Below are 288,358 nucleotides of genomic sequence, written 5' to 3'. Positions count from 1 at the left end.
AATTAAAGGGAGTCAGGGGGCTGAGTTGAGTATGGTTGCCATTACAAAAGAGATAGTGCTAGAAAAGCTAAAAAGTCTTAAAATTGACAAATCTCCTGGCCCGGATGGGCTACATCCTAGAGTTCTGAGGGAGGTGGCTGAGGAAATAGCGGAGGCATTGGTTGAGATCTTTAAAAAGTCACTGGAATCAGGGAAAGTCCCAGATGATTGGAAGACCGCTGTTGTAACCCCATTGTTCAAGAAAGGATAAAGACCAAAGATGGAAAATTATAGGCCAATTAGCCTAACCTCGGTTGTTGGTAAAATTCTAGAATCCATTGTTAAGGATGAGGTTTCTAAATTCTTGAAGAGCAGGGTCAGATTAGAACAAGTCAACATGGATTTAGTAAGGGGAGGTCGTGCCTGACATACCTGTTAGAATTCTTTGAAGAGGTGACAAGTACGTTAGACCAGGGAAACCCAGTGGATATGGTCTAGACGTCCAAAAGGCCTTTGATAAGGTGCCACACAGGAGGCTGCTGAGTAAGGTGAGGGCCCATGGTGTTCGAGGTGAGCTACTGGCATGGATTGAGGATTGGCTGTCTGACAGAAGGCAGAGAGTTGGGATAAGAGGTTCTTTTTCGGAATGGCAACCGGTGACAAGCAGTGTCCCACAGGGTTAAGTGTTGGGGCCGCAGCTGTTCACGTTATATATTAATGATCTGGATGAAGGGACTGGGGGGCAATGTGGCGAAGTTTGCCGATGATATGAAGATAGATGGACAGGCAGGTAGTACTGAGGAAGTAGGGAGGCTGCAGAAGGATCTAGACAGTTTGGGAGAGTGGTCCAGGAAATGGCTGATGAAGTTCAATGTGAGCAAATGTGAGGTCTTGCACTTTGGAAAAAAGAATACAAGCATGGACTACTATCTAAATGGTGAGAAAATTCATAAAGCCAAAGTACAAAGGGATCTAGGAGTGCTAGTCGAGGATTCTCTAAAGGTAAACATGAAGGTTGAATCCTTGATTAAGAAAGCAAATGCAATGTTGTCATTTATCTCAAGAGGGTTGGAATATAAAAGCAGTGATGTGCTACTGAGACTTTATAAAGCCCTGGTTAGGCCCCATTTGGAGTACTGTGTCCAGTTTTGGTCCCACCTCAGGAGGGACATACTGGCACTGGAGCGTGTCCAGCGGAGATTCACATGGATGATCCTGGAATGGTAGGTCTAACATATGAGGAACGGCTGAGGATCCTGGGATTGTATTCATTGGAGTTTAGAAGGTTAAGGGGAGATCTAATAGAAACTTACAAGATAACACATGGCTTGGAAAGGGTGGACGCTAAGAAATTGTTTCCGTTAGGTGGGGAGACTAGGACCCGTGGGCACAGCCGTAAAATTAGAGGGGGTCAATTCAGAACAGAAATGCGGAGACATTTCTTCAGCCAGAGAGTGGTGGGCCTGTGGAATTTATTGTCGCGGAGTGCAGTGGAGGCTGGGACACTAAAATGTCTTCAAGGCAGAGATTGATAAATTCTTGATGTCACAAGGAATTAAGAGCTACGGGGAGAATGCGGGTAAGTGGAGTTGTAATGCTCATCAGCCATGAATAAATGGCAGAGTGGACTCGATGGGCCGAATGGCCTTACTTCCACTCCTACGTCTTATGGTCTTAAATGCTATACAGGTTGTTCTGCTATAATTTGGATTTCATTAACATGATTTTGCTATAACGCGATTGACGAACTGTGGACACTATTTCTAAAGCGTGAACCTATGAAGCGTGTATTGGTTACAAGGCGATTCCACCCCATTAGTTTAAATGGTGCAGCCATTACTCAATTTTCTTATAGCACAGGATTGCGTAAGAATGCGACTACCACATTATAGCAGAACTGACTGTATTCAAGGACCTGTCTAAAGTTTCTTCTTTCTTGCCTCGTCATTCAGATCTAGCATGCATTCTTGGTTCTAAGCAAGAAAAGATGCTCCAAACAAATTCTATTTAAATAAGTGTCTTTTGAAGAATAAGCAAGAGAGTCCTTTGCACATGAATTTTCTTGAGATCTGGGTAGAAGATAACTTTTATATTGCTCAACTTTATCCAAAGCTAATTCTATTGCTTTATAACCAATCACCATATTCCACAAGTATGTGGATACTCAAAATAGTTTAAACAAATCCACGTGTATCACATGAAAAAGGCTTAAAAGTCTCCATTTCCTGTCAATTCCATTAATGATACACGTTTGTAATGGAAACTGCTCATGTAAACTTGCAATGGGCTCGGAAAAGAAATCATGGGCCTTGGTACTGCCCTGGTTTCTGGCACCTGACAGGTTTGGTCAAGCACCCTCACAATACACCTTGGGTCCTATAGAATAGTGCAGTAAAGAAGGCAGCCATTCAGTCCATCAAGGTTTGGGTCAGTCCTTCAAAGAGAAATCCAGTTAGTTACCCACTTTTATCCATGTATTTATCCAATTTCCCTTTGAACACGAAACTCAATCTGTATGTCCCACAATATCAGGGAGAGTATATTCCAAAACATAACAATCCGATGTCAATCGTTATGTTGCCTCTGTTTTTTTTTGCCAATCAACTTGTGTAAAATTAAATCTGGACCCCGTGACAGAGTCCATTATAAAAGATTTAAGAGTATGACACTTGGAAAACAGTGAAACTATCAGAAACAGTCAACGTGGTTAAGGGACAGCCAGTGGATGTGGTTTACTTGGACTTTCAGAAGGTTTTCGGTAAGCTCCAACGTAACAGATTAGAATGTAAAATTAAAACTATGGGGTTAGGGCTACTGTACAAATGTGGATAGAGGACTGGTTGACAGAACAGGAAACAGTAGAAATAAATGGTCACTTTTGAGAGGAAGGCAGTGACTCGTAGAGTACTGCAGGGCTTAGTTCTCGGAATCTAGCCACTCTCAATATATATTAATGATTTAGTTCAGGGAATCAAATGTAATATCTTCAATTTTGCAGACAACACAAAGCTGAGTGGGAGGATGAACTGTGAGGAGGATGCAGAGATGCTTCAGGGCAATTTGGACAAGGTAAATAAGTGAGCAAATGTATAGCAGATGAAGTGTAATGTAGATAAATGTGAGTTATCCACTGTGGCAACAAAAAGAGGAAGACAATTTTTTTAAAAATATGAATGGCCAATAGGTTGGGAAAGTGGGAGGTGTGACAATACCTGGCTGTCCTTGGACACTAGTCATTGAAAGTAAGCAATCGGGGCAACAAGCAGTGATGGCAGCAAATTGGCTTTCATAGCAAGAAGATTCGAACATAGGAATGAGGATACCTTCCTGCAATTCCACAGGGACTTGTTGAGATCACAGAGTACTGTGTGCAGTTTTGTTCTCCTCATCTATAGATAAATGCATTGGCTATGTACACAAATGTATAACAGACTGATTCCTGGAATTGCAGACTGACACACGAAGAGAGACTGGATAGTTGGGACTATATTCATTGGAGTTTAGAAGATTGAGGGAAGAATCTCACGGAAATCTATAAAATGCTAACAAGCCTAGTCAGTGAATACAGGATGCTCCATATGACCAGTGATTGCAAAATCAGGGATCATAGTCCAAGAACATAGGGTAGTCCATTTCGGGTTGAGATAGGAGTAATTTCTACACCCGAGAGTGGTGAGGACATAGAATTCGCTGTTGCAGGAAGTGAGGTGAAAACAATACATATTTTCAAAGAGTTACAACTGTAGGCCTTACAACTAAAAGGGATCAAAAGGTGTGGAAAGTGGGAATAGGGTTCTGAGTTGGATGATCAGCCATGACCATATTGAATGTCCAAGCAGGTTTGAAGGGCTGAACTGCTACTCCTATTTTCAATGTTTCTACGTTCTAGCCAAAAGTACAGCTGCAAACACAATAAGATGAATGTCTCTTTTCTGGTGTAAAACTCAAAAGAACATAAATAGTAATGGCTATGCATTTAGTATTGTGACTACAGTCATAGAGATATGTACAGCATGGAAACAGACCATTCGGTCCAATTCATCCATGCTGACCAGATATCCTAACCTAATCCAGTCCCATTTGCCAGCACTTGGTCCATATCCCTCTAAACGCTTCCTATTCACGTACCCATCAAGTTTCTTTTTAAATGTTGCAATTGTACCAGCCTCTGCTACTTCCTCTAGCGACTCATTCCATACACGCACCATCCTTTGCATGGAAAAGTTGTCCGTAGGTCCCTTTTAAATCTTTCCCCTCTCACCCTAAACTTGTGCTCTCTAGTTCTGGACTCGCCACCCCAGGGAAAAGACCTTGTCTATTTACCCTATCCATGCCCCTCGTGATTTTATAGACCTCTAAGGTCATCCCTCAGCCTCCGATGCTCCAGGGAAAGTGGCCTCAGCCTATTTAGCCTCTTCCAATAGCTCAAGCCCTCCAACATCCTTGTATTCTTTTCTGAACCCATTCAAGTTTGTGGGCGGCATGGTGGCATAGTGGTTAGCACTGCTGTCTCACAGTGCCAGAGACCCGGGTTCAATTCCTGCCTCAGGCAACTGTCTGTGTGGAGTTTGCACATTCTCCCCGTGTCTGTGCCGGTTTCCTCCGGGTGCTCCGGTTTCCTCCCACAGTCCAAAAATGTGCAGGCCAGGTGAATTAGCCATGCTAAATTGCCCCTAGTGTTAGGTGAAGAGGGGAATGGGTCTGGATGGGTTGCTCTTCAGAGGGTCGGTGTGGGCTTGTTGGGCCGAAGGGCCTGTTTCCACACTGTAAACAATCTAAAGTTTCACAACATCCTTCCAATAGGAGGGAGACCAGAATTGCACACAATATTCCAAAAATGGCTGAACCAATGTCCTGTACAATTGTAACATGATCTCCCAACTCTGATACTCAATGCCCTGACCAATAAAGGAAAGCATACTAAATGCCTCCTTCACTATCCTATCTAGCAGCAACTCCACTCTCAAGGAACTATGAACCTGCAGTCCAAGGTCCCTTTGGCCAGCAACACTTCCCAGGATCTTACCATTACATGTATAAGTCTTGCCCTGATTTGCCTTTCCAAAATTCTGCAACTCACATTTATCTAAATTAAACCCCATCTGCTATTCCTCAACCCATTGGCCCATCTGATCAAGATCCTGTTGTACTCAGAGGTAATCTTCTTCACTACCCAACACACCTCCAAGTTTGGTATCATCTGCAAACTTACTAACTATACCTCCTATATTCATATCCAAATTGTTTAAATAAATGACAAAAAACAGTAGATTCAGCATCGACGCTTGTGACACATGACTGGTCACAGGTCTCCAGTCTGAAAAGCAACCCTCCACCATCGCCACTGTCTTCTACCTTCAAGCCAGCTCTGTATCCAAATGACTAGTTCTATCTGTATTCCACATGAGCTAACCTTGCTAACCAGTCTATCAAGAGGAACCTTGTAAAACACCTTATTGAAGTCCATATAGATCACATCCACCACTCTGCCCTCCTCAATCCTCTTTGTTATTGCTTCAAAAAGCTCAATCAAGTTAGTGAGACATGATTTCCAAAGTACACAGCCATGTTGACCATCTCTAAATCAGTGCCTTTCCAAATACATGGAAATCCTGTCCCTCAGGATTCCCTGTGACAACTTGTATCACTGATGTCAGACTCACCAGTTTCTCGTTCCCTGGCTTTTTCTTACCATCTTTCTTAAATAGCAGCATGTTAGCCAACCTCCAGTCTTCCTGCACCTCATCTGTGACTATCAATGATACAAATATCTCAGTAAGGGGCCCAGCAATCGCTTTCCTAACTTCCCACAGAGTTCTAAGGTTCATCTGATCAGGCTCTGGGGATTTGTCCATTGTTATGCATTTTAGGACATCCAGCACTTCTTCCCCTGTAATATGGACATTATTTATGATGTCACCATCTATTTCATCACATTCTGCATCTTGCATGTTCTTCTCCACAGTAAACATTGAAGCAAAATACTCGTTTAGTATCTCCCCTATTTCCTGCGGTGCCACACATAGGCTGCCTTGCTGATCTTTAGGGGGTCCTGTTCTCTCCCCAGTTACCCTTTTGCCCTTAATGTACTTGCACAATCCCTTTGGAATCTTCCTAACTTCATCTGCCAAAGTTATCTCATGTCCCATTTCTGCCCTCCTGATTTCCCTCTCAAGTAAATTCCTACTGCCTTTATACTCCAAGGATTCACTCAATCGCTGCTGTCTTTTCCTGACATATGCTTCCTTCTTTTTCCTTGACCCAAACCTCAATTTCTCTGGTCATCCAACATTCCCTACACCTATGTGCCTTGCCTTTCACCCTCACAGAAACATAGTATTTCTGGACTCCTGTAATCTCATTTTTGAAGGCTTCCTATTTTCAGCTGTCCCTTTGCCTGTGAACATCCACACCCAATCAGCTTTTGAAAGTTCTTGCCTAATACCGTCAAAATTGGCCTTTCTCCAATTTAGAACTTCAACTTTTAGATCCAGTCTATCCTTTGTCATCACTATTTTAAAACTAATAGAATTATGGTCGCTAGCCCCAAAGTGCCTTATTTCCCAAGAGTAGTCAAGTTTTGCACCTTCTCTCGTAGCTACATCCACATACTGAATCAGAAAATTTTCTTGTACACACTTAAGTTCCTCCTCATCTAAATCTTTAATACTATGACAGTCCTAGTCTATGTTTGGAAATTTGAAATCCCCTACAATAACCTCCCCAAGTACAGGTGTAATGTTATCCCTTATCAACTCCCCAACCTCTCTTGCCCCCCTTTCTATCCTTCCTATGGCATTTGTATCCTGGAACATTAAGCTGCCAGTTTTGTCCATTCCTGAGCCACGTCTCTAATTGCTATGATATCCCAATCCCACATTCCTAACCAGGCAGAGTTCATCTGCCTTCCCTATTAGACCTCTTACACTGAAATAAACACAGTTTAATTTAACTCATTCTCTGCTTTGCTACTGCCTGCCCTGACTATTTGACTTGCTCCTTTTCCAAACTATACAGTCTCAGACTGATCTTTTTCCTCATTATCTCCCAGAGTCTCACCACCCCCACATTACTTGCTTAAATCCTCCCAAGCAGCTCTAGCAAACCTCCCAGCCAAAATATTAGTCCCCTTCCAATTCAGGTGCAAACCGTCCTCCTTATACAGGTCACTTCTACCCCAGATGAGATTCAAATAATCGAATCGGGTGGCACGGTGGCTCAGTGGTTAGCACTGCTGCCTCACACCGCCAGGGACACGGATTCAATTCCCAACTCGGGCAACCGACTGCGGGGGGTTTGCATATTCTTCCCGTGTCTGCATGGGTTTCCTCCGGGTGCTCCGAATCCTCCCACAGTCCAAAGATGTGCAGGTTAGGTGAATTGGCCATGCTAAATTGCCCATAGTGTTAGGTGTAGGGGAGTGGACTGGGTGGGTTGCTCTTCGAAGGGTCAGTGTGGACTCGTTGGGCCGAAGGGCCTGTTTCCACACTGTAGGAAATCTAATCAAAAATGTGAAGCCTTCAACTCCTGCGCCAACTCCTCAGCCACACATTCATCTGCTCTATCCTCCTATTCCTACCCTCTCTAGCTCATAGCACCGGAAGTAATCCAGATATTACTACCCTAGAGGATATCTTTTTATATTCTCTCTTCAGAATCTCATGCTTTTCCTTTCCCATGTCATTAGTCCCAATATGTACAACAGCATTCTGCTGGTCCCACTCCCCTTTGAAAATATTCAGAATTCTGTCAGCGATATCATTGATCCTATACCAGGGAGGAACACAACAGTTTGATTTCTCGCTGTCGGCCACAGAAACATCTGTCTGTGCCCCTGACTACAGAGCCCCTTATCACAATCAATCGCTCAGAACCTGACGTACCCCTCATTACATTAGATCCAGTCTCAGTACCAGAAATTTGGCTGTTTGTGCTACAGTCCCCTGAGAGTCTATTACCCTCTCCATTTTCTAAAAGAGCATATTAGTTTGCAATGGGGATAGCCACAGGAGACTCCTGCATTACCTGCCTCCCTCTCCTACCTTTCCTGGTGGTAACTCATCGACCTGACTGTATCTGCGGTTTTTCTCCCTTCCTGTAGCTGCCTCCATCACACCCACCCCAGCTCCTGTAAATTCTTCATTCCCTCTAACTGCTGTTCCAACCAATCCATGCAATTTGATAGGATTCAGAACCAAACACACTTACTGCAGACAATCATTTGTAACACGGAAATTCTCCCAAAACCGACAAAAATAGTGAAAAGCATCATATCCATTACACAGAAAATGCTAAATCTCTCAAATATTACAGTAACCTACAAAACAGATTTAATGCATGCAACTCTGCTATTCCAACATGCATAACAAAGCCAATAAATCATGAGCTATGGCATGAATAGAGTTGTGCCATCTGTCAGATGGGTAGAACAAAGGAATAAAGGATAATAAAGGAAGGTTGTATGTCGAACCTGAGAGAATGGGTGAGATTCTGAATGATTACTTTGCATCAGTGTTCATGGAGGAGAGGAACATGATGAATGTTGAAATTAGAGATAGAAGCTTGATTATTCTGGATCACGTAGACGTAAGTAGGGAAGATGTGTTGAGTAGGCTAGAGGTTATTAAAGTGGACAAATTCCCAGGACTGGATGGGATCTATCCCAGGTTGCTGAGGTAGGCAAGAGAAGAAATAACTGGGGCCTGACAGATAGCTTTGTGGCATCCGTAATTACAGGTGAGGTACCAGAGGACTGGAAGGTTGCTCATGTTGTCACCCTATACAAGAAGGGTAGTAGGGATATTCCAGCTAACTACAGACCAGGGAGCCTGATGTCAGTGGTGGGAAAGTTGCTGGAGAGGGTACTGAGGGATAGCGTCTATTTATATTTAGAAAAGAATGGGCTTATCAGAGATAAGCAACATGGTTTTGCGCAGGGGAGATCATGCCTTACCAATTTAATAGAGTTCTTCGAGGAAGTGACCAAGTTGATAGATGAAGGAAGGGTTGTGGATGTCACATACATGGACTTTAGTAAGGTGTTTGATTACGTTTCCCATGGTAGATTAATGGAGAAAGTGAAGTGACATGGTGTGCAGGGTGTTCTAGCTAGTTGGATAAAGAAATGGTTGAGCAACAGGAGACAGTAGTAGTTGAAGGGAGTTTCTCGAAATGGAGAAAGGTGACCAGTGGTGTTCCGCAGGGGTCAGTGTTGGGGCCACTGTTGTTTGTAATATACATAAATGATCTGGAAGAAAGTACTGTTAATAGGATCAGCAAGTTTGCAGATGACACAAAGATTGGTGGCGTAGCAGAAAGCATAAGGGACTGTCCGAGAATACAGGAGGATATAGATAGACTGGAGAGTTGGGCGGAAAAGTGGCAGACAAGTATGAGGTGATGCATTTAGGCAAGACTAATTCTAGAGCGAATTATACAATGAATGGAAGAACCTTGGGAAAAGTTGATGGGCAGAGAGATCTGCGAGTGCAGGTCCATTGTACCATGAAGGTTGCTGCACACGTGGATAGAGTGGTCAAGAAGGCATATAGTATGCTTGCATTCATTGGATGGGGTATTGAGTTAAAGAGCTGGCAAGTCATGAGCTGCCAGAGGAAGTAGTGGAGGCTAGTACAATTCGAACATTTAAAAGTCATGATTTGGAGGTGCCGGTGTTGAACTGGGGTGTACAAAATTAAAAAAATCACACAACACCAGGTTATAGTCCAACTGGTTTATTTGGAAGCACTAGCTTTCGGAGCACTGCTCCTTCATCACCCGACATATCTGGTCAGCATGGATGAGTTGGATCAAAGGGACTGTTTCCATACAATACGGCTCTAGGACTCTATAAAAGTAGGCCATTAGAAATCAAGTCTGCTCCACCTTTCACTATGACCACGGCTTATCAGAGAACCCTCAATTTCACTTTCCTCACTTATCCCTATAACCCTCGACTGTTTCATTTAATTAAAAGTCTCAGCCTTCAGTACACTGAACAACTAATCCTCAAAAGCCTTCTCTAGTAAAGAACTCCACATATTTACTCTGCTCAAAAAAGAAACTCTTACTCATCTAAGTCTTAAGTAGAAAAAACACTACTGAGATTATGGCCTCTGGTAGTGGACTCTCCCACAAGGGAAGCAACCTCTCCCTATCCACCGTGTCAAGTCCGCTAATATTTTTAAGTGTTTCAGAAAGGTCCCCCCTCAGTTTTCTAAACTCCAATAACTACAGATCCAACCTACTCAACCTCACATAACCTCACATTTCCCCATGTTACTTTCCATCTGCCACCTTTCTGCCCGCTCAATTAACTTGTCTATATCCCTCCTAATGCAGTCATCCTCAGTACTTGCCTTTTCACCTAATTTTGTTATCTGCAAACTTGGCAATACTACATTCATTTCCATCATCCACTTGATTAACATATGTCCTTAATATTTGTGCCCCCAGCACTGTGACACTCCGCTAGTTCCAGGTTGCTATCCTCTAAATCCCCATTAAGTCTGCTTTCTATTAGTTCACATCAATTTTTTTTCAGCTCGTTTTCATGATGATAACTTTCAAGTGGAAAAGATTGTAAGTCACAAGTAAGATATTAATGAGTTACAGATCCTCAACTCTGGCCTACTACATTCTCATCTAATGATATGATATTAAAGTTGTGCACACTTAGGTGTTCCAGCAGGGAATACTGTATAGTCATCAGGCGTGGGTACAACTACACCTTATTTTCCTTTACTTGGCCTAAGTCAATTGTTGCACTTGACTTGCCGTTGTAGTGGCAAGCATTAAATCTACAGATCACAACTCAAATTAGCAACAGTAGACTTAGTATCTCAAGGGAAGCACTTCATAACTAGCACACAGTTGAAGCATTACACTGATATGTACATAATCTGTAGCTAGTTTTTTTCAATGTCTCAGTTTAACAACTAATCAACAACTGAATTCATTTACTGCTCATATATACAAATTCCTAACTACTCAACCTGAAATATTTGATGTATATTCTATACAATATACTCTTCCCCAATATCTCTCTCAACTCTAACATAAGTTTTGAATATATATACAATTTTACATTTCTTTTTTCCTCACGTTGACCAACATAAATTTTTCCTCTTTCAAAAAAATTCTTGGCTTGCAGATGCCATTGGCAAGCAGTATTTACTGTTTGACACAGTTACATGTGACACATTAACAGTCAATCAAATATGAAGTAGTAGTATGAGACTAACTAACGATGTGAAAGGCAAATAAGTTCCTTGGACCTGATGGTTTGCATCTTAGGTTACTAAAAGAGATAGCTACAGAGACAGTGGGATGCAATGGTTGCAATTTTCCAAAATCGTTGGATTCTAGAGAAGTATCAGAGAATCAGAAAACTGCTAATGTGACACCATTATTCAAAAAGATAGGAGGTTAAAAGTAGATAACTATATAGGCCAAGTAGTCTAGCATCTATTGTTGGAAAAGTATTGGAATCAATTAAGGGAGTAATAGCAGAACATTTGGAAAATCATAATCTATTCAAGCAGGATCTGCACAGCTTCATGAAATGGAAATCATGTCTAATTTATTCATGTTTTTCAAGAAAGTCTCAACCATAGTTCATAGAGACAAACCAGAAGATGTTTTAAATTTAGACAGTGTGGAAGCAGGCCATTTGGCCTATCAAGTCCACACCGATCTTCCAAAAGAGCATCCCATCCAGACCCATTCCACTACCATATCCCTGTAACTCTGCACTTATCGTGGATAATCCACCTAGCCTGAACACTATGGCCAATGTAGCCTAGCCAATCCACCTAACCTGTACATTTTTGGACTGTGGGAGGAAACCAGAGCACCCAAAGGAAACCCAAGCAGACACAGGAAGAATGTGCAAACTCCATACAGTCTCCAGGTCCCTTGCACTGTGAGGCAGCAGTGCTAACCATGGAGCCACTGTACCACCCTTGCCAGTTAGGTACAGTTTCAACAATATTCAAGAAGCTTAATATCAAAGCAATCTGTTTGATTAACATCTCATTTCACCACTTTCAACATTCAGTTCCTCCACCAGCACACTGCAGCAGCAGTGTCCATCATCTACAAGGTGCACTGCATTGACTCAACCAGGATTTTCTTAACATCAACTTCCAAACTTGCAACTACTGCTAGCATTTGGAAGGACAAGGCACCCCAACGCACGGAAACACAACAACCAGCAAGTTTCCTTCCAAAGCATACATTCTCTTGACTTGGAACAATAATCACTGTTCTGTCGTGGTCCCTAGTTAAAATCTTGGAATTCCAGTCCTGCCAGTACTCTTGGACGTGCTTACACTCTGGAGTCCACCCAGAGCAATAGATGTTGACCGAACGTATAATACCAACGTCTCTTGAATAAATATAAATGTTAATATGAATAGCTCGCCAAGAGTCTTCCATGACATAAGTTTATCCTGTAACCAATACAAACCACTCCCCCAGAGCCAAGAAAGTTGTCACTGTCTTTTACAAGTAGAATTTTTATCTCTCATGAATAAATGGCACCAGATCATAACCCTGATCAGTCTGAAGTCCCCCATTAATATGCATCAAGTGACTGAGGAGAAAGCACAATTGCAAATAATCAAATTTCTCAGGCATTAGAATAAATTGTAAAAATTGAAAACGTTTTTGAAAAACAAGTTTTGCTATATAAGAAATAAATTTAAAGGAAAATAATATCCTCCAAAGAAGCATGTGACCAAGCAAAATTAACAAAGTTATTAACTGGTAAACAAAAGACTAATTATAGGTATCCTCTATGAAAAAAAAAGTTTTCTACACTATCAGTTGTTACATTTGGTTCCAGCCAAAAAACTTACATCTACTTTCCATTTGAATGGACTGATTCACATTGTTGAATGATTCCAAACAGTATGATAACTTCTGATGCCTCAATGTGGCTATTTTTGATTTATGAATGGACAGCAGGCCAAACTAAAAATAATATTTCCCCTCCAACATATATTACTGGCACAGTTGATCTATTGCAGCAATGCACAAGTGAGATAGAAAATAGCCTGTCTTCTAGCTGGCTAAGCTTTTCATTTTTCTTTCACCTTTCCTTAATCATCTTAAAATGTCCATCTTTTACTTTTTCCTCATAGACCATATTGAGAAGGATATCAGGTGGGTAGTGAAGAAACTTCTGGCAATCAACAGTTCCCTTCTCATTCACTCCCATCCCTCCTACCACTTCATCTCCCATTACCCATTTCCCGAGTCAGGCGACTGACTATGTGGAGTTTGCACATTCTCCCCATGTCTGTGTGGGTTTCCTCCGGGTGCTCCGGTTTCCTCCCACAGTCCAAAGATGTGCAGGTCAGGTGAATTGGCCATGCTAAATTGCCTGTAGTGTTAGGTAAAGGGGTAAATGTAGGGGAATGGGTGGGTTACGCTTCGGCGGGTCAGTGTGGACTTGTTGGGCCGAAGGGCCTGTTTTCATACTGTAAGTAATCTAATCTAATCTAACCACTCATTTCTATTTTCCTCATCCACCGATAACCCATCCTTCCCATTAACCATTCCTTTTCTGATCATTCATTCCCACCTCCATCACTACCTCAGGTCCTTCCTCCACACTAATATTAAGCTCTTCAACTGCTCACCTGCTCCTCCCATGACATCTCACAAATAATTTTTTATCTATTTTCCTCAAAAGTTTGTTTTATAGGAATGGGGACAGGCCACCGAACCCCTCGAGCCTGTTCCCACATGTTTTTAAAATCATGTTTCTAAGTCAGAACACTCTACATGTAATTATCGGATCATAATGACAATAGGCAATAGACACATTGCCAACACTTGTAATTTTGTTTACTATGCTACATTTGTACTACTAATATGAATGATTCAGATGTAGAAGAGATATCCTCCAAATTTCTGTCTGCTTTCAATTCCTGTCAATAATGTGCATTAACATAATGCAAACAAACAATCTATACATCTAGACTAGAATGACATTGCAACATTGTACAATATCAAAACATTTGCATTTTTAGTTTAATTATAAATTGAGTCTTAACAATATTATTAATCCATAACATTGCAGATGACCATTAGATTATTTTAGATAAGCAGCAAGTTAGGGAATCCAAAATTGCAATCCACAGCACAAATGCTATTCAGGTTTGATCTAAGGAACAAGAATTTTTAATTCAACATTCACCTAGTTGCCTTTAAACTTCACTTTTAAACTTTATATATAACTCCTTTACCTTTTTCTCTCATTAAAAGGTTCACCATCATTGTGCAAAACAATGTGAAGACTTTGCTCAGATAGGGCAATGCAAAGCCAGCCAGGTATTTCAGAAATTACGAGCCCTAATCACACTGGACTGGCACTGATCAAAAGCATTACTGCATAACAAACACAAATAGGTCTCTGTTGTTCATACATTAATGTAACACATAATTGGTGTACAACATTAATTAACTTACCCTACATTTGGCAATCCAACAATGCCAATCTTCAATGAGGTTCCAAATCGTCCAATAATGGGTGGTAACTTAGGTTCACAATCTCCTTTTTTGGGAGGCATGTTCTGAAACACAAACTGGCAAATGAATAACTGTACTATAATTTTTAAAAGATCAGATACTACAGTCACTCAGAGAATGTCATCTCTTTTCCATAGAGATATGGAAAAAACTCTAATGAAATAAGAAATACATGAACTTTAATCCATTTGGACAAACTGAGCAGCCTCAAAAAGGAAACACATATGCTATTTATAATCAGCTCAAAACTGACAACTGGGGGGAGCTCAGTCATGCCCTTTTTAACAGAACGTCTTACTCATTCAGCCTTGACACTGCTGCTACTACTACTCTGTGATATCTACTTTGATTCTTATTTTATACATCAGAAGCTTTTTGAAATCGCATGGATGCGCAGGCCTGACTCATCAGGACCAGAGGGGAAGGCCCGAATAGAATTTTAATAAAAACAAGCGCTTTCTGGGTGAGGCTGTCAGGAACGACGTGGACAAAACACGAAAGCTGCACAGTGCGGTGTTCACCTGATCAAATCGCGATTCCTGCGGACGGGATAAATGTTGTAATGAGAGAGCCCAGGAACAGCAATAAAACTACTCTCCCTGACAGTCCACGCGCCGAGCAGCCGCGAAGGGAGGGGGGGTGGGGGGGGGATGGAAAAATGAACCTGGAGCATGCGCATTACGCACTCACTCATTGGCTGACAGCAGGCCAATTAAAGAGCAGGGCAAAAGTAACTTGGTGTGAAAGAAGAGAACATAGTCGAGAAAGTTAGAGAATGTGAGAGAGGAGAGGAGTATAGGTTAAATGGTGAGGGAGTAGGACAAAAAAAAATTCCCACTGATGGCTCAGTGAGTAAGCTACTAAAGACTCATTCCTTTTGGTCCCTACCACCCACATAAAAGACACACAGGTTGGTGCTCAATAGAACATAGAATATTACAGCACAGTGCAGGCCCTTCAGCCCTTGATGCTGCACCAACCCACGAAACCAATCTGAAGCCGATCTAACTTACACTACTCAGTTAGTGTTCATATGCCTATCCAATGCCCATTTAAATGCCCTTAAAATTGGCAAGTCAACTACTGTTGCAGGGAGTGCATTCCACGCCCCTACTACTCTGAGTAAAGAAACCACCTCTGACATCTGTCCTATTTCTATCAACCCTCAGTTTAAAGGTATGCCGCCTCGTGCTAGCCATCACCATCTGAGTAAAAAGGCTCTCACGATCCAACCAATCTAATCCTCTGATTATATGTCTCAAGTCGCCTCTCAACCTTCTCTCTAACAAAAATGGCCTCAAGTCCCTCAGCCTTTCCTTGTAAGGCCTTCTCTCCATCCCAGGCAACATCCTAGTAAATATCCTCTGAACCCTTTCCAAAGCTTCCACATCCTTCCTATAATGCGGTGACCAGAACTGTACGTAATACTTCAAATGTGGCCGCACCAGAGTTTTGTACAGCAGCAGCATGACCTCATGGTTCCGAAACTCAATCCCTCTACCAATAAAAGTTAATATACTGTGTGCCTTCTTAACAACCCAATCAACCTGGGTGGCAACTTTCAAGGATCTATGTAGCTGGACACAGATCTCTCTGCTCATCTACACTACCAAGAATCTTACCATTAGCCTAGTACTCTGCATTCCTGTTACTCCTTCCAAAGTGAATCACCTCACATTTTTCTGCATTAAACTCCATTTGCCACCCCTCAGCCCAACTCTGCAGCTTATCTATGCCCCTCTGTAACCTGCAACATCCTTCGTCACTATCCACAACTCTACCGGCCTTAGTGTCGTCTGCAAATTTACTAACCCATCCTTCTTGGCCCTCATCCAAGTAATTTATATAAATGACAAACAACAGTGGACCCAAAACAGATCCTGAAGTTTCTCATCCTCATTCCATTCTCATGAATCTTTCCTGCACCTTTTCTAAAGCCGTCACATTCTTTCCTAAAGTGTGGTGCCCTGAACTAGACGAAATGCTCCAGTTGAAGGGTTACACCCAAACCATCAACTTCTCCACCTCCTGATAATAGACAATAGGTGCAAGAGTAAGCCATTCTGCCCTTCAAGCCAGCACCACCATTCATTATGATCACGGCTGATCATCCTCAATCAGTATCCTCTTCCTGCCTTATCCCCATAACCCTTGATTCCACTATCCTTAAGAGGATGCTGCCTGGCTTGCTGTGTTCTTCCATCCTCCTGCCTATCTGTGAAGGACCAGACCCAGCTGTTATGTGGAAGGAAGCCTCTGTCATAAATCAAAGGAGATGGAAACAGGAGGAAGAGTTGAGGAAACCTTTCTCAAAGGTCAGTAATAGGTGAGAAGCATGTGTCAAATGCCAAGAAGAAAGTAAGAAGTAGCATAGAACTATGGAGCCACAATGTTTCTAGGGCCCAGAGAAATGCTTCTAGGCCAAAAGAAAATCTAAAACAAAAATTTGAACTTATGTAAGGAGTCGCCATACTGGCTCCTGGCAGTGGGCAGAGAGGATGGTGCATCTTTGCTAGCCACTCGTCTCTAATTAATGTTACAAATCAGATACTGATGAAATCATCAACTTCTGTATACAAAGTGAAAGTACTACTCAATTTCCTCCCTGTGAATGCCGTGCTTGCCTGCCCAAAAGTGCAGTTTATGATTAGGAAAAGCAAGATTAAAAGCACATGTGTAATCTTATTTTAACAGTCTCCTGCTTGTTTATCACCAGAGTCCAATTGTTTAAGATTGTCCTTGGAAACCACTTGTCTGACCAAACTTTTATCAGGCTTGTCCACATCCCACATCTCCATCTTGTAGAATGACAAGGGCAACTGATGTATGGAAAGGCCATCATCACAATTTTCCCCTCTTAGCTATTCACTATCTTGACTTAGAAGTATATCTATCAGTGTTAACAAATAAAAGTCCTGGAACTGCCTAACAGCACTATGGATATCCATATGTTAGAGGGACTACAACAGTCTTCTGATGCAGAGGTCTCAAAGAAGGATTTTGACAGATCAGCCACCAGATGACTGCTGGTGGGTGTGTGCCACAAAGTGCTAGGTGCTGTGCAAAGCTGACCAGAAATAACAATAACTTGTATTTACATAGTACTTTGAGCATAATAAAGTATCCCAAGACAAGTCAAGATGTCATTATAAGAAAGAATAAAACACTAAGCTTCATAAGGAGGTATTAAGGTATATGATCAAAAGAGGAAGCTTTTTGGTAGTGTCATAAAGGAGGCAAATGAGATAGAGAGAAAAAAGATTTAGGAAAGGAAAAACCAGAGTTTAGCGCGTAGGAAATGAAAATGAGGCTTCAATTAGAAAAATGCAGATAACTAGAAGGGTTATAGGGCTGGGGAGCATTACAGCGAAAGGGCGAGATGAAGCCAACAAGAAACTTGAAAACAAAAAGATGAGAATTTTCAAAGTGAAGTTTTGCTTAACCAGCAATGTTCCCTCTAAGTTGCACAACTGTCTGAGAATCCAACAATGAGAATTAGTCTGCTAACACCATTCGCAACATTGACTTCTGGAACCAAAAGACATCGCCAGACACAAACCTTGGCAATCTGTGCAGAAGGATAAAACAAGTGAACAGGAAGCTCTAAACCAGGTCAGTGAGCATAGTGTAGATGGGTGAAGAGGATTTGGTAAAAACAATGACTGCAGATGCTGGAAACCAGATTCTGGATCAATGGTGCTGGAAGAGCACAGCAGTTCAGGCAGCATCGAGGAGCTTCAGCAAAATCGACATTTCGGGCAAAAGCCCTTCATCAGGAATAAAGGCAGAGAGCCTGAAGCGTGGAGAGATAAGCTAGGGGAGGGTGGGGGTGGGGAGAGAGTAGCATAGAGTACAATGGGTGAGTGGGGGAGGAGATGAAGGTGATAGGTCAGAGAGGAGAGGGTGGAGTGGATAGGTGGAAAAGGAGCTAGGCAGGTCGGACAAGTCCGGACAAGTCAAGGGGACTGGAAGTTTGAAACTAGGATGAGGTGGGGGAAGGGGAAATGAGGAAGCTGTTGAAGTCCACATTGGTGCCCTGGGGTTGAAGTGTTCCAAGGCGGAAGATGAGGCGTTCTTCCTCCAGGCGTCTGGCGGTGAGGGAGCGGCAGTGAAGGAGGCCCAGGACCTCCATGTCCTCGGCAGAGTGGGAGGGGGAGTTGAAATGTTGGGCCACGGGGCGGTTTGGTTGATTGGTGCGGGTGTCTCGGAGATGTTCCCTAAAGCGCTCTGCTAGGAGGCGCCCAGTCTCCCCAATGTCGAGGAACCGCATCAGGAGCAACGGATACAATAAATGATATTAGTGGATGTGCAGGTAAAACTGTGATGGATGTGGAAGGCTCCTTTAGGGCCTTGGATAGATGTGAGGGAGGAGGTGTGGGCGCAGGTTTTACAGTTCCTGCAGTGGCAGGGGAAAGTGCCAGGATGTGAGGGTGGGTTGTAGGGGGGCATGGACCTGACCAGGTAGTCACGGATGGAACAGTCTTTGCGGAAGGCGGAAAGGGGTGGGGAGGGAAATATATCCCTGGTGGTGGGGTCTTTTTGGAGGTGGCGGAAATGTCAGCGGATGATTTGGTTTATGCGGAGGTTTGTAGGGTGGAAGGTGAGCACCAGGAGCGTTCTGTCCTTGTTACGGTTGGAGGGGTGGGGGCTGAGGGCGGAGGTGCGGGATGTGGACGAGATGCGTTGGAGGGCATCTTTAACCACGTGGTTTTTGATCTGTGGTGGAACTGGTCCTCCTGGGAGCAGATACGGCGGAGGCCGAGGGTGCAAGGTAGGAGAATGCAACAGAGTTTTTTTTTATTCACTGCTGGAATGATGGGCCGGCATTCATTGACTGCCCTAGTTGCTCGTGAGAAGGTGGTAGTGAGCTGCCATTTTGAACTGCTATAGTCCATGTGCTGTTGGTAGACCCACAATATCCTTAGAAAGGGAATTCCAGATTTGTGACCAAGTGACACTGAAGGAATAGCAATATATTTCCAAGTCAGGATGGTGAGTGGCTTGCAGGGAAACTTGTAAATGGTGGTGTTCCCATGTATCTGTAGTCCTTGGCCTTCTAAAATGGAAATGGTCATGGTTTTGTAAAGTGCTGCCTAAAGATATTTAGTGAATTTCTGCAGTGCATCTTATAAAAAGTACACACTGCTACTACTGCGCGTCTGTGGTGGAGGGAGTGGATGCTTCTGAGTGTGGTACCAATCAAGTGAACTTCATTGTCTTGGATGGTATCAAACCTTATAAATATTGTTGGAGCTGCACCCATCCAGGCAAGTGGGCTTCATTGTTCTGGATGGTATCAAACCTTATAATAAATATTGTTGGAGCTGCACCCATCCAGCAAGTGGGGTATATTCCATCACACTCTTGATTTGTGCCTTGTAGATGGTGGACAGGCTTTGGAGTGTCAGGAGATGAGTTATTAGCCACAGTATACCTAGTCTCTGACCTGCTGATGTAGCCACTGCATTTATATGGTGAGTCCAGTTGAGTTTCTGGTCAATGGTTACCCCTCAGAATGTTGATAGTGGAAGATTCAGTGATGACAACACCATTGAATGTCAAGGCGAGGTGGTTAGATTGCCTCTTACTGGAGATGGTCACTACCTGGCATTTATGTGGGGCAAATGTTAATTGCCACTTGTCAGCCAAAACCTGGAAACTTTCCATATCTTGTAGCAGTTAAACATGGAGTGCTTCAGTACATTGACAGTTGTGAATGGTGCCGAAAATTGTGCAATCTTCGGCGAACACCCCTCTTCTGTTGGAGGAAAGATCATTGTTGAAGCAATTGAAGATATTTGAGCCTAAGACACTACCCCGAAGAACTCTTGCAGAGATGTCTTGGAGCTGAAATGCCTGACCTCTAACAACCAGAATCTATCTATCTGTCACTTAAGACTCGAACTTAAGTTTTGAATTACCTCAAATTCACAGAATATAAAACATAGAAACCATCCCGGAATTCATCCAATATCAATGAACTCGAAGAACTTAAATACCATCTTGGCAGAAGGATTCATGAACAATTTGGAGACCATCCTTTTCACCATGTAAACACTTGCCAGTCATTCATGCACTTGTGGTCCCAACCATGATAGCTGATGTTGCAACTTCCATTATAGCTAACGTTCCCTGTAAGTTACATGGTCATATAGTGCATAGCAAACTGAAAATTCCCATGCAGGCCATGCACATATCATCTGCAAGTTACTGCGCATGCATGGCCATACAAAATAAAAATCAATAGGTCCATAAATTTAAACAAATCATTCAACCTCCATAAAAAAGAATTACAGGGCCTATTGTTTGCGGAACAGGCAGTATTCCTCCAATGCCTGGGTGATACATTGTAAGGTCAGATTGCGATCTTGCAAGCTCAGCTTTCTGCCATAGTTGTGGATTACAACTTAAAATGGCTCACATACTATTACAGCAGTCCAACATCTGTCCTCAACAGATAGCCTAGGAGGGTGATAGTGACACTATGGATCATGAGGCAGTTGCCCTCTCAGGAAGACAGCATTCAGCCTCACACCCTCCCATTACACCAGTGTCCTTGCCATTAAAATGATCTTCAAAGGCTAATTGTAGCTTTCACTACCAAAAGTTGCTAGGTTTTACCAGCCATGCAGCCACTGGGATAGATCTGCAATAGAGCACTAAGCCAAGCAAAGGTATACAGAAGACAGAAACTAAAGAACAACACTTAGTTATTTAATTTATGTTTGTGTGCAATACAACATGATTTCATTCTTTCTTTTATAAATTTTGTTCAGAATGTTTATTTTACTGTGGTATTTTTTCTTGTATTGATGGCAAGTAAGCCATTATACCACGAGTGACAGAGGGAATTGTTGTAGCTTAAAAATCAGGTATGCCGTTTTTGCTTAGGCAGAAAAGGATTGTCCAAGATGCCTCCTACTTTCATCTCCCTTTGCTTCCTCCTCCTCATACTATTCCCCTCAGGTGCTTGTCTTATGGCTGGTTGCAACAGACCACCATTAACCTTGACACTCCACTGAGAACTACAGACCTCTTCCAAAAGGTAGACGTATTGTTTGAACTTGTCAATGATCCATTGTGCTATATTTTTTGTAACATCATACATTTCATTGTTGAAGTGTGTACGTATTCATTAATTGCACATCAGAATCCTGAGCTATGTCATCAGCAGATAGTCTTTGTCGTCAGCTGTCATCCTTTTGCTGTAGCTGCCCAGAAGTAGATGTTGCAGATGTAGAATTAAGACATCATTGTTGCTGCTAGGATACTGGGCATTGATCTGCATGATGTGCTGTCAATGTTTACACACCAGCTGGGTACTCAGGGGATGGATTTCTTTTCGGTTCTAGTGTTGAGCACATTTAACATTCAGTATCCAGAAAGTGTTGAGTGTGCAGTCATCAACACCCTGCACCATGGGAAGCTTACAATCCTCACAATGTTGCTTCCCCAATCCAACATCCTGCTTTCTAGCAAGCCAGAATGAAATGTATTTAGCTTTGATTGTATAGAGAGGATCAGTGACCTTCCTCATGTAAACTGCAAAATGTTGAAAAAATGTTGAAAACATATCCAACTTCAGCCTGAAGTGTTTCAGAACATGGTCACTTTCATAACCATTGATAATGTGGTCCTTGACCAGCTCTGAGGTTGCTATTGCCGCTGCTGCTGAAGGTTGCACATGTCAATGCGATCCCATTTATTAAAGTCCAATTATTCCTCACACATGTTCAAAGAGGAGAACTGCTGCTAAAACAACATGATCATATATGACCTCCTACTGAGAGCCCAGCCCCCACTCTTCCACAAGCTTACCATTCTCTGTGTGGTCCCTGTTTATGCTTCCAGTCATAATGTATTCCAAGGTGACTACAAACTGGTGCACTATGTCTAGCAAGAAATAGTTTGGGTAGATTCCTTGAAGTCAGCAGAAATTCTCTTAGCACCTGCTGAAACACTCTCTGTAGACCTTTCAATGTCAAATAATTATAGAAAGCTCCAAACACTTGTGGAATCAGTAACAGCCACTACATAAACCTGTAAGTAGTTGATGATCCTTTGAAGTAGTGCTGTTGGGGATTCTTACTTCCAATTAACATGTATTCACCTGTGCAAGGTTAAGACAAGCAATGGCTGCAGCATGAAACTCCAAAGTGGCTCTACTGGTGTCACATCAGCATTTCAAACTAATTAATGTTATCTGCTCTGCATATTTCTGGCAGTTGTTAGTTGTGCACACATTAAAGCCTCATCAAGATGTCTGGAGTGATTCATAGCAGAAGTGTGCATGCATTCCCTGAATGACACCTGTAAGCATCAGACAATAAGCACTAAAAAGCCTTGTTTTGAACCCAATAACTTGTATGCATTCCATCCTTCAAAGTAAAGCCTCCAGTTCCTACAGTATCTTATCATTTGCTCTTTCTCAGCCTGAATCCAATGTCAATGTTTAGTCAAGCTGTCTCGTTCTACCTAGCCTTCCATCCAAAAGCAGAATTCAACATACCCAATTTGATAATGATCCCCACTGTGTTCAAATAAATAGAATTGTCACAGCAACAATGAGTATAAATGATTGATAAAATGATAAACAATTATTTTTATTCTCTGCAGCAATCTGGTTCAAATTCACTGTCTGAAACTAATTTAATCAAAATGTAATATAATGGCCTTCTCCTATTCCTAATTTATATGTTTGTATAATCTTTCAATCCTGCTGTCCTATGAAGTTAACCCCTTGAGAACTATGTTTAGCTCAATAGTAGCATTTATAATGTGCTACTGTACCTCCTGTATCATTTATTTTAGGAAATCCATCTCAAGGTCACTTTTTATATCAAGCAGGGTTAGAAGGCAGGCAGATTGAAGGAGGAAGAGGGGTGAGGGAGAGAAAGGAAGTGGAATAGTGAAGAGACGAATGGGGGGAGATGAAGAGGGGAGGACAGTAGAGAGAGGGAAGTTGAGGAAGAACAGTAGTGGAGGAGAGAAGAAGAGAGAAATTAGATTGGGACAAGAGAACAAGAAAAGAAAGGAGGAAATAGAGATCAGTGAGGATGGGAGATTCTGGGAGACAAATGATGTGAGAAGAGAAACAGCAATGTAAAAAATGGAGCAAGTGAAGGAGGAAAGAGAGGGAGATTGATGACAAGAAAAGAAGGATCAAGGAATTGAAGAGAGAAGGAACAGCAGAGAATATAGGAAGTTGGTGAAGGTTAAAAAGCAGAAACTCAAGGATAGTAATCTCTGGATTACTCCCAGTGCCACATGCTAGTGAGAGTCAGAATAAGAAGATAGAGCAGATAAATGACTGGTTGAATAGGTTGTGCCCTAGACAAAGATTAAGATTTTTGGATCATTGGGGTCTCTTCCAGGATAGAAAAGGCCTGTTTAAAAGGGACAGATTTCACCTGAACTAGAAGGGGACCAATATCCTGGCAGGGAGATTTGCTGATGCTATTCAGGAGCCTTTAAACCAGTATGGAGGGTGGGTAGGGGTATCTTAAATAGTAGTGAGAATAGAAAGACAGATGAAGATGGTTCTGAATTTAAAATGAGCAAGTTAATGAGAAAAGGCAGGCAAGAGCAAGTTAGAGAACAAGGTAACACGGACGAATTAAAATGCATTTATTTCATTGCAAGCACTCTTACAGGAAAGGCAGATGAACTCAGGGCATGTGTGGGAACATGGCATTGGGACTTTGTAGCTAATGCGGACACATGGCTGAGGGAGGAACAGGACAGGCAGCTCAGTGTTTCAGGGTTTAGATGCTATAGGAAGGATAGAAAGGGAGGCAAGAGGAGTATTGTTTTTGAATAAGGAAATCATTACTGCTGTACTTAGAAAGGATATTTCTGAGGGATCATCCAGTGAAGCTATATAGATGGAACTCAGAAATAAGAAAGGGATGATCACCTTGCTGCCTAACTTGCTGTGCTTTTCCAGCGCCACACTTTTCGACTCTAATCTCCAGCATCTGCAGTTCTCACTTTATTCTAGTTGCTGTAACTTTACTGAGAAACTTCTTTCAAGGATGCCCACCTTGACGAAGTTCTCCTCCTTCCTCCACAAGAATCTCTCTGCCCCCTTCGCCCCAACATTCCTGATAAAGGGCTTATGCCCGAAACATCGATTCTCCTGCTCCTCGGATGCTGCCTAACTTGCTGTGCTTTTTCAGCATCACACTTTTCTACTCTGATCTCCAACATCTGCAGTCCTCACTTTCTCCTTGTACTATATGCCCTCCAAAAGTCAGACTGAAATTGACAAACAAATAGATAGATCTCAGATACCTGTAACAATAATAGAGTTGTAATAGTAGGGGATTTTAACTTAGATTAGATTAGTGTAGATACAGGCCCTTCAGCCCAACCAGTCCACACCAACCCTCCAAAGAGTAACCCACCCAGACCCATTCCCGTCTGACTTGTGCACCTAGCACTATGGGCAATTTAGCAAGGCCAATTCACCTGACCTGCACGTCTTTGGACTGTGGGAGGAAACCGGAGCACCCGGAGGAAACCCACGCAGATACGGGGAGAATGTACAAACTCCACACAGACAGTTGCCCGAGCCTGGAACATTCCAAATATTCAGTGAGACTGTCATAGTGTTAACGTGAGGAATTTGTTAAATGTGTTCAAGAAAATTTTCTTTATCAATATGTAGATGTACCTATTAGAAAATTAGCAAAACATGACCTTCTCTGGGAAATAAGACAGGGCAAGTCACTGAAGTATTAGCAGGGGAGCACTTTAGGTTCAGTGCGCATAGTTCCATTAGATATATGGAAAAGAATATAAGTTAAATTTCTAATTGGAGTAAGGCAAATTTTGATGGTATGAGATAGGAACTTTCATAGGTTCGCAGGTAAAGGGACGACTGGCAAATTGGGGGCTTTCAAAAATGAGATGACAAGAGTTCAGAGGTGTTATGTTCCTGTTAGATTGAAGGGTAGGGCTAGTAAAAGTAGCTAACAGAGGATGAATAAAGATAGTGGGGCTCAGGTCAAGAATAAGGAGGAGTCATATATTAGGTATAGACAACTGGGAATAAGTGAATCTCTTCAAAAATTTAGGGGGTGTTCTTAAGGCAAATATTAGGAGGGCAAAAAGGGGATATGAGATACCCTTTGCAGAAAAAGTTAAGGATAATCCAGAGAGATTTTACAAGTACATTCCCGCCTCAGGCGACTGACTGTGTGGAGTTTGCACATTCTCCCCGTGTCCGCGTGGGTTTCCTCCGGGTGCTCCGGTTTCCTCCCACAGTCCAAGATGTGCAGGTCAGGTGAATTGGCTATGCTAAATTGCCCGTAGTGTTAGGTAAGGGTAAATGTAGGGGTATGGGTGGGTTGCGCTTCGGCGGGGCGGTGTGGACTTGTTGGGCCGAAGGGCCTGTTTCCACACTGTAAGTAATCTAATCTAATCTAATCTAATCTAAAAAAAGGAACTGTATAGAGAATAGAGTATTTTAAAGATCAATGATATCATCTATGTGTGGAACCACAGGAGATGGGATAGATACCTAAATAAGTTCAGAAAAGCTTTACAAGGATGTTGCCAGGGTTGGAGGATTTGAGCTGTATGGAGAGGCTGAATAGGCTGGGGCCGTTTTTCCTGGAGCATCGGAGTTGGAAGGTCATGTTACGACTGTACAGGACATTGGTTAGGCCACTGTTGGAATATTGTGTGCAATTCTGGTCTCCTTCCTATCAGAAGGATGTTGTGAAACTTGAAAGGATTCAGAAAAGATTTACAAAGATGTTGCCAGGGTTGGAGGATTTGAGCTATAGAGAGAGGTTGTATAGGCTAGGGCTGTTTTCCCTGGAACATCGGAGGCTGAGGGGTGACCTTATAGAGGTTTACAAAATCATGAGGGGTATGGATAGGATAAATAGATAAAGTCTCTTCCCTGGGGTGAGGGAGTCCAGAACTAGAGGGCATACGTTTAGGGTGAGAGGGGAAAAGATATAAAAGAGACCTAAGGGACAACTTTTTCACGCAGAGGGTGGTACGTATATGAAATGAGCTGCCAGAGGATATGGTGGAGGCTAGTACAATTGCAACATTTAAATGGCATCTGGATGGGTATATGAATAGGAAGGGTTTGGAAGGATATGGGCTGGGTGCTGGCAGATGGGACTAGATTGGTTTGAGGTATTTGGTCAGCATGGAAGAGTTGGACTGAAGGGTCTGTTTCCATGCTGTACATCCCAATGACTCTATGATTCTAAACATTTCTCAACTGTTTTTACTGTGGAGAAAGAAATGGAGGCGTGGAGAAATAAATATTGATGTCTTGAAAACAGTTCACATTACAGAAGAGGAAGTGCTGTAGGTCTTAAAAACAAACAGGTGGATAAAACATCAGGGCCTGATCAAGTGTAGCCCAGGATGTAGAAATTGCAGGGCCTCTAGCAGAGATAGTTGTATCATCTACAGACATGCGTGAGGTGCAGAAGGAGTAGAAGGTGGCTAATGTTATGCCTTTATTTCAGTAAAGCTGTAAGGAGAAGCCTGGGAACTATAGACATGTGAGTTTGACATCAGTGGTAGGTTAGTTGTTGGAGGGGATTCTGCAGCATAGGATTTACATCCATTTGGAGAGGCAAGGATTCATTATGGATAGTCAGTGTGGCTTTGTGCATGGGAAATCATGTCTCACAAACTTGATTGAGTTTTTTTGAGGACGTAACCAAAATGATTGATATGGGCAGAGCAGCAGACATGGTTTACATGGACTTTAGTAAAGCCTTTGATAAGGTCCCACAAGGTAGACTAATTAACAAAGTTAGATCACATGCAATTCAGGAAGAGCTTGCCAACTGGATACAAGATTGACTTGACAGTAGGAGACGGGGGTTGTGGAGGAAGTTGTTTTTTGGCTTAGAGGCCTGTGATTAATTGTATTCCACAAGGATCAGTGCTGGGTCCACTTTTGTTTGTAATTTATATAAATGATTTGATTGAAAAGTTAGGAGACACGATGAGTAAGTTTGCGGATGACACCAAAGTTGGTGTTGTAGTCAACAGTGAAGAAGGTTATTTAAGATTACAAAGAGATATTGATCAATTGGGCCAATGGACTGAGGAGAGGCAGATGGAGTTTGCTTTGGATAAAATGTGAGGGCAGGATTTATACAGTTAATGGAAGGGCCCTGGGTAGTGTTGTCGAACAGAGAGATGTCTTTGAAGGTTGCAAGACAGGTTGACAGGGTTGTTAAGAGGATGTTTAGCACACTTGCCTGCATTGCTCAGACCATTGTAGAGAGGAGTTGACTGATTATGTTGAGGTTGTACAGGACATTGATGAAGCCACTTTTGGAATACTGGACAAACTGCTTTAGGAAGGGTAATATTAAATTGGAGAGGGTTCAGAAAAGATTTACCAGAATGTTGCTGGGACTGGAGGGTTTCTGCTATAGAGATAGGCCGGATATGACAGAAGTTTTTTCATTGAAGCATAGGAGGTTGCAATGTGACCTTATAGAGGTTTATAAAACCATGAGGGGCATAGATAAAGTGAATATCAGAAGGTCTTTTCTCTAGGTTGGGTGAATTCAAAACTAAGGGGTGTATTTTTAAGGTGAGAGGGGAAAGACTTAAGGTGCAACTTTTTCACACATAGGGTTGTTCGCTTGTGGAATGAACTGCCAGAGGAAGTGTTGGATGCTTTACATTTATAACATTTGAAAGATGTTTGAATAAGTACATGAATAGAAAAAGTTTAGAGGGATATGGGCCAAATGCAGGCAAGTGGGACCAGTTTAATTTGGAAAACTTGGTTGGCATGGACAAGTTGGACCAAAAAGATCTGTTTCTATGCTGTTTAACTCTTTGACTCTATAAGAGAATAGAGGTATAGGAGTCAGAAAAGCAAAGACTATGAGCAGAGGAAATGAGAGGAGAATAAGGAGTTGGGGGAACATTTTAAATTCCAGCAAAGGGAGATAAAGAGGCTGATTAAGGGGGGGAATAGAGTACTGTATGAGAGTAAAATGTAACACTGTATTCTACACTTTGTTCTGCTACCCTGATGCACTGTATGTGGTACGATTTGCCTGTAAAGCATGCAAAACAATACTTTTCACTGTATCTTGGTACATGTGACAACAATAAATTAATCAATCGATCAATCAATAGTCCCAAAGAACCACAGGGCTGCTCTCTCAACAAAGAAAGACGACTGGTGGTGATTCAACCTGAGGGTCACCATGCTTCAGGTGAGGGTGAGGTTAAAAAGATGGGACTTAAGTGACCTCAGTTGTGCTAAACATGAACCACACTGTTGACATCATTCTGCATTGCAAACCAGCCATCCAGGCGAAAGTGGGGACTACAGATGCTGGAGATCAGAGTCAAGATTAGAGTGGTGTTGGAAAAGCACAGCAGGTCAGGCATCATCTGAGGAGCAGGAAAAATCAACATTTTGGGCAAAAGCCCTTCATCAGGAAACCAGCCATCCAACCAGCTGAGTTGCAGGAAATAAATGAATTCAGAATTTGTAAGGAAATGGTGTTGAGGAAATTAATGGGATTTAAGGCTAATAAATCTCCAGGGCCGATCATCTATATCACAGAGTACTTAAGGAAGTGGCCCTAATAATAGCAGATGCACCAGTGGACATCTTCCAAATTTTACTCTCAATCATTAGTAAAGTAATGGAAAGTTTCATCATCAAACATACTTAGTAACAATCTGCTCACTGAAACCTAGTTTGCGTTCTGCTAGGGTAACTCAGCTCCTGATCTCATTACAGCCTTGGTTCAAACATGGAGAAAAGAGCTGAATTTCAGGGGTGAGGTGTGTGTGGTTGCCCTTGACAGTAAGGCGGTATTTGATCAGATGTGGCATCAAGGAGCCTAGCAAAACCGGAATCAATAGGAATCAGGACGAGAAACTGGTTCGAGTTCACCTGGCACACAGGAAGATTGTTTTTGTTGTTGGAGGTCAGTCATCTCAGCTTCAGGACATGTCTGCAAGAATACTTTGGGGTAATGTCCTCAGCCCAACTATCTTTAGCTGCTGCATTAATGACATTCCCTCCATCCTAAGGTCAGAACTGGGGATGTTTGTCCATAATTGCACAATGTTCAGCACCAGTCATGGCTCCGCAGACAGTGGAGCAGTCCATGTGCAAATGCAGAACAACCTAGACAATATCCAGCATTGGGCTGACAAGTGGCAAATAACTTTAGTGCCACACAAATGCTAGACAATAACTATCTCCACTAAGGGACATCAACCCTTGACATTCAATGGTGTTGCCATTACTGAATCTCCCACTTTCAACTTTCGGAGGGTTACTATTGACTGTAAACTGAACTGGACTCGCGATATAAATACAGCAGCTGCAAGATCAGTTCAGAGGCTAAGGATACTGCAGCAAGTAACTTACTCGCCTCCAATCTCCCCATAGCTTGTTCACCATCTACAATGCAAATGTCAGGAGTGTGATAGAATATTCCCTACTTGCTTGGATGAGTGTATCTTCAACAACATTGAAGCTTCATACCGTCCAGGACAAAGCACCCCACTTGACTGGCACCACATCCACAGGCATCCTCACCCTCCACCAGAGAGAAAGTGAGGGCTGCAGATGCTGGAGATCAGAGCTGAAAATGTGTTGCTGGAAAAGCGCAGCAGGTCAGGCAGCATCCAAGGAACAGGAGAATCGACGTTTCGGGCATAAGCCCTTCTTCATTCCTGAAGAAGGGTTTATGCCCGAAACGTCGATTCTCCTGTTCCTTGGATGCTGCCTGACCTGCTGCGCTTTTCCAGCAACACATTTTCAGCTCACCCTCCACCACCAAAGGTCAGTTGCAGCAGTGTGTACCATCTACAAGGTACTCTGTAGAAATTCACCAAGGTTCCTTAGGCAACATCTTCAAAACCCTCAACCACTATTATCTATAAGAAGTACAGTAGTAGATACATAGGAACACCACTAAAGTTCCCCTCCAAGCCACTCGCCATCCTGACTGATACATATCATCATTTCTTCAGTTTCACTTGGTCAAAATCCTAGAATTTCTCCCTAATGATATGGTGAGTCTACCTCAAGCACGTGGACTGCAGCAGTTCAAGAAGGCAGCTAAACACCACCTTCTTAAGGTCAATTAGGGACAAGCAATAAACCGTGACATCAACATCCCATGAGTGAATCAAAAAAAACCACTTCATCATGCCTGCTCTTGAACCAACTCTCAAACCAATTCACCCTTTCAACACTTCATTTTGTAGCTCAGGAACACCGTCTACAGTCTGCACATCACTACCAGGTTTCAGCTTCTGGGTCTTATCTCACTTTCTTAGTGCTCGCTCATTTTGCATTTACATGGACACTAGGAGAAAGTGAGGTCTGCAGATGCTAGAGATCAGAGTCGAGAGTGTGTTGCAGGTCAGGCAGCATCCAAGGAGCAAGAGAATTGACATTTCGGGCCAGAGTCTCTTTACTTGGAGACTTTACTTCTGTATACTTCACATTGCTTTCTTAGTGCACATTCAATGACTTCACCACTGACTTACAGGCTGCCAGCCTCCACGCTTTCTTAGTGCACAGGTCTTTAGTGCTCAGCTACAGACTGCCAGCCTGTGTGTAATTTGGATTGCTGTCTTATAATGTGGGTGTCATTAGTGCTCAGTTACTGGTTGCCAGTATTTATGGCTTACATTGCATTTTAATGCAGAGGAAGAAACAGGCAGCTCATCATGGTGGGAAGCATTGAACAGTCAAGGGGGTGGACATGTTGTGTGGCGAAAGTGATGAAGGGCTACTGCCTGAAAGATCGATTTTCCTGCTTCTCGGATGGTGCCTGACAGACTGTGCTTTTCCAGCACCACTCTAATCTTTACTCTGATGATGTTGTATGGCACTGTGCTCTGTTGAAATCACGCCTGAGGTAAATGCCAGCATTTTACGTGGCAAATACAATGCATGTGCTTCAACCAAATGTCCATATTTAAAAGTCAAAGGGGAGTCATCCTCTGTGGGCAAAGGACAGCCATTCAGGACCTACCACTGTGGTGAGTCAAGGAGGAGAGTCAGTTGGGGTGCTGCTGGAGACATCAGTCTTGGGGGCTTATGGGGATCATTTGGGGCTGTCTATCAAGTCAGTCTGAAAGTGGAGCTGGGGGTGGGGTGGGTAGGGGTACCTGAGGGTTTGTTTAATAATAGTCAGTCTATATCAGTGGACAGTCCACAGAGTTCTGGGAAAAGCAGACACCTAAGTTTGGGATGGGCTTCATTGTACTCTGTCACCGTGGTGACAGTGCTATTAGGCAATTAGAGATAATAGAGTAGGATCTCATAGTGAATAGAAGGGGAGTGGGAACTCCAGAAGGGGCCATTCAAACATATCATGGAAATCTGGCATGGTTAAGGTGTGGGGCCAACAAAGGTATAGGAATTTACCAAGTCATGGGCTCGAGGAGTAAAGTATGGACATTAAAAATTAAATAAAGGGCTCAACAAAAATGAGGAAGGCTGGTGGCCATAGGGATAGCAATAGACAAAGGAACATTAAATAAGGAGGGAAAATATACATCTCAGACAGAACCTTGCATATTACTTACATTGAAATGAGTCAGTTGTAATAACTACACAAAATGGGTGAGAGTGCATGCAGAGAAGGCTGAGATGATTATAGTTGTTTCTTTTTTAGAGCAGAGAGTTAAATCTTTTGGAATTTGAGACCGTTTTAGGGGCAATTGCAGTAATTTACCCACCTGACTTAAATTTTAACTCTTGTTTTATTCACTCATGGGAAGAGGGCATTGCTGGCTGGACATTCTCAAATTACTATTGAGAAGATGGTGAACTGCCTTCTTGAACTACTGCAGTCCATTTGGTGTAGGTACTCACAATGCTGGTAGGGAAGGAATTTCAGGATTTTGATTCAATGACATTGAAGGAACAGTTTCTAAATCAAGATAATGAATGGCTGGGGGAGAAGGTGAAACTTGCAAGTGGTGGTTTTCCCATGTATTTGCTGTCCTTGTCATTTTAGATGGGGTGCTCATGGGTTTGGAAGGTACTGTCCAAGGAGCCTTACTGAATTTCTGCAGTGCATCTTGTAGAAGGTACACACTGCTGCTACTGAACATCAGTGGTGGAAGCATTGAAAGTTTCTGGATGTGGTAGCAATCAGTGATGGAGGGAAGGTCATTGATGAAGCTGATGTTAGGTCTTACTCCCAACAACTATAATCATCTTCCTTTGTGCCAGATATGATATTTAGCAGAAGAGATTTCATCCACTGATCATTAATTGTATGAAAATGCACATTAAAAGTTACAGCATTAAGGATTTATGACCATTACTTGTGTGCATTAGATACCTACTTGCATGTCTACTAAACAACTGAAATGGGAACAAGTTATTTAAAAGGTGGCACTCTGAAGTGTGTATTTTATAAACACATTCCATATCTAGCATTGGAAGACAACATTTTGCAGCTGCCAGTTTCACACACTGTATATATTCAAGGATGAGATCTGTGATGCAGAAGGGAGCTTTTTTTGGGGGGGAGGAGTGTGGATTCTCATGGCAGTTTTTTACAGTTTTCTATTTCCAATGTGGCATGAAACCTTTCCTTCTGCAATGTACAATTGGATAAGGTTTCAGAAATAAAAACAGAAACTGCTGGAAAATCTCAGGTCTGACAGTACCTGTGGAGAGAAAGCAAAGTTTACATTGGTCATCAATAGTTCTAAACAAAACGGGCTTAAAGAGGGTGTCAGAGGACATAGAAAAGAAACTAGAGAAAAATGTGAAGTCAGGACTGGAGCTGGAGAAGCATTAAAAGAAATGTAACCCTGAAGGCTACTAGAAGAGAGAGAGAGAGAGAGAGAGAGAGAGACACAGATGCAGCCAATCAGGTGATCATGATCTAAATGACAAAGAGGTTCTGGAGTTCCTTGCACATTGTTGGAGAGGAGGATGGACGGATCAGAGAAAGAGGTTGATTTGCAGTAGAGAAAATAAGCTAACAGTTATCTTTGCATTGTCAAACACTCCTGGAATAGTTAGCAGTTTTGGCTGTAGAGTGCAAGACTCAATGCAGCCAGATTTGACAATGGATAGCTAACCAATTGTCTGCATATTCTTTTATGTCCACAGATCTTAGACTAAAGTAAGTGGAGGTGAGAACAAAAATGGCCAGAGTTGAAAAGAGTAATAGTTTTGTTGGGAACTGGGACAACAAAGTTGGAGGTGAGGGTGTAGTTGAGCAAAATAGCCTGCAATATTCATCACAATAGGAGCACAAAAGCTAGAAAATTGTGATTTTGTAAGTACAGTTGTAAGTGAATTAAGGGATTTTCTCCAGGGTTGGATACAAAAGGAATTAGGGCTGTGGATGTGGAAGTGGTACACTTCTGATGAGTAATACAAGGAAGATATCAGAGATGACCTTATCTGTAATTGATTTGATGGGACTGTCAAGACCATGAGATGACCAGGTCAAGGTGGTAGCCCCATTCATATGGCGTTGGGAATTATTAGGAGTTACATGGGAGGACAAATTTAAGAGAAGGTAAAACGGCAATGAAATGAGAGGAGAGAGAACAAGACAAGATGAAGATTAAATCGCTGAGAATGAGATTTTGTTTAATGTATAGGCTGAGGGAGATAATTAGTTGCCAGAACAATAGTGAATGAAGATTTTGAAAGAGAAGTGAGAGAAGAAAAAGCAACTGAGATACTCACAGAAGGAATAAGTGCCAGAATGTTGGGATTCAAGCCAAGCAATAAGTGCCACATCAGTACTGTGATGGTCTTGATGGAGCTAGTGAAGGAAGATACAGACAGAGGGGAAAGCTTCTGTATGGAGATGGCATCACCAGCCTCAGTCAGATTTACATCAAAGCAGTATTGTTGATGATATCTTCTGCAATACATTAATGGAAGGGTCTTGGTCACCCAGCAAGTGGACATTCTAAAAAGAAATGCCAGAGGGGTGGGGGAATCCACATTCAGCAAAGGAAGAATTAAGTTGGACAAGAAAGAGATTGGTAAGGTTAGCCATAAGTGGGCCAATTGAGTTGTAAGATCATCAAGAGTGAGAGGTAAGGTCATTGGGAATGCTAAACGTAATGAGCCAGTACTGAGTGCCCTGATAAGCTCCTTGAAGGATGACAAGAAATGTGTAAACAGGAGCTAATAAGTTCATCTAACAAAGAATAAAGCCAGTGACCACAGCAAGTAAGCGAGAAAGTTGAGGAGGAATGAATCGTTGAGCTAGATATGAGAGCCCTTTATACTTTGCTCAGGTAACTGTTCTTTTCTGTCTAAATCTTGACAGTGATTGTGAATATGTAAATGGAATTTAAATGTATGATGTAAGGGTTGTACATTATATAGAATTTAATATAATTTATTTTTGAATTTGGATTTTTAATTTTGAACAAATGGCATATGGGTTTTCTATGGACCTGAGTGAGCTTAATGATTAACTTGTAAGTAATTTTGTGGCAATGGTGATGCCTTTTAAAATATAGTTTTGGAGTCTAATGGCAATTCATTTGAATTGGGGGAGTTGATGAGTGAATATCATCTACGATGTAGAGCATCAAGCTTTCAAACAGAAGATTTTCTGGAAATGTTTTTGGGCTTAAGGGAAACGACCATCTATTGATTTCTTTTTCAGTTTGGTCATTTCCTCATGGTTCTTATCTGAAGCTGGATGTTACACAGTTGCTTCTGAGAAAGGGAGAAATAATTTAGATGAGTTAAAAATAGGTTATCTTAGTGTAAGGAGTTTAGTAAAAACCTCCAAATCAGAAGCATTCAGTTAAAACCCTGAAGGGGTTATTTGAGACTCAAAGTTTAAACTCAGTTATATGATGAGTCAAGGAAATGTCTGTCCGATTTCAAGACCAGGAATTGATACCATGATGATATCAAACTTTATGTTGGATTCTCTCTGATGTTTGAATACTATAATGGTATGCAGTGGGATTAATGGGATTTATTTTTATGTGTATTTTGAAACCTTTAAATATATATTTAAATATTTATTCTATTTTACCATCATTTCCCTTATATAATAACGTTCTGTTTTCCTGTTAAACCTGAATGTGCACATTGTATGTTTGCATTTCAATAAAAATCCATCTCTAAAAAACTAGAATAAAAATAAGATCTATCAAGCCAGATTTCAGTCTAGAATCAGACATTTCCAGAAATAATCAGCTGGAGTAATGATACATATAGGAATTTACAGCAAGATCTTTCCGGTTAACAACCATTCTCCAAACATATAAACTTCCTTTTAGGGTCACTGGATGATGATCTCAATTGAAACTTTAGCCCAAGGCTATTAAAGACAATGATATCTTCTCAGTTGTGGCTCAAACTTGTATCAACTAACAACAAAGAGCATTATTCAAAGGTGGGATTTGTGCATATCTGAGTAGTTGACGTTGGGCAATACTTTTACCATGGAATCATTGTGAGCTGAAAATCAATGAATCTGATCAGAATAGCTTATTCCACATCTAAATTCATCCTTTATGATAGAAGACTTGGCCAAGTTATCAGCCCTGCATAGGATTATCATCAAAATGAAACTATTTCGAACTGACAAACTACACTTTCCTGTTTAGGTTAGGAACACAACAGGTATGCAGTTGCAAAGCAACATTTTGCACCAGTCAGAATGAAAATGATAACATTTTGAATCTCCAATTTTTGTGATTTAGAACATTTCATATCCTGGAATTTTGACTTCTGTAAGTGTATGATACAAATTACTAAAGAGGAATTTTAACAACAAATGTTGCAGCAAATATGCATGAACCAATAAGAATTTAATGCCTTCAGTTTCTATAATCAGCAAAGTTAATCTGGTGTAGCATTTTCCATGCTACAATTGGCTCTGTCTACTCCAAGCTGAAAATGTGTTGCTGGAAAAGCGCAGCAGGTCAGGCAGCATCCAAGGAACAGGAGAATCGACGTTTCGGGCATAAGCCCTTCTTCAGGAATGAGGAAAGTGTGCCCAGCAGGCTAAGATAAAAGGTAGGGAGGAGGGATTTGGGGGAGGGGCGTTGGAAATGCGATAGGTGGAAGGAGGTCAAGGTGAGGGTGATAGGCCGGAGTGGGGTGGGGGCGGAGAGGTCAGGAAGAAGATTGCTGGTTAGGAAGGCGGTGCTGAGTTTGAGGGATTTGACTGAGACAAGGTGGGGGGAGGGGAAATGAGGAAACTGGAGAAATCTGAGTTCATCCCTTGTGGTTGGAGGGTTCCTAGGCGGAAGATGAGGCGCTCTTCCTCCAATCGTCGTGTTGCTATTGTCTGGCGATGGAGGAGTCCAAGGACCTGCATGTCCCTGGTGGAGTGGGAGGGGGAGTTGAAATGTTGAGCCATGGGGTGGTTGAGTTGGTTGGTCCGGGTGTCCCAGAGGTGTTCTCTGAACCATTCCACAAGTAGGCGTCCTGTCTCCCCAATATAGAGGAGGCCACATTGGGTGCTGCGGATGCAATAGATGATGTGTGTGGAGGTGCAGGTGAATTTGTGGCAGATATGGAAGTATCCCTTGGGGCCTTGGAGGGAAGTAAGGGGGGAGGTGTGGGCGCAAGTTTTGCATTTCTTGCGGTTGCAGGGGAAGGTGCCGGGAGTGGAGGTTGGGTTGGTGGGGGGTGTGGACCTGACGAGGGAGTCACAGAGGGAGTGGTCTTTTCGGAACCCTGATAGGGGAGGGGAGGGAAATATATCCCTGGTGGTGGGGTCCGTTTGGAGGTGGCGGAAATGACGGCGGATGATCCGCTGTACATGGAGGTTGGTGGGGTGGTAGGAGAGGACCAGTGGGGTTCTGTCCTGGTGGCGGTTGGAGGGGCGGGGCTCAAGAGCGGAGGAGAGGGAAGTGGAAGTGATGCAGTGGAGGGCATCGTCGACCACGTCTGGGGGGAAATTGCGGTCCTTGAAGAAGGAGGCCTTCTGGGTTGTAGAGATTTGGAACTGGTCCTCCTGGGAGCAGATGCGGCGGAGACGAAGGAATTGGGAATATGCGATGGCGTTTTTACAGGGGGAAGGGTGGGAGGAGGTGTAGTCTAGGTAGCTGTGGGAGTCGTCGGTTTATAGTAAATGTCTGTGTTGATTCGGTCGCCCGAGATAGAAATGGAAAGGTCTAGGAAGGGGATGGAGGAGTCTGAGACGGTCCAGGTGAATTTGAGGTTGGGGTGGAAGATGTTGGTAAAGTGGATGAACTGTTCAACTTCCTCGTGGGAGCACAAGGCAGCGCCGATACAGTCATCGATGTAGCGGAGGAAAAGCTATGGGTGGTGCCAGTGTAGCTGCGGAAGATGGACTGTTCCACATATCCTGCGAAGAGTTAGGCATAGCTGGGGCCCATGCGGGTGCCCATGGCTACTCCTTTGGTTTGGAGCAAGTGGGAGGATTGGAAAGAGAAGTTGTTCAGAGTGAGGACCAGTTCAGTCAGTCGAAGGAGGGTGTCAGTGGAAGGGTACTGGTTAGTACGGCAGGAAAGGAAGAAGCGGAGAGCTTTGAGTCCTTCATGATGGGGGATGGAGGTGTACAGGGACTGGATGTCCATGGTGAAGATAAGGCGTTGGGGACCGGGAAAGCGAAAATCATGGAGGAAGTGGAGGGCATGGGTGGTGTCCCGAACGTAGGTGGGGAGGTCTCGGATGAAGGGGCACAGGACCGTGTCGAGGTATGCAGAGATGAGTTCGGTGGGGCAGGAGCAGGCTGAGACATTGGGTCGGCCGGGGCAGTCAGGTTTGTGGATTTTGGGCAGAAGGTAGAAACGGGCGGTGTGGGGTTGTGGGACTATGAGGTTGGAGGCGGTGGATGGGAGATCCCCTGAGGTGATGAGGTTATGGATGGTCTGGGAGATGATGGATTGGTGGTGGGAGGTGGGGTCATGGTCAACGGGGCAGTAGGAGGAGGTGTCCGAAAGCTGGCATTTAGCCTCAGTGGTATAAAGGTCGGTGCGCCAAACTACTACTCGCCTCCCTTGTCTGCTGGTTTGATAGTGAGGTTGGGGTTGGAATGGAGGGAGTGGAGGGCTGCACGTTCCGAGGGTGCGAGGTTGGAGTGGGTGAGAGGGGTGGAGAAGTTGAGGAGGTTAATGTCGCGGCGGCAGTTGGCTATGAAGAGATCAAGGATGGGTAAGAGGCCAGCACGGGGTGTCCAGGTGGAAGGGGTGTGTTGGAGGCAGGAGAAGGGGTCGTCAGAGGGTGGGCGAGAATCCTGGTTGAAGAAGTAGGCGCGGAGGCGAAGGTGGCGGAAGAATTATTCGATGTCACGGCGCGTGTTGAACTCGTTGATCCGAGAGCATAGGGGAATGAAGGTGAGGCCTTTGCTGAGGACTGATCTTTCATCCTCAGAGAGAGGGGTAGTTCTGGAGGGATGGTGAAAACACGGCAGGGCTGGGAGCTAGGACCTGGTGTGGGGCTGTTCGATGTCACGCCGCCTCAACCACCACCAGGGATATATTTCCCTCCCCTCCCCTATCCCACCACCAGGGATATATTTCCCTCCCCTCCCCTATCGCACCACCAGGGATATATTTCCCTACCCTATCAGCGTTCCGAAAAAACCACTCCCTCCGTGACTCCCTCGTCAGGTCCACACCCCCCACCAACCCAACCTCCACTCCCGGCACCTTCCCCTGCAACCGCAAGAAATGCAAAACTTGCGCCCACACCTCCCCTCCTTACTTCCCTCCAAGGCCCCAAGGGATACTTCCATATCTGCCACAAATTCACCTGCACCTCCACACACATCATCTATTGCATCCGCAGCACCCGTTCCTCTATATTGGGGAGACAGGCCGCCTACTTGTGGAATGGTTCAGAGAACACCTCTGGGACACTCGGACCAACCAACCCCACCACCCCGTGGCTCAACACTTCAACTCCCCCTCCCACTCCACCAGGGACATGCAGGTCCTTGGACTCCTCCATCGCCAGACCATAGCAACACGACGGCTGGAGGAAGAGCGCCTCACCTTCCGCCTAGGAACCCTCCAACCACAAGGGATGAACTCAGATTTCTCCAGTTTCCTCATTTCCCCTCCCCCCACCTTGTCTCAGTCAAATCCCTCAAACTCAGCACGGCCTTCCTAACCTGCAATCTTCTTCCTGACCTCTCCGCCCCCACCCCACTCCGGCCTATCACCCTCACCTTGACCTCCTTCCACCTATCGCATTTCCAATGCCCCTCCCCCAAGTCCCTCTTCCCTACCTTTTATCTTAGCCTGCTGGACACACTTTCATCATTCCTGACGGAGGGCGTATGCCCGAAATGTCGATTCTCCTGTTCCTTGGATGCTGCCTGACCTGCTGCGCTTTTCCAGCAACACATTTTCAGCTCTGATCTCCAGCATCTGCAGTCCTCAGTTTCTCCCAGTCAAAATAATTTTCCAATATTATTTAATCCTGCTGTTACACAATAAAACTGAAATGTATAGGTGCAAAACAATAGGTTCTATTGCAATTTTATCAGGGCCCATTACAATTCCTTATTGAAACTTACAGCAATCTCACTCCATTTAAAAATGAAACGTGCTTCATTCCAATTCTATTTTAAAGATTTGCATTTCAGTTCCACTCTTGCCTGTTATAAGCCATTGATGATTAGTTATTAGGAATTTTGACAGAGTTGAAAAATAATCGAAACTTAGCAAATAAATACATTTAAAATGGTCTTCTTAGTTAACTTTAACCGTCCCAATCCAACTGTCAAGTCCTACACAGTCGCTTCCTCAATACTTCGAGAATATGTATATACATGCTGAGCTAAGTCCATAAAACGTTGCGTTTAAGTGATTCGTATTTTAGCTTGTCCATCAAAACCAATATTAAGGATATAATAGCGTATTTGAGTACGTCAATTTAGATTATAAAAGTACATTTCTCATGTCCTTAACCGAGATCCAATCCCAAACCTGTAAAGGCAATCATTTCACACTGTTTAAAACATCTATAGTCAGAAACGAATAGAAATGGAGAACCACACAAAAGAATAATAACTGCACCTGACAAATCGTTGAGCTCCGGAAATCATTCTCTTAAGAATTGTCTCACTTTAGATTTATATTTTAAAAACCGTTCTGATGCGGCCCCTTTAAAGAAAATGAACACGACCGTGACAATCATTAACCGTTGTAGGAACTCATCCGGATACTGTTTGGGTAAATTCAGCAAGAAAGCTCCGGCAGAAAATTAATGAAGTCTTATCGGAACCTGAAATTGAGCTAAACAATGAACACAATAGAGCATCACCTCGGTAACTGAAGTGAAATTCCGAAGACAGAACTGCCAGTCGACCTGTGATCAGTTGAAATCTAAATGCAACCATTTGGCGTAGATTGGAGATTATTTGATTGTGGAGGGTGTTCATCAATGAAACCTGTGGCTGTTTAAATTTATTGCAGCTCCCACCAACAATGAAGAAAAAGCTCAAATGCACTGCTTAAGGGCTCAGTATATTTTTAAAAGAAGAATACCTATGTGCACAGATAGTAACACTTTAAACAGTGTTAAAGAAGCAAGCCTCACAGCTAGCTTTCGAGGAGCATTATTAATTGCTGATTTACATGAAAAAAAATCGGTCATACGGTTCAATTCGTTACACGTGTCAACTGGGGGCATTATGTTTGTCATGCTATGATTGTACATTTTTAATGATCGTCACAGCAGAATGAGAAATAAGGGAAACGGAAATGATTCTTCCTATTTCAGAAAATTATTGTTATTTCCAAAACAGACATTACACATGGAGATTGCGTTGTGAAGTTGGCCAATTCAACTCTTCAAGGTTAATATACAAAGAGAATTCCCAAGATTGAAGTATAAGTTGAGAATGCATACGTGGTCAAATGCAAACTCTGAAGTGGTTCTGGAAATTATCGGGCTCAACAAACCTCATACCTTTATCTTTGATTTGCACTAACTGGGAGGGGTTGGCTGCTTAGGAACTATTCAAATCTTGGCAACAAGGTGAGTTAATCCGTTTGGCCACACACCAGGATTTCCACTCACTTTCCATTTAATTTCAACACGCTGCGCCACATCGCAACTCAAAGATGAAACCAATCGCCTAAGCAGCCGAAAGAATAAAAAATAAACTCTCGTGTTGACAAATAAAGGGTTTAAAACGTAAGCATATATTCTTCAAGGATTTTTTCAACCTCAATGTGCAGTGATTAATGTACTTGCAGATGCGGGTAACAAAAGGAAAATGTTTTCAATAAATGATTCATATGAAGATATTGTACACATTATTAATGCAATCAATTTTCCTTTTTCCCCAAAAATTACTGGAAGTCTTGCGTTAAGGGATCTAGCTGTTCATCATTTTAGAACTAACAATAAAAGCTAATTTCCCATTGACCTTCACCACACTCTTGGACTTGTATTGCATTTAAAAGCTGAAAAGATTTTGTACATGTCACCAATGAAAACAGTTTTTCTCTTTAAGGAACGTGTTTTGAAATATCCGAAAGATGGATGTAAACTAGTACTTTCATAACAGTAACGTAAATCCTTCGTATGTATCAGTTCTATTTCAAAGTCACTTAGCCCTTGAGTTTCTCATGGGTTATAATGTCCTAAAGGTGCGACACCAGTATACAAGTTACCTGGTGGCAATGATATATTTGCACTTGTAGCCACAATATAAAACTGCTCAGGGCAATATTTCCACGCATTCTAAGGATTATTCGTGCAGAATAATTAGTGGCGAGATGTGACAATAATTTATAATCTGAATAAATATTTATAAATGTTGTTTGTTTACGTTTTCAATAACACGTGATTGTTGTAGACTTTATCGACCCTAGCGAGTGGTTTGGTCGTTACTATGGGACCACTTCATATAAAAATATTGCGCCTCATTTAAAATAATTTGCCTGATCACGACCGCATTTTACAAAGCGTTGGCAGCGCCACTTACTGATCAGCTGATGAATGAATGAGGGCGATCTGAGCACAATCACTCTAATTAAAATCCTGTATCCCAGATGGAGCATTCATCTTCCGCAGCCTGCTCCTCTCTCAAACAGTGCCGCTGCCGGTGCTGTTGTTGCTTTCACCCTTCTGAATCTATGTGAGAGGCCAGGCAGTTCTCCAAATGCTTTCGAATCAAACTTCATTCAAAGAGACAAGATAACAAAGAAGGCTAAATAAAATTTATCTGTTCTTTGTCCACATTGCACTTGAAGAGTATTTGCTCATTGATCTTTTTAACGATTACATGGTCTTTTAAACCGGCAATTAAAATCGAAGATTCCCTTGATGTAATCCAAATTTAATTTTACTTGAGGAAGAATAAAGGAGGTACTGTCTGAGACAAAAGACACCTTATGAAAATGTTAAGCTCCATATGAAACGGTTTTACGTTTGCAGCGCTTGACTTGGAATGACATTCTACAGTAATAATTCCGCGACGCAACATTTGATTGCTTATGTACCACTATTACACAGAAAGCCAAACAGAACTCGCACATTTGAGCAAATCATGTTACATTTCTTTTAAATCAACGTGTATATATCCTAAATTATGTATTTGCTAACATAGTTCTGTACTGTGCAAACAGGGTTACGTAGTTCTACCTTGGTTTCTGTCCCCGCGGCGGTGTGAGGTCTATTGACACTAAGGTATGACTAGTCAAAAACTCCTGACGGTCACGGAACTACAAATATAAAGAAAGAATGTAACCTTTATGAATTTTCAGTATATCCGGAATTGGCTTATTGTATAGACGTGTTATAATAGCAAGCTATATCATCATAAACAGACATCTGTAAATGCTTGATTATCATTCAAAATCCAAAAGTATGAATGTACTTTTGCCTTGTGTACGCTATTTTTTGAGTTTAGATGATTGTGAAAGTTATATTTGAACAAATGCAAGTTTCGCAATTTTTGTATTAATATCACTTCTACTTGAATTAATTGCATTTGTTCTTATCTCAATTATGATAAACCTTCAAGGTATAAATCAGTAGCTTTTGTAACCGACAGTAAACGGTCATGAAAGGGACCAGTGTGGCTGTACAACGGAAAACTAGCGAGAGGTTTCAAATCTTTTTTTTAAACTAGCTTTGTTAATTATGTTCTTCAAACACATAGTGCCCAATTAATTTAAAATGGAAATCATTTTCTCTTTACCAGACCTCTTGAAACATCCAACCACGACGTGAATCAGAAGATAAAAATTCAAGGACTATTAGCGATTGTACATGGGCAAAATCAGAAACTTGATATTTATCAACCACGGAAAGCATTTCTGGAACTGGATTTTCTTTGTGACCAAGTGACTGGTTGCATTTCCATTACATTTGTTTATGCAGAATCCACATTTAATAGTGCTAATTGCCGTCTCGTCAAATTGGTGTGATTGTAATGGGAAGCAATTTTCGAAATTTGTGCAGAGGTTCGAAGAAATTGTTTTAGATTCACTACCCCATAAAGGCTGCGATATTTGGCACATTGAGCTTTTCGATAAATTGCACTTGTGATGACTGGCAGCATTCAACCGCTATAATAGAGTATTATTTGTCCGTTTTGAATAATGTAAAACGGTTACTGAAAGCGTCTCTCCTGAAATTGCTTTAACTTTTAAAAAGGATGATGAGTCACAAGCGATTACACTCGGAACTAGGGCTTTGTTAGATTGTCATTATCTCTAAATGTTTTAACCGCTAGCACAAGTCATTCGCATAATGCTCTGATCTATGTTTAAAAACTGGGTTTTAAGTAAAACAGCTCAGATTATTGAACCTCCTAAATTTGAAATTTGAAAAGATTTGGTTGATTAATGCGGTTTTAAAATACATATAGATTTGAAGCTTTTTATAATTCTATTTTCCCATCTAGATTATTAGTAATTCACTAATATCTCTTATTCACATGACTGGTACTGCCTGTGAACGTTGGTATAGGTGTACGAATTCATCCTTTCTGTGAGTTATTTCTACTACGAATTATTGTTCGTTTTTAATACGTCGCTTGTATTTATTTCTTGTTTATCATTATTATCCACTTTTGACTGGCTGTAAAGATGTCGAAAGCTAGACTTGTAGACCCTTTGACCACGGTTTGTTCAATCAAAATGAACAAGAACAAAACGGGACTTCTCAAATTCACTTGTTACACCGTCAATCAGTCTTCTTCGACACGAAAATGCATTTGTGGCTCCCCACCCTCTCCTGCCCCTGGGCCGGTCGGAAACGCCTCACTGACATCTTATAATCACAGTTATTGGTAAAATGCAGTAAACATGGCAGAAATAAACAGAGTTAGGATCTTATATCAGAGTAAAAGAGCAATATTCACCTGCTCTCAAACAGACTTACAATAATTGCAAGTAACTCTCCCGGGCAGCTTCGTTATTTCTCACAGCAGATCAAACAAAACCCAGAACAGCGGCATCATTTTGATCAAGATCACAGTCCCCATGGGTAAGCTTTAGCTCGTTTCATGCTTGAGATAGACGTCTGCTTAGCAATTCATTTGCGATTCAGTCTGGACACTGACGTGTATAATTCTACACACTTCTCAACTGTAGTTCTAATTCCTTTTTCTAACCACAAATGCAACTTACATAAAGTCATTTAGTTAAGCCTCTATACAGTATGCATTTAATTATCTAGCGTTATCTTCCTTTATCATAATTTAAATTCTAAATACTTAGACGTGTGAACGCAAAACACTGAAAAATGAAGCCTATTTCTATTATTTACGTAAACGTAGCTTTTGAATAAAGTTTGATCTGAGTTAAAAGCTTGTTCTTTTTGCCCTAGAAAAAACTGTGCTCGGTCAATTCACAGACTGAAAGTATCAAAATAACGTCACAGACAAAGTAAACAGAGCAAACTACAAACTGTCGTCAATACTTCATGGAATTATGGCAATAATCCGAGGCACAAATAGAGTACCGATTCTGTAAGTAGGTTCTAACATGGATTTTTCTGTATATAGTCCAGAACGTGATCTTGAAATCATTGGATAAATTGTCACACAAACTCTTCTTTAACCCATCCACAGAAGATGCCTTATTTCTTAATATAACCACCCCCCCCCCCCCAAGCATTTACCCCTCCCCCAACACACACACACACACATATACATCAGTCCACACCGTCAAAATGCAGCAAAGTAAACAGTCCCTCTAGGGCAAGATACTATTTTAATAGTAAAGCATACAACTTTAGATGAGCCGTCCCCAGAACCCACTTTGCCTATTCCCTCTCTCTGCTCCTCTAGAAAAGATTTAACATGTTAAAATACTTGGTGGCGCGGGAGCCTCTTTTAATATTTGGCTACGGACAGAGTGAGCGCGGAAACGCCGTGTACAGTACAGTGGAAGTGAATCGGAATGGATTGACAATAATAACACCAGAGTGCAGTGATGCTGCTACGGGTGATTGACGCGGGCTGCCCAGTTTCTCTGATGTTCCAGATGCTGTGATTGGCTGTGACCTATCCATGGCGGCGTGCTGGGCACTCTGAATGGCTGACTGCTCGCCCTGGCCGTGTAAGAAAATGTCTGATTGGCTAAGAGCTCGGCACCGTGGCACTTCAAAGCGTGCGCTCACTACAATTAGGTCGAGTAGTCCGGAGAACCAGGCAGTGAGTGAATAGTCATATTCCTCAACTGTCTCAGCCTCGTTTCGTTTAAATTAGGGGCAACGCATCAGCAAGCAGAAGAACGATCCAGCCATGGCAACTTCAATACTTGGGGTAAGTTATTCAAACTTAATTTTGAACAGTTGCTTAAGCTTCACCTTCAAGTGCAGGGTCTGGCAAGTAGTTTCAGTGCGGACACAGATAACAAAATCGACTGTCTTGATTTTACATATGATACTTATTCCTTAGCAACTTTTTCTGGACTTTGTCTTAAGACGGTTACGGTTGTTATTTACTTTTACCAGTTTTCACCTCCCACCATATGCTACTTACACAATATTGTTCCTCCTCAGGAAGAACCCAGATTTGGAACCACTCCGTTGGCAATGCTGGCCGCAACCTGTAACAAAATTGGCAACACAAGCCCATTAACAACTTTGCCAGAATCCAGTGCATTTGGTAAGGGCGGATTTCACCCGTGGAAACGTTCTGTTTCCAATTGTAACCTGGGATCTGGCCTGTCAGGATTCAGCGTGGCCAACAGCCGAGCTTCGGGCGGAATCAGTAACAGTTTCTCCGTGAGCAATGGTTCCGGGAACAGCGCCTTCTGTTTGGCTTCCACCTCTCCAACCTCTTCTGCTTTTGGCACCGAATACAGCCTTTTCTCGAACTCTGTCTCAGCTACTGTCAACTCCCAAGACACCGGGCAATCAGCGTTCATATCCAAAGTTCACTCTTCCGCTGATACTCTCCAAGGGATGTACCCGAGGGTAGGAATGGCTCATCCATATGAATCCTGGTACAAATCCGGTTTCCACACCAGCATTTCCGGCGAAGTTGGGAGCGGGGCTTCTTCCTGGTGGGACGTACACACTAACCCAAGTTGGCTGGAGGTCCAGAATCCCAATGGGGGCCTGCAGCCCTCCCTTCATTCTGGGACACCACAGGCTTCGCTGCACTCCCAACTGAGCACTTACAACGCAGACTTCTCCACCCTGAGCCATTCCGCCTTCAGTTCCACCGGCCTCGGTTCGACAGCTTCTCACCTGTTGTCCACTGGACAACGCCTCCTGGCCCAAGATGGCTTCAAGCCTATGATCCCATCCTATACGGATTCCACCTCGGCTGCAATCACGGCGAACTCGATGATTTCGGGTCCTTCGGGACTAGGAAGTTCGGCCAGGTCCTCCCGACGTTATTCTGGCCGAGCAACCTGCGATTGCCCCAATTGCCAGGAGGCCGAGCGCCTTGGACCTGCTGGGGCGAGTCTCCGGAGGAAGGGCCTCCACAGCTGTCACATTCCAGGATGCGGTAAGGTCTACGGCAAGACCTCTCACCTTAAAGCACACTTGAGGTGGCACACTGGCGAGAGGCCCTTCGTCTGTAACTGGTTGTTCTGCGGTAAACGGTTCACCCGATCAGACGAGCTGCAGAGACATTTGAGAACCCACACGGGGGAGAAGCGCTTCGCCTGTCCCGTCTGCAACAAACGGTTTATGAGGAGCGATCATCTAAGTAAACACATCAAAACACACAGCGGCGGCGGGGGCAAAAAGGGCAGCGACAGTGACACCGACACCAGCAACTTGGAGACCCCTAGATCAGAGTCACCAGATATCCTCATGGAAGCTGTGCACTCCAATAGAGCGATCAAGACAGCTACCCCGGTACAAAATGATTCCTAAATCTAACCCCCTAAAAGGGGGAACGCATTAAAACTGTTGTGTCCAAAATAACTGTTATGTACCTGGAGTTCCAAGCCCTGTACTATCACGGAAGGTGCATCTTAAAAGGAGGTGAGCAAATGTACATCAAATGCTTGGGACTTGTTTCTCCCTGTATAAGGCTGTTAAAATTCTATGTACAGAAGAAGTTCAGAACGTCCCGTGTTTTCTCTTCTTTTTCTTGTAAATGTTTGATAAAGCTATTTTGTGACTTGGTCGCATTTGATTTGGGGAGATTTTTGAGTTCAATGCACTTTGTGAAAGTCAATATGTAATAGATTATTGAATATTAATCAGCTCATTCACATACTATATGAACAGCAAATCTGCGCCGCATATTTTAAAGGAAGTATTATATGCATTTATCTGTATAAATAAATTGTGCAAGTGCTAACATGGAACACGTCTTTGTTATTAAATTACTCCATTCCATATCAACCAAAACATACCTTAAAATATTATAAAGGTATTTTCCAAAATAAAGCATGCACAATTTTACAACCATAAATGGTGGGACAAAGGACTAAGAATTCTTTGGAAAAAAGTTCGTCAATTTTTTGATAATTTCATATAGTAACAGAATTTAAGTTGCTTATTTAGATGCATTAGGTTTACGAAAATATGTAGGCATATCAAAATACAACGTTATTGTGTATTGTATAGATGCGACAATTTCTGTGCTATTAACTGTTTTTCATAAGAGCCGTTGTGAAATATACATATCTAACATACAATGCGGTTACAATGCTGTGAACGCAGAGGCACAGCTGAGTTCTCTATGGAATAGGTGAGTAGTTAATACCCCGTAGCAGACATTTCATGCCTTAATGAAAAGCTTGTTAAATGTTAGTAATTTTGACTTGGAACACACAGCAGCCCCCTGTGCCTTGTATTCCCGATTAGAGATTCATGTCTTATCAAATATCCAATTAATCTCTCAGACATCATTTGTTCCCGTGAACTTTATCCGAGCTTGTCCAAGTAAAACTCTTGAGATTTCTAGTGACAATGCTCCCTTGAAGATCCATTTTAATTGTTCAAATTAACTGGATAGATTTGCATGTCAAACGCGTAAGGACGGATTCATGATAAAATGTGAGCGTTTCAAATAAAAACTGGGGCACTCGATTTGATAACCGCTCTCTTTATGTTATGAAGGCAACTGTTTCATTGCTTTTCAAACGCAGCAAATGTATGCTAATGCTGAATTTGAAATGCTTATGTTCCCAGTCAAATGGCCCTTAAACGTTATTTGAATATCACTGGCTTGGGTATTGAAAAGGTTCAAGGATGCTCTCTGACTTCTTTGTGATTACTCACTGCAGCGTCTGAAGCAAATGAAACCAAACGAATAATTATAGGCTGGGCTTAGGCATGGGAACACGTTTGGGACCGGGATCTCATTTACCAAGGTTCTTTCAAACTCTATACAGTTAAATTGACCAGAAGGTAATTATTGGAAAGAAAATAGTTTTAATTATCTTTTGTTCTCAGCTCGCACGCGTTACAACAGCAAATCTGCTGAGAATTCCTCGAATGTTTTAAAGCATCTGTCCCATGCTTTCTCCCAAATTATTAAACATTCACTCAAACACATTTACTAGTATTTGTTCTAACAGCGAATATACTTCATAAACACGAATGGATATAAAGCAAGCATTCTGTTAACAATAAAAGTTTTCTACCATAATCAAGGCATCTTTCTAAGCAGACAACTTTAGAAATAAATTTGGCTATTAAAGTAATCGACATTTTAAAAGAACTAATGTGGATAATTGTGAGTGCGATAGCTTGGAAAAAAGGTGGGCTGGTGTCTGGGGAATTGAACTGAAGTCATTGCCAGTGACTTTGGTTGCTGGTTATTTTTCTTGGTATGCATTCTTGGTGGGTGTTGGGCAGAAGTCAGTATTGTTTCTTATACAGAACCGATGGAGATCAAAGCAAATTATACTGGTCCGCTTCACGACGGGCCACAGGGCTACAATCCCCAGCTGAATGATCAAGGCTCAGTTTGGATTGCTTTTGCCCCTCGTAGGTCAAATAGTTGTCCATCATTCTGTGACTCCCCGAGAGAGAAACAGATTGAAATACAAACAGAAGAAACCCATTGAATTAAAAATACTGTCAAATATTACACACCAAAAGACATACACGCAAATCTTTATCGTGACTACTTTAAAACACGATTCGTGATCACCTTATTGGTTTAGTTATCTTCAGTACTAGGAGGCATTGTATAATAGTGAATGTTAATCATATAAGTTCAACGTTCAATCTTTTAAGAGTAACTGCAAAAAAAATGCGGTAAGTTAAAAGAAATGTGAGATCATTCTAAAATACATTAAGTTTTCACAGCTTAAGAAAGGGCGAATCGTCGTCACAGCGCAACAAAAGCGTTGGAAAAATTAATTCTGTGTGTAACAACAATTGAATTGTACCAAAACGATATTCTTCCGTTTGTACAGAGAAGCGTGAGTGCGCTTTCCCTTTTATATGCGGGTTCAAAAATAGGTTATAATTTGAAAACCGATAAAGATACTGAAATAATCAACACTTGTTATGTTTTCTAAGGAGTTTCAGAGATAAGTATTCATTGTTTTGAGTATCTTGATTTAATTTTTCGAAACCGAAACAGAACATATAAACGGCGCCAAGTACTCTTACTAGCAGGTGAGGATTTGAAATCATAATTTCAATAATACATTTGTTTTAAAAGATAAAATTGTATAAGCATAAAGATACCATGCACTTTACTCCCCTTCATTTTCCTAATTATAAGCGCAACCTGTGTACATATGCCATCACTCAATGAAACAATTGGTTTTCAAAGGTACTTTTGTATAATCCAAATTGAAGTATTAACAAAATGGCAAGAACTTAGTTTATTCGGCACCGAAGTTAGAAACCAAGTAAACATTTACGATTTATTTTTCGAAGCTGATGTACAATAATGTTGAATTATTTGGAGAAAAAAATCATTTTACTGTAATAAATATTTGTAGCTGTAAACCGGCCATAGAAAAACATTAAAGAATAACAGTTGGGCAGACTACATGACGCCAACTTGGTTAGAGATACAATTATTACAATTTGTCTATAAAAATAATTGAAATCTCAAGTTGAGAGTGGACTTATTTTGCGTGGAGAAACTGAAAAAAAAATACAGCGAACATTGATATCACTTTACAGGTTTTTGGACGACAGCAAGTTCTTGCAGTGAAGACATGTCTGCACATTTGCTACACAGTTATAGTAGTTGCAAATCTATTGCCTTAAAAAGGTGGTCAGGATCGTATTGCAATAATCCAAGAGAAAAGGCTGAAACCATCCAATTTGTTTCATTCCTGATGAAGCGCTTTTGCCCGAAACGTCGATTCTCCTGCTCCTCCGAGGCTGCCTGACCTGCTGTGTTTTTCAGCCCCGCACTCTCATCAAATCTGTTTGCCGACTTTATTTTCAGTTACACCAAGGGCAGCGAATTTTGTAAACCTTTATGTGCTAATTATCCTGACGAACCAACTCCAGGGCGGTTAGATGAAGATCCCTGTCTATGGCATATTTAAAATTTCATTGTGGGTCTCGTGTTCTTTTTTCTCTAAATCCTGACCATACAGCGACATCTACCGTTTCAACTTTCAGTGTCCCTTTCATGGACCTCACGGAATGGATATTTCAGTGAGAAGTTGAGAACAACTGTATCGTATTTGGCTGATTTTATGTAGAAGTCAATCGGATTTTCTATTTGATGCTGGCGTCGCTATGTATTATCTCTAACGTACATATATATATCTCATAAATTAATCTATCCATTAAAATAGCAGAAGCAAAACGGACAAGATTATAAATGTGTTGTCATGTAATGTTTCATACAATTTTATTTAAAAAGCTGGTGTTAGAAAACAAGATTCTTCATAAAATATGTGCATAATTACATAGTCAAATTAATTTTAACTTAGAAGTTACTCGATGTGAATGTATTTTACTATAATATTAGGAATTCGAATTAACTGTGACGCTTCGGTTTGGTTTCCTCTCCCTGGAATCTTGGAATAGTGAATGTGAAACGGATAAACAATGTGCCAAATGAACAGTCGCTGAATAATATATGGAAGTAAAATAAACACTTGTCAAAATGTAACGTTATTGGTAATGACACTGCTTTTAAAAACTTTGAACCCATAAAACTGCATTAAAAAGTAGCAAAAACAAAATTAAACCTTGGATCCAGAGAGAAAAAAATGATTCAGAGAAAAAGTGGCAATTACTTTACTACAAACCAAAATTTCTTCTCCGGGTCAGTGAAATGATACATGTTCCAGGCAGATACAATGCCTCTAACCTATGTCTGTTTACCAAGTGTCACCTACAACAATTGAAGCAGCTGTTTGCACCGAACGATGGATTAATTAAGTGACACCTTTCACTTTGATGACTTTTTTTTCGCTTCCTCAAAAGCTTCCTGCAACATTCCATTGCACACAATTAGACCTTGCCGACTTCATAGTAATTTCAAAGTTTCTGGTACTAACGAGACGTATAAGAAGACGCAGCAATACCTGTGAAGCGGTCCATAATCGGCTGAACTTTAAACCAGATATACTTCAGTTATTTTTCCCCAAAACACGTGGTTGCATAGAGCCCCTTTATCACACACACTAACTTTTTACTATTACCTGTTCTGATGACGTTTCTCTTACAAAGTACATACGGTGTAAACATGACAGCAGTGCGCAGTGAAAAACTCGGTAATTATATCAAACAAAAATACACTGTAGATCAACAATGCGACTCACTTTGCCATTACTACTTTATTTCTAGATTCATATTTATGCAGTAGTTAAAAACGTAAACAGTAACATACTGATACATCGTTTTTGTTTCATGTAAAATGCCAGTTTCAGTTCAATTAACAGGCTTACAAAATTCACATGATCATTTCATGATACTTCCAATCTAGATAAATACATCTGCGTGCCTTGTAATCGCTTCTGCAACTTGCACTTGAAGAATCAAAAGGAAGAACTATAACAGAAAATTGATTAGGTAAAAATATGCCTCATTTCCAGTTTGTTTTCGAGATGGGGGTGGTTTATTCCTATCAGATCAATATCTTGTCAATTCCACATCAGTTTCAAAACACACAGAGATCTCTTTACATTGTCAGATTTAGCGTCAATTGACGAAAACATCAATAATTTTGTTTTTTAAATAAAGAACTATTACCATGAATCAATATAGAGTGTAATTTGGAACAGCTTTTTATGAGAGGTGCAGTTTTGTTTCTCTAGTCTGGCCAGTAAATGCGCTTTCATTTGGAAGCACCCTTACGTTGTCAGTATTTTGAAATTATCAGCTTGTTCGGACGAAATGGTCAACACAACACAACCCCGAGAACAGGAACACGAAGAGGTTAAATAGCATACATTTCCTACTTCAGAATTTATTCACTTTGTACAAAAAATACATTTTACTGGACGCTATCGTGATACAACACGTCGGCCGAAGAGGTAACCTCTAAAACAAAATTTAGTACCTGAGTTTTTAATTACAGTAATTTTGCCCATTCAAATTATAAGTTGATATGTCTAACAGATGATATACAACTACCCCAATTAGCATCAAATCGCTCATAATCGAAATTTAATGAGCTATACAGTGCGTATTAATCAATGACAACATAAGTATACACTTACATAAATAATAATTTACAATTATTTAGGGAATATCATTGGGGGTTTATTACAGAAACAGCTGAACTCTTGTATAGCAAGTATTCTTCTCCATATAGGTCGGCTGGAGTGAAGAGAGAAATGAGGTGAAACATGAAAGAAACACGTATTTTAAATTGTTATTTAATCTGATTTTACACTCCAGTCATACCGCCCGTTTTTCATGGTAAAAGTTCACTTTTCCAGTGGCAATTATAGCTTGAAAAGAGCAAAAACAAATCCCTCTATGCTTTGTAAGGAATATAGGTAGCAATTGTAAAGCGAATGCACTCATTTTTCTGCGAACCTACTATTTATACCATTAGGTTAATGAATGCAACAATAATGTACCCTCTCCAATAAAGTCCTATGGCGGGGAATACGATAAAAAATGGATGTGACATAGCGATAAGTCTTTATTCTTCCTCTCTGCGGGAAGTATAAACACTTACTTTAAATGAATGGTTACAATCTGCGACGTTTTGGATGAGACGATCTCCTTATTTACGACGAGTGCTATCTCTGATTGCTCTGCTAATCACGTTTCAGGAAAAATAATCCAGTTGTAATTAAAATAAAAATGCAACAGGAAGACACCTAGATAAAAGTAAATTACGACACTTGAACGAGGTTTTAAAAATTCATGACAAAGTCAAACATGGGAACAAAATGAAAATATAAACTAAACAGTTCTTCGGATATTCCAATAAAATCAAAATAAGTGTATGGAATCCGTTAACGTACCGTTGACTTTAAGGGGATTTATTTCGTTTTGGGTTATATAAAAGTTAATTACAAAACAGAAATGCAATAGTCAAAATATTTCAAGCGCAACAACATTTCAAATGAATGGGACATTCCTTAAAACATCCTTTCACCTGAAACTATATTCTGTGGATGTTTTAATAGCGACAATAGGGAAAAAAAGTACTCAGTAAACGTAAATCATACATCTTAAAGCAATGATTTGAATTGTTCGAATGCACACCGCTTCAAAAAAATCACGCATAACATTTGTGAAATTAATTCGAATTTTATTTTTGAATAACTGGTAGGAAATTTTAAGCAATTTTTTAAAAATCCAAGCAAGGTTTGTTTCACATCGCAACAAATAGATAAGGCTGCCCTCTACTGGATAGTCATTGATGAAACGGATTTGTGTCGCTATGGAAGTCATGGTGGATTTGACACATACAATTAACATCTGATAACTTTTTCAATCAAAATAATTCCATAGACATTTATAATGTAGTGTATAACGAAAGAATGAATACACAGGAGAAAGACATAGCACGGGCATAGGCGTTGTTTCTGCTCAAGGCAAGTTAAGATGGTTAAAACTGATTGAAACACTTCGGTGAATAAATGTGCAGGCTTGTCAGTTCCCAAGCTGGGTCCTGGTCTGCGTGAAAGATGCAGTTGGGAATCCACGTACAAACATGTCAATACTGCATGGGAGGGAATTCATCTGGTATATCTATACCTCATCATTATTCTTTAGCTTCTTCGTGTAGTGGGTGAAGTAGTATAAAATTATACCACTGGTCTCAAAATTGAAATAATTCAAATATCCATGTCATTTTATAGGTTAATACCTCTGTGTCCTTAAAAACAGAACTTTTCTAATTACTTCACACAGTCAGGTGTACATTTGACTCCTATCCCACATTTTGTAGTTCACTTCTTTGTAAATTGTAACTGCAATCACGAAAGTTTGAAGTCACCCCATTATAAAGTGCAGAAGGAGATCATTTGGTCCATCATGTTCAGACCAGCTGTCTCTAGAGCAACTTACCCAATTACATTCTTCTGCTTTTCTTTGAATGGCTGCATGCTTTTTTCCCCAAATGCTCACCTGTTTTACATCTTCAATTTCAATACATTTTTAGACAGAGAGTTCCAGGACATTATATTTCTTCCTCACATGTTCCCTGCAACTCTTATCCACAACTTTAAACTTGTGTCCTCTAGCCTTTATACAATCAAATAATGGGAACTGTTTTTCTATGTCTACCTTATCTAAACCTGTCATTATCTTATACATCAAATCTTTCCTCAATTCCCTTTCCTCCACAGAGAACAATTCATGTTTCTCCAATTTAATATTGGAGAGTTTCTTATTCCTGGAATCACTCTGGTCAAAATGTTTGCACTCTCAAGATATCTCACAAATTCTCAAAGTATGATGATCAGAAATGAACACAATTCTCAAGTTGCGGTCTAACCAGAGCTTTATAAAGCTTCACCATAACTTCCATGCTTTTGTACTCAATATTTCGATTAATGAGATCAAGGTTAATTTTAGGGTTTTATGCTTAATTCCATTATTCATTCGTTCATTTGAGACTTTAACCAATAAGACAACTGGAGATCAACTGTAGATGTTTTAAAGTTTCTAAAATACATCCTGTTCAGAAAATATATATAGTCACAAAGGTAGTTCGGTCCTGTATGGCAGCACATCAAGGAAACAAGCAAACAGTGGAGCTTGACTCTATCCATACAAATCAAAAGCATCTCTTACAGGAAGTAGACTGGATTTACATGCATTTGAGGCAATAGGAGACACTGATAACCGATGCATCCCTCTCTAACTTCAGCAGGAAGACCTCAGGCAGTGATCTTTCCCCACTGTGCCTTGACAGCAGTTGTCCCAAGCTTTAGTGCATCCCTCAGCACACAGTTCAGGACCTTGGAACGTGTCAGTCTGCAATACTCGGTTGAGGTCAACTTCTTGTTCTGGAAGACCAACAAGTTTCGGGCAGACCAAAAAGTGTCTTTCAATGAGTTGATGGTCTTCCAGGTGCAGTTCATGTTTGTCTTGGTGTGCATTCTGGGGAACAGATGGTAGAGTACAGAATCCTGCATCACCAGCTGCTCGGGATGAACCTCGACACAAACTACTGCATCTTTTTCCGGACTTCTTTTGCAAAGGCACATTCCAGAAGGAGACGTGCAACAGTCTCAACACAGCGTAAAGATTTCAAATAATACCCATTAAAGCAGGGCAGAGACTTTACAGGCAAATTACAAATTTAAGTATGTGGTCACAAAGTTGACTCTAATGCAAAGATTGCACTTAGTCAATTGTTATATTTCAAACATACTGGTACAAGTGTACTGCAGTAGTTAAAATTCCTTGATAAGGACTAATGAGCATACTATCCTGATGATGGGCTCTTTCCAGAAATGTCAATTCTCCTGGTCCTCGGATGCTGCCTGACCTGCTATGCTTTTTGAGCACCACAGTACTATCTCTGTCTTAGTTAACTTTGGATGTCAGGATCTTAAACTGAACAGATGTCTCTCAGCCTTACAATTGTAAATCTAAACATTAGGTTAGTGTCCTCAGTAAGTTCACAATCCAAATGGTGCATTTCTTTGTCAAATGAAGCTAAGCAGAATCACATCATGTTAAGAGGGCAAAGCTCTGCATTGGCTATACATAAGCAGAATAATATATTAGAATGATCAATGAATATACTTCAATTATGTGATTATAACAAAACTAAATCAATCATAAAATGCTCGCTTCCATCCTAATCCTACACAAGATTCAATATATTTTGATAATTTCTCAATTTGTACTATTACTTTCAAAGATTAACATACATACATTGCTAGGTCACTCTGTCGCTGCACAAGCTTTAGAAATCTGCAATGAAGTGTATATATTTTTTATCTGACAAAATGCACCTGTTCACACTTGCCTGTATTAAATTCCATCAGCCACATGCTTGTCCATTCTGCTAGCCTACTTATGTCCTGCTACAACCAACTGGTTTCATTTGCACATTGTGCCAAATCTCCATATTTGGTATCATTGGCATACTGTGAATATTCACCCTGTGTCCAATATCCAAGTCATTTACATGTCTAATAAAAATAAAATCCAGCACTGAACCTTGAGCAGCACCAGTATCTACCAGCCCCTAATAAACAATCATTTACCACAACAAACTACTTTCTTTAAAAGGCCAACTTTTATTCAAGCTGACAAAACCTCCTAATCCATGAACCTCAATTTTGTTAGCCAGCCCTTTATGTGGTACTTTGTGTAGCCTTCCTTAAATAAAGGTGTCATATTTGCCAATCCTCTGGTATCTAGGAAAAATTGAAAGATTATGACAAGCCTCTTCAATTTCCACCCTTTGGCCATCTTGACTGTAAGCCTGATCAGGTGACGTATCCACTCTAAGCAGAGCCAACCTATTTACAACATTCTGCTTATCATTTCTCATCCCATCTATTACTTCTACCAGCTAAGAAGATAAGAGTAGTAGTAGATCATTCAGCCCTTTGAGCCTGCTCTGCCATTCAATGCAATTGTAGCTGAACAAACACCTTTTTTCAACACTATTCTCATACCTCTTTACACCCTTGGTATTTACAAATCTGTTAATTTGTCAACTTTAAACATACTAAGCGGTCTATTGGAGAGAATTCCAAAGATTTATAGCCATCTGAGTAAAACAATTCTCATTTAAATCTTAAGTGGCTTTCCCCTCATTTTGAAATTGTGGACTTCACTCAACAATCAAGGGAAACATCTTCCCTATCCCATTGTAAGTTTCAATCAAATCACCTTTAATTCTTCAAAAGTATAGAGAATAAAGGCTCAGTTTGCCCAATCTCTCCTCACAGGGCATGCCAGCCATGTCAGGAATGACTGGTGAACTTTTGTTGCACTCTGTCTATGGCAATAATATGCATTATGTATTAGGGGACCAAAACTGCACACAGTACTTCAGGAACAGTCTAACCATGTTTCCCTATAATTGAAATAAGACTTCAGTAGTTTGTACTCAATACCTCTTGTGATAAACAAAAAGGTAAAATCACCATAGTCTTACCAGACCATAGGGTTGCTCTCTCTCATTACAGTTAATGTTTCAGGTCTTGTTCTGAAGAAGGGTCACTGGGCCCGAAACATTAACTTTCTCTCCATGGATACTGCCAGACCTGCTTTTTTTTAATCTTCCTAAAAGCTTATTGTACCTGCATTGTTAGTGACTTATGATGAGAACTGTTTATTGATGAGGTTGGTTTGTACATCTACACTTTCTGACCTCAAACTTTTTAAAAGTATTCCTCCTACCAAAGTGGATAAACTCACGTTTTTCCATTTATACTTTCGCTGTCGTATTCTGGCCCATTCACTAAGTCTGTCCAAATCTTCTTGAAGTCACTTTTCATCTTCCTCACAAAACATACACAAATGTTACATTTGGTCCACAAATCCAAGTTACTGATCTATACTGTGAGCAGCTGTGATGTAGGGAAACAGATAGTGATGTCTTGAAAAATGTCCAGTTTACAGAGGAGGAAGTGCTGGATGTCTTGAAACGTGTAAAAGTGGATAAATCCCCAGGACCTGATCAGGTGTACCCTAGAACTCTGTGGGAAGCTAGGGAAGTGATTGCTGGGCCTCTTGCTGAGATATTTGTATCATCGATATTCACAGGTGAGGTGCTGGAAGACTGGAGGTTGGCTAACGCGGTGCCACTGTTTAAGAAGGTTGGTAAGGACCAGCTAGGGAACTATAGACCAGTGAGCCTGGTGTCAGTGGTGGGCACGCTGTTGGAGGGAATCCTGAGGGACAGGATGTACATGTATTTGGAAAGGCAAGGATTGATTAGGGATAGTCAACATGGCTTTATGCATGGGAAATCATGTCTCACAAACTTGATTGAGTTTTTTGAAGAAGTAACAAAGAGGATTGATTCGGGCAGAGTGCTAGATGTGATCTATATGGACTTCAGTAAGGTGTTTGACAAGGTTCCCCATGGGAGACTAGTGAGCAAGGTTAGATCTCATGGAATACAGGGAGAACTTGCCATTTGGATACAGAACTGGCTCAAAGGTAGAAGACAGAGGGTCGATGTGGAGGGTTGTTTTTCAGACTATAGGCCACAGGGATCGGTGCTGGGTCCTCAAATTTTTGTCATTTATATAAATGATTTGGATGTGAGTTTAAGAGGTATAGTTAATAAGTTTGCAGATGACACCAAAATTGGAGGTGTAGCGGACAGCGAACTAGGTTACCTCAGATTACAACAGGATCTTGATCAGATGGGTCAATGGGCTGAGAATGGCAGATGGAGTTTAATTTAAATAAATGTGAGGTGCTGCATTTTGGGAAAGCAAATCTTAGCAGGACTTATACACTAAATGGTAAGGTCCGAGGGAGTGTTGCTGAACAAAGACACCTTGGAATGCAGGTTCATAGCTCCTTGAAAGTGGGGTCGCAGGTCGATAGAATAGTGAAGAAGGTATTTGGTATGCTTTCCTTTATTGGTCAGAGTACTGAGTACAGGAATTGCTAGGTCAATTGCGGCTCTACAGGACATTGGTTAGGCCACTGTTGGAATATTGCGTGCAATTCTGGTTTGCTTCCTATCCGAAAGATGTTGTGAAGTTTGAAAGGGTTCAGAAAAGATTTACAAGGATGTTGCCAGGGTTGGAGGATTTGTACTATAGGGATAGGTTGAATAGGCTGGGGGTGTTTTTCCGGGAGTGTCGGAGGCTGAGGGGTGACCTTATACAGGTTTACAAAATCATGAGGGGCATGGATGGGATAAATAGACAAAGTCTTTTCCCTGGGGTCAGGGAGTCCAGAACTAGAGGGTGAGAGGGGAAAGATATAAAAGAGACCTAAGGGGCAGGTTTTTCATGCAGAGGGTGGTACGTGTATGGAATAAGCTGCCAAAGGAAGTGGTGGAGGCTGGTATAATTGCAACATTTAAAAGGCATCTGGATGGGTTTATGAATAGGAAAGGTATGGAGGGATATGGGCCAGGTACTGGCAGGTGGGACTTGATTGGGTTGGGATATCTGGTCGGCATGGACGAGTTGGACTGAAGGGTCTGTTTCTGTGCTGTACATCTCTATGACCCTATGACCCAAGCACTGATCCATGTGGTACACAACTAGTCTGAACCTTCCAATGTGAGAATGACCTTTTCTTTCCTACTGTTTGTTTTCTGACTGTGGGCCAATCCATAATTCATGACAATACCTCATCTCCTATCTCAGATGCACTCTAACCTTCTGTGGGGAACCTTATCAAACGCCTTCTGAAAATCCATGTACACCAAGTCCACCACCACTTTATCAATTCTGTTAGTAACATCCTCAAAAAAACCCAATGAGTTTGTCAACCATAATTGCTCATTCACAAGTTTATACTGACCATGCCCAAACAGATCATTTTTCTCCAACTGTCTTCTGTCACACCTCAGTGGAAAAGGCTCCTTCAGAAATAAAGCCTCACTCTTCCCAGAGTTGTCAAAAGTTAAAAATGTAACCAAAGAACACAGAGTTGAGAGTGTGGTGCTGGAAAGTTACAGCTGGTCAGGCAGCATATGAGGAGCAGGAGAATCGATGCTTCGGGCATAAGCCCTTTATCAGGATTCCAGCACCCATGTTCGAAGGATGCCTACCTTGAAGAAGTTCTCCTCCTCTCTCTTCAAACATCTCAGTGAGTCTCTCTCTCTCTCTCTCACTGCTCCCCCCACCTCAGGTCATCTCCTCTATCCTGAAGCTCTTCAGCCACGTCCTGAAGCAAAATCATTACCACAGAAACATCTCTTTCCTCAGTGTCTACTTACGGAACTGATTGATCTCACATGGACTCCGGACTACATTCAGACTAATGCGATCTGGATCTGAACAGGACAACCATTACATACTACAAATTCAAAATCTTCAGAAACAGTTCTCTTTCTGGACCCTCTGCTCTTCACTCGCAGCCATGCACTGCCACCTAATCTCCCTGCCATTAGCCCTGCCTCAGCTCAGGGCTACACTCTCCCAAACCTGCAAAGTATCTCTGCTATTTTACGTACTCAGTAGAATTCACATGCTCAACAAATGCTTTTTCTCTACTATATTGGACATAAAAGAATGTAGGTTAAACAAACTTTCATGTACTTACCTCAATACACGGGTTTCCTAGACCATTCCAGAACCTTGTCCTGGCCTCTAGAAGTACTCAGATGCCATTAGCCACACAGCCTCTCCAGCCATGATCACCGTCATGAATTATAATGTCACTTCCACCCCCACCACCCCACAGAGTCCAACCACTGCCTACCACACCGCCTACGAGATCGCCAGGAAGATGACTGCTACAAAAACCATAGCTGCAGGCACCAATGCAAAAACTACTCTGCATGTCACTTCCGCCCCCGCAGTTGCCGCCACTGCTGCCAATTCCGCCCCTCGAGATGTCACTCACTGGAACACAGATGACTCCATCACCGAAGTCACTTGCACCACCAGAGTCATAGAGATGGGCGGCACGGTGGCACAGTGGTTAGCACTGCTGCCTCACAGCGCTCGAGACCCGGGTTCGATTCCCGCCTCAAGCGACTGACTGTGTGGAGTTTGCACGTTCTCCCTGTGTCTACGTGGGTTTCCTCCGGGTGCTCCGGTTTCCTCCCACAGTCCAAAGATGTGCAGGTCAGGTGAATTGGACATGCTAAATTGCCCGTAGTGTTAGGTAAGGGGTAAATGTAGGGGTATGGGTGGGTTGCGCTTCGGCGGGGCGGTGTGGACTTGTAGGGCCGAAGGGCCTGTTTCCACACTGTAAGTAATCTAAAATCTAATCTAAATCTAAATCTAAATCTAAGTAATCTAAATCTAAATCTAGATGTACAGCATGGAAACAGATGCTTCGATTCAACCCGTCCATGCCAACCAGATATCCCAACCCAATCTAGTCCCACCTGCCAGCACCCGGCCCATATCCCTCCAAACCCTTCCTATTCATATACCTTCCTATCCAAATGCCTTTTAAATGTTGCAATTGTACCAACCTCCACCACTTCCTCCATACACGTACCACTCTCTGCGTGAAAAGCCTGCCCCTTAGGTCTCTTTTACATCTTTCCCCTCTCACCCTAAACCTATGTGCTCTAGTTCTGGACTCCTCCACCAAGGGAAAAGACTTTGTCTATTTGTCCCATCCATGCCCCTCATGATTTTGTAAACCTCTATAAGATCACTCCTCAACCTCCGACGCTCCAGGGAAAACAGCCCCAGCCTGTTCAGCCTCTCCCTATAGCTCAAATCCTCCAACCCTGGCAACATCCTTGTAAATCTCTTCTGAACCCTTTCAAGTTTCACAACATCTTTCGGATAGGAAGGAGACCAGAATTGCATGCAATATTCCAACAGTGGCCTAACCAATGTCCTGTAGAGCCGCAACATGACCTCCCAACTCCTGTCTCAAACTCTGACCAATTAAAGAAAACATACCAAATGCCTTCTTCACTATCACCAGTGAAGTAACTCACCAGAACTCAGCCGGCAATGTCGCTGACATTACGTCCGCTACCCCCACCCCATGGACACTGCCACAGGACCTACGCCCACTCCCATGGTGAGTGTCACGTCTGTTGGTGACATTACTCCTGACCCCATAATAATGCCCACTCAAGTGTTAGTCTCCATCTCCACCCCAGGACCTGGCTCCCAGCCCTGCCATGTTTTTATTATTTCCCCAGACATCCCCCTCACTGAGGATGAACGTTCAGTCCTCAGCAAAGGCCTCACCTTCATTCTCTGTGCTTCCGGATTTATGAGTTCGACATTCCTGATGAAGGTCATATGCCCGAAACATCAATTCTCCTGCTCCTTGGATGCTGACTGACCTGCTGTGCTTTTCCAGAACCACACTTTTGACTCTGATCTCCAACATCTGCAGTCCTCGCTTTCTCTCAAAGCACACAGTCTGAAGTTATTTTTCAGATAAACATAGGATTAGGTTACTGTACTTAACAAGAACGGCTGTTTATTACAAATAATTAGATTGTAGCCATGGTAACAATAATTATGAGCTGCAGCATATAAGTTTGAGTTAAAATTCTAACCCTATTTTAAAACCACTTCAAGAAATACACAAACATGAAAATATAAAACATTGGTGTCACTGGTGGAGTGAAAAAAAGCTAGGCTAGCATTTCAATAGCCCCAGTCCACACAGTTCACTGAGATTATCCCTTTGCTTGCAAGAATTTTCTGTTCTTCAATTTATTTTCTCCAGGTTCTTCTCACATTTTCACAAGAGGAAGGAGTGGACTGGTATATTAAATTGCAAGGTCTCTTAGTTACTGGTTAAACATCACAGTTTACAGCAATTGGTGAGGAAAAATAAACTGATTTACTTCAGACTTCAGGTATTTTACTGGAGAGAAAGACACACCATCAGCCCCTTGTCCGAAGGCTTCTATCAGGTAGACCAAAGTAGACTGGGAGCAGCTACTTGTAAGAAAATCTCCATCAGAGAAGTGGGCATTGTTCAAAAAGGAAAGAGAGTGCAGAGCCAATATATTCTGTAAAGTGATGAGTGAACCCACAAGAGAACCCTGGATGCCAAGGGATATACAGGGTTGGAGAAGGGAAACCACAGAAAATGGGGGAGATACTAATTGAATATTTTGCATCAGTATTTACTGTGGAAAAGGATATGGAAGATATAGACTGTAAGGAAATAGATGGTGACATCTTGCAAAATGTCCAGATTACAGAGGAGGAAGTGCTGGATGTCTTGAAACGGTTAAAGGTGAATAAATCCCCAGGACCTGATCAGGTGTACCCAAGAACTCTGTGGGAAGCTAGAGAAGTGATTGCTGGGCCTCTTGCTGAGATATTTATATCATCGATAGTCACAGGTGAGGTGCCGGAAGACTGGAGGTTGGCAAACGTGGTGCCACTGTTTAAGAAGGGCGGTAAAGACAAGCCAGGGAACTATAGACCGTATGAGCCTGACCTCGGTTGTGGTGGTGGGCACGCTGTTGGAGGGAATCCTGAGGGACAGGATGTACATGTACTGGGAAAGTCAAGGACTGTTTAGGGATAGTCAACATGGCTTTGTGCATGGGAAATCATGTCTCACAAACTTGATTGAGTTTTTTGAAGAAGTAACAAAGAAGATTGATGAGGGCAGAGCAGTAGATGTGATCTATATGGACGTCAGTAAGACGTTTAACAAGGTTCCCCATGGGAGACTGATTAGCAAGGTTAGATTTCATGGAATACAGGGAGAACTAGCCATTTGGATACAGAACTGGCTCAAAAGTAGAAGACAGAGGGTGGTGGTGGAGGTGGTTTCTCTGACTGGAGGCCGGTGACCAGTGGAGTGCCACAAGGATCGGTGCTGGGCCCTCTACTTTTTGTCATTTACATAAATGATTTGGATGTGAGCATAAGAGGTACAGTTAGTAAGTTTGCAGATGACAACAAAATTGGATGTGTAGTGGACAGCGAACAGGGTTACCTCAGATTACAACAGGATCTTGACCAGATGGGCCAATGGACTGAGAAGTGGCAGATGGAGTTTAATTCAGATAAATGTGAGGTGCTGCATTTTGGGAAAGCAAATCTTAGCAGGACTGATACACTTAATGGTAAGGTCCTATGGAGTGTTGCTGAACAAAGAGACCTTGGAGTGCAGGTTCATAGCTCCTTGAAAGTGGAGTTGCAGGTAGATAGGATAGTGAAGAAGGCATTTGGTATGCTTTCCTTAATTGGTCAGAGTATTGAGTACAGGAGTTGGAAGGTCATGTTGCGGCTGTACAGAACATTGGTTAGGCCACTGTTGGAATATTGCGTGCAATTCTGGTCTCCTTCCGATCGGAAAGATGTTGTGAAACTTGAAAGGGTTTAGTAAAGATTTACAAGGATGTTGCCAAGGTTGGAGGATCTGAGCTACAGGGAGAGGCTGAACAGGCTGGGGCTGTTTTCCCTGGAGCATCGGAGGCTGAGGGGTTACCTTGTAGAGGTTTACAAAATTATGAGGGACATGGATAGGATAAATAGACAAAGTCTTTTCCCTGCGGTTGGGGAGTCTAGAACTAGAGGGCATAGGTTTAGGGTGAGAGGGGAAAGATATAAAAGAGACCTAAGGGGCAACTTTTTCATGCAGAGGGTGGTACGTGTATGGAATGAGCTGCCAGAGGATGTGGTGAAGGTTGGTACAATTGCAACATTTAAGAGGCACTTGGATGGGTATATGAATAGGAAGGGTTTGGAGAGATATGGGCCGGGTGCTGGCAGGTGGGACTAGATTGGGTTGGGATATCTGGTTGGCATGGACGGGTTGGACCGAAGGGTCTGTTTCCATGCTGTACATCTCTATGACTCTATGACTTTCATGGCAGCTACTGAAGACACATCAAGTGGAAACCCTAGAGGAAGGGTTTACATATATAAAAAAATTAAAAGAACAAAGAGGGGTCATGAAAAAATACTGTCAAACTAAAAGAATGGAAAATCTGTTCATGGTTTACAAATACTTTGGGGGCAAGACGATAACTAAGGAAAGAGAAAGGTCCAATTTGCCTGAAGACATAGCTGAGATTTTGCATGAGTACTCTGCACTTTTCTTCACTGTTCATCTTATTCACTGATAATGTTGCTATAGAATCAGGGAGGGGATTGTGATATATTTGAACAAATTAGCATTGAAAGAGAGACGATATTAACAGTTTTAGTGGGCTTTAAAAATGATAAACTGCTAGGCCCAGATGAAATGCATCCCGGACTACTGTGGAGCCAAGGGAGGAGAGACTATGTTGATCCAGTCATTATTTTTCAAATCTTCCCTGACGATAGGACAACTGGAGAGAAGTGAATGTGGCAGCATTATTCAAAAGGGTTGGTGGGGATAAACCAGGAAACTATAGGTCAGTCAGTCTAACATCTATGGGAGGGAAACTACATAAAAAGTTCTGAGGGACAGAATTAATCTCTACTTGGACAGGCAAGGATCAATAAAGGATAGTCGACATGGCTTTGCCATGCCAGGGGGAGATCATGGTTAACAAATTTGAATTTTTCGACGAGGTGATCAGTAAGTATTTTGGCAAGGTGTTGCATGGGAGACTGGGCAAGAAGGCAGGAGCCTTCCTAGGATCTACGGCAATTTTGCAAATTGGATCCAAAATTAATTTAATGGCAGGATGGACAAAAGATGTTTTTATGTCTGGAAACCTGTGTCAAGTGATGTACTCTCACAATCAGAGTTGGGTGATTTGCTGCTTGCTGTGTACATTAATCATCCAGAGATGAACATAGGAGGTGTGATCATTAAGTTCACAGATGACATGAAACTTGGTTAAAAAACAAGTGGGAAAGCCTTAGATAACAGAACATTATAGATGGGCTGGTCAGATGGGCAAAACAGTGACAAATGGAACTTAATCCTGAGAATTGAGAGATGATGCATTCTGAGAGGATTAACAAGGCAAAGGAATGCACAATGAATGGTTGGACCCTAGGAACTACAGAGAATCCTAGCACCCTTGGTGTACATGCCCAGAGATCTTTGAAGGAAACAAGACAAGTAGATATGGTAGCTAAGAAGGCATATGGGCTACCTGCCTTTAATAGTCAAAACACTGAATAGAAGATCAGGCAAGTTATGATGGAGCTGCATATAATGCTAGTTAGGCCACAACTAGACTACTATGATCACAACATGTTAAGAAGGATGTGATTGCACAAGAGAAGGTGCAGAGGAAGTGCACGAGTGTGATGCCTGGGCCCAGTCTTTCAGATATGGACAAAGACTCGACAGGCTGGTGTTATGTCCCTTAAAGCGGAGAAGGCTTGTTTTTTCGGGCATGGGAGGAGGAGAGGGAACACTTGATTGAGGTGCACAAAATTATGAGCGAACAGATGGGGTAAGTACAAAGAAGCAGTATCCCTGAGTAGAGGGATCAATAATCAGTGAATAGGGTTAAGATAAGGAGCAAGATGTTTATACAGGATTTGAGGCAATTACTTTTCACTTAGAGCGTGGGCATTATGTGGAACTCAATAGTTGATAGAGACATGAACCGAAAATGTGTTGCTGGAAAAACGCAGCAGGTCAGGCAGCATCCAAGGAGCAGGAGAATCGACGTTTCGGGCATGAGCCCTTCTTCAGGAATGAAGAGAGTGTGCCAACAGGCTAAGATAAAAGGTAGGGAGGAGGGAATGGGGGAGGGGCGTTGGAAATGCGATAGGTGGAAGGAGGTTAAGGTGAGGGTGATAGGCCGGAGTGGGGGTGGGGGTGGAGATGTTAGGAAGAAGATTGCAGGTTAGGAAGGTGGTGCTGAGTTCGAGGATTGGGACTGAGACAAGGTGGGGGGAGGGGAAATGAGGAAACTCTAGAAATCTGAGTTCATCCCTTATGGTAGAAGGGTTCCTAGGCAGAAGATGAGGCGCTCTTCTTCCAGCCATCGTGTTGCTATGGTCTGGCGATGGAGGAGTCCAAGGACCTGCATGTCCTTGGTGGAGTGGGAGGGGGAGTTGAAGTGTTGAGCCATGGGGTGGTTGGGTTGGTTGGTCCGGATGTCCCAGAGGTGTTCTCTGAAACGTTCCGCAAGTAGGCGGCCTGTCTCCTCAATATAGAGGAGGCCACATCGGGTGCAGCGGATGCAGTAAATGATGTGTGTGGAGGTGCAGGTGAATTTGTGGCGGATATGGAAGGATCCCTTGGGGCCTTGGAGGGAAGTAAGGGGGGAGGTGTGGGCGCAAGTTTTGCATTTCTTGCGGTTGCAGGGGAAGGTGACGGGAGTGGAGGTTGGGTTGGTGGGGGGTGTGGACCTGACAAGGGAGTCACGGAGGGAGTGGTCTTTTCGGAATGCTGATAGGGGAGGGGAGGGAAATATATCTCTGGTGGTGGGGTCCGTTTGGAGGTGGCGGAAATGATGACGGATGATATGATGTATATGGAAGTTGGTGGGGTGGTAGGTGAGGACCAATGGGGTTCTGTCCTGGTGGCAATTGGAGGGGCGGGGCTCAAGGGCGGAGGAGCGGGAAGTGGAGAAGATGCAGTGGAGAGCATCGTCGATCAGTCCTCGGCAGAGGCCTCACCTTCATTCCACTACGCTCTCGGATTAACGAGTTCAACCAGCGGCGAGACATCGAACAATTCTTTCGCCGCCTTCGCCTCCGTGCCTACTTCTTCAACCAGGTTTCTCGCCCACTCTCTGATGACCCCTTCTCCCGCCTCCAACACACCCCATCCACCTGGACACTCCTTGCTGGCCTCTTACCTGCCCTCGATCTCTTCATAGCCAACTGCCGCCGCGACATTAACCGCCTCAACCTCTCCACCCCTCTCACCCACTCCAACCTCTCACCCTCAGAACGTGCAGCCCTCCACTCCCTCCGTTCCAACCCCAACCTCACTATCAAACCGGCAGACAAGGGAGGCGCGGTAGTAGTTTGGCGACCGATCTTTACACCGCTGAGGCTAAACGCCAGCTCGCCTCCTACTGCCCCCTTGACCATGACCCCACCTCCCACCACTAAACCATCATCTCCCAGACCATCCATAACCTCATCACCTCAGGGGATCTCCCATCCACCGCCTCCAACCTCATAGTCCCACAACCCCGCTCCGCCCGTTTCTATCTCCTGCCCAAAATCCACAAACCTGACTGCCCCAGCCGACCCATTGTCTCAGCTTGCTTCTGCCCCACCGAACTCATCTCTGCATACCTCAACACGGTCCTGTCCCCCTTAGTCCAAGAACTCCCCACCTACGTTCAGGACACCACCCACACCCTCCACCTCCTTCCCCGGTCCCCAACGCCTTATCTTCACCATGGACATCCAGTCCCTATACACCTCCATCCCCCATCACGAAGGACTCGAAGCCCTCCGCTTCTTCCTTTCCCACCGTACCAACCAGAACTCTTCCACTGACACCCTCCTTCGACTGACTGAACTGGTCCTCACTCTGAACAACTTCTCTTTCCAATCCTCCCACTTCCTCCAAACCAAAGGAGTAGCCATGGGCACCCGCATGGGCCCCAGCTATGCCTACCTCTTCGTAGGATATGTGGAACAGTCCATCTACCGCAGCTACACTGGCACCACCCCCCACTTTTTCCTCCGCTACATCGATGACTGTATCGGCACTGCCTCGTGCTCCAACGAGGAGGTTGAACAGTTCATCCACTTTACCAACACCTTCCACCCCAACCTCAAATTTACCTGGACCGTCTCAGACTCCTCCCTCCCCTTCCTAGACCTCTCCATTTCTATCTTGGGTGACCGAATCAACACGGACATTTACTATAAACCGACCGACTCCCACAGCTACCTAGACTGCACCTCCTCCCACCCTGCCCCCTGTAAAAATGCCACCCAATATTCCCAATTCCTTCATCTCCGCCGCATCTGCTTCCAGGAGGACCAGTTCCAATACCGAAAAACACAGATGGCCTCCTTCTTCAAAGACTGCAATTTCCCCCCAGAAGTGATCGACGATGCTCTCCACCGCATCTCCTCCACTTCCCGCTCCTCCACCCTTGAGCCCCGCCCCTCCAATCGCCACCAGGACAGAACCCCACTGGTCCTCACCTACCACCCCACCAACCTCCATATAAATCATATCATCCGTCGTCATTCCAGCCACCTCCAAGCGGACCCCACCACCAGAGATATATTTCCCTCCCCTCCCCTATCAGCATTCCGAAAAGACCACTCCCTCCGTGACTCCCTTGTCAGGTCCACACCCCCACCAACCCAACCTCCACTCCCGGCAGGTTCCCCTGCAATTGCAAGAAATGCAAAACTAGCGCCCACACCTCCCCCCTTACTTCCCTCCAAGGCCCCAAGGGATCCTTCCATATCCGCCACAAATTCACCTGCACCTCCACACACATCATTTACTGCATCCGCTGCACCCGATGTGGCCTCCTCTATATTGGGGAGACAGGCCGCCTACTTGCGGAACGTTTCAGAGAACACCCGGACCAACCAACCCAACCACCCCATGGCTCAACACTTCAACTCCCCCTCCCACTCCACCAAGGACATGCAGGTCCTTGGACTCCTCCATCGCCAGACCATAGCAACACGACGGCTGGAGGAAGAGCGCCTCATCTTCCGCCTAGGAACCCTCCAACCACAAGGGATGAACTCAGATTTCTAGAGTTTCCTCATTTCCCCTCCCCCCACCTTGTCTCAGTCCCAATCCTCGAACTCAGCACCAGCTTCCTAACCTGCAATCTTCTTCCTAACATCTCCACCCCCACCCCACTCCAGCCTATCACCCTCACCTTAACCTCCTTCCACCTATCGCATTTCCAACGCCCCTCCCCCCTACCTTTTATCTTCGCCTGCTTGGCACACACTCTTCATTCCTGAAGAAGGGCTCATGCCCGAAACGTCGATTCTCCTGCTCCTTGGATGCTGCCTGACCTGCTGTGCTTTTCCAGCAACACATTTTCATCTCTGATCTCCAGCATCTGCAGTCCTCACTTTCTCAGAGAGACAGGAACCCTCATGATAAGTTGGAGGGAATCCTCAGGGACAGGATGTACATGTATTTGGAAAGGTAGGAACTGATTAGGGATAGTCAACATGGTTTTGTGCGTGGGAAATCGTCTCACAAACTTGATCGAGTTTTTTGAAGTAACAAAAAAGATTGATGAAGGCAGAGCGCGAGATGTGATCTATATGGACTTCAGTAAGGCGTTCGTCAAGGTTTCCCATGGGAGACTGATTTGCAAGGTTAGATCCCATGGAACACAGGGAGAACTGGCCATTTGGATACAGAACTGGCTCAAAGGTAGAAGACAGCGGGTGGTGCTGGAGGGTTGTTTTTCAGACTGGAGGCCCGTGACCAGTGGAGTGCCACAAGGATCGGTGCTGGGCCCTCTACTTTTTGTAATTTACATAAATGATTTGGATATGAGCATAAAAGGTATAGTTAGTAAGCTTGCAGATGACACCAAAATTGAGGTGTAGTGGACAGCAAAAAGGGTCACCTCAGATTACAACAGGATCTGGACCAGATGGGCCAATGGGCTGAGAAGTGGCAGATGGAGTTTAATTCAGATAAATGCGAGGTGCTGCATTTTGGGAAAGCAAATCTTAGCAGGACTGATACACTTAATGGTAAGGTCCTATGGAGTGTTCCTGAACAAAGAGACCTTGGAGTGCAGGTTCATAGCTCCTTAAAAGTGGAGTTGCAGGTAGATAGGATAGTGAAGAAGGCATTTGGTATGCTTTCCTTTATTGGCCAGAGTATTGAGTACAGGAGTTGGGAGGTCATGTTGCGGCTGTACAGAACATTGGTTAGTCCACTGTTGGAGTAATGCGTGCAATTCTGGTGTCCTTCCTATCGGAAAGATGTTGTGAAACTTCAAAGGGTTCAGAAAAGATTTACAAAGACGTTGCCAAGGTTGGAGGATTTGAGCTATAGGGAGAGATTGAACAGGCTGTGGCCGTTTTCCCTGGAGCATCAGAGGCTGAGGGGTGAACTTATAGAGGTTTACAAAATTATGAGGGGCATGGATAGGATAAATAGACAAAGCCTTTTTCCTGAGGTCAGGGAGTCCAGAACTAGAGGGCATAGGTTTAGGGTGAGAGGGGAAAGATATAAAAGAGACCTAAGGGGCAACTTTTTCACATAGAGGGTGGTACGTGTATGGAATGAGCTGCCAGAATAAGTGGTGGAGGCTGGTACAATTGCAACATTTAAGAGGCATTTGGATGGGTATATGAATAGGAAGGGTTTAGAGGAATATGGGCCAGTTGCTGGCAGGTCGGACTAGATTGGGTTGGGATATCTGGTCGGCATGGACGGGCTGGACCGAAGGGTCTGTTTCCATGCTGTACATCTCTACTAGAGAACTAGTAATTGCTGCAATGAACACTGTTTTGACCTCAGGTATTTACAATCTATGTTAATGATTTAGGTATCAAGACCAGGTGTAATATATGCAAGTTCCCTGTGGATACAAAGCAACGTAGGAAAGTAACCTGCGAAAAGAATGCATGAGGCTGCAAAGGGATATGTACTGGATGTGCGTGTATAAGAGAATAATAGACAGAATACAGTGTGGGGAACTGTGAAACTATCCACTTTGGTAGGAAGAATAGAAAAACATTTTTTTAAAAAAGCCAATTGCTGCCTGGAGAAGTTCTTCCTCATGCCCAAAAGCTTAAATCCATGTCTTTTAAACTTTATTCCAACTAATAGCAACAACTTTCTTTTAATAACCTTACCTAAATCTCTCAGATTTTTTTCAGATCTCCCCTATAACTCCTTTGCTCAAAAGATGAACCCAGCTTCTCCAGGCTAACCTGTATCTAAATTTCTTAATTCCTAGAACATTCTTATATAAATCTCCAGTGTACCTTCTCAAAGATTTATACATGATTCCTAAAGATTTCCAAATTTTCCAATTCTGTGAACTCTGCCACCTAAAAGGAGTAAAGCATAGAAACACCACCAAAGACAAATTCCCCTCTCAGCCACACACCATCCTGACTTGGAATATATTGCTTATCATTCACTAGATCAAAATCCTGGAAGTCTTTCCTAACAGCACCGTGGGTGTATGAACATTCCAAGCATCTGGTGGCTCAATAAAGCAAATCTCAAAACCACCGCCACAAAGGTAAATGGGGATTGGTAATAACTGTTGGCCGAGCGAGTGATGCACACATTCCATGAATGAATATCAAAAAATAAATGCCAATAATTTGAAGAGATATTATCATCTCATCTCTCCCAGGAAGAGGGCTGGTGCAAGGGAACAGAATTTGGAATAGTAACTGAAAATAATGGCTTCAATTTTCCTGACACTGAACTCCCGTGTTGGGACGTCCCTCCTGCAGGTCTGATTAGCAGAACCTCTAGCTGGTGGTACTAACATATGCTAGGAATGCAAAAGCATCTATTTAAAAAAGGACATTTTTCCTGACCTGTTTATTGCCCACAGATGAGCATTATAGCACTTCAATTAAATTCTAAGCCGCAATTGAGAGGTACCAAATGGACAGAAGCAGTTTGGGCAAACTGATATCTCAGGGAAGCCAATTTGATATTTCTTCTTAAACCTGCTACAGTAAAACATAGATTGAGTTCAAAGAACAGGTAGTTTTAAATTTATTTAAAGTTGTGAAGTGATTTGATCAGATAGATAAGAGCAGATTGTTTTTGGTGTAATGAAACTTCAATATAAAAGAGAGAGAGCAAGCTTTCAAAATAAGTGTACATTGGTTTGGGGCGATAGAATGCAGCAACTGAATATGGACTGTGCTAATATTTAACGATGGGTCACATTGGTGGTTGCAAGAAACACTGCACTGATGGAGCTAAGTAGTTTGTTTCTGTAGTGTAACTACTAAATAATTATAATATTTCTGTTGCTTTGAGAGTTGTGGATTACAAATAGTGGAAATTTGAAGGAAATTTACAAATGAAGTATGATTAGCATATAGAACCTAATTTAAAGGAAGCTTAGAGAGGAGAAAATAAAGTGTTCACAGATATATCATTTGTCTACTGTTTTCAGACTTTATTAAGTAGTCAAAAATACAGAATAATACATAAGTCTCAAACTATTATAATAACTATGTAGAGTAAAGTTTTAAACAATTAGAAAATGTGCCATAAACTAGACAAAACCCTTTACAGCATGTCTCAAATATTACCAGATATAATACAAGTCCTTAGGCTGTTCTGTCTATTCACTTCAAAGACTTCAATTCTATCCTCATTCTCTTACATTCTTATCCTTGTTGTTGCTGGTTCTTATACAGTGTTCATCCCTGTTACTCCTTTCCTTATGATAGCTTTCCCGACGACCACTCTCTCTACTTTGTATCTGTTGGTTTACCCTGAACCTTCTCGTCTGGTCCTTGTTATCTGTCCTGTTCATCCAATCTTTCTCCTCACCCTTACTTTTGGCCACATGTCTCCCATCAGTGTACTTCTCTCCACTGTGCCCTGTATGGTGTTTGTCCTTACTTTTTCTTCTTACACGTGAATCTTTGCTATTGCTTCTGCTCCGATCAGATCGTTCCCTGTCCCGGTTGCTGGAATAGCTTATGTCACCTTTATTTCTGCTTCTACTATCTGTAATCTTCTCTTCAGTCTCAAAATAATTGCTTGAGTGCGTTTTGCTGAGTTTTTGAATGCAAATCATCTTTTCTTCAGAACTGCTTTCACTGTCCGATGATAGGTGCCTCTTCCTCTTCAAATATTTATCTTTGCTGTGCATCCCTTTTCTCTTCTCCATTTCAGAACCACTTTCACGAGCAGAGCGGATAGTGGGGGATCTACTTTCTTTTTTCTTATGTTTACTTTTTCTCTTCTTTTTTTGCTTTCTCTTTTTTTCTCGCTTTTTCTTTCTCTCGAGGTGATCAAGTTTCCTTTGCAAAAGAGATTTTAGATTAGCACATTCTTTTCAAAATCACCCATGAAAAATTATAATTTGAAGAAGTTTTCTCAAAAGCATCTTATTTTTGGATACACTAAGAAATCAAAAAAGATAACCAAACTATACAATGTATCCAAAGAGAGACTTAAGCACATTCTTGCCATCAGGCAATTTCATACGACACAAAATTATCCTCCTAATCAAAATTCTACATTTCAAAATATAAAGAAACTACATATTATTTAAACTCTGATGGAATGTGGGCATCATTGGCAAGGTCAGCATTGGTTTCCAATCTCCAATTGACCTTGGACTGAGTAGCTTGCTGGGCCATTTTAGATGATAATTAAGAGTCACTGGGGTGGCATCGTGGCTCAGTGGTTAGCACTGCTGCCTCACAGCGCCAGGGACCCAGGTTCGATTCCCGCCTCGGGCGACCATCTGTGTGGAGTTTGCACATTCTCCCTGTGTCAGCATGGGTTTCCTCCGGGTGCTCCGGTTTACTCCCACAATCCAAAGATGTGCCAGTCAGATGAATTGGCCATACTAAGCTGCCCATAGTGATAGGTGCATTAGTTAGGGGAATGAGTCTGGGTGGGTTACTCTTTGGAGGGTTGGTGTGGACTTATTGGCCCTGTTTCCACACTCTAGGGAATCTAATCATGTTGATGAGAGTATGCTGTAGGTCAAATCAGGTCAGGATAACAGGTTTCTTTTCTCAGAGAATTAGCAAACCAGTTTTGTTTACATTACAGAATGATAGTTTCATGGCCGCCATCATGGAAACTAGACTTCTATTAATTGAATTAAAAACATAAAGTGCTAAAGAATCTCAGCAACTCTGGCAGCAATTGCAGAGACAGGAATAGTTTCTTTGAGTGCAATGTCACTCCATCAGAACTTGGTTCTGTGGATCAACTTTGTTTGGAAAGGAAAAAGCAAGCAGAACCATAGGTGATCAATTAACTGATTGGTAGATGAATAATTTGCCTCATAACATAGGTACTTTATTTGTAATTTTAAGATTTATTCAGAAAGTTTACTAGGAGTAATAACACTTATTGGAATTGTAGAGTTTGATCTAAAAATAATAAATTGACAAAAATATGGCAGAAAAGGTAATGTTTTGTGATTGCAGGATATGGTTGTTCCTGGATGCCAGAGTGATCCTAAGCAAACAAAATGTAGAAATTGCCACTAATAGGAGATGGAACATAAAAACAGGGCAGGACATTGAGCACTTTACAGGATTCTATATTATTTAATCAGATCTTGGCTGATCTCCCTCTTCATTCACTTGTCTGGGTGCTGCATCCTCTTACATAACAAACACCTATCAATATCTGTATAAAATATCATAATACTAGCACATTTAAGGTGAAACTATTAAAAGCAAACACAGGGAAGTGGGATTATAAATGATTACATTGGTGGATTTAGGCAAGGAAAGACTGGAGGGAACTTGAATGGATCATGAACAACCATTTATTTATTATATTTTCCTTGAAGATACGTTTCTCAACATTAAAATTAGAGTTGGGCTGTTCATTGATAAAGATATGCATCCATGCTGTAGACTTTCTCAACAGAAATTATTTTCTCATTACATACCTTAAAACATCTTAACAACTCATTTGCATTAACCCTTAGCCTTAACATGCAGTCTATGCAACCTGTGCTCATAGTTAAGCTAATAATGAATTTTTGCTGTACACTCCAAGGCCTTCCTGAGATGCAGTGCTCAGAATCAAATTAATACAAGATGGGTCTAATATCAGAGCACTGTACAAGTGCGTACACTTTATCACTCCTTTGTATTTGAGCCTTCCTAAGATAAAGGCCAATATTAGGCTCTTTGACTATTTGTTTGCACTTGACCATGAGTTTCTAACATGCTATTACTGCAATGGAACAAAAATTTATATCCATTGTTAGCCTAGAGAAGTGGTCCACAAAGGGTTTCCTAGGTCATGAAGTAGGAATAGACATTGCCTTAAAACCTTTAAGAAACAGATGGAAATGGACAGCAGGGTTAAAAATACATTTCAACCTGTACAATACTACAGTCTGTGGACAAAAAAAAAGGCATAACCAACACAGTTTGGGTTCATTCACTTGGCTCTCAAAATAATTCATTGCAAGTCTCAAACTTTGGTTTGCTAGGAATGTGATAAATGCTATCTGGAAAGAGGAGTGCTGCAATGGCACCAAGCGCCTCAGTCCCAGGAATTCAGTGTCAAAGAAGGTCAGTCACTTCACCCCACGCACCAGAAGACTCTTCCACTTCTTAAAGATATAGTTGAATTACTGACTGCTTATATTTACACTGGTAAACGGAATTGATGATAGGTCATTCACCATCTTTCATTCCAGCTATCCAGATACCAAGCAGCATTAAAAGTTAAATCCAAGCCTTAAAATCCTATCCTCCATTTTAATAACCTAACCACACTCTCTTGACTTTAGATGTGCTGTCCAACTTGGCACACACCCCTCAACATCTAACCTATTCCAAAGTTCAGAGACAGCAGTTTAGTAAAATTTGGTGATCATATTTCACGGAAGCTTTGGTGCAATGCCTTAAAAACACGGTGCTAACAACCAAGTGGTTTGTTGGGTCATTTCAAGAGAAGTTAACAGCCAACACATATTGCATATGTCCGGAGTCACATAGAGACCAGACAAGATACTGTGCCTTCCCTAAAAGATATTATCTCATTATATTTTTAAAACAACTTGGGTAATTCTGGTCTTGATTACTGATACAAGTTTTTCTTTGCATATTTAATTCATTAAAAATTTAAATTTTCCAGCTTCCATAGATTTAAACTTAGATCTCTCCAAGCTTCCAGATTCTGGTGTTACTGGACTAATAACAAGAATAGGTCTTTTAGATACGAGCCTGTGCTGTTATTAAATAAGATCATAACAGATCTGGATATATCTAAAATGCTACTGTAAGCTGAATTTGTTCTCATATTGCATACCTTCTCCTTTGGCTTCACTCATTTCCTCCAAATAAAAAATATTTCTATGGCAACAAGTACAAGTCCCAGCTCTGCCTGGCTTTTTCTGAGATATATAGAGCAGTGAACAGTTCTCTTGCAATTGTGTCGCAACTTGCAGCTCCTTTTCCAGAACATCTATTGTTGTATTAAAAAGCTATTTCAATTTCTTGCCCTAAACTGGAAAATAACATTAACTTTGCATCAACTTTTATTGTTCCTTCAACTTCATATGGTCCACCCCAACTCTTCCTCAACTTCTTTGTTCCCGTTTGAGGGGATAGATGATCAATATCTATAAGCTCACTCACATCCACCAATATTTTCTAAAATTTCTTGCATGCTATCCCAGGAAGGATTTTGCTCCATTCTCCCAGTTTCTCTTGTTGGATCAGAAGAACATAAGAAAAAAGGACAGGCATATAAGCCTGTAGAACTTGCTTCACTATTTAAATGTGATGATGGCTGATCTTCAGCTTCAACTACTCCACTTTTTTGGCCACTCCCTATATCTCTTGATTTTGAAAGACCAAAATTGTCTATTTCAGCCTGAATTGTATACATAACATCCACGTCTGCAGGCACCCTGCCTCTATTCCTGACGAAGGGCTTTTGCCTGAAACGTCGATTTTTCTGCTCCTCGGATGCTGCCTGACCTGCTGTGCTTTTCCAGCACCACGCTAATCTAGACTCTGGTTTCCAGCATCTGCAGTCTTTGTTTTTACCTACATAACATCTACAGCAGAAAGCTCCAAAACTCTCAAAACTCGACAGAAAACCTCTCAGCTGAGCGCTAAATGATCATTGCTTTGCCATAGACTGTACCTCTGTGTTCAATTCTCCAACGTCTCAGTTTCAACATGTCAGAATTTTGTGTTTCAATAAAATCACCTCTCATTTTTCTAAACTCCAGAAAATACAGACAATTTATGAATCTCTTGTCAAAAGGAAGGAGGTAGTTTAAGTAAAGATGAGATGTGAAGGCTCAGTTAGAGCACTTGACAGTTACAAGTTAGCCAGGAAGGACCTAAAGAGAGAGCTAAAAGAGCCATGAGGGGACATGAGAAGTCTTTGGCAGAGTGGGATCAAGTAAAAAGCTGAATTTTCTACAGGTTTGTCAGGAATAAAAGAATGACTAGGGCAAGATTAGGCCAGACAAGGACAGTAATGGGAAGTTGTCCGTGGAGTCTGAAGACATAGGAGAGGCGCTAAATGAATATTTTTCATCAGTATTCACACAGGAAAAAGATGCTGTTGTCGAGGAGAATACGGAGATACGGGGTATTATTGATAAGATTGAGGTTATTAAGGAGGAGGCATTTACAATTCTGGAAAGTATGAAAATAGATAAATCCCTGGACCGAATGGGATTTATCTTAGGATACTCTGGGAAGCCAGGGAGGAGACTGCAGAGCCTTTGGCTTTGATCTTTATGTTGTCACTTATGTCTACAGGAATAGCGCCAGAACACTGAAGGATAGTAAATATTGTCCCCTTGTTCAAGAAGGATTGTAGAAACAACCCTGGTAATTATAGACTAGTGAGCCTTATTTCTGTTGTGGGCAAAGTTTTGGAAAGGATTATAAAAGATAGGATTTATCATCATCTAGAAAGGAATAATTTGATTATGGATAGTCAACACTGTTTTGTGAATGGTAGGTCACGCCTCTCAAACTTTATTGAGTTCTTTGAGAAGGTGACCAAACAGGTGGATGAGGTTAAAGCAGTTGATGCGGTGTACGTGGATTTCAGAAAAGTGTTTGATAAGGTTCCTCACGGTAGGCTATTGCACAAAATACGAACGCATGGGATTGAGGGTGATTTAGTGGTTTGGATCAGAAATTGGCTACCTGTAAGAAGACATAGGGTGGCAGTTAATGGAAAATGATTATCCTGGAGTTCAGTTACTATTGGTGTATCACAAGGATCTGTTTTGGAGTCACTGCTGTTTGTCATTTTTACAAATGACCTGGATGAGGGAATAGAAGGATGGGTTTGTAAATTTGTGGATGAAACTAAAGTTGGAGGAGTTGTGGACAGTATAGAAGGACAAAATGTCCAGATTACAGAGGAGGAAGTGCTGGATGTCTTGAAATGGTTAAAGGTGGATAAATCCCCAGGACCTTATCAGATGTACCCGAGAACTCTGTGGGAAGCTAGAGAAGTGATTGCTGGGCCTCTTGCTGAGATATTTGTATCATCGATAGTCACAGGTGAGGTGCCGGAAGACTGGAGGTTGGCAAACGTGGTGCCACTGTTTAAGAAGGGCGGTAAGGACAAGCTAGGGAACTTTTGACCAGTGAGCCTGACCTCGGTGGTGGGCAAGTTGTTGGAGGGAATCCTGAGGGACAGGATGTACATGTATTTGGAAAGGCAAGGACTGATTCAGGATAGTCAACATGGCTTTGTGCATGGGAAATCATGTCTCACAAACTTGATTGAGTTTTTTGATGAAGTAACAAAGAAGATAGATGAGGGCAGAGCAGTAGATGGACTTCAGTATATGGACTATATGAACTTCAGTAAGGCGTTCGACAAGGTTCCCCATGGGAGACTGATTAGCAAGGTTAGATCTCATGGAATACAGGGAGAACTAGCCATTTGGATACAGAACTGGCTCAAAGGTAGAAGACAGAGGGTGGTGCTGGAGGGTTGTTTTTCAGACTGGAGGCCTGTGACCAGTGGAGTGCCACAAGGATCGGTGCTGGGCCCTCTACTTTTTGTCATTTACATAAATGATTTGGATGCGAGCATAAGAGATACAGTTAGTAAGTTTGCAGATGACACCAAAATTAGAGGTGTAGTGGACAGCGAACAGGGTTACCTCAAATTACAACAGGATCTTGACTAGATGGGCCAATAGGCTGAGAAGTGGCAGATGGAGTTTAATTCAGATAAATGTGAAGTGCTGCATTTTGGGAAAGCAAATCTTAGCAGGACTTATACACTTAATGGGAAGGTCCTATGGAGTGTTGCTGAACAAAGAGACCTTGGAGTGCAGGTTCATAGCTCCTTGAAAGTGGAGTCGCAGGTAGATAGGATAGTGAAGGCGGCGTTTGGTATGCTTTCCTTTATTGGCCAGAGTATTGAGTACAGGAGTTGGGAGGTCATGTTGCGGCTGGACAGAACATTGGTTAGGCCACTGTTGGAATATTGCGTGCAATTCTGGTCTCCTTCCTATCGGAAAGATGTTGTGAAACTTGAAAGGGTTCAGGAAAGATTTACAAGAATGTTGCCAGGGTTGGAGGATCTGAGCTACAGGGAGAGGCTGAACAGGCTGGGGCTGTTTTCCCTGGAACGTCAGCGGCCGAGAGGTGACCTTATAGAGGTTTACAAAATTATGAGGGGCATGGATAGGATAAATCGGCAAAGTCTTTTCCCTGGGGTCGGGGAGTCCAGAACTAGAGGGCATAGGTTTAGGGTGAGAGGGGAAAGATATAAAAGAGACCTAAGGGGCAACTTTTTCACGCAGAGAGTGGTACGTGTATGGAATGAGCTGCCAGAGGATGTGGTGGAGGCTGGTACAATTGCAACATTTAAGAGGCATTTGGATGGGTATATGAATAGGAAGGGTTTGGAGGGATATGGACCGGGTGCTGGCAGGTGGAACTAGATTGGGTTGGATATCTGGTCGGCATGGATGGGTTGGACCAAAGGGTCTGTTTCCATGCTGTACATTTCTATGACTCTATGTTACAGGTTACAGAGGGACATAGATAAGCTGCAAAGCTGGCTGAGAGGTGACAAATGGAGTTTAATGTGGAAAAGTGTGAGGTGATTCTCTTTGGAAGGAGTAACAGGAGCACAGAGTACTGGGCTAATGGTAAGATTCTTGGTAGAGTGAATGAGCAGAGAGATCGCAGTGTCCTTGTGCACATAGCCCTGAAAGTTGCCACCCAGGTTGACAGTGTGGTTAAGAAGGCATAAGAAGTGTTAGCTTTTATTGGTAGAGCTATTGAGTTTCAGAGCCATGAGGTCATATCACAGCTGTATAAAACTCTGGTGCGGCCGCACTTGGGAGGATTGCATACAGTTCTGGTCGCTGCATTATAGGAAGGATGCGGAAGCATTGGAAAGGGTACAGAGGAGATTTACCAGGATGTTGCCTGGTATGGAGGGAACATCTTATGAGGAAAGGCTGGGGGACTTGAGGCTGCTTTGAGAGAGAAAATGATTAAGATGTTACTTAATAGAGGGATACAAGGTGATCAGAGGATTAGATAGGGTGGATAGTGAGAGTTTTTTTCCTCTGATGGTGCTGGCTAGCACGAGGGGACATTGCTTTAAATTGAGGGTTGATACATATAGGACAGACGTCAGAGGTAGGTTCTTTACTCAGGAGAGTACTAAGGGATTGTAATGTCCTGCCTGCAAAAATAGTGGAGGCACCAACTTTAAGAGCATTTAAATGGTCATTGGATAAACGTATGGATGATAATGGAATAGTGTAGGTTAGTTGGGCTTTAGATTGTTTCGCCGACCTGTGAAACCATTGAAGGCTGAAGGGCCTATACTGCACTGTAATGTTCTATGTGGCGGTTCTAACAATGCCCCGTACATTTGTAGCAAGAATTCTTATTTTATAAATAAAAACAATCAGCTTTTCTATTCTTACGACCGAAGTGGAGAACCTCACATTATATTAAACTCCATCTGGCCTTTTGCTGCACACTTATTTAACCTATTTATATTTCTTTAATATCTATGAGTGATCCTCAAACTCGCATTCCCACCAAGCTTTGTACAGTCTGCAAGCTTAAGCTCCATCTCTTTGTCTGTGTCATTAATATAGAGGTCATTAACATTTCAAGCCCCTGAAATGATCCCTGTGATACTGATCCTTTGAGGCTGCCTACCTCAACATACGTCATTTATCCATAATCTTTGCTTCCTGTCTATTAACTAATTCTCTATCCATGCTAATATATTACTTGAAACTTCATGAACCCTTATTTTTTGTATTAACCGTCTGTGCAGCAGCAGGCTGAACACTTTTTGAAACCCAGGTACGTTACATCTACTTGTTCCTCTTTATAGAGTCATAGAGATGTACAGCATGGAAACAGACCCTTCAGTCCAACCCGTCCATGCCGACCAGATATCCCAACCCAATCTAGTCCCAATCTTCCTTATTAGTTATATCCTCAAAAAAACTCCAATATAAACCTTTCATGCTTTCAAATCAATGCTTCTAATGCTTTTCGAACTGCATTGTTAAGAATATTTCAATAATAGACGCCAACACTTCTTTGATGACTATGTCAGATTAACTGGTCTCTCGTTCACTGATTTTTCTCTCACCTTTCTTGAAATGCAGTGTTACACTTGTAACTTCTAGACTACTGGTACCAGTCCAGAATCTAGAGAACGTCAGAAAATTACAGCCAGTATATCCATTACCTCTGCACCTCTTTCAGCACCGTAGGATCTAGGCCATTAAGTCCTGGGGATCTGTCATGCTTCGGTCCCTTGGATTTTTTCAGTGCTAATACTCATTGCCTTAATTACCACCTTTTTAGCTCCTAGGTTAGTCTCTATTTCTGGTACAGAACTTGTGTCTTCTACTGTGAAGACAAACATAATATTTGTTCAATGTCTCTGCCACTTCTTAATTCCCTGTGATAATTTCTCCTGTCTCTGCACAGACATATGTTTGCTTTAGTAGTTAATTTTGTTTTCATATACTTGTAAAATCTATTTTTATATTCCTGAATATACTGAAAATTCTAGCTATGCAACATTTCAAATCAATGCTTCTAATATAAGTTTTTCATCAAATAAGATTACGCTTCACTCAGTTTGTCATGCATAACAAAACCAAATTTGAGTTTCAAAATTTACTCACAATAAATACTAAGTACAGTGCAAGACAAATGACAATTTCAGAAGGAAAAACTTTAAATTAGTGGAAGAAAATCTGGAATGTCTGGAATAATTTGCCAAGCAGAATAGAAACAAAAACATTGTAGCATTGAAACTGTAGTTGCATAAGATGGAAAAGTAGGAGATATATATTTTCCTATCTTAAGTTAGACTTATATAAACCTGCCCACCATAAGAAGATCACACTATATTTCACAAAGGTGAAGCTGCAAGTTATTGTGATGTTACTGATTTTAAACAATAGTAAGTCAACACTGACAAAACTGTAAAATCAACCAGTTTCAGTGAAATTTTTATTGGTTGTAACTAAGCTAATGAATACAAAATTGTTCAGTTTGTTTTGAGAATTTTATGGCATTTGCAAGAGAAAGCTTCTCTAAAAAATGGATTTATCATCAACAAACGCACAAAACCTAATTAAGAGCATACCTCAAAAGCTTCTGTTTTTGTTTTGTAGAAAGCGATTTCAAAAATTCCACCTCAGGATCATCGTCATCTTCACTTGCTATGTATTGCTAAAATAAAATCAAGAACAACACAAAATTGAATTATATGTGGATTCAGTGAGAAGCACACATTTAAAAGTACAACTTTAATTTGCTTATCAAGCATTTTCAGATTATGCAAACAGTTTATGTAATAATTTTATAGATTAACTACACAGTTGGCATTAAATTTCTAAACACTCCTTTATTATTAGCAGTTAGGGTATCTAAAGCATTGGAAAATCTCTTCAGGAGGTGTATAAATAACACCGCTAATTAGGATCAATTTCAATTCAATGAATGTTGGTAAAAATTGCACAGGCAGGTTTAGAGCAAGAACTGTAAAACTTCCCATGGATACAGCAATTGTTCTACTCAATCCATCTTTCAGAAATTATAGTTTATCATAGGAGAATACTGAGCAAATAAGCTACACTACGAATGCACCTTGTTCAGTAACTCAACAGCACTTTGTTCACTAATCTTTCAACTAAAAGTGTCTCACACAAAACAGCATAACAGTGCTTAATGTAAGGGCATGTGAATACTTTTCATAGAAAGCTGTAATGTACAACCAACACATGGTTTCACCCCATATTGATTGGACTCAGCTTGTTCACAAGTAGTCCTACCAGACTGACATGATCACAGCACGTACCTGTTATGGAGAGTTTACCAGTAACAATGTAAGTAATACAAACAAAGCAGCTGGAAATCATAAGTAAAAATAGAAAATGCTGGAAATATTCAGAAGGACAGTCAGATCTATGAAGAAGGACAGAGTTGGGTTACAAACATTAGTAACTTTATGCAACAGTTATGTCTACTTTAGTTACATTTTCACTTCAGAGTCAGAAGATTCAGGTCCCACTGCGCTGTTCTAAAAGAGTACTCTACTGACAAATGCGATGTCTTTCAGAAGAAATGTTTAGCAGATACTGCTTCTGTCCTCTTAGAGATGGATATCAACCTTACAATACTAACGTGAACAAAAGCAGGGGGAGTTATCCTGGGTATCCTGGCAATATTGATAGAAAGTGAGGACTGCAGATGCTGGAGTACCAGAGTTGAAAAATGTGGTGCTGGAAAAACACAGCAGGCCAGGCAGCATCCGAGGAGCAGGAGAATCGGGCATAAGCCCTTAAGAAATCTTTCCTGAAGAAGGGCTTATGCTCGAAACGTCAATTCTCCTGCTCCTCGGATGCTGCCTGGCCTGCCGTGTTTTTCCAGCACCACATTTTTCAATGTGGATCATTTAATCAACATTACAGAACAAAATTCACATGATCTGATCATTAACACATTGATGAGTTTGCAGTTCACAAACTAGCGGTGACATTTCCTATAGTAGAATGTGACTACACTTCAAGAAAAATTCACTGATTATAAATTGTGTATATATTACTTAAGGTTAGGTTTTTTAGCTGCTTTATAGGGCTGCTTGATAAAGTTTTCTTTCACAGCAGTGTTCCTGTGAGAGGAATGACCAAAAGTGACATAAATATTTAAGAAACCCACTTGGCAACAGTCAAAACTCAACAAAATCTCCTGGTCTTAAAAGGCAATAGATTTTTTTGTCCCTACAAAAATGAGATCAACCTGCCCAAGTCAGACAGTCATAATGGCATAGGTGGTGATTACTTGGCCCATTGAGTCCATGCCAACGTTTTGCAGAGCAATCCAGTCAATCCCATTGTTGTATCCCCAGTGTCCTGGAAATTTATTTCTCTTGGTACCTGTCCAATCTCCTTTTCAAATTATCAGTCCACCATCTGATTTGCAATGAGTTCATAGTTATTAACTTTTTAAGAAAGGTTTTCCCTTACATTTTGAATGTATTGCCTAAAACCTTAAACCCATGTGCCTCTAGTCCCATTAACTAGTGGGAACAGTTTATCTTTGTTTACCTTATCAAACTCTGACAAACATGTACCCTTTTATCAGATCCCCTCAACTTGCTTTACTCCAAAGGAGAACAATGCCAGCTTCTCCTCTCTAATCTAATCTTAAATTTGTCAGCAACCCTTAGGTAGCACCTTCTAAATCCATGACCACTAGCCAGGGTGTCAGCAATGCAGAGCATGGTGGCAGTGGCCCGGTGCAGAGTGTGACAACAGCCAGCGGTCAGATCACATGAAGGCTCTCTGTGCTGGTCTGCTGCAGAGAATCCTTGGAGACAGACTGTGATGTTTGTCTTTTTAACTTTGCTTCTTGCATTTCTGACCTATGGTTATACTGTGTATAGTTGTAATGTAACTTTTTTTCCATCATTTCTCTCTTCTGTAATTAAGAATGGTACTTAGGTACTCTGTATCTAAGATGGCACCGTGTGCTGGTAACAGTGTTACATTGTAACTGATATTGTAGAACAAAGAAAATTACAACACAGGAACAGGCCCTTCAGCCCTCCAAGCCTGCATCGATCCAGATCCTCTATCTAAACCGTCACCTATTTTACAAGGAGCTGTATAACTCTGCTCCCTGCCCATTCATGTATCTGACTAGATACATCTTAATGTTGCAGCTGTACAGGACATTGCTTAGTCCACTGTTGGAATATTGCATGCAATTCTGGTCTCCTTCCTATCGGAAAGATGTTGTGAAACTTGAAAGGGTTTGGAAAAGATTTACAAGGATGTTGCCGGGTTGGAGGATCTGAGCTACAGGGAGAGCCTGAACAGGCTGGGGATGTTTTCCCTGGAGGTTCGGAGGCTGAGGGGTGACCTTATAGAGATCTACAAAATTGTGAGCGGCATGGATAGGATAAATAGACAAAGTCTTTTCCCTGGGATCGGGGAGTCCAGAACTAGAGGGCATAGGTTTAGGGTGAGAGGGGAAAGGTATAAGAGAGACCTAAGGGGAAACTTTTTCACGCAGAGATTGGTACGTGTATGGAATAAGCTGCCAGAGGATGTTGTGGAGGCTGGTACAATTGCAACATTTAAGAGGCATTTGGATGGGTATATGAATAGGAAGGGTTTGGAGGGATATGGGCCGGGCGCTGGCAGGTAGGACTAGATGGGGTTGGGATATCTGGTTGGCATGGACGGGTTGGACAGAAGGGTCAGTTTCCATGCTGTACATCTCTATGACTCTATGACTTAAATGACGCTATCATGCCCACCTCTACCAGCAGCACATTCCAGGCACCTATCACCCTCTGCATAAAGAACTTTCCATGCATATCTCCCTTAAACTTTTCCCTCTCACCTTAAACTCGTGATCCCTCGTAATCGAGTCCCCCACTCTGGGAAAAAGCATCTTGCTATCCACCCTGTTGATACCTCTTATGATTTTTCAGACCTCAATCAGGTCCCCCCTCAACCTTTATCTTTTTAATGAAAATAATCCTAATCTACTCAACCTCTTCATAGCTGGCGCACTCCATACCAGGCAACATCCTGGTGAACCTACTCTGCACTCTCTCCAAAGCATCAATATCTTTCTGGTAATTTGATGACCAGAACTGTACGCAGCATTCCAAATGTGGCCGAACCAAAGTCCTATACAACTGTAACATGACCTGCCAACTCTTGTACTCAATACCCTGTCTGATGGAGAAAAGCATACCGTAAGACCATAAAAGGTAGGAGTGAAAGGAAGGCCATTTTGTCCATCGAGTCCACTCTGCCATTTAATCATGGCTGATGGGTATTTCAACTCCATTCACCCGCACTTTCTCCACAGCTCTTAATTCCTTGCAAGATCAAGAATTTAACGATCTCTGCCTTGAAGACATTTAACGCCCCGGCCTCCACTGCGCTCCATGGCAATGAATTCTACAGGCTCACCACTCTCAGGCTGAAGAAATGTCTCTTCATTTCTGTTCTAAATTGACCCTCTCTAATTCTAAGGCTGTGTCCACGGGCCATAGTCTCCCCGCCAAATGGAAACAAATTTCCAGCGTCCACCCTTTCGAAGCCATGCATTACTTTGCAAGTTTCTATTCGATCTCCCCTCAACCTTCAAACTCTAACAAATACAATCCCAGGATCCTCAGCCATTCATCATATGTTAGGCCTACCATTTCAGGGATCATTCGTGCGAATCTCTGCTGGACATGCTCCAGTGCTAGGATGTCCTTTCTGAGGTGTGGGTCCCAAATTTGGACACAGCATTCTAAATGGGGCCTAACTGGAGCTTTATGAAGTCTCAGAAGCACATTGCTGCTTTTACATTTCAACCCTCTTGAGATAGATGACAACATTACATTCGCTTTTTTAACCATGGACTCCACTTGCAAGTTAACCTTTAGAGAATCCTGGAATAGCACTCCCAGATCCCTTTGTACTTTGGCTTTATGAATTTTCTCACCGTTTAGAAAATCGTCCATGCCTGTATTATTTTTTTCAAAGTGCAAGACCTCGCATTTGCTCACGTTGAATTTCATCAGCCATTTCCTGGACCACTCCTAATCTGTCTAAATCTTTCTGCAGCCTTCCCATCTCCTCAGTACTACCTGCCTATCCACCTAACTTCTTATCATCGGCAAACTCCACTAGAATGTCCGCAGACCCTTCATCCAGATCATTTATATATATATATAGTGAACAGCTGTGGCCCCAACACTGAACCCTGTGGGACAACACTTGTCACTGGCTGCCATTCCGAAAGAGAACCCTTTATCCCAACTCTCTGCCTTCTGTCAGACAGCCAATCCTCAATCCATGCCAGTAGCTCACCTCAAACACCATGGGCCCTTACCTTAGTCAGCAGCCTCCTGTGAGGCACTTTATCAAAGGCCTTTTGGAAGTCCAGATAGATAACATCCATTGAGTTTCCCTGGTCCAATCTAATTGTTACCTCCTCAAAGAATTTAAAAGGTTTGTCAGACACAACCTCCCCTTACTAAATTCATGCGATTTGTTCTAATCCAACCCTACACTTCCAAGAACTCAGAAATCTCACCCTTAACGATGGATTCTAGAATTTTGCCAGCAACCGAGAGCATAGGCTGTCAGAGAAGGATGTCATGGAAATGTGGAACTTTTTCAAGGAACAGATACGACGTGTCCTTGATATGTATGTACCTGTCAGGCAGGAAAGAGATGGTCAGGTGAGGGAAACTTGGTTGACGAGGGAGGTTGAATGTCTTGTAAAGAGGAAGAAGGAGGCTTACATAAGGTTGAGGAAACAAGGTTCAGACAGAGCGTTGGAGGGATACAGGATAGCCAGAAGGGAGCTGAAGAAAGGGATTAGGAGAGCTAAGAGAGGCATGAAAAATCTTTGGCGGATAGGATCAAGGATAACCCCAAGGCATTTTATGCGTATGTGAGAAACATGAGAATGACGAGAACGAGGGTAGGTCCAATCAAGGACAGTAGTGGGAGACTGTGTATTGAGTTGGAAGAGATAGGAGAGGTCTTGAATGAGTACTTTTCTTCAGTATTTACAAATGAGAGGGACCACATTGTTGAAGAGGAGAGTGTGAAAAGGACTGGTAAGCTAGAAGAGATACTTGTTAGGAAGGAAGATGTGTTGGGCATTTTGAAAAGCTTGAGGATAGACAAGTCCCCCGGGCCCGACGGGATATATCCTAGGATTATGTGGGAAGCAAGAGATGAAATTGCAGAGCCGTTGGCAATGATCTTTTCATCTTCACTGTCAATGGGGGTGGTACCAGGGGACTGGAGAGTGGTGAATGTTGTGCCCCTGTTCAAAAAAGGGAATAGGGATAACCCCGGGAATTACAGGCCAGTTAGTCTTACTTCGGTGGTAGGCAAAGTAATGCAAAGGGTACTGATGGATAGGATTTATGAGTATCTGGAAAACCACTGCTTGATTAGGGACAGCCAGCACGGATTTGTGAGGGGTAGGTCTTGCCTTACAAGTCTTATTGAATTCTTTGAGGAGGTGACCAAGCATGTGGATGAGGGTAGAGCAGTGGATGTAGTGTACATAGATTTTAGTAAGGCATTTGATAAGGTTCCGCATGATAGGCTCATGCGGAAAGTCAGGAAGCAGGGATAGAGGGAAATTTGGCCAGTTGGATAGAAAACTGGCTAACCGGTCGAAGTCAGAGAGTGGTGGTAGATGGTAAATATTCAGTCTGGAGCCCAGTTACAAGTGGAGTTCTGCAGGGATCAGTTCTGCGTCCTCTGATGTTTGTAATGTTTATTAATGAGTTGGAAGAGGGAGTCGAAGGGTGGGTCAGTAAATTTGCAGGCGATACCAAGATTGGTGGAGTTGTGGATAGTGAGGAGTGCTGTTGTCATCTGCAAAGGGACTTAGATATGATGCAGAGCTGGGCTGAGGAGCGGCAGATGGAGATCAACCCTGTCAAGTGTGAGGTTGTTCATTTTGGAAGGACAAATAAGAATGCGGAATACAGGGTTAACGGTAGGGTTCTTAGTAAGGTGGAGGAGCAGAGGGATCTTGGGGTCTATGTTCATAGATCTTTGAAAGTTGCCACTCAGGTGGATAGAGCTTGTAAGAAGGCCTATGGTGTATTAGCGTCCATTAGCAGAGGGATTGAATTCAAGAGTCGTGAAGTGATGTTGCAGCTGTACAGGACCTTGGTTAGGCCACATTTGGAGTACTGTGTGCAGTTCTGGTCGCCTCACTTTAGGAAAGATGTGGAAGCTTTGGAGAGGGTGAGGGGTGACTTGATAGAGGTTTATAAGATGATCAGAGGAATAGATAGAGTAGACAGTCAGAAACTTTTTCCCCGGGTACAACAGAGTGTTACAAGAGGACATAAATTTAAGGTGAAGGGTGGAAGGTATAGGGGGGGGATGTCAGGGGTAGGCTCTTTACCCAGAGAGTGGTGGGGGTATGGAATGCGCTGCCTGTGGGAGTGGCAGAGTCAGAAGTGACCTTTAAGCGGTAATTGGATAGGTACATGGATGGGTGCTTAAGCTAGGACAAATGTTCGGCACAACATCGTGAACTGAAGGGCCTGTTCTGTGCTGTATTGTTCTATGTTCTATAACCGAGGTTAGGCTAATCGACCTATATTTCTACCTTTTGTCTTGATCCTTTCTTGAACAAGGGGGTTACAACAGCGGTCTTCCAATCATCTGGGACTTTCCCTGACTCCAGTGACTTTTGAAAGATCACAACCAACATATCCGCTATTTCCTCAGCCACCTCCCTCAGAACTCTAGGATGTAGTCCATCGGGGCCAGGAAACTTATCAATTTTTAGACATTTTAGCTTTCCCAGCACTCTCTCTTTTGTAATGGCTACCATACTCAACCCTGAGTTGAGTATGGTAGTATTGTTGGGATATTACTCATGTCTTCCACTGTGAAGACTGATGCAAAGTATTTATTAAGTTCTTCAGCTATTTCCTTATCTCCCATCACTAGCCTTCCAGCATCCATTTGGAGCGGCCCAATGTCTACTTTTCCCTCTCATTAATTTCTTAAGAATTGAAAGAAACTTTTGCTATCATTTCTAATATTACTGTTTAGCTTACCTTCATATTTGACCCTCTCCTTGCTTATTTCTCTCTTTGTTATCCTCTGTTTGTTTTTGTAGCCTTTCCTATCTTCTGATTTCCTAGTGCTCTTGTCCACTTTATAGCCTCTTTCTATGATAATTTCCTAACTTCCTTTGTCAGCCATAGCGGTCTAATCACCATCCCCCAGATAATCTTTTTTTTCCTTTGGGATGAACCTCTGTACTGTGTCCTCAATTACACCCAGAAACTGCTGCCATTGTTACTCTACTGTCTTCCCCGCTAGGCTCTGCTTCCCGTCGATTTTCGTCAGTTCCTCTCTCAAGCCCCTGTAATTACTTTTATTTAACTGCCAATACCATTACATCCGATTTTGCCTTCTCTCTTTCAAACTGCAGACTGAAATCTACCATATTATGATTGCTGCCTCCTAAGCGTTCTCTTACTTTAACATCTTTTATAAAGTCTTGGTCATTACATAGCACTAAGTCCAGAAAAGCTTGCTCCCTTGTGGGCTCCACCACAAGCTGTTCCAAAAAGCCATCTGTAAGCATTCCATGAATTCCCTTTCTTTGGATCTGCTGGCAACATTATTTACCCAATCTACTAGCACACTGAAATCCCCCATGATCACCGTGACCTTGCCTTTCTAACATGCCCTATTTCCCGGTAAATCTTGCACCCCTAATCCTGACCACTGCTAGGAGGACTGTACATGACTCCCATTATAGATTTTTTTGCCTTTGTGGCTCCTCAACTCCACCCACACAGACTCCACATCCTCTGATCCTATATCATTCTTTGCCATAGATTTAATTTCATTCTTAACTAACAAAGCAACCTTGCCCCCTCTGCCCACCTCCCTATCTTTTCGATTGTAAGTTGTAAATCCTTGGACGTTTAACTGCCAGTCCTGAACCCTCCTGCAACCACATCTCTGTGACGTCTACCACATCATAATCATTCATGATGATTTGCGCCGTTAATTCATCTACTTATCAAATTGAAAGGAAATGGACTGAGGTAAACTACTTGATAAGGACTGCAGACAGGAAGAAATCTCACAGTGTGTGTGTCATGTGAATATGCTCAAAACGTATTTTGATAGGGAAGAAAAGCAAGAGGAGAAGGTGTTAATGATTACAGCACAGAAGAAAGAACCAAGTTCAGAGGATTCTGAATTGGACATTCCTCAAATCAAATTGGACAAGGAGGAAGTTGTCAAAAATTGGGATAAATTATTGAGTTTCCTTCCACAAGAAAATCAAATTGACCTTAAATAGTTATTACTATCACATGGGGAGATATGCGGAAATAAACTGGGAAGTACGAACCTAATCATGCATGATGTAGATATAGATGTTATTCCGATTTAGCAACATCCTTATAGGCATAACCCTCTAAAGTTGGCACAGGTTCAGGAGGAGATAGAGCACATGCTCCAAGATGGCATAATCAAAGTGAGCTACAGTGACTGGAGCTCAACCATAGTCATGGTGCCAAAGGCAGATAGTTCTCAACAGTTATGTGTGGACTATTGCAAAGTCAATGCCGTTACAAAGACTGATGCATATCCAATTCCACTGCAGGACTGTCAAAAAATTGGGACAAGCAACTTACATTTCTAAGTTGAACTTGCTCAGAAGCTACTGCTAAGTACCTCTGTCAGAGAAAGCAAGAGCAATTTCAGTTTTCGTAGAGCCAAATGGGCTATATCAGTTCAAAGTCATGCCATTTGGAATGAGAAATGCTCCAGCCACAATTCAGAGACTAATAAGGTCATTGTTGAATTACCTTCTGCGCTGTTTACATTGATGACCTGATGATTTTTAGTCACTTATGGAAGAAGCATTTACAGCATTTTTTGGACTTGTTCAATCAGCTTCGGAAGGCAGGCTTGGTGGTAAACCTAGCTAAAGTGAATTTGCCAAACCCAAGTCACATTCCTGGGCCATGTTATTGGACATGGATAAATGGCCCGATGGGGATGCAAAAACGAGAATTATAGGGGAATTTTCCACACCGACGAGATAAGCAGTACTACAGTTCCTAGGATTGAGTGGATTTTACCGAAAGTTTGTGCCAAACTTTGGCAATGTGGTTGCTCCACTCACGAAATTGTTTAAAAAAGGACAAGATGTTTCAGTGGACAGTGGACTGTCAAAAGGTATTTGACAGCTTAAAAACTGTTAACCACTGCTCCAGTATTAGCCACACTGGATTACCTGAAACCCTTCAAGGTTGCTATCGATGCCAGTGATGTTGGTGTCGGTGCAGTGCTCCTGCAGGAGGATGACAAGGGGATAGAAAGACCCATCAGGTATTTTTCCAGAAGTCGAACGTTCATTAATGGAAGTATTCAACGGTGGAGAAAGAGACTTTAAGCTTGGTGTTGGCAACACAACATTTCAGTGTTTATATTACCAGCAATGCATCTGAGACAATTGTATACACGGATCATAACCCATTGACATTTGTTGTTGCAGCCATTCAATTTGACAATTATGCATGTGGCAGGTCATGAAAACGTGATTGCCGATGAATTATAGAGACTCGGGGGCGTTCGGTGGTGGGTGCGCCACAGCCTGAATTTGCATGTAGTTATGCATGTTTGCATGTTTATAGTTAGTATAGTGTATATCTGTGTTTAGACTACTATCTGATTTTTTTGAAGAGTTTTAAAAATGAAGCCATGTTTTGATATTGATGGTTCATTTTTTTTTAAAAGGGGGTGGTGTCACAAAGCTGGTCCTTTTATTTTCCTAAGGGTTGCTCCTTTTCTCACGGACACAGTGTCCATGATTTTTTTCAGAGGGATCATAAGACTCTCCCGGCTCAGAGGTGACTAGTTTGGTACAGAGATGAAAAGGATGTCGAGAGGCCTTTTGTTTATATACAAACAGATGAGACATAGGCCAAAATGGTCATGTTTTAGAAGTGACCTGCATAATGAAAGTGGAGTGGTCAGCTCTCTAGTTGAGCAGTTCAGTCCAGAACTAGTTAGGAGTTCAACAACAAGCTGTGTGGGAACAGGTTGCTAAACTCTCTCTCCTTCAGCCCTTCTAACGTCAACCTGCAAGCATTTGATTCATTTTTCTGTATTTAAGGGGGTTTGCTTTTGGGACTATTCAGAACAGCATAATTAAGTCTAGTTTGGATAGACTGAGTTCTGTAGGGGTTCTTTATTCTGTTCTTCTTGTGTTTCACTGTAATTTTGTGAATAAATTTTTATCTGTTCTAAAACCTGGTAGGAGATCAGAGCTGAAAATGTGTTGCTGGAAAAGCGCAGCAGGTCAGGCAGCATCCAGGGAACAGGAGAATCGACGTTTCGGGCATAAGCCCTTCTTCAGGAATGAGCCCTCATTCCTGAAGAAGGGCTTATGCCCAAAACGTCGATTCTCCTGTTCCCTGGTTGCTGCCTGACCTGCTGCGCTTTTCCAGCAACACATTTTCAGCTCTGATCTCCAGCATCTGCAGACCTCACTTTCTCCTCAAAGATTTCATCCTACTGCGAATCCTCTTACAAGGATGCCTTCCTTGAAGAAGCTCTCTTCCTCCCTCTACAAAGATTTCAGTGAGTCCCTCTCTCACTGCACCCCCCAGGTCATCTCCTCTGCACAGAAGCTCTTCAGCCACATTCTCAAACAGACGCCTCATTCCTGAAGAAGGGCTTATGCCCGAAACGTCGATTCTCCTGTTCCCTGGATGCTGCCTGACCTGCTGCGCTTTTCCAGCAACACATTTTTAGCTAAAACCTGGTAGCCAAGCTAGCTAACTTACTCCAGGTAATTTTCACTGTACACTTACTGAAACAAATTGTAATACTATGGTCTGGGTTGCCGACTTAAGAATGTTTTGAGTGGTCTGGCCGAGTCCATAAAACTGGATTGAACTTCATCTGCCATTTCTCTGCCCAACTCTCCAATTTATTTATATTCTGCTGTATTTTCTGACAGTCCCCTTCACTATCTGCTACTCCACCAATCTTAGCGTCATCTGCAAACTACTTAATCAGACCACCTATATCTTCCTCCAGATCATTTATGTATTTCACAAACAACTGTGGTCCCAGCACGGATCCCTGTGGAACGCCACTGGTCACAGTTCTCCATTTTGAGAAACTCCTTTCCGCTACGACTCTGTCTCCTGTTGCCCAGCTAGTTCTCTATCCATTAACTACTACACCCTGGACCCCATGCAACTTCACTTTCTCCATCAGAACTGAAGAATCTGTACCTACGTACCTTTTTATCCAAGACGGCAATATAAGTGTGACTTATAAACATTTCATTAGTGACAATAAAGCTCATTCTATCGAGAAAGCTAAGGGCAGTAAATATACCGGAACACAACCACCTCCAAGTTCCCCTCCAAGCCAATTGGTTTTCAACATAGAGGAGTACTGAATCATGAGCTGACGGTGCTGGTGGTGAGTGGCTTGCCCACATCTGATTTGTATTATAAGATCATACAGGACCTAGTGTCAATTTTGACTCCCAGGGCAACTCCCTCCCACCTGTATACCACTGCTTCACCACCAGCTTTAGTGCATCTGTCCTGCCAGTGCATACCCAGGGACAATAATGCTGGTGTCTGGAACAGTATGTGTGAGATATGTTTCAGTCAGTGTGTCCATGCTAGGCTGTTGCTTTTTTAAGCACCACATCATTTTATTTTTATAAAAACCGTGGACTGATACAAGAAAGGCACTATCTTAAAATCATTTTTTGAAAGGTTGGTTCAGCTTTGAAAAACAAGTAACCTGACAGCCATGCCAGGCATGTAAAAACAACTGAAATTCAAGTTGCAGACAATTTGGATCCAAGGTGGTGTACAAATGCATTTGAGGACAGTAAGAAGTTGATTGGTTAATGGACTAGAGACCTGTTATCAATGACAGAGAGTATTGTGCCTATTAATAATTGTGAGATTGGATTTGAGATCAATTAAAGCTTGCATCTGGGAACATGTTTCAGAAACAGACAGGCAGAGAGATATTCAGTTCCTCTTCAGCTTGGAGTGGTCTCTCTGTTCTCTGCAGTTAAAACTCACTGTAAAGCTGAAGAAAAACCAGTTTATCTTTTTCGCAATAATTGTTGTAAGCGGTGACTTTTAACTGATAAGTCAGACTTTTTATAAGGGAACCAGTCACCCGTGTCTCTTACCAACCACTGGAAGCATCTTGTCTTTACTATTGTTCCATTCTGTCCATAACCTATTTTACCTTCTGTGTGTACAAGGGGAGAGTTGAGAAAGGGATTACAATTTTGTTTAGTCGTGTTAAATGCCAGCTATTTACATGTAGCTAGAGTCTAATACTTGTGATAAATCACATTCCTGTTCAGTACAGAAACCTGGTCTATGGTTCATATCAATAGGGATCTGAAAGCCAGGTAAATTGTGGAACTTTGTATACTTTTAAAATCTTTTGGGAGAATTCCAGGAATAATGGGCTCAATTTTCAACATGTTACCCCAATGAGTTGCTACACTGTACTCAGTCTGTGGGACAGCTCTCCTAACTTTGGTACAAAATGTTAGCAAGGAGGACATCGTAGGGTAGACAGGGCTAGTTGTGCTACTGGTGCTTTGCGAGGTTTGGTCCTACCAATAAATAATTAACATTTTAAAAATTTACTGTGAACTTTTTAATCACAGCCACATATTTGCTCTCCAATATTATAGGGAGATTTGTGAGGGAACTGCATCCCATTGCTCCAAACACACATTTCATTGGCCTATCAAAAATGGGTTTCTTACAGATAGTAGTTATTTGACATGCTGTGAAAGATGATTAACTTTGAATGACCAGGATTTTCAAAGAAGTTCCCTTCATATAGGGAAACTCAGAATTTAATTCCCATTGTGTAGCTGTTCTAAAAGGAATTTCCGATTAATCCTCGAGTGTTATAACTACGACATTTAAAATTATTAAATATTTTGGAACTTTAGCTTTACATTTCTATGCATTCTGAATATGGACTTTCTGACAGCAAGTCTAAGACAAAGGTTGTTTGGATCAGTTTGCTTGGAAGAAAGAGTAAACTATTTACGCTTTGTGACAATGACAGCAGTCATAGAGTCATAGTCATAGAGATGTACAGCATGGAAACAGACTCTTTGGTCCAACCAGTCCATACCGACCAGATATCCCAACCCAATCTAGTCCCACCTGTCAGCACCCAGCCCTTATCCCTCCAAACTCTTCCTATTCATATACCCATCCAAATGCCTCTTAAATGTTGCAATTGTACCAGACTCCACCACATCCTCTGGCAGCTCATTCCATACACGTACAACCCTCTGTGTGGAAAAAGTTGCCCTTTAGGTCTCTTTTATATCTTTTCCCCCCTCACCCTAAACCTATGCCCCCTAGTTCTGGACTCCCCAATCCCAGGGAAAATACTTTGTCTATTTATCCTATCCATGCCCCTCATAATTTTGTAAACCTCTATAACGGTCACCCCTCAGCCTCTGACGCTCCAGGGAAAACAGCCCCAGCCTGTTCAGCCTCTCCCTGTAGCTCAAATCCTCCAACCCTGGCAACATCCTTGTAAATCTTTTCTGAACCCTTTCAAGATTCACAACACCTTTCCGATAGGAAGGAGACCAGAATTGCATACAATATTCCAATAGTGGCCTAACCAATGTCCTGTACAGCCGCAACATGACCTCCCAACTCCTATACTCAATACTCTGACCAATAAAGGAAAGCATACCAAATGCCTTCTTCACTATCCTATCTACCTGCGACTCCACTTTCAAGGAGCTATGAATCTGCACTCCAAGGTCTCTTTTTAAGATTAGATTAGATTAGATTACTTACAGTGTGGAAACAGGCCCTTCGGCCCAACAAGTCCACACCGACCCGCCGAAGCGCAACCCACCCATACCCCTACATTTACCCGTTTAACCTAACACTACGGGCAATTTAGCATGGCCAATTCACCTGACCCGCACATTTTTGGATTGTGGGAGGAAACCGGAGCACCCGGAGGAAACCCACGTAGACACGGGGAGAATGTGCAAACTCCACACAGTCAGTCAGTCGCCTGAGTCGGGAATTGAACCCGGGTCTCTGGCGCTATGAGGCAGCAGTGCTAACCACTGTGCCACCGTGCCGCCATTTGGATAGAGAACTGGCTCAAAGGTAAAAGACAGAGGGTGGTGGTGGAGGGTTGTTTTTCAGACTGGAGGTCTGTGACCAGTGGAGTGCCACAAGGATCGGTGCTGGGCCCTCTACTTTTCATCATTTATATAAATGATTTGGATGCGAGCATAAGAGGTACAGTTAGTAAGTTTGCAGATGACACCAAAATTGGAGGTGTAGTGGACAGTGAAGAGACAGCAACACTCCATAGGATTTTACCATTAAGTGTATAAGTCCTGCTAAGATTTGCTTTCCCAAAATGTAGCATCTTGCATTTATCTGAATTAAACTCCATCTACCACGTCTCAGCCCATTGGCCCATCTGGTCAAGATCCTGTTATAATCTGAGGTAACCCTCTTCACTGTCCACTACACCTCCAATTTTGGTGTCATCTGCAAACTTACTAACTGTACCTCTTATGCTCGCATCCAAATCATTTATATAAATGATGAAAAGTAGAGGGCCCAGCACTGATCCTTGTGGCACTCCACTGGTACAGACCTCCAGTCTGAAAAACAACCCTCCAGCACCACCCTCTGTCTTTTACCTTTGAGCCAGTTCTCTATCCAAATGGCTAGTTCTCCCTGTATTCCATGAGATCTAACCTTGCTAATCAGTTTCCCATGGGGAACCTTGTCGAACGCCTTACTGAAGTCCATATAGATCACATCTACTGCTCTGCCCTCATCAATCTTCTTTGTTACTTCATCAAAAAACACAATCAAGTTTGTGAGGCATGACTTCCCACGCACAAAGCCATGTTGACTATCCTAAATCAGTCCTTGACTTTCCAAATATATGTACATGCTGTCCCTCAGGATTCCCTCCATCAACTTGCCCACCACTGAGGTCAGGCTCACCGGTCTATAGTTCCCTGGCTTATCTTCATTGCCCTTCTTAAACAGTGGTACCACGTTTGCCAACCTCCAGTCTTCCGGCACCTCACCTGTGACTATCGATGATACAAATATCTCTGCAAGAGGCCCAGCAAACACTTCTCTAGCTTCCCATAGAGTTCTCGGGTACACCTGATTAGGTCCTGGCGATTTATCCACCTTTAACCGTTTCAAGACATCCAGCACTTCCTCCTCTGTAATATGGACATTTTGCAAGATGTCAACATCTATTTCCCTACAGTCTATATCTTCCATATCCTTTTCCACAGTAAATACTGATGCAAAATATTCATTTAGTATCTCCCCCATTTTCTGTGGCTCCACACAAAGACCGCCTTGCTGATCTTTGAGGGGCTCTATTCTCTCCCTAGTTACCCTTTTGTCCTTAATATATTTGTAAAAACCCTTTGGATTCTCCTTAATTCTATTTGCCAAAGCTATCTCATGTCCCCGTTTTGCCCTCCTGATTTCCCTCTTAAGTATACTCCCATTGCCTTTATACTCTTCTAAGGATTCACTCGGTCTATCCTGTCTATACCCAACATACGCTTCCTTCTTTTTCTTAACCAAACCCTCAATTTCTTTAGTCATCCAGCATTCCCTATGCCTACCAGCCTTCCCTTTCACTCTGACAGGAATATACTTTCTCTGGATTCTTGTTATCTCATTTCTGAGTCACTGAGTTTACCAGAGTAGATTTCGACTCAAAGTTCCAGAAGGCTGGTATTAGATTTATATTGAAATCTACTTATAATGTAAGATTATGACAGAATTGTTATGTTAATACTTTGAACCAAACTTCAAAATAGAAGGGAAAGACAAAACACAAAGAACCTTCTTGAGGAAGTCAATGTAGATATAATAATAATGGTCATAGGTGAAAATAAGGGCATATATTTATTGGAGCACAACACTGAACTACAAACATGGATCGCAAAGATTTCTCCCTCATCCTTTAGGCCAAATTTTATTTGCACTATAAGCGAAATAGATAACGGGAACAGCAGGGCATCTTGGACCTTGATGAATAATGGCACCAACAAAGCAAATTTCTCACTGAGACTGTCGGTAAAAATGAACAAACAAGGGAAGGATTGAGAAGAATGAATTCGAGTGCATTAATAAGATATCAATTCACAAAGGGAAAAGATGAGAGGAAAAGACTGCATTACTGGAAAAAATGGTCAAAAAGTCAATAGTATCCAATATATTATAATTTTAGAATATCCAAACAGCAGTTTATCACCACATTTTTAACTGTTCACTTTCAGGATTAGAGGGGTGCATTGGCAATCATTAACAATCGTTAGATACGTGACTTCCTGTTGCAGGTGGAATGTATATTTAATATGCAAATACAAAACCTTCATAAAACTGACAGGATAGGCAAAGAGATGCCCTTTTTCTGGTTGATTTGTGGATTCAATTTTCTCAATGATTTGTGCAGTAATTACACTGCCACCCCTATGGTTTTCTTCAAAGTTCAGGCCAATGGAACTGAAGATTAACAAATCCTTAGGATCTGTCTGATTTCATTCTAAGGTTTTAAAAGAAACAGTTCGAAAAATCCAAGATACACTTTGCCAGAAAATCTCAATGGATTTAGGAATTGTGTCTTTGAATCAGAAAACTAGAAATGTCACACCAATTTTTAAACCATAAGGGAAAAAAAAACAAGTAGTTGCAGGCCTGTCATTTTTGCAACAGCTGTTTTGAAAATTATTGAAATCTATCATCAGGACTGAGTGTCTAGAATTGTGCAAATCTGAAAAGTCAGCAGCGTTTATAAAGATTCAGCCACGTCTGTCTAACTGCTGATTATTTTTGAGAAGGCCATTACCAATGTAGACATGGAATTGCCTATGTATGTCAGCATTTGATAAGGTTCTGCACATTGAATTATCAGCAAACAGAAAATTCATGGAATGGGAGGGTATCCGTTTCTCAAGGGTTGAAATTTGGATATGAAGTAGAGAAAGTAGCGAAGGCGGAAATTACAAGGATAAAATTATAGAGTGCTGAATATTCAAATCAGAAGAAGCAATTCATCATGTAAGAATTTGTGAACAGGCATTGACTGATTCAAATTTGCAGATACAGTGATGGCATATGGAGTTTCATACGGAAAATAATATCGTAATTGACCTTGGGACCAAGAGAAATAATCCAAAATAACTGTTTAATGTTAAGAAACTGGAAACAATAGAGGAGCATAGGATTTGTCTACTCACTCACATACAAGACTAAAGGCTAGTGCACAGATATAAAAAGTAATGAAAAGGCTACTACAATCATAGAATCATCATAGAATCCCTACAGTGTAGAAACAGGCATTTGGCCCAACAAGTCCACACCAACCATCCGAAGAGTAACCCACCCAGACCCATTCCCCTACTGCTCTACATTTATCCTAGACTAATACACCTAAACCTACACACCCCTGAATGCTATGGGCAATTTAGCATCGCCAATTCACCTAACCTGCACATCTTTGGATCGTGGGAGAAAACCTGAATACTCAGAGGAAACACACGCAGACACGGGGAGAACGTACAAACTCCACGCAGACAGTCGCACAAGGCTGGAATCAAACTCGGGACCCTGGCGCTGTGAGGCAGCAGTGCTAACCACTGAGCCACCGTGCCAATAGAATGTTGGCTTCTATCACAAAGAGATCGGAATACCAGTGGGTCAATGTTACGCTTCAACTGTACAAAAACAATCAGACCCTGTCTAGAATATTACATTCAGTTCTTAGTACAGTATCACTTGAGGAAGGGTATAACTTGGCTTCAGAGGGAGTGCAGTGCTGGACTACTAGATCAATTCTGCAATTTAAAGGGTTCATTTGTGAGGTCAGGTTGCATGAACTGGGATTGTATTCCCTTGCTTTACAGGTAATCTAATTGAGGCTTTAAATGATAAAAGTATTCAACAGAACATAAACAGAAAAGCTATTTCCTCTGGCATGGGAATGTAGAACAAGATGTTCAATCTTATTGAAAGAACTTGGGACAACAGGGCAATTTTTGAAACCAAAAATCACGTAAATATGGAATTCTCTTCTCCAGAAGTCTGAGGATGCTCGTGTCAATGGAACTTTTAAATACTGATACTGACAGATTTTTATTAGCTAAGGATATCAAGTAGCAGTGATCTAATGTGGGTACATAGATTAGGGGCAAAACTAACCACAATTTAATTGAATTGCAAAACAGCCTTAATGAGTTTAATAGCCTATTCTTGTCCCTATATGGGAAACACGTTCAAATCAACAGAGCTGAAGTACCAGCTTGACTACATGGTACAACTTGGCTTCACATCAACCTTCAGGTCAACACTAAAAGCCAAGAAAGCAGTTTTTTGGCAAATATTTTACAAATGCATGGTAATCTCCATATCCCAGTTGCAACCTCTGAGCAAGTAATTCTATGTTCAAAACTTTGCAAGTCACAGTTGCACTCAGAGCAACTTTGTGAAGCAGCTAGTATGGTTCTGAACAGGAAAAGTATTTCTTCCAGCCAGAACAGCAGGCAGCATGGTGATTCAGCAATTAGCCCTGTGCCTTCACATCACCAGAGATCCAGGTTTGAATCAAGTCTTGGGTGACTGCATGGAGTTTGCATGTTCTCCATGTGACTGCTTAAAAGTGTCTGCATGGGTTTCCGCCAGGTGCTCCGGTTTCCTCCTACAGACCAAAGCTGTGCAAGTTACGTGAATTAGCCCTGGGAAATGTGGGATTATGAGGGTAGGGTTGGGACTAAGACTGAACGGGATACTCTTCAGCGGTTTGATGGGCTGAATAAGCCTCTTTCTGCACTGTAAGGATTTTGTGAATAGGCTTCATGCTAAAGGGTCAGAATTAGCTAACTAATCACAGTGGCAATCAATAGCTTGTATTAACAATGCTATTAAAACATGCGTTGAATCTGAAACTTTTTCACATAGCAATCTTGAATATCTTCACTCTTGTTGCAGTAAAATAATGTGGGCTGTGTATTATCTGACACACTGCCATTGAGTCTCTAGAATAACAACAGGAAAGTGTGACTGCAATGTTTGCCTTCCAGACCTGACACTGAGCCTATGTGAACTGAGTATGATAGCATTCTCAAAATGAAAGTCACATCTAATTTAAGGCACTGTGGAGGATTCTCAACTAGCTCTCGGATAGTGAAATTACATTATGGACCATCGATTTTATGATACACTGATAAATAACCAAGAGACACATGCTTCTTCCTCTATATTGGCATGCATTAGTTTTAACACCAGCAGACAGAGGCTGTCAGACAACTGGGCCAAATTCAAATGCAAGAAATAGATGCTTCATTGATAGTCAAGGCTACTTTACAAAATGGAATGAACCAAAATCAGCTGAACGGTCAAACTTCAGAATGGAGACTCTGAACATTCAGTATCAAACTTTGGAATCTCACAACAGTATACTTTAACTACCAAGATGAGGAGAATTGATTAAAAAAAACCTTCCCTTTATTTCTTCATAATTTAAAGCTATTGGCAGTATTAGGGAAATGAAATGAAAAGGAAGTGACAAATTAATTATACCATTTAATCACAATTATATGAAGGAAGATGTACTGGGAAAAGAAAAGCCCACACAGGTAGTCTAAATAAGACAGCACAAAGAACTGTCCACAGATGAATTAAAAATAGAAAAAAGAAATTCACAATATAACAACACAAATTACAGATAAACGATTATTCATGACCAATACTATAAAATACATATCCCACAACTAGATGCTTTCGTAAATCACATCTTTTTGTCCTTATAAAATCGAACATGAAAATTAGCTAAAACACAGACAATTTCATAATTTAGTTTATAACATGAAGCAGAAAAATGCACATAAACTTGGAGTATTAAAATCTAAGCAAAGAAAAGGTTGCATCACAAAAAGTCTAAGCACTGAATTATAACTAATTTCACTTAGCATGGTTTCCATTAAACCCACTGTTACCTCAGTAAAGTTGTGTTTAAAATTTTAAGATCAGGGCTGCTTAATCTCATTATTCACCTGAAAATGGTTTTCTGCCAAATCATTTCATATTCACTTCATAAATATAGAATACCTGTGATGGGTCATTTGGAGTTGTATTCCTTCCCAGTACATTTTGTTTCAGTGCAAATCCACTATTTCGCATCTCTGCCATCAGCTCTGAGGGATGCATTGATGGACCTGTTTAAAAAGGGCATACATATCAATGCTTATTAACATTTGCTTACATTCAGGTTTTATTTCACAATGGGAACCTACTTGTTTCTTTGTTTAAAATAGCTTAGATAAATCAATTCAAATGATCTTCTGCTGTGCAAATGATTAGATATTATTCTATAAAACAGCTGCTACAGAGTGAAGAATACCAACTAGATGCATTTATCTGCAACACAGCAGGAACACATTTTGCAAAACTTTCAGAAGCATTGTACTAGGGAATGGGCGACATTAAACTGAAGCTAGTCATAATAGACACAAAACATATCTTAAACTGTTTATTGTAATCTTGCAAAATTATTGAATGAACAAAACAAGCAAGCTGATTATGCAGGTGCAGCGCCTATTTCTGAATAACTTGCATGTAAAATATATCCCAAGATGCTTGAAAAATGAAAATGTGATCAATGGTTATCAAACCTCAGAGGGAGAAATCAGGAAGGGGGACTCAAGTTTGATTATAAACTTGAACCTCTATCTAATAAACAGGAAAGACAATTAGAAAGATGAAAAGGATTAAGAATTCCAGAAACATGGAGGTAGTTTAAGGCTTGGATGTTAATAGCAGGGCAGGGGATGGGATATGGATACATTAAGAAAAACCTCACCCTCAAGTTATGATCTGAATGTCCAAAATTCTGTGGAAATAACTGGGCAGTTTGTGTGGCGAGGAGGATTTTGAAGATCAGCACTAGAAAAAAAGTTTCAAGTTGTGCATGGTCAAGTTCAATCTGATCAATTTTTTAAAAAAGATATTCTTTTATAGGATGTGAATATTGCTGGTTAGGTCAGGAATTGTTGCCCTTCCTCTCGAAAAGGTGTTGCAAATTGCACTCTTGAACTGGTGCAATCTATCTGTTGCAAGCAGAATCACTGTGCTTTTGGAAGGGAGTTCCTTGATGTTGAGTTCACCACAGTAATCAGTGATGAAGTTCCAAGTCAGGATAGTGCATGGCTTGGAGAGGAATTTACAGGTTGTGGTTATGTTCCAATGCATCCACTCCCCTTGTCCTTCTGGGTAAGAGAGGTTATATTATGACAGTGTTGTCAAAGAAGCTTTGGTGAGTTGCTACAGTGCATCTTGTATATAGTACACAATGCTGTCATTGTGTGTTGGTGATGTAGATTATGCCAATCAAGTGGACTCCTTCGTTCTGATTGGTACCTACCACCTCAAATATTGTTAGAGTTGCAATTATCCAAGCAAGTGGAAAGTATTTCATCAAATTCTCAACTTGTGCCTTTTACACGATCGACAAGCTATGAGGAGCCAAAAGGTGCAGTACTCACTTCAAAATTCTCTTAACTGCTCTGATGGCCACAGTATGTATGTGGCTCGTCAAATTCAATTTCTGGTCAATAGCAACCTCCAGAATATTGATAGTTAGTATATATTAGCAAGGGTAATAACTAGGGAGGGACCAGTGGCAAGGGAACAGGTTAAGGCAGGGGCTGAAAATGAACATTTTTGTTTTCCTGGTATTCATTTGGACAAGTTGTAAATCATCCAGGACTTGGTGTCAATTCCACAGCAATAAATATGAAACTGGTACAGAAGGAAGAAGTAGAACTGTGTCTTGTCCGCATATATATGAAAACCAGGCCTGTATTTTGTGGCTAATGGCACTGAAGGATATAAGTATGTAAGAACATGAAGTAGAAGCAGGAGAAGTCTCTCCCAGATATGATCATGGCTGATTTTCAATTTCAACTTCACAATCCTGTCCACTCCTCATTGCCCATGAGGGGCCAAAATATGACACTCAGCTAGCGGCAATCTGATATAATGAACATCCATATATATTCGCTTACATTACAGGAACGGCAAGGCTATTGACTTCCTTAATCTAACACTCTCTCACCAATCCCCAATTCCTCCTAGCATTGGCCTAAGCAAGTTCTTCAGTCAGTTTACTCCTTTTAACTTTCATTAGCTCCTGCATGGGATCCTTTATCTGTGGTTCAATTATAACGCAGCCTCAATTTTTTATACTCCAATAGCTGCATAGTAGCAAGCCTCACTATATAGTCGATTATGGCACAGCCACAATCTCCCTCAATGTCTAAAAGCGGAATAATGTGGATGCTGTAAAATAGAAATAGTGGGAATAATCAGCAGGTTATGGCAGCATCAAGTCCCTCCGTAACCTTGAATGTTTCAACGAGACCACCATTCTTCCATCCAAAGAACATAACCCCAATTTACTCAGCAGGTAAATAAGGAAGAAAGCAGGTACAAAGGATAGATCTTGTAATGGATTCTGCAGTTAACTTGTGGGAGTGGAGAAACAAGCTGTTTATTGAAGGCACTATTTGACCAAGCAAACCAGTAGAAAAAACTAGCAACGAAGAAAAAGCAGATCAAATCCCCATGGAGTTAAATTGGATAACCCAAAAAAGTGAACAAGGATCATCTGCATGCTACTTGTTTGTTAGCTATCACTAACTGTGCTATGCATTGGTCGCACAGCAACGTAGTGCTGAAAATCACTAGCACATCTTGAAAGGGAGATACTGGAGCGGGTGAGGGAGGTATGCAGATAGTGAATTGCAGCTGGAAAGAAAGAAGTGAAGAATAGCATGTGAACAAGAACAAACACTAAGGTTTTTGGATACTGCACTAGGAATTTTAGTTGAGGAGGGGGAAAGGAGGTGAGGTGCCCTGATTTCATAGGGTTCGGAAACATAGTCAGAGGGAGTGGAAGCAGATAGCTGTGGAGGTCAAGGCCAGCAGCAAAGCCCCAAAGACCCGAATGTCATGCTGTTAGTTCAATGACCTAAAATGAATGGTCAAGGCCAGTGAATGCACCTTTAAACGTCAAATCCTTCCAGCTGAATCACAAGCATTTGTTCTTTCTCAATTCAAATCATCGTTATTGAGTTAGCAATAATTTATCAGGATTTGTACCTTACACCATATGGTCCACCTTAACCTCACACACTGAGCATTGCTACAAGCATCATATCTCAAGAGGCACATATACTGGCAGCTATTCGACCATGACATTTTTATTCAAACACACTGCATCACACAAACTTACTTCACGCTCTTGTGTGGGACGAGGTGGTACACAACTAAGGTAGCGGGAATAAAGTAAAAGGGGGAGACATTGCTACTTGTTCTACTCCTCCCTGCAGCGAAGATGGTGCTGATCCCTATTGTAACTTCCATTGCTAAACATGTGGACAATGTGCCAAAACCATTGATGATGACAGTACTTCCTTATACTCAGACACTAAGAATGAGTATGCTGCACACAGGAGAGGGGTCAAGAAAATCACACGTGCCTGCTCACTGGAGGAAAAGGTCACAGATGAGTTTAGCTGCAGAGGAATCAAATGAGAGCTTCAATATTGCTGGCAACCAAAGACTGAAATTTATACAAAATGCTTGGTGCCATAGGAAGGCTGTCATTAAGCCTGCACTTCATGCTTCTTGACAGTTCAGAGTCCAGCACTAACACTGCAGAGAGTTCTGCACAGCTTTGAACACATTCCTTGCAGCAAGAAGTTGGCAGCATTTGCACACTGTGGACACAATCATAGGGTAGTGTCTAACTCTGATGTCTCAGGTTTCAATGCAGTATGGGCAGCTTCTGTCTGAATCTGACAGTGGAAATAGACTGCTGTCATGCAAGGTCAGCTTTATGCCATATAAAACCAAGACTGCTGCCATTATAGTTACATAAGCCAGCTTAAAATCAAGCCAGCAGGGTGTAAAGAAGCCTAACAATCTGTCCTCAAGCATACTAGTTGGATTGCTGAGGCATTGACTCAGAGGAACAATGGTTCAATAGAGCACAAGCAAGCTGTCCTCTCTCAAAATGACAGAATTAGAGCTCCCAATGTTGGCACTCCACCTTGCTGTTGCAATTCAGCCAGCTCAGATGATTGCTACTGAGGTGGAGTCAATGAAGTTTGAAGCTGGTCCTTCTAGGCTCAGCGCTGCTGAAGGTTGCCCTCCAAGATCATCCACAGTTTCCTCCAATAAAATTCAACAGCCTTCCATCATCATGTTGCATCCACTGGTATATTGGTCAATAACAGGCAAAGGCACATGGAAGTATGGTATCAAGGAATGCACAATACTTCAGGAGCTGCCCACTCCACCCTATGGACATTTGCAACTCAGGCAACTATGGAGAGCTTCAAACTTACGAAAGCTTCAAACAATCAGAAGTCGACGAGCAATCAATCTGTTAAATAGACAATGCAATTGGAAGGTCCACATCCTGGCAGAGCCAAACAAACATTACACAGAGTTATTCAGCTGTGGGCTTGAGTGTGGTGTTGCAAGGACTGTATTGTTGGTGTTAACTAGCATAGCAGAAATATTACTTTCAGTGATCTGCATGACGTGGAGGTGCCAGTGTTGGTCTGGGGTGAACAAGGTTAAAAATCAATATCAGGTTTTCGTCTAACAGATTTATTTGGATCAACATTAATGCCTTTACTAAGCATTACTATCTGCAGGATTCATTGCAGAATGTGGCAGAGTAGTATCAAGGAGAATTAGCAAAACTGAAGTGAATGGGAATCAGGGGAAACCTCCCCGCAATTGCAGTCATACCGAGCACAATGGAAAATGGTGGTAACTATTTAGAGGTTAACCATCTCAGTTTCAGGGCATCAGTGCAGCAGCTCTTCGGGATAGATATTTTTAATAACACGTTCATTCACGTTATTAAACACCTGAGGAGCAGGTAGAATTTGAACCCATCCTTTTTGGTTCACAGGTAGAGATATTACAGCTGTACTGCTAGACCCTAGTTCCTAGTACCCTAGTACCCCATTAGATGGGGTACTGGGCTAATGGTCGGATACTTGGTAGTGTGGATGAGCAGAGGGATCTTGGTGTCCATGTACACAGATCTCTGAAAGTTGCCACCCAGGTAAATAGTGCGGTGAGGAAGGCATATGGCGTACTGGCTTTTATTGGTAGAAGAATTGAGTTCCGGAGTCCTGAGGTCATGATGCAGTTGTATAAGACTCTGGTGCGGCCGCATCTGGAATATTGTGTGCAGTTTTGGTCGCCATACTATAGGAAGGATGGGTGCAGAGGAGGTTTACCAGGATGTTGCCTGGTATGGAAGGAAGATCGTATGAGGAAAGACTGAGACACTTGGGGCTGTTTTCATTAGAGAAAAGAAGGTTTAGGGGTGACTTGATTGAGGTGTACAAGATGATTAGGGGGTTAGATAGGGTTGACAGTGTGAACCTTTTCCCGCGTATGGAGTCGGGTATTACAAGGGGGCATAGCTTTAAATTAAGGGGGGGTAGATATAGGACTGAAGTTAGGGGTAGGTTCTTCACTCAGCGAGTCATAAGTTCATGGAATGCCCTGCCAGTAGCAGTGGTGGACTCTCCCTCTTTATGGGCATTTAAGCGGGCATTGGATAGGTATATGGAGGATAGTGGGTTAGTATAGGTTAGGTGGGCTTGGATCGGCGCAACATCGAGGGCCAAAGGGCCTGTACTGCGCTGTATTCTTCTATTCTATTCTATTCTATTCCTGAGGGCAGATAATTTAATCAACCTGTTATGACACACCTCTTGAACAGGTGGGACTTGAACCCAGGCCTTCTGGTTCAAAGAACATAGACCTGTTATTTTCATTTTTTCACAGGCTGTGGGGTGTCACTGGCTAGGCCAGTGATGATGTCCATTAATTTCACAGAGGTAACTACATTGCTGAGAGTTTGGAGTCACATGTAGTCCAAGTGAGGATGGCAGACTTCCTCCTCTGAAAGACATGAGTGAGCTCGATGGGTTTTCATGACAATCAACATGATAGCCTGGTCATCAGTAGATTTCTGCTTCTAGATATTTTACCTTGAATTCAAATTCCACCATCTGCTGCGGCAAGATTCAAACGCAGGTCCCCAGAATATTAGCAGAGTTTCTGGAATAATAGTCAGCACTGATACCACTAGGCCATTGCTTCCCCTATAGCACAGTAAATATACATATATTTGCACATAGTATAACACAGGAACAGACCCATTGGCCCATTATGTCTGTGCCAATCATGATACCATTCTAACCTAATCCCATGTGCCTGCACATGGTCTATATTTTGCTATTCTCTGCCTGTTCGCGTGTCCGTCTAAACGTCGCTTTGCTAACATATCAGCTTCTACCATCTCCTCCAGAAGCAGATTCCAGCCTCTGTGAAAAAAACATTCCTCAAGTTTCCTATAAATTTTCCCCCCCTTACCTCTAAAGGAACGATGTTGTTAAACTTGAGAGGGTGCAGAGAAGATTTACATGGATGTTGTCTGGGCTGGAAAATTGGCACTATAAGGAGAGACTAAATAGGCTGGTGCTTTTTCCCTGCAGCGTTGGAGACAGAGAGGTTATCTTATAGAGATTTATAAAAGAGATAGGATGACCACGGTCTTTTTCATAGCTGGGGAGGTGGGGTCCAAAACTAGAGAACATGGATTTAAGGTGAAGGAGAAAGACTTAAAAATGACCTGATGCATGTATGGAATGAGCTGCCAGAGGAAGTAGTGGAGGCTGGGACAATTACAATGTTTAAAAAACATCTGGATGGGTATATGAATAGAAAGGGTTGAGAGGGATATGGGCCAGATGCTGGCAAATGGGACTAGATCACATTGGGATGTCTGGTTGGCACGGATGAGATGGACGGAAGAGTCTGTTTTCATGCTGTATGACTCTTTGCCCCTTCGTATTCAACATTTCCACCCTGGGGAAAAAGACTTCAACTATCCATGTCTCTCCTAATTTTATATACTTCTATCAGGTCACCGCTCAGCCTCCGATGCTCTAGAAAAAAGAATCCAAGTTTGTCCAACCTCTCCACATTGCTAATACAGGTCGTTCTGCTATAATACGCATTTTATTAACACAGATTCACTATAACACGAGTAACAAATTGGTGATACTGTTTCTAAAGCACAAAGTTTTAAAGCACATATTGGTTGTAACGCGATTCTGGCCCAAATAGTTTGAATGGCGCCGCTATTATGCGATTTTCTTATCTCATGGGATTGCACAGAACTACAATATTATAGCAGAACTGACTGGACACTTCAATTCAAGCAACATCCTGGTAAACCTCTACTGCACCCTCTCCAAGGCCATCTCATCCCTCCTATAGTGTGGCAACCAGAATTGCACACAATACTCCAGATGAAACCCAACTAAAGTCTTATACGGCTGCAATATGACTTGTCAACGTTTATACTCAACGTGATGACCAATCAAGGCAAGAATGCCATATACCTCCTTTAATCACCTTATTCACTTTTGTCACTTTTATGGACCTATGGATTTGGACCCAAGATCCATCTGTATGCCAGTGATTCCAAGGGTCCTGCCATTTCCTCTTACACTTTTCCAGATTAATCTCCATGTGCCATTTTTCCATCCAAATTTCCAACTAATCTATTTCGTGCTGTTTTTTTGATAACCTTCCTCACTCCACCATCTTTCATGTTGTCAGCAAACTTAATAATCAGAGCACCTACATTTTTATCCAAGTAAATTATATATATTACAAACAGAGGTTCCAGTACTGACCCTTGCAGAACACCTAGGGAAAAGTGAGGACTGCAGATGCTGGAGATCAGAGCTGAAAAATGTGTTGCTGGAAAAGCGCAGCAGGTCAGGCAGCATCAAAGGATCAGGAGAATCGACGTTTCGGGCATAAGCACTTCAGGAATGAGGAGGGTGTGCCAAGCAGGCTAAGATAAAAGGTAGGGAGGAGCGCTGGGAACACGATAGGTGGAAGGAGGTTAAGGTGAGGGTGATAGGCTGGAGAGGGGGTGGGGGCGGAGAGGTCATGAAGAGGTTTGCAGGTCAAGAAGGCGGTGCTGAGTCTGAGGATTGGGACTGAGAAAAGGTGGGGGGAGGGGAAATGAGAAAGCTGGAGAAATCTGCATTCATCCCTTGTGGTTGGAGGGTTCCTAGGCGGAAGATGAGGCGCTCTTCTTCCAGGCGTCGTGTTGCCATGGTCTGGCGATGGAGGAGGCCAAGGACCTGCATATCCTTGGCGGAGTGGGAGGGGGAGTTAAAGTGTTCAGCCACGGGGCGGTTGGATTGGTTGGTGCGGGTGTCCCAGTGGTGTTCTCTGAAACGTTCTGCAAGTAGGCGGCCTGTCTCCCCAATGTATAGGAAGCCACATCGCTGCACCTTGCAGAACACCACTGATTTCAGATGTCCAGCCAGAAAAATACCCCTCCACAACAGCCCTCAGTCTTTATGACCAAGCTAATTTTATATCCAACTTATCAACTCATTATTGATTCCATGTGACTTAATCTTCTGGACCAGTCGACTATGAGGGACCTTGTCAAATGCTTTAGTACAGTTCAGATAGACAACATCCACTGCCCTATCCTTAAACATAGTCATCACTTCCTCAAAAAAAACTTTACCAAATTTGAGAGACCTCCCCTGTATAAAGTCATGCTGATATCTGTAATAAGGCCATTCTTCTCCAAACGCAAGTAAATCCTGTCCCTAAGAATTTTCTCCAATAATTTCTCTATCACTGATGTAATAATCACCGGTCTAGATTAGATTTCCTACAGTGTGGAAACAGGCCCTTCGGCCCAACAAGTCCACACCGACCCTCCGAAGAGCAACCCACCCAGACCCATTCCCCTACATTTACCCCTGACTAATGCACCTAATACTACAGGCAATTTAGCATAACCAATTCACATGGCCTGCACATCTTTGGATTGTGGGAGGAAACCGGAGCACCCGGAGGAAACCCACGCAGACATGGGGAGAATGTGCAAACTCCACACAGACAGGCGGGAATCGAACCCAATACCCTGGTGCTGTGAGGCAGCAGTGCTAATCACTGAGCCACCATGCCACCAATAATTTCCTGGATGATTCTTGTTGCCCTTCTTAAACAAAGGAACAATACTGGCTATTCTTTAGTGTTTGGGACCTTGGCCTGCGGCTGAAGGGGATACAAAGATCTCTGTCAAGTCCCATTAATCTCCTCCTTTGCCTGCTTCAGTACCCTACAGACTTATCTACAATGATGTCTTTCAAGGCACCCAATACCACCACCGTCGTAATATTGATATATCCTAGCATGTAATTTACCCATTGCTAATCTTACCATGCTTTTGACTTCGTGAATACCGATGCAAATAATTCATTAAAGTGTGTCTCACCTTTTGTCTCTGGCTCTACACATAAATTCCCTCCTTTTCCTTAGGATTCTCCTTAATTCTACATGCCATGGCATTTCACGGCCTCTTCTAACCCTCCTAATGTCTTATTTGAGTTAGAGTTAATTTCTGCTTCTTTTATACTCAAGGATCTTGTTTAATTTCAGTTTCCCAAACCTTATAATATACTTCCTTTTCCTTTCATACTACTAATGCACTGCATGAATCCCTTAGCTCTTCCCCAATCAACCTGTGTAGGGATGTTATTATACACCTTTAGCGCCTATAGGCCTGAACCCATGCCTTTTGGCTCAGATGTACAGACACTACCAATGCACCGCAAGAGCCCCTTTTCTCCTTCGGAGAGATATTTTCTAATCAAACCAATACACACCTCTGAAGTAGGTAGGACTTGAACCCAGGCCTTTGGTAGGGACACCACCACTGCAACCCAAGAGCCTCTTAGTAATGTGCTGGCCCAATCATCTTCAGCTGCTTTCTAATGACCTTCCCTTATTATAATTTGAGAACTGTGAATGTTTGCTGATGATTGCACAACATTCAGCACCATTCATGACTACTCAGATAATGAAGCAGTCCATGTTCAAATGCAGCAAGACCTGGCAATATTCAGGCTTGGGCTGACAAGTGGCAAGTAACATCCAAACCACACAAGTGATAGGAACATACGTACCACTGTTCAGATTATAGGCTGTCCCGAATTTACAAATGTCCGATTCATAAACGCTCGTACTTACAATAGAATTCCAATACAGCAGTGCATTACCATTAATTTTAAAGATCCAACATGTTAATGTTAGCTCATATATACAAATGGCTACTTTAGACTGTAGTGTATTGGCTTTTGACTTGCATAAAAATCAACTTACGAAAATACTAGAGAAGGGAAATCTATTGCAAATCGGGGACTCCCTATACTTATGTACTTTGATGATTGGATCATATCTATGTGATCCTACTACCAACTGTTATCGCTTTTGGGACTAAGATAAATAAAGCAAGATGAGATACAAGGATGAAATGAGCTTTGATGCATCTCACGTACCTGCACCATCTGTGGAAACTGAGCTTGCATTAATTCCAGAAAGACCAAATAGTGGACATTCACGGTCTGTATTCACATGGCCCCACTTATGACATTTAATACATCTAACATTCCGTACCTATATAGTAGAAACACATCATTATTTAAAAAGGTAAGGGAGTTGGCCAAAGTATTTATTTTCACGTCTCGAGACAGTTTCCCAATTTGAATGTGCTTTTTCCAAATGAAACAACTATTTGGTGAAGCAAACACTGTGGATGCTAGAGATTGGAATAAAAACAGAAAGTGCTAGAGAAATTCAACAGGTCTGGCAGCATCTGTGGAGAGAGAAACAAAGTTAACATCAAAACTGACATTGGACACGAAACGTTAATTTGGTTTTATCTCCCCACAGATGCTGCCAGATGTACTGATTTTCTCTAGCACTTTCTGTTCTATGCTGCCAAGCAACAATATATCTGAACTAAAGATGATCTATTTAATAACATCATTTGACCCTTGAGTGCAACTGCCAAATGACCAAAGTTACTTTGCTAAACAAACTTGCACTTCACGACACAGCAAACTGGTACATCAACAGGTTGCACAGCAGACAATGTCACAAGATTAAAAGCAGCTTGGTACTTTTTATTTGTAAAAATGCAATTAAAATGGTTGAACTGTGCTGTGCAACTGTTAAGTTCTGATATAAAATTATTTTTAAAGAATACTGAACTTTATTTACATTACAATCATTTTCTTTCCTTTAAAAGGAGATATTTTTGCATTTATTTGGTGGAAGTGAGGCAGACATTTGCTTAGAATCAGAAATTTTATTCTCAATTGCTCTCATCATGCACTTAGAGACAAAACAAAAACTGCAGATATTGGAATCCAAGGTGGACAAGCAGAAGGCTGGAAGAACACAGATTTATTCATCCCATCGATCAACCAGGTCGTACCCTCTACCTTGCGCATCTGTGCCTGCCTCACCACCCTGCCCCTCTCCCCACCCAGAGCCCTCCCCCACGCCCCCTTTATCTGCAGCTCCCTTTACACCAATCTTGTGACATAGATTATCTGCTGTGCAACCTGTTGATGTACCAGTTTGCTGTGTCGTAAAGTGCAAATTTGTTTAGCAAAGTAACTTTGGTCATTTGGCAGTTGCACTCAAGGGCCAAATGATATTATTAAATAGCTCATCTTTAGTTCAGATATATTGTTGCTTGGCAGCATAGAACAGAAAGTGCTAGAGAAAATCAGTACATCTGGCAGCATCTGTGGGGAGAGAAAACCAGATTAACGTTTCGTGTCCAATATCAGCTTTAACGTTAACGTTGTTTCTCTCTCCACAGATGCTGCCAGACCTGTTGAATTTCTCTAGCACTTTCTGTTTTTATTCCAATCTCTAGCATCCCTGTCTTGAAGAAGAGATACACCCAAAACCTTGACTTCACCTCCAGATGGTGTTTGGCTTACTGTGTTCTGCCAGCCTCCTGCTTGTCTATCTCATCATGCACTACCTGGACTGTTAATAACAGATATCAGTATTTGAATCAGAATGTAAGTCATCTAACCTCAGAAAAATACATTTAGTGAATAAATGCAAATTTTTGCAGCCCTCATAACAATTGTTCTACAATCTCTCAAAGAGGGATGGCAAATTTAATAAGAGCAAAATACTGCAGATGCCAGACACCTGAAATAAAAACAAAAGTGCTAGAAATACTCAGCAGGTCTGGAAGAATTTGGAGAGACAAACAGTACTGCTTCAGGTTAATGAATTTTCACTGAAACTTGGCTAAGATAGAAGCAAATGGTTTTAAACAAGTCAAAAGTAGGGCAAATAGAACAGGAACAATAAAAGGTCTGTGACATAAGGAACACAGAAATCAAATTACAAAAGGAAATGGCTAGCTCAAAAAGAATTGGAAAAATAAAAATAAAAATTGCGTCTAGAGGTGGTATGATTGTCAGAATGCATAATTGCCATCCGAAACCAACCTACTTTTTAACAGTTTAAAAACTTCGTATATTTATAACTTCTCCCGAAAACAGGAGTAAAACCAAAACATGTGGAGCAAATGAAACAAAATGGAGGCAGAAATCATGGTCTGAAATGGTTAAACTTAATGCTGAGTCTAGAAGGCTGCAAAGTGGCCAGTAAAATGACAAGACACTGCTCCTCAAGCCTATACTGAGCTTCAGTAGAACACTACAGGAGGCTGAGAATGCAGATACTAAGATGGGAACAAGTGGAAAGTTAAAATGACACGTCACCAGAAGATTGAGGTTTGCTTATATTCTGAACAGAAATATTTGGCAAAGTAATCTATCAGCTCGGGCTTGTTCTCTGTAAGAGAGAACAGGCTACGTTGTGAGCTGTGAACACAGCACAGTAAATTGAAAGAATTAGACTTAAATCATTGTTTCACCTACAAAGGAGTATTTGACGCTTTGGGCACTGAAGAGATGTTAGACCAGTGTGGATATTTTAACAGTGGATCGGGGTAACAGGGAGAGAATGGTTTCTTCAAAATTCCTCAGTAGACAAGTGGAAGATGTATTTGATGGTATGTTGCTGGAGGTGAACATTAAGTACAGGGACTGGTGAGGTAGAAGACAAGAGACACTATTGTGGATCTGGTAGGAGTGGGAAGAGGTGACAGCATAAGGGCAGGAAATGGAGCGGACATGGTGCTGGGGAAATCCTCTATGCAAAAAAGAAGACGTACCAAAGTCCTAGTAAGCAGAATTACATTATCAGATTGGATGCATCATTGAAACTGTAGGAAACTGTTTTTATGGCCAAGAACAAGTCGTACACACCTGAATTCCAAAAGGTTGATCTCTAATGTTCATATCATCCTTTGCATATCTGGTATCAATAGGAAAAAAAATTGTATCATTTAACATATTCATCTATGGTTTTGTAGTACTCAATTATTATAATCTTCTACATCATTTTAAAACAGCTCCTGAGATGAAATCACATATGGCAAAGGGTGGGTGGTCAAATTTAGTATCAGGAAAATTAAAACAATCAAGATACAAGTTAGACTTGTTTAATCAAGAAGGGGCTCTAAATGAGCTGCTCCCCGAAGCAATTTCTCCTTTAAACAAAACAGTAATGATCAATTTGCACATTTTTGTTGCTGTTCAAATCCTACTTTTTGATTGATACCAAAAGGGGATGCTGCAAAGATAATACACTTTGTAAAAAAGCATAAAGAAAGAAAATGGGCAACTGTAAGACAGTTAACCTAACATTTAGTATTAGGCAAAATGCAAGAATCTGAGGCTTGGTAAATGGGCATAAAGAAAATCATAGCATGATTAAATTTAATAAATAGAAACAGATTGACAAATCATTCGTTGTCAATGTAACTAGTAGGATTGATAAAGGGGAAAAAGAGTGGACGTATTATATTTTGTACATAAAAGGGTATGACATGAATTACAACTCAGCATTGAGTGTAATTAGATTAATATGATTGTGGATTGGTTACTGGATGGAAAACAGTATGCACAATAGACAATAGGTGCAGGAGTAGGCTATTCAGCCCTTCGAGCCTGCACCGCCATTCAATATAATCATGGCTGATCATTCCTAATCAGTATCCTGTTCCTGCCTTATCTCCATAACCCTTGATTCCACTATCTTTGAGAGCTCTATCCAACACTTTCTTAAATGAATCCAGAGAGTGGGCCTCCACTGCCCTCTGGGGCAGAGCATTCCACACAGCCACCACTCTCTGGGTGAAGAAGTTTCTCCTGAGCTCTGTCCTAAGTGGTCTACCCCATATTTTTAAGCTGTGTCCTCTGGTTTGGCACTCACCCATCAGTGGAAATATGTTTCCTACTGCCAGAGTGTCCAATCCTTTCATAATCTTATACGTCTCAATCAGATCCCCTCTCAGTCTTCGAAACTCAAGGGTATACAAGCCCAGTCGCTTCAGTCTTTCAATGTAAGGTAATCCTGCCATTCCAGGAATTGACCTCGTGAATCTACGCTGCACTCCCTCAATAGCCAGAATGTCTTTTCTCAAATTTGGAGACCAGAACTGCACACAGTACTCCAGGTGTGGTCTCACCAGGGCCCTGTACAGCTGCAGAAGCACCTCTTTGCTTCTATACTCAATTCCTCTTGTTATGAAGGCCAGCATGCTATTAGCCTTCTTCACTACCTGCTGTAGTGCTTGCCTTCATTGACTGGTGTACAAGAACACCCAGATCTCTCTGTACTGCCCCTTTACATAAATTGATTCCATTGAGGTAGTAGTCTGCCTTCCTGTTCTTGCCACCAAAGTGGATAACCATACATTTATCCACATTAAACTGCATCTGCCATTTCACTTAGCTTATCCAGGTCACCCTGTAATCTCCTAACATCCTCATCACATTTCACCCTGCCACCCAGCTTTGTATCATCAGCAAATTTGCTAATGTTATTGCTGATACCATCTTCTATATCATTAACATATATTGTAAAAAGCTGCGGTCCCAGCACGGATCCCTGCGGTACCCCACTGGTCACTGCCTGCCATTCCGACATGGAGCCATTTATCACTACCCTTTGTTTCCTATTAGCCAACCAATTTTCAATCCAATCTATTACTTTGCCCCCAATACCATGCACCCTAATTTTACTCACTAACCTCCTGTGTGGGACTTTATCAAAAGCTTTCTGAAAGTCCAGGTACACTACATCTACTGGATTTCCCTCGTCCAACTTCAGAGTTACATCCTCAAAAAATTCCAGAAGATTAGTCAAGCATGATTTCCCCTTCATAAATCCATGCTGACTCTGTCCTATCCTGTTATTACTATCCAGATGTGCCATAATTTCATCCTTTATAATAGACTCCAGCATCTTTCCCACCACTGAGGTCAGACTAACTGGTCTATAATTTCCTGCTTTCTCTCGCCCACCTTTCTTAAAAAGTGGTATAACATTAGCCACCCTCTAATCCTCAGGAACCGACCCTGAATCTATTGAACTCTGGAAAATAATCACCAACGCATCCACGATTTCCCGAGCCACCTCCTTCAGTACCCTGGGGATGCAGACCATCAGGCCCCGGAGACTTATCAACCTTCAGACCTAACAGTCTCTCCAACACCAAATCCTGGCAAATATGAATTCCCTTAAGTTCAGGTCCTTCAGCCACTGTTACCTCAGGGAGATTGCTTGTGTCTTCCCCAGTGAACACAGATCTGAAGTACCCATTTAATTCCTCTGCCATTTCTTTGTTCCTAGTAATATATTCCCCTGTTTGTCTTCAAGGGCCCAATTTTTGTCCTAACCATTTTTTTGCCTTGCACATACCTAAAAAAGCTTTTACTATCCTCCTTAATATTCTTGGCCAGTTTACCTTCGTACCTCACTTTTCCTCTGCGTATTTCCTTCTTAGTAATCCTCTGTTGTTCTTTAAAAGCTTCCCAGTCCTCAGTTTTCCCCACTTATCTTAGCTATGTTATACTTTTTCTCTTTTAACTTTATATGTTTCTTTACTTCCCTCGTCAGCCACGGACGCCCATGCCTCCTCCTGGGATCTTTCTTCCTTTTAGGAATGAACTGATCTCACACACACACAAGTGGTACATGCTGCAAGTTAGCAGGCTGTACCTAACAGAATACTGCAAGAAACAATATTTCAGTTTCAACTACTAACAATCTATATGAGAATCTTAGACGAAGGGACTGAGTGCAACTTATTCAAATTTGCTGATGATATCGAGTTAGGTGGGTAAGCAAGTGGTGAAGAGATTGCACACAGATGTAGACATTTTAGTTAAGTGGGCAAAATCATCACCAAATGTTTAATGTGACAAAGCTAACCACTTGATAAGAAAAAAAGACAAAATATTTTTGAATGGCAAGAGACTGGGAAATGTTAGGATTCAGAGGGAGCTAACAGCCCTTATAAATAAATCAGAGAAAGTTAACTTAAGCAAGAAATTAGGAAGGAGAATGGTATTATGGCTTTTGTCATAAAGAGATTGAAGTATTCATATGAAGTATTCATATGTACAATTGTACAGGATATTGTTTGGTTTGACCTTAAGTGCTGTGTGTACTATTGCTGTGTGTACTATTGGTCCCCTCATCCAAAGAAGCATGAACTTGCCCCACAGGATGTGCAACAAAGTCTCATTTGACTTGTTCCTGAGTTGAAGTGATTGGCCTGAGGAGATATTGAGTTTTTTGGGTAGTCCTATTTCTTGCGTTTTGAAGAAAGAGAGATGATCTAACAGAATATTACAATCATAAAGATAGATAAAGGACAATTGATTTCTGGTTTACGTTCTCCAGAATGTTGGCATCCAAGATGGTATTAGGAATACAGAACATGGGGATAATGTAGAAAGAGAGAAGTGTGAGGATGCCTGCAGATACAGTAAATGAAACAGGATCCTGAGCTGTGGGTTCCAAGTTAAGGAAGCTGTTCAAAAGATAGGCAAATGTATGGATAAATCACAGAAGAGTGGGATCAGTAGTATACCTTTTAAAAAGAGCTGGCAGGCAAAAGGGACCAAATGGCCCCTTCCTGTGCTGAATGGTTTTTTTTGTGATGTTCAGTATTAGATGGATAGTGATAGTAACTCTGAGGAGGTTGGTTCTATACAATGTTAAGACTGTCCACGATATAGAGTGGTAGACAAACAAATACAATAACAGAGTGCTAACATTGAAGAATTCTGTAGTAAGGGATAACAAATTAACCAATCAGTGGTCCCAAACAGTACAGGTAGTTCTTTTACAATGCGATGGTTGTGTTCTCTTGCAACACTGCATTATAGAGAAAAATTATGTTTTAGAAACAGTGCTTGAAGTGTTGATGATGCAATCGCGTTACATCAACACACGTTTTAAAAGTTCCCACTTTAGAAACAGTGTCCCCAGTTCATCAATCACGTTATAGCACATTTGTGTTACAGAATAAGTGTTGTAGTGGAATGACTTGTATATTGCCTATTGGTCAGGTTGAAAGACATCATAAAATTGGAAAAAATACAGGAAAGGTAAGGATAGCAGCAAAGAATTGTAGCTCGTAATGGAAATAGTTTCAGATAAAAGTATATTTAAGGACTTTAGAAGGAGTTTAAGATCGCAGAGTAGAAATCTCCACCAGTTAGAGTTTTTCAGACATGGAACAAGCAAAATGCATAATAGGGATCCTGCATGTGTAGGAAATCTGGACTTCCAGAAGGCATTTGATAATGTTTTGCACAAAAGGTAATACACAGGATAAAATTACATTGGGTAAGGGTAATTTGTTAGCTTGGATAGAGGATTAACTAACAAACAGAAAGAACAAAGTCAACATAAATGGGGTAACAAAGGAGAGAATAGGGCCCCCCCAAAGATCAGCAAGGCGGCCTTTGTGTGGAACCATAGAAAATGGGGGAGATACTAAATGAGTATTTTGCATCAGTATTTACTGTGGAAAAGGATATGGAAGATATAGAATGTAGGGAAATAGATGGTGACACCTTGCAAAATATCCATATTACAGAGGAGGGAGTGCTGGATGTGGATAAATCCCCAGGACCTGATCAGGTGTACCGTAGAACTCGGTGGGAAGCTAGAGAAGTGATTGCTGGGCCTCTTGCTGAAATCTTTGTATCATCGATAGACACAGGTGAGGGGCCAGAAGACTGGAGGTTGGCTAACATGGTGCCACTGTTTAAGGGTGGTAAGGACAAGCCAGGGAACTACAAACCAGTGAGCCTGACCTCGGTGGTGGGCAAGTTGTTGGAGGGAATCCTGAGGGACAGGATGTACATGTATTTGGAAAGGCAAAGACTGATTAGGGATAGTCAACATGGCTTTGTGCGTGGAAAATCATGTCTCACAAACTTGATTGAGTTTTTGTGAAGAAGTAACAAATGAGGACGGATAGATAGATGTGATCTATATGGTCTTCAGTAAGACGTTCGACAAGGTTCTCCACGGGAGACTGATTAGTAAGGTTAGATCTCTCGGAATACAGGGACAACTAACCATTTGGATACAGAACTGGCTCAAAAGGTAGAAATCAGAGGGTCATGGTGGAGGGTTGTTTTTTCAAACTGGAGGCCTGTGACCAGTGGAGTGCCACAAGGATCGGTGCTGGGTCTTCTACTTTTTGTCATTTACATAAATGATTTGGATGCGAGCATAAGAGAGTAAGTTTGCAGATGACACCAAAATTGGAGGTGCAGTGGACAGCGAAGAAGGCTACTTCAGATTACAACAGGGTCTTGACCAGATGGGCCAATGGGCTGAGAAGTGGCAGATGGAGTTTAATTCAGATAAATGCGAGGTGTTGCATTTTGGGAAAGCAAACCTTAGCAGGACTTATACACTTATTGGCAAGGTCCTTGGGACTGTTGCTGAACATACGACTTTGGAGTGCAGGTTCATAGCTCCATGAAAGTGGAGTTGCAGGTGGATAGGATAGTGAAGAAGGCGTTTGGTATGCTTTCTTTCATTGGTCAGAGAATTGAGTACAGGAGTTGGGAGGTCATGTTGTGGCTGTACAGGACATTGGTTAGGCCACTGTTGGAATATTGCATGCAATTCTGGTCTCCTTTCTATCGGAAAGATGTTGTGAAACTTGAAAGGGTTCAGAAAAGATTTACAAGGATGTTGCCGGGTTGGAGGATCTGAGCTACAGGGAGAGCCTGAACAGGCTGGGGCTGTTTTCCCTGGAATGTCAGAGGCCGAGAGGTGACCTTATAGAGGTTTACAAAATTATGAGGGGCATGGATAGGATAAATAGACAAAGTCTTTTCCCTGGGATCGGGGAGCCCAGAACTAGAGGGCATAGGTTTAGGGTGAGAAGGGAAAGATATAAAAGAGACCTAAGGGGCAACTTTTTCACACAGAGGGTGGTATGTGTATGGGATGAGCTGCCAGAGGATGTGGTGGAGGCTGGTACAATTGCAAAATTTAAAAGGCATTTGGATGGGTATATGAATAGGAAGGGTTTGGAGGGATATGGGCCAGGTGCTGGCAGGTGGGACTAGATTGGATTGGGATATCTGGTCAGCATGGACGGGTTGGACCGAAGGGTCTGTTTCCATGCTGTCCATCTCTATGACTCTATAAATAGGTCTTTTCCTGGTTCATAAGATGCATCCAGTGGGGTGTCACAGGGTTCGGTCCTTGGGACCCCAACTATTTACAATCTATATTCATGACTGGATACAGAGATGGAAGGTAAATGGAGAAAAAGTTTAGGGTGCTTTGATGCAAGAGGAACCCGACTGTCCTCGTGCATAAAATCGCAGAAAACTAGTATGCAGGTACAGTAGGTAATAAGGAAGATAAATATAATTTTAGCATTTGTTTTAGGAATAGAGAATGAAAGTAGGGATGTTTTGCTGCAAATGTACAAGGCATTCAAAAGACCACACCTGGAGTGCTGTGTATAGTTTTGGATGTAGTCGTATTGGAGGCAGTTCACAGGATCTTCACTAGAGTGATTCCTGAGATGAGGGGTTTATCTTACGAAGAAAGATTGAACAGTTTAGGTCTAACTCTCAAGTTCAGAAACATAACAAGAAATCTAATTGAGGTATATAAGATGCAAAAGCAGATTGACAAAAGTAGATGTGGAGAGGATGTTTCTTCTTTGGGGCAATCTGGAACAACAGGTAAGGGGTAACAGAATTAAAACTTCTCTCAAAGGGTCATGAATTTATGGAATTAACTACCCCAGAATGCAGTGGTTGCCAGAACATTGAATTTAAGGAGGAGATTCTTAATTAGTAAAGGGTTGAAAGCTATGGGGAAGCAGGCAGAAGAGTGCAGTTGAGGCTAAGACGAGATGAGTCATGATCGCATTGAATGGTGGAGCAGGCTCGAGAGGATCAATACCTATTCCTGCTCTTAAGTTCTATGTTCTTACATGAAGATATAAATAAAGCGTAGTTGGTATTTAAAGTGAGGTTGAAGGTGAAAAAGGGACCAGTAAAAGACCAACAGACCTGAAAATGGAAAAGGTTTATTTTATAAGCTTATAAGTAGTACTTTTAAACAGTTAGGAGCATTCAGAGGTAAATGAGAGAATCTAATTGTGTGTGATATAGGCACATCAAATCTTTGATTTTCTTATATACAAATGCCAATAGAAGTGATAAGAAGGTGTATTGCAAAAAAATGAAGAAGAATTGTTGTAAATAATTGAGGGCAAGAATATTCTGAAGAAAAGTGAACTCAAGTTCCTCTGATAGCATTAATTCAAGATATAATTGAAAGACATGAGGAATTAGCAGAGGCTCTGGCTAAAATATCCTCCATAATTATTCAATCTGTAAAATTTGAAATAGCCAATGTAAAACATTTCATTTAAAACGAGCTGGATAATTATAAACTGGATGTCATCAGTACCAGACAAACTCTTGAGAGTCCATAATTTAAATTAAACTAATAAATATTCAGAAATGTGTGATTGGTTTTCCAAAATAGCTTCACAACAAACAAACGTTTGAATTTCTGCCTATATCTTTAAAGTTGAGGGATGTCAGCAGTTGCCGTGAAACACTACTTACTTTTCTCGTGGTGCAACCTTCTGCCATTCAAACTTGTATTCAGTCTCTCCTTCTTCTGTCTGCAACAGCACATTCAAACACTTCAGCTATGATTATATGTTAAAATCAAAAAAATTCTTCAAATTTTCAAACATTTATCTTAAATGGAGACATTTATCAACATAATCTTACCTCTTTGTTCTCTTTGTTGCCAGTCAATTTAGAAAAAAGGAAATTATGTTAGCTTGCTGCATACATAAATACAGAATCTTAAAACAGAAAGAACAATGATGAAAATTAAATACATGCAGATAATATAAAGACACTTGTTAAAACCTCTTACCACTCTTTACTCCTGGAGGTGCCTCATACATAAAGTTAAGCCCATTCTTCACACGTTCATCTCCCATGAGTAACCTTAAAAAAATGGCAGTTTTCCATATATTAAGGGTTTTAATCTCCAAAACAGAGTAATGCTGCTTTACGTCTTTTCATGTATCAATGCTCATTTTAAAAAGGTATCTATTTGTTTAACAGAATATGTATGCACAAACAAACTTGTATAACCCAAGCAGTTCTAGAACTGTCTCGCTTAAGTGAAATATTAAACAGCATGAGCAGGAAAAAGATAAAGCTATGTGCTTATTTTAAAGTAAAGCAGGAGATGAAAGCCTGAGGACATAAATGAAAAAGTTAGCGAAATGTAAAATTAGAGCAATTATCAAGAGCGCCATTTTACTCGAGCAATAGGTAATATTCTATACATAATTTCTCTCATCAAAATGGGACAGTTGGGGTACTAGAGGAATTAGCTTTGAAGGGCTAAATTGGCTTTCCTTTTTCGTGACTTTTCTTCTATCTAGCGATATAGAGCTACTGCTTTTTGATCAGAATGTTCTGTTAAATTGGTCTCACATCATTTGCCAAACTACAAGATGCCATTTGTTCAACACTTTATTCCCAAATTATTTCATGTTCCAATCTCTGGATAGGTAGCGACCAGATGTACCCTGAAAGATGCATGTCTGGACCCTTCATAAGCACTGACTTTGTGGTAATTGCCAGGAGGTTCAAATAACTGGGCAATTACCCAAAACATGAAATCCTCCAAAAACACAACACCGAGTTAGAACTGCAGAGGGCCCCAACACACATACATAAGTTGATAACCAGGAAAAGTTGGAGGAAATAAAATCTGGCTTAGGATAAAACTAACCCCATATTCACTACCCTGCCACTGTACTAGCCTACACATCCTGGCCCCTCACCCAATTATCTCAACCCAATTTTTTTTTAAACCTGACTCAAACTCAAGTTATTTAAATGTCCCACAGCAATTAATAAATGAATTACTTTACCAGAGTATGACAGTTACTGCTGTTCAAATTAGGGTGTGGCTTGGCTTCTCTTGACTCTCCTACACTACAAGGATTCAGCTGGATTGAAGGTATGCTGTGCATTTCCGAGGCATCCAGCATCAGAAATGCTAGTGATGTACAAAGGGTGAAAATGTAGGTGTAACTGCAGCAATCTGATGACGAGTGCTGCTGTTTGAAGATGGGGACCATGATATAAATATCCATCTGGAGCATTGTTGCTTGTATCAAAAAGGCATTTTGTTTGTGTCACACAGAAGTATAGTTACAAGAGTTATGCTCCCAAAAAACTAGAAGCAGCCATCCAGAGGCAGATCTGAGGTGAAAAATATAGGATGGACAGTTTCTTTATACAAATCACATCAGTGGCTTATTTCGCTGCTATCTCTGCACATTGAAGAGAAATCTAGTGCTTTTGAATTAACAAATTATTTTGATTTCCACAAGTCTTTGAAAAGGAAAATTTTGCAGACTTAAGCAGTAATAGAATCTTGACTGCCAAGGGAGAAGTTTCAGCGTGCGGTTAAATATCCAAAAATGCCAGTGCATCAACATCCCAACATAATCTTTCACTTTTGACTTTTACTGGGGTGCATTTTGAGGCATGCAAATAAACCTGTTTGCAGAGGTCAGGTCAGTATTTTAAATATCTTATTAACAGCCTTTAAACTAGAATTCAGCCTCTAACAAAAACAGAAGTTGTTGGAAAAGCTCAGTAAGTTTGGCAGCTTCTGTGAAGAGAAATCAGTGTTAACGTTTCAGGTCCTTCCCCAGTCACCAGACCCGAAATGTTAACTCTCATTTCTCTTCACAGATGCTGCCAGACCTGCTGAGCTTTTCCAGAAATTTCTGTTTTTGTTTCTGATTTACAGAATCTGCAGTTCACTTTTTATTCTAGCTGTAACAGCTGGTCCACAAATTTTGCGAGCCATATGAACTTGTCAAGATTCAGCAAAATTAACTGCAGCAGTCGTAGCAACACTCGCAGCTACTTTTGCCACAACCACATTCTGCTGCACTAGGCCAGAATCCCATTAAAATTCCAACCTACAAATCAGCAACCAGCCAAAGCAGCAGGAAAGGTGACTTTCAGGTTCACTTTTGGAACTCATACCTAAAAAGGACTCATGTTCCAAAATTACAAATGGCAGGAATTAGAGCAGAAGCTATTTCTCATTTTGCATATATTTACCAGATACCAAAACACAAATTTCCATGATTTTTAAAAATTAATTCGTGGGATGCGGGCACTACTAGCTGGCCATTGCCTGCCCCTCATTGCTTAGAGAAGGTACTGTCAGATGCATTCTTGACCTGCTACAGTCCATGTGCTTTAGGTTTATCCACAGTGCCCTCAGGGAGGGAATTCAACACAAAACATCTATGAAGCATGGGAGAAATATATCTCAATTGGACAGACAGAAATATATCTCAGTTTGTTTTTGTGATGAAATTTGGACTATGTTACTGTGAGTGATGGCATACATGGTAAGTGGCAAATATTACAAGCAGAGTTGGAAGATCTGTCTCAGTTGTACAGGTAGTTCTCCTATAACATGATGATTGCGGTCTTGTGCAACCTCGCATTATAGAAAAATCGCACTTTAGAAACAGTGCTTGAAGTGTTGGAGTTGTAAAGGAAGTCATGGTGGCTCAATGGTTAGCACTGATGCCTTACAGCGCCAGGGACCTGGGTTCAATTCCAGCCTTGGGTGACTGTCTGTGTGGAGTTTGCACATTTCTCCCCGTGTCTGCGTGGGTTTCCTCCGGGTGCTCCAGTTTCCTCCCACAGTCCAAAGATGTGGTCAGGTGAATTGCCCATGCTAAATTGCCCATAGTGTTAGGTGCATTCGTCAGACGGAAATGGGTTACTCTTCGGAGGGTCAGTGTGGACCTGTTGGGCCGAAGGGCCTGTTTCCATACTGTAGGGAATCTAATCACATTACAGCCAAAACCTATTTTAAAAGTTCATGCTTTAGAAACAGTGTTCCCAATTCATCAATTGCGTTACAGTGAATTCATGCTTACGAAATGCTCATTATAGCAGAACAATCTGTATTTGCCATTTAATGTGTGATTTATAATTTGTCCTTTAATTCAAGTTTAATATATTTTGATTGGCATTTTAGAGTGTTGGTAATTGAAGGTATTTAATATTTGCCATGTTTGACCCTTGTTCTTCTGTTTTAATGTGTAAAATCTTGCAGCGTCATTTTTTTTTCAGTAAAAAAACTGAGACTTAGGTTTATTCTATTTCAAAATAAGGCACTGGTCCCAACTTTCTATGCCCATCTTTCCCAGAAAATTATCCACAGAAAATCAGCTGAATTGAGTTGGGGAAATTGGGTGGTGGGGAAGTCTATTGGGGATGGTGGAAATGGCAGTGGTTTGCAGGAGTGAGGAAATGCAGATAGAAAGACAGGTGGAAAACCCAGGCTTAAATAGTGCAAGTTAACAATTTGAGTTAACTATTAAGAAATCAAAAACAATACAATGGATACAAATTCAAACCTGTTATCATATACTTCTTGCTCTTTTACATATTGTTGCATTAGTTCTTCTTGTTTCTTTTTCTCATAAGAAATTTTTTGTTCTGCCATCCATACCTGAAAAAAGGATATAAAGTTAGACTTCTATAAACAACACAACATTTCTGTTCTGATAACTATGGTATGAAGCAAAGATCTAAACTGTCTTCTCAAGTAGACATAAACAATCTCACAGAACATTAAGAGAGTTTGCCTACAGTCCAGGTCAAGATATATCTCTAGCTGAAAATGTGTTGCTGGAAAAGCGCAGCAGGTCAGGCAGCATCCAAGGAACAGGAGAATCGACGTTTCGGGCATAAGCCCTTCTTCAGGAAGAAGGGCTTCCTGAAGAAGGGCTTATGCCCGAAACGTTGATTCTCCTGTTCCTTGGATGCTGCCTGACCTGCTGCGCTTTTCCAGCAACACATTTTCAGCTCTGATCTCCAGCATCTGCAACCCTCACTTTCTCCTCAAAGATATATCTCTAACCAGCATCACTAAAATATAAGCAGAATATCAAGTGATTTATTTAGTGAGCAGCCCTTGCAATGTTTAATTGTTATATTCCAAGGTTGTGAATAATATATATAACGTTATGGTTTTATGTTACTGAACAGACTCAGTCCTTGAAACCTCCAGATCCAAAACTATAAAGCAATATATTTCATAAGTACATATTCAAATAAATCCTAATTTCAAGCACTAAAACTATAATTGCACACTCACTGGGTTGATAGAGACAGCCATCTAATAGTATTAGAGAAAAACAAAAAACATAGATTATAATTACATTGACTAAAATATGGGTAATAATGTTACAAACCATCCAGAAGATATGTATACTGAAGATAGGTAACAGCAAAAACAGCTTCCATTTCAGTAGCAATTCTGATGATAAAAACCTCCCTCTACACTTCATGTACATGGAAAAAGACACACTCAGCACAGAGAAGAAATAGTTATGAACAATGACCAAACGTCTGGACAAATTGATGTGTTTTATGGATAGTTAGAGGAGGGGAGAAAACCAAAGTGCGACATATGTTTAATTCCAAAGGAACCTGTGTGGAAGAAGGCAAAAACCCTGATGGCTGGTAATTCCAAGATCCTGGAGTGTGCAAGAATTTTTTTGATTGTAGAAGTTTAAAGAAATGATTAGGAATGGAGGCCATATGAGGAAGAATTTTAAATTGGAGGTATTGTAGGAACTGCCTCTTATAAAGCTGATGAGGAAATTCAGAGCTGCTGGCAGACACTGAAAAACGTGTCCCTATACAAAGGGTTGTCACTTACTATTTCTGGGTCGTATTGAGTTTATAAAACACTGAACTTCCAAAAGGGGAGTTAAAATACTTGACAATACTGCACCATATCAGGAAGCTACATTTGCAATGAATCCCTATGCTTACGCTGAATTTGCTGCATACCCAACAGCACCTGCGTCCGGCACAAATTCACGGAGATAGTGGAAGAGGCAAATTTGGACCCAGTACAAGACCCAGCAGCATCAGCAGCAGTTGCATCGGTGAGGTGGGCCCGAAGCAGGCTCATGGTGGTGGCAGAGTCAGTTTAGGTTAATGGAGTGGCATCTGCATTGGCAAGGACTCAGTGGAGGTGAGATAGCGCCAAAGAGTGGTGACTTTCATTGCAATGGCAGCAGCATGCCTCGCCACAGGATCCATGGTGGAGCACTTAACAAGAAGGACTATAAAGTTGAACAGTTTTTTTTTAATTTTTCTGCCTTTACATTCCACGTTTTGATTTATTTTTGTGTTTAAAGATGGCGCTGGAGAGTAGTGACAGTATACAACACTTTTCACTATATTTTGTAACAAAATACACATGACAATAAATCAAATCAAATAATTATGGTCATCATTAGCACCTTATCCTGCAGTTCTAGCTTCTCTTTCCTTCCCCAACTCGCAGCTCCATTTTCTTCATATTTACAGTTTAAATGAACCCGATCACCCTCCCACAAGTAAGTTATTGGTAATAGACATCAGGGCATGTTGACTTGAGATGGACTTCTGGCCTCACAGGAAAGAAATCCTGCTCCCAAGAGCAGTGTTGTATTCCAGAAGACAGGCAGTGATGAAGCCCATATTAATGGTAAGGTCAAGATCTTGCCAGGGACACAATGACAGGTAGTGTAGGGTGACTAGTTTTGGTGGGGGTGGGGTTGGGGTGGGGGCGTGGTTGTGGAAATTTGGGGGTGAGTTTTGCATTGGGCTTCCGATGGTGATCTGAAAGCAGGTCACAGGTTTGTAATGTGCTATCAATTGAACCTGCTGTGTATTTTGTACATGGTACACACTACTGCCAAACTGCATCAATGTGGAGGAAGTGAATGTTCAAAATGATAGTTGGAATGCCAATAAAGGAGGCTGCTTTGTTCTGGATATGTTGAGCTTCATGGATGTTGTTGGAGTTGCATTCATCCAGACAAAGTATTCCACCACCCCTGACATCTGTCTTGAAGACTAGTGGACATACTTTGGGGATTCAGGAGATAACTGATCTGCTGCAGAACTCCTATGCTCTGACCTGCTCTGGTAGCCACAGTATTCATATGGCTAATCTAGTCAAGTTTCTAATCAATTGTGGTACCCAGAACATTACTGCTAGTGACTCAAATGATAGTATTGTCATTGAGTTCAAAGAGAGATAGTTTGATTCATCCTTTTGCAGCATAAGTGTTCCTTGCAACATCTGCCCAAATATCTCCACAGATCCAACTGCAGTGCACACTCAGACTTTGGTCTGTTTGCTGCAAGTTTTGTGATGTTCACAGAATTCCATCCTATTACCTCAGAACTACATTGGCCAACTGTAGTGTTGACATTTCTAAAGCTACTGACTGAATGATACATGTTAACATTTATGATATCAATTATTGATTATTAAATGTTATGGTCATTAAGAATAGCAAGTGTGAGAAAGACATCAGGGAAGGCCACTACATGAAGGACAGTTAGTTTCCCCCTAACTGCAGCCACATGAACTATGCATGCGGTCCCCCAGCCCTCCCTTTCCGCATGTCCTGGAGGGAGGTTATCACCCAGTCTCCCCGTCTGAGGATGGGGTGGGGGAATGGTTATAGTTGTACTTCTCACCCTGTCCCCGTGGTGGGGGAGAGAAAGGCTATCACCCTGCCCCCCCTGGGTTGGGAGGAGGGTTTTACCATCTCCCGGGGGGGGGATTATCACCGTGTCCACCTCCTCTCCTCTTGTCCTCTTTACCCCCCGCCCCGTGCTCTGGAGCAGGCCCCAGCTGCCGCTCACCTTCTTAATGTTGGATTTCGAGGCCGGGTGGAAATCCTTCTTGCACATGAAGTTGGCGAATGACTTGCCCATGTTGCCGGGAGCCGGGTCGGGGGTGTTTGCCCCGGGATGACTAACAGAACCGAGGTGGGGGAAGTACTGGGCGGATCAAGCGGGGCCTGTTCCTGGCCCAGGCCTCGGGCCCGAGTGAAGGCGCGCGGAGGAGGGGCGGCTCCCCGGGCAGCACCGCCCCGACACCAAACACACACAGTGCGCCCGGGAAGCGGTTCCCGATGATAAACCGGGATTGTGAGACCGTGAAAAGTGACGGTTCCGCCGACTCCCCAAACACAAGAATGTTGTTAAAGTGGGATGGAAATGCCCCGGAAGTGGTAACGGGTCGGTTCCACCATGACACTGGAAGAGAAACAAATCAATGTCCAGATTCAGTTTCAGTTTCAGTTCCCAGAGAAAACCTGATCACGTTCGTGTTGACAAAATCCGGGGAGTCCGTGTAAACTGAGGGAGTATCAGAAAACAGTTGATTTCAGATACTAATCCAAGGCCCTCGCCAGGGACACTGCTGTTATATACTTTTTAAAAATCCATTCAGTTTCCCTACTGAATTCTGTTTTAATTGAGAGAAGATCGAGTGACATTGGGACGGAGTCTATTCCTCCAAGACCAACCCGAGTCCTGCAGTTCTGTTCGTAGTGTTAAATTATAATTCCGTCGGTGTTAGCGCTGTACAAGATCGGTAAAAACAATGACTGCAGCTGCTGGAAACCAGATTCTAGATTAGAGTGGTGCTGGAAAAGCACAGCAGTTCAGGCAGCATCCGAGGAGCAGGAAAATCGACCATTTCAGGCAAAACCCCTTCATCAGGAATACAAGCAGAGAGCCTGAAGGGTGGAGAGATAGATGAGAGGAGGGTGGGGTTGGGGAGAAAGTAGCATAGAGTACAATAGGTGAGTGGGGATGGGGATGGAGGTGATAGATGGGGGAGGGTGGAGTGGATAGGTGGAAAAGAAGATAGGCAGGTAGGACAGGTCATGGGGATAGTGCTGAGCTGGAAGTTTGGAACTGGGGTGAGGTGGGGGAACGGGAAAATGAGGAAACTGTTGAACTCCACATTGATGCTCTGGGGTTGAAGTGTTCCGAGGCGGAAGATGAGGCATTCTTCCTCCAGGGGTCTGGTGGTGAGGGAGGGGCGGTGAAGGATGCCCAGGTACTCCATGTCCTCGGCAGACTGGGAGGGAGAGTTGAAATGTTGGGCCACAGGACGGTGTGGTTGATTGGTGCAGGTGTCCCAGAGATGTTCCCTAAAGCGCTCTGCTGGGAGGCGCCCAGTCTCCCCAATGTAGAGGAGACTGCATCGGGAGCAACGGATACAATAAATGATATTAGTGGATGTGCAGGTAAAACTTTGATGGACGTAGAAGGCTCCTTAGGGCCTTGGATGGAGGTGAGGGAGGAGGTGTGGGTGCAGGTTTTGCAATTCCTGCGGTGGCAGGGGAAGGTGCCAGGATAGGATGGTGTGTTGTAGGGGGGGGCGTGGACCCGGCTGGGTAGTCACGGAGGGAAAGGTCTTTGCGGAAGGCGGAAAAGGGTGGGGAGGGAAATATATCCCTGGTGGTGGGTTCTGTTTGGAGGTGGCGGAAATGTCGGCAGATGATTTGGTTTATGCGAAGGTTGGTAGGGTGGTAGGTGAGTACCGGGGCGTTCTGTCCTTGTTACAGTTGGAGGGATGGGGTCTGAGGGCGGAGGTGCGGGATGTGGGCGAGATGCGTTGGAGGGCACCTTTAACCACGTGGGAAGGGAAATTGCGGTCTCTAAAGAAGGAGGCCATCTGGTGTGTTCTTTGGTGGAACTGGTCCTCCTGGGAGCAGATATGGCGTTGTACAAGATGCCCACTTTGAATCAAAAAGAAACTTGTGGTTCCAGTGCTCACTCAAATGAAGTCCAGGGCTTGTAAAAACTGCGAACATTTGGAGAAACTCTGCCACTCCCCCCCCCCCGTGACGATTTCATTCTAAAGTTTTAACTCCTGTTAAGTGTGTCCCTGTACCAAACTGGTGCAGAATTAATATTGGGAATTTCAACTCAGCGACATGTATTGACTCCATTTTGTTGAAAGAGGTTTTATTCAAGTGAAACCTTCAGAAGGAAAAGGGTTTTTGTTTTGCACTGAATAGTACTTTAGTTTTTTTATTTTGTAATTCACTTCCACAGTACAGCTTTCAGAAACGTATATCCTTCAATGTCTTGTCACACGTTTGTGGCTTTACCTCAAGCAACAGTTGATCAGATTATTTTTGGAAAGAACTCAAACAGGCCTTCGGATGAAGTCCAGGAAGTTGTATTCTTTCCTAGGGCAACCTATCAACAAGGAGATCAGGTTGAGGTGAGAGATTTATATCCCTTTTGATCAGAAATTCATTAAGTCATACTAACCCAAATTTAAAAATGTACGTGATTCAAATAGTTATGGAAGACTTCCGTAGTTCTCTATTGAAGTATTTGTTTTACATTTAGCTTTCCAACAGCCAGCTCATATTTATCAGGAGTGTTTTCTCTGAGTGTTATTACTCTTAACAGAACCATAGTATTGATCATATATGTTTTAAAAAAAATTACATTTAGCTATGTATTTTCATAAGTAAACATATGAACAAGGAACAAGAAAAGGGCACTCAGCCCTTTCAGCGGCTCCACAATTCAATAAAACCATTGCTGATCTGATTTTAACCTCAACTCTAGATTCCTGCGTATTCCTGATTATTCATTCCCTTGGTAATCAAGAACCTATCTATCTCTGCCTGAAACATAAAGATGGGTTATGCATCGATTGCCTTTTGAGGAAGGTAATTCCAAAGATGATCACCCTTCTCAGATAAACAAAAACTTTCCTCATCTCTGTCTTAAATGGGCAACCCCTTATTTTCAAACTATGATCCTCAGTTCTAGATACTCCCATAAGAGGAAACATCCTTTTGACATCCACCTGGTCACATCTCCTCAGAATATTATATGTTTTGATTAAGTCACCTCTGACTCTTCTAAATTCCAAATGATCCAGGCTTTTTCCTCAAAAGGCAATCTGCTCATTCCAGATATTAGTCTCATAAATCTTCTCTGAACCTCTTCCCATCCATTAATATTGTTCTGTACATATGGTGCTGAGTACTGTACACAGTACTCCAGATGTGGTCTCTCAATTGCCCTGCATAACTGAAGCACCACCTCCCTACTCTTGCACTGAATTCCCCTCATAGCATTCTAGTAGCTTTCCTGATTACTTGCTGTACATGCATGTGAATCATTAGTAATTTATGCACTTGAACATTCAGATATCTCTGCATTTCGGAGCTCTGCAACCTCACACCATTTAGAAAAAATGCAAAAGCCTAGGAATGTACAGGACTAGAAAATATGGTGTAGTCTGTCTGGCTCTTCCCAAGTAGATGAGCAGGAGGCTGAAAGAATATTGCAAGCCAGGCAGCATCAGGAGGTAGAGAAGTTAACATTTCGGGTGTAACCCTTCTTCAGGACTCTTCTCTGGCTCTTCCCAAAACCTATTTCCTTTCAAATTGGCTGCTTCCTAAAATATGTTCAATTTATCAAACTGCTTCTGTTGTCTTCCTTGGTGGTCTATCACTGTGTGTGTCGACATAATTCGAGCTAAACCTTTGCAGCTTCTCTCTCCCAAGTTCCCCCTAAGTTCAAGCCCGTATGTCCAGTTGTAGGAAATGTAATTATGAGGATGACAGAGCTGAATTAATCTACTTGCTGACATGTACTATTAAAGATCTGTCAACTCAAAACTGGGCACCCTTGAGGCATTATGGGGGGGGAGAATAACAGCAGAGTTATATTCAATCACAATATGTCATTTCATGGCTTGTCATTATCAATCACTGTGTGATTGCTATCAAGTGAAGGGACCAACTCAAGTTCAATGAGGAATGTAGAAAAGCAGAATCAAATTTGAATAAAAATCAGGAACCAACCTCGTGTAGCAGCAATACTGCACATTGCCCAAGATATTCAAAGATCAACAGATCAGATTAAAGCTCTACAGTCACAAATAACATTAACTAGAAGATTTAGTACCATAAATATCTTATCCTTAATGATGGTGGATCCCCAGCAAACACTGTACAAAAGACAAGGCCAGAGCGATTTCAACCATCTTTAGCCCAGAGGTGTCCAGTGGATGATCCATCTTGGCCTCCCTCTGAGGTCCCCATCATCATCAGTGGGAATCAGGACAAAACTGTATTGGTTGGAGGCACACCGAGGACAAAGGAAGATATTTATGGTTGTTGGAAATCAATGATGATAATCACAGGACAAGGTAGTCTGTCTGCGTTTTATTCCTTTTCATTGCTTTGTAGTTTTGCATAGGTAATACTATAGAAATAATATTGGTTCTGACATGAAACAGGTAATTTACACCAGGCAGTTTATTTCAGCATTTACATTTCATATGAATAATGTTGTTCAGGACCACCTTTAACTGAGTTGCTGTCATTGTATCTTGTGCTGTTTCAATAGTAATCATCTATTGGATAGAATTCGGAACTTGAAGGTTCTCTACACAGAGTCCTGAATCTCTGTGCTGTCTCTACGCACAGTCACACATATATCTCTTTTTGACATTACCCCACATCCTAGATTGAATAACATTCCCAATGAAGATTAACTTGGAATTTTCTAAATTTTCTCCAAAAATTACAATACAGAGATAATAAACTACTGAGGTATGAGATATATTTAACAATGTGGACCAGTAGAATAACAGACAGGAATCTTACTTTCTTTAATGTGTGGAGATTAATTTTTCAATATTTGCACAAAACGTGACTAGATGCATGATTATCTGATCTTGAATCCATGATTGTCTGATCTTGCATTGCGCAACATCACAAAGTTTCTCTGCATTGTTATTTTTTGTATCTAACCTTAAAAAGTGGATTATGTTCTACTGGGCTGGCACTTTTACACAGCTATCTTAAGAATTAAATGTCTCTAGATTAATTTATGCAAATATTTTAGTGAAATGTTTTTTTGAATAAAGCTACCAGAATATAAAATCATTCATCAATTATTTTGTCTATTCCATATTGTCATGCTGTGAGAAGATATGATAAGTTAAGATAATTTCATTTACACTCTAGTGCACATATATAAAGATCGATCAAGTTGGAAAGACACATGCTGTTGTTCTTAGCCGTCCATCTTGGTTATGGGGCGCTGAAATGGGAGCAAATGAACATGGAGTATGCATTGGCAATGAAGCAGTCTGGGGAAAAGAAAAACCCAATGACAAAGAAGCCCTTCTGGGCATGGATTTAGTCAGGTTTGTCTTAATTTATTTTACTACAAGTTGACTGATACATTTTTTTAAGGTAGCTGAAATTTCCTGTTGTTGCCTGTTATGCCTCTGTCTTCCAGAAAGGTTTGAATTATTCAGTCAGTCATCTTGCTCCCTCCAAGGTTTGTGTCCCCACTTGAAATTCATGCTGTTGTTTACTGCAGTTCTTACAACTATGTCTCCAAGATAGTGGCTTTTTGCTACAATTCTCCAGAACACCAGGCATTTTTGGGTTCCTAGTGTTGAGTCAAACTCAATGCTTCCTCCTTGTTCCCTATTTGTGCTCTAGTGCGATTTCAGTTCCCCGGAGTGACAAAATCCATGTTGCCAACACCTGTGCAGTTTTGACGTTAGCTCAGAAATGATTGTGTCAACCTGGACTCAGCAATGTGAATGTGGGAAGAGACTAATCAGAGGGCTTAGGTGAATCCTTCAGAATTATGCATCCTGAATAAATCTGACTTTTTGGTACAGCTTGGGGTAGAATATAGATCATGATAGATATACCAAATATCACCAGATCAATTTGTGATCCATGAAAGTATTTTTATCTGAGGATATTTGTGTATTTGTGTTTGGAGATCTAGTTATAATAATTTCTAGATATATTTTTGCTTGAAGCAACTTGAGTTCATTGTGCTCAAGGCAATATGTAGCTCCCATATATCATCCAACTCTCCTAATAAAGTGACTTCTATTATAAGTACCATGAATTATGTCTTCAAGTTATGCCATAGGACTAATAATGATTGAAATTGTAGAATAAGCGTTCAGGTAACATTGTTTTGCTATCTTCTTTGTAAAGTAGTAAATACTGTACGATCAGATAAATATGATTTGCTGCTTGTAACTATTAAAACTAATTTATTTATAATTGATTAACCAAATTAATCAATAAACCAAAGCACAAGACTGGTATTATGACCATACTTAAACTGTATCTGGTTTGAAAATGCCCTCTTTAGAAGTTTCTTTTTTCTGTGTTCAGTAATCTATGAGTTTTTGGACGGAACAATTATCTGAGATGCATCTATTGACATTGTTTTTGACTGACTTAGTGTGGATAAAAGATTAGTTAGCAACAAGAAACAGAGAGTAAGAATGAATGTGTATTCTTCGGGTTGGCTGTAACAGGAGGAATGCACTGGAAATCAAATTCCACCATTCCATAATAAAAGTGTGAGTGTCTAATTCTGTAACCAAAATGGCCAATTTGTTTCTCTGTATTACTATCTAGTACAAAGGAAACTTTCACCTGGATTTTTAATAAATTCAAAATAACACATTTACTACAGGTAAACTTATTCTTCAAACAAACAGCCAACTGGTTATCAACTAATCTGCTATGTAAATAAAACGACATTTCCCTTAATCCAAAACATATGTACGGCCATGTATAGGTGAGACAAAGACATACATGACTTTGCAATGAGAAAAATAGGCAAAAAGGAAACAAATTACCCCGGACATCAAAGAGCAAATTCACATGCCAAAAATGAGTTGACTCCTCGCAGTTATTTTGAATTCTTGTTGATAAGATCCAAAAGCTGACCACTGCAGAGTAATGTAAAGTCCTGAGAATTGATTTTAGATTCAGCTCAGAAGTAGTTAGGAGTTCTGATATTGAAACTTCGTTTTTTTTCCCCAAACTATTTCACAGAAAAATATGGAGAGTATAGCTTTCATCTCTGAGCTTCACCTCTTACTGACTGAGAGAGAAAGTGTACTGCATCCTTGTAAACATCTCCAACAATCGCCCACAGCTTCTAGACACGTACTGAAGAAAATACCCATTACTAGGGGTATTGCTAGGTCATGGCAACATAAATTTATTAGGGGTTTCTAGCACTACTTATGTATACTGACTCTAATACTTAGCTGTTTACTACTTCTGCAACATCTTTCTGAGTTCTAACAGCGCAGAGCCATCTAAATGTTCTTGATTTTTCATGGAGGCCTCTACACAAAATTTGCGCGATTTAGCTGCCTTCCCAGCAATCGAGGTAACTGCAGCATTCCAAACATGGTGTCTGCTTCTGTCCCTTATTCTCAGTCTGAGAGTGATGGTCTCAACTGCCAGTAATCTTTGAATTCATTTTTAGCAACCTTAAAACTGTCCTGAGCGATCTGTTGACCACTTTTCAGTAAACCCTGTCCTATTTCTGGGCAGATCTGCCTGTAAGAAATATTTTGAAACAGTCAAATGTACCACCTTTGGAATCAGTATACCCTGAATGTAATGTTTTCACAGCATGCTGGCTTCCAAGCACAACTTGCTTAAAATAACTAAAGGATTCCATCAAACTAGTTGATTATTCTCCAATAAAGTGCCTTGGAATGCTTTACTAGATGCTGTTCATTGTTATTTTTGAGCAACAATTCCAATTTCAACCTCAACTAATCCAGCGTGTACTAAAGTGTACAATATTGAACTAAAGGTATTAATGCATTACAGATCCAAACACTTCTGAATAAAGGTCCTTGGTTAATGTTTCAAAGGCATAGTGGTAGACATACTGTTCTTGTGTTCTTTGCTCATTTGTAACACTTTGCTTATAATTTGGTTAGCATTCAGCAAAACATCTTTGCATCTTGACAAATTTGAGATGAGACAATTTGATTTGTCAGGACTCCTGTCTCCATTTTGAAGTTTAGTAGAGAACGATTGCTTTTATTGTAATTTTCTAGCTATTTTAAAAACATTATGGCTTAAAATATATAAAATCGTAAATTATCGTAAATACTTTGTATATTACTTTTACCCATTTAAAATTTTAAGGTCTTTTGAATTAGAATATTTATACGTTATATTGTGACAGATTTGAATCTTAGCTATGGCTCTGATAAGTTACTACAAACGTTATTTAACTTGTGCAAATTCACCTATATTTGAATTATGTACATTTTTCTAGACTTGGCCTTGAACGATCGCAAACAGCTGAGGAAGCAGTTGATGTTCTTGCTGGTCTGCTAGAGAAATATGGTCAGGGTGGAAATTGTATGGAAGATGAAGTCATATTTACCCATGACAACAGTTTTCTGATTGCTGACAAGAAGGAAGCCTGGGTTTTAGAGACTGTTGGTAAACATTGGGCTGCAGAAAAAGTTGAAGGTTAGTAGAGATGCATTATTGGTCTGATAATAATAAACATTTGCCTTTTAAAGTTTAAAGACCTGAGACAGCTCCAGTTGTTGAATTAAGTTCTGATAATCTTTATTTTCTTTGCTTTAAGGATGACTTAAGTGATGTGCATCAGAATTTTCAGAATAAACTAATCTTCTTAAATATTACTTTAGTGGGACAACAAAAAAAAGTTAGCTAAGAGCCATTAAGTAAAAAATTCTCAACACAAAATGTGAAATATACAAAAGCAAAATATTGCAGATGCTGGAAATCTGAAATAAAAACAGAAAAACACAGCAGTTTTAGAATTTATTTTCAGCATCTTTTAGAATTTCGTAGGTTTCTATGAGATCCTCACTCATTCTTCTAAACTCCAGTGAATATAGTTTTAACTGAACCAGTCTCTCTTCATATGTCATCCCTGTCACTCCAGGAATCAGTCTAGTTATCTTTCATTGCACTCGCTCAAATAACCAGAACATCCTTCTTCAGATGAGGAGACTAAAACTGCACACAGTATTCCAGATTTAGTGTTCCCAAGGCCCTGAACAATTGCAGGAAGACATGCCTGGTCCTGAACATGAATCTCTTTGCTTTGAAGAACTTCATACCATTTACATTCATCACTATCTTCTGGGCTTGCATGCTTACCCTCAGAGTCTGGTATACAAGGGCGCCTAGGTCTTCTTCCACCTTCCCCTTTCCCAATCTGTCACTATTCAGAAAATAATTTGCCTTGTTTTTTCCAGCAAAGTGAATAACCTCACAGTTATCCACATAAAACTTTACCTGCCATCTATTTGTTCACTCAACATGTCCAAATCACACTGAAGCATCTCTGCATTCTTTTCACAGTTCACCCTCCCACCCAGCTTTGTATCATCTCCAGATGTGGAGATATTATATAGTTCCCTTATCTAAATCAAATCTATATATTGTGAATAGCTGAGTTCCAAGCAGTGGTCCCCGCAGTACCCCACTAGTCAATAGCTTTCAGAAAAAGGCTTGTTTATTCCTATTCTGTTTCCTGTCGGCTAATCAGTTCTGTATCATGTCAGTATACTATCTCAATCCCATGTGCTTTAATTATGCATGTCTCTTTTGTGGAACCTTATCAAAAGCTTTCTGAAAGTCCAAGTAGTCCACATTCACTGACTCCCACTTACTGACTCTACAAATTGCATCCTCAAAATGGAATTGTCGAACATGATTTCCCTTTCATAAATCTATGCCAATTCTGATCTGGGCACTATTTTCCCACTATTATATCTTTTAAAATGGACTGTAGCATTTTCCCTAGCACCAATGTCAAACTAACTGGTCTATAATTCCCTGATTTTTCTCTATCTGCTTTTTAAATTGCCTTTTATCTGAACTGAAATCAGCTGGAAATTGATTAAGTTTTCGGCAAGTGAAGGAAGTGTGGGTAAGATCCATGATATAGTCTCTAATAACTTAAAAATTAAAATGCCTGGCCAAGATGAAAAAGCAATTGTCTGCAGAGCAGCATTTTCTTTTGATTCTTTCAGTTGATTTCATAGTCATTTTGAATGATTGAAATTCAAATATGAGCTGTTTTTATTTTTGAACTTGAGTTTGCCCTTTGAATATTGTTTAGGCATTAGGGATCTTCCCTCCAAATTGGAGTTGGGCAATGGTGTGTCAAAATGTTAGGTACACAGGCGTCGCTTTTGAGGTTTGAATATCTTAAGACTATTCTTGTCATAGTGTTGAGATAATGTATCAGCAGAACATAAGAATGAAATGCTTGGTAATTTGGCTGTCTAAGTAAAGGCCATTCAGCCGTATTTTGTCAGAGTGCGATGATGTACAGAGTACAGTCCCAGAGATGGCGGTCTAGCAGCTAAAAAATGAGTTTTGCTGGTCAAATATCCTCCTTCTTGTCATCAAATTGACAATATGAAGTGGGTTTGATACTCTTTCTGTTGCCTCTTATCCAAAACTGTTGTCACTGAAAAACTTCTTTCCCAATTGCCAATTGAATCAATTGGCCTGCAGTCAATAGCACAGACGTTTTGAATGATAACACTGACGTCTCTTCCCTACATCTGCTGCTAGTAGTAATTAACAAATGTCTGTTTTGGTCTTGTGTAATTTGCACCTTTAATGTTACTATAATACTTCAGCTCATATATTGGTCAGTGTATTTAAGGATATTGATAGAATATCCAATCATTTGGGAACATGATAGGGAATTTACTTCTCCAGAATTCTGCTGCTGCAGAAAATCCCAACCTACATTAAAATAAAGTTTTGTTTTAGATCAAGATTAATGAAGAGGAGCCAATGGTCTAGTGGTATTATTGCTGGACTCTTAATTATGAGACCAAATAACGTTCTGGGACCCAGGTTCAAATTCTGCCATAGTAGATGGTGGCATTTGAATTCAATACAAAAAAATTGGAATTTATCAAAATCTGGCCAACATGTGACTCTAGACCCATAGCAATGTGGGCAGATAGGCCAACATTTATTGCCAATCTGTGTAGTGCTATCATTCCGTTAAATTATTTTTTAAAAAGTCAGCAAGTCTAATTTTGCTGATGCTGGCTTTATTACGATTACTATAATTACCAGGTCTAAAGCCATAATTATAAAATTGTCATTAGAAAGGAACTTTAACTATGATATGCACTTTTAGATAATGTTAATCTGCATGATTTGTCATTTTTTGTTCTTATATGTAGAAGAAATGCGAAATATTTCCAATCAACTTTCCATAACAACAAAGATTAATAAAGAGCATCCAGAACTGAGGAGTTATGCAAAAGATCAAGGCTGGTGGGATGGTAAAACAGAGTTCGATTTCACTGCTGTATATTCCCATCAAGACACTACTCAAATGAATGAAACTGATAATCGACATTGTACTGGCCTCCAGCTTCTTAATAAGCATAAAGGTAATTAATGAAAAGAAAAAATAATTTTGAAATATGTTAATCACATATAGATTATTGATTATTACAACCTATAAGCAAGCACCTCTCAAATTTTATAGATGATATGGCATTTCAGTGGAGGAGCAATGTTTCCAACTAACTTCATTGGCAACCTTTCTTTGTTTCGTACCTTATTTTAATACTATAAATTGAGTATTCTCACAGAAAATCTGGATAATCTTGAGAGTATGACTCATAGCAGTATATGAATTGTTCAGCAGTGCAGTGTTATCTGCACAAGCCAGGACAGAGCAATTTATTCTTTCCTCACTGAAAACAGTGTTACTTCTGACCCAGTATCCTCCAGAGTGTATAAAAGTGGATCCAAAGTGATGTTAAACAGCATAAGAGATTGTAAACCTCTGTGCTTTAGTCCTCTGTTGATTTTTATTGAGATAATGTTTGAATAGTTTCCTTCAACGATCGTTGTGTTTTTAGGGCATGGAGGTCATTGATTCAATGTAAAAAAGATTTGGTAAGAGCACTCAGTGAAACACGCGAGTTAATATTCAGTGTCCTATTGTGTTTTTGAGATCCCTCTTGTTTCTTTTGGCTATTTGGATGATGTTATCCAGAATTGCTCTGTTTTCATTACAACCTAGAGTTGCTACTAAAGTCCCTTTCTGTCTGAGATTAATGCCAACAAGAGAGCCAAATCTTTTCTCCGTGATTTTAGTGAATATATGAAGTAAGATGGAATCAATTGTAATGGATCTCCAGTTATCTATGTTTCTAATGTGTTCCTGATCTTCGCTTTTCGGATTTGAGACCGTTCTACTCTTCTTGAGGGAACCTTGGATTCTGTAAAGAGAATAAAGTCAGAGAGGCATGCGGCATCTTTAGATTGGATATCTTGGATGTCATGTAATTTCATTCCATCTGGGCCTGGCATACTTTTGGGGTCCTTCTCTCAGAAGGCAATATTAACTTCTTACGAATCTGTGGGACACATTAGTTCTCCATCATTTCTCTGTTCTAAATATTTTACAAACCTTATGATTAGGCACTGACATTTTAAGTGTGAAATTAGCTTCAAGTTCCTTTTTTGAGAGAGGACACAAGATGTGGAAGGAGCCTCCACTATGTGTCAGACTAACTGGCATCTGTCCTTCTTATAAAGTATTTGAGCTTCTCTAAATCTTGCCCATTTCATGGCCCATCAACCTTTAGCACCCTTACCCTTCTTCCCAAGGTATTGCTTAGATTTTTTTAAGTCACGTTCTCTTGACTTGGGATTTACGCTGTACAAGTTGTCTCCAGATATTAAGAGGTTTGTGATACATTCTGTCAGCCCTAGCCCAGTGGTCAGACCTCAGGATCGCCTTTCTTTTTAAATAATTCTTCAGCCTGAGAGAGTTGATCATCAATGCCCCAGTGTTAGAGGTATCAGCTGGCAAGCGAATAGTCATTTTCTGTACTTGGATCTTTCCCTCCTGCGTCTTTGTATCCTCACGAGGAACCATCTCCAAAGTATCTTATCAGTCCCGTCAGACATTGGTGGCTGGGCTATCGTATAGGTAACCTATAACGTGTGGTATATAATCTGAAAATTTGCTGAGGTATTCTGCAAATTGTTGTTCTAACTGGAAAAGTAGATGGGTTTCATCCCTCACCCATTTATAACCTCTTCTTTCCAGTTTTGATTCATTTCTAGCTGCCTTTAAGCACTCTTGATTATGGATTGCAGTGATGGATTGCAGTGTGTTTATAGTGTTCATGCTAGCCTAGACCAAATTTTGAAATAAATGTTAATTCGCACATAGAACAGTTGTGGGACTCTGATTGTTTAACTGGGCTTCTACCATTATGTTTAGCATAATGACATGCTATTGAACCATATTCACCACTTCATTCATACCTAGATCATCAGGTTCTTGTGTTCTCAATTTGGAGCTTTTTCATCAAAGGGTCATGAAAAGTGCCAATTGTTGCAAAGAGTAATTTGCAGAATAATTCATTGATGGGGTAAGGACTCAAAATTTCTTTCACGTCTGTTTGGTCACAAATTAGCTCTATAATGACCAGCTGTATGTACACGGTTACATTTGCTACTTCAACACCAACACATGTTAATTTTGTCTGCATTTGTATAGTTATTGTTATAGAAGGACTGTACTTCTGTGAAGGTACTATGCTCTGATAGTTGGGCCCCTCCAACATTCCCTTCCATAACATATAAGTTTCTGCACTCGCCAGAGCACCTAGTCCTGTGGGCGTGACCCCATGAAGGAAGTATTGTAATATGAAGTCCCTGGGACTTGATTATGTCTCCCCAGTACGTGTGAAAGTGGATTTCTTGATAGTCATGGTGGTCTTGCTGGTTCTTGTGTGGCATAAACTTTTTTTGTAGTTGGCTTCCACAAACGAAACTGCAAGGAAGTTTTTTTTCTCTGGGATGCTTCCAATGTGGACTTCCTAACCTTCCACTGAAAGCTCTGATGGGTCGACACTCAGCACTGCTGGATATCTCAATCCATGTGAATCAACAGCTGTCTAAGTTTTTGTTTTCTCTTGGCCTTGTGATCTTTGTCTGATGGCCAAATTGTTTTGCTGTTTCCAGCAAAACCAACAGGGAGGTACAACCGACAGTGTGGTAGGCAAAAACAAGTACAAAGATGACCAGCCTGGCAAGTACCCTATGGGAGGCCCATCTATAAGAGTCATAGTTACTCCCACCATAAGTGAATAGCAGTTAGTGCCAAAGGCATACCAGCAAATATTCCAACTTTCAAGAAATGGCCTGACCATGCATTTCTGCAATTTGTATGTTTTAAGCAGCTTGCTTTTGACCAGTGGATAAGGGCACTTGAAAGTAGGACCACCATCCAAATATTTTTGTTAGGTAATTCTCCTTCGTGTTCAAAAACTCAATAATGTATGTAGAGGAAAAGCAGTGCAGCAGGGCCCAGACAATCAGCCATTCTGGTTAGTAACAATGAGACATCACACACAGATACAATGTGGGTGGCACGGTGGCACAGCAGTTAGCACTGCTGCCTCACAGCGCCAGAGACCCGGGTTCAATTCCCACCTCAGGCGACTGACTGTGTGGAGTTTGCACATTCTCCCCATGTCTGCGTGGGTTTCCTCCGGGTGCTCCGGTTTCCTCCCACAGTCCAAAGATGTGCAGGTCAGGTGAATTGACCATGCTAAATTGCCCGTAGTGTTAGGTGAAGGGGTAAATGTAGGGGTATGGGTGGGTTGCGCTTCGGCAGGTCGGTCTGGACTTGTTTGGCCGAAGGGCCTGTTTCCACACTGTAAGTAATCTAAAAAAATAACCTCAGGTTGGCTTACCTGGAACCTTTCACAGACCAGAGAGACATAAAGATGAGGTAAATACATCTGAAGTAAGCTGGAGAGAAAAGGGAAGCCATGCAGAGACAGCAGTACTGTACCTGACTGTTGAAAGAAAGGATCTGGATGGGAGACAATGGAAAATGCCCGTGTCTCCTTTGCAGGAATCCAGGACATGCAAAGGAACATTGTTAAATGGCATCTTACAGAGGTTCAGGCTGCAAGGCCAGTGTCTGTAGCATTAAAGATGGTCACTGTCTGCTTGATGTGATAGCTAAACAGGATGGCTGTCAGTAGTCCATGTTCAAGAAATGGTGACCACTGACTGTTTTAAACAGCTCAAGAGATAAATTAGCATTCTCTGAGACACCACATATTCACAGAACTTGCTATAGGAGCAAATGAACACTTTTCTACCTGGAAGCAAATTCAATTCCAGTGTGTTGATAGAAGCGTTCATTAGAAAAAGTGTGGCGGTACCTCTGATTTTTAAACTTTAGAGAGTGAACTTATTATGGCTGTGGTAACAATGAGGATAATCCTAAATTTGTTAATATCAGGGACAGATATTTCATTGTTGAATGATTTGACTTGTTGCAAAATATCTCCCTCAAACAGAACAGTCCAGAGACTGGCCAGGTTGAGAAAAAACCCCAGAAAAAGTGGCAAAAAAGCCAGGAATAAAGAGAGGCCAAAAACCCTACGATGACTACAAAATACATGAGGTTGGGTTGGCTCAGGAAGGTCACTTGAATTAAGAAGAACTGAAATCAAGCTAGCAGTACCAAAAAAGATTAGAGCAGAATCCAAAATAATTAGATCAATAGCCATGAAAGGGCGAGGGAATGTGACACAAATGACAGGATAGAGGCAGAGATCTGATTAACAGATACCGTAATGGTAAATTTCGAAGGGACCTGTACAGGGCAGGAGAAAGTGAGAGTGAACTTGGCGGCACAGTGACTCAGTGGTTAGCACTGCTGCCTCACAGCACGAGGGACCCAGGTTCGATTCCCGCTTTGGGCAACTATCTATGTGGACTTTGCACATTCTCCTTGTGTCTGTGTGGGTTTCCTCCCACAATCCAAAGATGTGCAGGTCAGGTGAATTGACCATGCTAAGTTGTCCCATAGTGTTAGGTGCATTAGTCAGGGGTAAGTGTAGGGTAGGAGCATGGGTCTGGGTAGGTTATTCTTCAGAGGGTCGGTGTGGACCTGTTGGGCCGAAGGGCCTGTTTCCATACTTTAGGGATCTAATCTAATCTTCAGAGGGAAATTGAGAAACAAACTTGTAAGGAGATCTCCGCTATCTGTAAGAATAATAGGGTAGTTATGGTAGGGGATTTTAAATTTCCAAACATCGACTGGGACTGCCATAGTGTTCAGGGTTTAGATGGAGAGGAATTTCTTAAATGTGTACAAGACAACTTTCTGATTCAGTATGTGGATGTACCTACTAGAGAAGGTGCAAAACATGACCTACTCTTGGGAAATAAGGCAGGGCAGGTGACTGAGGTGTCAGTGGGGGAGCACTTTAGGGCCAACAACCATAATTCTATTTGTTTTAAAATAGTGATGGAAAAGGATAGACCAGATCTAAAAGTTGAAGTTCTAAATTGGAGAAAGGCCAATTTTGACGGTATTAGGCAAGAACTTTCAAAAGCTGATTAGAGGCAGATGTTCGCAGGTAAAGGGACGGCTGGAAAATGGGAAGCCTTCAGAAATGAGATAACAAGAATCCAGAGAAAGTATATTCATGTCAGGGTGAAAGGGAAGGCTGATAGGTATAGGGAATGCTGAATGAGGGTTTGGTTAAGAAAAAGAAGGAAGCATATGTCAGGTACAGATAGGATAGATCGAGTGAATCCTTAGAAGAGTATAAAGAAAGTAGGAGTATACTTAAGAGGGAAATCAGGTGTGCAAAATAGGGATATGAGATAGCTTTGGCAAATAGAATTAAGGAGAACCCAAAGGATTTTTACAAATATATTAAGGACAAAAGGGTAACTAGGGAGAGAATAGGGCCCCTCAATGATTAGCAAGGTGGCCATTGTGTGAAGCCACAAAAAATGGGGGAGATACTAAATGAATATTTTGCATCAGTATTTACTGCGGAAAAGGCTATGGAAGATATAGACTATAGGGAAATAGATGGTGATATCTTGCAAAATGTCCAGATTACAGAGGAGAAAGTGCTGGATGTCTTGAAATGGTTAAAGGTGGATAAATCCCCAGGACCTGATCAGGCATACCTGAGAACTCTATGGAAAGCTCGAGAAGTGATTGCTGGGCCGCTTGCTGAGATATTTGTATCATCGATAGTCACAGGTGAGGTGCCCGAAGACTGGAGGTTGGCTAACGTACTGCCACTGTTTAAGAAGGGTGGTAAAGACAAGCCAGGGAACTATAGACCAGTGAGCCTGACCCCGGTGGTGGGCAAGTTGTTGGAGGGAATCCTGAGGGATAGGATGTACATGTATTTGGAAAGGCAAGGACTGATTCGGGATAGTCAACATGGCTTTGTGCATGGGAAATCATGTCTCACAAACATGATTGAGTTTTTTGATGAAGTAACAAAGAAGATTGATTAGGGCAGAGCAGTAGATATGACCTATATGAACTTCAGTAAGGCGTTCGCCAAGATTCCCCATGGGAGACTGATTAGCAAGGTTAGATTTCATGGAATACATGGAGAACTAGCCATTTGGATACAGAACTGGCTCAAAGGTAGAAGACAGAGGGTGGTGGTGGAGGGTTGTTTTTCTGACTGGAGGCCTATGACCACTGGAGTGTCACAAGGATCGGTGCTGGGTCCACTACTTTTCATCATTTATATAAATGATTTAGATGTGAGCATAAGAGGTATAATTAGTAAGTTTGCAGATGACACCAAAATTGGAGGTGTAGTCGATAGCAAAGAGGGTTACCTCAGATTACAACAGGATCTGGACCAGATGGGCCAATGGGCTGAGAAGTGGCAGATGGAGTTTGATTCAGATAAATGCGAGGTATTGCATTTTGGGAAAGCAAATCTTAGCAGGACGTATACACTTAATGGTAAGGTCATAGGGAGTGTTGCTGAACAAAGAGACCTTAGAGTGCAGGTTCATAGCTCCTTGAAAGTGGAGTGGCAGGTAGATAGGATAGTGAAGAAGGCATTTGGTATGCTTTCCTTTATTGGTCAAAGGTATTGAGTACAGGAGTTGGGAGGTCATGTTGCGGCTGTACAGAACATTGGTTAGGCCACTATTGGAATATTGCGTGCAATTTTGGTCTCCTTCCTATCGGAAAGATGTTGTGAAACCTGAAAGGCTTCAGTAAAGATTTACAAGGATGTTGCCAAGGTTGGAGGATCTGAGCTACAGGGAGAGGCTGAACAGGCTGGGGCTGTTTTTCCTGGAGGGTAGGAGGCTGAGGGGTGACCTTATAGAGGTTTACAAAATTATGAGGGGCATGGATAGGATAAATAGACAAAGTCTTTTCCCTGGGATCGGGGAGTCCAGAACTAGAGGGCATAGGTTTAGGGTGAGAGGGGAAAGATATAAAAGAGACCTCAGGGGCAACGTTTTCACGCAGAGGGTGGTACGTGTATGGAATGAGCTGCCAGAGGATGTGGTGGAAGCTGGTACAATTGCAACATTTAAGAGGCATTTGGATGGGCATATGAATAGGAAGGGTTTGGAGGGATATGGGCCGGGTGCTGGCAGGTGGAACTAGATTGAGTTTGGATATCTGGTCGGCATGGATGGGTTGGACCGAAGGGTCTGTTTCCATGCTCTATGACTCTATAGATAGCAGCAAAGTTCCACGAAAAGTGGAACAGTTTGGGGAAAACCCATTCCCAAAACACGGATAAGAAAGGAAACAGAGCCCACAATAGACACTGCTGGTGCAGATCACTAAGGGCACGCCGATGAGATAAAACAGTTACCCACTGGGAGACCAAAGGAAGAGAACTAATTTGCAAATTTCAATCAGTCCAAATTGGTTGATGTAAAACTGAGTCGAGAATGTGGTCCTGGAAAAGCACAGCAGGTCAGGCAGCATCTAAGGAGCAGGAGAATCAACGTTTTGGGCATAAGCCTTTCATCAGGAATGAGGCTTGTGGGCTGGGGTGGCCTCTTGAGATAAATGGGAGGGGAGTGGGGGCAGATTTGGGGGGGAAGGTAGCTGAGAATGCGATAGGTTGACGAAGGTGAGGGAGAAGGTGATAGGTTGGAGAGGAGGGTGGAGCGGATAGATGGGAAAGGTGATGGGCAGGTCAGGAAGGCAGTGCCGAGTTGGACGCTTGGGACTGGGATAATGTGGATGGAGGGCAAATGAGGAAACTGGTGAAATCCACATTGATGCCCTAGGTTTTCCAACACCACACTCTTGACTCTGATCTCCAGCATCTGCAGTCCTCACTTTCTCCTGATGCAAAACTGAGTTGACAGTGAAGTTCAGCATGTTAGTCCAGGTATTATATGGAAGGCAAACAGCCGATTTGAACCCACTGAATCAAATTTGTAAAAATGCCTGAATGTGATACATGGATTATAGAACGGGGCAGTGAAGGATTAAAACTTGGTAAACTGGCACAGCAGAAGGAACAAGTCCTGCTGCCCTTCCCAAAGCAGAATTTGAACCCAAGTTAGAATTAAAGAATGAATGCAGAATGTGTGTTGCTGTCCCAATTTTTGCATTGTTATTCTCCTGTCAAAGTTGTAACAGAATGGTCAACATAAGCAAAAAGGAGAAATGTTGTTTATGCTTGATTTTCATAGTGAAGAGGTATTATGCTAATAGTAAAAATGGATCACCAATCTCTGACTTTAGTCATTTCATTTTAATATTTGGGACCTTCATTGGACACATTTAGTTATAAGACAAAAAAATTGACTTAAAATGGCTGCAATCGTCACCTGACCAGGTTGGGTTAATGTTGTAAAACCATCAAAAAATGAGTATAACGCATAACAGAAATTAATGAAACTAGTCATTCAGATCTGTATCTCTTGATTTACACCTTTCTAGAAGATTCACATATTTGGATGAAAGTCACCCGCAGATTATCTAATTTGTGAAAAACAGTGAGGCCAGACACACAAATACTCAAAGGAACTGTATTTTAGCAATTACTTTTTGAGCAGAGCCAAGAGACAAAAGTGGATTTGTAATAGAAAACCTGGAAGTCTTGCTCATTTTCTGCCTGTTTCTGTCAGCCTCTCAATAAATCCTGTTTAGTGATAAAGCAAATTGGAGAAACATCCAAACACCAAGTGCTCAAGCATATCTACAGATTTTGCTGCTGTTGAGAATGCAAGAGATCAATTTAAAAAACCATAGTCACAGGTTAAAACCTAATGCCTCAAAATTCCAAGTACGTTTACTTAATCTGTCTATACTTGATCTTCCTTTTTGTATTAGGTACTTTCCCATTTTAAAATATTGTGTTTTATGCCTTTTTTTAGGCTTAGAAAGACATATCATTCTTTTCTTTTCATTCAACATATTGTAATTAGCTCCTTAATTTTGGACTAATATTACATTTTAATTCAAGTATGAGATAGTTGTGTTAACAATAAATTGAAATCTTTGTTGTGGTCATCTGCGGGAGTTAAATGGACTTGATTCACCCCTTCACAATGGGTTGTAATAACTCTTGACACTGACCACCGTATCTCATTACTTCTCCACTGTTGCTAATTTATCAGACTGTATATTCCCACATCCAATACTGGATGAACAGATAAGTTTTCTGATTAAATGTTTGGAAATGTTTTGAGTCCTATATAAAACTCTGTCTACTAGTTACTAACTCCATCTCCCTTTCCACAGTCTGAGGCTGATCTCAACTGTTCTCAAACATGGTGTAATTTTGATTTTAGTTTCTACCTCATTATGCCATTGAAAATTATCTATTTATAGTTGAGTAAATTTCTTGATTTTGCCCATTCCTAACCTCATTTGTCGCAGTAACCCTCATCCATATCATTGTTAGTCTCAACTTGAGTATTCCTATGCACTCTTTGCTGGCCTCCCAGATTCGATTTTCCCTAATCGTCTAGTCATTTAAAATTCTGCTGCCCTTGACTGTGCTTGCAGCAAATAATTTAACTATTTCTTGTGCCCTTGCTAATCACCATTGGTTTCAGATCAATCAGTGCATCAATTTTAAAATACTCATTCTTGTTTTGAAATCCATTTATGGCCTTGTATCTGCCTATTTTTATAGTTTCCTCCAGCCCCACAAAAGAATTCTGGCTTTTGTGGATCCCTGATTAATTAGTTATGGCCATGCTTTCTGGCACTTAGCTGTTAGTTTCTGGAATTCCCACCTTAGGACTGTCTGCTTCAGTACCTTTTTTTTCTTCCTTTCAGACACTCCTTAAAACCTACCACTTTGACAAAATCTTTGGCATTTTTCCTTATTTTTTCTGAGGTTCACTATTTAATTTTCTTAATAATGTACCTCTTAATGATATCAGGATAATTTTTTATTTTAAATGTATTGTAAAATTTAAAATTATTGTTGATGTGCTCTTATCATAACCTTTCTGTAACATTTATTATATTCGTGCTTTATAACAGGAAATATTACAATTGAAACTATGATGGATATTTTGCGGGACAAAGAGAGTGGTACCAATATGGAAGGAGGCTTTATGACAACAGGGAGCATGATCTCCATTCTACCTATGGACAGCAGCCTGCATTGCATTCATTTCTTTACAGGGACACCTTATCCTGAGAGGTAAAGAACCATGATATTTTCACTGTATATACCATTCACTTTCTATTTAATGTTAACATTATTTACTGTTCATTTAATTAAAACTAATTTTACATTGAAACTTTATAGGTTACAAAAATCAAATTTATATAAAGTTAGTAATTTGTTAAATTATTTTTTAACTGTTGATAATTCTAGTGTTTCAGTTAACTGTTTAAAACAGATTTACTCTGTCTTTTCGTGATTATTTCTTAATATATTGTCTCCCTATTATCATTAGTAAGTCTGAAAATGAGAGAGATCATAGGAAAGAAACTCATGATCTGTCAGGGCATGAAAATCTGCCAGAAATCTGGCATTCAGATATCTGATTTATGGCTGCTTGGCTTTCGACCATCAATGGTGGACCAGGCCTGAGGGGCTGAACAGCCCACTCCTGTTACTATTTGTTATAGTTTTATTGAACAAATATGTTTAACTGTTTCAAGTTTTTTTTAATGAAGTAATTGAGAGGGTTTGTGTGTACTTGGACTTCAGGTGCTGCGTAACAGACTCTTAATAGCAAATTTAGAGCTTTTGAAATAAAAGGGGCAGTACAGCCTCAAAATGTTCTCTTTACTTGGGAGAAGCAGGGTGCACATACAGAATTTGAGAAGATGGACTGTAAAGTTCTTGAGCAGATTGATAAAAGAAGAAAAGAGTTTTGGAACATTTAAGTAGATAAGTCCCTGTGTCTAGATGAGTTATATCCAGGCTGCTGTGGGAGATAGAGAAGCAAGTTACAGGCATCCTGACCCACATTTTTAAATTGTCTCTGACCACAGAGGACAACTTATGTGCTTCCACTTTACAAGAAGGTTAGTAGGGATAGATCCAGGAAACTATCGACCAGTGAGTCTAACATCAGTGGTAGGGAAAATATTGAAGGAGAAAATTAATCTTCATTTGAAGAGGCAAGTTTGATCAGGGATAGTCAACATGGCTGTTCCAGCACCACTCTAATCTAGACTTTTGTCAGAGAGATATCAAGCCTTACGAATCTGGTGGAACTTTTGTCAAAATCTTACATGGGAAACTGAAAGAAGATTTTAAACTCGTGGGATCCAGGGTTACTTGGCAAGTTGGATTGAAAATTGACTTCATAAGAGGAGGCAGAGGGTGGTGGAAGAAAGCAGTTTGTATGACTGGAACCCTGTATGCAGTGTGCTGGCCAGGTGGTTATGGAGTCATAGAATCAGACAGCATGCAAACAGGCCCTTCGGCCCAACTCATCCGTGTTAACCAGGTTTTCTAAACTGAACCAGTCCCATTTGCCTGTGTTTGGCCCATGTCCCTCTAAATCTTTCCTATCTAAGTGTCTTTTAAATGGCTGTAACTGTACCTGCCTCGACCACTTCCTGTGGCAGCTCATTCCATACACACACCACCTTCTGTGTGGAAAAAAAGTTGCCACTCAGATCCCTTTTAAACCTTCCCCCTTAAACCTATGCCCTCTAGTTTTGGACTCCTTTACCCTGGGAAAGTATCTTGGCTATTCACCTTATCTATGCTCGTCATGATTTAATAAATCTCTATAAGTTCACCCACCAATCTCCCATGCTCCAGGGAAAAATATCCCAGCCATTCCAACCTTTCCTCATAACTCCATCCTCCAATCTTGGTAACATCCTTGTAAATTTTCTAGTTTAATAATATCCTTCCTGTAGCAGGGCGACCAGAATTGTATGCAGTACTACAAGTGTTTTGTTGAGCTGTAACATGACTTCCCAAAACCCCTGTACTCAACGCTCTGACCGATGAAGGCAAGCGTGCCAAATGCCGCCTTCACCACCCTGTGTTGCTCTGATGCCATTTTCAAGGAACTGTGTATTTGCATGCCCAGGTCTCTCTGTTTGACAGCTCCAACATTAACTGTGCAAGACTTGCCCTGGTTTGTCTTACCAAAATGCAACCCCTCACATTTAACTGCATTAAAATCCATCTGCCGTTCCTCAGCTCACTGGTCCAGTTGATCAAGATCCTATTGAACTCTTTGACAACCTTCTTCACTGTCCGTTATACATATAACAATCAAATTTTTTTTAAACTTCAGATGCTGGAAATTAGAAATAAAAATAGAAATTGCTGGAAAAACTCAGGTTGGACAGCACCTGTGGAGACAAAGCAAGGTTAATGTTTTGGGTTCAGTGACCTTTCTTCAGAACCTTTAAAATGTACTTGAAGTGTCATAACATTCAGCGCTATGGGCCTAGTGTCAAAGTGGGACTAGCGTAGTTGGTAGCTTATTTTTGGTAGCATGGAGTAGCCTCTTCTGAATGATTCTGTAATACACTGTTGCTATTAGACTAGATTTTTCAATCCCCATGGTTGATTTAATTCAAATCATATCATATACCATGGTGGAATTTGAACCCATGACCCTGGAAAGCCCATGGCCTTGGGCTGTAGATTGCTTGTCCAGTGACATTACCACAGTGCCATCTCATTGCTCACGATCATAGATAACATTTTTTCATAACCACCAGATGTCACTGCTGTTTCATCACATTTCTGAATGCCCCTAGATTTGTGATTAAAACTCAAAATTTGATTAAGCCAACACTAAAAGATTAGTTTTGAGAATCCTTTGGTTCCATTAGGAATTCTCTCTTTTTTTAAATAGCTAGCTGCTGGTAAAAGTACAATCATACAATTAGGGACTACAGAACATTCTGGTTTGTCTCTTCTCAGGTCTGTTTTCAAGCCTTTTATCTTTGTAAAAAACATGAGGCAATTGCTGAAAACTAGTTCTCCTTCGTTTGGTCCTGATGATCCAGTAAAGAAGAAGCCACGGTTCCAGACTAAACCTGACCGAAAACATGAACTCTACAAAAAGCATGAAGTTGCAGCGGCAACAATGGAAATAAATCAGGTACTTGCCTTTATGCAGTAAATAAATGTATGCTATGATCCTGTAAATATTTAATAAAAATCTATACATGAAGGCCTGTCTTTGCAAATCTCAATAGTTTTTGCTATTTCAGTTTGGGGCATTAAATTTAAAATGATTTGAGCTGAATTAAACATCAGTGATTTGATAGTGAGAGCTTACTTCAGTAACCTTTGTGAAACATTTTGATAAGAGTGGTTTCCATTAAAATCAGCTTCTTAAATCCATTAATGTTTATTTATCACATCTGAAAAGTGAGTATTTTAAAGCAGAAATTATGTTTTCTGCATAGAGCAGCATCAAGATTATTCTCTGTAATTTGTTTCAATCCCCAGCAAAAAGGTGCTAAACTTCTCCAAGACATAAAAGCACTAGAGAAGAAACAAATTGAAAAAGCAAAGCACGTACTAGAGAATGGAATACCGGATACCACCGAAGTTGTTCACATCTTTTCTGATTGTGTAAATGAAGAAATAGCAATTTACAGTAAAAATTAGCTAATACTTTTGAATATTTTGTTAGTATCTTCGGTTTTAATATATTTTATTGCCTTGAAAATAAGTGATAATATATAAACATGTAATATGTAAGGTTTCAAATTGCAGAATAGCGACTGAATGATAAAAAATAAAAACTTGTAAAAGAAAAACATTTATGTTAAAGCTTTGCTATTAGATAAAATCCTACTTTCTTGCAAAGCTTGAAAAAGATAAGTATAATGTTAACTGAAAATATTTAATGTGTTGTAGCGTATGCCACTGATCTGCACCAAAACATGCTGTTTTCTGTAACTGATTTTCCAAATGTGGATCATGTGTCTGTGTAAATGCTTCTTAAACATTGCTATCAGATGTTTAAAGATTTATCTCAAAGCTCTTCTTGCAGACTTGTGGACGTGGAAACAATTATATTACCTTCAAATTATACATTTCTGTTGAAACTGAAGAGGGATTTGGGCCAAATGCTGGCAAATGGGACTAAATTAATTTAGGATATCTGGTCGGCATGGAGAATTTGGACAAAAGGGTCTATTTCCATGCTGTATATCTCTATGACTCAGCTAGAAAAATATCAATAAATATTTTAACATTTTGAATGTTGCAGCAAGTGAATTTATGTTGTGACCATATCCCCAGATATGCCATGGCACGCTTTCCAATTTCTAGATCTAGTGGTCTCACAAAATATGAGATGACAATACTTTTAAGAGAGTTTATTTTTAAGCTCCTAACAATTGAACTACCAGCACACATATTTTAAAGGAGTTTTGTGCACTTATTTTTCTATGTTTTACATAAGATTATATCAGATACGAGTTCCACCCTTCCCCAACTGGGGATAATCCAAGCTCTTTGGTTAGTAAACCCATTGTCCAACTTACAAATAGCAAAATACAAACTGCCAATTGGGGCAGTAAAAACCCAGCTTTTTGTTTTGATAATAATGCCCACCTCCACTTAAACTGAATACCCAAATACAGACTCTGTCCCTGTGACAATAGCATAAATCAAAAAGGGTGGGGGTTGAGAAAGCACACAGCTGTTTAAAAAATTTAATACCGCACCACCAATTTATCAAATCACCAACTAATAAACAACAAATACTGCTCACCAGAGGCAGTGTGACAATAACAGAAATAAAAAATAAGGGAGAGAAACAAAATGGTGTTGGAAAATTAGATGATATACTTGGAAGAACCCAATTTTTTTCAAAATCAGTTTGTTCAGACATGTAATGAACCCATGCTTTCTGGCACAAAGCAATTGTGTTTGGAGTATGTGTTTGCAGCTTTGACTCACAGTGTATGAGTCAGCAAAATGACAGACACTTGATATATTGAGAGGGAGAAAATGACATGATACTTTCTTCTAGGAGGCAGTCTGTTAACATAGGAAAGGGCATTCTAATTTTATTATGAATCAGGGAAAGGGATGTGTTATTGCCAATGAAACTGGGAAAGGGAGATGGCAGGAAAGCAAGATCCTCAGCCTTTGCAATTGTCCAACAGGTTTGAGCTTTCCTCAACTAGTTTGGATGAGAGTGAATGCTGCAGGGTGGATGAGTTAACTGAGCAGAGCACTGTGGTACTGGAAGCCATTGAAGTGGGTGGGTGGGGAAGCAGTGGACCATTATAAAGAATGTAATGGTAGGAGGGAACAGTACAGTTCAGAGGGGATTGACACACTTCTTGGAGGGAGCAGGATCCATTCAAGTGGTGAGGCCCTTCAAATTGCTACAGCCACTTAGTACAAGCAAAAGATATCTGTTATCACTAAATGCTGAATGTGAGGGTGTTGTGGGTTCAGTGGTAGAATCTGGACAAGAAGGTCTGGCTTGGAGCCCTACCTGCTACTGAGCAGTTTGATTTACATAAGAGGAAAGTAAGTACAACTTCTCATTTCTTTAAGTTTTGTATTGATATTGGAAACATTAGAATTCTACTGTATGTGCACCTACTGTGTCAAGGAAAATTTGTGGCCACAGTACACTTGATCACATCATGCAACATTACAAATTATTCCTACTAATGACTGTGGACCACATGTAATATAATGTGGGTTGTAAAGATACAGTTTTGTTTCAAGAGTAGCAGTCACATTCCAAGGTTCCATTATCTACACAAGGTGTAGGAATTGCTTACTTCACACCTTGGATTGAAAAATATCCACATCATTAATCTAAATGCAATGCTGCTTTTCTTGGTGGGTGGGGATGGTGGTGGGGGAAACATATTCTGATTAGTGCATATATACAATCTCCTACAGTATGTGCATCGAAAATCATGAGAAAAAGACATTTGAATCAGAACACCGATGTGCAATGTCCATGTAGGGGCATCCCACTGACGGTCCCTCTGTTGGGGACCTCCACCCCCCCTGTGTTTAGAGAACACTGTTCAAACGTTCTTTGTGTGTGGTTGGGAATTATTGAATGGTCACATGACTGAGGAGCTGCTTTGGTTCTTTGGGACCATCCCCAGTGGGTCTGAGCACAAGCTGTGGTTGTCCCTGTGTCCACTGCACTAGGGGCTGCTGCATAAATGGATGAGGGACACTTGTTGGAACCTAGGACCAGCATGGATTTTCAGCAGATGTGAACCCACTCCCTATTATGGAGCTTCCAGCCACAGGGCCCTCATGATGCAATGAGGATTCAGGAGCATCAGAGTCACTCGTCTTCCATTGATTGCTGTGCTGATGACAGACGGCCAGTGGGACCATACTCCATCCAGAGGTGGAGGTCAGAACACCATGTTGTATTGTGTTTCAGTAATGGAACACCTCCTTCCATTGGGGTCAATGAGGGACATGGGATGACACCCCCATTCCAACATCAGAATTCTATGAAGGTCATGTCTTTGTATAGGTGCCATCCAGACAGGAAATGCCTCTCGATCCTCAGAATCTCTGCTCAAGACAATTGAAGAACAGACTAAGACTGTGGGTTGGACGGTTAGAGAGCCACAGCATTCTGCTGAATAAGAAGATTAAAAAGGAGGTCCTCAAGGGTAGTAATATCGGGATTACTCCCAGTGCTACGAGCTAGTGAGGGCAGGAATAGGAGGATAGAGCAGATGAATGCATGGCTGAGGAGCTGGTGTATGGGAGAAGGATTCACATTTTTGGATCATTGGAATCTCTTTTGGGGTAGAAGTGACCTGTACAAGAAGGACGGATTGCACTTAAATTGGAAGGGGACTAATATACTGGCAGGGAAATTTGCTAGAACTGCTTGGGAGGATTTAAACTAGTAAGGTGGGGGGGGGGGGGGGGGGGGGTGGGTGGGACCCAGGGAGATAGCGAGGAAAGAGATTGATCTGAGACGGGTACAGCTGAGAACAGAAGTGAGTCAAACAGTCAGGGCAGGCAGGGACAAGGTAGGACAAATCAATTAAACTGCATTTATTTCAATGCAAGGGGCCTAACAGAGAAGGCAGATGAACTCAGGGCATGGTTAGGAACATGGGACTGGGATATCATAGCAATTACGGAAACATGGCTCAGGGATGGGCAGGACTGGTAGCTGAATGTTCCAGGATACAAATGCTACAGGAAGGATAGAAAGGGAGGCAAAAGAGAAGGGGGGATTGTCATTTTTGATAAGGGATAGCATTACAGCTGTGCGAAGGGAGGATATTCCCGGAAATACATCCAGGGAAGTTATTTAGAACATAGAACAATACAGCACAGAACAGGCCCTTCGGCCCACGATGTTGTGCCGAACATTTGTCCTAGCTTAAGCACCCATCCATGTACCTATCCAATTGCCACTTAAAGTTCGCCAATGATTCTGACTCTGCCACTCCCACAGGCAGCGCATTCCATGCCCCCACCACTCTTTGGGTAAAGAACCTACCCCTGACATCTCCCCTATACCTTCCACCCTTCACCTTAAATTTATGTCCCCTTATAAAACTCTGTTGTACCCGGGGAAAAAATTTCTGATTGTCTACTCTATCTATTCCCCTGTTCATCTTATAAACCTCTATCAAGTCACCCCTCATCCTTCGCCGTTCCAATGAGAAAAGGCCGAGCACTCTCAAACTATCCTCGTACGACCTATTCTCCATTCCAGGCGACATCCTGGTAAATCTTCTCTTCACCCTCTCCAAAGCTTCCACATCTTTCCTAAAGTGAGGCGACCAGAAGTGCACACAGTACTCCAAATGTGGCGTAACCAAAGTCCTGTACAGCTGTAACATCACTTCACGACTCTTGAATTCAATCCCTCTGCTAATGAATGCTAATACACCATAAGCTTTCTTACAAGCTCTATCCACCTGAGTGGCAACTTTCAAAGATCTATGAACATAGACCCCAAGATCCCTCTGCTCCTCCACCTTACTAAGAACCCTACCGTTAACCCTGTATTCCGCATTCTTATTTGTCCTTCCAAAATGGACAACCTCACACTTGACAGTGTTGAACTCCATCTGCCACTCCTCAGCCCAGCTCTGCATCATATCTAAGTCTCTTTGCAGCCGACAACAGCCCTCCTCACTATCCACAACTCCACCAATCTTCGTATCATCTGCAAATTTACTGACCCACCCTTCGACTCTCTCTTCCGAGTCATTAATAAAAATTACAAACAGCAGAGGACCCAGAACTGATCACTGCGGAACTCCACTTGTAACTGGGCTCCAGGCTGAATATTTACCATCTTCTACCACTCTCTGACTTTGACCGGTTAGCCAGTTTTCTATCTAACTGGCCAAATTTCCCTCTATCCCAAGCCTCCTGACTTTCCGCATAAACCTACCATGGGGAACCTTATCAAATGCCTTACTAAAATCCATGCATACTACATCCACTGCTCTACCCTCATCCACATGCTTGGTCACCTCCTCAAAGAATTCAATAAGACTTGTAAGGCAAGACCTACCCTTCACAAATCTGTGCTGGCTGTCCCTAATCAAGCAGTGTCTTTCCAGATACTCATAAATCCTATCCCTCAGTACCCTTTCCTTGCCTACTTTGCCTACCACCGAAGTAAGACTAACTGGCCTGTAACTCCCGGGGTTATCCCTATTCCCTTTTTTGAACAGGGGCACAACATTCGCCACTCTCCAGTCCCCTGGTACCACCCCCGTTGACAGTGAAGACGAAAAGATCATTGCCAACGGCTCTGCAATTTCCTCTCTTGCTTCCCACATAATCCTAGGATATATCCCATCAGGCCTGGGGGACTTGTCTATCCTCAAGTTATTCAAAATGTCCAACACATCTTCCTTCCTAACAAGTATTTCCTCTAGCTTACCAGTCCATTTCACACTCTCCTCTTCAACAATACGGTCCCTCTCATTTGTAAATACTGAAGAAAAGTACTCATTCAAAACCTCACTTATCTCAATACACAGTCACCCACTACTGTCCTTGATCAGACCTACTCTCGTTCTCGTCATTCTCATGTTTCTCACATACGCATAAAATGCCTTGGGGTTATCCTTGATCCTATCCGCCAAAGATTTTTCATGCCCTCTCTTAGCTCTCCTAATCCCTTTCTTCAGCTCCCTTCCGGCAATCCTGTATCCCTCCAATACTCTGTCTGAGCCTTGTTTCCTCAACCTTATGTAAGCCGCCTCCTTCCTCTTTACAAGACATTCAACCTCCCTCGTCAACTAAGGTTCCCTCACACGACCATCTCTTTCCTGCCTGACAGGTACATACATATTAAGGACACGTCGTATCTGTTCCTTGAAAAAGTTCCACATTTCCACGACATCCTTCCCTGACAGCCTATGCTCCCAATTTATGCTCCTCAGATCCTGTCTTACAGCATCGTATTTACCCTTCCCCCAATTGTAAAACCTACCCTGTTGTACGCACCTATCTCTCTCCATAACCAAGGTGAAAGTCACAGAATTGTGGTCACCATCACCAAAATGTTCACCCACGAACAAGCCCATCACTTGTCCCGGTTCGTTACCAAGTACCAAATCCAATTTGGCCTTCCCCTCTGGTCGGGCAATCTACATACTGAGTTAGAAAAGCACAAACACCACCCCATCCAATCTACTTGATCTAAAGAGCTTCCAATCAATGTTTGGGAAGTTGAAATCACCCATGACTACTACCCTGTGGCTTCTGCACCTTTCCAAAATCTGTTTCCCAATCTGTTTCTCCACATCTCTGCTGCTATTGGGGGACCTATAGTAAACACCCAACAAGGTGACGGCTCCTTTCCTATTTCTGACTTCAGCCCATACTACCTCCAAAGGCAGATCCCCCTCGAACTGCCTTTCTGCAGCCGTTATACCATTTCTAATTAGCAACGCCACCCCCCCTCCTTTTTTACCACCCTTCCTAATCTTACTGAAAAATCTGTAACCAGGAGCCTCCAACAACCATTCCTGTCCCTCTTCTATCCACGTTTCCGTGATGGCCACAACATCGTAGTCCCAGGTACCGATCCACGCCTTAAGTTCACCCACCTTATTTCTGATACTCCTTGCGTTGAAGTAAACACACTTGAGCCCATCTCTGTGTCCGCAAGTACTCCCTGTCAGTGCTACCTTCTCCACAGCCTCCCTACATACTTGGACATCCTGACAAACAGCTAGCCTACTTGCTGGACTACAAGTCCGGATCCCATCCCCCTGACAAATTAGTTTAAACCCCCCCCGAAAAGTGCTAGCAAACCTACCTCCCAGGATATTGGTGCCCTTCTGGTTCAGGTGCAACCCGTCCTGCTTGTACAGGTCCCACCTTCCCCAGAATGCAGTCCAATTGTCCAAATACCTGAAGCCCTCCCTCCTACTCCATCCTTGCAGCCACGTGTTCAACTGCACTCTCTCCCTATTCCTTGCCTCACTGTCACGTGGCACCGGCAACAACCCAGAGATGGCGACACTGTCCGTCCTAGCTTTTAGCTTCCAGCCTAACTCCCTGAGCTCCTGAATGACCTCCTCACCCCTCTTCCTACCTTTGTCGTTGGTGCCAACGTGCACCACGACTTCTGGCTGCACACCCTCCCCCTTAAGGATTCTGAAGACCACGGTCCGAGACGTCTCGGACCCTGGCACCCGGGAGGCAACAAACCATCCGAGAGTCTCGCCCATGTCCACAGAGTCTCCTATAACTAGCGCTCTCCTCCTCTCCCCCTTTCCCCTCTGAGCCTCAGAGCCGGACCTCGTGCCAGAGACCTGGTCACTGCAGCTTACCCCTGCTAGGCTGTCCACCCCAATAGTATCCAAAGCGTTATACTTATTGTTGAGGGGAACAACCACAGTGGATCCCTGCACTGCCTGCTTCCTCCCCTTCCCACCTTTAACTGTTACCCAGTTACCTCTGTTCTCTGGCATAACTATGTCCCTGTAGCTTCTATCTATCACCCTCTCAGCCTCTCGAATAATCCTCAGTTCATCCAACTCCAGTTCCAGTTCCCTAACTCGTTCTGTGAGGAGCTGGAGCTGACTGCATTTCCTGCAGATGAAGTTGGCAGGAGTATCGGTGGTCACCCCTACCTCAAACATCCTGCAGGAGGAACATTCCACTTCCCGCGCTGCCATTACTCTACACTTCGTCTCCAAAACAAGAACACTGAGTAGCTTACCTGTGGACTTTAAAGTTAGGTTAGAGGAGGAGGATGGGAGGGAGGCCCTACTATGTAGGGCTTGGTGTCTAGAACACACCCACTCAAATATCAATCACTTACCTTCCCGACCAGCTCTGCGCTCCAACTTCACTTCTGCCCAGCTCGCGCCGCTCTCTGCTGTGAAAAGACCGTTGGCGTCGAGGTAAGTTCTTAAATATCAATCCTTACCTTCCCGACTAGCTCGGCGCTCCAACTTCACTTCCGCCCAGCTCGCACCGCTCTCTGCTGTGAAAAGACTGTTGGCGTGGAACTGAGAAATAAGAAAGGGATGATCACCTTATTGGGATTGTATTTTAGACCCCCCCAATAGTCAGAGGGAATTTGAGCAACAAACTTGAAAGGAGATCTCCGCTATCTGTAAGAATAATAGGGTAGTTATGGTAGGGGATTTTAAATTTCCAAACATTGACTGGGACTGCCATAGTGTTAAAGATTTAGATGGCAAGGAATTTCTTAAGTGTGTACAAGACAACTTTCTGATTTAGTATGTGGATGTACCTACTGGAGAAGGTGCAAAACTTGACCTACTCTTGGGAAATATGGCAGGGCAGGTGACTGAAGTGTCAGTGGGGGAGCACTTTGGGGCCAATGACCATAATTCTATTTGTTTTATAACAGTGATGGAAAAGGATAGACCAGACCTAAAAGTTGAAGTTCTAAATTGGAGAAAGGCCAATTTTGACGGTATTAGGCAAGAACTTTCAAAAGCTGATTGGAGGCAGATGTTCGCAGGTAAAGGGACAGCTGGAAAATGGGAAGCCGTCAGATAACAAGAATCCAGAGAAAGTATATTCCTGTCAGGGTGAAAGGGAAGGCTGATAGGTATAGGGAATGCTGGATGACTAAAGGATTTGAGGGCTTCGTTAAGAAAAAGAAGGAAGCATATGTCAGGTACAGACAGGATAGATCGAGTCAATCCTTAGAAGAGTATAAAGAAAGTAGGAGTATACTTAAGAGGGAAATCAGGTGGGCAAAACGGGGACATGAGATAGCTTTGGCAAATAGAATTAAGGAGAATCTAAAGGGTTTTTACAAATATATTAAGGACAAAAGGGTAAGTAGGGAGAGAATAGGGCCCCTCAAAGATCAGCAAGGCGTCCTTTGTGTGGAGTCACAAAAAATGGGGGAGATACTAAATGAATATTTTGCATCAGTATTTACTGTGGAAAAGGATATGGAAGATATAGACTGTAGGGAAATAGATAGTGACATCTTGCAAAATGTCCAGATTACAGAGGAGGATGTGCTGGATGTCTTGAAACGGTTAAAGGTGGATAAATCCCCAGGACCTGATCAGGTGTACCTGAGAACTCTGTGGAAAGCTAGAGAAGTGATTGCTGGGCCTCTTGCTGAGATATTTGTATCATCGATAGTCACAGGTGAGGTGCCCGAAGACTGGAGGTTGGCTAACGTAGTGCCACTGTTTAAGAAGGGTGGTAAAGACAAGCCAGGGAACTATAGACCGGTGAGCCTGACCTCGGTGGTGGGCAAGTTGTTGGAGGGAATCCTGAGGGACAGGATGTACATGTATTTGGAAAGGCAAGGACTGATTCGGGATAGTCAACATGGCTTTGTGCGTGGTAAATCATGTCTCACAAACTTGATTGAGTTTTTTGATGAAGTAACAAAGAAGATTGATGAGGGCAGAACAGTAGATGTGACCTATATGAACTTCAGTAAGGCGTTCGACAAGGTTCCCCATGGGAGACTGATTAGCAAGGGAGAACTAGCCATTTGGATACAGAACTGGCTCAAAGGTAGAAGACAGAAGGTGGTGGTGGAGGGTTGTTTTTCAGACTGGAGGCACGTGACCAGTGGAGTGCCACAAGGATCGGTGCTGGGTCCACTACTTCTCATCATTTATATAAATGATTTGGATGTGAGCATAAGAGGTATAATTAGTAAATTTGCAGATGACACCAAAATTGGAGGTGTAGTGGACAGCAAAGAGGGTTACCTCAGATTACAACAGGATCTGGACCAGATGGGCCAATGGGCTGAGAAATGGGAGATGGAGGTTAATTCAGATAAATGCGAGATATTGCATTTTGGGAAAGCAAATCTTCGCAGGACTTATAGACTTAATGGTAAGGTCCGAGGGAGTATTGCTGAACAAAGAGACCTTGGAGTGCAGGTTCATACTCCTTGAAAGTGGAGTAGCAGGTAGATAGGATAGTGAAGAAGGCAGTTGGTATGCTTTCCTTCATTGGTCAAAGTATTGAGTACAGGAGTTGGGAGATCATGTTGCAGCTGTACAGAACATTGGTTAGGCCACTGTTGGAATATTGTGTACAATTCTGGTCTCCTTCCTATCGGAAAGATGTTGTGAAACTTGAAAGGGTTCAGAAAAGATTTACAAGGATGTTGCCAGGGTTGGAGAATCTGAGCCACAGGGAGAGGCTGAACAGGGTGGGGCTGTTTTCCCTGGAGCGTCAGAGGCTGAGGGGTGACCTTACAGAGATTTACAAAATTATGAGGGGCATGGATAGGATAAATAGACAAAGTCTTTTCCCTGGGGTTGGGGAGTCAAGAACTAGAGGGCATAGGTTTAGGGTGAGAGGGGAAAGATATAAAAGAGACCTAAGGGGCAACGTTTTCACGAAGAGGGTGGTACGTGTATGGAATGAGCTGCCAGAGGATGTGGTGGAGGCTGGTACAATTGCAACATTTAAGAGGCATTTGGATGGGTATATGAATAGGAAGGGTTTGGAGGGATATGGGCTGGGTGCTGGCAGGTGGGACTAGATTGGGTTTGGATATCTGGTTGGCATGGACAGGTTGGACCAAAGGGTCTGTTTCCATGCTATACATTGCTATGACTCTATATCTGTCACGATCAGCAGCAATTTATTGATTTCTCTGCTGAAGCCCTCTCTGCATTTGAATGTGACTATTCAGGTGGCATGGTGGACTCAACAGGCCTTGGGCTGGTATTTTTGGTAGATTGGGGGCTTGTTGTGGATTTTGTGTTGCTTGTTGTTGCCTTTGTCTTTTCCTGTGCTCTTCCTCTTGTTGAGTTTTTTTTAGTGCGTCTTGCTGTGCGACAGTTCCCTGTTGTTCCAGCGGACTCTGGCCCCGCCCCCTCTTCCACTGCAGGTTCGCCGCTCTGCTTCAGTGATCTGATGTTTGCTGTGGTGCCGAAGCCTTGTTCAGATGGAGATGCATGACTTGCATGTGCTGTGTGCGTGTTTAGGTTATGCAGGGTTTTTTTTCCCTGTTCCTGTTATTGTGGGGTGGGTTTTTTGCCTGTGACTCCAGATGTGGAGGGAGAATCCTTTGAGGTCTGGACCCTGGAAATTGTTATTGCCTGCTTTTGGGGCTCCATTGATCAATTTGGCCTTTGGGTGTTCAGCCTCCTTGTATTCTTTCTCTGTGAGAGACTTGTTGGTCTCAAAGGGGGGAATATATGGAAGTTATTCTGGCAGTTATGTAGTTAACTTAGTGTTGTAATATATGCCCAGAATCATGTTACACGGCTCCAGTAACAGATAAGGGTAGTGCACTGTGATAGGTTAGTTAAATCACTGGGAGATGAGCTAATGCTGAAGATGGTGTTGCTGTAATGTGATTGGTTCCCTCCATCACGTTTAACCTGTGTGGCAGACGATGATTATGTTAGAAAGGCAAAGCAAGCCAGTATGATTGGTTATGCTAATACTATCAGAGAAGCACGGGAAGAATAACTGTATAAATTGCAAGAGAACAAAGAGATTGTGGGAAGTCAGGAAGACATTTTGCTGGATCCCACAGCTATGATTTTGCAAGATTAAAGTTTAATTTCGTGAAGGATTTTCTGCATTTCCTGCTAATTTTTTTAAAAGAGAACATTCCACATGCGCTGACAGCAACTTCTTGTGAAGCTCATTAATGGAAGGATTGATTTTTTAAAGGTGGATTTGAGAGGCTGGGACATTTTTTCATTGGAGTGTAGAAAGTTGAGAGTTGACCTTTTGGAGGTTTATAAAATCATGAGGGGTACACATAGCGTTAATGGTAGGTCTCTTCCCTAGGATAGGGGGATTTCAAGACTGGGGCATAATTTTGAGGAGGAGAGAGGTTTAAAAAACATGAGGGGCAAATGTTTTACAGAGGGTGGTTACATAGAATGAAGTTCCTGAGGAAGTAATGGATGTGGGCACAGTTACATTTAAAAGATACTTAGGTAAGTACATGAATAAGAAACATTTGGAGGGAAATGGGCCAGTAGCAGATAGGTGGGACTAATGTAGTTTGGGATTATGTTCGACATGGACTAGTTGGACTATAGGCTGTATGATTCTATGAGACAGCACTGGGGGAAGTCACCTTTCACAGACTGTAAAAGTTTGGATGGTGCTAAGACAAGCGCCCCCTGCACAATCCCAACTGCAAGTGCAGCTTCATGCTTACTGCATATAAAACAAAACTTTTAACTGCGCTTCGGTATATGTGACAACAGTAAATCAAATCAAATCAGATCTCTCACTGTGGTTCTTGCTGTTTCATAAAGGTTAAGGTTACAAACCACTGGAAGCCTTCACAACTAAACTCTCTCATTCAATCCAGACAAAGTTTCATATCGGCATATGAAGGGGAAGGAAAGCTGTCACTCAGACAGAGTTAGACTGTTGTGTCAAATTAAGGATGGTGAGAATCTCCATCTTCATTCTTATAGCTGCAGCTTAAATACTGGTCAATCACATGAAAAGTGAGTGTATATTTACAAAATTAACAATGTATTTATAATGAAATGTCACCTGTACCATATATGTACCATCATAAGGTTTTCTTTCTCCCTCATCACAGAATGTATTCAAGAAAGAGATTGTTACATTTTTAGATATTAAAAGGAATTTGGAATCAAGATAGATTAGATTACCTACAGTATGAAAACTAGCCATTCGGCCCAACAAGTCCATACCAACACTCTGAAGAGTAATTTAGCATAGCCAATTCACCTGACCTGCACATCTTTGGATTGTGGGAGGAAAGCAGAGCATCCAGAGGAAACCCATGCAGACACTAGGAGAACGTGCAAACTCCACACAGTCACCCAAGGCTGGAATTGAACCTGGGACCCTGGTGCTAAGAGGCAGCAGTGCTAACCACTGAGTCACCGTGCTGCCCTAGAGGTGTAATGAAGTGTAGAATTTGGAATCAAGATAGAGGTGCAGAAGTACTGTATATCTAAGAGTTGAAAAGCTAGCAAGGACAAAGCAGAGAGAGTCCGGAACAAGGTAACAATGTAACACTTGGTTGAAACAGCTGTCAGCAGCTGTGTTGCTATGGAACAAAAACATTCAAATTCAGCCAGTTTAAGATACCAGAATCCAATCAAATTTGAATTTAGCATTGTGATAATATTAAAACCAATGAACCGATCCTACGTTGTGGGGTATAAAACCGGACATATTGAACAGCTAGAGAGAACTGCCAAACGACCTACAAATGTAGGCTGCTAGCTCAAGAGCTCTCTGAGCGGTACCGGTCTGTAGATGGAGTTTGCACAGCAGAACCAACCTGGGGAGAATCTACAGAGGAATATCTACAAAGGAGAGTCGACGAAGCTGACTGGTATAGAAATGTGACTCTGTTTTGTAAATCTTAATTGAGATTTTCTTAATCGGACTGGTATTGTAGAGTAGGAGGTAAAAGATAGGTTTAAGAGAAAGAAGTTGTGAATAGTTGTTGGTTTTAATATTCTCTGTTGGACTTAAAAAATAAAGTTGTTAATTTGTAAATAGTGACCTCTGGGACAGTTCTTTGCCTCTTGAATTTTAAGCAGGTTACAACACGGGATGAATCTTTTCTGTGTTGCTAGTTTAAATTAGTAGAGGGGTATACCCCGTGTCCTAACAGAGGATCAGCCATGATCATATTGAATGGCAGAGCATGCTTGAAAGGTTGAATGGCCGACTCCTGCTCCTAGTTTCTCTGTTTCTTTCGCTCCCACTACATCTAGGTGCAGTCCCAGGGTCTGCAGCTAGGATGCGGTTCCTCTTCTAGCTGAGTGTCTACTGGCACCATCCTGTCTCCTTGTGAAGACTACAGTTTAGTTAAGTTATCCGCTGAGGTGTAAGGATCTAAGCTGGTGGGGCCTGCATTGCCAATGGTTCTCTCAGGGATGTCTGTCTTCTTCCTCCTCAGAGGTGGTGGAGGAGGAGATGATATGCTCAGGGGATGCTCTATTCAATAGTGGTGACAATGAGAATACCACTGCTCCCTACAGGAGACAAGACAGGCGACGAGTTGTGAAATAGATACAGGGGAGTACATTCACGGTGCTGGTACTGGGAAAACAGTGCAGCACTCAAGGGTGAATTTTACTTGACTGCTGGGATATGGTAGTCATGGCATGAACATATGAGCAATCATTGTCCTCTTGTGCTAAGGGAAGGATTCTCTCCTTGTAAGGGGATGAGAAGATAAATAGCAGGCATTCCACTACCTTTTGAGAGGGATTGAGCATGATGGAAATAGCTAACCAAGGTATTAGTGCTGGTGCAGATGAGAGGAAGGTGGTGAATGAGTAGGTAGTGCACAGGGTATGCGGGTTAGTTTGGGGGGGGGGGGGGAGGATTTGGGTGATTAAGTGAGGAAAAATGCTGCATGCAGACCATTACCCTTGATAGGAGGGGAGTGCAATAGCAGAGATATAAGGAAGCAGAGAGAAGATGGTGGCACTCACTCATTCTTGCAGTGTGCAGAAAGTCATTAACCCTCTTCCTGCACTCCTGAGAATTCCTCCAGATCACAGACACTGTGCTGACCAGGGCAGTGAGTTTGAAGGAGAACTGGCAAGGTCTACTGACAGTGCTGTACAAAGAGAACAGTTCCCCTTGCATGTAGTAGAATGTTCTTTTTAAATAAAATAACAACTCTTTTGGGACATTAAAAGCAACATTGCCCAACTGAATGGCACACTGAAAACTGGCTAACAGAACAGCATGCTGGAAATTCGGATCAGGCCAGACATACAGGTATGCAAGCCTGATTGATTATATCGAATAGGAGTTAATGAGATATGAGATATTAAGTCAGAAAGTTTGCAGCACAGAGTTCTGAAGAAGGATCACAGAGTTCTGAAACATTGTCTCTGATTTCTCTCCACAGATACTGCCAGATCTGATGAGTTTTTCCAGCAATTTCTGTTTTTGATTTTGATTTCCAGCATCTGCAGTTCTTTCAGTTTTTAAGGTACGCAAACCATTCACCTTGATAGACCATTCAATAGATGTTGATGAAATAATGCTACAATGTTTTGGTGGAACAATAGGTCTGAGTTTCAAAAGAAATGTTTTTGAGACAGCCTGGCTCAATCAATGGAGGAATTACAATATCCAATATTGTCTTTTGGAATACTCTTCCTGGCACAGAAACTCAATTTACATGGAGTAACTGAATTATGATAGTTAATACATTGTTATATCAAACTTCTGGTAAAGCACTGCATTTGGTAATGACCCAGGTAACGAGTTAGAAGAGGAGCAAATTACTGTAGATGCTTGACTCTGTACTGAAAACAAAAAATGCTGGAAATCAGCAGGTCAGGCAGCATCATAAATCATTTATTTATTACAAAAGGCAGATGAAGAGTCATGTAGTTTCGAAATGTTAGCTTGCTCTCTCTCTCCACAGATGCTACCTGACCCGCTGTGATTTCCAACATCTTTTGTTTTCAACTAGTTAAGAGGCCACTCAAATCAGAAGGCTCCCTCCAGAGAAAACGATCAGCACCGAAAAACAGGAAGAACAGCCTCAACTTCAGTTTAACCAGCTATAATCGAGGTAATACAAACTTTTTAAAAAATCATCTTGCACTTCCAAAACAGATTCTTAGACCACAGTGAGGGCATAGGCATTCAAGAACTGTAAGGTTACTCAGGAAATTAGAGGGAATGATGTTTTTTTTTTAAGCTGCATATTATATTTATTTTGTCTTTCAAAGATAATAAACCAGGTTTCATGGTAAATTGTGTCTCATTAGAGTAAAATGGGTCCCACTAGCTAGTCGGGAAGGTAAGTGACTGATATTTAAGAACTTACCTTGACGCCAACGGTCTTTTCACAGCAGAGAGCGGCGCGAGCTGGTCGGGAAGGTAAGTGATTGATATTTGAGTGGGTGTGTTCTAGCAGGGGTAAGCTGCAGTGACTGGGTCTCTGGCACAAGGTCCGGCTCTGAGGCTCAGAAGGGAAAGGGGGAGAGGAGAATGCTAATTATAGGAGACTCTATAGTTAGAGGGACGGACAGGCGGTTCTGTGGACATGGGCGAGACTCTCGGATGGTTTGTTGCCTCCCGGGTGCCAGGGTCCGAGACGTCTCGGACCATGTCTTCAGAATCCTTAAGGGGGAGGGTGTGCAGCCAGAAGTTGTGGTGCACGTTGGCACCAACGACATAGGTAGGAAGAGGGGTGGGGAGGTCATTCAGGAGCTCAGGGAATTAGGCTGGAAGCTAAAAGCTAGGACGGACAGAGTCGTCATCTCTGGGTTGTTGCCGGTGCCACGTGACAGTGAGGCAAGGAATAGGGAGAGAGTGCAGTTGAACACGTAGCTGAAGGATGGTGTTGGAGGGAGGGCTTCAGGTATTTGGACAATTGGACTGCATTCTGGGGAAGGTGGGACCTGTACAAGCAGGACGGGTTGCACCTGAACCAGAAAGGCACCAATATCCTGGGAGGTAGGTTTGCTAGCACTCTTCAGGGGGGGTTTAAACTAATTTGTCAGGGGGATGGGATCCGGACTTGTAGTCCAGCAAGTAGGCTAGCTGTTTGTCAGGATGTCCAAGTATGTAGGGAGGCTGTGGAGAAGGTAGCACTGACAGGGAGTACTTGCGGACACAGAGATGGGCTCAAGTGTGTTTACTTCAACGCAAGGAGTATCAGAAATAAGGTGGGTGAACTTAAGGCGTGGATCGGTACCTGGGACTACGATGTTGTGGCCATCACGGAAACGTGGATAGAAGATGGACAGGAATGGTTGTTGGAGGCTCCTGGTTACAGATGTTTCAGTAAGATTAGGGAGGGTGGTAAAAAAGGAGGGGGGGTGGCGTTGCTAATTAGAAATGGTATAACGGCTGCAGAAAGGCAGTTCGAGGGGGATCTGCCATTGGAGGTAGTATGGGCTGAAGTCAGAAATAGGAAAGGAGCCGTCACCTTGTTGGGTGTTTACTATAGGCCCCTCAATAGCAGCAGAGATATGGAGAAACAGATTGGAAAACAGATTTTGGAAAGGTGCAGAAGCCACAGGGTAGTAGTCATGAGTGATTTGAACTTGCCAAATATTGATTGGAAGCTCTTTAGATCAAGTAGATTGGATGGGGTGGTGTTTGTGCAGTGTGTCCAGGAAGCTTTTCTAACTCAGTATGTAGATTGTCCGACCAGAGGGGAAGGCCATATTGGATTTGGTACTTGGTAACGAACCGGGACAAGTGATGGGCTTGTTCGTGGGTGAACATTTTGGTGATGGTGACCACAATTCTGTGACTTTCACCTTGGTTATGGAGAGAGATAGGTGCGTACAACAGGGTAAGTTTTACAATTGGGGGAAGGGTAAATACGATGCTGTAAGACAGGATCTGCGGAGCATAAGTTGGGAGCATAGGCTGTCAGGGAAGGATGTCGTGGAAATGTGGAACTTTTTCAAGGAACAGATACGACGTGTCCTTAATATGTATGTACCTGTCAGGCAGGAAAGAGATGGTCGTGTGAGGGAACCTTAGTTGACGAGGGAGGTTGAATGTCTTGCAAAGAGGAAGGAGGCGGCTTACATAAGGTTGAGGAAACAAGGTTCAGACAGAGTATTGGAGGGATACAGGATTGCCAGAAGGGAGCTGAAGAAAGGGATTAGGAGAGCTAAGAGAGGGCATGAAAAATCTTTGGCGGATAGGATCAAGGACAATCCCAAGGCATTTTATGCGTATGTGAGAAACATCAGAATGATGAGAACGAGGGTAGGTCCGATCAAGGACAGTAGTGGGAGACTGTGTATTGAGTCGGAAGAGATAGGGGAGTACTTTTCTTCAGTATTTACAAACGAGAGGGACCGTATTGTTGAAGAGGAGTGTGTGAAACGGACTGATAAGCTAGAAGAGATACTTGTTAGGAAGGAAGATGTGTTGGGCATTTTGAACAACTTGAGGATAGACAAGTCCCCCGGGCCTGACGGGATATATCCTAGGATTATGTGGGAAGCAAGAGAGGAAATTGCAGAGCCGTTGGCAATGATCTTTTCGTCTTCGCTGTCAACGGGGGTGGTACCAGGGGACTGGAGAGTGGCGAATGTTGTGCCCCTGTTCAAAAAAGGGAATAGGGATAACCCCGGGAGTTACAGGCCAGTTAGTCTTACTTCGGTGGGAGGCAAAGTAATGGAAAGGGTACTGAGGGATAGGATTTATGAGTATCTGGAAAGACACTGCTTGATTAGGGACAGCCAGCACGGATTTGTGAAGGGTAGGTCTTGCCTTACAAGTCTTATTGAATTCTTTGAGGAGGTGACCAAGCATGTGGATGAGGGTAGAGCAGTGGATGTAGTGCACATGGATTTTAGTAAGCCATTTGATAAGGTTCCCCATGATAGGCTTATGCAGAAAGTCAGGAAGCATGGGATAGAGGGAAATTTGGCCAGTTGGATAGAAAACTGGCTAACTGGTCGAAGTCAGAGAGTGGCCCAGTTACAAGTGGAGTTCCGCAGGGATCAGTTCTGGGTCCTCTGCTGTTTGTAATTTTTATTAATGACTTGGAAGAGGGAGTCGAATGGTGGGTCAGTAAATTTGCAGATGATACGAAGATTGGTGGAGGAACAGAGGGATCTTGGGGTCTATGTTCATAGATCTTTGAAAGTTGCCACTCAGGTGGATAGATCTTGTAAGAAGGCCAATGGTGTATTAGCGTTCATTAGCAGAGGGATTGAATTCAAGAGTCGTGAAGTGATGTTACAGCTGTACAGGACTTTGGTTAGGCCACATTTGGAGTACTGTGTGCAGTTCTGGTCGCCTCACTTTAGGAAAGACGTGGAAGCTTTGGAGAGGGTGCAGAGAAGATTTACCAGGATGTTGCCTGGAATGGAGAATAGATCGTACGAGGATAGGTTGAGAGTGCTAGGCCTTTTCTCATTGAAACGGCGAAGGATGAGGGGTGACTTGATAGAGGTTTATAAGATGATCAGAGGAATAGATAGAGTAGACAGTCAGAAACTTTTTCCCCGGGTACAACAGAGCGTTACAAGGGAACATAAATTTAAGGTGAAGGGTGCAAGGTATAGGGGAGATGTCAGGGGTAGGTTCTTTACCCAGAGAGTGGTGGGGGCATGGAATGCGCTGCCTGTGGGAGTGGCAGAGTCAGAATCATTGGCGACCTTTAAGCTGCAATTGGATAGGCACATGGATGGGTGCTTAAGCTAGGATAAATGTTTGGCACAACATCGTGGACCGAAGGGCCTGTTCTGTGCTGTATTGTTCTATGTTCTAAGTAAGCAAGTAGATCAGACACACAAAAATGATGCTTACGTCCTCTCTGCAACCCATATAAATCCCTCTCAGCAGTTCGGGTGCCAAATTCATTGAAACACAGAATCCCTACAGTACAGAAAAAAATCATTTGCCTCATCAAGTCCACACTGACTCCCACCACCCCCCCCACCCTAAAAGCAGCCAACCCGATCCCCATGACCCCACATTTACCAGGGCCAATTCACCTAATTTGCACATCTTGGATTGTGGAGGGAACTGGAGCACCTGGAGGAAACCCACACAGACACAGGGAGAATGTGCAAATTCCACACAGTCACCAAAGGCTGGAATTGAATCCAAATCCTTTGTGCTGCAAGGCAGCAGTGCTAACCACTGTGACACCGTACTGCCCAAATTGCCTCTGTTGACCATGGCTGGGGCAATTCTTCCCAACTGCAAGTGTGACTGGCAGTCCCCAGCTGACATGAATTGACCTGGTGCAGTTGGTGTTTAAATATGATGCCAGCAGCAAGAAACCTGGAGAATCCCAGCAGTAACAAATATTTCTATGCAAGATAGCATGAAAGTGGAACTATAAATGGGCTGGTGCATACATATGACGGTGCATACATTCCTGAAGACCTTATGCTCAAAACGTTGACTCTCCTGCCTCTCAGATGCTGCCTGACCGGCTGTGCTTTGCCTGCACACATAATGAGCTGAGCAGGACAAGATATCCTGAGAAGACCCACTTGGGCTTACATAGCACTCTCGCATCCTCATGCTGATGCTATTTTCAATCCAGGTCTCCTACATGGCCCTACATGGAAATGCAAATCTCTTACGGCTTGTCCAGTTTGTCAAATTCTCATTTAATTTAGTAATATATTCATCTATTTGGAAGAATGCCATCAGTTTACCTTCTTCATTTGGAGCAGTAGTTGCTGCAATAAATTAGGACAGACATGGCAGGTAGTGGTCTATAAAAGACAGTCAATGCTGAATGATTTTAGTCAAGGTTGAAGTCTATCCTTATCCACTGGCAGGAGTAAATCTAAAACTATTGCAGCAAGAGGAAACGGGTCTAATCACTTGTACTTTACTGTATAACTTATTTAAAAATCTTGCCAATAAACACTTAGCCTAGAAAAAAAATCAAATACATAATGATTAAACAACTCAAAGAAAAAAAAAAAGTGGTTCCTGGCAGTTACTTACATAGAGGGCACCAGTGCATTTGGGATATATATCAGTATATGTCAAATCAGCACTATTTCACTGTCATTTTGCCCAGACTCTGATCCAGGTAGGGATCAATCGCATCAATGTGTGGAAAATGTGAGCTAAATAGTTATCAAATTTTAACAAAGAAATTTAAGCTTAAGAACCATCTTTTCTGAGCACTTTCATTTAATGTTCACATACCACTGGAACTTTCTCCAGACAAATAAACATCATAATTTGACTACTTAACTTATTAAGCTGCAACTAAATTTTAAAAAAAATTACTCTACAGAAGAAACCAAAACCAAAATCAAAATCAACAAACTGAAGAATGATAGGGTCTTATCTCAAGATATGCAATGTTTAAATGAACACAAATGAAATCTGAATTTCAAGTTCAGCCATATATTATCTGACTACACATTAAAATACAAAACTATTCCAGTCTTCTAAAAACTCGAGTATTAAAACTGTTTTATTTCTTCATTTGTACAGGACATGGGGACATACTAAACATATCAAAATATTATAATACCAAAACCTTACATTCCAAAAATTTATATGCTTTTTAAATTATTTTACCATACAGCTAAAAGTAACTTAAATAGGGATGTCAACCCATCTCTATTTTATCAGGCTCTTTCTTGATCTTTGAAAATTCAGTGTTGAACAGATAATTTGGATAAATAAAGTTAAAAGATTCAGCTTTCACATAGTATTTTACATATCTTAAAATGAATTTAAAAGTATCCCTTTTAACTTAAAGTGCAATTTTTAAACATATAGTTATGCAAACTTTAGCACACCCGTTATGAAGATATATATAAAGACTGGAGTCATTAAGAATGTAATTTACATTTAATTAATGACTCAATGTTCAGTTCATTTCTATTTTTTACCCTGTTTTAGTCAATTTTTATTTTTTATTAATGTTAAGGAGAAATCCCAAGGCTGTTACAATGATGAATGAACACATGGAAGATTGAAAGTTTTTAAATGTCTAGTTCCATAAAGAACTGTTGCAAAAGCAGTTTTCAGCTTTTCTGTTCCAAAAAGTAAAACGCAAAATATTAGCTTGGTATTTCAATGTGATCTCATCATTTTGACTCAATTATGGTTACAATACAATGGAAGGCAAACCCTTAAATCATTGTCCACCTTGACACTACTGTCACATTTAACACTTTCACGGATCTGAGATTACTTTCAATACACTAATGCAGCATGAGTTTTATATCTTAAAAATTGGAAGCAAACTTAATTTTATTTAGTAAATGGGATTCCAAATTCTTTGGTTAATAGTATGAAGAATTTTAAAAAGGCAGAAATTAAAAATATATCATACTGTGTTTTATGGCAATGAAGAAAATCTTGTAAATTTAATCTGTAGATTCAAAGCAGCTCTAATAATTGTACAAATCATGCGACATGCGATAATACAAAGATTCATCCTGAAATGAATATTCATTGGTAATGTGTCGAATGGCACCACCTTCTAGTAATTGATCTCCATACTTAACAGCTTCTCCTCGGTCATGGGCCAGACCAACTTGAATCAACCAATCCACTAGATCACAGCCTCGGAAGACATCTATGAAGGTTTCTGCACCACACCTGTGTCAAAGGAATGATTCATCCACTTGGTCTGCAAGTCTCACATCACTGTTTCACAGGAAAGGAAACACCAAAAACAGTAGAACAAGGTGGCATGGTAGGAAATAAAGATTTAAGTAAAATGATGCCTAAATCAATGTCACTATCTATAGCAGGGTTTAACTAAATATATAGTGGTATCATTGAAAAGTTACAGAGAAAGTCCAACTTTCACATGTACCTTCCAGCACCATTTTATTGGAAGACTGCTCATCTAACATCCACGTGTGGATTAGGAAAATCATGGGGTTCTCTGCTCAGAGAATAAACTCAACGGGATCCTCCACGTTCTTTTCCCACAGAATCTCAAGGACACCAAATGTTGATCACTTCCTGAAGGACTTGTGGTCAAAGATGTTTTTCTTTGCAAATATCTCCATTAAGGACAGGTGACACAGTACGGTCTAACTATATGGCCAGACCCATCCTTTGCAACACTGGGGACAGATAGAACTTCAACACGTAGTGACACTTGGTGTTTGTGTACGGAGGGTCTATGCACAACTCGATGCAGCCACAAACGGAAGTGGCCATCATGATGAGGGAGGCATGGGGTACGTTCCTTCCATGCCACCCATGGTTTCGTACATGGTGCCCCTGCGGACATGGTCCATCTTAGACCTCCAGATGAAATGGAAGGTGGCTTGGGTGATTGCAATGGCGTAGGCTCTGCGAATAGGCTTTTGGACTTAACGGAGATTAGGCAAGCCAATCTGCTCTTGGGAGATAGACTGACAATTTAAATATTTTGATTGGTAACTTCTGATATAACCTGCTTTGCTGATTCAACCATGGCTTGGCTAGACTTATTAGACCTCAAGAAAATGTGTAGACAGCTTCAGGGAGGAACTAAGTACTTTCCCAGCACTGCTTTTGACCCAGGAGAAGCAGGACTGATTGCCCATGGCTCTACAAAATCACCCAACCAGTACAAAGACACCTGTGGTTGGGAGACTGGACCAACCCTACACCTGTGACCTGCTCTGGAGTCCTCTGCACCTATCTGGAAGTAAAGCTAATCAAATTAAGCTCACTTCCAGGCAGAAAACTTGTCAGTATGCAAGCTGTGAAATTGAACACATCATATAAGGAAACTCAAACGTATGCGTTTTTCATCCTAAACTCTAGTACTCTGCACATATCTATCTTTGCACCAACCTGACTGCACCCAAGATCCCATCCCACCTCACCCACGTATAATATCCAAACCACAGGAACCAGGTTATGGCCAGATTATGAATGAAGAAAAAAGTTTTTTTTTCCATCCTGGGAGTGATTAGGAAGAACATTTTTCAAAAAATTAAGTTTATTGTTTTCAAAGAAAATGTTTCTCTCAGCGCTCTCACTGGAAGGAAGTTCTATCCTGCACCATGCATTTTCTGTGAGACACTGTAATGGTGTCAAATGATTTTGGCAAGAATTAAATCCTATTTTGTTGACAGTACTGAAACTAAACTAAATTTTACCACGGTTATCTATAAAAATGGATGAATTTATTACATAATATTTATTATTGCTTAATACTTATTAAATCATCAGAGAAAATTGGCTAAAACCAGAGTTTTGCATCTTAATTCTGTTTCAAACATAATTGAAGTACAATTTTTAAGTGCTACATAGTACAGATTATTCGTCCAGATTATTTCAAACTAAAATCACTCAAACATCATATCATTCTTAACATTAAAAAATTATAAAAAGAAAAATCACTTAAGTAAGCACAAATAGTACGTTTTTGCAGAGTAATGTACTAATAAATGTGAAATGTATATTCTAAACAAAAGTATTAGAAGGACTTTTTCAATACAACATATATTTTCAAAGTTTTCCACAAATAACATATCTATTGTCTTACTGAGGAATATGCTGGACCACAATTAAAATTATATTGATGAACAAATTATTAAAGGAATAAAAGAAAATTTGGATTCAAATAAAAGCAAGACACCAGCTTTTAAGAATATTAGTCAATTTTAGAAAATCAGAATATTTCAGATTGAAATAAAGCTATTAGAGTCTAAGCAAATTAATAAAATGCAATGAATTAATTGGCAATGCCAAGTTGATGAGCACAATGAGTCATGCTAATTTAAACTCATACCTCCTCGCTTTGACGATGTCTCTGGCACATTGACCCATATGATATTGAGAAAACTGCTGGCAAGTCAATCTTATGTCATCAGTCAATGGATCGTCAGTCTGTCCTCCTAAGTTTCTTCCATGCAATAGGAATTCCAGTCTGTCAAGTTAAGTGGAATGATTAATCAAAGACATGCCAAAATATATTAAACATAGTTAAACGCCAACTCCTGAGCTGACTGAATCATCCTTGGGTTGGAACATTGGTATTTAAGAAAAATAACAACAGCCATTTAGTTTTCTTTCTGCCATCCTGGTAATCCTGCTAAACCATCTTGGTAGTTGCTTGAAGAGGTAAACAATATGGTGAAAATAATGTATTCTAAATTTGCATGAAGGCAACTCACCAACAGCATAACGCAAGTTAAAAAAATTTCACCGCAGGTAATGGGAATAGAAATCCACATCTCACCATCTTTTTTGGGTCAACAAATGTGCCAATCCAATTTACACAAGATGTGTTTACCAATATATTGCATATTATAAAACAGATATAAAAGATTTAACTCAGCCTGCATATCCTGTCAAATGTTTCCATTATAATTCAGATATGTAACAGAAAATGTATCTGTAAACTTGTCACATTCTGATTGCACTCTTCACTCAGGATGAAAGCACTGTTGTGTTATCACAGGCAGATAAGTATATTTGTACATCGACAAGGAGCTCCCATTTTAGATGTCAACAAAGAAAGATAGGTAAATATTCAGAAAATCATAGACAAATGCATAAAAGCTTTATGTTAATGTGGAAATCATCTGGCATTTCAACATATTGTATATACTTTGTCCCCTTTGACATCTTTCATTGTTACCACTAGTGAACCAGGTTGCTGCATTTCAGCTAGAACAGTAGAAGTGAATAACCTATGGATCTCATGATTGCAGATAAACAGATTACTTAATAGAAAACCATATTTTTTCACTACTTCAAGTTTGCCAAGACTTGAAGAACTTGTGTGATTAGCAAGTTGCAGTGATGGTCAGCAGCAAGATCCTCAGCTTGTTGGTTTAATTTAAAATGAGTGACAATTCAGTTTGCGAGCAAGGAATAGAACTTTTTGGCTTAAATGAAGAAAATTATTTACCTCTTTTTACACGAAAGTATGATTAAATGTTTATCAAGCCCAAATATGCCAAAAGAAATAAAACCCTGAAAGGAAACAGAAAAATAGGTTTATTATTTTCCATTTAGATTGAAATTTATCACTAATTCAATTCCTGTTGAAATATTGGCAACAAAGCAGTCATAGAAAAAATACAAACCTGACCAAAATTAAAGATTATACAGAAGAACTGTAGCTCAACATAAAGGCGACCTGGTTCATGATTAACCAACCACCATAAACAACTGGATACGTTCTGAAAAATGATTTTAAAAAAATCAAACTGTTATTTATTAAATTAATACAAATACATTTGAATATGAATTAGAAGCAAGTGTAAGCCATTTGGCTCATCAATAATATCATGACTGATCATGGCCTCAATTTCACATTACCATTTTATATTCTTTTATTCAAACATCTATCTACCTCAATATTCTATGTCTCTACCTCCACGCAGTCTATGCTCCCATTGAGGATGACTAATCTAAAACAAATAAGATTTGAGAAAACATTTCCCACATTACTATTTAGGCAAATGAAAATGGCAACAGCTATTGTTTAACTAAAACAGCAGCAACATAGGGTGAAAGTTAAAGGCAAGCTTCACATTTTCAATTACTTATTTGCCTCTCTAGACATCTGCTGAAATTCAGTCAAGGCTCACATCAATGATAGGCATGGTGGCTCAATGATTAGCACTGCTGCCTCACAACATCTGGGACCAGGGTTTGATTCCACTTTCAGCTGACTGTGTGGAGTTTGGACGTTTTCCACGTGTCTGTGTGGGTTTCCTCTGGGTGCTTTGGTTTCCTCCCATAGGCCAAAGATGTGTAGGTTAGGTGGATTGGCCATGGGAAATGCAGGGTTACAGGATGGAGTAGCGGAGTGGATGGGATGCTCTTCGAAGGATCAGTGTGGACTTGTTGGGCCAAATGGCCTGCCTCCATACTGTAGGGATACTGTGATAGGCACCTTGGGGACACCACTGGAAGGTTAGTACTGGCTGGAAAATTGTTCAGCAAGAAACACAACTTTCAGGAAAGAAAGAAGGGAATCGGAGTGAGATGAAAGATAAAACTATAGATGATATAGTAACACTTCTATTACTTCATTAAAATTAATTTCTTCCTTGTAATGGTTACTTTAATGTTAAACTTACAGCAAACAAGCCTACAATGAGAAGCAAGCACAGCAACACATGTCTGGCCAGCTGTGGATCAGTATTCTGCAAATGCTGCTCTTCTTGTATCAATATGCAGTTTTCAGCATTGCATGATGTTGTACATTGTTCTGCTGCAAAATACACCACAGTAACATTGTAAAAACAGCAGCTACCATTTTATTGTTTTGAGTTTTTATTAACTGCAATGTTGACAATTTAGCAATATCAGACTCAAAACAACAGGTTGACTGATCACAGAGCTAATACTGTATTAGGCTATAGTGAGAAATCAATTTATTTAACTCAAAAATGAAGATTACAACCACAAATACATGGTTACATGGCAGGCATGCAGTCTGTTTAAGTTTTAAAACCGTTACATGTTTACTAAATTCCCTGTTGAAATCCATACAACAACATTTGGCTCGAGGAGCATTTCTAGGACATTGTGAATAAAACTCCTATTGAATGCATATACATTTTGTGCTCCTTTTAGATATCAAAATATTTAATGTTACACTTCAAAAGTCAGTCAACATTGCTTCACGAAACATACCACTCAACGATGCCTCATTTATACTTCTGCCATTATTCTGAACTTGTTGGTTGGAACAACATAATGTACTTTGATTTTCCATCTGACATGGACATATTTCTGTCAGTAAAGAAGAAGAATGTTAGTTTTTGTATTTAGCCAAATAAAATAAACTTTTTACACATGGAATTAGGAGATGAACATTTCAAGCCCAATAAAGATACTGTTTAGGTTTACACTTTAAATATTTCTCCGACAATCTCCTCCAAAATCGTTACATTTCCCATGGGTGGAATTCCAACTAGCAGAAATATTGGAACAATTTAGCCCTGGAGAGATACTCACCCACTTTGCTCTTTAAGTTCTGAGCAAGGCCCACCAGCGATTGAGACCCTTAAGTGGTTAATTAACAGCAGCTTAGAGGCCTCAGTTTGCCACTTCCACAATTATCTGCCTTTGTGGCAGCAAAGAAAACTAGCTAGTTTCCCAACTCAAAACCAGAACAGCCTGTCTGGCAGGTTGTGAGGGGGCTACATTTACTCCAAATCTGGGAGCAATCAGAAGGATGGATGGTGGGACAAGTGGTGACCTTCAAGAGACATGCTCTGCCCTTGCCTCTGACCTCCTTGAGCCCTCCTCTACTCGTATCATTCACCTCCCCAAGAAGCAATTAAAACATTTGCCTCTTTGCCATTGCGTCCCCTGAAGAGTAAGTCTCGACTAGATGGTCTATGGGACTCAGAATCCAATCCTCTTATTGGATGGAAGCTTTTGGAAAGCTGCGACTCAATTGTTGAGGTTTGCAATTTGCAGGTAAGTTTACCAGTTAGCTCATAACCATTATCCAGCAAGCTTTCTTGATGGGCAATGAGTCAGTTGCGACTGAAAACATCCAGCCTCAGACTTAATGTGAAAATTAGGAGAATTGCAGCCCATATATTTGAACACACACACACATACACACAGACTAGGACTTTCCATTTTTCAGATAAAGTGGAGAGGTGAGCTTCTTTAATGACTATAGATGGCTCCATCAGGAAGCCATCATATTAATAGGCAAATCAGGCAATTTAATGCTGATTGGCAGGTTTCTTGACTAATCTGGTCCTGTTGTCAAGACATCTCAGCCCCGAAGTTGCTAGTCAGAGGTCAACAGCAACAACACTGGCCAAACAATAGCCATGGAAACGGGAACCAGTGAAAACATAACTGATTTTCTTTGAGGGGATAAGTGTTGCTCTCTCAATGAAACCTTAGTTAATGGCATGACAGTGGAAAGGCAATGGCAAACATTCAAAGAGTTCATGCAATAATTATAGGGAGAAGACAGGAGAAAGAGGCTGAGGAACTGTCAGCAATGATTGAGCTGTGGAGGAGACTCAGTTGGCCAAATGGTGTAATTCTGCTCATTCCACTTATGGCAACTGTTCATTCCTGTTTGGCACAGAAGTAAAATGGGAAAGCTCACCAAACAATGAAAATTATAGATAGTATTTTATCCAAGGAAGAGGCATACAAATTAGCCAGGGAACAAAAACAAAAAATAGATCTGAGGAGCGAGAGCAGTTTAAGAATTCAGCAAGAGAGGGCTAAGGGATTGATTATGAAAGAAAAAAAAAATAAGAGTTTGAGATTAAGCCTGTGGGAAAACCACCTGTAAAAGTTTCTATACGTATGTGAAGAGAAAAAGACTGTTAGTTTCCCCACAGTTAGAAATTAGGGAATTTATAAAGGGGAAACAAAGAAATGGTTAACCCAACTAAATTTATACTTCTGTGTTTACAAAGGAGGACACAAATTGCATACCATGAATGTTGGGGAACACAGGGTTTAGTGAGAAAGAGGAATGAGAGGAAATTCATATTAGTACAGAAATGGGATTGAAGGCCGATAAATCCACAACGCCTGATGATTTACATCCCAAAGTGCTCAAGAACGTGGCCATAGAAATAGGTTTGAGGTCATCTTCCAAGATTCTGAAAAGTTTCTACAGCTTGGAGGGTAGCTAATGTAACCCCTCCATTTAAAAAAGGTAGAGAGAAAACTGGGAATTACAGACCAGCCAGTCTGAAGTCATTAGTGTCGAAAATGCTCAAGTGCATTATAAAAGGTTTTATAGAAGAGCACACGGAAAATAGTGATAGCATTAGACAGTAAGCACTGATTTATTGAAAGGAAAATCATGCTGGACATGTGTATCAGAATTGTTTGAGGACATAACTCAGAGTTGACCTTCAGAAAGCTTTCAATAAAGTTCTACATAAGAGATTAGTGTGTAGAATTAAAGCAGTGACTGGGGGCAGTGTATACAGATGGATAGAAAATTATTTGGCAGACAGGAAACAATAGGAATAAATGGGTCATTTCCCAAATGGCAAGCAGTGATTGGTGGGTACCACATGGGTCAGTGCTAGGATTCCTGATATTCAAAATATAGGTTCATGATTTTGATTAGGGAATTAAAAGTAGTATCTCCAAACTGGATGGGAAGCTAGTTTTCAGGAGGATGTAGAGATGCTGGAGTGTGATTTGGACAAGCATAATGATTGGGCAAATGCAGTATATGTGAAGTTATCTACTTTGGTCACAAAGGCAGGAAGAAGAGCCATTTAGGACTGAGATGAAGGGAAATTTCTTCATCCAGAGAGTGGTAAATCTGTGGAATTTGCTACCATAGAAAGCAGTCAAAGCCAAACATTGTATGATATGCTGGATATAAAACGTGGGGCGAAAGGGATCAAAAGAATATGGGGGAAAAACGGAAACTGATCATGGAGTTAGATGATCAGCACAATCATAATGAATGGTCGAGTAGGTTTGAAAGGTCAAAGGGCCTACTCCTGTTTTATTTTCTATGTTTCCATGTCTCCTTTGTGGTCTCAGTAACAATACCTATTATAACACTATACCTTGCTCCCAATATCAATCAATAAACTACATCTTGTTTAATGCAAAGAGGTGTTCTCTGAAACGCTCCGCAAGTAGCCGGCCTGTCTCCCCAATATAGAGGAGGCCAGATCGGGTGCAGAGGATGCAGAGGATGATGTGTGTGGAGGTGCAGGTGAATTTGTGGTGGATATGGAAGTTTCCTTTGGGGCCTTGGAGGGAGGTGAGGGGGCAGGTGTGGGCGCAAGTCTTGCACCTCCTGCGGTTGCAGGGGAAGGTGCCGGGAGTGGAGGTTGGGTTGGTGGGGGGTGTGGATCTGACGAGGGAGTCACGGAGGGAGTGGTCTTTACAGAATGCTGATAGGGGAGGGGAGGGAAATATATCCTTGGTGGTGGGGTCCGTTTGGAGGTGGCGAAAATGTCGGCGGATGATGCGCTGTACATGGAGATTGGTGGGGTGGTAGGTGAGGACCAGTGGGGTTCTGTCCTGGTGGCGGTTGGAGGGGCGGGGCTCAAGGGCGGAGGAGCGGGAAGTGGAAGAGATGCGGTGGAGGGCATCGTCGACCACGTCGGGGGGGAAATTGCGGTCCTTGAAGAAGGAGGCCATCTGGGTTGTGCGTTTTTGGAACTGGTCCTCCTGGGAGCAGATGCGGCGGAGTCGAAGGAATTGGTAGAATGGGATGGCGTTTTTAACAGGGGGCAGGATGGGAGGAGGTATAGTCCAGGTAGCTGTGGGAGTCGGTCGGTTTGTAGTAGATGTCCGTGTTGATTCGGTCGCCTGAGATGGAAATAGAAAGGTCGAGGAAGGGGAGGGAGGAATCTGAGACTGTCCAGGTGAATTTGAGGTCGGGTGGAAGGTGTTGGTGAAGTGGATGAACTGTTCAACCTCCTTGTGGGAGCACGAGGCGGCGCCGACACAGTCATCGATGTAGCGGAGGAAAAGGTGGGGGGTGGGGTCAGTGTAGTTGCGGAAGATGGATTGTTCCACATATCCTATGAAGAGGCAGGCATAGCTGGGGCCCATGCGGGTGCCCATGGCTACTCCTTTCGTTTGGAGGGAGGATTGGAAAGAGAAGTTGGAAAGAGAAGTTCGCCTTTCAGTATTCTGTTAAAGGTGTCAACATTCAAATATGTTAAACCGAGAGCCAATCTGCTCTCGCAGGTGGACAGGAATGATTTCATCTCATTATCTTGGTGACTATCAGGAGAGTTATCCCTGATGTCCAGCCAACGTTCAGTTCCCAATCAACATCACAAAAGCAGATCATCTTGTAACTGTCACACTGTTGTTTGTGGGAGCTTACTGTGCACAATTTGGCTATCATTTCTTATACTACACAGCGATTGCATAATTGAAGCCAAATATGCTTGTAGACAAAGGTAACCATGATCACATATTATTAAATCATGCCGATTTAATTTTTTTGTGTGGACTGGTATTGACAGTATCATATAATGTCTGGGATTATATGTTGAGTCAGCACCAGCTAAATAATTGCCTCGAAAATGCTCATTCAACCGACCAAAAAACTCAATCAATCAATTTAGTGAGACATGATTTCTCACACACAAAACCATGTTGGCTGTCCCTAATCAGTCCGTGCCTTTCCAAATTTATGTAAATCCTGTCCCCTAGAATTCCCTCCAACAACTTGCCCACCACCGATGTCAGGCTCACTGGTCGATAGCTCCCCAACTTTTCCTTACTATCTTTCTTAAATAATGGCACCAGGTTAAGTAAATCTAAGATTCAGCATTCTGCTAAATATACTAATGTGAATAAAGAAATAAAATGCAAGCAATCTGGGGAACACAGGTGGCAGACAGGGAAGCAACCCAGACTATCTTTGCATAATAAGAAAATACAGTGCATATAGTATCTTTAAGTAGGAAATGAGAATAAATCTACATCAGTCATTTCATGTTATATAAATCAAAAAGACCATCACCTTCTCCAGTTGCAAATTCTACATCAGGAGTGACATTTGTAGCTGTTGTTCGGCTAGGATTCTCACTCGCATTGCTGGAAATAGAATCGCGCTGTAGTATCTGGTAAGCATTATCATGCCTCTTCCGACTCAGTAACATCAATGATGAACCCGCAAGAATAATGCTACATGATAGCACTGCTGCTGTACTAATAACCTGCAATGACAAGCATGTGAACAAGGAACTTTCCAAAGAATCTGAATGAGGGTCAGATCAATAAAAATATTCAGAATACAGTCCACACCTCTTGTAGCAAACAGACTTGAGTTGATAATTCTAGTCACATATTTTAACAAGTTTTGAGAAGATTTGTAGCTCAGGTTGAGGTTCTGGACGCAAGTTTGCTCGCTGAGCTGGAAGGTTCATTTCCAGACGTTTTGTAACCCTACTAGGTAACATCTTCAGTGGGCCTCCGGGCGAAGCATTACTGATGAATCCTGCTTTCTATTTATATGTTTCTTTGGGTTGGTGATGTCATTTCCCGTGACGATGTCATTTCCTGTTCTTTTTCTCAGGTGGTGGTAGATGGGGTCTAACTCGGTATCTTTGTTGATAGAGTTCTGGCTGGAATGCCATGTTTCTAGGAATTCTCATGCATGTCTTTGTTTGGCTTGTCCTAGGATGGATGTGTTGTCCCACTCGAAATGGTGTCCTTCCTTATCTATATGTAAGGATACTAGTGAGAGAGGGTCATGTCGTTTTGTGGCTAGTTGACGTTCATGTATCCTAGTGGCTACTTTTCAACCTGTTTGTCCAATGTAGCGTTTGTTACAGTTCTTGTATGGTATTTTGTAAATGACGTTAGTTTTGCTTGTTGGCTGTGTAGGGTCTTTCAAGTTCATTAGCTGCTTTTTTTTGTGTTGGTGGGTTTGTGGGCTGCCATGATGCGAACAGATCAGAGTAGCCTGGCAGTCATTTCCTGGCAGTTTTGATGTAGGGAGATTGGCTAGGGTTTCTGGACGTGTTTTGTCTGCTTGCTTGGGGTGTTGCTGAGAAATCAGCCGATTGTATTCATTGGGTACCCATTCTTTTCGAATACATGGTATAGGTGATTTTCCTCTGCTCTGCATAGTAGGAAATGACATAACCACAGGAAATGGCGTCACTACAGGAAATGACATCACCATCCGAAAGAAACAAACATAAACAGAAAGCAGGAATCATCAGTAGCGCTTCGCTCGGAGGCCCACTGAAGATGTTACCTAGTAGGGTGACGAAACGTCTGGATGTGAACCTTCCAGCTCAGCAAGCAAACCTACATCCATATATTTTAACCTCTGCTATTGAAAGCTCCTACTTGTGCAATTTCTTTTAATACAGCATTTGGGTTCTTCTACACTAAATTTGTATGAGCTGCCTATTCTGCATGGGAAGCCCCAGATAATGATTGAAAACCTGTAAAAATCATTAATAAGTAATCTATTACACTCCTACTTAGCCTTTGTTTTTAAAGAGTTCATCTCTCTCTTACCCCGGAGCTCCAGAGACACTGCATCATCATGCCAGACATAGGAGTGCACTGTCAAATCCATCATAGGAGTGCAGACTGTCAATAAAGTCCCCTCCTGCATTGCTCTTTTCTTCACATTCTCCATCATCTCCCTTCCTTATATATTGAGTTACCGCTGTTTTCTACCTCTAATCCCCACTTTCGAGTTCCTCAGCTTCCCTGACAGAACAGTGGCCCCTGTTCTTCAGTCTTGATCTTTAGTGGACAGAGCAGAGGTCAGACCATAGACCATAGACCATAGACCCAACTGGATGGACAGACCTGATTGATGACTGACTAGATCCTTAACTGATCTCTTTGTAGCTCCCCAAATGACTTACCATGAATCCCAAGACTGGTTGCTCCAGACATAAGGCTGATAGTGGTGCACTCCCCAGAATGAAGTGATACTGAACCCTTGACTGCCCCAAGCTGCTGAGTGACCATGTCCTGGTCCCTGGACTGAAATCAGTAGCTGAACTTGGCTGACTGTGCTGGAACCCCTGACTGAAGATTGTTTCCCTTGTTTTGACTGAGGACTACTTCCTTTAATCTTGGCCATTTGGTTGAAACACCAAATTTAGTGTTTGCTGCGCTTGCTGCTGGCACATAGTACAGGTACAGGATTGATATAAGATGGTGCTGTATTGCAATGTGTTCACCCTTTAACGAATCACTGCTGACATCCATGGCAAGCAGTTTGGCTTTGTGTCTGCACTAAAAGGCATAACAAAACAGAAGAGCTGTAAGACTTTAAACTCTGGCTGAGGAGCCAAATCACAAATAGAAAGGCAGAGTGATGTAAGCATTCAATTAAGTACAAAGTGAGTGAATACTAAGATGCAAGCAATGAGCTCAGATGTACTTTGATGAAGGGCTTTTGCCCGAAATGTTGATTTTTCTGCTCCTCAGATGCTGCCTGACCTACTGTGCTCTTCCAGCACCACACTCTCAAATCTAATCTCCAGCATCTGCAGTTCTCACTTTTGTCTAATCCATGAGTCCCTGTCCGGTGTGCACATGGTCTGGACCCTAATTTTCCATTGAGAGGTGCAGGATGAAAATGTAGAACTGTATTATAAGTGGGTCGGAAATGTGCTGTGAGGGTGCAATGAGGCTGGTACATCTCTAATGTCAATATCCACAGGCCAGAGGGAGAGGTGGTTTGCGGATGGTCATTGCCTGTGAAGCATTGCCTGAGCTACTGACAGAAGGTACAGCGGTACAGAGTGTGGAGGTACAGAGCAGCCAATAGCATACTGTTGCCAGTACCCACTCTGAAGATTGGGAAAAGTTACTCTCTACAGTGAAACACAGAAAATAAGAGCAGATATAAGCCCTTTGAACCTACTCCACCATTCAATATGATCATGGATGATCATCCAACTCAATAATTGGTTTCTACTTTCTCCTCATACCTTTTGACCCCTTTCAGCTTAACTCCCTTTTAAAAACATTCAATGTTTTGGCTTCTGTGGCAGAGAACTCCCTGGGCTCACCACTCTCTGCATGAAAAAAATCTCTCCTCATCTGTCCTAAATGACTTACCCGCATCCTTAGACTGTGACCCCCAGTCATCTGTAACATCTTTCCTGTGTTTACTCTGTCTAGACCAGTTTAAATTTTGTAAGTTTCATTGAAAATCCCATACCCTCCTCCCTCAATCTTCTAAAGTCCAGTGAATATAAACCTAACTCATCCAGTTTCTCTTCAAACATCAGTCCTGCCAAGTAAACAATCAGTTTAGTTTCTCTCTAGTGGTTGAGGGAATTAGAAATGGCATACTAATTAATTAAGATTACGTGGTAATAAAATGTGAATTCATGCAAATAGGTACAAACAAGCTTCTTGCAAGATTATTAGCCTTGCTTTTCAACTCTTGTAGTAAAGAGCGGTTTTGGGCTGGCTTGAGAGTGTGGTGCTGGAAAAGCACATCAGGTCAGTCAGCATCCAAGGAGCAGGGGAACAGATGCTTCGGGCATTAGCCCTTCATCAGGCAGTGATGAGTGATCATAGAACAGTTGGGAACCAAATGTGGGAACAAAATATCAGTGGCAAGAAACACCATAGGCAGAATGTATATGTCAAAGAAAGAAATATTTAAGCAAACAACAATTTTATTTAGATAGAAATGAGAAATTATTTAGTTATAAACATCATGAGTCATATTTAAGGCCCTTTCCCATGGCCAGTTTGGTGGTGGAACAAAGACACTTAATCAAGCAAGATGGTCATGGTTTGGCAGCCCACCAGCTCCTATCTCTATCCTGATTAAGTCCATAGCAGGAAGGCCCATCTGATCCAGGTCTAACCTGAGTGTATTCATTTGCACAAATAAACATCTGAGGGACAAGTGGCTCTGACATATAAAGATATTTAAAAAGCCAATAACATAGTTTTTAATCCTGGTGCTTGTTTGAACTCTGAGCACATGGGTTTCTTGGAACTTATTCTTTCACCTTGTTTTACCTGACAACAGGGGACGAAGAGACTGAGCAACTGAAAGGGGAAGAAGGCTCTTTCTACCAGATATGATAGATGCCTTCTTGCCTAAGTGAATGGACTTTGTTCACAGGACTTGTTCTAAGAGTGTGTTTCACAGTGAGAGGTGATGCGAAATACACTGAAAGATATTTCTGCTTTGTTTAGAGGTTTCCAGTCTTTGATATGCACAGTCTTCACAGCAGAATAGGGGCTGTTCATGCAGCTTCTCCATAAGTCAGTGAATGACCAACCTGAGGAGTGATTTCTGCAAGTGTAGGAGCAGCATCAGCCATCTCCTCATCCATGTCTTATCCCACAGGACAGAGGGGATGAGCACCATGCCCCAGCTCACAGTAAGTGACACCTCCAATGGATTAACTTTCTAGACATCACCAAGCATCAATCTGGCAATCACAGACAATGGCAGCTTCCTAGAAGGATCTCCTTCTCAGTGGCACAGGTGGACACATAGTCCCACTGGAATCAAAATCACCTTGAATTCCTTCACCTTTTGCTCCTTCCATGTGATATTTGTAGAAAGACAATGGGTGGGTTGCGCTTTGGTGGGTCGGTGTGGACTTGTTGGGCAGAAGGGCCTGTTTCCACACTGCAACTAATCTAAGCTAAATCTAAGAATGCTAGTCAAATCACTCAAAAGATATTCACACTTCTAAGCAAATCATTGAAATGCTCCTTCAATATATTGATTACTTTGTAAGGACATGGCTGACAATGCCCAGGAAGTGCCCTATCACAGATAACCCTAATCATATTTTACTGATTTATCATTCACCTGGATACCAAAGAAGCGATTCTGCTGCCTGGACAGACCTTGGGATTCCTTTCAGTACACACCGGAGAGAATGTGAGCTTCAAGGGGTGAAAGGTAATGGCCTATCTTCATCTGTGCATGAGGAGAAGCGAGAGGAGCAGGACAAGTAGCCTGGTGTGGCCGGGGCACCTGTATGCCACTATGCCATTCCTAGTTGCCAGGAATGCTCCGGTTAGTTTGATTCATCTATTTCCCACCTCACCACTGCACCATAGGATTGGGATTTTTCATTACATGGAAGTCTCTACATGTGCTATGCAAATACAACACTAAAAATAATAGATATTTACAGTTCTTCTTTTCAATTAAAGTTATTTTTCCCAAATCCCATCTAAGACAACTGTGCTGCTTCAACAATTTCGACAACAAAGAATACCCGAATTTCCACAATTAGTCATGTGTTGACATAAAACTTAGAACTATGCTGCTTTATAATTATATGAACAGTCTTGCTAATATTAGTGAACAGTAAGCCTACATATTCTAATTTCTACCCGTCTACCTAAATTTTAGCAAATATCATAATGTATTGCAGATGCACCTTTCAAAATCTAATTAATGTTCTAATAAATGCACATTTCCTGAACTTAGCAAATTACAGTATATAATTACTACTTTATTGGTAATTTCACAAAGACATTGTTCTCTTCCACGTCACTGAGGCTAATTACAGGTCCACTTATGCCTCCCTGACTGAGATCAGTTAACTAAGCCCTGACCGAAGATTGAACTTGAGAGCTAATTTATTTTTATGGCTCAGAACCCAAAAGAACATTACCAAAATCACTAAGTGGTTTAAATTCAACTTGACCATGTATTCAATAGAAAAATGGAAGGGTCTTAATACTCAGATCAAAATACATCTTCCATCTTATCCTGAAGAAAAATCAAGAAACTACTTTGGATTTTTTTGCTTTAGTAGCAGCATCATAGTCCCTCACTTTGTTTAATTGCATCTCTCCGAAGCCACTTCAGTACAGAGGTCTTTTGTCCTCAAGCTGCTTTAATGATGCCGGTTATTAAGACTGACCTGTTGTTATCATGCACAAAATAAAACATTGGGTGCGTATGCACCAATGGTTGGGCAGCACTGATATTTTCCAACTTGACTTCTGTGACAAAACAAAATCTGAAAATCCTTTGTTCTTTAATGCAATATCACACCATTTCTTGACTGGGTAAGACGAGGTAAATGAACACATGTGGAACATAAAAATCTGCTGAAAAGACTTCTTTAGTGATGCAAATTCTATCTATCTGGAGGATTCTTTTATTATAAGCCATAACAATGAAAGCTCAACCATTCTATATAATTATTAGCTTTTTTTTGATAGTGTAAGCATTAAATCCTAGAAGTATGTTCTATGTTGATCCCAATGGCAAAAGAGCATCAGATTTCAAGATTTTCAAACTATGAATTAATTTTACCATTCAAGTTTGTATGTTGGTAATATAACATTAGTTTAAATGATCCTTGTACAACAATTGGAAAGAAATATGAATCTCTGTAGTTTTATAGTTCCATGCTAGTAGTATGGCATAATTAAGAGCTTAAAGCAATTTCAACAATATATTTTTAGGATGTTTCCAGAATTCGTATTTAATTCATACCTGAGTATTTCCATAAAAGAATGCTGAATCTCCCAGTGTGTGTGTATTTGGGTGACCAGTTAACAGTAGTATTCCCACAATGAATGCTGGTATTCTAATAAAATAAAAACACATAACTATTAATTGCTAGAGTAATGGATTACAACAATATAATTGTTACAGAAATTAAGAATGGATATCAGCTAAGATTATCATCATGAAATACATTAAGTGCTAATTTCTGTGGTAGTGGACAAATATAGACAGAAAACCTAGTACAAATTGATCTTTAAAGCAGTCTTCCATTACCAAAATCAACATATGTTTCAAGATGGATGCCTTTGGTTGACATGCAAGCACAGTTGTGACAACATGTATAAATATATAAAATAAAATGTGAATGGCAAAATGAAGTCTGCTATAGATGCCTTCTGGTTTAGTGCATCAATTGCTCCTTTTAGCAGGTTGAGGATCTTAATCTTGAGCATTTTAATGCATGTCGATTTATCGAGCTCTAAATTTACCCATACAAAAGACTATAACAACAGTACACACAAATGACTGAAGTGAGATAAGTGAGCTTTACTCAGGTGGTCCTAACATGTCCCTCCAATCTTTACACAATCTTTAAATCAAGAAATCACTCGGCAAGTTGAAACATTTAACAGTTGATGAGCAGGTTTGTTTAACAGTAGGGTTAACAAATGGGATTTCAGTTCTTATAAGTCTGACTATATTTAATCATTTCAAATTATAACAAGCGAAGACAGTGCAGTACTAAGTAGAGCACTACCTCCACCATTAACTCAATGTATCATTTTGCTCTTTTGTGAGGCTTTTCCTAGCTTGGTTAATGGTATGTAACTATTAATCTAAAAATAAAAGTCATTTTATTAAGAGCTTTAATTCATAGAGGAAGCCCAGGCCAATCCACATCCAACAATATGCTTTGAAAAATTGGTTTGCATTTTGATAGCCATGACAAATTCTACCACAACAGCCGAGAAAATCCACAAATTTCTAAAACAGATCAAATAACCCAAAACATCCTAATCCCAATGTAAATAGATTATTTTAAAACAATTCAAGGATCAAGATCTCCATTTCATCTAAAGGCAAACCTTTTCTCCATGGCCATTTCTTATCTTTATACTGTGTTGAAATCAGTCCATTCAATTTTGAAGTATGTTATTTAGACGAACAAATGGTAAAATTATTAGCTATGCCATAATATTATAAAATAAATATCATGCTATTCAGGTCCCATTCTTGCTTAGTTTGTTGTTGACTATCACCTATCAATAACAGCATCCACAGATAAATTTTGAAAATGTGTAAGTTTTCCACTCACCCCCATCCAGCAATGATGAAGAATCCTTTTTGCTTGGATGCATTTTTCTCCAACAGGAGTAATGAGAGAGCAATGAGACCTATTAAAAGAAATTGGTTGTGGACATTTTAGACCACTATGAAAAAAACACAGTAAATCAGCTGTGTTTCTATCAGGGCTCCAAATTGTGAAACAAGTGATTAGATCAGTGATCTGTTCTTTCAAAAATGTGACATCACTTGTGTCTGCAAGAATATTTGAAATGCCTATGATGCAGCAACTCAGATGATTTTGTGAAAAGCCTCATAGGATACAGAAGAGAGTGAAAGAGAAAAGATAAAGAAATCAGGGAAAAAATGAGAGGGGAGGAAAGTGGAAAGGAGGAAAACTGAATTACATAGGAAAGAAAAGTAATAGTAAAAGAAGCAAACAAAAGGAAGAAAAGGAAAATATAAGAAGAGAATGAGATGGCAAAGGGAACAGGAAGTCAGGGAAAGAAAAGGGGCAAAATAGAAAAAGTGAAAATAGGGAACTAGCAGAATTAGTCATTGTTATAAAGAGGAAAACAGACAATAAATAGATTGGGAGAAGGGAGGAAAGACAAAGAAAACATAATAAGTAGTGACACGTAATGAGAAATCAAAATACACAGAACTATTATAGCAAACAACAGAGGAAAGCAAAGTGAATGGGTTAAAACAATCGTCTAAAATGATCTTACCTGTCCATACATACGTACTATACAAAGAACAATATAGCACAATGAAGACCAGCACTTGACCAAGACGAGTATTTTGCTTGGTGATAACATACCACATGATCATTCCCAAACAGACCATACTCTGGAAAATTTTTTTTTAAAAAGTGTAAAAAACCTAACTGAGAAAGTAATCAATATTCAGTTCATTGACAGATTAAAGTATTAGAATTTGACAATTTATTCTGCAAAGTCTGCTGACCATCTCTTGAATCTCCAGGTTGAACTCTGCAAATACTCCATTTAATTTCCTTCAGTTGCAGAAATTTTCATTTGTTTCATTTATAAAATTGCAACTATTCATAAATCCTCATCAAATCCCAGCATCATTGGCCATTGGTCAAAAGGCAAATGAAGCTTAATGTCATAAAATAACTTCAGTCGTAGCAACTGCTTGGATAAGGAAACTTACATTTTTAATTTACTAATTGCTGTTCACTGTTTTTCTGAATTGTTATCCACACTGTTTTCTTATTGAGTAGTGTAGAATAGTGCTGACAAGCCCATTTCTTTATTGACAGTCCTAACATAGTTATTAAAAGCCCATATATTTTGATATGCAACAATTATAGGTATCAGCAGTACTAATTTCTACATTCCCACAGATTTTACACTTACAAAAAAAATCTCCATTTTGGTGTCAAATAACTTCAATATATTTAGATATCAGCTGCATACATTGTAAATTCTTTCTTTGCCATGACAGATCCTTTCATCATACTATTTGATACTGTCACCGTACTAAGTGCAACAGATTATACTTGAGCTGCTATGTGTGATAGCAGCCACCAATGTATCCCAATGCCATTTTAAACTTTTTCTTTTCTTATTCTTATTTCTTTGCTTATTCTTCATTACTCCAACATTGTCAACCTGATGACCAACCTTACTTCAGTCCAAAATTATGTGGAAAAGCCTGTGTTGGACTGGTGTTTACAAAGTTAAAAATCACACACAACACCAGGTTATATACCAGCAGGTTTATTTGGAAACACTAGCTTTCGGAGTGCTGCTCCTTCATCAAGTGGTTGTAAAGGAGCAGTGCTCTGAAAGCTAGTGCTTCCAAATAAACCTGGTGGACTATAAACTGGTGTTGTGTGATTTTTAACTCAGTCGAGAATGTGGAAGAACAAAATTGGTGCCATACATTTACCTGAACTTTAGATGCCAACCTAAAGAAAATGCAACACAGAACTACATGGTTGCTAATTATTAGAAGCACCATGTTGAAGACTACGCTAAAATTAATTATAACTCATTGTGGGATTAAAATTCGGCAGTCCTGTCCCATTTTTAGGTATGAATGGTGGCAGACAATTAAGCAACAAATTCGGAAAGAGATTCCATGAATACCTCTATCCTAGAACAGCCAAATACAATATAGAAAACTGAAGGCCATTTTCACGCAGAGGCACCAAAGAATGATCCCTTTTAGCTTTTTCCTGAGATGCTAAACATTACAGATGCTCACCTTCAGCCAACCCGATTCATTCCATGTAAAATCAAAAAAAAAATTAGCTTATTGACACATTAAAAAGAGTTCTAGACCCACACCTCAACAAAATTCAGTCTGCAGTTTCAAAGACTTATGCTCCAGAACTAGACATACAACTAGCCAAGCTGTTCCATTAAAGGTATAATACAACTCTACAACCAAGAATTTGCTCTAAAAATTAAAAGGTTGTCCAAAAGAAAATGCAATTCAATCTGATCAATTACTATTCCATCAACTTGCTCTCAGGTACCAATGGAAGGAGTCATGAATAATGCTATCATGTGGCACTTACTCATCAATAACCTGTTCAGTTTGGGTTTTTCAGGACTACTTGATCCCAGACTTGTTCAAAACATGCACATGAGCTAAATTCCAAGTGAGGTGAGTGACTGCCCTTGAAATCAAGACAACATTTGACATCAAGCAACACTATTTAAAGGACATCAGTGGGAAAACTGTCATGTTGTTGGACATATATAACCCAATGATGTATTTGGATTTGGAAACTAATCATCTCAGTTCTAAAACATCACTGCAGGAGTTCCTCAATGCTTGTCCAACTATCACGATTAGTTTTATAGAAATGTAGCAGCTAGGAATAGGAGTAGGCCATTTGGCCCTTCAAATCTGCTCTACAATTCAATGAGATTATGGCTAATCATCCAACTCAGTACCCTGTTCCCACTTTCACCCCATACCTCTAATCTTTTCAGACATAAGAATTATAATCTAACTCCTTGAAAACATTTTTTTTTGGCTTCAACTGTTTTCTGTGGCAGAGAACTCCAAATGGTCACAACAGTCTGGGTGAGGAAATGTTTTTCAGCTCTGTTCTAAATTGCCCACCCCATATCCTTAGAAGGAAGGCAGATTTCCTTCTGCAAAAGAACCAGTTGTATTTTTACAACAATGGTTACATAGCTAGTCTCATGGTGACTGTTTTTATTCCCATTGCTTATTGAATTTTATTGAATTTAAATTACACCCATGATGTAATTTGACCCCATGGCCCAGGGCATTAGTTTGGGCTCTTGATTGTCAATCCAGTGAAATTGTCACTTATTGCTTTTATATAATGACCTGCCTTTTATTTTAAGGTCAAAAGTGGGCAGTTTGCTGATGAATGCCATGTCCACTCACCATTCCTCAGCTAATAAAACAGTCCATGCTCCATAAAGCAAGACCTGGACAACATACAGGATTGTGATAATAAGTGGCTAGTAACATTTGTGCTATATAAGTGCCAGGCAATTACTATCTCCTACTAAGAACCTAACCACCTTTCTCTGACACTTAATGGCATTATCATTGTCAAATCCCCAACATCACAATAATGGGGTCGCCATTAACCAGAAATTCAAATGACCCTGGCACATAAATGTTATGGCTACTGCGCAAGGTCAGAAACTGGGCATACTGCAAGAAATAGTTCATTTCCTGATTCCCCACGGAGGGGAAGGTTTTTCACCATTTACAAGATACAAGACAGGAGTGTGCTGGTGTACTCCACTTTATTTGGATAGATACAATAACTAAGAAATTTGACACGACCAGACAAAGGAGTCTGCTTGACTGACATAAGCAAAGTCAACCTATCATCTTCACCTGCTCCTGCCCTACCGAACTTATCTCCTCATATCTTGACAACATCCTGTCCCCCTTGGTCCAAGAACTTCCCACATACATTCAGGACATCACCCACACCCTCCACCATGACTTTTGTTTCCTGGCCCCCAACACCTCATCTTCACCATGGACATCCCAGTCCCTATACATACCCATCCACCATGGTGAAGGCTCCAATGACTTCCGTTTCTTCCTAAATAAAAGCAAATTACTGCAGATGCTGGAATCTGAAACCAAAAGAGAAAATACTGGAAAATCTCAGCAGGTCTGGCAACGTGTAAGGAGAGAAAAGAGCTGACATTTCGAGTCTAACTGACCCTTTGTCAAAGCTGAGAACAAGTTCAGCCAGGTGGAGGATGGAGATTGTTTGGGTCTCTTTTCGAGAAAGAAGCGAAGAGCTTTCGAGCTGTCTTGGTGTGGGATGGAGGTGTAAAGAGATTGCACATCCATGGTGAATAGAAGGTGGTTAGGGCCTGCGAATTGAAAGCTGTCAATGTGTCGCAAGGCATTAGAGGAATCCCGGATGTAGGTGGGGAGGGAGTGAATCAGAGGAGTGAGGATGGAGTCAAGGTAGGAGGAAATAAGTTCAGCCGGGCAGGAGCATGCTGACACAATGGGCCTGCGGGAAGTCCTTCTTGTGGATTTTGGGGAGTAGGCAGAAACGGGCTGTCCAGGATTGGGAAACTATGAGGTTGGAAGCTGTGTGGGGGGAGGCATCCGGAGGAAATTAGGTCAGTCACGGTGTTGGAGACAATGGCTTGATGCTCAGTGGTGTGGTCATGCTCCAGGGGGAGGTAGGAGGAGGAATCTGAGAGTTGGTGCTCAGCCTCTTGAGGTAGAGGTCAGTACGCCAAACGACAACAGCACCCCCTTTGTCAGCAAGTTTGATGACAAGGTTGGGGTTGGACCTAAGGGAGCGAAGGGGAGAAAGTTCGGATGGAGAGAGGTTGGAATGGGTAAGAGAGGCAAAGAAATTAAGGCGGCCAATGTCCCATCGACAATTTGACAGAGTCAGTTAGACTCAAAACGCCAGCTCTTTTCTATCCTTACAGATGCTGGCAGACCTGCTGAGATTTTCCAGCATTTTCTCTTTTGGTTCTGTTTCTTCCTCTCCTGCTGATCGAACCAGTACTTCTCCACCAACACATTCATTCAATTGGCAGAATTGGTCATTACCCTCAACAATTTCTCCTTTGAGTCCTCCTATTTCCTTCAAACCAATGGGGTAGCCATGGGCACCCGCATGGGTCCCAGCTATGCCTGTCTCTTCGTCGGATATGTGGAACAGTCCATCTTCCTCAGTTACACTGGCACCATTCTCCACCTTTTCCTCTGCTATGTTGATGACTGTATTGGCATCACCTTGTGCTCCCACGAGGAGGTTAAACAGTTCATCAACTTCACAAATACCTTCCACCCTGACGTCAAGTTCACCTGGACCATCTCAGATACCTCCCTCTCCTTCCTAGTCACCTCTGTCTCCAGCTCCATTGACTGATTCACATGGACATCTACTTCAAACCCATCGACTACAACTGGACTATACCTCCTCCCAGCACCCACTCCTGTAAAAACGCTTTCCTTTACTCCCAATTCCTCTGCCGTATCTGCTCCCAGGAGGAGCAATTGCACCCCAGAACATCACAGGTGGCCTCCTACTTCGAAGACCACAATTTCCCCTCCCACATGATCAACAATGCCCTCCAGCACATCTCCTCCACTTACCGAACCTCCACCCTTGAACCCCACCCCTCCCCTCCAACCGCAACAAAGATAGAACCCTCCTGGTCCTCACCTTCCACCCCACTAATCTCTGGAGGGAGTTCGTTATCTTCTGCCATCTACAGTCAGACCCTACCACTAAAGATATATTTCCTACCCTACCCCATATGCTTTCCATAAAGATCATTCTATCCGCAACTCCCTTGTTAGGTCCACCCCCCCAACCAACCTCTACTCCCAGCACCTTCCCTTACCACCGCACACACACCTCCCCCTCACCTCTGTCCAAGGCCCCAGAGGATCCTTTCATATCCAGCAGAGATTTTCCTGCACATCCAAACACCTCATCTACTGTGTCTGTTGCTCTCGATGTGGTCTCCTCTACATTGGGGTCACAGGATGCTAACTCACAATGTTTCGGAGAACATGTCTGGGACACATGCACCAAACAACCCCACCACCCTGTGACCGACTACTTCAACTCCTCCTCCCATTCCACCAAGGACATGCAAGTCCGAGACCTCCTCCATTGCCAAATCCAAGCCACCTGACGACTGGAGGAAGAACACCTCATCTTCTGGCTTGGGACACTCCAACCACACAGCAACAACGTTGACTTCATCAGTTTCCTCATCTCCCCTTCCTCATCTCAGATCCAACCCTCCAACTTGGCACCGCCCTCTTAAATTGTCCTACCTGTCCATCTTCCTTCCCACCTGTGACCATCACCCTCCAGCTGCATCTACCTATTGCCTTCCCAGCTACCTTCCTCCAACACGCACCCTCCTATTTATCTCTCAGACCCCTTTCCTCCACATTCCTGATGAAAGGCTTATGCCTGAAACATTGACTCTCCTGCTCCTTGGATGCTGCCTGACCTGTTGTGCTTTTCCAGCACCACATGTTTTGACTCTGATCTCCAGCATCTGCATAAGGTCTGAACTGAAAACAGAAAATACCAGAGAACACAACAGGTCTGACAGCATCTGAGGAATAGGAAATATAGTCGAGACCTGTTTTTTGGCCTAGTACCTTCAGAAAATATGCAATGGCCACAGCCAATGATCCATAAGTAAATGTCATTCCACGAAACCTTACAATTAATATTGGATGAACCTTACCTGTGCAAGCAGCAGATTAATGGAGAATAAATGCGGTAACTGCTTAAATTTCTTACTCAAAAGCATAACAGCCACAGACCAAACCTGTATAAAAGAACAAAGTTGTGTAAGTTAATCAAATTACAATTGTAATTGCCAAACATATGATTTTAAAAAAAACTTTGAAACAGCACAGAATTAAAGTTTTTTTGAGTGGCAATTCTAATTAATTTATAAATAACAATGTTGCTCATTGCATTGTTCATGGTAAATCAGAGGTTATGCTTAATTATGACAGATTTAACTACTCAACTACTGCGAAGTATTGTAAAAAGGAAAATCCTGGGGCTAATTCACAGCTTCTTACTCTGCACAATGATGATTAAAATAAATGAAACTGAACAGAAAGGTGGAGTTTACTGCCTCCAGATGCCTTAGATTGGAACTTGTTTTTACAAAACTCCTTGCGGAGGTGCCAGATTATCAAGATCAGAAGTAAACAACAAATACTGCTTTATTTTCCTTTCTTATTTCATTTTTAACAATGGTCATCTTCATCATTAGTTTCCACAGATGACCAGTTGCAATCTCTCATTGTTCTAGATAAATGAAATTTGAGTCAATCAAGAGAGTGATACCTAAACTTAATCGATTGTGGCACTCTCTGATGTTACACATAATATAAATAAAAAGGTTTTATTTCACAATCACAATGGACTGATAGCATTTATCAAACTAAAATGAATAATATGTTTGATAAAGATCACCAAATTTTATAGAATATATTGTAAAATGCATCATTCAGTTGCTGAGCAGGTTTTCTGAGTAATCTGGGCCAAAAGTTTAGAGTACAAAGTCTAGCTATATGAATAACCAAATCTTGATGAGAGTCAGGAGCAAGACTGTATGTGTTCCTATAGCATTAGCAGGTATAGAATAAGCACTAGTGAGGCATCTAAGTTTTTTTGGTGGTCAAATGCAAACAGAGGGAGAAAATGTGGCATCAGTAGAGCAAATACAATTTTAATGCAACTTCTGCATAGCTGGAATTCTTATTGTAGTTGTGTCCTTGCTTTGTTTCAGTGAAGATCTCTGGTGCTGACTACTGCTGGGATAGCTTGCTCCTTCATGTGGCTGAACTCTGAAGTACAAGTGCAATTTTCTACGATCTATTAAATGTAAAGTAAGTAAGACAAGCAATTTGGAGTCAAGCTAGTCGGTGTTTATTGGGGAGAAAATCTAAAAATAGCAAAAGGAGGAGTTAGATAGTAGGAAGAGAAGTTGTGGCAATGGGGAAAGTTGTGGTGTGTGAAAGCAGTATAAACTGGGGCTGAGTACCTTGTCAAGCACCTATCTTACACAGAAAATGATTGATAGGATTTTCAGGAACTTACAACACAGCAGAAGTAGGGTTCTGAATTGACAGAATTATTTTATGTTATAGCGGTTAATCCTTTTTATAGATTTATACTAAAAATTAGGTTTGCCTATCACAATCGAATAGTGATAGCACTCTTGTCTTCAAATCTGAGGGATCCATTTCTCCTTCAGACGCTAAAGTACATATTTCAGATGACATCTCAATGCAGTACTGATTGATTATGGTACTGCCACAGGGGACATCTTTTGGTAAGATACTAACTTATTGATTTATATAATTTTGTGTGGTGTACTGGAACAGAAATTGTTGAAACACTATTCAAAGCTGAGTCCGTAGAAACAGCCCTCAGTGACTGCTTACATTATGTTGATACCTAGTAGTAACAATACTGTACACTGTTAAAATACAAACGAGACAGCCCAAACAATAAACGGAAACAGCAAGCTCACTGTCTATGTGCCACAGAAGTCCCTGACTCAATTGCTGTGGAATCCATGTCTCTTAACAAAATATTCAATTTATTCCTGTATTAACTGGAGTCAGTTACTCCAGACCCTTCAATTTTTTTTTTAAGAAATTGCATAGTCACATGATTAATTCAATGTTCAAGCTGATAAAGCTTCCCCTCACCCAAAGCTTAGCAGTAAATAGCTAGTCAAACGTCATAGGTGTGATGTCTCTGTTAAAAACAATTGTAAAATATAGCTGGTGCAACAAGTATATGTACTCATCTCAAGAAAAGATTATTTTTGAATGATGTCACCCTCAGATTTTCCACATTCCACAGAATAGACGGACAGGCTATTCAATCTTTTGTCATAGAACAAATTTACATCCCAGGAATTAGTTTGGTGAACCTTTGTTACATTCCCTTTATGGTAATTAAACATTTCCATATGTAAGGGACACCAAAATGGCACACAAAGCTAGCAGATAATTGGTTTATAACAATATTTATGCACTTTTATATTTGGCAATTATGAGAAGTGGAATTCTCTGTGTTAAGGGTCATTGATAGGACTTAGGAATGATGCTGGTCTCTGTCAGAACAGGGTTGAGCCCTCCGGAGTCTGATAGTACTATTCATGTTGTTGGAGTTTGGAAGCATCACTATCAAAAAGGATGATTTTCAGTGAATTACTGATATTTTCAGTATACAGTACATAACTTGGCATAAGTTGAAATACAAGTCATCAACATCTCAAAATATATACCAAAATCATAATGAATTAACCTCAACTTTAACATCAAAAACTCAACTTTTTTCAACAGTAGTGAGAAAACTGCATGCTAAATCAAATATTTAACATTAGAAATGAATGTTTTTACAGAAACCGTATACTAACCAGAAAAACGAGGGTGACTATGCTTATGTCAAAGCTGATGCTCTGAATGGCAGATTGTAACACCTGTGTGTGCATAGATGGAATTGTCAAAAGCCAAGCAGACACATACATAATGGGAGCAGATACAAATGTATTTATCACCATCCCAGGAGTCACCTATAAAATAATTTTATATAAAAGTTATTGACAAATAGTGATGTCGACACAGAAAAAAATGAACAAGTTGTGATTATCTAAATGAGTGCTTCCTCTAAGCTTTCTAAGACTTATGGTCTCATAATCTGTACTTAGAACAGAACAGGACAGTAACAGGCCCTTCAGCCCACATGTCTGTGCCGACCATGGTGCCATTCTAAACTAATCCCATCTGCCTGGACATGGTCCATATCGCTGTATTCCCTGCTTGTTCATGTATTTGTCTAACCCGCTTTTCAAATATTGCTACTGTATCAACTTCCACTGAAAAGAAATATGGTTCTGCATGGAAAACGTTAACGAGTTATTCAACAGTGTTCATACTAAATTTACTGAGGCTTGAAATTATTTGCAAGTATCATAAAAAAGCTGAATACATAATTTAAAAGAGTTTCAACTTATAAATACCCTCTTAATAAATCCCTGTCTTGTAAAAAAAAACTCTTCCTATTTGAAATTTAGAATGGGAGACTAATTCTTGATGTACTTACAATTTCAATTTCCATATTGTATTGACTTGCATATATAGCTACACTTGGTGCTGTTGGAAAAATGCCATAGAAAAATGCATAGTTTGAGAGGCTGGTGTAGTTAGCTGCAGTATTACCATTGTCTAGTAATTCCACCATTTCACGGCTGATGAGGGGAAGTACCAACCTATGAATTTTAAAACAAATATTTTATTACAAATTAAATGAAACAGTAAATCATATTAGTCTGTTCAGAAAATTGAAAAAAAATTCAAATTTATCACATGAAATTATTGACTTAAATTTCTAAGGATTGCTAAATCCAAACTACTCAATTAATCACCCAACTTTTTGCTATGAAAGTAACCACAACCTTGTCACAAGGTTGACAGCCTTGGTTCCCAACAGACAGAAGGGTAAGAAAAATTAAGTATAAGTCAAGGCATTATGTAATGAACTGCCACATGAATATTATTGGAGAACAAAGTCTGTGCTGTGTTATATATTTGAAGTATAGAAGAAACAGGTGAGAGATTAGTTTAGAAATCCACATAAGAAAATAGAGACTAAAGTTTGCAATGTAGAATGAATTTAAAAGCTACTGTGAAAAGCACATCATCATGTATCAGACAATAAATGTTTTTCTTTCAAGTCGGAGGGAGATGGCAAGTGTTCCTCATATATGGGAAAAGTGTTGGAACACTGCTGTGTTGGTTATCACATCTAAATTTAGTTTTTCACTATGTTTATGCAAGATTTCTCTTATGCAAAACTGAAAGTGAGCAAGAAAGAGAAAGAGAATATTCCAGCCAGAGCACATGAATTCAAAGGCAGACAAGTAAAAGCAAGCACTAAACTAAAAGAAAGTGTAGAAAAATGAATGGGCACAAAAGCAGAGTAGACATAAGAGAATTCGATGAATACTTCATAATGTGTTATTGTTATAATCAAAAGAGTGAATGGTAAAGAGAAAGAAAACATGCAAGATAGAATTAGTGAGAAGACAAAACAGAGCGCATTTCTGCTCAAGGCAAGGAGACTTTAAGACAGAAACTTATGCTGCAATCAAGATTTATTAGATGACATCTTATCTTGTGATTCACTTTCTTTAGAACTTCAACACCTTAAAACTTCTGAGCTTCCTAAATGTTTTTTTCAAAATCTCTCTAACATTCTCCTGTGTGAACAAGCAAGAGAGAAGAACAACAGAAGCAAGAGTGAACCTGCAATAGGGAGTGTAAAATGCATGAGAGAATTTACCGGGCCGCATGGTGGCTTAGTGGTTAGCACTGCTACCTCACAGCGCTAAGGACCTCCTGTGGTGTCCTCTCAGAGTCCAAAGAAGTGCAGTTTAGGTGGACTGGCCATGCTACATTGCCCATAATGTCCAGGGATGTGCATGTTAGGATGTGCAGGGTTATAGAGATAGGGTGGGGTGGGGCGTTAGGGGTCTGGATCTGCCTCAATGCTCTATGGAGTGATTGTATAATACAGAAAGCACTAGAGTGCATCTTCTCAGGAAAGTGAGAGTGAGTGACAGGATGAGAGAAAAATCATGATGTTCACAGAAAAACAAAATGTTCGAGACAAGTATAGTTCTCGATAGGAACTGAGAGATGATGGGGAATGGAGGAAATATATCAAAATTAAGTGCAAGATCAGCCTAGGGCTTAAGAAAGGGATAAGGGAACAAGGGAAAAAGAAGATGACAAAATGGAAAGGTGGTAGAAGAACAAGAACAAGAATACCATAGTGAGCAATGAGAAAGTGCAAATGAATGAAAAGGAAGAGCAGAACAAGCAAAGCAACATGACTAAATCAGCGAGGAAGAGAAAACCAAAATGCATGAATAAGAATGCATCACATAGGAACAAACATGATTCAGGATGGGTGTGCACAACTGAAAAGAAATAATGTGTACACAGAAGACCACACATAAGCAAGTATAGGTAGGAGAAAGAAAGAAAATATATGTGAGACAGACCAGCACATGAATGCAAGATAGTGGAAAAGAGCAAAAAGGACAGTGAACAAGTACAGATGTGAAAGTATATAGCGTGAGAGTGAGAACACATGTGACTGGACAGGAGCATTTTTCAAATTCTTGAACTGCACATGGGGACTGCTGGATGGAGGTTAATTGCATCTACCGTTAAGGGAATACTGGGATTATTGAACTCAAATTCCAGCATCTACCAATTTGAGAACATTACTTGGGTTTCTGGATTATTAGAGACAATAACATTTGACTATCACCTCTCCTGAGGTGAGTGATATAACACTGTCAAGAATTAAGTAATGACCCTCCAGTGATGGACACCTCATTAATTAATGTGGTGCCACTGCTCAAGAAGAGTGGCAAGTACAAGCGATGGAACTATAGACCAGTGAGCCTGATGTCAGTGGTGGGCAAGTTGTTGGAGGGCATCCTGAGGGACAAGATGCACATGTATTTGGAAAGGCAAGGACTGATTAGGGATAGTTAACACAGCTGTGTGTGTGGGAAACCGTGTCTCACAAACTTGATTGTTACTTCTTCAAAAAACTCAAAGAGGATTGATGAGGGCAGAGCAGTAGAGTTTGTGCGAAGATTTGTAGCTCGGGTGCTCGTTGTTGTGGTTCTGTTCGCCGAGCTGGAAGTTTTTGTTGCAAACGTTTCGTCCCCTGGCTAGGCGACATCATCAGTGCTTGGGAGCCTCCTGCGAAGCGCTTCTTTGATGTTTCCTCCGGTGTTTATAGTGGTCTGTCCCTGCCGCTTCCGTTGTCAGTTTCAGCTGTCCGCTGTAGTGGTTGGTATATTGGGTCCAGGTCGATGTGTTTGTTGATGGAGTTTGTGGATGAATGCCATGCCTCTAGGAAATCCCTGGCTGTTCTCTGTCTGGCTTGCCCTATGATAGTAGTGTTGTCCCAGTCGAATTCATGTTGCTTGTTGTCTGCATGTGTGGACAACAGTAAAGGCGTTCGACAAAGTTCCTCATGGGAGACTGGTTAGCAAGGTTAGATCTCATGGAATACAGAGAAAACTAGCCATTTGGATACAGAATTGGCTCAAAGGTAGAAGACAGAGGATGGTGATGGAGGATTGTTTTTCAGACTGGAGGCCTGTGACCAGTGGAATGCCACAAGTGCTGGGTCCACTACGTTTCATCATTTACATAAATGATTTGGATGTGAGCATAAGAGGTATAGTTAGTAAGTTTGCGGATGACACCAAAATTGGAGGTGTTGTGGACAGCTAAGAAGGTTACCTCAGATTACAATGGGATCTTGATCAGATGGGCCAATGGGCTGAGAAATGGCAGATGGAGTTTAATGTAGATAAATGAGAGGTGCTGCATTTTGGGAAAGCAAATCTTCGCAGGACTTATACACTTAATGGTAAGGTCATAGGGAGTGTTGCTGAACAAAGACACCTTGGAGTGCAGGTTCATAGCTCCTTGAAAGTGGAGTCGCAGGTAGATAGGATAGTGAAAAATGTGTTTGGTATGCTTTCCTTTATTGGTCAGAGTACTGAGTACAGGAGTTGGGAGGTCATGTTGCAGCTGTACAGATCGTTGGTTAGGCCACTTTTGGAATACTGCGTGAAATTCTGGTCTCCTTCCTATCAGAAGGATGTTGAGAAACTTGAAAGGATTCAGAAAACATTTACAAGGATGTTGCCAGGGTTAGAGGATTTGAGCTATAGGGAGAGATTGAATAGGCTGGGGCTGTTTTCCCTGGAATGTCGGAGGCTGACATTTTATAAAATCATGAGGGTCACGGATAGGGTAAATAGACAAAGTCTCTTCCCTGGGTGAGGGAGTCCAGAACTAGAGGGCATAGGTTTAGGGTGAGAGGGGAAAAATATAAAAGTACCCAAGGGGCAACTTTTTCATGCAGAGGGTGATACATGTATGGAATGTGCTGCCAGAGGAAGTGGTGGAGGCTGGTACAATTGCAACATTTAAGAGGCATTTGGATGGGCATATAAATAGGAAGGGTTTGGAGGGATATGGGCCAGGTGGGTCTAGATTGGGTTGAGATATCTGGTCGGCATGGGCGTGTTGGACCGAAGGGTCTGTCGATGTGCTGTGCATCTCTACTGGGAATGCAGGGCTGGCTGTCCACTGGGAAGGAAATCTTATTCCAGAAGGCTGCAGATGGTCACTTATCAAAGCCTTCACAGCTCTTCCATAACAATGAAAATTTCCATTTGTGAATTTGCCTCACACTGAGCCTTCAAACCCATGCCAGGTTGAAACCTAGAAGAGGGTGATGATGATGCAGGGATCCAAAAGTGACTTTATTTTCACGATATTTTATTCCCCGCAATCCTGCCTCACCTTGCCCGGTAAAAATGTTTGTCTCCATAATTATGCAACTTACAAGAATAAATTAATCGGTCCTTGAGGCTCATACTTGTTGCCTTTGAACCCCTGCCATACCACTTCTTTTCAGGAGGCCATGCCATATCTTGTGACACTCAGGTACTTGACAGACAGGCAGCAAGTCTTTCCCCAGATCAAGGGCCGATTGGTAGCCAGCTCTTCTGTACTCAGCAGCCCCAACAGTCAGTGGCTGTTGCTAGTACTGGTACTACACCCAACCAAGATTTCAGATTGGGGAGGAATCCCAGCAGGGTTGAAGCATGGTGGAAAGGGGGTTGTAGGCGAGGGAGGGTTGGCAGCAAGGGCAGAACTCCCCTTTGTGATGATGCCTGAATGAGTAGCCCAGCAAGGTGCCTTTGAATGCAGGATCGCAGCAGGCAGTCCATAAGCAGATTTGAGTTTTCAGCTGTGCTCCCCACATGATAAATCTTCAAACCTGCCACTCCAAAGACATCAGCAACAATGAGATGGGCTTTAATTTCTCCTCGAGGTCTCGTTTTGTGGCAGGATGGGAAAATTTACCGGCGCCCTCTCATCATGAACCTAATGAGGGTGGAGGCAGGATGGCGATAGGGTCTCTACCCATCATCCTGCTAGCTGATTAAACCCCAAAATCACCAGAAAGGAGGGAACTAGATTCTGCCTCATGTATGAAAATACCATGCTGTTGATTCTGAATACCCTCCCTGTGCCTCTGCCCATGTTCTTCTCGATATGCACCAAGAGCTGTTCACCGATAGGAAAATTATGCCAGTTTGGAATTATCCTGTGTTGCTTCTCTATTTCTCCTCCCTCTTCTAATCCTGTAGGTGATCATTTCCTACTTTGAACAAAGTATATTTTTTCTCCATTATGTCTCTAGTTCACTCAGTCACTGATCCTTTTTCCAGTAATAAAATGTAAGTTGTGAAAATTTTCTGATTTTGCAAGAGGAATCCCAATATTTAAAAGAAAAGAACTTAACTCCCATATAAAATAGACAGAGTAGAAAATTTAAATTGTAAGAATCAGCCACGAGTTGCACTTATAACACATCAGACAGCAAGATTTTTCTACTTACAGTTTGGCTGTGATCAGCAGAATAATTGCAACAAATGAATTTTTTTTCAGTTTCTTGATTTGTCCCACCATTGTAAGTCCAAGATAAAAGAGAGCTGAACCACTGAAAGAGCTTGCCAGACCATCCAGAAATTCTCCAATAATCACCGGAATCTTTCGTTCAAAGATAAAATTCCCACAAATTCCAACAATGACCATAAAAACAATTGGGTTTTTAAAAACCTGTAACAATACCAGTGCAACAGTCTTCAGTTTGCTTTGTTCAGTGTTCATATTTTCCCTCCATTTTTGTATTTCACAGAAGATGAAACCAATTGGATTTAATAACATCAGTGAGATGGGTGCCACCAAGTAAATGTACTGAAGGTATTCCGGATATGTATCTCTGTATAGAGCTTCAACTGAAACACACATAAAACCATTAGGTTACCACAACAGAAATGTTAATTCCCTGGTATTTCAAGATTTATCTGATTTATCTTGCATTGTAAAGTGAATTATTTAATACATAATAGCGTGAATAGGTTTGTGACAAACTATGCTAAGTGTAAATCTCAATTGCCTCTGCTGTTAATTTGCTGTTTTGCCATCCTATCTTTACAGTCACTAATCTGCTTAACTACTTGCTATCCAATCACTTTTAACACCCTTCTCCCCCCCAAAAAAAGTATTTTCCTCCAACCTGACTAATATCTTTTTGGTATGGCCCCGTGTTTTCACTATGACTCTAAGAGACAAAGACTAGTTGGAAAATGGCACATAACTGGTTTAACCTTCCATCAAATCTTCTGAATTACATCAAAATCTTTCATTTATATTGTATTCTTTGATGTATTCTGTTATCTATTCCGACATGGTTTCCAGGAACGCTATCAAATCAAATGTGACACTAAGAAATTTGAGAATGTGACGGATGGACCACATTTGCTAAAGGGGTGAAGGGCTGGGAATGATGCACAAGAGACCATAGTCAGAGAAATAGAGACAGGTGACCAAAAGCTTGGTTGATTTTAACAAATATCTTAAAGGGAGGAGAGTGAGGCGGGAAGAGGGAGCATTTTCAGGAGGGGGACTTGAAACCTGGAGTCTCGGTAGTTGGTGGCAAATGAAGCAATCAGGAAAAGTAGGGTTAATCTAGCATTACTCAGCCTCAACTTTCTCTGTTAAAAATGCCCACTGCTGCAGGATAAATAAATACAATCGCTGGGGATTGTTTTCAGAAATAATCAGCTGTCTCATTAAACCATTCTCGGAGGTATGGCATTGAGGGTGAGTTGGAGGTTTGGACTAGGAATTGGCTGGCTGGAAGAAGACAGAGGGTAGTAGTTGATGGTAAAGGTTCATCTTGGAGTGCAGTTACTAGCGGTGTTCCGCAAGAATCTGTTTTGGGACCATTGCTGTTTGTCATTTTTATAAATGACCTGGAGGGGCTATAAGGTTGGGTGAGCAAGTTTGCGGATGATATGAAAGTCGGTGGAGTTGTTGACAGTGAGGAAGGATGTGTCAGGTTACAGCGGGATACAGATAAGCTGCAGATTTGGGCAGAAAGGTGGCAAATGGAGTTCAATGTAGGTAAGTGTGAGGTGATTCACTTTGATAAGAGTAACAAAAAGATGGGGTACTGGGCTAATGGTCGGATACTTGGTGGTGTGGATGAACAGCGGGATCTTGGTGTCCATGTACACAGATCTCTGAAAGTTGCCACCCAGGTAAATAGTACGGTGAAGAAGGCATATGGCGTACTGGCTTTTAGTGGTAGAGGAATTGAGTTCCGGAGTCCTGAGGTCATGTTGCAGTTGTATAAGACTCTGGTGCGGCCGCATCTGGAGTATTGTGTGCAGTTTTGGTCGCCATACTATAGGAAGGATGTGGAGGCACTGGAACGGGTGCAGAGGAGGTTTACCAGGATGTTGCCTGGTATGGTAGGAAGATCGTATGAGGAAAGGCTGAGGCACTTGGGGCTGTTTTCATTGGAGAAAAGAAGGTTTACGGGTGACTTGATAGAGGTGTACAAGATGATTAGGGGTTTAGATAGGGTTGACCATGAGAACCTTTTTCCACGTATGGAGTCAGCTATTACAAGGGGGCATAGCTTTAAATTAAGGGGTGGTAGGTATAGGACAGGTGTTAGGGGCAGATTCTTTACTCAGCGAGTCGTGAGTTCATGGAATGCCCTGCCAGTAGCAGTGGTGGACTCTCCCTCTTTATGGGCATTTAAACGGGCATTGGATAGGCATATGGAGGATAGTGGGCTAGTGTAGGTTAGGTGGGCTTGGATCGGCGCAACATCGAGGGCCAAAGGGCCTGTACTGTGCTGTATTTTTCTATGTTCTATGTTGTGCCCCCTCCACACACCTCCAACTGGCAAGATTGAAACTATCCATTCAGCTTACTCACCTTTTACAGAAAATCTCCTCCAGCCCTCTACCCTCCAAGAAGTCTCCATTTCTCTGACTATGGTCTCTTGTGCATCTTTCCCTGCCCTTCATCCCATTAGCAAAAAAGTGTCTTGTGTTTCATCCATCACATTCTCAAATTGCATCAGACTCGCTCCCCATACCTCTCAACCTTCTCTTCTTTGATATTCTCAACACCAAGTTTATGGTTACCCTTCTTACTATCTACACTTTCTTCCAATTATACATCTTGAACCACCTTAGGATTTTCTCTGTTGCTATTTAATGCAAGCAAACAACACAAATTCTCATACTGCACTTTCCAAAGTAAATTTTTGGTACCTTGTAGTTATTTTACATTGCTAAATGGGTAATGTCAAACTAAAGGTGTACCATTCTCTGTATAAATTCATGGAACTTGATAATACTTGGGCTTTCTGTACCCAACTTCTACACTCGGGGTCAAAAAGCAACTTTCACAAAGAACATTTAAACTATTGTCTTGATATTATGGCCGATGTTGATTACTCAACCAACATCTCTGAAAAAGAATAATATTATCATACTGTTTTGGAAAATTGCCTGCAGTTCTGCTTGTATTTATCATAACATTACTGCATAGCAAACATACTTTATTACCTCATATTTCCTTATTTAGTTCAATGTCAATTTTTGAATATGTTATTATGAAATAATTTGGGATATTTCCCTAATTTAAAGGTGCTTTATAAATGCACGGTGTTGTTGAATGAACAGTGGTGTTTTCATCCTTCTCAAAGTGATGAACATTTGGATTTGAGAACCCCGCAAAGGAGAAATATTTGATATTTATTCCTTTTGCATAAATCCATTAAAAGAGGTTTCTTGGCTTTGAAGGCTTATTGATATTCCCTTAAATCACTTCTCACAATAATCCTCCTTATAACCTAGGCAACAGTACTTCTATTTATACCTAATGATCATAACATTCAGAAACTGTATAAATCCATAACAAAAAAATAAGTAAAGAAAACAAGATCTTATCATTGAAACAAACAAGTAATTTAGACAAGTTTAAGGGATTCACAAGTGCAACGTTCAGTTTGACCTGTTAAAATAGTCATCTGAACAGAAAGAATCATAGCCCCTCGTAGTTAGCCTGAGTTGTGTAAGCTGCTAGAGACAACTGAGCTAGCTTCAGACTAGTGTGTGTTTTTTTGAAGCAACTTAATCTGCTTACAAAAAAAATGCTAAAAGGTTGTAGAATAGCATAAGTAGCAGCCTTGGGAGGAGTATGGCACATAAAAGGAAGGTAGCAGATTGAACAAGCTCAAATGGATGATAGACTGAAACTAGTAGAATCCTGTATGACAACTAAACTGGCCCACTGTTTAAACTGCCTCTCCACTCCAGTATTAGGGCTTGTGATTTGTTTTACTGAACTCTGGATGATACTTATTCTCAAAGGGCAGCATGATCCCATTTAGATTATTCACCAAATCTTATAAGCAGTTTGTACGTCAATGGCATTGTCTTAATTATTGGACCTGGTGCTACATTCTCTTTAAGTATAGGGTTCCACGTAGATTTTGGCAATCTCTGTTCATACACTTTTCTGCGTTTCAATGTCAGTTTCCCAGAAGCAAAGAATGCATTCATGATGGTACTGCACTTTAAAAAAATAGATGAAGCGTGGGATGATTCCACACTGGATACATATGCAATCCCACCCAATGACACTTGAGTCTATAAAAGTTAAGAATCTCAATGATAGCACTTTGATTTACTTCTCACAAAGTTCAAACCTCAAAGTTCATTATGCACTTCACACATTTGTTTTTCCTGGTTTACTGCTTGTGCTTCAGTGCTGCATGAAATAAAAACGTGTGGGTTGCTTCTGCAAAGATCAGCAGCAGTGAACTGTTTGTCCTGGCTGATCAAGATTTGTGCTTTTCTGCTGCCAAGATCTGCTAACTCATACGAGTATTTTACTATTTTCTGAAACTTCTGCCCAGTTTCTACCAGGAGAATTTGTACTGCTTGAAGCAAGTATCTGATAACCTTTACTAACATTCAAGCAGCTTCACGTGCCTGTAGTTTATTTATAAATTCAATATAAACATACAAAATTGAAAGTCAAAGAAAGACAAGCTGGTCCATCAAACGTGCCCCACTTCTGGATATCCAGATAATCATGACTGAACACTCCTTTCCTCCTCCCTGTAGATCCCACCCTCCTCTGCAGATATGTAATATGGGAGAGGCTAAAGTAGAGAAAAAAAAGACAAGGCCTGTGAAGGAAAACAACATTCTCAAAAACTGCAACTCCTCCTTGCAGGTGATCTAAACTAGACCAGGAGATCACAGAAATTACACATTATCTATCAAAATATTTCTATTTCAATAAGGTCAATAAAGATATCTTCTCTATAACAGAATTTTTGCCCCAGTTAAGAAATAAAACAGCTTCCTCTTAGAGACAGTCAGCACCCAGCACACCAAATATACTCCAGAAGCTCATAACTCTGGGAAGGGAGACTGACTGGTGACCCCTGGTCCTCTCTAATCTGTTAAACTGGAATAGACTATCAAAAGGGATTATTTTACAAATCTCTAAATCCACATTACACTAAAGGAAACAGACCAAAGTCTTTGAGCCTATTGAGTCACTGAGCTTAATTAAGATACATGCTTACATGGCATTAATGTTACTGATTCCAGTGATTGTCATCAGCATTTGTACTTCAATGATCGATAGTTTATTTACCGTGCTTTAGTGATTCTGATCAACAAGCATTACATTGCATTACTCATACAGAATCCTGTGACCACAGTATTCATCTGTGTTATTGGGATTCACTGCACTTATTCCAGCCTTCAGAGTTGGGTTTGCTCAGTTGGCTAGACAGCTAGCATGGAATTCAGATAGCACCAAATAGAAGGATTTAATCCCTGTTGTGGCAGAAATGGATTTGAGGCCTGCTTCCTTGCCCTGCATAAACTGTGGTTTGGCAACCTTCAAATAATTGAGATGTCAACTCCAGTCACCATTATAGTAATTCAATCAATCCTTGAACGAACTCCATTTGCACATTTGATGCAGTCAAGCATGACCCGATGGGCCAAATAGCCTGCTTCCACATTGTAGGGATTGTATTCTATTCTATGAATTGTGCCATGTATCGTGATCAATTGTTTCTGATGAAAGATTATAGAGTGGAAACATTAACTCACTCTCTCTGTGCCGTCAGACCTGCTGAGTATTTCCAGCACTTATTGGTTTTATTTCAGATTTCCAGCATCAGCAGCATTTTGGTTTCTCTATACTGCTTTGTCAGATGCACTGCAAGCTTCAGCATATTTAGTGTCCTCCATGTGAACTTCCTTTTACCAAACGAACAGCACTGGTCCACCTGAACTGTCTACTGCTACGTTGTTGGGTCTTCCTTCACCTTCATCCATTGCATTGGCAGTTGTGACAAATGTCAAAACTTTCTGACTGCAGGAACTGAGCTCTGCAAACTCACATTCGTTCTGCACAGATCTCACAAAATTCTTCACATTTCAGCTTTGAGTATTCTTTATAATTTCACTTTCATTCCCCTACTAAAAATCACATGAGCATATGTATATCAGGCACATAGATCTCCATCGGTTTGTACATTTGTTGGGACTCAGCTACACCATTTGAGTGAAAACCTGCACAGACCTGTTGTGCAGAAGATAAAGATTTCTACCGACGTGTTTGACAGTTGTTTTAGTTTACGGGTATTTCCTTTCACTCAATGTACATTACGTGCTTAGAGTGCTATATCCGCAAAACACGAGCAAAGTAGCCATGGATTCCACTGGAGTAATCTGACAATATTCTTCTCAAGGGTTTTCAACATGCAACTTAAAGAATATTAACAGGTACCTCACTCCAGGGTTTTATTTCACGCTATTTATACTTGTGCTTAAGATTCTTCAAGAGAGAAATAATTCAGGATGAACTCATCACCTTTCATTTTATACATAACTGACAATTTCTAAAAAGGAATTTTCACATGCTCTGGTAAATGAAAGGAGATGGAAAATACCAATAAACTTAAGCATGTATTTGTGAAGCTATTGCACCCAGGATTGATGAATGGCAATTTCTGACATAAATGCTAATAGTAGGTAGCACAACTGAAAAAACACACATATTTTAGTCACTTCATTGATGGTAGCATGGAGAGCAAGACAAAATGAAACTTGCCCATCCAAGATTCACCATCAGAGTGTGTGGCTTTTCTGCTTTCCTTCCCAATACAGAAAAAAAGAAGGCAATTTGGATGATACCAAGCAGAGCATTTAAAAAAAAAGCCACTGGATCCTTAAATCTTCCATGATGCACAATAACATCTCATATTTCATTAGCGTTGGACCAAAAAAAAACTTAGATTCCAGGAATAAAGCAGAACAATGATCAGAATCATTCTATGTACAGCCAGATTTAGCAGGCGGTGATTTAACTGTTGTGCAAAGGATGATGAAATATGTAGATTGGCAACTGAAGGACTTTAACCTGTTTACTACAATACCATTGATACAATACCCATGAATCATGATTGCCTTATCTGTATTTGTAGGTAAAAACAATGACTGCAGATGCTGGAAACCAGATTCTGGATTAGTGGTGCTGGAAGAGCACAGCAGTTCAGGCAGCATCCGAGGAGCAGTAAAATCGATGTTTCGGGCAAAAGCCCTTCATCAGGAATACAGGCAGAGAGCCTGAAGGGTGGAGAGATAAGTGAGAGGAGGGTGGGGTGGGGAGAAAGTAGCATAGAGTACAATAGGTGAGTGGGGGAGGGGATGAAGGTGACAGGTCGGGGGTGTGGGGAGGGTGGAGTGGATGGGTGGAAAAGATGATAGGCAGGTAGGACAAATCATGAGGGCAGTGCTAGGCTGGAAGTTTGGAACCAGGGTGAAGTGGGGGGGAAGGGGAAATGAGGAAACTGTTGAAGTCCACATTGATGCCCTGGGGTTGAAGTGTTCTGAGGCAGAAGATGAGGCATTCTTCCTCCAGGCATCTGGTGGTGAGGGAGCGGCAGTGAAGGAGGCCCAGGACCTCCATGTCCTCGGCAGAGTGGGAGGGGGAGTTGAAATGTTGGGCCACAGGGCAGTGTGGTTGATTGGTGCAGGTGTCCCGGAGATATTCCCTAAAGTGCTCTGCTAGGAGGGGTCCAGTCTCCCCAGTGAGGGAGGAGGTGTGGGTGCAGGTTTTGCAATTCCTGCGGTGGCAGGGGAAGGTGCCAGGATGGGAGGGTGGGTTGTTGGGGGGCGAGGACCTGACCAGGTAGTCACAGAGGGATCGGTCTTTGCGGAAGGCGGAAAGGGATGGGGAGGGAAATATATCCCTGGTGGTGGGGTCTGTTTGGAGGTGGCGGAAATGTCGGCGGATGATTTGGTTTATGCGAAGGTTGGTAGGGTGAAAGGTGAGCACCAGGGGTGTTCTGTCCTTGTTACGGTTGGAGGGGTGGGGTCTGAGGGCGGAGGTGCGGGACGTGGACGAGATGCGTTGGAGGGCATCTTTAATCACATGGGAAGGGAAATTGCGGTCTCTAAAGAAGGAGGCCATCTGGTGTGTTCTTTGGTGGAACTGGTCCTCCTGGGAGCAAATACAGTGGAGGCGGAGGAATTGGGAATACGGGATGGCATTTTCGCAGGAGGTAGGGTGGGAAGAGGTGTAATCCAGGTAGCTGTGGGAGTCGGTGGGTTTGTAAAAAATGTCGGTATCAAGTTGGTCGCCATTAATGGAGAAGGAGAGGTCCAGGAAGGGGAGGGAGGTGTCAGAGATGGTCCAGGTAAATTTGAGGTCAGGGTGGAATGTGTTGGTGAAGTTGATGAATTGCTCAACCTCCTGGTATTGAGAAAAATTTGCATATTAAACAGCTTGCCACCTGCCGGTCTCATTATTGTTCTTAAATTTCAATGAAATTCCGTGACTTATTTTCAATATCTGGAAGTTTAGCAAATTGGATGCATTTCTTTACATTTCAAGTATACTTCTGGGGTCTGTCTCAATGACCAGTAGGTTAGTAGAATGTGGCAGAACCAAACCAAACACATTTTAAATAAATATTCATGGTTTATCATGTTTTCATTGCTTTGACATTCGAGGTTGATGTGTTTAACAAGACAAATTTAATCTAGTTGCTCCCTGAGAAGTGTATATTTAAATTTTTAGGAACCTTTGGCATTTAGCAACCAATCCAATATTAATAATTTCAGAATCTGAATTGGAATTATTTTACTTTGCTTTTAATATTCAAAATACACAAACAATAAACTCACCCAAGTTCAAATAAAAAGGAATTGCCCTGAGGAACATTGCATTCAATAAGGCACTCCTTGACAACCAATTATCATAATTCAAAGTTTGTGAGAAGATTTGTAGCTCGGGTGCTCGTTGCAGTGGTTCTGTTCGCCGAGCTGGAAGTTTTTGTTGCAAACGTTTCGTCCCCTGTCTAGGTGATATCCTCAGTGCTTGGGAGCCTCCTGTGAAGCGCTTCTGTGGTGTTTCCTCCGGCATTTATAGTGGCCTGACACTGCCGCTTCCGGTTGTCAGTTTCAGCTGTCCGCTGCAGTGGCCGGTATATTGGGTCCAGGTCTATGTGTTTGTTGATGGAGTTTGTGGATGAGTGCCAAGCTTCTAGGAATTCCCTGGCACTCATCCACAAACTCCATCAACAAACACATAGACCTGGACCCAATATACCGGCCACTGCAGCGGACAGCTGAAACTGACAACCGGAAGCGGCATGGACAGGCCACTATAATTGCCGGAGGAAACACCACAGAAGGGCTTCACAGGAGGCTCCCAAGCACTGAGGATGTCACCTAGACAGGGGACGAAACGTTTGCAACAAAAACTTCCAGCTCGGCAAACAGAACCACAGCAATTATCATAATTGTTGAACACTGCAGAAATACAGATAAACATGTTTTATTAAGGTCCTCCCTTGTAAGATCAGCACAAGGACCAGATAAGCCAGTTTCTATCGAGTTTTGATTATTTTTTTAAAAATGAATGGGAACCGTTCACATTTGCCATCTCTACCTTAAGAGGTTAAAATGTGACAGACAGAGCCAGTAACGGTTTAAAAGAAAATCCAAAATTTCTGGAGAAACTCAGCAGGTCTGGTAACATCCATGGAAAGAAAGCAGGGTTAATGTTCCAAATCCACTTCTGAAGATGGGTCACTAGGCTCTAAACATTAACCTTGCGCTTTCTCCACAGATGCTGCTGATCGGCTGAGTTTCTCCAGCAATTTCTGCTTTCGTTTCAGATTTCCAGCACCTGCAGTTCTTTGGTTTGTACCATTAACAATTTAGTTCCATCATGCTTACAGCTAAATATTATGTCAAATGATATGTTACATGTAACAAATTAGGCTTATTGCATCGAGTGAAATCATCCCTTTCTATCTACATCAAAAATGAAACTCAAGGTGAGGCAAAGTGGCATATTATTATACTAAGATATTGTATCAGAGTCCTATAAACTTGGTACATTTCATAAGAAATGATCACTTTAGCTACCCAGAGATTGAAAGCTGATTGAATGATATTTAATATTGGTGTAGTACAAGTTAATTAATTTAGGAAGAAATTTAAACAGGAGAAACACTTTTCCTCTATGTTTGCCGTTAATCATTTTAAACCTATAAACTCTAGTTAACATGTACCAGAGCAAATACCTGTGCTACCACCATACTTCAGTTTCTGTGAAGTGGAGAGATTCATTGATTTAGGTTCCATGTCTGGAAGAATAGCAAATTCTCCATACTTCTTCCATCAAAACCCCTCAAATTTGAATATCTCTATTATCATAGAATCTCTACAGAGTAGAAGCAGGCCATTTGATTCATCCAATCCACATGGACTTTCTGAAGAGCATCTCACTCACATCCATCCCCCTACCCTATCCCTGTAACCTTGCATTTACCATGGCTAATCTACCTAGCAAGCACATCTTTGGACCTTATGGGCAATTTAGATGGCCAATCCACCTAACCTGCACATCTTTGGACTGTGGGAGGAAATCCATACAGACACAGGGAGAATGTGCAAACTTCACTCAGATAGTTACCCAAGGGTTTAATCGAACCGGAGTCTCTGGTACTGCAAGAGAGCAGTGCTACCCACTGTGCCTCCCTTAGGCAGATTAGGCCCTCACAACACTTGCTGTTCTAAGGACAACAATGCCAGTTTTGCAATTCTCTATACAATACATGACTATAAAATATTATAAGAATCCTCAGTTTGAATGTTGTATATAATTCTGAGCACTATACTTAGGTGGAATATGAGAGCTTTTTAAAAAAAAAAGTACTGAGAAGATCTTACCAGGGTTATGTCAGGGATGAGGAACTTCAGTCATGTACTGTACAGAGATTTGCGAAGCTGGCATTGTTGTCCTTAGAACAGCAAATGTTGTGAGGGCCTAATCTGCCTAAGGGAGGCACAATAGCTCAGTGGGTACACTGCTCTCTTGCAGCACCAGTGACTGTAGCTTGTATAGTGCACAGGGAGAGGTAGCAGATTGTTACAGCTTGGAAAACTGAACAATAGAGGGAGAACATGAAGCTGTATGGCACTGTGCTACATCAGTGTCACTGCTACATGTGCCAGCAGCTTAGGCAGCAACACACTTCAACCAAATGGCCTTGACTGAAAGTTGAAGGAGACCAATCTCTGGCGGGATCAAGGGGGACCCGAGTCAGTCAGGGGATATTGCCAGTTAATCAAGGGGAATTCTGATTTAAGTGCTGGGAGTAGGCCACTGTCAGTTCTGCAGGTTAGGTGAAGCAATGCTGGGATTGGTCTATGGCTTTCTTGCACCGAGGGAAAGGAGGGACTAAGCATGATGACAGTGGATGGGATGCAATTAATAGTGATGCATGAACAGAGTGTTAAGGTGCCCTGAGTGTATGATAGGAAGCGCAGAGGGCAGAAGTGATTTGTAGTTTGGGAAAATGAAGTGCATTAGAGTCGTTCAGTGGCCATGATGTATGCAATAGTGAGAGTTATAGTCCATGAAATTTAGTGAGACTACTTTGCATTGACAGAGCTAGAGTGAATGGTGGCTTGAGAGAGTATATGAGAGTATTTACTCTTGTGGAGCATACAAGATCAATAACCTTCTCCCTACACTGTGGTGTGTTGCATTTCTCCTGCACACTGCCCTGACCCTGGTCTCTACCTTGGTCCAAGCTGGGTGAATCTGGTGGCATGTCCTCTTTGGTTGGAGGCCAGGAAAAAGAATGGTCCTCTTCTCCAGCTGGGAAGCGAGATGCCAGATTGCCTTTCTGGGTCGTGACTTCAGTAATAACAATGGACCAACACAATGTGAAGGGCAGTTCCTGGTTTACACCATATGAAGTGGTTTGCAGCTAGAGGTTAAATACAGTGCTGGTGGCATGAATGTCACTAAATTCCATAAGCAATAAGCATTTCCATCATTCCAGTTGCAAGATTCCACAAAAACAGATGAGGCTAATTGCATAATTAATGAGGTGAAGAGCAGAAGGTTGCAAGAGAAATGTCAACATAATGGACCAGATACCATGAATCTCACTTAAAAACATTTGGCAAAAAAAGGAAAATATCACCCTACGTTTCAAGTCAAATATGATTCTTCAGAAATGTTAGTATTAATTAATTTAATCTGCCTGTTCTTCCACTTCCTAAATTCACAAGACTGTCTATGGTGATAAATGTGGAGATTGTATACACTAGCAGTATTTGACAGTTTAGATTTCTAAAATGGAGTCAGATCAATTTGGATTCAGTTCCGTGAAGATAGTCTCTTTTAAGAAAAGGTCAGGCTGCCACATGGAGCAGTAACCCAACTGCATAATTTCCAAGCAAACATGTAGAGTCATAGAGATGTACAGCATGGAAACAGACCCTTCGGTCCAACCTGTCCACACCGACCAGATATCCCAAACCAATCTAGTTCCACCTGCCAGCACCCGGCCCATATCCCTCCAAATCCTTCCTATTCATATACCCATCCAAATGCCTCTAATTCAATTAAATGTCCATCAGGGCAAATCAAGTGTTAATTAATGGAATATTCATACTGCTGAGTTTACAACAGACAGAGAAAATAGACTAGAGGCCACGAATTTAGTTTTGACATGAGCCCAGAAGAATCAGGAATTCACTTCAGAAGAACAGTTTTCTTCTAGCAAATGGATCAAGGTTTTGGTTCAGGAGAACAGCAGAAGAGGTTAGCTTGAAGAGTCTCCAATCTGTTAGAAGTTGTAGAGAAGCTTTCAAAGGTATCAGCCCTGAAGACAGGTTTAGGCCATTAGCAGTGAAAGAAGGAACAAGCCAACAAAAAAAAATCAGGAAGATGTAAACCGTCTCAGCAGCCCAAGAAGGAGAACTGGAAAAGTCAGTTAAGTTTCTCTGGGTTGAGATCTGTTGCTAGGAAACAAGAAAAAAAAATTGTTTATCTATTTCTGTTACAATCTTTCTAAACTGTCATGTATATAGGTTTGGTTTTTCCTTTTGTGTAATAAACTTATATTCTTCTGTTAAAGAACACTTGCACCCTTTTATGAATATGTGCAGCGACTAATCAGTCCTCACCTACCACCCCACCAACCTCCAGATACATCGTATCATCCTTCGTCATTTCCGCCACCTCCAAACAGACCCCACCAGCAAGGATATATTTCCCTCCCTTCCCCTATCAGCGTTCCGGAAAGACCACTCCCTCCGCGACTCCCTCGTCAGGTCCACACCCCCCACCAACCCAACCTCCACTCCCGGCACCTTCCCCTGCAACCGCAAGAAATGCGAAACTTGCGCCCACACCTCCCCCCTCACTTCCCTCCAAGGCCCCAAGGGATCCTTCCATATCCATCACAAATCCACCTGCACCTCCACACACATCATTTACTGCATCCGCTGCACCCGACGAGGCCTCCTCTACATTGGGGAGACAGGCTGCCTACTTGCGGAACGTTTCAGAGAACACCTCTGGGACACCCGCACCAACCAACCAACCAAACCGCCCTGTGGCTGAACACTTTAACTCCCCCTCCCACTCCGCCAAGGACATGCAGGTCCTTGGCCTCCTCCATCACCAGACCATGGCAACACGACACCTGGAAGAAGAGCGCTTCATCTTCCACCTAGGAACCCTCCAACCACAAGGGGTGAATGTAGATTTCTCCAGCTTCCTAATTTCCCCTCCCCCCCTTATCTCAGTCCCAACCCTCAGACTCAGCACCACCTTCTTGTCCTGCAATCTTCTTCCCGACCTCTCCGCCCCCTCCCCCTCTCCGGCCTATCACCCTCACCTTAACCTCCTTCCACCTATCGCATTCCCAACGCCCCTCCCCCAAAGTCCCTCCTCCCTACCTTTTATCTTAGCCTGCTTGGCACACCTTCCTCATTCCTGAAGAAGGGCTTATGCCCGAAACATCAATTCTCCTGCTCCTTGGATGCTGCCTGACCTGCTGCGCTTTTGCAGCAACACATTTTTCAGCTCTGATCTCCAGCATTTGCAGTCCTCACTTTCTACCAGTGACTAATCACCATTGTAACTAACTGCAAAAATTGAATTTATGATTTATTAAGCCAGATTGCTCTCTAGGATCTGACTTATCCATTTATTAACATTAGCTCGTATCTGAAACCTGTTCCTCTCTCGGAAGATTCCACTTCAAACATATGTACCATTATACATATACTGCAACTTTAAATCCTCATTTAAAGTACACAGCATTTTCTTACCAGAGATGGTTTATTGAGCAAAATATTTTGTTTAAACAAACAAAGGATATTTTCTAAACTAAATTTGCCACAGTAGAAACAGTTATTTGCCATAACACTAACCACTAACAGACATTATTTATCATTAGAATTAAAGGATTTATAGTAAATAGTTATTTTCCTGAAATTATTAACATTTATAACAAAAAAAGGGAGAGGAGTTAGCAAAAAGATCTGGATATTTGATCATCTATACTCCCTCCTCATAGCTTTAATTACTTCTCCTCAAGCTAAATAGGAAAGGGAGCTGTAGTTTAAACTTGGAACAAATGCTGTACTAAACTTGAATACTACAAAAGTTAAGTTAAATGAAGTTGCTTAAAACAGACTTACCTATAGGATATCCCAAAGCAAAATCATTACTCTGTGTAGCAAAAATTGGGAAGAGTCCAGCTTTACCAAATCGGTTTTCAGGACTTGCTATCAGGAGAGTCAGCGTGCAAACTATTATGAAAACTGTAACCTTAGCCACAAGAACACTCCAAAGAAAATTCCAGTTTACGTGAACGAAGTTTAAAACCACCATGTTCTTAAAAAGGAGGCCAGGCAGTGCAAACTTCGAAACAAAGCTTCCTAAACCTTTGGCTTGTGTAGAAGTAATGATGTTCACTCGTCCAGCAACATATCCACAAAGAATAATGCCAAAACACTCTAGAAGAGCTGGGAAAAGTCTATCAATAGACATTGAAGGAACAAAGCTCACAGAGGAATTTGTGCCAATCTCCAAAACTGCCATTCTGTTAACTTCAAGGCTGTTTGTATTACAGGCAAATTGTAATTTATGAAGCGAGTCAATGATGATATTGTTGTTATATCAAATAAAAGGTGCTTATTGGGTCCTGAAAGAGAAAGAAAAACAACAACAATTTGATCATGTTTTTACTCATAGCATTAAGAAACAAATAGCAATTATCTTTTACAATCTCCTCCCTCTCTGATGGCAATGATCCAGAACAGAACTGTCTGATTGTAATCATATCAAAGAAATGCCCACTTGTTGCACCATGTGTTTTGCAGCTACGCTTCAGAGTCTGGCCACTCACCACACACGCACGCACGCACGCACGCACACACACACACACACACAGCCAGAGGATCTCGATTGTCCCTCAAGAGCAGCAGCTAACCCATAGAGATTAACTCAAAAGTAAATGTAATGAAATTTCTGAACGTATTGTGATTTTTTATTTTTCTTATCTTTCACTTCAACATTTATGCAATATTTATTGATTGATATCAAATGTAATGATTTTAAAATTTCTTTTAAAATATTTAATACTTCTAAGTGTAATTAGTATTTCTGATTTATTTTAACACACAGTGTCATTAAATAATTTCCAGAAAATGAATATAGGTGAGTGCTTTAAGTAAAGGGCTGAGGAAAGAAGAAAGTGGGTAAGGAGGTGGGCAGGTGAGAAGGCTGGCAGGGTTGTAAGGTGACAGGTAAGTGAGGTGAGGTGGCAAACAGAGGATGAGGGTTCAGAGGAGTCGGTTCTGGTCAGAAGATTTCACAGTGGGCCTGGTCAGGGGCGGGGAGTAGAGAGGTGATGGATATGATCAGGTCAGCCAACTTGATTGGGGGATAGAGTGTCTGAGAGAGTTGGGGGCACCAATTCCAGGGTTGTATCGGAGGTCAAGTCAGGCGTGTGGCTGTGTGTGTGTGTGTGTGTGTGTCTGATTATGCTGCTACAACGACCATCTCCCAATTAGAAGATCTGGGTCATTAGTTCATTGCTGACACACTATTCAATGGCTTCTGGTTCCTCATTCAAGACCTAGTGTCTCTTATTCTATTGGTGGCACAAATGTTTTGTGGTCAAGCCCGATTTAAATCTCACTTAACACATCAACATAACCAGTTACAGTATGGGCCACTAAATACCACAGGGACAGCAGCCATGCTCATTCTTTACTTTCCATAATCCACAGGCATTAATGCAAAGGGTACAGTCCAAGTATTTTGGCTAAGATGAGCCTTATCTTTACACCTGGAGATTCAGCTGTCATTTCCTACACTTAAATTTCACAAGATGTTTCAATCCTTCTTTTGTGTTATAAATTTACTTGGCTCCAAAAGAAAACATAGATATAAAGTTGTTTAACAATTGAATAACCGATGATCTGTGGCTTTCTGCAACTCATGACCTACCATCATTGTTTAAATGAAGGGTTTTCTATCTGAAATATTTTCTCTTTGCAGATATTGCTAGGCCTGTTTTCTATTTTTAACATTTTCTGATTTCATTTCAATGTTGTGGATCTAGTTTCTCCCCTACATAGCCATACTTACTCAGTTATTGTAATTCCACTAATTAATAAAGGTAAGTAATGATTGAAATCTCTTTGCTAAAAGTTGTACAAGAACCATTAAATTAATAAACTATCAATGCAATAGCATAGTATTTTTGATAACAAGCACTGACATAATATGCTGAATTTTTCTTTGGTGTAGAGTTCAATAATTTCACACAAGACAGAAAACTTGCCTCCTTCACCAAACCTAGTAGGCAACCGACACTATGTAGGGATGTTTAATTCAGTGCCAATCTCGGAGTTTTCCCAAAAACATAAAAGTATTTGTGTTAAGACTAAATGTTTTTCTACCTTAAGTGAACTTTGAACTGTATTTGGGTAGGGCAGGGGATTTGGGTTAAGTTAGGAGACTCAGCGGCTGTCAGAGTGAATCTGGACAGGTGTTGGGTGCAGGGAGGAGGTGGGGATGATCAAGCTAGGCCAGGGTTGCGGCGTTGTTGGGAAGGAATAGGGCTCAGTTTCAGGGGAATTTTGGAGTACGACTTCATGAAGAGCATTGCAAAACCCATGGTGATATGGTTTACTGTTTAGTTCGGTGTTTGCAATTTTAGCTGCTTCACTGAACAAACAAATTCTGCATTACGTTCATGATCCTGCCCTTATATTTGTTTCCACTTACTTTGATAGTTAGGGCAAAGGAAGGAATTAACTAACAAGTAATTATTGCCAACAGCAAGTAGTATTATTTTATGCAGCAATATTGAATGATGTGCTCGAAAGCTGCTTTATCAGAGAGAAGTGAGCCAATAGAATAAACAAGTACAACAACTCATGAAGCGTTTTGAGTCATAAAGATGTTCTCAGGTGCTTCGCAAAAACATACATATCTCACTAACTCGATACTCTCTCAGATACTTTAACATAATCAGAATCAGTGCATCCAATTATTTGATGTAAATTCCAACTATAGTTTATGTATGGTTTAAAAAACACTGATTACACACAGAGATACTATGTTTCTTAGAGCAGATTACATCTAAGCTATTTTGGGGAGAGATGATTTTATTATCTCAAAAGAAATGGGGCTGTAGGAGAAGCAGATGAAGCAACATTACTCAGACATTTAACTGTATCCCCTTGACATTCAACAGAACCATCACAAAGCTAATCTCACTCCCACTATTAATATCCTGAGAATTACCATCGACTGGAAGCTTAACTAGAAAAAACTCTTGAATACCATGACAATGGCAGCACATCAGAGGTTTACAATTCTACAGAGAGTAACTTATATCCTAACTCTCTAAAGCTGTTTACCTTTTACACAGCACAGGAAAGGCATTTGATAAAATACATTTGCCTGGGAGAGTGCAACTCCAAAACATTTAGAAGTTCAACACCATCCAGGAAAGGCACCCTGTTTCACCAGGACCATAGTCTACCTCCTCAAACTTTCACTCTTTCCACCACTGGAAGACATTGGAAGTAGTACAACACATCTAAAGGATGCACTGCAGCAAATTATCAAGTCTCCTTCCATACCTACAAGCTAGACTACCAAGAAAAAAAGGCTATAAACACTTAGGAACACCATCATCTGCATGTTGCCATGAATCATCCTGACTTGGAAATATAACCATCATTGTCAATGAGTCAAAATCATGGCATTCCTACTCCAACAGCACTGTGGATGTACCAGTACACTGACTATAGCCTCTCAACTGCAGCAACCAACCAACCATCTTCTCAAGAGCAAGAAGGAATGATCAATTAATGCTGGCCTCATCAATGTGCCCAAACAATTAAAAAACAAACAAACCAAGTGACTAACACTATCAAGACGACTCCCCTAGGGGTAACAATCTATAAACTACAATCCCAGGCTGTATGGGTGGAGTGTTTGAAATCCATATGCGAATAATTATGTTAAATAGAGAGAGAAATGCGTGGTTGATAAATTCAGCACAACTATTAATAGTAAATTCACATCTTATTCCTGTTTCAGATTCAGTTTATTCTTTGTCATTTTAATATAATAATAAATATTCTGTGATTGTATATCAGCTGTTGATAAAACAACTTGCTCAGTGGATCACAAAGAATAGCTTCTTGAATTGCTAGGCAATTATGAATACAGGCCTAACCAAATTAAAAAACTGATGCTAAATTAGGAGCAACAAATTATTCAAAGAAACATAGAAATTAGGAGTGGGCATAGGCCATTCAGCCCTTTGAGCCTGATTCGCCATTAATTGTGTTCATGGCTAATCATCGAACTCAATAGCCTGTTCTTGCTTATCCCCCATATCCCCTCATCCCATTAGCCCCAAGTGCTATATCCAAATTCTTCTTGAAATTATACAATGTTTTGGCCTTGAAATCTTGATACAAAATATTTGAAATGCATTTCTTCTGGAATTAGTAGTTATAAGACCTCTGAATTTGATTTAAAATGTTAAACCAGCAAAATCCTAAAGGAATTATTGGAACATTTTATCCAAAGGGTAGGAAGAGTATACCAAAGTAAACAGCTTCATGAGAAGCAGCAAAATCCTTCCAGTCAGGAAGCTTTCCTGCAGCATGACAAACCCTGGGAAAGCAACCAAAGGCAAACAAATTACTGTTACCAAAGTTCAGTCTGCCATATTGGATCTAGAGGGAACTGACTATTTTCTTTTTCCCATGTGTCCACTGGTGACAAAGATTGAATTAAAAGGCAGGTGTTATTACTAAGCTATATACAGTCTAATGTATAAAATAAGTATCCAGGTTCCTTAAATTAACAAATAAAGAACTAGTTTATTGCAAAACAAAACTTGCTCAAGCGAAGTTTACGAAAATGTACACAAACATACACATTAACCCCCAGGTCTGACAAATACAAAACACTACAAAAAGAGAGTGTTTTTTAAAGAGAAAAATTAAAGATAACATTTGGAACAAAAAAAAACTATTCACAGATTTTTCAATTGCTGGCCACAGCCAAAGACAACTTCCACACAAGCTACTTGCACTGGGGATCAGTTATGGCTGACTGAATTACTTTCAGAGACAGTGTGTAGATTCAAACTTCTCTTTTAAGAATGCTTCACTTGTTGTGATGAGGCCTTCCAATAGGATTTCAAGTCATAAATTTGGATGGAGGAGTATCAGAGAAACAGAAGATAAAGTCTATTCCCCTGTGGCAACTTCTTTCTGACTATCTGTGTTTAAAACCAGTTGTTTTGCATTCATAATCTGGGTTACGTAACTCTCTCTGAAAGTTATATACTCTATCTTTCCATTCAAGCAGTTTATTACAAATTTAAAATTGCAAACTTAAATACAATAGCTTCAAGCAAAGCTTTCTTTTCAAAAGGTTCGAGATATGTATAAATATCCAACTGATATTATAAATTAACATTTCACCTACCATAGTCATAACACACTTCCACTAAATATTTAAAAAAAAAGTGTGTTTATACCATTATTCTTTTGTTACAAAATCCACATGGTAGTATGAATGCTACAGACACATTAATAACTGTGCTATGTGAATGAATTCTGTAATATTAATTGGGTATATGGGTAAATTCATTGTTCTCTTTACATAATTCACTGCATGCACTTTCACGCCTAGATTGTGTTGCTTAAGAAATGACACTCAAGTGGAACACTCAGCCTCAATGCACCATTCTTTCCTATTTAACTTTCTTCAGGCTGCAGTCCAATTCAAATCCTATTAGAGGCTAATATTTTTAAGGTGGAGCAACAATTACCACATGTCTGCATTTATCCCATCAGTACATATGTAAACAGAGCTACAGCCAATAATTCCACCAAGTTGTGCAGGTGCACAGATATAATTCAATAAGGAATGCACCATGCAGGGAACAAACAGGCCGCACACAATGTTCGATTTGAGATACATATTTGCTTTGTAATACACACAAAACTTACAGAGAATGTAGAGTTGGCTGCACTCAGCAATAATAAGTTAAATAGAACCATTGGAGACAGTCACTAACAGAAGAAAATTAAAATGCTGTCCCATACTAAAAAACAGACAACTTATTTATATCTCTACAACAAACAGTAAAATGCTATGCAGCTGCATAGAGCAAAGCAGAAGGAAACTTGTTAATGTTACAACAAATAGCGAATAATTCAATTATCCAGGGAATCTGCTCCAAGTTGGTAACGGGAAAACATTGTCAGAAATTATATTCATGCAGGCATTTCGTAATGACTAGTGCAATCAGGCCCAGAGTTAGCTGATTAAGTTCTTCAAACCTAAGACTGAAATGAAGAAGGGGTCTCATGGTGAAATACAAAAGGATGCTAATGCCCAAGACCATATGCCGGGGGGCGGGCGGGCGGGCGGGGGGGGGGGGGGGGGGGGAAGGAGGAGGAGGAAATCAATGCTGGGAGATAACAGAGAAAGAGTTAAATTGCTAGGATCGTTACACTTCTTGAACCAATAACCATTCATACTGCCAAAAACACTGATTTGATGAACCCTTTTGTGCAACCCTTACGTCAGATGTTGATCATTTAAAAACAAAATTATGTTTGGTAATGTATCTTTGAAGAAAAATGTGAAAGTAACAAGTTGTGTTTAGATCATGTCCTACTTACTGTGCACGCATTCCTTTAGCAAGCTTCTTGAAACTCAAATCCTAGCATGATCATCACTGAATTTCTGAAAGTAAGATTCAATTACATTGTATTTTAACGCATGCTAAACTATATATGTTATACACTGAAGCACAATTATTAGAATTATATTGAATAAATTAACAATTAGTCAAATTATTTTAATATCTTCAAATTTATCAAAGGGAGACATTGAGGAGCTGCTTGGTTTAGGGCTTTGAAGGACAAAAGACCAGATTTTTGTTTAAAGATTCTGATGTAAACCGTTACACAGAAAGTATAACTTCCAAATCAGTAAAAGCAATGCAGCCCCTCAGTTTTACATCCACGTGTTCCTTGGCCTTTACTCCAGAGAAATCCTATGCTCCAACTAAATCTATTTGCCAGTTTCCGAAATCTAGTCTAGGAACAGCCTAATTTTGCTAACTAGCTTGCTTTACCCAAGAGAAAAAACTATGCAAATTCCTCTCCAGTCTCTGGCCACTACCTGCATTTAGTGACAATTCCATTAATTTTCTCCAAGACAGTTTCTTTGATTTTTACTGACTTCAAATCCAAAAGTGTAACTGCACTTACAATCTGCTTCAATGCACCTGAAATTCTGATCTAAAGTTGTACTGTTTCTTCCTCTCCTTGACGAAAATCACCTACTATAAAGGAAGGGCACATGCCCGAAACGTCGATTCTCCTGCTCCTTGGATGCTGCCTGACCTGCTGTGCTTTTCCAGCAACACATTTTCAGCTCTGATCTCCAGCATCTGCAGTCCTCACTTTCTCTTACTATAAAGGATAGTCAAAGAGCCAGTGTCATCCCGTACAAATTGAACGTCACATGTTTACCTCTTTCATATTTTCAACACCATTGACCAAACAATCCTTTTCCAACAACTCTAGTACAGATTAATCCTTTGAGTTGTTGCTCTACATTAATTCAGCTCCACTACCTGTTTATCCTCTACTCGAAATACTGAACGTGTCCTACCCTCCCTGAAAAATCAAACATGATACCCCATTGCCATGATCCATCATTCAATTTCTTATAAAGTGTTAACTGTCCCTCAATTGCTGCAGATATATTGCACCATATAGTGCACATGCATTATGAACATTTAGGAGCAAACAAGCTGAATGCAACATCCACAATATCGCTTACTAGCTTCATGGGACATGCCTTTCTCCCCAGTGTTACAGGAATTGTCCAGATCTTTCCCAGTCCCAAACTGAAAGAGACCAATATTATTGAACTTGTTGTGATCTTTTCATTGCAGTTACTAAGTTAAGGAGAAGTTAGATAATCAGTTAGCCAAGTAAATAAGCACTAGCTGAACTGTCACAAGACTGGACTGTGGCACAAAACATCATAATGTCACAGCCAACAGAAATTTGGCTTAAACTATTTTAATATTAACTCAGTCACAGTTTACTGCACTTATTTTTAACTCTTTAGGCTGTTACATTTATGTCCTTTCTGCCATACATTCTGAAAAAGTTTGGCTGTTTTAGTGTTTTCTTTCACTCTCAAAATGTTAACCACAGAGTCATAAGATATGTACAGCACAGAAATAGACCGTTCGCTCCAACTCATCCATGCTGACCAAATATCCTAACCCAAACTTGTCCCATTTACCAGCATTTGGCCCATAAGCCTCTAAATCCTTCCTATTCATATACCCATCCAGATGCCTTTTAAATATTGTAATTGTACCAGCCTCCACCACTTCCTCTGGCAGCTCATTCCATTTACACACCACCCTCTGCGTGAAACAGTTGCCCCTTAGGTCCCTTTTAAAACTCTCCCTTCTCACCCTAAACCTGCCCCAACCCAAGGAAAAGACCGTGTGTCTAGCCCATACTTGCCCCTCAATTTTGTAAACCTCTATAAGGTCATCCCTCAGCCTCCGACGCTCCAGGGAAAACAATCCTAACCTTTCAGCCTCTCCCTATAGCTCCAACCCTGGCAACATCCTTGTAAATCTTTTCTGAACCCTTTCACGTTTCACAACATTACTCTGATAGGAAGGAGACCAGAACTGCACACAATATTCTTAAAGGGGCCTAACCAATGTCCTGTATTGCTGCAACATGACCTCCCAACTCCAAAACTCAATGCTCCAATAAAGGAAAGCATACGAAATGCCTTCTTTACTATCCTACTAACCCCTGTCTCCACTTTCAAGGAACTATGAACCAATTGGATTATTTAATTATTGTCAAACATGAAAGATGGATTTTCTTTTAAGTATTGCAATCATGGGTTATGGGAAAATGCAAGAAAGTAGAGTTGGTTACTATCAGATCAACCATGATCTCACTGAATGGGAAACCAGAATCAGTAGGCTGAATGACCTATTTCTGCTCCTATGTCTTATAAGCTTATAGTCTCACATCCCTGACACCCCAACAAGCAACTGCTGTTAGACTATTCCTTTCCCAAACTGTCAGATTTTCTTCCTTCAAATTAGCAAGCTATCTGTAGAGAAATTTTTCCTGTTAAGGATCACAATGAAAATGATGGCCAGTATTTTCCATTTCAAACTTAAACTATGGCATGCATATGTTAAAGATTGTTCCCTCTGCCACGGCCCTTGGCAGGTTGTTTGGCACAATTGCATATTTTTCACCTCATTATCTATACAAGTGAGATGTTTCACAAGTGACTCAGCGAATCACAAATATAAGTGAGTGGTAAGTCCTTGGTCCGGGCAGGACCTTTCAGAGTTGAAACTGCTGGGGCCAGCTGGACACCATTTCACTTGCTGTAAGCCAGGAACTTCCCAGGAGCCTGTGTTGTTTCTCCAGACTTCCCGTCCCCTCTTGACGGTACCACAGAAGGAGCAGAAATATGCTCCTCACTTCAGTGATGCTTCCTTACAGGTTCTGGGAAAGAAGGGAGTTCCTATCCCCAGGAAACAGATCCAGTATTAAACCTGTCCTATCCGATCTCAGGTAGCTTCAAAGATCAGTGCCCCGTGGACTTCACCAATGCCCCTAGATACAGAAGAAATTTAATCATCTGCTGCACTCTGCAAAGATAAATAACACTGCCTTCTCTCAGTCAGCTTATATTCACTGGGCACCACTCAGTCTAACTGTGCCACCATGCTAGTATCTCTCAAAGGGCAATAGCTACAAGCCTTAGCATCTTGTATAAGGGCTTACAGCCAAATCCTGCTTTTAAAACACAAATCCTTCATGGGTACAGTGCTTCCTACTTGCTTACTATGGATGGCCCACCCCCTGGCATAGTCATGCATACTCAAACTGTTCCTGCACCCATTGTCATCACATTCAACCCCTCCCTTTACCTCACTGCAGGACTAAGGTCTCCCTCAACCCCACACAGTGCGCCAAGGAGAGGGGGGAATGACAGACATTATACCATTTGAGAAGTGGGAAACTGAGTTGGCTGGGGAAGACCTGGATTGCACCTGTTTCTGTGGCAATGACAAACAAGGAAAGAGCAATGAAGCGAGTAAGCAACATTGTGGACATGCAGTCTGCCCATCTCAGATGTGCATGAGGCAAACACATTAGTCTACAAGGGCTATTGTGCATCTTCACTAACTAATTATTTCTCTATTCTACAAGGACTGGTGCCATACAGAAGTCAACCAAGCACACAAGGACACAGCCTTGACCCATCAGCATCACCATTTCTGAGGACAAAGGCTCTGACACCTCAGATAACCCACAAATAAGATATTCACCTAAAACTTCCACCAGCACTGTGTCATTCACCTTGGTGGATACTTAACTAGACTTGAGGACACAATCTGCTGAGCACAACACTGCCACATGTCCCCATCCAGTGGAGGAAGAAAAGCTGATAACGCTGAACAGCCAGAAACCAGGCACTTGCTCAACCCTATCCAAATGACGTGGCCATAAATGACATGCTTAACCAGCAGAGCAGGGAACAGCAGGTAGATGTACCACAGGCCGGAATGAATATTGGAGGAGTCCTTCCACATTCTCACGACTATGGTGGCTATCTCGACTGAAAGTGGTGGCAGTTGCCTTGGAGAACCAGGTCCAGCAGAAGCTCAGCTCCAAGCCAATATCTGGCAGTCACTACACCCCATTTATGCTCAGCACTCTTGGCTGAAACAATTTGAGTCATTTAGTTCTTCATTAACATGAGAATTTCTCATGTTTCGGTAATGAATACTCTAAATTCATAGCTCTGTCTGCAGAGTTCCACTTTGCTTCAGCAAGCTTTAGTATTTCCAACACACCATGCTGTAAAATGAAGACCCAGTATTAAAAACATTTTGGCATTATTACAGCTTGAAACAAAAGAAATTATTTATTTCTGAAATGCTACACAATAGATACTGTGGGCACTTTTAACCACTTCACAAGAGAAGTTGAACAAATGTTCGAAATAAACAAGTACTAAATTACATACAGACAATATTTATAAATTAAGTAACAGCATTAAGGTTTTGAGCAAGTCATACGCCATGCCACTTATTGTTTCTTTACCTCTTTGCAAATCTCTTCTGTTACTGATTTATCTCTCTTGGCTTTAATGAAGTATTATACCAGAAGTTAATCTGCCTGGTCCTTCCACCGATGTTGAAGGATCTGCTTTTTGTAGGGGGTTCACTGGAACAATATATGCATCGTCCCAAGTTGAGCACCAACGTGATTTTAGATTTTACTGCGCATTTGAGAGTCAATGGCGCAATAATGCCTAATCCAACAACTGACATTTGCAACATCAAACGTGACAGGAATTCTAGTGGCCCCGTCCATTTCAGCTCTGTAACCCCTTAATAATCCAAGCAAGCCAGCAGCACAGAGCATTGTACCATTAGCTAGAGGTACAAAGCTTGGTTAAATATTTCTGCTGATCGTCACTGTCGCAAAATCTGAGCATGAAAATTAATCCAAACGCTGCGGTGGACTAAGACGCTAAAACGGCGCTTTCACACGAAGGCTGTACCTAACAGAAGCACGAATGTTTCTTTACTGCAGAATGCACTGAAAGACTGTTACCCCGGCACGTTACTGCTTGATCTCGTCCTTTTCCCCCTCGAGATTTCCCTATGCTGCCGAACCGCACTTCCCGCTCCGCCTCTCCTCTCCACCCCATTTCAGCAGAAGCTGTGCTGAGGAAGTGCGCCCCGCTCTGCCAGCCAGCGGATCTGACTCCCCCTGAGGAGATTTCCCGCAGCCCGAGTTGCTGCGGCTGCTGCTGTCACTCACTGCTGTGTTCAAAACGCTGCAGTGGGAGGGGGAGGCGAACGCCGAGATGGTGCACGCGTTGTGGCCCGCTTTTGAACCTCGCTTGTGATTTCAAACAAACCTGTTGACTATAACTTGGTATTGTCTGACTTCTGACCTTTTCCACCCCAGTCCAACATGGGCACCTCCACATCATTGTACTTTATTGGTCAACTTTTTTTTTATTTGAGTTAGGAAAAACAGTCACTGAATTATACAAGAGTTAAACGTCAGTTCAATGAATATTTTATTTCCAGATTCATTAATTGAGGAAACTGTGGTCAGTGTTAGATTATCTTAATAATAGCAGTAAGGTTTTTGAAATCAGCGATATCAGCTATCCAGTGAAATACCCTTCCCTCCATTTCCCCCAAAAGAGTCAGAGTCACACAGCAGGGAAATAGGCCCTTTATCCAACTCAGATAACCTAAATTAATCTAGTCCCATTTGCCAGCAATTGGCCCATATCCTCTAAACCTTTCCTATTCGTGTATTTATCCAGATGCTTTTTAAATGTTGTGATTGTACCAGCCTCCACCACTTCCTCTGGCAACTCATTCCATATACTTGCCACAGGAAAGAAAACGACCTTGGTTATTCACCCTATCCATGCCCCTCATGATTTTATAAATCTCTGTAAAGTCACCCCTCAACTCCAGGCAACAGAGTCTCAGCCTATTCAGCTTCTCCCTATAGCTCAAATCCTCTAACCCTGGCAACATCTTTGTAAATCTTTTCTGCACTCTTTCAAGTTTAACTACATCTTTCCTAAAGCAGAGACCAGAACTGAACACAGTATTCACTTTCACGCGTTTTAAGGTATCCAGCACTTCCTCCTCTGTCATATGGACACTTTTCAAGATATCACTATTTATTTCTCCAAGTTCTCTAGCTTCTATAACCTGCTGCACTGTAAATACAGATGTAAAATAGTCATTTAGTATCTCACCTATCCACGGCAGTTCCACATAATTGATCTGTAAGGGGCCCTATTCTCTCCCTATTTACTCTTTGTGCTGAATGTATTTGTAGAATCCTTTTAGATTATCCTTAACTCTGTTTGCTAAAGCTATCTCATGTCCCCTTTTTGCCCTTCTGAGTATATTCCTACTGCCGTTATACTCCAAGGGATTCACTTGATCCCAGCCATTTATGCCTGCCATATGCCTCCTTTTTCTTGACTAGAACCTCAATTTCTCTAGTCAGCTATCATTCCCTACACCTCCAACCCTTGCCGTTCACAGTAATAGGAATACATCCCCTCTAGACAGATATTATCTAATTTTTGGAGGCCTCCTACTTTCCAATATCTGTTTACCTGCAAATACAAAGAACAAAGAAAATTTACAGCCCAGGAATAGGCCCTTTGGCCCTCCAAGCCTGAGCCGATCCAAATTACTGTCTAAACCTGTCGGTCAATTCCTAAGCATCTGTATCCCTCTGCTCCCCACCTACTCATGCATCTGTCCAGACGCATCTCAAATGAATCTACCGTGCCTGCCTCTACTACCTCTGCTGGCAATGCATTCCAGACGCCCACCCCCCTCTGTGTGAAGTACTTGCCATGTGTATCCCCCTTAAACTTTTCACCTCTCACCTTGAAAGCGTGACCTCTCGTTATGGAATTCTTCACCCTGGGAAAAAGCTTGTCTCTATTCACCCTGTCTATACCCTTCATGATTTTGTAAACCGCATTCAGGTCCCCCCCCATAATCTCCTTTTTTCTAATGAAAATAAACCTAACCTACTCGACTTCTCTTCATAGCTAGCACCTACCATACCAAGGCAACATCCTCGTAAACCTTCTCTGCACCCTCTCCAAAGCGTCCACATCCTTTTGGTAATGTGGCGACCAGAACTGTACACAGTATTCTAAATGTGGCCGAACCAATGTTCTGTACAATTTCAATATGACTTGCCAGCTCTTATACTCAACACCCTGTCCAATGAAGGCAAGCATACTATATGCCTTCTTGACCCTCTATCCACCTGTGCAGCAATCTTCAGGGTACAATGAACCTGCAGTCCCAGATCTCTCTGCCCATCAACTTTTCCCAAGGCTCTTCCGTTCATTGTATAATTCGCTCGAGAATTAGTCTTGCCTAAATGCGTCACCTCACATTTGTCTGGATTGAAATCCACATGCCACTTTTCCGCCCAACTCTCCAGTCTATCTATATCCTCCTGTATTCTTTGACAGTCCCTTATGCTTTCTGCTACTCCACTAATCTTTGTGTCATCTGTAAACTTGCTGATCATACCAACAGTGCCCTCTTCCAGAATCATTTATGTATATTACAAACAACAATGGCCCCAACACTGACTCTGGTGGAACACCACTGGTCACCTTTCTCCATTTCGAGAAACTCCCTTCAACTACTACTCTCTGTCTCATGTTGCTCAACCAGTTCTTTATCCACCTAGCTAGAACACCATGTGACTTCACTTTCTACATTAGTCTACCATGGGGAACCTTATCAAACACCTTACTAAAGTCCATGTATATGACATCAACAGCCCTTCCTTCATCTATCAACTTGGTCACTTCCTCGAAGAACTCTATTAAGTTGGTAAGGCACGATCTCTCCCGCACAAAACTATGTTGCCTATCACTGATAAGCCCATTCTTTTATAAACATAAATACATCCTATCCCTCAGTACCCTCTCCAGTAACTTTCCCACCACTGACGTCAGACTCACTCACCTGTAGTTACCCGGAATATCCCTACTACCCTTCTTGTACAGGGGGACAACATGAGCAATCTTCCAGTCCTCCGGCACCTCACCTGTGTTTAAGGATGCCACAAAGATATCTGTCAGGGCCCCAGCTATTTCCTCTCTCGCCTCCCTCAGCAACCTGGGATAGATCCCATCTGGTCTTGGGGATTTGTCCACTTACATAACCTCTAGCCTACCCAACACATCTTCCCTACTTATGCCAACGTGATCCAGACTGATCAAACTTCTATCTCTAATCTCAAGATTCATGTTCCTCTCCTCAGTGAACACTGATGCAAAGTAATCATTCAGAATCTCACCCATTCTCTCAGATTCATTATTCTTTAGTGGATCAATCCTTTCTCTAGTTACCCACTTGCTTCTTATATAAGAATAAAATGCTTTGGGATTCTCCTTAATTCTGCTTGCTAAAGCTATTTCAATGACCCCTTTTAGCCCGCTTGATTCCTCATTAAGACTTGTCCTACTCTTCTGATATTCCTCCAGGGCCTGTTCTGGTCTTAGCTGCCTAGACCTTATGTATGCTTCCCTTTTCCTCTTGGCTAGTCATACAATTTCTCCTGTCATCCGAGGTTCACGAATCTTGCCTTCTTATCCTTTGCCTTCAACGGGACATGCCTATTACTTAGATTACATACAGTGTGGGAACAGGCCCTTTGGCCCAACAAGTCCACACCGACCCACCGAAGAGCAAACCACCCAGACCCATTCCCCTACATTTACCCCTTCACCTAACACTACAGGCAATTTAGCATGGCCAATTCACCTAACCTGCACATTTTTGGACTGTGGGAGGAAACCGGAGGAAACCCACGCAGACATGGGGAGAATGTGCAAACTCCACACAGACAGTTGCTTGAGGTGGGAATTGAACCTGGGCCTCTGGCGCTGTGAGGCAGCAGTGCTAACCACTGTACCACCATGCTGCCCCTATCCTGTACTATCTTTAACCTATCTTTGAAAGCCTCCCACATATCAAATGTGAACTTCCCTTCAAATAGTTGTGTCCAATCCACATTTACGAACTCTTGCTTAATTTTGATATAATTGGCCTTGGCCCAGTTTAGTACTCCTCCATTCGGACCACTCTCATCTTTATCTACGAGTATTCTAAAACTTACAGAATTGTGGGTCACTGTTTCCAAAGGAATCCCCCACTGCAGCTTCTACCACTTGTCCTGGCTCGTTCCCCAGTACCAGGTCTAATATGGCCCCCTCCCTCGTTGGACTATTGACATACTGCTCTAGAAAACTCTCCTGGGCGCTTCTTACAAATTCTACCCCATCCAGACCTCTGACGCTAAGTGTATCCCAGTCAATGTTTGGAAAATTAAAATCTCCCATCACCACTACCCTTTTGCCTCTACATCTTTCCATAATCTGTTTACCTATTTGTTCTTCTACCTCACGCTCACTGTTGGGAGGCCAGAATTACAGCCCCAACAATGTAACTGCACCCTTCTTATTTCTCAGCTCCACTCATAATGCCTCACTACCCACGACATCCATAGTGTCCTCCTTTAGCATAGCTGTGATATCATCTCTGACCAGCAATGCAACTCCACCCCCCTTTTTACTTCCCTCTATGTCCTGTCTGAAGTGTCTATATCCTGGAACATTTAGTTGTCAGTCATCATGCCCTTCCTTCAACCAAGTCTCTGTGATTGCAATAACATCATACTCCAGGGCACCAATCCAAGCCCTAAGTTCATCTGCCTTACACACTATACTCCTTGCATTAAAGTAGATGCATTTCAGGCTACCAGTTCTTTTGCACTTATCCGTTCTCTGCCTACTCTTCTCTTTATTAATGCTATCTTCATAATTCTTACAGTATCCACCTCGCTGCTAACATGTTTTCTCTTCTGGTTCCCAGTCCCCTGCCACATTAGTTTAAAACCTCCCCAACAGCAGTAGCAAAAACTCCCCCAAGGACATTGGTTCCGGTCTGGTTCAGATGGAGACCGTCCATTTTGTAATAGTCCCATCTTCCGCAGAACTGGTCTCAATGTCCAACAAATCTGAACCCTTCCCTCCTACACCATCTCTCAAGCCACGTGTTCTTCCTGCCTATTTTTTCATTTCTACGCTGGCTAGCACGTGACACTGGTAGTAATCCCGAGATCACTGCCTTTGAGGTCCTCCTCTTTCCCTTCTCTCCTAGCTCCCTGAATTCTTCTTTCAGGATCTCATCTGGGTTTCTACTTATATCGTTGGTGCCTATATGCACCAAGACAACTGGCTGTTCACCTTCCCCTTTTAGAATGCTCTGCAGCCGATCAGTGACATCCCTGACCCGAGCACCTGGGAGGCAACATACCATCCAGGAGTCCCGTTTTTGGCCACAGAAACGACAATCTACTCCCCTTACAATAGAATCCCCTATGACTATGACACTGCAAATCTTTTTCCCGCTCTTCTGAACAGCAATGCCTGCCACGGTGCCATGATCATGACAACTGCTGCCCTCTCCTGGTGAGCCATCTCCCTCAACAGTATTCAAAACAGTATACCTGTTTTGGAGGGAGATGACTGCAGGGGACACCTGCACTGCCTTCCTACTCTTTTTCTGTCTTTTGGTCATCCATTCACTGTCTCCCTCAGCAATTCGAACCTGTGGTGTGACCAGTTCACTAAATGTTCTATCCACAACCTCCTCAGCAGTGCGAATGATTTAGATTAGATTAGATTACTTACAGTGTGGAAACAGGCCCTTCGGCCCAACAAGTCCATACCGGCCCTCTGAAGAGCAACCCACTCAGACCCATTCATTTACCCCTTCACTTAACACTACGGACAATTTAGCATGGCCAATTCACCTAACCTACACATTTTTGGACTGTGGGAGAAAACCGGAGCACCCAGGGAAACCCAAACAGACACGGGGAGAATGTGCAAACTCCACACAGACATTTGCCTAAGGCACTGTGGATGCTCCACAGTGAGTCCATCCACAGCTCCAGAGCCGTTATGCGGTTAAACAAGAGCTGCAGCTGGACACACTTCTTGTAAGTGTAAGAGTCAGGAACGTCAGACACGTTCCTAAGCTCCCACATCAAGCAAGAGGTACATGCCACGGGTCTGAAGTTTCCTGCCATTGTAAGCTTAGCTTTATATGAACTAACTAAAATCAAACAATGCACTTAAATATAGGAAAAAGAACAGTAAGAAAGAAATAAAAGCCTTACCTTACAGAGTCTTTTTCTTGTGGTTAGGGGGGGGAGGGGCGGGAGGGAGCTACTACACGTGTAGTATCTCAGGTTTAGCCACTGCCCAAATATAAATTAAGTCCTTACCTTCCCGGCAGCCCTCCCTTCACCTCACCTTCTCTCCTTGCCACTCTGTCAAAATGGAGGCCCGACTCCTGAGGTAAACCCCTTTTTAAGTGGGAAAACTTACCCCTCCCGGCAGCCCTCGCTTCACCTCACCTTCTCTCCTCACCGTTCTGTCAAAATAGCCTCTAACAATCAACTTTTGAAAGTTCTTTCCTAATACTGTCAAAATTGGCCTTACTCGAATTTAGAACTTTAACTTTTAGATCAGGTCTATCCTTTTCCCTAGCTGTTTTAAAACTAATAGAATTATAATCACTGGCCCCAAACTGCACCCCCACACTGACACCTCAGTCACTTGCCCTGCATTCTTTCCCAAGAGGTCAAATTTTGCTCCTTCTCAAGTAGGTACATCCACATACTGAATAAGAACATTTTCTTGTACATTCTTTATAAATTCCTCTCCATCTAAACCCTTAACATTATGACAGTCCCAGTCCATGCTGGGAGAGTTGAAATCCCCCACCATTATGACCCTACCATTCTTACAGATAACTGAGATCTCCTTACAAATTTGCTTCTCAATTTCCTGCTGATTATTGGCGGCTGTATAATACAATCCCAATAAGGTGATCATCCCTTTCTTATTTCTCAATTCCACCCAAATAACTTCTCTGGACATACTTCCATAAATATTCTCCCTAAGCCATAATATTATCCATAACCAAAAATGCCACTCCTTTCTTTCCCCCTTTTCTATCCTTGAGAATTGGTTACCAGACAGGAAACTAAATGTAGGAATCAATGGCTCTTTTTTGGAGTGGAAGGGGGTGACTAGTGGAATAGAAAATAGAACATAAAACACTATAGCACAACACTGGCCCTTTGCTGTGCCGGTCTTTTATCCTATTCTAAGGTCAGATGAACCTACAAAGCCTTCATTATATTATCTTCCATGTGCCTATGCAAGAGTTGCTTAAATGTCCCCAATGTATCTGACTCTGCTACCACTGCCAGCAGTGCATTCCACGCACCCACCAGTCTCTGTGTAAAGAACCTACCTCTGACATCTGCCCTCAACCTTCTTCCAGTTATCTTAAAATTATGCCCCCCTAGTGATAGCCATTTCTGCCATGCGAAAAGGCGATCTACACTACCTGTGTCTCTCAACATCTTGTACACCTCTATCAAGTCACCTTTCATCTTTCTTCACTCCAATGAGAAGATATGCCCTTCAGTCCAGGCAGCATCCTGGCAAATCTCCTCTGCACCCTCTCTAAAGCTTCCACATCTTTCCTATAATGAGACAACCAGAACTGAACACAATAATGCAAGTGTGGTCTAATCAGGGCTCTACACAGCTGCAGCATAACCTCGTGGTTCTTAAACTCAATCCTCCTCCTAATGAAAGCCTCACACACCATACGCCTTCTTAACAACCCTATCAACTTGGGTGGTGACTTTGAGGGATCTATGGACATTGACCCCAAGATCCTACTGTTCCTCCAGGTTGCTAGGAATCCTGCCTCTAACCCTGTATTCTGCATTGAAATTTGACCTTCCAAAGAGAATGACTTCACACTTTTCCAGGTTGAACTCCACCTGCCAGTTCTCAGCCCAGTTCTGCATCCTGTCAATGTCCTATTGCAACCTACAACAGTCTTTGACACTACCCACAACTCCATCAACCTTTGTACAACATTTCACTTCCTCATCCAAATCATTTATAAAAATCACAAACAGCAGAAATCCCAGACCTGATCCCTGGGAACACCACTGGTTACTGAGCTCCAGGCTGAATACTTTCCATCTATCACCACCCTCTTCTATGGGCCAGCCAATTCTGTATCCAGATGGCCAGATTTCCCTGTATCCCTCCTTACTTTCTGCATGATCCTACTATGGGCAACCTTATCAAATGTCTTGCTAAAATCCATGTACACCAAATCCACTGCCCTACCTTCATCAACATGTTTTGTCACATCCTCAAAGAATTCAATAAGGTTTGTGAGGCATGATCTGCCTCTCACAAAGGGGCTGACTATCTCTAATCAAACTATGGTTATCCAAGTACAACAATCATAAATCCTGTCTCTCAGAATCCTCTCCAATACTTTGCCCTCCATTGATGTCAGACTGACTGATCTGTAATACCCAGGGTTATCCCTATCCCCTTTCTTGAACAAGGGAATAACATTTGCCAGCCTCCAATCATCTGGCACTACTCCAGTGGACTGTGAGGACACAAGATCATCACCAAAGGTGCAGCAATCTCTTCCCTCGCTCCTTATAGTAACCCTCTGGCCCAGTGGATTTATCTATCCTTATGTTTTTCAAAATTTTCAGCACATCCTCCTTCCTAACATTAGTCTGTTCTAGCATATCAGTCTGTTTCACACTGTCCTCAGAAACATCAAGGTAACTCTCTGTAATGAATACTGAAGCAAACTACTGAATTTATTTAGGACCTCCACTACTTACTCCAACTCCAGGCACAAGTTCCCGCCACTATCCCTGATCAGCTTTACCCTCACTCTGGCCATCCTCTTGTTTCTATAGGGATACTACAGGGTTTATTGTTTGGGCCCCACCTATTCACAATATATATTAACAATTGAGGGAATCAGATATAACATTTCTAAGTTTGCTGACAGCACAACATTGAGGTGGCATTATGATGATGAGGAAGATGCAAAGAGCCTTCAAGGTCATTTAGATAAGTTGATGAAATGGTCAAATGGAGTGCAAGATCGATAAGTTTGAGGTTGTCCACCTCACTAGGAAAAACAATGGCAGAGTATTAGCTGTATGGTGTTAATTTGGGAAATGTTGATGTATCTGGGTGTAAATAAGCATGCAGGAGGGCAAATGGAACATTGGCCTTTTTGAAAGAGGGTTTGGGTATAGGAACTGTTGTTGTCATCTTAACAGACTATAGGGGTTGCTCTCTTATTAGAAGCAACTGGTGGTGATTTGACCTGAGGGCCACCAGACTTCAGGTGACAGAAGACATTGAGAAAGAACACCCTTCATGGTAACTTCAAACCAGTAATGGGAATTGAACCAATGCTGTTGGTATCGCACTGCTCTGTAAACCAACAATCCTGAAGATGATTCCTGAAGAAGGGCTCATGCCTGAAACGTCGATTCTCCTGCTCCTTGGATGCTGCCTGACCTGCTGCGCTTTTTTAGCAACACATTTTCGGCTCTGATCTCCAGCATCTGCAGTCCTCACTTTCTCCTCGAAGAGAAACCAACAATCCAGCCAACTGAGCTAAATCAGTTCTCAGGAAGGAACTACATAGGGCCTTAGTGAGCCGATACCTGGGATTCTGAGTACAGTTTTGGTCTCCTTCTCTAAGGAAGGATACACATACCGTGCAGCAAAGATTCACCAGATTGATTCCTGGGATGACAGATTTATCATTTGAGGATGAGATTGGCCTTGTATTCACTAGGGTTCAGAAGAATAAGAGGGGATCTCCTTGAAAATATAAAATTCCGAAATGGCTAAATGGACTTGATGCAGAGACGATATTTTCCCTTTCTGGAGATCGAAAAATAGGGGTCACAGTCTCATACTATAAGATAGACCATTTTGGATTGGGATAAGATGAAATTTCTTCAGTCAGAAGGTGGTGAACATGGGGAGTTCTCTACCACTGAAGGCTGTGAAGATTGTCAAGCTGAATATGTCTAAAAAATAAATAGATAGCATTCAACTCAAAGATATTTACAGCCCAGAAGAGATCATTTGGTGCATCATGTCTGTGGCAGTCAACAAAGATCTGACTGCACTAATCTCAACTCAACTCGACACTTAGCTTTCTACCTCTTACCTTAAATATGTGCCCTTGTTTATTGATCCTACTATGAAGGAAAAAGTGACTTCCCATTCACCATAGCTGTGTGCCCCATATAGTTATATACAGTTCTATCAGGACATGTCTCATCCATCACTGCTCCATGGGAAAACAAACAGTATACCCAATCTTTTCTTATAGCTCGGATGAGGTAGCATCCTGGTAAATCTTCTCCGCACCCTCTCTAGTTTCATCCCTATCCTCTTGTAATGTGACCAGAATTGCCCACAGTGGTCTGGTTGTGGCCGCATCAACATTTTATATAGTTCCAGCATAATGTCCCCGCTCTTGTATTCTATGCCTCAGCTAATAAAGGCAATTATCCCTTATGTCCTTTTAACCAACCTTCTCAGTCTGCGGTTATCCTTCTGCAGCTTACAACTATCATCTTTACTGTTTAACTACCAATTTGCAAGTCAAAAACAAACGGCAACCCTCCCCCACCACCATCCGGTCATACACCTTAAAAGTTCAAGTTTAAATTCTACCAGCTTTCATAGTGGGATTTGAGTCCATATCCCAGAACATTAGCTGGACCTCTGGACTATCAGTCCAGTAACATTATCACCAAAACATTGTTTCTCTTTGTCAAGGGGTCTGGGAAGACAGTGAATATATAGCATTAAGAGACAGCATCATCCATTAACTTGTTGAATGCTAAGGTGTGCTCAATGGGTCAAATTGCCTATTTCTGCTCCTGTTTTCTATGTTTCCTTGACCCTTTACTTTACCCAACCTCTTCCAGCCGAACCTCCTCCCCTTACTGATGTAGGTACTTGTTTATATTTAATGGCATAAGTCACTCCCTTGCAGAACATAAATATCATTAGTATACAGCCATGGCTCATATTACCCAATATTTAATTGCACAGTAGAGTCATACAGCACAGAAACAGACCCTTCGGTCCAATTCATCCGTGCCAATAAGACATCTTTATCTGACCTGATCCTATTTGCCAGCATTTCGTTCATATCCCTCTAAAATCTTCCTATTCAGAAACCCATCCAGATGCCTTTTAAATGTTGTTTTAAATGTTGCATCTACCTCCATCACTTCCACTGGCAGCTCATTCCATAAATGCACCACCCTCTGTGTGAAAAAGTTACCCCTCAGGTCCTTTTTAAACGTTTCCCCTCTCACCTTAAACCTTTGCCCTGTAATGTTGAATTCCCCCATCCTAAGAATCCCAGCTTGGCTATCAATGTTATCCATAGGGAGTATAGCTAACTACATTGATTAAAAGTAAAATTAAGCTCAGAGTGCAATTTAGATAGGCAACAGTATTATTGGTATGGCTGGCACTAGAAAGCTTTCTCCAGAGATGTTGTGGTAGCACTGAGTCTGGGCTTAGCGGTGAGAGGTGGTGCCCGGAGCGTGGTGACTTCAAGGCTGGTGGGTCCAGCACAGGGCCCAAGGGAGTGGCAGTGGCTTTGATAGCCACTGGTGTCAGCGCTGGTTCAAAGGATTACACTCTTGCATTTGTTCAGGAAGGTTATGTACTCTGATAATTCAGTTGACTCCAAGATGGCAGCGGTACCAGCAAGGTGGGCCCAGTGGTGATTGATGTTGTTGGATCATGGCATCTTCGACATTGATAGGTCCAGCGCAGGCAGCGCTGATATGTATGACAAGAGGTGGTGGCATTGGAGGTAGAGCAATGGTTTCAGTACTGCAGCATTCGTGTATCTAGCAAAGGCGGCATTGGTAAGCCCGGCTCAAAACTCATGATGGCAACGATGAGGGTAATCCAGACATTTTCTTTTCCTTTTGTTTCTCTTTCTTTAATTTTGGCTCTTGGTTTTAATTCTAACCGTTGCATTCTAAGATGGTGCTAGCACACAATTATATTCCCTTCTGATCTGAACTGGATATTTGTTTACTTTACATGGTTATACCTTTACACTTCAAAGGCAGACACAGTGCTCACTTGGTGAAATGAAATCAGATACATGTCTTCAACTTGTTTCATTCCAAGGAGAATAAACATACAGAGTTGTAATTGCAATCTAATTCACTTCTTTCAGTCAGTGTAGTCATAAAATTTAGTGAAAATGTTATTCTTCCCCACATTGGTGAGTCATTGGACTTATATTATAAAGATTTATATTTCATTTTCTTACAGGCTTTGCTGCACATGTGTGACAGTGACTCTTTTTTATATCCAACTATACAAATCCAGAAAAAGAGGCTGGTCAGCCTCAGCAATCTGCAACTTCATAGCACATCACCCTCTTTACCATTACCATGAAGCTAGGGGATCAACCACTGATCAATAAAGTGTACAAGAAGTCATAGCAGCGGCAATACCTGGTACACTTGCCAATGTGGTGAAGCTACAACATAGGATTGCTTGCATGCCAAACACCATGCAAAAGTGATCCCACAACCAAATGACAACATCTAAGTTTTGCAGTGCAGTGAGATCCAGTCATGAATAGTGCTGGACAAGTATACAACGCATTAGAGGAAGATGTATCCTTAATTATAGAGGAGATCAATCCAACAGAACAATGATAAGGCTGAAGCAATTACAACTAGCTTCAACCAGAGGATCTATCTCAGCCTCTTCCATCACAGAAGACAGTCATCACCAAATTCAATTAGTTCCACCTGATATCAAGAAATGGTTGAAGCAATGGTCCATGACAACATTTTGACATTAGTATTGATGACTTGTGCTGCAGAACTTGCTGCATGTTAACCAAATTCTTCTTGTACATCTGCAACACTAACATCTACCCAACAATGATGAAAGCTAGGTAAATACATTGTGGACACTGAAAAGAGAACAAATCTAATTTGGCCAATTATGACCCCAAAATACCTTTGACCATCAGCAAAATGGTGCAAGGTGCTTTCAACAGCACTATTGAGCTGTATTTATAAAGCAATATATCTACTCGATTTCTGCCAGCTAATGACACGATTACAAACTTGGTCCAAACTTGAACAGAACAGCTGAACTCAGGAGGTAAGATGAAAAAAAACTATCTTTGACATAAATGTAGAATTTGATCAATTTGTCACATCAAAGCACCCTTGCAAATTTGAATGTAAATGGGATTCATACAGAAAACTTCCCATTACTAGAGTCATACTTTTCTCTGAAAAATAACATCAGCAATACTACAGGACATCAGAAGGTGATCAAGACGATCATCCACTAGGCATTTCTGGCTGAAAGTTATTACAACCGCTTTGTCCTTGCCTTTTGCACTGATATACTGAGCTTCCCCATAACTAAACATGGGAATGTTCATAGAACCATCCATCTCCCCACCATGTTTAATTGCTTGATAGCCACCTGCATTAATAATCATTGTCACATCCATCACTATTCCCATCGTCCAGCATTAAACAACTTGAAGTCATTCAAGTGAAGTGATAGGATGTGACAGAATTGCAGGGCTTTGATCTGATATATTGGCTGTGGAATTGTTTCTCTCTGGCCTTTGGATGCTGCTTCAAGTGTGATCTGTGGTTTGTTTACCTGCTTCTTGCATGCTGTATTGCATTTCTCTTTGAACCGGGATTGATTCCCTAACTTGATGGTGATAATAGAGTCAGGGACATACTAATCACTGTTTAAGTTGAAATACAATTCTACTGTTATGATGGACAACAGTAGTCACATGGGTGACCAGTTTTGAGCTGTTAGATCTATTCCAAATCCATGCCATTTAAAACTGCATTGCCACAAAATTTCAATGGCGTCCTCAGAATGAATATTGGACCTTGGCTCCACAAGACTCTGTGTCAATCAATCCTATTAATATGAATAGGATACATCTGCAACTGGTAGGTTGAAGCTGATGTGAATTCATAATAAATATAGTGAATACAACATACTGTAAAGTACAACACTTAGACTGAACTCATTTTCCAACAGTTTTCTAATGAAATTTATTAAATGCTACAATATGATAATGGATATAACCATTTGATTTGAAATGTATTACTTGTATTGAACAAGGGGTATGAAGTAAAGTTTTAAGCCTTTATTCACGTTTTGATTGGCAATTAGGAATTGAAAGGCTGAATGTTCTTACTTAATAAGATTTGAAGGAATGGGATTATTTCTATAGTTAAGAACAGTTCCATTTCTAAGCTCCAAATGGTTCACTGACTACCAGAATCACAACCGATAACCTCATAAAACACACAAACTAAAGCTCAAGTTTCATATCCTGTCAGGGTGACCCCTGCATACCCTACAAAGAACCTTCTGCACTGTAATTACAGTCTTGTTATATTTTTAATGATTGCAGTGAACTTATCAGACAAGGAAGACCACAAGAAGCAGCAAACAAAGTAAAACCATCTCAAAATTTTGCGGAAAATGATGTGATGGATAAGTTAATTGCAGAATATTTATAGTCATGATCTGAAGATGCAGGTATTAGACTGGGGTGTACATAGTTAAAAATCACACAACATCAGATTATAGTCCAACAGGTTTATTTGGAAGCACTAGCTTTCGGAGTGCTGCTCCTTCATCAGGTGGTTGTGGAGTGTGATTTTTAACTAAATATTTATAGTGACCAGTTCATTCCCTGACCTGGAAAAATTACAAAAAGCCACCTGCACTAATAGTCCTTGTCACATGCATCACTATTTCCTTAGTCCAGCATTAACAACTTTGAAGTAATTTAGCCAAATTTTAATACCAATGTCAGTTTGACTATGCAGATTCAGAAACTGCTGTGCAGTCAAACAGCAGATCAGAATGGCACATGTGATAAAAGTGATTAATTTATTCCATAACAAATAATAATTAATTTGAACCCATTTTTCATCCATTTACCACATTATGATGCAAGATTAGACAGGTCAGAAGCATAAAGTGGCAGATAGTAACTTGGCAGCCCATTTTAAACTGCAGTCAACTCTTTTCTTCATTGACAGGAATGGAAAAGAAAACCAGATAGCATTGAGTTATCTTTATCCTTATCATTTGAACCGAGAGAGAACTTTGGCATCCATTTGGCTGTTTTTGGGCTGTCACCGCCATCAGTACTCACTCATCCTGCGTATTTCAAAGCCATTGACTCTTTTAGCAAATTACTCATCTCATGTTGCATGCTTATGATTATGCTGAGGAATGGAAAGGATAGACTGAATGATGATACATCCTCCGGAGGTTTGTCCTCCACTAAGTTGTTGACTCGGTTGGTTTCAGATCTTGAGAAGCATGAGCAGGAATTAGAAAGCAGATAAACTGCGGCGTAGCTATCCCAATATCAGGTTGACACTACATAGCAGTTTTAACTGAGCCTGCTTTGGCTATAAAAATGTCTTGAATTTAGTATCTCTGGAGTTATAATTTGAATATAATTTGGAAGCAGAGAAGACAACATTTTACTTTTATTATAATAGCAACAAATATTTCTGAAAAAAAAATATGATGTTGAAACTTTTCATGTTGCACTTATCAAGACAGATGCAATAATGTCAACTTTCAAAGGGTGCAATGGAACCAGTGTGCTGATCGGATGGAAAATTGGCTCTGATTGGGCAAGGCATTGCTGACAAAATGCAGCAGTGAACTATAATCCCCAATACTTTTGTCGAACTCAAAAACTTCAGACCTCAGTTTTCAATATTAAATGTCATCCTGCGATTGAACAATATTTGCTGAAAAATTGAGTTTGCCAAGAATTACATTAACCATCAACTTTGTCAACTAACTCACAATACAATTCACTTATATTAATGTCCATCACCTCACATTTCTTCTTTGCATTGGACTTCATCTGCACACAATTTCCTTATCCATCTTGCTACTGACCTTTTTATAGCATGACATATAACTTTCCTCACAAGTCTGTTGTGTGGCATCCAAAGTGTGATGAGCCGACAAAGTTTTTAGGATGGAAATAAGTCTTGTGTGTGGTTCATATCTTGTTATAGTGTATTTATCTAAAAAGTTCCTTACTTATGAAGACATATTGGGGATTCAGTCAAAGTGATTGAACATGAAGTAATCTTAGCCATAGCATCAATTTAAGAATGCATTTGGGGAGTTCACAGCTTTTTGCCACATCCTGACAGTGTTAAAATAATGCAGAACATAACAGTAATTATGGTGCCAATTCCACCAGTGAGGGATATGAACAAATGGTAATTACAGAACACAGAGTTCCACCACAGATCCCTTGTATCTTATTAGCACAGCATTGTTCAGTTATACTCAGTAGCAAGGAAGATTAAAAGAGTTTAAATGGAACACTTTGAAATCTAATACATCCAAAGTTTGTAGCAGGCAAATTGTGCTAAGGTCAATGTGCCAGTTTTAAGTGGAAATTGCTATAATGGCTACAATGTACAAAAGAGCATGTATGTAATATTTAAAATGCCAAGAACATCCAATATTGCACCAATTTTGAAAGTTATAAGACAAACATAGGAAATGTAGGAAAGATGTGAGCATATTCATATTGTATGAAGGTACCCAATGCAGGAAAATGTATCAAAAGGAGCTTTTCAGATGTCAATATAGAAAAATAAATTACAAAAAGAAGTAGTGGTACTGGGAGTTCTGCCAGAGTTGTTGGAACCATAAAGCGGTAGAGGTTAGTGTTTTTGATAGTAATTTAACATATCACATAAATTTGGAAGATCAAGCAGATCCAATTTATATTTGTGGGTCAGATTTTTCACAAAATTAATGTCTGCACAATTGAGTTCACTGAACATGAACCCGGCTATAATGGAAAATAATTGAGTGGGTGACAGAGATAAAAGAATCAAAGCAGTCAAAAAGATTGAATAAAAATTCTCATACAATTGAAATGATCCTAAGGTCTCCACCAAGATCAAGCAAGAACTTAGTAGAAATAGGGAACTGAGAAATGAATTAAAAGCAGAAGGCAAGAGCCTGAGAATGAAAATAATGGACTGCAAAATTAGGATAGACTTCTCACAATTTGTTTTCCTGTTTATCAGTGGGACTGTGTAAGTAAAGTCATATATAATTTGCATTGCAGTCTTCTGCATTAGAAATGACAGGCTCTGAAAGATTTGGGCAATGACAAGAAAGTTGGGAAAATATTGCAAGAATATAAAAAAATTGAGATATGCAACATAAAGAAACCTTTCAACTTAAGGTTTTAATGGCTGGATAAGAGTCTCACTAGTGAGCAGCGACAGTCCTGTTTGCATGAATTAACATCTCAGTATTAGGTCATCTCACCATATGTATATGCAAGTTGCTGTGCCATGTGAGAAATTGATGGTGCTAATTCCTCACTTCAACAACAGGGTAGTAACTGACTGTAGCACAGTGGCATCTTCTCCAGGCATCCAAGTGGCTAGCATTGCACAATATTTCTATGGGTAACACCCTCCTTTGGACGTTAGCATTGGCATTGGGAAAAGCATCAACCTTAGTGGATCACCACAACAAATTTAGAACTAACACAGTACAATTCAAAACCTCAATACTGTCCCTTGGAGCTAACTGATACTTGACATTGCAATGGTGCTGCCCAGTGCTTTCCATGTATGGACAGACAATGGAACAGGGTGCACCTCCAGGCTCTTAACCCCCTTTTTTAGTGCTCACTTACTTTGTGCTTACTTGGATGTCCACACCATCTCTGCTAAGCCTTGGCTTTTTGCATATAGCTACTTCTTTCAAAACTTACATGCGCATCGATGTTTTGTCTTGCTTTGCCGTTTAGTACAGACAAAAAGTGAGGTAGCTTGTCATCCTCACCAGCTCTGAACAGTTAACGGAGTGTACTTGTCACTCTATAGCACTGTGCTATGTCAATGTCATACCTACACCATGTATGCCAGCAGCTTATCTGGCAGCACACTGCATGTGCCTCAACCAAATGGCCATTTCTAAAAGTCTAAGGGGAGTAGTCTTTAATCCAGTTAAGGGGAACTAGGGTCAACCAGGAGATGTCACCACAGTCAAGGGCATGAACTGATCTCAGTCTAGGGGTTGACCACATTGACCACTTGTGCAATCAATATCTGGGGATTTGCTTTTCTATTCAGTGGAATGGGCCACAATTCGCCCTGCAGGTTATGTCCAATCTGTCTGGAAATTACCTGTGAATTATTCAGGGAGCTGCACAGAAATCAGTTCGGGGATGGGCTGTCATCATTTAAGAGATCCTCCCAAGTCAATTCGGAATGTGGGCCTTGGTCAGTCCTGCGGATTGAGCAATGGAGGAACTCAAGTGTGATGTTTGGACACGGTAGACTGTGATGTAGTGGCTCAATCACTGAAGGAGGACAACTCTATATATAAGCGTAGGAGCCAAAATAGGAGAGCAAAGGATATTGCAGGTGTGTGTGTGTGTGGGGGGGGGGGGGGGAGGTGTCTTTGATAGATGTCATCATCTTGGCTTCAGTGGATCACAATCTTGGGCATGGATTGCTTTAGGCCAAGGACTAAGGGGAAGTAATGTGGATTTGAATAATTAAATAAAGGGTTAGCTGGAAACACTGGGAATCTCAAAGCTGATGTGTTTGACAGGTACTACAATACAGAATGGAACATAAAAGTTAAAGGATTAACTGATAATAACAGTCTGAGACTGCAACTCTCTCCCCAGCATGATCTGGAAAGCCTTCTGTCTTCAACCGAATCTCAATTGCACAGTGAACATGAGAAGTGGCTGCCAGGACACCAATAGTGGATGATGTAAATTTGTTTTACTTTTCTGTGGTGGTGGGTCCACTTGTAGGTGAGGTGAGACCCTGCAAGGGCCAATTGCATCAACTCAGGTACTCATAAATTCAAGATTAAACACAACTTCCATCACAAATATCAGCATATACAGCTCATTGACCAATAATGTTAGAAATTGCAGTGGCAAGCAAACCTGACCACGTCACTGATTGCCATCAGTCACCAGGGCTCATGGGGAGAAACTGTCCATGAAACCCTCTGAAATTGACACTTAACCAAAATATGGAAACATTCAGCTTAACTTGTAAATTGGAACTCAATAAGACCATGCTGAATATATGAAAAGCAAGAATGGCAAGTATTTCAGCCTACTCTCTCTCTCTCTTGCCCCTAGAATGTTTTCCTTCTTTCTACATTTTTCTTCCCTCATGGCAAGACAGTGTTATGTCATGTGGAGAAGCTGGAATAGCTTCAGAATACACAGTTTAATGAAGAGGAGAAGCTAAGAAGAGGTATGAAAATCTTGAGGGGTCTGGATAGAATAGATAAGAGAAAAAACTTTTCCCACTCACAAATGGAACAAGAATGTGAGAGCACTACATTGTATTTTGCAACAGAAGCAAAAATGAGGTGAGAAAAAAAAACTTTTTCACACAGCAAGTTGTTAGAGTATGGAATGCATTGCCTGAAGTATATGGTTGTAGGTTCAACTGAGGCATTCAACAGGGCATTGGATCATGAATTAAATCAAAACAATGTATGGGAAAAGTCAGGAGACTGGCAGTAAATTAAGATGCTGAGAGAGTTTGCAGATATGATGGCCTGATCCAAAGATGTGCAGGTCAGGTGAATTGGCCATGCTAAATTGTCCATACTGTTCAGTGCATTAGTCAGGTGTTAACATAGGATAGGGGAATTGGTCTAGGTGGGTTACTCTTTGGAGGGTCGGTGTGGACTTCTTGGGCTGAAGGGCCTGTTTCCATACTGTAGGGAATCTAATCTAATCTAATCTAATCTGTCACAAATCTGTGATTCTGTGAAATGTATAAATATGAGTCTCAAGGAAGAATGCACTACACAGGTACATTTTAACTTGATTAGTTGATCTCCCATGACATGCACATGGTGTGAAATCTTCAGGTGAAAGGTGAAAAGGGTTGGGCTGGGCAATAATTGAACCTTGTAGTCCGAGAACAGTGCACCGCCCGATTCTACCATTGTCCCAGTTTGCTCCTGCCCCATCGAACTGATCTCTGCATATTTCACATGGTCCTGTCCCCCTTAGTCCAAGAACTCCCCACCTACGTTCGGGACACCACCCATGCCCTTCACCTCCTCCAAGACTATTGTTCCCCCGCCCCCAACACCTTATCTTCACCATGGACATCCAGTCCCTGTACACACTTATCCACCACGATGAAAGCCTCCAGGCCCTCCATTTCATCCTCTCACTCCAACCCAACCGGTACCCTTCCACTGACACTCTTATTCGCCTGGCTGAACTGGTCCTCACCCTCAACAACTTCTCCTTCCAATCCTCCCACTTCCTCCAAACCAAAGGGGTAGCCACAGGCACCTGCATGGTCCCCAGCTATGCCTGTCCCTTCATCGGGTACATGGAACGGCCCATCATCCACAGCTATATTGGCACCATTCCTCACATTATCCTCCACTACATCGATGACTGTATCAGCGCTACCTCATGCTCCCACAAGGTGGTTGAACAGTTCATCAAATTCACCAACATCTCCAGCCTGACCTCAAATTCACCCAGACCATATCGGACACCCCCCTCCCCTTCCTGGAACACTCCATCTCCATCTCCAGTGACCAACTAACCACGGACATCTACTACAAATCCACTGACTACCACAGTTACCTGGACAAAACCTCCTCCCCCTATCTCCTTTAAAAATGCCATCCCTTATTCCCAATTCCTCCGCCTCCACTACATCTGTTCCCAGGATGACCAATTCCACCATAGAACATTCCAGTGGCCTCTTTCTTCAAAGACCGCAATTTTTCCTCCTATGTGGTCAACGATGCCCTCCAATGCATCTCCTCCACCTCCTGCACCTCCGCCCATGAACCCCACCACTCCAATTACAAAGTCCTCATCTTCTGCCGCACCAACCTCCAGATACATTGCATCTTCCTCCGCCGCATCTGCCACCTACAAACAGACCCCACCACTAGGGATATATTTCCCTCCCTACCCCATCTGCATTTCAGAGAGACCATTCCATCCGCAACTCCCTTGTCAGATCCACGCCCCACACCAGCCCACACTCAAATCCCAGCACCTTCCCCTGCCAATGCAACAAGTGCAAAACCTGCACCCACACCTCCATCCTCATCTCTGTTCAAGTCCCCAAAGGATCTTTCCATACCTGATAGAAATTTTCCTGTACTTAGACACACATCATCGATTATATCTGTTGCACCTGATATGGTCTCCTCTACATCAGGGAGACAGGACACCAACTTGCGGATCGTTTCAGAGAACATCACTTGGACACCCGCACCAACCAACCCCACTGCCCCATGGCCAAACACCTTAACGTCCCCCTCCCACTCCACTGAGCACATGCAGGAGCTGGGTTTCCTCCATCGTCAAGCCCTAACCACCTGACACCTGGAGGAAGAATACCTATCTGCAACCACACTGGATCAATGTGGTTTTCAACAGTTTCCTCATTTACCATCTCCCCACCTTATCACAGTCCCAAGCCTCGAACTTGGCTCCCCACTCTTGACCTGTCCACCTCCTTTTGATGTATCTGCTCCACCCTCCTATCTGACCTATCACCTTTTCCACCTCCACCTTCATCTACCTATTGCATTCCCAACTACCTCCTCCCCAGCCACACCCCCCTCCCATTTATCTCTCAGCCCTCCCCGACCCACAAGCCTCAATCCTGACGAAGGGCTTATACCCGAAATGTCAATCCTCTTGCTCCTCTGATGCTGCCTGACCTGCTCTGTTTTTCCAGCACCACACTGTCGACATGGGAAATAATTGGATAGTCTGAGGAGATATAATGCAAACTCTGTAAATTTGTTCATGCAATAATTTGCCAATTTTTGAAGCAGACATATAAAAGTTACTGCAGCATAGGTAATTCAAGATTAAAGAGCTGGGAGTCACATGACCAAGCTATGACATTGCCACCATTCAATGTAATTAACATGGATTTGTAACAACAACATTTAATATAAATGTGAACTTTGGGACTTATAATGGAAAACATTGATTCGGCAAGGTGAACACACAAAAATACATCAGTAAATCTTATGTGATGCTACTTATGGAAGGGCCCACATAACTTTGTTAGAAAGTGATCCCTTTACAATTTAGTTAGAATGTAAGTATGTGTTTTTTAAGGATAGAAGGTTTCAGAGCCCTGCAAATGTTGGATAGATTGATGAGTCTTGCAGGTCAGATTCCGGGTAAACAAATTTGGTTCTATTGTATTGAATTTCAAAACTTGCAGCAGGTGAACTTGGGCCTTACTTAAGTCAGGCCTACCTTTCTTCCAAATCTAATATTGTAATGTTATTTTTGTATCGCCCTCATATGCTCAGCCAGCTTTCCCTTAAATGTATCCATGCTATTCACTCAGAAATATAGAAACATAGAAAATAGGAGCAGCAGTAGTCCATTCAGCCCTTTGAGCCTGCTCCATGGCTGATCATCTAACTCAATAGCCTATTCCCATTTTCTCCCTATACCATTTGACCCTTTTAGCACTAAGGACTCTATACAACTCCTTCTTGAAAACATTCAATGTTCTGACCTTAACCACTTTCTGTGCCAGGGAATACCACAGGCTCACCACTTTCTAATTGAAGAAATTTCTCCACCACTTCAACCATTCCCTGTGTTTCCGAGTTCCACATATTCTTACTATTCTTTGAATAAAGATGTTTCTTATTCTGTAATTTTGAATGTCCTCTTGGATTTCTCAGTGACTATCTTATATTGGTTGCCTTAAGTTAGGTTGGTCTACACAAAAGGAAATATTGTCTCTGTACCCAATCTATCAAAACCTTTCATAATTTTGAAGACCTCTAATAGGTCACCCCTAACCTTCTTTCAAAAAAAAAGAAACTCAGCCTGTCAGTCTTTTTAAGATATGTACATCCATGGGTTTCTTGTCTCATTCTTCTATTTTTATTCCCACACACTCTAAGTGCCTTTACACCCCTTTGTTAATATTGTGGCAAGAATTACACACAGCACTCAAGGAATGGTTCAATCATGCTTTGATGCAGCATTAGCAGTTTCAATGCTATCTTTCTACAAATAAACCCTGCAAATAAAGTGTGTTTTTTCTTGCCTTTCTAACTTATGGTGCAACTCTGACTTCAGCTTTAAAATCTTTCTGTTGTTTATTCTGTTGGACCACTCCTTGTTTCATAAAGTACAAACAGTACCTCTTTTCTCACCTGAATAAATTCCATCACTCACTAAATTCCTTAGTGGTACTCTGTTGAACTTTATATTGTGATATTTTGACCACAGTTACCCTTAAATATACTGTAAGAACATGGAAATGATAGTTTCATGGTAATGTTATTGGATTAGTGTTCCAAAGGCGCAGACTAATGCCCTGAGAAGATGCGTTCAATCCCAACATTGCAATTGATGCAATTTAAATTCGTTCCTGGAATATAAATCTAGTATTTGTATTGGTGACAATGACAACCATCATCAATTGCTTTTGAGAACCCACCTGATTCTAAACTACTTTAGGGAGCAAAAATCTTCCACCTTATCTAGTCTGGCCTACATATGACTTCAAATACACAGCAAAGTGGTTGATTCTTAACTACCCTCCAAAATGGCCTAGCAAGTTCAGTTGCAAAAGCAATTAGCAACTGACAACAAAGGATGGCACTGACACCCACGTTCCCTAAAAGAACAAAGAAAAAAGTGATCAGGTACTATGGAGTAAACAAGATGGTAGTGGGCGTACAGGGGAGGCGACTGGAAAGGAATAAAGCAAGCATAATGATTCTACTTTGGAGTCGGGTAACTCAATGTTCATTTTGTCCCATATTTCGTTGCTATGGGGCTAATGACAAACCCTAAGCAGAGCATGTGCTGGTTTATCAACTTTTCTAAAGGTTATCCTTTCACAGGCCTCTCAAAGACCCAAATTTACAAACTGAGGGACTTGTACTTTGGATGCTGCCTGGGACGCTTAAAACATTGCCTCAACAAATGTAAATGCGGAACAAATCCTCATTACATTGAGGTGCATAATTGCTTCTTTGTCTTGTGCACAAAAAACAGATATGATGTATACAAATTACTACCATTTAATGTTCGGCTATAAAGAACATTTGTAGGTAGGCTTTGTGAAGTCACAAGCCCAGAGTATAGGCTTGTCCTCTGGCAATTCCATCAACATCACCAATCTGGAACAAATCCAACATTTCACAGTCTGAGTTGGTGCTTGCTGTTTGAGTGGGTGATGCTGGATTCAGTATGCCTGCTTGGTTGTGCTTACTTCCCCTCTGGCATGTCTGCAAAATACATTATACTTTACAATGGTTACAGTAGAATATCACTTGAAACAAAGGTACAAATAGCAAGAGTGTACTAATTGTGAAATGCTACAATGTTATTCTGTGTATGATAATTACCAAGCATTTAAGAAGCTTTGGAATATAACAAAAAACAGATGCGAGCCCTAACTTGACCAGTGGCTTTTGAATTTTTAACCTCTGCCCGACACTTCACTGACTCTGTGCTCATAATCTCAATGGCTCTTTCCGCACAAACAGCCACAATTGACAACATGGGAAAGAGCCTTCCTGTGGGTGTATGTTCAGGTGCAGCTTTCTCTTCAGGTGGGTAGAGAAGGAGAAATAAAGTGGATTTTTAGATTAAATACAAACCTATACCCAGGAAAATATACATCCAATGAAAGCTTTTGATGTACAGGTGTAGGGAACCTTGTGATATCATAACAAGCTACTGTTTGACAGTTGACCCACTTAATGGCTAACATGGGACTCATTTTAATATGTCAACACGGCCCACTGCAAACAAACAAGGACTGTGCCTGCACGTTTATGCTGAAATTAAAATGCCCTGTGTGATACTGTTGTAGATTTATAAAGGTGAGCAGTTTAATTGAAACAGCTGATTAACGTAACAACATGTTTCCTTACTTGGGCTTGCAACCAGGTATAGCTCCAAAAATGTTTTGCTTATCTACTTTCAGATTATCTTCAGACAATCAACAACATTGACTTGCTGTATCAGTTCCATTTATATTACTCTGGGCGGTATGGTGACTCAGTCGTTTACACTGCTGCCTCACAGCGCTCGGGACTTGGGTTCGATTCCAGCCTTGAGTGACTGTCTGTGTGGAGGTTGTACATTCTCCCTGTGTCTGTGTGGGTTTCTACGAGGTGCTCTGGTTTCCTCCCATTGACCAAAAATGTCCAGGCTAGGTAAATTGGCCATGCGATAGTGTCCAGGGATGTGCAGGCTAGGTGGATTAGTCATAGGAAAATGCAGGGTTAGAGGGATGGGTTGGGTCTGGGTGGGATGCTGTTCGGAGGGTTGGTATGAACTCGATGGGCCGAATAGCCTGCTTCCAGGGATTCTATGAAGTGTTCATTTTTGTTGAGTAGTCCTGTCCTCCTTTAACGCAACACGTGATCGCACAATGGCACTAATGTACGCCTGCTTTTGTTCTTAGATGTTCAAATATAAGAATGACTGGATCTACAAATCCTACTCTCAAGTCTCAGCTCCCTTTTACTTTTATAGCCAGCTCACGTACCTCCAAAATTTCTTGTCTCCTTTACTGCCAAACAGAAATACTGACCTCTTCCTGACAGTGATTTGGTGCTTCTCCTCACAACAACTGAGTTATTTCTCTTTACATTGCTTTCTTTTCTTTCCCTTTGCAACTGTTTCTATGCACTGATTCTCTCCACCCTCTAGTCTCCTTTGTACCTGCCAGACACAGGCTTTCCTCTTTAAACTTTGTTCCTGTTAGTACTATATCTAACTAATGGGTCACCAGGTTACATCAGTCAGTATTTATTATTATTCAAGAAAACTACTATTAATTCCTTTAAAATCCACGGAAAGCCTTAAAAATCCTTTTCAAACATTCTAACAATTGCAGATTTCACAGAAATTTTAAAGAAATTATATTTTTTTCTAAACATACTGTTTCCAGGTCAAAGATTGTAATAACATAAATTGTAATAAGTTAAGGCATTAGCACTGAAGTTGCAGCATTTTGCTGAGATATTTGTATCATCGATAGCCACGTGTGAGGAGCTGGAAGACTGGAGGTTGGCTAATGAGGTGCCATTATTTAAGAAGGATGGTAAGAAAAGCCAGGGAACTATAGACTGGTGAGCATGCCATCAGCAGTGGGTAAATTGTTGGAGGGGATTTACATGTATTGGAAAGGCAAGCACTGATTAGGAAAAGTCAACATGGCTTTGTGTGTAGGAAATCATGTCTCACAAACTTGATTGAGTTTTTTGAAGAAGTGACAAAGAAGATTGATGAACATTGAGTGGTGGACGTTGTCAATATAGACTTTAGTAAGGCATTCGACAATGTTCCTCATGGTAGACTGGTTAATAAGATTAACCTTATGTTGGTAAGGGATGATATTCAGTCCCTTGCGCGGGGGACCTAGAATCAGGGGACGTAGAGTCAATGTGGATAGAGCTGAGAAATACTAAGGGTAAAAATACCCTCTTGGGAGTTATCTACAGGCCCCCAAAAAGTAGTCTGGATGTCGGATGTAAGTTAAATCAGGGGCTGAAATTGGCCTGTCGCAAAGATGTTACTACAGTTGTTATGGGGGATTTCAAGATGCAGATAGACTGGAAGAATCAGGATGGTATTGGACCTCAAGAAAGAGACTTTGTGGAGTGCCTCAGAGATGGATTCTTAGAACAGCTGATACTGGAGCTGACCAGGGAGAAGGCAATTCTGGATCTGGTCTTGTGCAACGAACCAGAATTGATCAGGGACCTCGAAGTGAAGGAGCCATTGGGAAGTAGTGACCATAATACAATAAGCTTCAATCTGCAATTTGAGAGGGAGAGGGTACAATCGGAAGTGACAATATTTCTGTTGAATAAAGGGAACTATGGAGCTATGAGGGAGGAGCTGGCCAGAGTTCAATGGTGCAATACCTTAGCAGGGATGACAGTGGAGGAACAATGGCGAATATTTCTGTGTATAATGCAGAAGTTGCAGGATCAGTTCATTCCAAAAAGGAAGAAAGATCCTAGGAGGAGGCATGGGTGGCCATGGCTGACGAGGGAAGTTAAGAAACATATAAAGTTAAAAGAGAAAAAATATAACATAGCAAAGATAAGTGGGAAAACGGAAGACTGGGAAGCTTTTAAAGAACAACAGAGGATTACTAAGAAGGAAATACACAGAGAAAAAATGAGGTACGAAGGTAAACTGGTCTTTAATATAAAGGAGGATAGTAAAAGTTTTTTTAGGTATGTGAAAGGCAAAAAAATGGTTAAGACTAAAATTGGGCCCTTGAAGACAGAAACAGGGGAATATATTATGGGGAACAAAGAAATGGCAGAAGAATTGATTTGGTACTTCAGATCTGTGTTCACTGGGGAAGACACAAGCAATCTCCCTGAGGTAACAGAGGCTGAAGGACCTGAACTTAAGGGAATTTATATTTGCCAGGAATTGGTGTTGGAGAGACTGTTAGGTATGAAGGTTGATAAGTCCCTGGGGCCTGATGGTCTACATCCCAGGGTACTGAAGGAGGTGGCTCGAGAAATCGTGAATGCATTGGTGATTATTTTCCAGAGTTCGATAGATTCGGGATTAGTTTCTGCGGATTGGAGGGTGGCTAATTTTATACCACTTTTTAAGAAAGGTGGGAGAAAGAAAGCAGAAAATTATAGACAAGTTAGTCTGACCTCAGTGGTGGGAAAGATGCTGGAGTCTATTATAAAGGATGAAATTATGGCACATCTGGATAGTAGTAACAGGATTGGTGAGAGTAAGCATGGATTTATGAAGGGGAAATCATGCTTGACTAATCTTCTGGAATTTTTTGAGGATGTAACTCTGAAGATGGACGAGGGAGACCCAGTAGATGTAGTGTACCTGGACTTTCAGAAAGCTTTTGATAAAATCCCACATAGGAGGTTAGTGAGCAAAATTAGGGCGCATGGTATTGGGGGCAAAGTACTAACTTGGATTGAAAGTTGGTTGGCTGATAGGAAACAAAGAGTAGTGATAAACGGCTCCATTTCAGAACGGCAGGCAGTAACCAGTGGGGTACCGCAGGGATCAGTACTGGGACCACAGCTTTTTACAATATATGTTAATGATATAGAAGATGGTATTAGTAATAACATTAGCAAATTTGCTGATGATACTAAGCTGGGTGGCAGGGTGAAATGTGATGAGGATGTTAGAAGATTACACGTTGACTTGGACAGGTTAGGTGAGTGGTCAGATGCATGGCAGATGCAGTTTAATGTGGATAAATGTATGGTTATCCACTTTGGTAGCAAGAACAGGAAGGCAGATTACTACCTAAATGGAATCAATTTAGGTAAAGGGGCAGTACAGAGAGATCTGGGTGTTCTTGTACACCAGTCATTGAAGGTAAGCATGCAAGTACAGCAGGTAGTGAAGAAGGCTAATAGCATGCTGGCCTTCATAACAAGAGGGATTGAGTATAGAAGCAAAGAGGTTCTTCTGCAGCTGTACAGGGCCCTGGTGAGACCACACCTGGAGTACTGTGTGCAGTTCTGGTCTCCAAATTTGAGGAAAGACATTCTGGCTATTGAGGGAGTGCAGCGTAGGTTCACGAGGTCAATTCCTGGAATGGCGGGATTATCTTACACTGAAAGACTGAAGCGACTGGGCTTGTATACCCTTGAGTTTCGAAGACTGAGAGGGGATCTGATTGAGACATATAAGATTATTAAAGGATTGGACACTCTGGAGGCAGGAAACATGTTTCCGCTGATGGGTGAGTGCCGAACCAGAGGACACAGCTTAAAAATACGGGGTAGACCATTTAGGACAGAGATGAGGAGAAACGTCTTCACTCTGAGAGTGGTGGCTGTGTGCAATGCTCTGCCCCAGAGGGCAGTGGAGACCCAGTCTCTGGATTCATTTAAGAAAGAGTTGGATAGAGTTCTCAAGGATTGTGGAATCAAGGGTTATGGAGATAAGGCAGGAAGAGGATACTGATTAAGGTTGATCAGCCATGATCATATTGAATGGTGGTGCAGGCTCGAAGGGCAGAATGGCCTCCTCCTGCACCTATTGTCTATTGTCTATTGTTAGATCACATGGAAAACAGGGAGAGCTGGCCATTTGCATACAAAATTGGCTTGAAGGTAGGTAGTAGAGAGTGTTGGTGAAATGTTGCTTTTCAGATTGGTGCCATAAGGATTGGTGCTGCATTTATATAAATGATTTGGATATGAATATAGGAGATATGGTTAGTAAGTTTGCAGATGACACTAAAATTGGTCGTGTAGTAGATAACAAAGAAGGTTACCTCAGAATACACGATGACATTGATCAGATGGGCACATGGTGTTTAATTTAGATAAATGTGAGGTGCTGCATTTTGGAAAGGCAAATCAGGGCAGAACATATACACTTAATGGTAAGGTCCTGGGGAGTGTTGCCAAAAAAAGAAACCTTGGGGTGCAGGTTTATAGTCTATTAAAAGCAGAATTGCAGGTAGACAGGGCAGTGAAGAAGGCATTTGGTATGCTTGCCTTTATTGGTCAGTTCATTGAGTAAAAAAAGTTGTGATGCAGTTGTACAGGGTCTTGGTTAGGCCACTTTTGGAATACGGTTTTCAATTCTGGTCTCCCTGCTAGAGGAAAGATGTTGTGAAACTTGAAAGGGTTCAGAAAAGATTTAAAAGATGTTGTCGGGTTGGAGGGTTAGAGCTATAAGGAGAGCCTGAAAAGGTTGGGGCTATTTTCTCTAGAGCATTGGAGGCTAAGGGGTGACCTTTTTTTTTATTATAAAATCATGCGGGGTATGGATAGGGTGAATAGATAAGGTCTTTTCCTCAGGATAGGGGAGTCCAAAACTAGAGAACATAGATTTAAGGTGTGTGGGGAAAGTTTTAAAAGGGACCTAAGGGTTAATGTTTTCATGCAGAGGGTTGTGTGTGTATGAAACAAGCTGCCAGAGGAAGCCGTGAAGTTGGTACAATTTCAACATTTAAGAGGCATCTGGATGGATATATGAATAGGAAGAGTTTAAAGGGATATGTGCCAAAGGTTCACAAATGGAACTAGATTAATTTCAGATATCTGGTCGGTGTAAACGAGTTGAACCGAAGGGTTTGTTTCTGTGCTGTAATCTCGATTACTCTATTACTCATTTAGTTTGTTACAATCTGTTATTTGAAAAGACTTAATTATTCCTAATCTCGGTTTTACATTAATCAATTATACAATCATGTTAATATATTACTCCTGTTAAACTTCTCACTGACTTTGTTCAATATTTTATTTTTATACTTTTATAATTTTTGGTTTGGAGCTGTGGACCATGAGCTGAAGGTGACCTTTAGACTGTGGACAATAGGTTATGTTTTAAAAATGAGGGACAAACAAGCTGTTGTTTGTTTGTGAGGCCAGGTCTGGAAGTTAGCTGCAGAATTGTTCTTGATCTTGACCAGGGACTCCTGGTTGCAATAAGCTCAGAATGGAGGCTCCTGGCATTAGTGCAGCAGCAGTTGTAGCAGCAGTAGGATGGTAGCCCAGGGCAGGGACTCCTGGCATCATTGAGGTGACAGTGGAGCCAGGGATCCAATGTGGGACTCAGCAGCATCAGCGAGGTGGGCCCAGCAGTGGAGACAGCCCCTAAAGAATGGCGACGCCTACGTTGGTGGGTCCGGCTGAGGGTGGTGGAGGTGGGGTGGCAGGGCAGGTGTTGCTGGTTAGTTGGCTCAGGATTTCTGAGATGAGTTTCACTGTTGATACTACAGCATGAAGATTTGAAAGCTCCTACCTAATCTCACATCATCAGTCACTGGAAAGTCAGTGATTTGAAACTAAGTGTTAAGTATCACTCACTTCCTCAGAGTGAACAGAAAAGGTGGCCCTGATCAGAAAATCAACCAAGGAACAATCATATATGCCTGTGGAACAATGCATTGTGAAAACTAATAACCAATCTGGCAAGTTTTGCTATTTTTTTTCCATTTCAATTTATCTCTTAATTGTGTTGCTTGTCTGGCTTTTGTGTGAATAGGGCTGAAAGCAAAGTTTATTGGGTTTAAATCATAGACATTAATTAGATTAGTTTGCTGTTTAATTTTGCTCTGCTAAAGTTGCTGCATTGTTAATAAATGGGAAGTTTTGGGTGAAAATTGAGAAGAAGGATGGACCGAGTAGACTGATATACTCAGAGTGCATAAGTTGGTCCAGATAAATTGCATCCTAGGTTGCTAAGAGTGATAGGAGTAGGGAAAAAAAAAACCCACAAGAGAGTAATTAGTAAATTGTATAAAATAATGGACTTTTTAGGCCACAACTACACCATTGTATCCAGTTCTGACTACCACACTGTAGGTGACTTACTAGAATGATTCCAAGCAAGAGGGAATTTAGCTACATGGTTAGGTTGGATAAACTGAGCTAGTTGTCCTTGAAACAAAGGAGATTAAGAGAAGATCTGACTGAAGTTTACAAGGTTATGATAGGTTTATACAAGGTGATAAAAGAAATGCCATTTCTGTCTGTTGTTGATACAGGACTACAAAACAGAGATTTAAGGTTTTGGGCAGGGGTTGTGGGGAGACATGAGGAACTATATTTATACAAAGCATACAGCAACTGGCAAATGTGTGGAACTCTCTGCCACATGGAATGTGGAAATGAAGGTGATTAATCATTTCAACAGGAAATAGGATAAATACTTGAGGGAAATAAATTTGTAGGGTTAATGATGTATGGAACTAACTGGATTGTTTTACATAGAGATAACAGGGGTGAATGGGGGTAAGTGGCTTCTTTCTATTCCTTAATTACTTTATGACTATGAATATTTGGTACTGCAAAAATAGAGAAAAAGATTATAATTTACTGGAGTCATTTGACTGGAAGATATTTTTACCATATTGTACACACTGTCACATGTTCTTCTAAAGCTGGGTTCTTGGCTCATTGTTTGTTGATGTTTGACCTGTGCTTTTATTCTTGGTAATTTTTGTCAATGGTTGTTTGCGATTACCTTCCACTATCAGGATAGAGCAAGCAGGCAGTTTCAGGCTTCACTGACAAGTGACAAGTACATTTGAGCCACTCAGCACCAGACATTTACAATCTCCAACAAGACAGAATGTAACCATCACTGCAATTTTGGAGAAGATTTGTAGTTCAGGTTGTGGATCAGGTTGTATTCACCCTGAAAGACAATGGACTTAACTGAAGAAATCTAGCAGGCCTCCAGGCAGACAGTAGAACCAACACTAAGCAGAAAGAAAGGAGGAAATACCCTCAACATACAGGGAAAGAAAGCCCTGGAAGGACTCAAAAGAGAAAGAAATATTGTAATCCTACCAGCAGAAAAAGGGTGCATGACCACCAACCTGAACAGAACACAGTACATTGAAAAAGCAAACACACTACTCGTAGATACCTTTACCTACCATCAAGTGGTGATGGACCTGACACCACAGCTAGAAAACCGTATTAGAGCATTCCCTGAGGAAACTTCACAGGACAGGTGAAATTAACAAGACGGATCTCCAAAGAATGAAACCTGAAGGATCCAACATATCCCGTTTCTATGGATTACGAAAGGTACATAAACAAGGGGCCCACCTCAGACCCATGGTACACTGACATACAAACTAGCAAAGGAAATGCAACATAAACGGAAATACCTAGTCGAAGACTTATGCCACTCCATCCATTCCATCCAGGTATTCCTTAAGATCAGCAAAGACACCAAGGTAGAGGACAACAAGGTCATAGTTTCCTTTGACGTGATGGCCCTATTCACATCAATAAACATCACCATAGCCAAAGAAACACTGGCCTCACTGTTAGACGAACCAAGGACACAAACACCTGACAGCACCAACTCTGTCAGCAAGGACAGCATCCTCAAACTAGTAGACCTGTGCCTCATAACCCACTTCACCTTCAACAACAAGACGTACAAACAAATCAATGGGATGCCAGGGGACCATCAATATCAGGACACTTAGTAGAAGCAGTAATGCAGTGGTTAGAATGAACAGCCCTTCCTACAATCCAGCCGAAGCTTTGGGTCCGCTATGTGAATGACACCTTTGTCATCATGAAATGCAACAAATTAGAAGAAACCTACAAAAATATAAACAACATCCTTACTGGTATAAAGAGGAAGAGAACAACAACAGACTCCCCTTCCTAGATGTCATAATAGAACGAAAAGCCAATGGAGAGCTACAGACCAGGCATTTATAGGAAAGACACACACCTACAGGAGTAATCATCCCAACAGCCACAAACAGAGCTGCATCAGGACATTACTTAAACTAGCCACAACACATTGCAGCACCCAGGAATTAAGAGAAGCTGAGGAAAAACAGCGATACAACATCTTCAGGAACAACGGGTACCCGATAAGCGCAATCCACTGATTCCTACATAACAGACCTAAACAGGAAGACACAACACGTCCAAAGACTCTAGCCACCCTGTCATGCATAAAAGATATCTCGGAGATGATGACTAGACTACTCCAGCCCCACGGCATCATGGTAGCCCACAAACCTACCACCATATTGAAACAGCTCCTGATGAATTTAAAGGACCCCAGACTGACAACCAGCAGAACGAATGTCATATACAGAATACCCTGCAAGGACTGCAACAAACATTGCATTGGACAGATGGGCAGGTAACTAGCCACTAGGATACATGTGTACCAACTAGCCACCAAAACTATCACACGTATCCATACACAAAGACGAAGAGGGACACCAGTTCAACTGAGTTAACACATCCATCCCAAGACAGGCTAAACAAAGACATGCACAGGAATTCCTAGAGGCCTGGCATTCAAACCAGAACTCCATTAACAAACAGATCGATTTGGACCCCATTTACCACTTCTCAGAAAAAGAACCAGAAGTGATATCACCCACTACAACAGACTAAGGCACATAAATAGCAAGTTGGACAGAACACCAGCACTTTATCTGAGGCTCACTGATGATGTTACCGAGTATGGTGATGAAACGTCTGAGAACAAATCTACAAGCTCAGTGAGCAAACTTACAAATCATCACTACTAGATATTCAATGGTATCCCATGGCTGAATTTCCCTGTATGAACATATTGGGTTTACTATTGACCGGAAACTGAACTGGATGAGCCTTATAAATACTGTGGCTGCAAATCTAGGAATCTGGTAGTGATTAACTCGCCTCTTGACTCCCCAAAGTCTGTCCACTGTCTATACAGCAGAAGTCAGGAGTATGATGGAATTGTCTCTGCTTACCTGGATGGGTGTAACTCCAACAATGCCCAAGAAGCTTAACACCATCCAGATCAAAGCAACTCCATTTGACTGGCATCACATCCACAAGCGTCCACTCACTCCATCACTGATGCGCAGTAGCAGCAGTCCATACTAGCTATCAAGATGTATTGCAGAAACTTACCAAGGCTCCTTAGAGAGCACCTACCAAACTCTCAACCAGCTCCATTTAGAAGGACAAGGGCAAATATCACCATCTACAAATTTTCCCCAAGCCCCTCAACACATTGACTGGGAGGTACGTTGTTGTTCTTTCAGTGTCACTCTATCAAACTGCTGCAACTCTCTTCTTTTCAGAATTATGTGTGTACCTACACCAAATGGTCTGCAGTGATTCAAGAAGATAGCTTGTCACTGCCTTCTTCAACAACTAGGGCAGGGCATGAAAATGCTGGTGCAGCCAATGAAGGTGACATCACATGAATGAATATGTTTTAAAAAACACAGGATGTTGGAAAGAGGAATATGAACTTGTGAAAGTCACATGATGAGGTCTGCTTGTAAATCAACTACAAGGTGCTTTGGAAATGGAGTTCTATTAAAAGCTCTCAACTTAGTTGTAAGCCATTAAGCAGTCAAGGTAATTAACAGAAATACTTTGTCAGTGGGAGATCCTGACAGAGAAGGAATCTGCCAAACTCTTCTAATTTCAAGTTCATTTCAGAACCACATCCTGGAAATCTGACTACAAAAACCTTCACAGCCTGCTGAGAATCACTTCAACTTTAAAGCATCAACTTAATCCTGGAAACTACAGACTTGCCATTAGAGAAAATATGGTATTTGTAAGCTGTAATGTATATACTACCTTCATCTCCACCTAATCTTTGAATGTGTATGATAGATAGAGTCATAGAGTCATAGAGATGTACAGCATGGAAACAGACCCTTCCGTCCATGCTGACCAGATATCCCAACCCAATCTAGTCCCACCTGCCAGCACCCAGCCCATATCCCTCCAAACCCTTCCTATTCATATGCCCATCACACTCCCGCTAGACAGGACGGGTGAGGCCAGCTTTTGGAGCAGGAGCTGATAGGATTGAAATCAAATGGACCATGAAAGCTGCCACTTAGAAGTCAGCAAATGTACAGGAATACAACCATGTACAAGTGCCCCTCCAAGCCACATTCCATACTGACTTAGAATTATATTGCCATTCCTTCATCATCATTGAATCAGAATTGTGGAACTCCCTCTCAAACAGGAATCTAGCTGTACACAAAGCAGTAGTTCTAGGTGTTGACTTACTCTTACCTTCCCAAGGGCAATTGGATAACAATAATAAATAATGGCCTTGCCACTGAGTCTTTTATCTCATGAACAATTAGAAAAAATACAGACAGGCAGGAGGTGAAAAGTAAGACTGCAGTTCAATGTCAGGCAGCATATACAAAGTATTAAAGTGAACAATGAGCAAGCAGTGATAAGATCAATAACCATGAGTGTCATTCTGTAACCTAGGAAATTCTGGAAAATCTTAAAGGTTCCTTACAGCCTGAAACCCATTTCTACAATAGAAAATATGATTTTGAAAAGTAAAACACTCTTTATAAAGTGGAAGCAATACAAATGAAATGGTAGCATAGCCAATTGTACAATTGCTTTTCTACAAGAAGATGCATCACTAAGCAAAGATTTTTAACCATCAGTTATTTTGAATACTGTTAATATTAGGTTATTTCCAAGTTTTTCCACCAAACCTTTTTAGTAATACTGGACTTAGATTTAATACTTCCGGATAAATACTGAAATTCATTATTTACCTCAGTAATGTAAATCAATTACTAATAAGATGTTATAGGAAAGTGGTGCAGTCATTTTCCTGTATCCATTAATTTCCTATGCAGTACAAGCTTGATTAACTGAATGAGGCGGGCGGGGAATATTTTGTTCGGGTAACTGATCATTTGATTACTGATCTGGTCGTAAACAAATGGTAATTTGTGTGCCAGTTATCGAACATGCCTCGGTTATCCGGCAAAGCTTGGCATAATGCCGTTTAACTGATAACTGAATGCTGAGTTGTCTAATGCCATTTTACGGGACTTTGAGATCTTGTTCAGATAATCCAAATTTCAGATAATTGAAGTTTGGATCATTGAGGTTGTACTGTATATCTCTTAGAAATGATTTTGGAACATATCTATTTAGGCTTACTCTTCATGTTCTTTGGTTTATTTCATCCTGCAAACCTGGTTACAATATTATTTTCATAATCACCGTAATCACCAACTGGTCCCTCCAAACTACCACTTGTTTTCTAACCTTAACTTGATTGCACTTCTGATCATTCAGAAAATTATTTTAATTATTGTCACAGTCCCCAACCATTCAAACTTTATCCATTTCGACCCACTGTTTCCTACAAACAAAGATTTCATAATCTGCTTCTCTCTATGACTATTCTCCCTGCATCAGGCTAGACAGTTAGGACAGGCAGGCTGACTCATTGTTGATGCATAATCACTGAGTCACCTGGCTCCATGTCCATATAAATGTGTTTAATATGCTTGCTGCTGTTTCAACAGTGACAAGTTAATAGCACAGTTCCACAATTGTACCTTGAAACTGGGACCAACATGGTTTAGTGACACAGAGACATTCATTCAATGTAATTGTCACGGCATTCTCTCCCACACTTTCTTAATAAGTAGGCTCATGATCTGTTTTATTAAATCCCAACATCTAGTTGCAATACTGCTTAGCTATGTCTGGAGAAAAATGTTTGAAATTCTCATTCTTCTCCTTTTTGACTTATTTTTTCTTGTAATATATTGTATCTTGTAATTTATCCCTCTTATTAAAAAATATTCTCCCACCTGATTACTTTGATCAATGGGTGCTGGGCGGCATGGTGGCACAGTGGTTAGCACTGCTGCCTCACAGTGCCGGAGACCCGGGTTCAATTCCCGCCTCAGGCGACTGACTGTGTGGAGTTTGCACGTTCTCCCCGTATCTGCGTGAGTGTGCTCCAGTTTCCTCCCACAGTCCAAAGATGTGCAGGTCAGGTGAATTGGCCATGCTAAATTGCCTGTAGTGTTAGGTTAGGGGTATGGGTGGGTTGTGCTTTGGTGGGTCTGTGTGGACTTGTTGGGCCGAAGGGCCTGTTTCCACACTGTAATGTAATCTAAAAAATTTAAGCAGGACTTCATTATTCTTTTGCGCTTTCATTGAGCTCGCTAGTATCTTAAGCATATATTAACAATGTAAACATCAAGCGAGGTGATGGCCTTGTAGTAGTATTGCTAGACTATTAATCCAGAGACACAGTTAATGTTTGCTGAGGACCTGGATTTGAATCCCACCATGTCAGGTAATGGAATTTGAATTTATGAATAATCTGGAATTAAGAGTACAGTGATAGCCATGAAACAATTGCTGATTGTTGAGAAAATCACATCTAGTTCAATAATCCCCTATAGGGAAGGAAATCTGCCATCCTTATCTAGTTTGTCCTCTGTGTGATTTTTAACTACATGTGAGTCCAGATCCACAGCAATGTGGTTGGCTCTTAACTGCTCTCTGGAAAATTAGATTTGGGCAATAAATGCTAGCCGAGCCAGTGATGCCTACATTCCATCAATTAATCAAAATAAAAAGCAGAGGTGCAAACAGATAAAGGAATTCTAAATGACTTTGTACTCGCTACCAAGGACACTGTAAAAAACCATCATGTCCCAACTTAAACATAGTCAGCTCAAAGATCAAATGCTGGCCTTTAAAATTTACTACATAACATTGCTAAGGCGCCAGGGTATCTGCAGTTACAGTTTCTAATAAGTTGACCCCAGAGGTTGAACCCACTTTTTGTACTGACAGAGATTTGCTCCTGCAACTTTGAAAAATGTATTTTTCCCACTAGTTAAGTAGTAGACTATCCAGAAGGGGAATTACTAATTGGGTAGCAAGTGAATGCACTATGCAGAGTGCATCCAGCCAATGTAATTGCTGGGAAATTTGAATGGCTTTCAGATTCTGGTCTCATTAACCCTTCCTTGTGAGTTGTGTGTGCCAAATACATGATTGTTTCGGTGTTCCACTAGAAAATTGTCCTGTTGTAGGAAGCAGCCAGTTGGTGAGAATGAATCTGACTGTGGGTGATGAAAATGTTTCTTGGGCAGAAGAAAATCAAAACAGCAAAGAATAGCCTAACATCTAATCCAAAATCTGGTTTCCAGCATCTGCAGTCATTGTTTTTACCTACATCTGAGGGATGTTTGGCACCAGCAGTGTCTTTCGGGGAGTGTTGGATGCACAACAGACTGAACTGAAAACAAACTAAAAATTGTTTCAGGCAAAGAAATGGTATTCAATTCCATTTGCAACTTTTTGCACATAGCAAGGTATGGACAACATTTGTACCTAGGCTGATAAATAATGATTAACACACAAGCGCCAGTCTTGCACATAGTGACTCAAAATGGATACAAAATTGCCTAAGGGAGAGGAAACAATAATGGTTAATGAGTATTTTTTGAGCTGGAAGATGATCTATCGTGAAGTTTCTCAGTGGTGCGAGGAAGCAGAAAGACTTGGATGGAGGTGTACATAAATCATTGAAGGTGGCAAGACAAATAGAGAGAGCTGTTAATAAAGCATACAGAAACATAGGCTTCATAAATAGGACAAGAGCAGGGGTGTTATGATGAACTTGTATAAGAGACTGGTTACAAATGGAATACTGTGTAGAGTTCAGGACACCACACTATAGGAAGAATGTGAATGCACTGGTGAGTGTTGATGTGATTTACAAGAATGGTTCCAGGGATGAAGTCCTTCAGTTATGATGAAAGATTGGAGAAATTGGGACTAATTTCCTTGGAGAGGAACAAACACCAAGAGATTTGATAGAGGTTTTCACAATCATGGAAAGTCTATACAGAGTAGGTTGAGAGAAACTGTTCCCACTTGTAAATGGATTGTGAACCAGAGGGAAAAGTTTTAAAATGCTTAGCAAAAGAAGCAAATGCGAAGTGAGAAAAAGCTTTTTCACTCAGCAAGTAGTTAGGATTTGGAATGTATTGCCTGGAAGTGTGGTGGAGGCAGATTCAACTGAGGCATTGAAGAGAGAACATTGGAAAATTGTTTATATTTAAATGATGCGCGGGTTAGGGAGGAAAAGTCAGGAGATTGGCAATAAGTTAAAATGCTTACGATGGGCCACATGGCCTCCTAACACCATTAAATTCTATGATTTAAACTATCTTCCACAGAAACATAATAACATTATCATCACTTAGTCCACAACATCAACATTTTGAAAGTTATATTAAACATAAACTTAATTGATTCTTCGAAACTTGTATTGAAGGAGTGTTTCTACTCAAAATGTTAACTCTGTTTCTCATGCCTGGCTTACTGAGTTACTGCAGCACTTTCTGTTTTCATTTTAGAAACTCAACTGGATAGTTGTATAAAAGTGATGGCTTTAAGAACATGTTAGGGTCTAGAACTCTGTCATAACTCTGTCTCTTTCTAACTCAGCAAAGCCTGCCAACAAACTGCAGAGGTCACAGATGTGATGGAATGCTCCCCACAATAGTGGTTGAGTGGAGCTCACACAAAAAAACTCACAATGTTATATAAACTATTGGAATAGTCCTTATTCTAATTTCCTACATTATCTCCATATTTGATTCCTATTACTGATTGTAAATCTGTCTATCTTAGCTTTGAATATGTCCAAATATCCAACCTCATCTGCCCTCTGAAATACTAATTTCACAGACTCAGCACACTCTGATAGGAAAATATTCTCTTCACCACAGTTTCAAATGGGAGATTCCATACTCTAAAATTCTGTCCTCTGATGCTAGACATCCCCACAACGGGAGAGAACCGTTCTGCATCTACCCTGTCAAGCACCTAAGAATGTAATACGCTTCAATAAGGTTGCCTCTCATTTTCTAAACTGAGTATAAGTCGAACTTACTTAACATCTCCTCATTGAAAATCTCTCCAAACCCAAAAACATCCCAATGTACCTTCTCTGTACTGCCTCTACTGTCAGTATATCTTTCCTTAGATAAGGGATCTAAAAACATTCATGGCATTCCAAAGGTGGCCTGATTAGTGCCGTATATAATTTTAATAAGACTTCCCTATTCTTATACTTCATTCCTTTTTGATTTGATTTAATTTATTAATGTTACATGTACCAAGGTACAGTGAAGAGTGTTGTCTTACTTGCAGATTGGACTTTACAAGTGAACCAAGGTAACAAAACTGAGTGTAGGATACAATGTTACAGCTGCTGAGAAGATGTAGAGAGAGATCAACATTAACATTAAAGAGGTCTCTTCAAAGTCTGATAACGGCAGGGAAGAAGCTGTTCTTGAGTCAGTTTATACATGTTTACAAACTTCTGTATCTTCTGCCTGATGGAAGAGGGTAGAAGAGAGTATAACTGGGGTGGGTGGGGTATTTGATTATGTTGGTTGCTTTCCCGATGCAGCTTGAAATACAGATGGAGTCAATGGATGGGAGGCTGGTTTGTGTGATGGACTGTGCTGTCTTCACAAGTGTCTGTAGTTTCTGTAAGTCCTACCCATACAGCCTCATTTAAGGAACCTTCTAAGATATCATTTCTCCTTATTGTAGTAATTGACTCCTTAAGCAGTATTGCAACATCACCTCTTTTACAACCCTCCCTATCTCACCTGAAGATTTATATCCTGGAATCAGGTTGTAAGTTTGCTCGCCGAGCTGGTAGATTTGTTCTCAGACGTTTCATCACCATGCTAGATAACAATCAGTGAGCCTCCAATGAAGCATTGGTGTTCTGCCCCACTTGCTATTTATGTGTCTCGGTCTGTTGTGATGGATGATATCACTTCCTGTTCTTATTTCTGAGAAGTTGGTAAGTGAGGTCTAAATCGATATGTTTGTTAAAGGAGTTCCGGTTTGATTGCCAGGTCTCTAGGAATTCCGTGCATGTCTTTGTTTAGCCTGTCCAAGGATGGATGTTTGGTTCTAGTTGAACTGGTGTTCCTCTTCATCTGTGTGTATCGATACTAGTGAACAAACCCACAAGCACATAAACAACATTCTTACCAGTCTAAAGTTCACCAAAGAGGAAGAGAACAATGGACTCCCCTTCCTAGACGTCACAATGGAATGAAAAACCAATGGAGAGCTGCAGACCAGGCATTTAGAGGAAAGCCATATACACCAACCAGATAATCAACTACAGGAGCAATCATCCCAATACCCACAAATGGAGCTGCACCAGGACATTATTTAAACTAGCCACAATATACTGCAGCACCCAGGAACTACGAAAAGCCAAGCAAAAACACCTGTATAACGTATTCACGAACAACGGGTACCTGATAAGCACAATCGGCTGATTCCTACACAACAGACCTAAACAGGAAGACACAACATGCCCAAAGACTCTAGCCACCCTGTCATACATCAAAGACATCTTGGAGGTGATGATCAGACTACTCGGCCCCTGGGCATCATGGTAGCCCACAAGCCTACCACCACATTGAAGCAGCTCCTGATGAATTTAAAGAACCCAGTACCAACAAACTGTCGAATGAATCTCATGTACAAAATACCCTGCAAGAACTGCAACAAACATGACATTGGACAGACTGGCAGGAAACGAGCCACCAGGACCCATGAGCACCAACCAGCCACCAAAAGACAAGACCAACTAATATCCATACATACAGATGAAGAGGAACATCAGTTCAACTGGGACAATACATCCATCTTGGGACAGGCTAGACAAAGACAAGCATGGGAATTCCTACAGGCCTGGCATTCAAACTGGAATTCCATTAACAAACCCATCGATTTGGAACCCATTTACCAACCTCTCAGAAAAAGAACCAGAAGTGATATCATCCACCACAACAGACCAAGACACATAAATAGCAAATGGGACAGAACACCAGTGCTTCATTGGAGGCTTACTGATAATGTTACCTAGCATGATGACAAAACATTTGAGAACAAACCTACCAGTTAAGTGAGCAAACTTACAGCCTGATCCACAACCTGAGCTACAAGTCTTTTCCAAAATCACAAATATCCTGGAATATTGAGCTGCCAGTCTTGCTTCTCTCTTAAGGAGTCTCTGTGAAAGTAGTGATGTCAGTTCCCCATGTGATAACTAGCTGTCCCAACTCTACTCACCTCTTCCTATACTACTACTACTACTACATAGCACCAGGAGTATTCCAGACATTGCAAACTTTGAGGTCCTGCTTTCCAATCAGCTACCTAGTTTCCTAAGTTCTTTTATCAGGACCTCATCTTTCTTTTTACTGATGTCATTAGCACCAGCGTAAACCATGTCCTCTGACTGCTCACTCTCCCACTTTGCAGCCATGACATCCTTGACACTGGCCCCAGAGAGGCAACACACCATCCTGAAGTCCTGACTGCGGCCACAGAAAAGCCTTTTGCACCCCTCACTCAATAAGAAGACTTTCCTAACACAATTGCTCTTCCTGTCATTTTCCTCCCTCTTATACATCTGGATTCTGGCTGCACTTCCCAGAGCAACCTTCACTCTCACTGTTTTGCAACACAGGGAAATTGATCTTATGTGAAATGCACTCTGGGGCTTTCCTGGCTACATGTCTACCTCACTTCCCTTTTCCTGATCTGTTGTCAACTATTCCTCCTGTGACTGCACTTCCTTAAGTTGCGAGGCGGCCTTATTTAAAAACATCTGTCCACATGACTTGGTTTCACAGATGCATTGCAGTATCCTCAGCCAAGACTCAAGCTCCAAAACCACCCACAAGATGGTCAAGATAGCTGCACTTCCTGCAGATGTGGTTTACCAAACTTCCGGTAGTGCCTAAGATTCCCATGTGTTGCAGGCTGTGCAACATATGGCACTGAGCTCCCTGCCATACCTCTAGTTAAAATAGATTTACACTAAATTTAACCTATGTAGAAAATTAGTAAAGTTCATTTTTTAAAAAAATGTCATAACTTCTTCTTTTCTTTAGTGCTGGTTTAAAATGGAGAAAAACAAATTACACACTACCTGCCAATCAGCTCTCTGCTGATGTCATTTTCTTCAGCTCTTCAAATACTGGTGGGGTTCCTGCTGAGGTTTAGTTGTTGCTCTGACTGGCTCAGTCCCTCAATTTTTGTCGTGTTAGCTTTAAGGCCCTGAACTCCTCTGAAATCTTGCTCTTTCCCATGGTGGATTTATGGCTTCAAACCCCTCTGATTTCTCACTCTCTTTCTCAAGTTTCAAACTCCTCTCCTTATGCCTTGTGATGGGGTCCTCACTTTGACTCCTCTCAGCTTGTCTGCTCTTCTCAGTGATGCTGACTATGTCAGTGACATCAATTCACCTACTATGTTGACTTACATTGTCAATGAAAATAGATGAGAAGTAATAGGCCAAATGTAAAAATAAGAGTTTGGTTAAAAAAAAATCAGAAAAAATGTGCCAATTGCTCATGAAAAACAGGAAGAATTCAGGTGTGTGAATTTCAGAACCACCTGGCTGATTTTTAGAATCCCTCTATTACCTGCCTGTTTGTGTCTGTCTAAATGCCTCTGAAACATTACTATCTTACCTGCCTCTACCACTTTCCCTGGCAGTGCATTCCAGGTACCTGCCATCCTCTGTTAAAAAAAAACCTTCTCTCGTGCATCTTCTTTAAACTTTTCCCCTCTCACCATTAACCCATGCCCCCTATTATTTGACATTTCTACCTGGGGGAAAAAAACTCCTACTATCCACCCTATCCACGTCTCTCATTGTTTTATATACCTCTGTCAGATCGCCTCTCAGCCTCCAACACTCTAGTGAAAACAATCCAAGTTTGTCCAAATAGCAAATGGAGTTTAATCTGGACAAATGTGAGGTGATGCATTTTGAGAAGTCAAAGCAAGAGGAAACTATATTGTAAATGACAGGATCTTTGTTTTCAAGAAGGAGATAGATACAGTACTTAGGGCTAAAGGTGTCAAAGTGTATGGGAAGAAAACAGGACCAGGGTACAGAGTAGGATGATCAACCATGATCATATTGAATGGCAGAGCAGACTCAAAGGGCTGAATAGCCTATTTCTGCTCTCTTTTTATGTTTCAATTTTGGGTTATAGATCCCATATGGATTGTCACAAGGTCTTTGGTTCATTTACTCTTTACAATTTTTATCATTGAATTAAACTTGGTTTTAGAGAGCAGCTTCATAAATTTTGAAATTATACAAGATTTGGCAAAGTAGTCCATCACAATAAGAATAGTTTATAGTCTTCTAGAAGATAGATAGGATGATGAAATGGCAGAAGTATGGCATATGGAATTCAATGCAGACAAGTGTGAAGTTATGCACTTTAGTTGGACTAATATGGATATATAATACTATGAAAAACATAATTTTGAAAAGTGTGCATGAGCCAAGAGATCTTATTGTGTGTATGCAAAAATGCTTAAGGGTGGATGGACAAGTTGTTAAAATATTGAGGGAAAAACAGGATATAAGCTCTTAGGTTAAAAAGAAAATAAACGCAAAGAGACCATGCTCAACATTTACAACTCACTGGTTAGAACTAAGCAAGTGTGGTCTGGTCAACTTTGGTAACCAAGCCGAATGAAAGACGTAAAAAGTTTAGGAAGGCTTTAGGAAGACTTTCTAAACATTTTGCATTTTTCCTCACATCTAACAAAGATCTTTATGATGTTGAGAGATTTTGATCTAGTAGCTGAGGCATGTATAGAGACAGGAAAATGGAAGCAGATGACCTTGATCACAAAATATATCACAACGCTGGAAGTTCATCTCTGTGTCAAACAGCACATGAATGTTGCAGCTTTCTTGATAACGAAAGCAGCAAGAGCCAGACCAAAAAACACAGGAAAAACAAACTACTAACTACAGAGCATATATTTTGAAAGTGAACGATGCTGTAGGCCTTTCCATGCTGTAGAACATAGAATATGATGCATAATATCATGTCTCTTCATTGTATTTGAATTAATGTTGTTACAATCTCTGTTATGAAAGTGGCCTCTAGGGTGATTAGATTAGATTAGATTACTTACAGTGTGGAAACAGGCCCTTCGGCCCAACAAGTCCACACCGACCCACCGAAGCGTAACCCACCCATTCCCATACATTTACCCCTTTACCTAACACTACAGGCAATTTAGCATGGCCAATTCACCTGACCTGCACATCTTTGGACTGTGGGAGTAAACCGTAGCACCCGGAGGAAACCCACGCAGACACGGGGAGAATGTGCAAACTCCACACAGTCAGTCGCCTGAGTCGGGAATTGAACCCGGGTCTCTGGCGCTGTGAGGCAGCAGTGCTAACCACTGTGCCACCGTGCCGCCCACCGATGTTGAGATCGTAGGACTGCAATTGCTTAGAGGAAACCCAAATGTTAGATTAGATTACCTACAGCATGGAAACAGGCCCTTTGACCCAACAAGTCCACATCGAAGAGTAACCCACCCAGACCTATTCCCCTACCCCAAATTTCCTCCTGACTAATGAACCTAACACTATGGCAATTTAGCATGGCCAATTCGCCTGCCCCACACAACTTTGGATTGTGGGAGGAAACCTGAGCACCCAGAGGAAACCCACACAGACATGGGGAGAATGTGCAAACGTCACACATACAGTCACCCAAGGCAGGAATTGAATCCGGGTCCCTGGCGCTGTGAGGCAACAGTGCTAACCACTGAGTCATCGTGCCGCCATGTTAACTACATGGGTTAGAATTTGTGATTCTAACAGACATGCACCAAATAATTTTGACTTCTGGATCATGCAGGTCCCAAGTGAACAGTGGACCTAATATAGGTGAAACAATTTCAGTTCGATTTAAAGAGTAATTGGAGCTAATAAGGATGGATGATGGATATGGAGCAAGAATTGAACCAAATTTAATCATGTCTTACTGGAATTTCTGATGGATATTGATCATACTTATAACCTCCAATTACTCTTTAAATCGAACTGAAATTGTTTCATCTATATTAGGTCCACTGTTCACTTGGGAGCTGCATAATCCAGAAATCAAAATTATTTGGTGCATGTCTGTTAGAATCACAAATTCCAACCCATGTAGTTAACATGGGAGGGAGAAATGTGTTACTACTATCAATACAGGAGCATTGGCCTTTTTTTCCAATGACAGCTGAGAAGGTAAACAACAGCATCATTATGTACAGATTGTGGATACAAGGTAACAAATGTTTAATAGCGTTACCATTTTAAGAAGCATAAATTTTGCACTTGGTCTGTATCCCTCTTTCACTATGCTATTGAGAACATTCCGTATCATTCCTCAGTCACGTGACTTTCAGCAGATCCCAAATTTCACTTTCTCTTAACTTAACCACTTCTATTTATCCAAGAATGTAGATACACATCCCAATCTTTATATAATTTGATCCATGTTTTTCTACATTTGTGCTTCTTTGTGGAGGAGAGTGTAAAATGCAAGAGAAAAGGATTGGAATAGCAGTGGCCGCCCACAAGTAGTACTCCTCACTGACGCACAGAAGGATGTCCTGGATGCAAGTGTACCAGATCCATCTTCATCCTCCTTTCTCCTCTCTCTCACTCAAAGCTGACAGTCTGCTGATCATCAGAAGCTGTCCACAATTCTTCACCAGTGAGAACTGAAAGGCTCTGAAGAACATCTTCAACGCTTCCAAATGCTTTGCTTATGAACATACCTCATAGTTTGGTAGTCTCATTGTTGTGCTTCTGAATCTTAGTGGTTGGGTTCTTCAGAGATGTCATGAATTAAGTTTGAATTGAGTATCCCTTGCTACTTACAAGTCAGTGTTCAATTCTGCTTCCTGGTGCAAAATGATCTCTGATGAACTATGACAGAATGAAAGCAAGAATACAGTTTTCGTGGAATCAGGTATATATCTGCAAAACCTCTTGCTGTGGTTGCACAAAACATATGCACATTGATAGAGTTTTAACTTATTGAACCTCCTGCTTGCTGAAATGTTATTAAGATTGTTGTATGCAGCCAGTTGATCTAGCTAAAGTTGTGAATTCATGTGCCTAATCATTCCTGTTATTGTCATCAAAAAGAAAATGGTCAACCTTGGCATTCAATTCAAAAATAATTTGGTAACCTTTTGTATTCACGTGCAGCTGACTGCGAGATCCAGATACATCTTTTCTCACACGTTGATTGAAGATTACTTTCACAGCTACTAGTTAGGCATGATTACTTGGCCAGCAGAGTGTAGATAAATCCCTTCTGTGCAAGTTATGATCCCACTGTAGCATCTTGTTAGTGCTGGGGATAGTGGTTGTCACTCTTTTCTGATGTTCTGCTAAAAACATTTAAAGCACCTTTCATCCTGATTTTGCCATTTTGAAATTTGCGAAGGTTGAACTATATTGTGTACACATTAAAGCTTTCCACTCAAACATTTACCAGAGTTGCAAAAAGTGATGTTTCATTCAATATCCATCTGAAGAGCTTAAACTTTCTCCACCTGTATGTTCCAATCTATTTCAATTCCTGTACGATGACTTAAGTGTAATTTATATAATTTTGAAAACTTCCTGCTTTTCATTCTGGCAATAATTCTTCAATATAATTGGTTCAACGGTCTCCCTGCTGCTTCAAGTGTTCTTTGTGGTAAGTTCAGACAGGTCTGTAAAATTCCAAATAGTCTGGGATAGAGTAGGTGCAGAGAGAATGTTTCCACTTGTGGGAGATTCCAAAACAAGGGCCATAAATGAAGGATTGGTACCAATACATAGGCATAAGGAGGCTCTTTGTTTAACAGCATCTACAGTTAATTGTTTTTACCGAGGTGATTTTAACCCGACTATGAATCCACTTGCAAGGATGCCTGCCTTGAAGAAGTTTTCCTCCTCTGTCCATAAGAATCTCAGGGAGTCCCTCTCTCACTGCAACTCCCAGGTCATTTCCTCTGCCCTGAAACTCTTCAACCATGTCCTGAAACAGACTTGCTACCACAGCCACATTTGCTTCCTCAGTGCCTGCCTCTGTAACCAACTCATCCCACACGGGCTTCAGACCACCTTTAAACCAGCAGAGTTTAAACAGTATAGGCTACAGATTCAAAAACACCAGCAACAGTTCTCCTTCATGATCCTCCACTCCACGCACGCAGCAATGTGCCAGCACCTAACCGCTCTACAATCAGCCCTGCCTCAGCTGAGGGCCAAACTCTCTCAGAATCGCCAAGGACCCCTTCTGTACTATATCCTCAGGAGAATTCATACACCCACTCTCCTCCCTGATCTATCACCTCCATCCCCACCCCCATTCACCTATTGTACTCTATGCTACTTTCTCCCCACCCCCACCCTCCTCTCATTTATCTCTCCACCCTTCAGGCTCTCTGCCTGTATTCCTGATGAAGGGCTTTTGCCCGAAACATCAATTTTCCTGCTCCTCGGATGCTGTCTGAACTGCTGTGCTTTTCCAGCACCACTAATCCAGAATCTTTGTTTAATCACATTGGGTAACCCTGTTTTAGTCAAGCCGTAGACATTTTTTTTCATCGTGAGCTCTGTGGGGGGAGCAACGGCTGACGTGGAAGATCTGGAGAGGGATACAGCATTTTTTGTTGTGGTTTGTCCCGTGCAGCTCAGTGATGCAGAACTCTGTGCTTTATGGACTCTTTTCTTGGATTCACATGGAGACAAACATCAGAAGACCAACAATTCAGTGAAAGATGTTCTTTGGCTATGTTGAAATTTGTTGGCCTTTCAGTGCAAAGAGATGACATTGGAACGTGCACATCTGCAACACTCTGTCAATGTCCAGGACAACATGCTAAGGGGCACACAAAAGCCTACAGCAGCAGCCACCAGGCAGTAGAAAAACACTATATGTCTAACATGTTTCTGCCTTGATATTCTGCCTGTTAACTTAGAACCCCTTGTACCTTGGATTGGAATGTAAATAGTGTTTTCTCACATTTAGTAAATCGTTCAAGTTTGCTAAGAGTGTAATGTGCTTAACTGAGAAATGTGATTTTTCTTGTAACGTACTGTACATCATTTATAAAATTTTTTTTTGGACAAAATGTAGTTGCCACCAGACCATGAACCAAGCTCGAACAAATACAAGGCCCTTTTAAATCCTTGCATTTCCTTTGTAATAATGACAAAAGAAAAATAGACGGATTACAACATCCTGATTTCTGCTTCCAAAAGAAAAGCTTATGAAGGCAGTTTTTTTTTTAAGTACGCAGCCATTTCAAAACTTTTTCTGGCATATAAACTCCTCGTCGCAGTTGAAGCCTGTCATTCATCTCTCTCTCTCTCTCTCTCTCTGTGTATACCCACCACCTCCCCACCCCCCCACACTCCCCTCCCCCTGTATTCTCCTGCTCAACATCACTTGTACCTCCCACCTGTTCACTCGTGGTCATACATAGTCTGAGGCATTAAAATAAGGTCATATCGAAAAACTTCGGGA

General features: G+C 41.4%; 5 protein-coding genes and 1 long non-coding RNA gene across 18 annotated transcripts in view; 3 read left to right on the top strand and 3 right to left on the bottom strand.

Annotated features, from left to right (window-relative positions):
* The window catches only part of ola1 (Obg-like ATPase 1), a 236,025-nt gene extending 193,566 nt beyond the window's left edge, over positions 1 to 42,459 (bottom strand). The window contains exons 1-2 of one of the 2 annotated variants that reach the window (XM_087989008.1): positions 42,435 to 42,459; positions 14,458 to 14,561 (exon numbers count right to left, since the gene is read on the bottom strand). In XM_087989008.1, coding sequence (XP_087845134.1) covers positions 14,458 to 14,558 — 101 coding nt within the window. In that variant the 5' untranslated portion in view covers positions 14,559 to 14,561; positions 42,435 to 42,459. Of the gene's footprint in view, positions 1 to 14,457; positions 14,562 to 15,038; positions 15,159 to 42,434 lie in introns of those variants that run through there. The other variant, XM_043693599.2, reaches the window with a different exon arrangement.
* Positions 42,460 to 45,978: 3,519 nt separating this feature from the next.
* Positions 45,979 to 48,230, top strand: sp9 (sp9 transcription factor). The gene is made up of 2 exons (XM_043693598.2): positions 45,979 to 46,226; positions 46,466 to 48,230. Exons 1-2 carry the CDS (start codon positions 46,206 to 46,208, stop codon positions 47,795 to 47,797), a joined length of 1,353 nt encoding a protein of 450 aa, XP_043549533.1. The 5' UTR covers positions 45,979 to 46,205; the 3' UTR covers positions 47,798 to 48,230.
* Positions 48,231 to 73,835: 25,605 nt separating this feature from the next.
* On the bottom strand, positions 73,836 to 133,031 carry cirsr (corepressor of RBPJ and splicing regulator). Its single transcript, XM_087989007.1, is given in 9 exon segments — positions 73,836 to 74,715; positions 84,041 to 84,126; positions 104,642 to 104,748; positions 115,012 to 115,129; positions 117,820 to 117,868; positions 125,533 to 125,591; positions 125,838 to 125,928; positions 129,399 to 129,493; positions 132,700 to 133,031. Coding segments are annotated over 9 exon segments (1,335 nt in total). The 5' UTR covers positions 132,772 to 133,031; the 3' UTR covers positions 73,836 to 74,057.
* Positions 133,032 to 133,073: 42 nt separating this feature from the next.
* On the top strand, positions 133,074 to 158,172 carry scrn3 (secernin 3). Of its 2 annotated transcripts, none has more exons than XM_043693597.2 (8): positions 133,074 to 133,384; positions 134,911 to 135,082; positions 137,859 to 138,040; positions 140,968 to 141,167; positions 143,888 to 144,100; positions 154,006 to 154,168; positions 156,878 to 157,058; positions 157,412 to 158,172. In XM_043693597.2, exons 2-8 carry the CDS (start codon positions 134,939 to 134,941, stop codon positions 157,571 to 157,573), a joined length of 1,245 nt encoding a protein of 414 aa, XP_043549532.2. In that variant the 5' UTR covers positions 133,074 to 133,384; positions 134,911 to 134,938; the 3' UTR covers positions 157,574 to 158,172. The 2 variants fall into 2 exon arrangements, with proteins under 2 accessions (XP_043549532.2, XP_087845132.1); XM_087989006.1 differs by having other exon boundaries at positions 133,074 to 133,435.
* Positions 158,173 to 159,269: 1,097 nt separating this feature from the next.
* Positions 159,270 to 181,184, top strand: LOC148149612 (uncharacterized). 4 transcript variants are annotated; one of them, XR_015757671.1, is made up of 4 exons: positions 159,270 to 159,457; positions 172,266 to 172,349; positions 172,791 to 172,940; positions 179,346 to 181,184. It is a non-coding gene; the product is annotated as an uncharacterized LOC148149612 (long non-coding RNA). The 4 variants fall into 4 exon arrangements; XR_015757670.1 differs by lacking the exon at positions 159,270 to 159,457 and adding an exon at positions 169,590 to 169,860; XR_015757672.1 differs by lacking the exon at positions 159,270 to 159,457 and having other exon boundaries at positions 171,759 to 172,349; positions 172,839 to 172,940.
* Positions 178,281 to 238,755, bottom strand: gpr155b (G protein-coupled receptor 155b). 8 transcript variants are annotated; one of them, XM_043693587.2, is made up of 18 exons: positions 238,103 to 238,755; positions 234,771 to 234,837; positions 233,600 to 233,663; positions 227,063 to 227,568; positions 212,539 to 212,938; positions 207,133 to 207,298; positions 206,447 to 206,602; positions 203,741 to 203,824; positions 197,741 to 197,861; positions 197,041 to 197,119; positions 195,711 to 195,804; positions 189,255 to 189,450; positions 184,442 to 184,540; positions 183,883 to 184,016; positions 182,881 to 182,976; positions 182,703 to 182,767; positions 181,578 to 181,715; positions 178,281 to 179,437 (listed from the first exon to the last, which is right to left on the bottom strand). In XM_043693587.2, the coding sequence occupies exons 4-18, from the start codon at positions 227,463 to 227,465 to the stop codon at positions 179,227 to 179,229; spliced, it is 2,442 nt and encodes an 813-aa protein (XP_043549522.2). In that variant the 5' UTR covers positions 227,466 to 227,568; positions 233,600 to 233,663; positions 234,771 to 234,837; positions 238,103 to 238,755; the 3' UTR covers positions 178,281 to 179,226. The 8 variants fall into 8 exon arrangements, with proteins under 8 accessions (XP_043549522.2, XP_043549521.2, XP_043549523.2 ...); XM_043693586.2 differs by lacking the exon at positions 234,771 to 234,837; XM_043693588.2 differs by lacking the exon at positions 234,771 to 234,837 and having other exon boundaries at positions 238,619 to 238,730.
* Positions 238,756 to 288,358: the final 49,603 nt, after the last annotated feature.

This window comes from Chiloscyllium plagiosum, unplaced genomic scaffold, assembly GCF_037043375.1.
Source record: "Chiloscyllium plagiosum isolate Xiang-an unplaced genomic scaffold, Cpla_swu_hap1 HiC_scaffold_7, whole genome shotgun sequence".
NCBI classification, from domain to species: Eukaryota; Metazoa; Chordata; class Chondrichthyes; order Orectolobiformes; family Hemiscylliidae; genus Chiloscyllium; species Chiloscyllium plagiosum.
This window is presented reverse-complemented; position numbering and strand designations above follow the sequence as displayed.

Excerpts from the sequence above, each read along its gene's own strand:
- sp9 (XM_043693598.2), top strand. The coding sequence starts at position 46,206 with ATGGCAACTTCAATACTTGGG. Across the intron at positions 46,227-46,465 it reads TGGCAACTTCAATACTTGGG|GAAGAACCCAGATTTGGAAC; the intron begins GTAAGTTATTCA and ends GTTCCTCCTCAG.
- gpr155b (XM_043693587.2), bottom strand. The coding sequence starts at position 227,465 with ATGGCAGTTTTGGAGATTGGCACAAATTCCTCTGTGAGCTTTGTTCCT. Across the intron at positions 212,939-227,062 it reads TGCTTTGGGATATCCTATAG|TTGAAGCTCTATACAGAGAT; the intron begins GTAAGTCTGTTT and ends TGTGTGTTTCAG. Across the intron at positions 184,017-184,441 it reads AAATGAGGCATCGTTGAGTG|CAGAACAATGTACAACATCA; the intron begins GTATGTTTCGTG and ends TGTATTTTGCAG.
- scrn3 (XM_043693597.2), top strand. The coding sequence starts at position 134,939 with ATGTCTTGTCACACGTTTGTGGCTTTACCTCAAGCAACAGTTGATCAG. Across the intron at positions 138,041-140,967 it reads CTGGGCATGGATTTAGTCAG|ACTTGGCCTTGAACGATCGC; the intron begins GTTTGTCTTAAT and ends ACATTTTTCTAG. Across the intron at positions 157,059-157,411 it reads CAACAATGGAAATAAATCAG|CAAAAAGGTGCTAAACTTCT; the intron begins GTACTTGCCTTT and ends TTCAATCCCCAG.